The sequence below is a fragment of the Lathyrus oleraceus genome, chromosome 3 (genome assembly GCF_024323335.1).
Source record: "Lathyrus oleraceus cultivar Zhongwan6 chromosome 3, CAAS_Psat_ZW6_1.0, whole genome shotgun sequence".
Taxonomy (NCBI): Eukaryota; Viridiplantae; Streptophyta; class Magnoliopsida; order Fabales; family Fabaceae; genus Lathyrus; species Lathyrus oleraceus.
This window is the reverse complement of record NC_066581.1, coordinates 230,439,598-230,727,955: the sequence shown is the minus strand read 5'-3', so window position 1 is coordinate 230,727,955 and position 288,358 is coordinate 230,439,598. Positions and strand designations below refer to the sequence as shown.

General features: G+C 38.1%; 7 protein-coding genes, 3 long non-coding RNA genes, 1 other non-coding gene and 1 pseudogene across 22 annotated transcripts; 10 read left to right on the top strand and 2 right to left on the bottom strand.

The window, feature by feature from the left end:
• Positions 1 to 6,412: 6,412 nt before the first annotated feature.
• On the top strand, positions 6,413 to 6,519 carry LOC127133237 (small nucleolar RNA R71). Its single transcript, XR_007807225.1, has one exon. It is a non-coding gene; the product is annotated as a small nucleolar RNA R71 (small nucleolar RNA).
• Positions 6,520 to 129,177: 122,658 nt separating this feature from the next.
• LOC127130585 (vegetative cell wall protein gp1-like) lies at positions 129,178 to 129,885 on the top strand. The gene has a single exon (XM_051059565.1). The coding sequence runs from the start codon at positions 129,178 to 129,180 to the stop codon at positions 129,883 to 129,885; it is 708 nt and encodes a 235-aa protein (XP_050915522.1).
• Positions 129,886 to 171,217: 41,332 nt separating this feature from the next.
• Positions 171,218 to 177,314, top strand: LOC127126493 (uncharacterized). 5 transcript variants are annotated; one of them, XR_007805005.1, is made up of 6 exons: positions 171,218 to 171,674; positions 171,796 to 172,024; positions 172,168 to 172,445; positions 172,626 to 176,138; positions 176,264 to 176,490; positions 176,583 to 177,313. It is a non-coding gene; the product is annotated as an uncharacterized LOC127126493 (long non-coding RNA). The 5 variants fall into 5 exon arrangements; XR_007805004.1 differs by having other exon boundaries at positions 172,168 to 172,534; XR_007805003.1 differs by having other exon boundaries at positions 172,168 to 176,158; positions 176,583 to 177,314.
• Positions 177,315 to 190,205: 12,891 nt separating this feature from the next.
• LOC127130583 (transcription elongation factor SPT6 homolog) lies at positions 190,206 to 263,651 on the top strand (annotated as a pseudogene).
• LOC127126492 (uncharacterized) lies at positions 193,945 to 196,615 on the bottom strand. Its single transcript, XR_007805001.1, has 2 exons — positions 196,434 to 196,615; positions 193,945 to 194,242 (listed from the first exon to the last, which is right to left on the bottom strand). It is a non-coding gene; the product is annotated as an uncharacterized LOC127126492 (long non-coding RNA).
• LOC127126491 (uncharacterized) lies at positions 196,150 to 198,245 on the top strand. Of its 5 annotated transcripts, XR_007804999.1 has the most exons (6): positions 196,153 to 196,438; positions 196,560 to 196,788; positions 196,932 to 197,298; positions 197,390 to 197,702; positions 197,828 to 198,054; positions 198,147 to 198,245. It is a non-coding gene; the product is annotated as an uncharacterized LOC127126491 (long non-coding RNA). The 5 variants fall into 5 exon arrangements; XR_007805000.1 differs by having other exon boundaries at positions 196,150 to 196,438; positions 197,390 to 198,054; XR_007804998.1 differs by having other exon boundaries at positions 196,155 to 196,438; positions 197,390 to 197,722; positions 197,828 to 198,245.
• LOC127126489 (transcription elongation factor SPT6 homolog) lies at positions 225,569 to 262,549 on the top strand. Of its 3 annotated transcripts, none has more exons than XM_051055422.1 (6): positions 225,569 to 225,726; positions 226,280 to 226,395; positions 226,482 to 226,586; positions 226,874 to 227,018; positions 227,096 to 227,228; positions 262,416 to 262,549. In XM_051055422.1, the coding sequence occupies exons 1-5, from the start codon at positions 225,714 to 225,716 to the stop codon at positions 227,221 to 227,223; spliced, it is 507 nt and encodes a 168-aa protein (XP_050911379.1). In that variant the 5' UTR covers positions 225,569 to 225,713; the 3' UTR covers positions 227,224 to 227,228; positions 262,416 to 262,549. The 3 variants fall into 3 exon arrangements, with proteins under 3 accessions (XP_050911379.1, XP_050911378.1, XP_050911380.1); XM_051055421.1 differs by lacking the exon at positions 262,416 to 262,549 and adding an exon at positions 233,197 to 233,331 and having other exon boundaries at positions 225,570 to 225,726; XM_051055423.1 differs by lacking the exons at positions 225,569 to 225,726; positions 226,280 to 226,395; positions 226,482 to 226,586; ... (1 more) ...; positions 227,096 to 227,228; positions 262,416 to 262,549 and adding exons at positions 232,245 to 232,285; positions 232,372 to 232,476; positions 232,764 to 232,908; positions 232,986 to 233,118; positions 233,197 to 233,914.
• LOC127126490 (probable nucleoside diphosphate kinase 5) lies at positions 228,415 to 230,464 on the top strand. The gene is made up of 4 exons (XM_051055425.1): positions 228,415 to 228,600; positions 228,959 to 229,189; positions 229,397 to 229,504; positions 229,591 to 230,464. Exons 1-4 carry the CDS (start codon positions 228,551 to 228,553, stop codon positions 229,706 to 229,708), a joined length of 507 nt encoding a protein of 168 aa, XP_050911382.1. The 5' UTR covers positions 228,415 to 228,550; the 3' UTR covers positions 229,709 to 230,464.
• A 215-nt stretch (positions 263,652 to 263,866) lies between the features above and the next one.
• Positions 263,867 to 265,191, top strand: LOC127130582 (probable nucleoside diphosphate kinase 5). The gene is made up of 5 exons (XM_051059564.1): positions 263,867 to 263,913; positions 263,995 to 264,225; positions 264,433 to 264,540; positions 264,627 to 264,736; positions 264,854 to 265,191. Exons 1-5 carry the CDS (start codon positions 263,867 to 263,869, stop codon positions 265,189 to 265,191), a joined length of 834 nt encoding a protein of 277 aa, XP_050915521.1.
• Positions 265,192 to 275,522: 10,331 nt separating this feature from the next.
• LOC127126486 (transcription elongation factor SPT6 homolog) lies at positions 275,523 to 279,332 on the top strand. The gene is made up of 6 exons (XM_051055418.1): positions 275,523 to 275,658; positions 276,212 to 276,327; positions 276,414 to 276,518; positions 276,806 to 276,950; positions 277,028 to 278,202; positions 278,822 to 279,332. The coding sequence occupies exons 1-6, from the start codon at positions 275,646 to 275,648 to the stop codon at positions 279,107 to 279,109; spliced, it is 1,842 nt and encodes a 613-aa protein (XP_050911375.1). The 5' UTR covers positions 275,523 to 275,645; the 3' UTR covers positions 279,110 to 279,332.
• A 28-nt stretch (positions 279,333 to 279,360) lies between these two features.
• Positions 279,361 to 282,211, top strand: LOC127126487 (probable nucleoside diphosphate kinase 5). Of its 2 annotated transcripts, XM_051055419.1 has the most exons (5): positions 280,218 to 280,403; positions 280,762 to 280,992; positions 281,200 to 281,307; positions 281,394 to 281,503; positions 281,621 to 282,211. In XM_051055419.1, the coding sequence occupies exons 1-5, from the start codon at positions 280,354 to 280,356 to the stop codon at positions 281,956 to 281,958; spliced, it is 837 nt and encodes a 278-aa protein (XP_050911376.1). In that variant the 5' UTR covers positions 280,218 to 280,353; the 3' UTR covers positions 281,959 to 282,211. The 2 variants fall into 2 exon arrangements, with proteins under 2 accessions (XP_050911377.1, XP_050911376.1); XM_051055420.1 differs by lacking the exons at positions 281,200 to 281,307; positions 281,394 to 281,503; positions 281,621 to 282,211 and adding an exon at positions 279,361 to 279,605 and having other exon boundaries at positions 279,882 to 280,403; positions 280,762 to 280,910.
• Positions 282,212 to 283,078: 867 nt separating this feature from the next.
• Positions 283,079 to 285,566, bottom strand: LOC127130581 (F-box/kelch-repeat protein At3g06240). Its single transcript, XM_051059563.1, has 2 exons — positions 285,194 to 285,566; positions 283,079 to 284,234 (listed from the first exon to the last, which is right to left on the bottom strand). Exon 2 carries the CDS (start codon positions 284,210 to 284,212, stop codon positions 283,079 to 283,081), a length of 1,134 nt encoding a protein of 377 aa, XP_050915520.1. The 5' UTR covers positions 284,213 to 284,234; positions 285,194 to 285,566.
• Positions 285,567 to 288,358: the final 2,792 nt, after the last annotated feature.

Genomic DNA, 288,358 nt, shown 5'->3' with positions numbered 1-288,358 from the left:
AATAAATAAATAATTAACTGAAAATAAAAAATGCAAATAAAACAAACATAAGACATATATAGATAAAAATAGAAATATCGATGTATAGACGTAGTTTATGTAATATTCCAAAATGCGATAATATAAAATGAGTTATTTAAATACGAGAAATATATAAAAATAAAATAAAATAAGATGAAATGGTGAGATCATATAGTAGGGATGTCGTCTTCCTGAGAGGATCCACGGAGCATGGCTACCTCCTGCCTGAGCTCTGCGATCTCCTGATATAGACAGTCGGCTTCAGTAGCATGGGTGAGATCAGACACTCCTATCTGTAAAGTGAGGTCAGGCACCTCCTGTCTAAGCTCTGCGATCTCTCAACGACACTCAACAATCTGAGTGCGGATGTCGGGGGTCTGCAATGAAAGATTATTAGAGAAAACAATGATCCTGGGAGATGGTGGTGTAGGCGTGTATTCAGCAATGGGTGGTGATCTCGGCTCCTCGACGGTCTCTCCCTGGCCCTCTAGAGCATAACTCCAATTCGCTGGATCATGCACATTGGTCATCATAGGATCTGGCAGTGTGAAATAATGGATAGCCTCGCTGTCGACCAGCAATCGGAACTGACATGGGTGGAAAGAGGCTCTCCTCATCAACCCTCTGGTCAAACAGAAGTCGATGTCCATGGTAGTGTACCCACAGTAGATCCGGAGATGTGATAGCTTGCAAGACAGACCTAAAGCGACAACAATCTGCGTGATGATTCCGCCCACATGGATGACTCCTTCGGTAGATCTGGAGATACTGCTAAGACTATATAACAAAAAGTTCCCACATGCTACTGGGTGAGACTGGGATGCACAAAATAGTAGGAAAATCTCCTCTTCACTCAGTAATGTCTCTGCATCCGGCCTTCCCAGGAAGGAATGTGCCAATATCATCTGAAAGTATCTGAAGGCGGGGTTATGTATAACATGAGATAGCTGCGTAGATGGATCCTGGCTTCCGCCACCTGAGATATCACTCCAAAACTTCTCAACCTCCTTACCCAGAAAATATCCCATAGGTGTCTTCGGGATAGCATCAGGAGTGGTCTGGAAGCCCAATAGGTCGCCGAACTCTTTCTGGCTGAAAGAGTACTCAACTCCAAAGAGCCTGAAAGCAGCATACCCATCTGTTCCAGAGTATGGGTCATAGTTGAATGAACTCAGGAACTCCAGTGTCAGGTTCCTGTAGGTGTTACTCAAGTCATCAGCAAACTCGTCCCAGTGAAGCTGGTGGCTAAGGAATCAGATACTCGGCTCGATACCCAGTGCCTCCATACAGTGCTGATCAAGATAACGTGTGGGGGCCATAGGGTGTTGATACAAAGCGATGTAGCGCTCTCTCTGAGCATTATCTCTATAGGCCACGTGCATGTCATCGAAATCCTGCATCCTGTAAAAGCTAAGAAAGTGATCCTAAAAATGCAAACCATTCAAATTTTAGTCTCAATGCAAAATATGATAAAATAAAATAAAAATTAAATTAAATAAATGCCAAAAAGTAAAATGAAAGAAAAACCATGGGTTGCCTCCCACGCAGCGCTTGTTTAACGTCATTAGCTTGACGATTAGAATTTGTACACCTGTAGTAGTAGGAATTGGTGGATCAATCAGGGTGTGGCTTGAGTAGTATGCTGGAACGTCTCCTCCTTCGCAGAGCTTCAGTCTTTGTCCATTTACAATGAATGGACTACAGGTTTCGTTCTTGATTTCTACGGCTCCGGATCTCAGAATCTTGGATACTTCGAAAGGACCAGTCCATCTTGAACGTAGCTTTCTAGGGAAGAGTTGTAACCTAGAGTTGAAAAGGAGAACAAGATCGCCTATATTGAAGTTTTTCTTTATTATTCTTTTGTCGTGATAGGCTTTTGTTCTTTCTTTATATATTTTTGCATTCTCGTAGGCAGATTGCCTAAGTTCTTCTAGTTTATGAATGTCTAGGGTATGCTTTTCTCCAGGGGCTAGGTAGTCTAAATTAAAAGCTTTAATGGCCCAATAGGCCTTATGCTCTAATTCGAACGGTAAGTGACAGGATTTTCCATAAACTAGTTGGTAAGGAGTAGTTCCTATAGGGGTTTTGAAAGCGGTCCTGTAGGCCCATAATGCTTCTTGAAGCTTCTGAGACCAGTCTCTCCTAGAAATAGAAACAATTTTCTCTAGGATTTGTTTTATCTCCCTATTAGATACTTCTACTTGGCCACTAGTCTATGGGTGGTATGGTGTTGCTACTCTATGTCTAACTCCATATTTTCTTAAAAGTTTGTCAAATATTCTCGATATGAAGTGTGATCCTCCATCGCTTATGACTAAACATGGTGTTCCAAATCTAGGGAATATATCGTTTTTAAATAGTTTGATTACTACCCTAGTGTCGTTTATGGGTGCGGCTATAGCTTCAATCCACTTAGACACATAGTCTACAGCTACTAAGATATACCTGTTTCCTAAGGATGGTGGGAAAGGTCCCATGAAATCTATACCCCATACGTCAAAGAGTTCTACTTCCTGAATGTTTCTTAGAGGCATTTCATCACGCCTTGAAATGTTTCCAGTGCGTTGGTATCTATCACACTTGACAATGCAAGCATAGACATCACGCCACATGGTAGGCCAGAATAGGCCAACTTGAAGAATCTTGTCGTATGTCTTAGAGGTGCTTGCATGTCCACCATAAGGTGCAGAATGACAATGCTCGATAATACTATTTACCTCTTCTTCTGGAACGCAACGGCGAAAAATGCCATCTTTACCCCTTTTGAAAAGGAGCGGTTCGTCCCAATAGAAGTTTCTCACATCGTGGAAGAATTTCTTCTTGCGGTGGTAGTCAAGATCAGGGGGTACTATATCAGCAGCTAGGTAATTAACGAAGTCTGCATACCAGGGTACGTTACTTATTGCTAAGGAGTTTTGGGGGTGCTCATAAGGATCTAGGTTATTATCTTCAATGGTTTCTACTTTAGCTATCAGTCTATCATAGGCGAAATCATCATTTTTGGGTACTAGTTCTGGTTTTATATGTTCTAGCCTAGAAAGGTGATCGGCTACTACATTTTCAGTGCCTTTTTTATCTCTTATATCTAAATTAAACTCTTGTAGTAATAGAATCCATCGGAGTAACCTAGGCTTGGCATCTTTTTTACTTAATAGGTAACGAATGGCAGCATGATCGGTGTAAACTATAATTTTTGCTCCCACTAGATAAGACCTAAATTTGTCTATAGCAAAAACTACAACGAGTAATTCTTTTTCAGTTGTTGCGTAGTTATGTTGGGCAGCATCTAGAGTTCTACTGGCATAATAAATGGCATGTAATTTTTTATCTTTCCTTTGTCCTAGAACGGCTCCAACTGCATAATCACTAGCATCGCACATTATCTCAGAAGGTTCTGACCAATCAGGTGGTTTCATAATGGGTGCTGAGATCAATGCTTGCTTTAAAAGATTAAATGTGTCATTACATTTTTCATCGAAAATGAATTCAGCATCTTTCATTAAAAGTCCAGTTAAAGGTTTAGTTATTTTGGAGAAGTCCTTAATAAAACGCCGGTAGAATCCAGCGCGTCCAAGAAAGCTTCGGACTTCTCTGATGGTTTTTGGTGGTTTTAGGTTTTATATAACTTCTATTTTAGCTCTATCTACCTCTATACCTTTTTCAGAAACTATATGTCCTAAAACTATTCCTTCGGTTACCATGAAATGACACTTTTCCCAGTTTAGCACGAGGTTCACCTCCACGCATCTCTCCAGGATTTTCTCAAGGTTAGCAAGAAAATTGTGGAAATCAAATCCGTAAACCGAGAAATCATCAATAAATACTTCCATGATACCATCTAGGTAATCTACAAAGATTGACATCATGGAGCGTTGGAAAGTAGCTGGGGCATTACAGAGGTCGAATGGCATTCGTCTGTAGGCAAAAGTTCCATAAGGGGATGTAAAGGTAGTTTTTTCTTGATCTTCGGGGTGGATAGGTATTTGGAAGAATCCAGAGTATCCATCTAGATAACAGAAGTAGGAGTGTCTGGCTAGACGCTCCAACATTTGGTCTATAAATGGTAAAGGGAAATGATCCTTCCTAGTTGCTTTATTTAATTTTCTATAATCTATACACATCCGCCATCCTCCTTCTAAACGTTTTACTACATGTTCGCCTTTATCGTTTTGTACGACTGTGATGCCTCCCTTTTTAGGTACTACATGCACAGGGCTCACCCACTTACTATCCGAGATCTGATAGATTATACCTGCCTCAAGTAACTTAAGAACTTCCTTTTTTAACGACATCACTCATTATAGGGTTTATCCTTCTCTGATGTTCTCTAGAGGGTTTTGAATCTTCTTCGAGCGAAATCCGATGCATGCATATGGATGGGCTTATACCTTTCAGGTCAGAGATATTATATCCTAAGGCTGAGGGATATCTTCGTAAAACATCTAAAAGTTGGTTCGTTTCCTCTTTGCTCAAGGTAGCACTGACTATAACTGAACGATTCATCTTTTCATCGAGGAACTCATATCTCAGGTTCTTGGGCAGTTCCTTAAGTTCTAAAGTTGGTTTCTTAGGGCATGGCATACGATCTGGGGTAAGGGATAAACATTCCTAAAGGTTATCATTGATGTAGGGTTTCTTAAAGTCATCATCTTCCCTTATGAGAGTTGATGGTAACTTAATTGTTTTTATAATTTCTTTTTGTTCTAATTCTCTAACACATTCATCAATGATATCTAAGGCATAACACGAGTCTCCCATCACAGGTGCCATAAGAAATTTCGAAAGTATAAATTCTATTTTCTCGTCACCTACCTCAAATGTCAACTTTCCTTTCTTGACATCTATTATGGCTCCTGCAGTCGATAAGAATGGTCTACCTAGAAGGATTGGTATATCATTGTCCTCTTTGATATCCATGACAACAAAATCAGTAGGGATAAATAACTGACCTATCCTAACAGGAACATCTTCTAAGATGTCTATCGGATATTTAACAGATCTATCTGCTAACTAAAGTGACATCTTAGTGGGCTGTAATTCTCCTAAGTTTAACCTCTCACAAACTGCTAGAGGCATTAGGCTCACACTAGCTCCTAAGTCTAGAATTTTTTTTTCTATGACATGATTACCCAAAAGGCAAGGAATGGAGAAATTTCCAGGATCTTTATCTTTCTTTGCTAATTTGTCCTCGGAAATAGCATTGCATTCCAAAGGCTTCGGATCGTCAAGTCTACGTTTGTTGGTAAGGATGTCTTTGAGAAACTTTGCATAAGAAGGTATTTGGGTGATGGCTTATGTGAATGGGATTTCTACATGAAGTTTTTCTATAACTTTAATAAATTTTTGATACTATTTATTGATCTGGGTTTGTTTGAGTCTTTGCGGATATGGTATATGTGGTTTATATGGCGGGGGTGGTACGTAAGTTTTGTCTTTAGGTTCTTCTCCTTTTTCTCGACCTTCCTGGTTTTCAGGTTCCTCTGGTTCCTTTACTTCGTCCGGGGGCTTGGTACATTCCTTAGAAGTTTCAGGTTCACTCAATCTAGGGTTTGGTGACTCATCATAAGCGTTCCCACTTCGTAGGGTAATAGCATTGGCTTGCCCTCTTGGATTTTGTTGAGGTTGTCCAGGGAATTGTCCTCCAGGTGTGGTCTGAGGGGCTTGGTTTAAAGCTACCTGAGAGATTTGGGTTTCAAGCATCTTAGTATGAGTAACTACTTGGTCAACCTTGGTTCCTAACTGAGTAATCAATTCGTTAACATGAATGTTTTGGTTCATGAACTCTTTGTTTTGTTGGGTTTGAGCGGTGATAAAATTTTCCATAATTTTCTCAAGGCTCGACTTTGATGGTACAGGTTGCATATGTTGATTTGATCTAGGGGCTTGATAACTAGGTCTCGGAGGTGCATTATTTTGGAATGGGTTATTATTTTTATAGGAGAAGTTCGGATGATTCCTCCATCCAGGGTTATAGGTATTCGACTATGGGTTCCCTTGGGTGTAGTTCACTTGCTCATAGTGGGTTTCGTTTAATAGACTGCATTTTGCAGATTGGTGTCCTTTGGTTCCACATATCTCACAATCCGACGAAACTGCGGCTACAGTATTCAGGTTTATGCACATATGCTCGACTTTGAGGGCTAATGCGTCCATTTTAGCTTGCATCATGTCTATAGAGTTTAGTTCATGCACTCATCCTTGGGCTTCCTTCTTTTCTACTGTCGCTCGTTCGACTCCCCATGATTGATGGTTTTGAGCCATATCTTCGATGAGGGCACTAGCTTCAGGATAAAGTTTGTTCATCAGAGCACCGCCTGCGGCAGCGTCGATGGTCATCTTTGTGTTATAGTGAAGTCCATTATAGAAGGTTTGAATGATTAACCAATTTTCTAAACCATGATGTGGGCATGCTCGTAACAACTCTTTATATCTCTCCCAAGCTTCGAACAACGATTCTCCTTGGTTTTGGGTAAATCTAGTTATATGGTTTCGAAGAACGGCGGTCTTACTTGGGGGAAAATATCTAGCAAGAAAAAACTCTTCTAAGGTAATCCCAAGTCGTAATGGAATTGGGTGGAAAGGAATCTAACCATGATAAGGCTTTATCTCTGAGGAAGAAAGGGAATAATCTTAGACGTATTGCCTCAGGAGAAGCTCCATTGGTTTTAAAAGTGTCTGCTAATTGAAGAAATATTTTTAAATGTTGGTTTGGGTTCTCAGTAGCGAGACCCGCGAATTGTCTCTGTTGCACTAGTTGCAACAGGGATGGTTTAAGTTCAAAATTATTAGCTGGGATGGTTGGGTTTACTATACTAGAACTAGGTTCTTCATTAGATGGTTGAGCGAAATCCTTAAGAGGTCTTTGGTTTTGATCTTCGGCCATGGCTCTCTTAATTCTATGAAAGAATAAACATGCGCGAGCGTAACGTTCAGGTTCCGCCAGAGGGTATACTAAGCTTAAACTTCTGGTGCTGCGAGTTCTTCGCATTGACCGGCGGGAAATAGCCTAAGTCTAAACGATATAACAACAGGAAAATGAAATTTAACGAAATTGCTCCCCGGCAACGGCGCCAAAAACTTGATGCGGTGTCTCGCAAGTATACAAACGCGTCAGAGTAATATAAAAGTTTGTCGAATCCACAGAGACCAAGTGTCAATCTATCGTTATCTATTGTTATGGTGTTTATCAAAGGCAATCAAAATAGGTGTTTTTGGAGTGTGCAATGAAAAAGTAAAGTGTTGAATAAAGATTAATCAATAAAGACAGGGTCAAATGTAATCCACGTAATCAATTAATAATCCAAGTACTTGCTAATAGAGCTACTTATGGGCAGTGTTTCCTACTTTGAAAAGAACTAATTTAACAGGAACTGTCGCTTTCGCGTATTCAGAACCGAGTTGTACTCCCTAATCAAACCCTCTTATTCTCACTTATAAAAAGGTGCGCATTGCGTTAGAGTAGTAAATCTATTTTTAAGAAATATAGTATCTTGACTAAGTTGAAAATTATTATAACCTGGATTTCTTAACCAAAAGAGGCTCTCACGAACCAGACTCTAAACTTATAAACGCGTCCGAAAATAGTTTTAAAATCTCTTTTCTTCTTAAGTTAAAAACTCCTAATAAACTAAACAAAGCGCTTTCGCTGTTTTTGAAATAGTTAAAAACAATTAAGTTTAGATAGACGTTGGACGGCTTTCGATCTTACCCAACGGAATTGAAGTGCGGAAAAACTTAAGTTGAAAGTTAAAATAGCCCTTAAGTGTTTCTACGAACAATTGTACGGATTATCGGTTCAATTACGATTCTTACATTTTAACCTTATAGATTTAGTTAGACATGGTAAAGTAAAAGTGCATTTAATTTAAATAAAAGTAGTGCGAGTGCGGAAAATAACTAAAAGTAAAACGAGTGCGAGAAAAAAAATAAAAGTAAAGCGAGTGCGAGAAAATAAATAATTTAAAGCGAGTGCGAGAAAATAAATAATTTAAAGCGAGTGCGAGAAAATAAATAAAGTAAAGCGAATGCGAGAAAATAAATAAAGTAAAGCGAGTGCGAGAAAATAAATAAAGTAAAGAGAGTGCGAGAAAATAAATAAAGTAAAGCGAGTGAGAGAAAATAAATAATTTAAACCGAGTGCGAGAAAATAAATAAGATAAAGACAAGTAATAAAAACCTGCTCCAATCGGAGGGTTGAATAAATTGCAAAGCGGAAATGAAAATGGCGGCAGGATTAACTTCCTTCCAAAGTGCTCCAAACTCGATTACAGACTCTATCACAGACTTGATTACAAAATTGTGGTAACACTCCAATGCGAAGCGATTACCACTTTAAAATACTGAATATATGCCTAAGTGAAACAAAGTTTCTCTGAGTTTGCCTCTGCTCTAAGTTTGGATGATTGTAAAAGTGATTTCGAGTTTCTATTTATAAGCAAGTAAAAAGATGGAAATGACAAGGATGCCCTTCAACTTGAAAATGGGAGGGAAATTTTTTCCTCTTGTGGCGCCCGCCACAAGGCCAGTCTAAGGCGCCTTAGTGGAAGTAGTGGGGAACGTGGCAGTTGAAGGATGTTGAGCTTGGACACGTCATGGCAGGGTCTGTGGCGCCAGCCATGGGGTAGGCCACAAGTACAAAATGCTGAATTTTAGGGTTTTTAGCTCTTTTTCACTCCTTTTCTCGATCAGGGCTCCGATAAAAGTAAAAACCTGAAAACAAAGGAAAACATAGCAATAACACAACAAAATAACAATAAAACAACTAGAATGCATGTGAAATCGGAGTCAAAAATATGGTAAATTTCAGTGTTATCAAATAGTAAGTTGTCGCCTGTTGAGATATATATGCCCACGCCTTTTCCGTATGAGAGCACCAAGTTCGTGCCTTGGAAGTATGAGATTACCGCTGTAGACAAGGTAGTTGAAGGAAGTGCAGACGCTGAAGTAACAGAAGCTGTAAGTGAAGACGTCACCAATATTGCAGGGATGAGCAGAATGACCCGTAGTGGTCGAATCTATACACCTAAATTCAATGTGACTCCTCAAGGGCCAAACAAGGAATCAACAGTCGAAACTCCCACTAAAGAACCCGAAGTGGTCCAATTTGAGGATGCTGTTGAATTCTTGAAGTTGATCAAGAGAAGTGATTACAAGGTTGTGGACCAGTTGCATCAAACACCATCTAAGATCTATATTCTGTCTATGTTATTGAACTCCCAAGCCCATAGGGAGGCTTTGTTAAAGGTGCTTGCTCAAGCTCATGTAACACAAAGCATAATAGTTGACCAATTTGATGGAGTAGTTGTGAATATCACAACTTGCAATACTTTGAGCTTCAGTGGAGAGGAATTACCTGAGGATGGACAAAATCACAATCGTGCTCTCCATATCTCAGTAAAATGCAAAGATGATGCTTTGGCAAGAGTTTTGGTTGATACCGGATCTTCTCTGAATGTTATGCCAAAAAGAACACTCGCCAAGTTATCTTATCAAGGACCAGCTATGAAGCCTAGTGCCTTGATAGTGAAAGCTTTTGATGGTTCCAAGAGCGTGATTGGAGAGGTTGAATTGCCCATATTGATTGGTCCTCACGTATTCCTGATTAACTTCCAAGTTATGGATATTAATCCAGCATATAGCTGCTTGTTGGGGCGTCCTTGGATTCATGCTGCAGGGGCAGTTACCTCCACTTTACACCAAAAAATGAAGTCTGTGGTGGATAATCAACTGATTATTATCTCTAGGGAGGAGGACTTTGTGGTTAGTCATCTTTCATCCTTCAGATATATTGAGGTTGATGAGGACGCTTTGGAAACTTCTTTCCAAGCTCTTGAAATAGCCAATGCCACTTTTGTGGAGATGAAGGACCCGATTGGGAAAGCTTGTTCATCTTTCGCTTCTCTGAAAAGCGCAAAGTCTAGCATTGAAGGAGGAAACCCTGAAGGTTGGGGTCAGCTTATTGATGTTCGTGAGAAGGATGATCGCTTTGGTCTGGGATATGTGCCTTCCGCTGCGAAAGGAGCCTAAGTCCCTGCAAAGGACAACACCCGAAGAATCCAGGAAGTATTCCTTAACACATGATCCATCCATGGAGATCTGGTCAATGCAGTTGGAGATAGCATCGAAAATGAAGATGAGCCATGTTTGGTTTACCGGTGTGAGATAACTTTGAACAACTGGAAGGCGGTTGAGTTCCCCGAAATTTTTCCTTTGTCAAAGTAATAATTGTTGTATTTTTCCTTTCAAATCCTTAGCTCTGCCCAAGGCTAATGGATCATGTTGTAGGGCCCCTTTTCATTTTCAAATAATCGTTGTCAATGAATGAAAGACATTTTGTTAAATTCTTATTATTCGTTTACTTGGCTTTCTCTTAAGAAAATGGCAATCTTTTCAAAAACAAAAACTTTTCATTTATGCATCTTTTATTTTTTACTTTTCTAAAAGAAATCGATCATTCAAACATGTAGAATAAATGATAACCCCGTTGAATCCAACGACTTTACTACCTCTCATAACTTTGACTCCCCTATCTACCAAGCGGAAGAAGAGGGTGAAGAAGATTGTTACATCCCCGACGAATTGGCAAGGTTGCTCGAGCACAAATGCAAAGCCCTTCAGCCACATGAAGAACCGGTGGAAACAATCAACCTTGACATAGAGGAAGAGAAGAAAGAAGTCAAGGTCGGCACCACGCTTGAAGCAAGCGTCAAAGAGAGATTGGTAAAGCTGCTACAAGAATATGTGGATGTATTTGCATGGTCATACAAGGATATGCCAGGTTTGGACACCGACATCGTTGAGCACAAGCTGCCGCTTCAGCTAGAATACCCGCCAGTAAAACAGAAACTCCGAAGAACAAGGCCAAATATGGCTCTGAAGATTCGTGAAGAAGTCAAACGATAATTTGACGCTAGTTTTCTCGCAGTGGCAAAGTACCCATAATGGGTAACTAATATCGTACCTGTGCCTAAGAAGGATGGAAAGGTGAGGATGTGTGCTAACTATAGGGATCTGAACAAAGCTAGCCCAAAGGACGATTTCCCTCTACCACGCATTGATACTTTGGTAGACAACACTGCAAGTTTTGTTGTATTCTCCTTTATGGATGGTTTTTCTGGATACAATCAAATCAAGATGGCTCCAGATGACATGGAGAAGACCACTTTTATTACCCCTTGGGGCACGTTTTTCTACAAGGTGATACCTTTCGGTCTCAAAAATGCTAAGGCAACTTACGAAAGAGCTATGGTCACTCTTTTCCATGATATGATGCACAAGGAGATGGAGGTCTATGTTGACGACATGATCGCTAAATCTCAAAATGAAGAAGATCATATGAGCCATCTGAAGAAGCTGTTTGAACGCCTCAGAAAGTTTAGATTATGGTTAAACCCTGCAAAATGCACGCTTGGTGTGCGCTCGGGGAAGTTGCTTGGTTTCATCGTTAGTAAACGAGGAATTGAGGTGGACCCCGACAAAGTCTGAGCTATATAATAAATGCCTGCTCCACGCACCGAGCGAGAAGTTAGAGGTTTCCTTAGACGTTTGAATTACATCTCAAGGTTTATCTCACATATGACGGCCACGTGTGAGCCCATCTTCAAATTACTTCGAAAGGATCAAGCTATCGAATGGAATTCTGATTGTCAAAATGTTTTTGAGAAGATTCGTCAATACTTGCAAGAGCCTCCTATTTTAATTCCACCTGTTCCAAGAAAGCCATTAATCATGTATTTGACTGTGCTTGAAGGGGCAATGTGATGCGTGTTGGGGCAACATGATGAAAATGGTCGGAAAGAACATGCTATTTACTATATGAGTAAAAAGTTTACTGATTGTGAAAGTCGATATTCGCTTTTGGAGAAAACTTGTTGCGCGCTAGCATGGGCCGCTCATCATTTGAGGCAGTACATGATTTGCCATACTACTTTGTTGATCTCAAAAATGGATCCAATAAAGTACATCTTTGAGAAACCTACCTTGACTGGTAGACTTGCCCGTTGGCAGATGCTCTTATCAGAGTACGACATCCAGTTCGTAACCCAGAAAGCTGTTGGTGTAAGCCCTAGAGGCCAATACTTTTGGTACTTGTATCGGGACTAAAAGGGAGTAGAGATTTGGCAAAAGGTGAAGTCGACCTACGAGTTGGCAATGGAGCAAAGGTTGTTGCTTTAGCCGTAGGAACTTATGTATTGACTTTACCTAGTGGTTTAATAATTCAGTTAGTGAAATTCTAGTTATCAGACTTTGGATGTCACACTGGTTGTTATGACATCCAATTCTGCACAGACAGGGATTATGCAGAACTTAGCAGTAAGTGCAGTAAATAACACAAGTAATTGTTCACCCAGTTCAGTCCAACATGACCTACATCTGGGGGCTACCAAGCCAGGGAGGAAATCCACTATTAGTAGTATCAATTCAAAGCTAAACTCACCCGTTTACAACTTCTCACTTAATCCCTACCCAATGCAATTTCAATCTTAACCTAAGATCAGAGTTCCTACTCACTCCCCCTCAATCACCTCAGTGATATTAAAGACACTTTGAAGTCACACTTCAAAAACAACTCTTGATTATGCTTCACAGCTTAAATCAAGATACACAACACTCACGCTTAAAAGCTTTGAGTGACACAACACTTACAACTCAAAGAACACCCTATGCCAAAGCTATCATCTACTTGATAATGGCTTGGCTTACAAGATACGTCTAATACTAGACTCACAAAATACAGCAGTGAAGTATGATGGACACACTAAATCTTCACGCCTCAAAATCCCCGAAACTGAATGAAGGAATGCCTTCCTTTTTATATTGCAGCACCTGGGCTTTTGCACCTGTATTTTCCTGAATTTTAGGTCACACAAGTTCCCTCAAATTCAACATTTAGGTTGTTAACAAATAGGCTATTTGTTAGGTTCATTGAATGTAGCTTGGTTGTTGATTTCCTGGATTTTCTCTCAGCTGTTGAATCCCTAAAGAATAGCCTGAGAAAAAGCTGAAACAGAAAACTGAACAACCTACAATTTAGCATATGCTGTCAGGAATGAATGTCACGACATTCAGCTTGACATCAAGGTCCATATGCTGAGTCTGTTTTTCCAGAAAACAGACTGTACAAATTTGCTGACCTGTACATGATCAAAATGACCATACTACAGTAACAGCTTACATTAATAAATGTCAAAGTGTCCAACTTAACATTTACACAATTGGCCTTAAGTTAGTTCTGTTATTCTCTTGAAGAACAAACTAAGTAATATGCTGAAGTATAGCAGAACACCACTCTGCCTAATCTTCAGTAGCTGCTGTCAATGATGAATGTCACAACATCCAGTTTGACATTCAGTCAGTAGGCCTTATGCCAGGTCTGGTTCTTCCTTGATAACCAGACTGCAAATGAATACTAAGTTCTAACAGAACTTCTATTCCTTAGTATCTGTTAACAGGTATGAATGTCACAGCATTCAATAATCCTGTGTTAGCTAGTCCTGCAGTAACTACAACGTAGTCACACATACATGTCATGACATCAGTCAAGACATTAGTGTTTTACCATATAATGCAGCCAATTAAACACCTACAAACTCCCCCTTTGACAAATTTTTGGCTAAAACACTTTGATCCCCATAACAGAGTTCATAGCAGCGGAATAATACTAGCTAATACACTCAGAGTGGCAGCACACTCACACACATGGAAGTTAAGAAAAAACTTCACATAGCAGCACACACAATTGAGAAGTTGCACCTAAACTTCAACATCAGCTGCAGGGGGGGAATCTTTAGATCTGTCATGAGAGTCTGTTGTAGAGACCCACTCTGTTTGTCAGGGGTATTGGTGGTTATTACTCCCCCTTTTTGTCACAAATGTTGCCAAAGCCAACAACATAGCCAGAGCACAATGACAGAGTTCCAGACTTGGTTTTACTTCACAGTTTCAACCAAGTTAACATCCACTTGATCTTGCTTCACAGCTTCGATCAAGTGATCACCCACTTTTGCTTTACAGTAGGTACTACCATATCAGATGCCATGACTTTGTTTCTGACATCCAGAACCACTCCTGCATGAACAGCATCCTTGAACTCCTGCAGGTACATTGGCCTTCTCTCTGTAGGGTGTCTCCTTACCCTCTTGTATCCACCCTTGTTGTAAGCAGCATAGCTATGATCTGTTGACCCATCATAGCCTAGTACAAATTGTTTAATAGGCAGAGATATTAAACAATTTATCCCAAACATCAGTGGTTGCTATAAGGTCTCAGAGAGACATATTCCCAGTTTGCTCCTTAAGTTTTCAAACTGAGTAGCATCCAGAGCCTTTGTAAATATGTCAGCCAGTTGAAGATCCGTGGCTACATGTTCCAAAGTGATCACCTTGTCTTCCACCAGATCTCTGATGAAGTGGTGCCTAATGTCAATATGTTTGGTCCTGCTGTGTTGGATGGGATTCTTGGAGATATTGATGGCACTGAGATTATCACAGAACAATGTCATGACATTTTGAGAGACATTGTACTCAGTGAGCATCTGTTTCATCCAGACCAGTTGGGAGCAACTGCTTCCTGCAGCTATGTATTCAGCCTCTGCAATGGACAGAGAGACACAATTCTGCTTCTTGCTGAACCACGATATGAGGTTTTCTCCTAAGAAGAAACATCCACCTGATGTGCTTTTTCTGTCATCAGCACTTCCAGCCCAATCAGCATCACAGTACCCAGATAGGACAGGTTCAGACCCATGTGAATACAACATCCCATAGTCACACGTCCCATTGATGTGCTTGAGAATCCTTTTGACTCGATTCAAGTGGCTCACCTTGGGCTCTGCTTGGTATCTGGCACATACTCCAACTGCATAAGAAATATCAGGTCTACTTGCAGTTAGATACAGTAGACTACCTATCATGCTTCTGTACAGGCATTGATCGACACTAGGCCCTCCATCATCTTTGGTTAACTTCAGATGAGTAGGAGCAGGAGTCCTCTTGTGCCTAGCATTATCCATACCAAACTTCTTAACTATGTTCTTGGCATACTTGCTTTGGGAGAGAAACATAGAGTCCTCCATTTGGTTTACTTGCATTCCAAGGAAATAGGTCAGTTCTCCCACTAGACTCATTTCAAACTCAGACTGCATCTGGTGAACAAATTGTTTAACCATTTGTTCTGACATTCCACCAAAGACTATATCATCAACATAGATTTGAGCTATCATGATTTTGCCTTCTTCATCCTTTACAAACAAGGTTTTATCAATGCCACCCTTTCTGTATCCATTTGAGGTCAGAAATTCGGTTAACCTTTCATACCAAGCTCTGGGTGCTTGCTTCAACCCATACAAGGCTTTCTTCAACTTGTATACATGCTCAGGTTGGTTAGGATCACAGAAACCTTTGGGTTGTTCCACATAAACTTCTTCATTCAGGTAGCCATTCAAGAATGCACTCTTCACATCCATTTGGAATAGCTTAAACTTCAGGATGCATGCTACCCCCAACAGCAATCTGATGGACTCAAGTCTAGCCACAGGAGCAAATGTCTCATCAAAGTCTACCCCTTCTACTTGAGTGTATCCTTGAGCTACTAGTCTTGCTTTATTTCTAGTAATTACTCCTTTCTCATCAGATTTGTTTTTGTAGATCCACTTGGTACCAATGATGTTGGACCCTTCAGGTCTTGGAACTAGCTCCCATACTTCATGCCTTGTGAACTGCTCGAGTTCCTCTTGCATGGCAATGATCCAGTATTCATCAGTCAGGGCTTCTTTCACATTCTTTGGTTCAACCTTGGAAACAAAGCAGGAATTTGAGTTTATTCCTCTTGACCTGGTAGTTACACCACTGGTGGGATCCCCTATGATAAGATCCTTAGGGTGGTCTTTCTGAATCCTGATAGATGGCACTTTGGAGGGTCCTCTACTTCACATTCAGAAGGAGGTTCCTGTACTTCTTCAGACTTGACTGGACTGTCAGTTGGACTGTCAAGGAATGTTTCAACATCCTCCATGACATCGGTTCCTTCCTCTTTATCATCCATAATGACATTTATGGATTCCATCAGGACATTGGTCCTGTAGTTGAACACTCTGTAGGCTCTGCTGTTAGTGGAGTATCCCAGAAATATGCCTTCATCACTTTTGGGATCTAGCTTCCTTCTCTATTCACGATCTGTGAGAATGTAGCATTTACTTCCAAAAATATGAAAGTACTTCACAGTGGGTTTTCTGCCCTTCCATATTTCATACAGAGTGGAGGAGGTTCCTTTTCTCAAGGTGACTCTGTTGTGAACATAGCACGCGGTATTCATTGCTTCAGCCCAAAAGTGCATAGGGAGCTTCTTTGCATGAATCATTGCTCTGGCATATTCTTGGATAGTTCTATTTTTTCTTTCAACTATTCCATTCTGCTGAGGAGTTATAGGAGAGGAGAACTCATGGCTTATTCCTTCAGACGAGCAAAACTCATCAAACTTGGAATTCTTGAATTCAGTACCATGATCACTTCTAATCCGGACCACACAACTGTCCTTTTCCCTTTGAAGTCTTATGCACAGATCTTTGAAGACATCAAATGTATCTGACTTCTCTCTGATGAAGCTTATCCACGTGTATCTGGAATGGTCATCAACCACCACGTAAGCATACTTCTTCCCACCAAGACTTTCAACCTGCATAGGTCCCATTAGGTCCATGTGCAACAGTTCCAGAACTCTGGAGGTTGTGGAATGTCCCAGCTTCGGGTGTGACATCTTGGTTTGCTTGCCCACCTGGCATTCTCCACAGACTCTTCCTTCATCAATCAGAAGCTTTGGAATTCCTCTGACTGCTTCCTTGGATATGATCTTCTTCATTCCCCGTAAGTGGAGATGTCCAAGTCTTCTATGCCACAGCTTCACCTCCTGTTCTTCCTTGGCTGAGGAGCATGTTGTGGAAAAGTTAGAGAGTTCAGGTTCCCACAGGTAGCAGTTGTCTTTGGACCTGGTTCCTCTTATAACTTCCTGATTGTCACCATTTGTCACAATGCACAGCTCCTTAGTAAACGGAACATGAAAACCTTGATCACACAGCTGACTTATGCTGATGAGGTTTGCAGTTAGTCCTCTTACTAACAGCACATTGTTCAGTTTTGGCACTCCAGAACAGTCCAGTTTGCCCACACCTCTTATTTTTCCTTTGGCACCATCACCAAAAGTCACATAGCTGGTAGTGTGAGGTTGAATATCTACCAGTAGATTTTCCATACCAGTCATATGTCTTGAGCATCCACTGTCAAAGTACCAGTCTTCTCTGGAAGAAGCCCTTAGGGCAGTGTGTGCTATCCTAGCATACCATTGTTGCTTCTTAATGGGAACACATCGCTTACGTGTTTTATGCTTAGGTCTGACATGTGAGGCTCTGTTAGGGAAACCATGAATCCAGTAGCAGAAGGCTTTTATATGTCCAAGCCTACCACAGTGATGACACCTCCAATCCTGGTATTTCCTCTTCTGATGATCATTCATCCTAGTTCCTCGATGTTGAGACATTGGCTTTGACATCCGCTTGAACTTCTGAACTCTAGCCTTTGGGCGTTTGTGTTCAGCTCTTTTTCCAAATCCTAGCCCAGATTTGGTTCCAGACTGCTGTCCCACCTTTAGAATCTCTTCCAAGGTGTCAGTTCCCTTATTCATCATTCTGATGGATTTGGTCATCTGGTTCAGCTTGGAGGTCAGCAGGGCTATCTCACCATTTAGCCCCTCTATGGCAGACAGTTGCTTCTGTCTCTCATCTTCCAGTTCCTTGATGAGTTTCTTCTGCTTTTCTCCTTGTGCACGCACTTCTGCACTGGTGGTACACAGCTTCTTATATGCTGCAGCAAGTTCATCAAATGTCAGCTCATCTGCACTTGTGTCATCTTCAGAGACACAAACACTGGTTAGTGCAGTGACATGTTTGGCAGATTCTCCTTCAGATTCACTTTCAGAATCTCCTTCAGACCATGTGATAGCTAGCCCCTTATTTTGCAATTTGAGGTAAGTAGGACATTCAGCTCTGACGTGTCCATACCCTTCACAACCATGACACTGGATTCCCTTCCCATGGTTGAACTTCTCCTCAGAAGTTGATCTTTTCTTAATGTCAGACGGGATGTTCTTGACATTAGGTCTACCTCTTTGATCAATCTTTTTCATGAACTTGTTGAAATGCCTCCCAAGCATGGCTAAGGCTTCTGATATACTTTCATCACCTCCAGTATATCCTTCTTCTGACTCCTCTTCAGCATTAGATATAAAGGCTATGCTTTTCTTCTTCTCAGCATACTCACCTAAGCCCATTTCAAAGGTTTGGAGAGAACCAATGAGCTCATCTACCTTCATATTGCTGATGTCCTGAGCCTCCTCTATGGTTGTGACCTTCATAGCAAACCTCTTAGGCAAGGACCTGAGAATCTTTCTTACAAGTTTCTCTTCAGTCATTTTCTCACCTAGTCCACCAGAGGTGTTTGCAATTTCAAGAATATTCATGTGAAAGTCATGAATAGTCTCATCCTCTTTCATCCTCAGATTTTCAAACTTGGTTGTCAACATCTGAAGTTTGGACATCTTCACCTTGGAAGTACCTTCATGAGTTACCTTGAGGGTATCCCAGACTTCCTTAGCTAGTTCACAATGGTGCACCAGCCTGAAGATGTTCTTAGTGATTCCATTGAATAGTGCATTCAAGGCTTTGGAATTTCCAAGAGCTAATGCCTCTTGTTCCTTGTCCCAATCTTCTTCAGGAATCTGCACACTGACTCCATCTTCATCTGTCCTCGTTGGATGTTCCCATCCCTTGTTGACAGCTCTCCAGACTTTGTTGTCTAGAGACTTTAAGAAGGCTATCATACGAGGCTTCCAGTCATCATAATTAGATCCATCCAACATGGGTGGTCTGTTTGAGTGTCCTAAATCCTTGTCCATGGTACTAGAAAGTAACTTCCCTAGATCTCACCCAGAACTTCACAGGCAGGGTGCCTGCTGTGATGCCAATTGAAATTCTAGTTATCAGACTTTGGATGTCACACTGGTTGTTATGACATCCAATTCTGCACAGACAGGGATTATGCAGAACTTAGCAGTAAGTGCAGTAAATAACACAAGTAATTGTTCACCCAGTTCAGTCCAACATGACCTACATCTGGGGGCTACCAAGCCAGGGAGGAAATCCACTATTAGTAGTATCAATTCAAAGCTAAACTCACCCGTTTACAACTTCTCACTTAATCCCTACCCAATGCAATTTCAATCTTAACCTAAGATCAGAGTTCCTACTCACTCCCCCTCAATCACCTCAGTGATATTAAAGACACTTTGAAGTCACACTTCAACAACAACTCTTGATTATGCTTCACAGCTTAAATCAAGATACACAGCACTCACGCTTAAAAGCTTTGAGTGACACAACACTTACAGCTCAAAGAACACCCTATGCCAAAGCTATCATCTACTTGATAATGGCTTGGCTTACAAGATACGTCTAATACTAGACTCACAAAATACAGCAGTGAAGTATGATGGACACACTAAATCTTCACGCCTCAAAATCCCCGAAACTGAATGAAGGAATGCCTTCCTTTTTATATTGCAGCACCTGGGCTTTTGCACCTGTATTTTCCTGAATTTTAGGTCACACAAGTTCCCTCAAATTCAACATTTAGGTTGCTAACAAATAGGCTATTTGTTAGGTTCATTGAATGTAGCTTGGTTGTTGATTTCCTGGATTTTCTCTCAGTTGTTGAATCCCTAAAGAATAGCCTGAGAAAAAGCTGAAACAGAAAACTGAACAACCTAAAATTTAGCATATGCTGTCAGGAATGAATGTCACGACATTCAGCTTGACATCAAGGTCCATATGCTGAGTCTGTTTTTCCAGAAAACGGACTGTACAAATTTGCTGACCTGTACATGATCAATGACCATACTACAGTAACAGCTTACATTAATAAATGTCAAAGTGTCCAACTTAACATTTACACAATTGGCCTTAAGTTAGTTCTGTTATTCTCTTGAAGAACAAACTAAGTAATATGCTGAAGTATAGCAGAACACCACTCTGCCTAATCTTCAGTAGCTACTGTCAATGATGAATGTCACAACATCCAGTTTGACATTCAGTCAGTAGGCCTTATGCCAGGTCTGGTTCTTCCTTGATAACCAGACTGCAAATGAATACTAAGTTCTAACAGAACTTCTGTTCCTTAGTATCTGTTGATAGGTATGAATGTCACAGCTTTCAATAATCCTGTGTTAGCTAGTCCTGCAGTAACTACAACGTAGTCACACATACATGTCATGACATCAGTCAAGACATTAGTGTTTTACCATATAATGCAGCCAATTAAACACCTACAGTTAGAGAACTGTTATTATGTACCTGCAATTAGTAGGAATATTATTTCCGTTTCTTGTTTGGACAAGTTTGGTTTTTCATTTATAATAAAGAACAATTGTTGCTCAATTTATTTGAATGATATATTCTATACTGCCGCACAAATGAACAATGGCCTATATGTCCTTGATCTTGAAATGCCTATTTATAACATTAATACTAAAAGGATGAAACCTAATGAGTTAAATCCAACTTACCTTTGGCATTGTCGATTAGGCCATATAAATGAGAAACGCATTTCCAAACTCCATAAAGATGGACTCTTGGACTCTTTTGATTATGAATCATATGAGACATGCAAATCTTGTTTAATTGGAAAGATGACAAAGTCTCCATTCACAGGAAAAGGTGAAAGAGCTAATGATCTTTTGGCCCTCATACATACTGATGTATGTGGACCACTGAACATACCAGCCAGAGGAGGTTTTCAGTACTTCATCACATTCACTGATGATTTCAGTAGATATGGATATGTGTATTTAATGAAACACAAATCAGAGTCCTTTGAAAAGTTCAAGGAATTCAAGAATGAAGTACAAAAACTAACTAGGTAAGAATATTAAAACTCTTCGATCAGATCGAGGTGGTGAATATTTAAGCCTAGAGTTTGATGACCATCTGAAAGAGTGTGGGATCCTATCCCAACTTACTCCTCCTGGAACACCCCAAAGGAAGGGTGTATCTGAGAGAAGAAATCGAGCCCTGTTAGACATGGTCCGATCCATGATGAGTCACGCCGATCTTCCAAACTCCTTTTGGGACATGCACTATTGACAGCAACTTACATACTTAACCGTGTTCCATCCAAAAGGGTTGAAAAGACACCATATGAGATATGGAGTGGTAAGAAACCACATATGTCTTACATGAAGATTTGGGGTTGCGAAGTTTATGTGAAACGACAAATTTCAACTAAGCTTGAGCCCAAATCTGACAAATGCTTATTTGTGGGGTATCCTAAAGAAACAAGAGGGTATTACTTCTACAATCCTTCTGAGGGCAAAGTGTTTGTCGCTCGAACTGGAGTTTTCTTAGAAAAGTATTTAATTTCCAAAGGAATCAGTGGGAGGAAAGTAGAGCTTGAAGAAATTCAATAATCACAAAGCATTGATACACCTATGGAGGAATTAGAGCAGGAAACACAAGTAGTTGTGGAAGAGCAACCTGCTCAAGTAGAACAAGACCAGTGTAGGTCAGGCAGGATACGTCACCTACCTGAGAGATATGGATATCTCATAACTGATCAAGGTGATGTATCACTCATGGATCAAGAACGAACATGAGCCTTGTGTCTACAAGAAGGTTAGTGGGAGCATGATCGTTTTCCTGGTATTAAATGTAGATGACATATTACTCATTGGAAACGATGTCCCTACCCTGCAATAAGTAAAGTCTTGGTTGGGGAAATGCTTTTCTATGAAGGACCTAAGTGAAGCAGCCTATATATTAGGAATCAGAATCTATATAGATAGATCACAAAACTGCTTGGCCTAAGTCAGAGTACATACATAGACAAAGTGCTCAGACGCTTTAATATGCATGACTCCAATGGTTATGTGTTTTTTGCTTAAACGGTGGCACTGTGAGCTGGAAAATTTCAAAGCAAGATACAGTCGTTGATTCTACAACCAAAGCCGAGTATATTGCTACCTCAAGTGAAGCAAAGGAAGTTGTTTGGATCAAAAAGTTCATTAGTGAACTTGACATAGTTCCTAGCATAGTGGATCCCATTGGTCTCTATTGTGATAACAATGGTGCTATCGCACAAGCTAGGGAACCTAGATCTCACCAACGATTCAAACACATACTTAGACATTATCACCTCATTCAAGAGGTAATAGATAGAGGATATGTGAAAATATGCAAAGTACCTACACTTGACAATATTGCTGACCCACTGACAAAGCCTCTTGCGCAACAGAAGCAAGATGGCCATACTAGATCAATGGGCATTAGGGGTATGCCTGATTGGCTCTAGTGCTAGTGGAAGATTGTTGGTGTAAGCCCTAGAGGCCAATACTTTTGGTACTTGTATCGAATTATTTATTAATTATAAAAGGATTTTTCTTTATTATCTTTGTCTAATAAAGTCCCTGGAATAGATAGTCCGTTTAATGTATCAAGTATGACTTAATCATGAGATCACATTAAACATAAGGACATTATTCTTAAAGTATCCGTAGTCGAGCTTTATTGTGAAGTGGGATAACATTAAAGCATTAAGACTATTATGTTTGTAGACTGATGATCACATCTCATGGATCATGGATAAAGAGTTATCAAGTCTTAAACATAGGTATGAATATTAAGAGTAATATTTATACCGGATTGACCCGCTATGAGAATACTATATAGAATGTTATGCAAAGTGTCATAAGTTATTCTCATGGTGATAATGGTGTATACCACTCTTCGAACTGAAACCACTATGGACCCTAGATGTAGAGTCGAGTGCTTTATTGCTGATCCAATGTTGTCCGTAACTGGATAACCATAAAGACAGTTGATGGGTACCCCACAAAGCATGCTGAGGGACATGAGTGACCTAGATGGAATTTGCCCATCCTGCGTAACAGGATAAATGTCTATGGGCCCAATATTGAGCTGGACAAGGATGACACGGTCTATGCCTTGTGTTCAATATAGACATAAAGGCAAAAAGGTAATTATACACATAATTATTATCACAGAAGGACTTGTCAGATCACATGACATTTTCGTGTCTTGGGTAGCAGTGATGTGTTGCTAGATACCACTTACTGTTTATTATGTTAAATACGTGATTTAATATAATTGCCAACGCCGCGAAAACCTATAGGGTCACACACAAAGGACGGATTGATGAGAGATAGAGTAATTAAGGAATACTGTAATGTACGGTACCCTTAAGTGAATTATAGAACATCGTAAGGTACGATGTACTTAAGCGGAATACGAAATATGGTAAGGTACCAAATACTTAAGTGATTTTGGCATATTATGAGATATGGGCCAAAATACACTTAAGTGGGCTTTTTAGCTTGAAGCCCACACAAGTGGTTCTATAAATAGAACCCTTGGGTAGAAGCATTGTAACTCCACTCTAATTGGAATTTCGTTTCCCTCTCTCTCTCTCTCACTCAAAGCCTTCATTCGTAGCAGCTAGCACTGAGATTGAAGGAATCTGTTCGTGTGGACTGAGTAGAGACGTTGTCATTGTTCAACGTTCGTGATCGCCACAAGAGGTAACGATTCTATCACTGATCATGCCCATTCATAAGGATCACTAAATGGAGAAAATTTTAAATTCCGCTGCGCCTTGGATGACAATTCTCCTTCAGTGGTATCAGAGCCTTGTTACGAAACCATGAATCTGATAACTGTTTATTTTCTGTATTAATACGATTAAAGACAGAATGAATCAAAGATTAAATTGAGATCGATCAAGTTATATATATGATATATGTAATCCTGATGCAAAATACATTATATATGATATAGTGTTCTTGTTTCGTTCATTCAAACACTCAATGGTTGTTTTCCTTTGAGCGATCAATGGTCGTTTGCTTCTTGATCCGACATTAGTATGGTGAAGCAATGACGTGTTGATCAATCATACTGAATCAACAATCGATATGTGCTTGACGGTCTGAAATTGGTGCATCAGGGTTAGTGACGACACAAGGGTTGTGTTGTCAGAGAGTTATGCGATTGGGGTTGTGACTGCACAAAGAGTTGTGCTTTCTAAACACTTTTTCGAACAGTGTTAACCGGTTAACGCATATGGTTAATCGATTAACGCAAGACGAAATTCAATTTTCTATATTTTTTAAACAGTGTTAACCGGTTAAAGCATTTGGTTACCTGGTTAACGCAAGACAGAAAACAAATTTTGAACAGATTTTCAAACAGTGTTGTAAGACCCCAATTTTAACCCTAAGATCCCTCATGGCATCATAACATTGCATTTGCATTGCCTCAAGGATCTTTAGCATCTTGGTTCCCTTTACCTTTGGGTGGGACTCCTTGTGGTTGGTTTGAGATCACCAAGCATGCTTGAATTATACATCATTGTTGCTCTTACTTTTGTTTACAAACCAAAAGCATAAAAATGTGTCACTAACATCTTTTGTTTGAAGCTTGAGTATCATCCAAGACACTTTGTGGATTCTATTTAGATGATCAGTCAACACAAGGGAATGACTTGAGATACTTCCAACAGGTTCAAATGGGGTCTATTCATCAGTCAAAACGTTAATCTTGAAGGAGCAAAAGTTTGTTCATGAACTGTCATGCTCGCTAGGCGAAGCCCACGTGTTTAAAAAAAACGAAAAAAATAAATAAATAAAAAAAAAAAAAATTGGACTTGGGCCTCTCTCATTTGAGCCCACAAGTCCACAAAAATCAGGTTATAAATTCAGAGTTTCAGTGAAACAAAATTTCATTCTATTCCTATTACCCTGGCAGGGAAAAAGATAGTGAGAGAAGAGCTAACAGAGTTCAGAGCAACCTCCAGAAACTGAAGGGAACTCATCGGCAAAGAGCCAATTCCATCTCATATAAACCCTAAGAGTGCTTTGCAAACCCAACCGTGCCATTCAATTTCATCGGTGTCTCCAATCAGGTTTGCCCTTATTCCCATTACTTTATGCATTTAATTTGAATGCTCTGAATGTATGAGGTATTATGGGTGAATTTGATACCCTTTTGATACATGTGTTCGACAAGAGGTTTAGGCCTCCTACCCTTGGTTGCTTTATATGAATTTTAATGGCATGATTCATGTGGTTACATTTTGATTTAGGGGCAACTCTTGATTACCCTATCTTGTTTCTCTAACCTGTTTGTTGAGTTTTGTTTTATGAGGGCTCACATACTCTTGCAGGGATAGCTTGCTTGGTGTTCCACTTTATTTGTGGGAGACGACCTGGAGGTTTATTCCGATTACTTGTACTGACTCACTTTCTTTGATGGTGCTAGCTTGAGATATCTCTGGGTTTCTTATTTATCTAATTGTTGTTACTTCGGATCTTTATCCGTACGATAGATCTCTCGATCCCTTTACTTTTCCCGCATGTTAACGATTTCTTAGGTTTCGTATAGCCTCTCGTGGCATGTCATTTAAGGTAGCGCGGTTCCTTCATCTAGGACTACCTTTTTGCATGAGCATTCCTAAAAACCCAAACAACTCATTGATTTTTCTTCTCCTAAGAACACGTTATCTCCTTCTACTACAGGCGAGTAAGTCTCTAAAGGTCGAGCATCCGGTAGATTGCGTAGTAACGTCGTTCACCCCAAAACACAACCCTTATCCCATAGTTAGCCGAACTACGGCTTGCTCTGATTCTCATCCCAGATGAGATACGTAGGCATAAGATGCGATGTCTTACCGAGCACACTTCCCCTTTAACCCATAGGTAGCCGAGCTACGAAGACTCTGATTCTCAGATTCAGATGAGATACGTATGCAGTGGATGCGACATCCGTGCGAGTCATTTTCTTTTGACCCTTCTTTTAGTAAGTAGTACATTAGATAAACATACACGCTTTTCTCATCCCTTCAATCATGTTTGCACAAATAAATTTTCACAAAAAACAACAACCTTACAACAAATGTGAAAAGGGCTCCCTAGGAGTACCTAGGATGTTTTGGGTGCCTAACACCTTCCCATTGCATAACCAACCCCCTTACCCAGATCTCTGACATTTTTACTAGTTTTTGATTCGATAAAACTTTTAGGTTTTTGTTCGCTTTCTAACCATTCCTTTGGATAAATAGAAGTGCGGTGGCGACTCGACTTGTATGATTTACCTTGGATTTAGTCAATATCTCTAATGGTAACGAATACCCCGCTACAGAAAAGTGGCGACTCTGTTGGGGAAGAAAGGATCCTAGTGGGTTTTGCCTACTCTTCATATTTGTTGTGTTGTATTGTATTTTTTTTTGTGACATATTTTTGTGCAATTTGGGATTACTGTATTGTATGTAATGATTGAATTGCTTGATATTAATTCCTTGTATGCTTGGTGATCTTTGTGAGATGAGTTCAATACCCGGACTCGAGTGCACTTAGGATAGGAGAATGGCGTAGTCTTGTTGACTTGTGTGGAGTTATTCCTTAGCAAGTTGACTTGCAAGTCCATTCACTTGGTGGAGGTCATGTTGGGATCAATAATGTCACACAAGTAAGTTGTGGTTAGACATTACTCTTTCCAATATAGACCTTAGAAGCCAAGGACCTTAGTTTACCAAGCCCATCTTAGCCTATTCTTAGGATGTAGTGCGAAAGTCGTTCAAGTGTAAAATTTGATACGATTGTTACGCGATACTACACTCATAAGAGTCTCTCTTGAGAATATTTTTGGAATACGAGTAGTCGTTTCTCCGATAATATCCAAAAGATGGGATGATGACTATGGGAACCTTTTGTAGAACATGTTTGGCAGGTTTAAACCTTAGTACACTCCCTTTTGGGTGGTTCTTAACCAAACTCCATGCTCATGACTTACAACAAACCCTTGATTCATGGTTGATCCGTTCATGAATCCTTATTATCAATGGAACTTGGGTGTTGATAAGGTGTAAACCATAATCCACCAGAATGGATGGTTGATATTAAGGATGACATGATCCATCCCATGACCTTTGTTTGGTGTGCTTTGCTTGATCCTTGAGTGTGATTGTTGCATTCATGCATTCATGCACCCATTCGCATCCATATCATCAATAAATAAGAAAATTTTCAAGGAACTTAAGGGGTTTATTTGCAAAATTTTCAGACATGGAAAGACAAAGAAGGAATACAAAGAAGTACAGCTTCAGGCAACCAGATTTGAAAGATTTAAGGAATCTGACATCCTATGTATTAGATCCCTTGGGTTTCAAGGCTCGTTTTGGGAAGCTTCTTCCTCTTCTGACTACTCAGGTGGATGAAGGACTGATGAGTGTATTGGTGCAGTTTTACGATCCTTTGTACCGTTGCTTCACGTTCCGGATTTTCAGCTTTTGCCTACACTTGAGAAGTATGCTTATCTTGTGGGTATACCTGTTCTGGATCAGTTTCCGTTTAGTGGCTTGGAAAGGGTTCCTACTTCTCAAGAGATAGCAGACATGTTACACATAGATGAATCTCTGGTTGGTGCTCATATGACTACCAAAGGGGGAATTCAAGGTCTCCCTTCTGAGTTCCTCATTGCTCAAGCTACTATATATGGGAAGGCCATGAGTGAGGATGCCTTTGAAGCCATATTTGTACTTCTCATCTATGGGCTAGTGTTATTCCCCAACATCGACAAGTTTGTGGATGTGAACGCTATTAGGATTTTCTCTACTCTTAATCTCGTTCCGACTCTGTTGGGCGATACCTATTTCTCTTTGCATATGAGGAATGCAAAGGGTGGTGGCGCCATTGTGTGTTGTTTGCCTCTATTGTATAAGTGGTTTATTTTTCACTTATGTCAGACGGTCGCTTTCAAGGAGAACAAGGAATGCCTACGGTGTTCCACGAGACTTATGTCTCTCACTAATGATGATATCTCTTGGTATAACCATGTATATGATGGTGTGCAGATTATTGACTCTTGTGGCGAATTCTCTAATGTACCTCTTCTTGGTACATGTGGTGGGATTAACTACAATCCTGTTTTGGCACGTCGGCAGCTTGGGTCCCCTAAAGGATAAACCCAATAACATTCTGTTAGAGGGTGTATTCTTTCAGGATGGTAAAGATCCCTAAGGCTTGAAAGCTAGGATGGTCCGCGCTTGGCGCAAGATTCATAGGAAAGGAAGGAAAGAGTTGGGTCCTAAGAATTGTGTTGCCATGGAGCCTTATACTGCTTGGGTTAGGAAGAGAGCTTCTGAGTATCTCATGCCTTACGAGTATCCGAGACCTACACCTATGATTATGGTTGGGCCTTCAACCCTCCCTAATCAAGGAGTAGAGGAGTTGAGAGACGAAGACCGTTCACGTGCCTGGATCCGTGAACGTGAAGAATTTCTTCAGCAGATTAAGGAGAAGGATGCGTTGATTGAGTTTCTCGAGCATCAGGTTATTGATGACCCTGATGATGTACAGACTTCTCTACTTCCTCAGTCTTCTAAGTTCTAGAAGAGGAAGTATGATCAACTCGCCAAAGAGAAGGCCGATATGGAGGCAGCCTACGAGAGGGAGGTGAAGAGGCTTCGCGCATCTTATCTTCCTGTGTCCCGAGCTTTAGATGATTGTTTCTAGGGATCCATAGGATGATTATTTTCCTTTCCTCTTGTACATGATTGACAATGCTGCACTTCTTTTCCCTGATATTATTTGATGAGATATTTCCATATGTGATAAAATGCTTAATATTTCTAGAATTTGCAAATAAAACTCTAAAGTTCCTTTGAAAAAAAAATCACATGCACAAACATTGCATGCATCATATGCATAAGCAGGTTTTGTTTCCGGTCCCTTTCCCTGTGGTCTAACTCTGTATCCTTCATTTATTTTGAAGACAAGCTGACTCACCGATACTACACTAGAGCCAACGTTTCAAGACTAATGGATCACTTAGAGCAAGAGAACCGCGAGCTGAAAGAGGAAGTGGCCAGATTGACTGCCCTAATGGAGTCATTCATGGTTGCCCAGAGCCAGTCTTCTCCGACGCCAGGTCCAATGTACTGGTGGACACTGGGTCATCATTGAACGTATTGCCAAAGTCCACTCTCTCAAAACTATCATATCAAGGGCCTCCCATGAGGCAGAGTGGAGTAGTTGTGAAGGCTTTTGATGGGTCTTGCAAAACTGTGATTGGGGGAAGTTGATCTCCCAATCAAGATCGGACCAAGTGATTTTCAGATTACCTTCCAGGTTATGGACATTCACCCATCGTACAACTGTCTCTTAGGCAGACCATGATTGAGTTAGAAGACAACGAGTCCCGGGCTGGCATAGGTTTTTCTTCTGGTACTTTCAATAAGCAAGGGTTATTCAAGAGTGGAGGTTTCATCCACACTGGTCTAGATGAGGAGGCTGTTGCTGTTTTAGAAGAAGATACAGAGGATTCTGGCAATTTCATCATCCCTGGAGGGGTCTGCAACAATTGGGTCGTTGTGGATATTCCAACAGTTGTCCATAAGTCAACGTAATAATCACTTTGTTTGAAAACCCTTCTCCCATGCCAAGAGGAGAAGTAATGACATTGTTGGCGCATAAAGACAATGATATTTTCATTCAATAAATTCATGTTAAATGTTTGTTTTTCCATTTATTTTCCCTTTTCGCTTTTTGCATGAAATTGGTGATCACATAAAACCCTAAAAAATAGAATAAAATCAATTTTTTCATCTGCATAATGATTTGCCTTATTTGAATTCTAAAAGCTTTTCATATCCAAAAATCATTATGCAGGTTGATTTCTAAACCCATTGAACATAATGACCCAACACCATCTCCCAATTTTGAATTCCCTATATTTGAGGCAGAGGAAGATGATGTTGAAGAGATTCCTGACGAGATTACCCGTCTACTTGAGCATGAAGAAAAGATCATTCAACTGCATCTTGAGAATCTGGAAACAGTCAAATTGGGGTCTGAAGATTGTGTGCGAGAGGTAAAGATTGGGGCACTTCTGGAAGAATCTGTTAAGAAGGGGTTGATTAAGTTGCTATGAGAATATGTTGACGTCTTTGCCTGGTGGTATGAAGACATGCCTGGTCTAGATACTGATATTGTGCAACATTTCCTACCTTTAAAGCCTGAGTGCGTGCCTGTGAAGCAGAAACTTAGAAGAGCTCATCCTGATATGGAAGTGAAGATCAAAGAAGAAGTTCAGAAGCAAATTCATGTGGGGTTTCTGGTGACTTCTACATATCCTCAATGGGTGGCCAATATTGTGCCCGTGCATAAGAAAGACGGAAAAGTCCGGATGTGTGTGGACTATAGAGACTTGAATAAAGCTAGTCCGAAATATGATTTCCCTCTACCACATATTGATATGTTGGTAGATAATACAGCTAAATTCAAGGTCTTCTCGTTTATGGATGGATTTTCCGGATATAATCAGATTAAGATGGCACCCGAGGATATGGAGAAGACAACATTCATCACACCTTGGGGAACATTCTATTATCGAGTGATGCCCTTCGGTTTGAAGAACGCTGGAGCCACGTATCCACGAGCTATCACTACCTTGTTCTATGATATGATGCATAAGGAGATCGAGGTATATGTTGATGATATGATCGCCAAGTCAAGAACGGAAGTTGAACATGTAGAGCATTTGTTGAAGCTTTTCCAGCATTTCAGGAAATATAAGCTTCGTCTGAATCCCAACAAGTGTACATTTGGAGTCCGTTCTGGCAAGTTATTGGGCTTCATTGTTAGTGAAAGAGGTATTGAGGTTGATCCTGCAAAGGTCAAAGCAATACAAGAGATGCTTGCGCCAAAAACTGAGAAGCAAGTCCGAGGTTTTCTTGGCCGCTTGAATTTTATCTCCAGATTCATATCCCACATGACTGCCACATGTGCGCCTATATTCAAGCTCCTCCAGAAAGATCAGTCCCATGATTGGACCGAGGATTGCCAGAAAGCTTTTGATAGTATTAAAGAGTATCTGTCTGAGCCTCCGATTCTGTCTCCGCCCATGGAAGGGAGACCATTGATCATGTATCTGACTGTTCTTGAAGATTCAATGGGTTGTGTCCTTGGCCAGCAAGATGAATTAGGGAAGAAAGAGTATGCTATCTACTACTTGAGTAAGACGTTCACCGATTGTGAGTCTCGATATTCAATGCTTGAGAAGACATGCTGCGCTTTGGCTTGGACCGCTAAGCGCTTACGTCAGTATATGTTGAATCATACCACTTGGTTGATATCCAGAATGGACCCAATCAAGTATATATTTGAGAAGCCTGCTTTAACTGGAAGGAATGCCCATTGGCAGATGTTGTTGTCTGAGTATGATATTGAGTATCGAGCTCAGAAAGCTATTAAAGGTAGTATTATGGCTGACCACTTGGCACATCAACCAATTGAGGACTATCAGTTAGTTCAGTATGACTTCCCGGATGAGGAAATTCTGTATTTGAAAGTGAAAGATTGCGATGAGCCTACACTTGATGAAGGGCCAGAGCCTGGTTCCAGATGGAGTATGGTATTTGATGGCGCGGTAAATCAATATGGAAATGGTATTGGGGCGGTAATCATTACTCCTCAGGGCGCGCATATTCCTTTTACAGCAAGGCTAACTTTCAAATGCACGAATAATATGGAAGAGTATGAGGCTTGTATTATGGGATTGGAAGAATGCATTGATCTAAGGATCAAGCATCTTGATGTTTATGGGTGATTCGGCCTTCGTTGTTAATCAGATTAAGGGTGAATAGGAAACGAATCAGCCTTGCCTCATTCCATATAGAGATTATGCGAGGAGGATTTCAACGTTCTTTACTGAGGTTGACTTCCATCATATTTCTCGAGATGAGAATCGGATGACCGATGCTCTTGCTACGCTAGCTTCCATGATTGTGGTTAAATATTGGAATGAAGTTCCAAATATCACTGTGATGCGCTTGGATAGACCAGCTCATGTGTTTGCAGTTGAAGAAATAAAAGATGATAAGCCATGGTGTTATGACATTAAATATTTCCTTCAAAGTCAAACATACCCACCTGGGGCATCTGTAAAAGATAAGAAGACTCTGAGGAGATTATCAGGCAGTTTCTACCTCAATAGTGATGTACTTTATAAGAGAAATTTTGACATGGTTCTGCTCAGATGCGTGGATAGACACGAAGCAGACCTGTTAATGATTGAGGTCCATGAGGGTTCATTTGGTACTCATTCCAATGGACATGCCATGGCTAGAAAGATGTTGAGAGCAGGCTACTATTGGCTGACAATGGAGTCTGACTGCTGCAAGTATGTGAAGAAATGCCATAAGTGTCAAATTTACGCGGATAGGATTCATATCCCCCCGACACTTTTGACTGTGATTTCATCACCATGGCCTTTCTCCATGTGGGGAATTGACATGATTGGCATGATAGAGCCGAAAGCGTCCAATGGACACAGATTTATTCTCGTAGCAGTTGATTACTTCACCAAGTGGGTTGAAGCGGCGTCATATGCAAATGTGACCAGGCAGGTGGTCGTGAAGTTTATCAAGAATCAACTCATATGTCGGTATGGTGTGCCAGACAAGATCATCACTGATAATGGATCTAACTTGAATAACAAGATGATGAAAGAGCTATGTAGTGAATTTAAGATTGCGCATCATAACTCTTCTCCTTACAGACCCAAGATGAATGGGGCTGTTGAAGCTGCTAATAAGAACATCAAGATTATCCAGAAGATGGTTGTTACGTACAAAGACTGGCATGAGATGTTGCCATTCGCTTTGCATGGATATCGTACATCTGTCCGCACTTCAACAGGGGAAACCCCTTTCTCTCTTGTTTATGGCATGGAGGCTGTACTCCCAGTAGAGGTGGAGATCCCATCGATGAGAGTCTTGATGGAAGCCAAGTTGACTGATGCTGAATGGGTTCAGAGTCGTTATGACCAGCTGAACTTGATAGAAGAAAAGAGATTGACTGCCATGTGCCACGGTCAGTTATATCAGCAGAGGATGAAGAAAGCTTTTGATAAGAAGGTCAAGCCTCGTGTGTTTCGAGAAGGTGACCTTGTGCTCAAGAAAGTTTTGTCTTTCGCGCCCGATTCCAGGGGCAAGTGGACTCCGAACTATGAGGGTCCGTATGTTGTTAAGAGAGCCTTTTCAGGCGGTGCTTTGATACTCACAAATATGGATGGGGAGGATTTCACTCGTCCTGTGAATTCAGATGCAGTCAAGAAATACTTCGCCTAAAAAAATAAAAACTGAATAGCTCGCTAAGTTGAAAACCCGAAAGGGCGGCTTAGGCAAAAATGAGCGTCTCGGTGGATTGAAAACCCGAAAGGGCGATCCAGGCAAAAGTTAGAGACAAAAAAAAATATATAACAATGATATATGTATCCCGCTAGATTGAGTACCTCATCCTGGGGCAATCTAGGCAAAAATTAGGGATTTGGCAAGTAACTGCATCCTGACAAGACTTTGCTCTACAACTGTCGTCCGTCAGAGGTTCTTGCTCATTATCAACCAAAGCTTCAAATACATCGGATTCAGAATTGGTGGAGAAATGGTGATTATGTTCAATGTAGCCCTTTTCCAATATATATCACCAATTTTAATTTTGTAAAGATCTATGGAGTCTTGCCATTCGCAGACTACCATTCTATCAAATAAATTTGAGCCTTTTATCCAATTATTGGCACTCTTATCTGTTTCTATTCAACAAATGTTTTGCATGTTTTGATTAAGAAAGTATCATTGTTTTAAACGATCAAATTTTTTATAATTTGTTTTTAAACAAAGTGAACATTCACAATGACGAAAGGATACTTAGGAGATCCTCAGTGCTCTCCCAAGGGTGGTACGATCCCCAACAGGGTAAGATTTTTGTCCATATTCCTGGCATGACTGTATCTCCTCCCTCCGGAACCTCTTGTGGTTTATCCTACCAAGTGGATTGCTTGTTGAGAGTCACCTCTCTTCCCTTCAGCAGAGTAGCAATCTTTCTTCCTCAGCAGCTTGGATCTCTTTGGGCAAGAGCGGTATTTGGTGGTTGATCCCGATAAATCCTTTATCTCCTCGGATAGATTCCCCAGTAGAGTTGTTGGTGTGGTGGACCTTGTCTGTGATAACTCTCGTCCCCAACTGGAATGATTGATGATTCATCCCTTGCAGAGTTCTTTGCTTCCTGGTATCTCTGATCCCCAACAGATTGGATACTCCCCGGTGAACTTGGCTTTCTCTCTTGAGATGTAGTACCGGGTGGTTGATTCCTGGACCTGGTTGTATTAGATATGTCTGTCTGTCAGCATACATCATACATAAACCACGGATATTCATGCATAATTATAACATTCAGGTATTCATGTTGCATTCTTTGCCATATATCGTTGTTTGCTGTCTCCTGCTATTTGGTGATATACTTCCCCAAGCAGACGTGTGTGTCTGATCTCTCCATATAGAGTCAGCCCCATAGGCAGAAAGCGTCTATCCTTTCTTCCATATTCCCCACGGGTCATATCCTCGTGATGTTGATTGTTTTTGTTCCTTCCCAACACATATATTGGGATGGTTTTCCCCATTGAGTTATATCCTCACCGGGACAAGTCTTGATTTAGTGTGCCTATCTAGTTTGATCCTAGATCGGTCTCTTGAGACTCTTTTCCTATTTCCCCGTGGTAAATGAATAATTGCTCAATAATTAGTAATTATTATCCCCGGCGGAGTCCGTGGTTCTCTACCCTCATACCGGTAGTTGTAAACCCTATTTCTTCCCTTTTTGTAGAGTAACTATTTTTGCTCATCTTTAATTGGTGACAGTTATCTTCATCCAATATTTGGTGATGATATCCCCTCATCTGCTTGGATAATTGCCCTGATTACGCAATTTATCCCCAGCGGGTCATCTCTCGTCTACCTTGTTGTTGTTGGTAACGATTGTTTCTCCCCTGAATTGGTCATCATTATATACCTAGTTTCGATATCCCGATGCCTTTTCTTTTCGGTCGATTTATCCTTTATTAACCCAGTAAACGGTTGTGGATAATCGTCCATGCGAGTATATTATCTACGTTCTGACGGTAATAGATAGTATATCTCACGCACTCTCGGGTCTGAAGCCTTTTGCTCTTCCCCAGTTGAGTAAGATTCATATCCCCTTTGTGGAATCGAATATCCTTCTTGTGATCGAGTTTGCTTTTAGCCCTCTTTTGGATGATGAGTGTTTTGGGAATATTCCCCAATTCACGCCTTGGTTGGTCACCTATTATATGCCCAGTAACCGGTATCCTTGGTGTTCCTTCCTCTCTGCTCCCCATTATGACTTTTTGTCCCCTGTGGAGTCAGAATCCCTGAGTTGAAGTATACCTTTTAGGTTTTCCTCAGACGTTTTGAAGTTTTGATATCTCTCACCCTTATACCGGTCTTGGATATTCATCTCTTCCTGAGCATGTTGTATCTCTCACCCTCATACCTGGCGTTCAGATCACATGTCTCCTTGAGCTTATTACCCAGTAACCGGTAATACCACGTCCCGCTGCTTCCCCAGGAGTGTCCTTGTGGACATCCCCAGCGAAGTCCCTTAGTGGATTGTTTTCATCCGAATTTTATCCGAAGTATCCACTGTGGATAGTTTTTTGCTGTATTGGCATATTCCCCAATACATGCATCTTCGAGTCAGCTTGAGTCTTTCCATTGGATCTTTTCCCTTTGGAATTCTGTTCCCCACGCTTTGAGTCGTGACCTGCTCGCGCATTTTTATCCCTTTTCTATCCCCAGAAGAGTCCCCAGGGTCTTGGTCCCATGGAGTGAATTGCTCATATGGATTATCAGTGGCTTCTGATTTCTTTGCTTTTGTGGACACATATATCCACAGAGTGCTACCATTTTTCATACCTACATTTGCATCATGAGGTCTCTTAGGGACCAAAATTCGTCTCTTTATTATTATTTAAGCCCATTCTACCCCGTCGAGACGAAGATTTTAATCTTCACTTCTCCGGCTAGAATGACCTTAAATAGGGGCATCTGAAAGACCCCAATTTTGACCCTAAGATCCCTCATGGCATCATAACATTGCATTTGCATTGCCTCAAGGATCTTTAGCATCTTGGTTCCCTTTGCCTTTAGGTGGGACTCCTTGTGGTTGGTTTGAGATCACCAAGCATGCTTGAATTATACATCATTGTTGCTCTTACTTTTGTTTACTAACCAAAAGCACAAAAATGTGTCACTAACATCTTTTGTTTGAAGCTTGAGTATCATCCAAGACACTTTGTGGGTTCTATTTAGATGATCAGTCAACACAAGAGAATGGCTTGAGATACTTCCAACAGATTCAAATGGGGTCTATTCGTCAGTCAAAACGTTAATCTTGAAGGAGCAAAAGTTTGTTCATGAACTGTCATGCTCTCTCATTTGAGCCCACAAGTCCACAAAAATCAGGTTATAAATTCAGAGTTTCAGTGAAACAAAATTTCATTCTATTCCTATTACCCTGGCAGGGAAAAAGATAGTGAGAGAAGAGCTAACAGAGTTCAGAGCAACCTCCAGAGACTGAAGGGAACTCATCGGCAAAGAGCCAATTCCATCTCATATAAACCCTAAGAGTGTTTTGCAAACCCAACCGTGCCATTCAATTTCATCGGTCTCTCCAATCTGGTTTGCCCTTATTCCCATTACTTTATGCTTTTAATTTGAATGCTCTGAATGTATGAGGTATTATGGGTGAATTTGATACCCTTTTGATGCATGTGTTCGACAAGAGGTTTAGGCCTCCTACCCTTTGTTGCTTTTTGTGAGCTTTTTGTGAATTTTAATGGCATGATTCATGTGGTTACATTTTAATTTGGGGGCAACTCTTGATTACCCTATCTTGTTTCTCTAGCCTGTTTGTTGAGTTTTGTTTTATGAGGGCTCACATACTCTTGTAGGGATAGCTTGCTTGGTGTTCCACTTTATTTGTGGGAGACCACCTGGAAGTTTATTTCGATTACCTGTACTGACTCACTTTCTTTGATGGTGCTAGCTTGAGAGATCTCTGGGTTTCTTATTTATCTAATTGTTGTTACTTCATATCTTTATCCGTACGGTAGATCTCTCGATCCCTTTACTTTTCTCGCATGTTACCGATTTCTTAGGTTTCGTATAGCCTCTCGTGGCATGTCATTTAAGGTAGCGCGGTTCCTTCATCTAGGACTGCCTTTTTGCATGAGAATTCCTAAAAACCCAAACAACTCATTGATTTTTCTTCTTCTAAGAACACGTTATCTCCTTCTACTAGAGGCGAGTAAGTCTCCAAAGGTCGAGCATCCGGTAGATTACGTAGTAACGTCGTTCACCCCAAAACACAACCCTTATCCCATAGTTAGCCGAACTACGGCTTGCTCTGATTCTCATCCCAGATGAGATACGTAGGCATAAGATGCGATGTCTTACCGAGCACACTTCCCTTTTAACCCATAGGTAGCCGAGCTACGAAGACTCTGATTCTCAGATTCAGATGAGAAACGTATGCAGTGGATGCGACATCCGTGCGTGTCATTTTCTTTTGACCCTTCTTTTAGTAAGTAGTACATTAGATAAACATACACGCTTTTCTCATCCCTTCAATCATGTTTGCACAAATAAATTTTCACAAAAAACAACAACCTTACAACAAATGTGAAAAGGGCTCCCTAGGAGTACCTAGGATGTTTTAGGTGCCTAACACCTTCCCATTGCATAACCAACCCCTTACCCAGATCTCTGACATTTTTACTAGTTTTTTATTCGATAAAACTTATAGGTTTTTGTTCGCTTTCTAACCATTCCTTTGGATAAATAGAAGTGCGGTGGCGACTCGACTTGTATGATTTACCTTGGATTTAGTCAATATCTCTAAAGGTAACGAATACCCCGCTACAAGTGTTAACCAGTTAACACATTTGGTTAACCGGTTAACGCAAGACAGAAAGAAAATTTTCTAACAGTTTTTCAACAGTGTTAACCGGTTAACGCATATGGTTAACCGGTTAACGCAAGGCAAAATTCACCCGTTCGGCTAACTCTACGTAATGTGATCGGTCGTCGAGATTTAATTTGGTTTTAATTGATTAAAAGAATTAAAATTGATAATAATAATAATGTGTTTATTATTGTCTTGTGGTGATCGGTTATGGCCTTAGTTTTCCTTTATTTTGTTTTGGGTTTTAAAATACGACCTGCGTGTCGTGCCTCTCTTTTAATCTCTCAATGTAACTTCTTTTCTCATCTCACTCCCTCGTATGTAAAACAAGTTTCTTTATGTAATGTAATGATATGAAGAAAGCAAAGAAGTCAGTGCCAAAGGAGGACAACCTTGAAGATCTTGCTTGGAGAAGCTTAGATCGTTATTAGGTTAGCTTAGGTTCTCTCATTGGCTTGGGAGAACAATTACGCTAGGGGCCATAACTGTTTCATTATATATGTATGTTGATGCATGTGAATGTATGTTGATGCATGTGAATGTATGTTGATGCATATGAGAGACGATTTATATGATAAATAAACCGGTGAGATCGTAAAAATTGCAATTCTCTCAAATTAAATATTAAGTTTATGCTTTCCAAGTTTTAACACTCATCAAGACTAGTATCGGATAATGTAGGTTTCGCCTACGCGGGGTGCATGTTCTATATTAGTAAGGTGCGATGGGATAATTGTAATATCCAACTGTTAAAACAATGGGTCAAACTTAACTAAACAAATTATAATAATATTATAAATGTTTGCTTTCCAAGTTTTAGCACTCATCAAGACTAGTATCAGATAATGTAGGTTTCGCCTACGCGAGGTGCATGTTCTGTATTAGTAAGGTGCGATGGGATAATTGTAATATCCAACTGCTAAAACGATGAGTCAAACTTAATTATAATAATATTATATATGTCTAGAAGCAAGAGTTGGGAATGATCCATATGATGGATTGGAATAAGGAGTTATTCACCCAACTGAAATTTTCGAGAGTTGTATGAGATACAATTGGAAGGAGTTCCTACCTAAATAACCTAGTTTTGTGTAATCCGCCTACGCGGACTTAGAACGAAGTGAAATATGGATCTCGACCCACTAGAAAAATATTCCAACGGGATTTTCCGAATCAAATGATGAGGGTCATTTGTTTTGAGTAAAATAGTGGGAGCATATTTAATTAAAGGCCTAATTAAATATGTCAATGATACTTATATTTTCATTAATTCTTGTGTAGATTACCATGACAACAAACACCTCTAACAACATCTTGCGATCAATCCTTGATAAAGAAAAATTGTCTGGGACAAATTTTCTAGATTGGCACCGAAACCTGAGGATTGTCCTCAAACATGATAAAAAGCTGTATGTCTTGGAGAAACCTGTTCCTGAAGAGGAACCTCCTAGTTCTGCACCTAAGGCAGAAAGAAATGCTTATAAGAAGCATGTCGATGATGCCAATGAAACTGCTTGTCTCATGCTAGCTACCATGAACTCAGAATTGCAAAAGCAACATGAGAACATGGCAGCGTTCGATATGATCGAACACCTGAAAATGCTCTATCAAGAGCAAGCAAGGCATGAGAGGTTTGAAGTTTCAAAAGCCCTTTTTCAAGGCAAGTTAGCTGAGGGAGCCCCTGTAGGTCCCCATGTACTCAAGATGATTGGGTATGTGGAAAACCTTGAGAGATTGAGTTTTCCCCTCGGAAAGGAACTTGCGACTGATTTGATCTTGCAATTGTTGCCAGATAGATTCAATCAATTTGTCCTAAATTTCAATATGAATGATATGGACAAATCTCTTCCTGAACTGTTAGCCATGTTAAGAACTGCTGAGCAGGATCTGAAGTCGAAAGGGAAGTCCATTCTGATGATCGGAAATGGAAAGAGACAGAACAAAAGGCCCACCAAGCAGGGTGATAAAGGGAAAGGCAAGGAAGTTGCCAAACCCAAACCCACCATTGCTGCTTTAAAGCCTAGTGGAGGCATAGGAAAAGAAGGCACCTGCTTCCATTGCGGTAAGACCGGACACTGGAAGAGAAACTGCCCAAAGTACCTGGAAGATAAGAAGAATGGAGTAGAGACTTCAACTTCAGGTATTTTTGTTATTAAAATTAATTTATCTACCTCTGCATCATGGGTATTAGATACTGGATGCGGCTCTCATATTTGTACAAATGTGCAGGGACTAAAAGGGAGTAGAGATTTGGCAAAAGGTGAAGTCGACCTACGAGTTGGCAATGGAGCAAAGGTTGTTGCTTTAGCCATAGGAACTTATGTATTGACTTTACCTAGTGGTTTAATAATTCAGTTAGAGAACTGTTATTATGTACCTGCAATTAGTAGGAATATTATTTCCGTTTCTTGTTTGGACAAGTTTGGTTTTTCATATATAATAAAGAACAATTGTTGCTCAATTTATTTGAATGATATATTCTATGCTACTGCACAAATGAACAATGGACTATATGTCCTTGATCTTGAAATGCCTATTTATAACATTAATACTAAAAGGATGAAACCTAATGAGTTAAATCCAACTTACCTTTGGCATTGTTGATTAGGCCACATAAATGAGAAACGCATTTCCAAACTCCATAAAGATGGACTCTTGGACTCTTTTGATTATGAATCATATGAGACATGCAGATCTTGTTTAATTGGAAAGATGACAAAGTCTCCATTCACAGGAAAAGGTGAAAGAGCTAATGATCTTTTGGCCCTCATACATACTGATGTATGTGGACCACTGAACATACCAGCCAGAGGAGGTTTTCAGTACTTCATCACATTCACTGATGATTTCAGTAGATATGGATATGTGTATTTAATGAAACACAAATCAGAGTCCTTTTAAAACTTCAAGGAATTCAAGAATGAAGTACAAAAACCAACTAGGTAAGAATATTAAAACTCTTCGATCAGATCGAGGTGGTGAATATTTAAGCCTAGAGTTTGATGACCATCTGAAAGAGTGTGGGATCCTATCCCAACTTACTCCTCCTGGAACACCCCAAAGGAAGGGTGTATCTGAGAGAAGAAATCGAACCCTGTTAGACATGGTCCGATCCATGATGAGTCACGCCGATCTTCCAAACTCCTTTTGGGACATGCACTATTGACAGCAGCTTACACACTTAACCGTGTTCCATCCAAAAGGGTTGAAAAGACACCATATGAGATATGGAGTGGTAAGAAACCACATATGTCTTACATGAAGATTTGGGGTTGCGAAGTTAATGTGAAACGACAAATTTCAACTAAGCTTGAGCCCAAATCTGACAAATGCTTATTTGTGGGGTATCCTAAAGAAACAAGAGGGTATTACTTCTACAATCCTTCTGAGGGCAAAGTGTTTGTCGCTCGAACTGGAGTTTTCCTAGAAAAGGATTTTATTTCCAAAGAAATCAGTGGGAGGAAAGTAGAGCTTGAAGAAATTCAAGAATCACAAAGCATTGATACACCTATGGAGGAATTAGAATAGGAAACACAAGTAGTTGTGGAAGAGCAACCTGCTCAAGTAGAACAAGACCAGTGTAGGTCAGGCAGGATACATCACCTACCTGAGAGATATGGATATCTCATAACTGATCAAGGTGATGTATCACTCATGGATCAAGAACGAACATGAGCCTTGTGTCTACAAGAAGGTTAGTGGGAGCATGATCGTTTTCCTGGTATTAAATGTAGATGACATATTACTCATTGGAAACGATGTCCCTATCCTGCAACAAGTAAAGTCTTGGTTGGGGAAATGCTTTTCTATGAAGAACCTAAGTGAAGCAGCCTATATATTAGGAATCAGAATCTATAGAGATAGATCACAAAACTGCTTGGCCTAAGTCAAAGTACATACATAGACAAAATGTTGAGACGTTTTAATATGCATGACTCTAATGGTTATGTGTTTTTTGCTTAAACGGTGGCACTGTGAGCTGGAAAAAGTTCAAAGCAAGATACAGTCGCTGATTCTACAACCAAAGCCGAGTATATTGCTGCCTCAAGTGCAACAAAGGAAGCTGTTTGGATCAAAAAGTTCATTAGTGAACTTGACATAGTTCCTAGCATAGTGGATCCCATTGGTCTCTATTGTGATAACAATGGTGCTATCGCACAAGCTAGGGAACCTAGATCTCACCAATGATCCAAACACATACTTAGGCATTATCACCTCATTCAAGAGGTAATAGATAGAGGATATGTGAAAATATGCAAAGTACCTACACTTGACAATATTGCTGACCCACTGACAAAGCCTCTTGCGCAATAGAAGCATGATGGCCATACTAGATCAATGGGCATTAGGGGTATGCCTGATTGGCTCTAGTGCTAGTGGGAGATTGTTGGTGTAAGCCCTAGAGGCCAATACTTTTGGTACTTGTATCGAATTATTTATTAATTATAAAAGGCTTTTTCTTTATTATGTTTGTTTAATAAAGTCCCTGGAATAGATAGTCCGTTTAATGTATCAAGTATGACTTAATCATGAGATCACATTAAACATAAGGACACTATTCTTAAAGCATCCGTAGTCGAGCTTTATTGTGAAGTGGGATAAGATTAAAGCATTAAGACTATTATGTTTGTAGACTGATGATCACATCTCATGGATCATGGATAAAGAGTTATCAAGTCTTAAACATAGGTATGAATATTAAGAGTAATATTTATACCGGATTGACCCGCTATGAGAATACTATATAGAATGTTATACAAAGTGTCATAAGTTATTCTCATGGTGATAATGGTGTATACCACTCTTCGACCTGAAACCACTATGGACCCTAGATATAGAGTCGAGTGCTTTATTGCTGATCCAACGTTGTCCGTAACTGGATAACCATAAAGACAGTTGATGGGGACCCCACAAAGCATGTTGAGGGACATGAGTGACCTAGATGGAATTTGCCCATCCTGCGTAACAGGATAAATGTCTTTGGGCCCAATATTGAACTGGACAAGGATGACACGGTCTATGCCTTGTGTTCAATATAGACATAAGGGCAAAAAGGTAATTATACACATAATTATTTTCACAGAAGGACTTGTCAGATCACATGACATTATCGTGTCTTGGGTAACAGTGATATGTTGCTAGATACCGCTCACTGTTTATTATGTTAAATACGTGATTTAATATAATTGTCAACGTCGTGAAAACCCATAGGGTCACACATAAAGGACGGATTGATGAGAGATAGAGTAATTAAGGAATACCGTAATGTACGGTACCCTTAAGTGAATTATAGAACATCGTAAGGTACGATGTACTTAAGTGGAATACGAAATATGGTAAGGTACCAAATACTTAAGTGATTTTGGCATATTATGAGATATGGGCCAAAATACACTTAAGTGGGCTTTTTAGCTTGAAGCCCACACAAGTGGTTCTATAAATAGAACCCTTGGGTAGAAGCATTGTAACTCCACTCTAATTGGAATTTCGTTTCCCTCTCTCTCTCTCACTCAAAACCTTCATTCGTAGCAACTAGCACTGAGATTGAAGGAATCCGTTCGTGTGGACTGAGTAGAGACGTTGTCATCGTTCAACGTTCGTGATCGCCACAAGAGGTAACGATTCTATCACTGATCATGCCCATTCGTAAGGATCACTAAATGGAGAAAATTTTAAATTCCGCTGCGCCTTGGATGGCAATTCTCCTTCAAAAGCAATCAAGGGAAGTGTTTTAGCAGAGTATCTTGCTCACCAACCAGTTGAAGACTATCAACCATTGAAGTTTGATTTCCCCGATGAGGATATAATGGTGATAAAGGATTGTGAGATCCCAGGCCCAGATGAAGGACTAGAACCAGGATCTCGATGGAAACTCACGTTTGACGGTTCCTCCAATTACATTGGTCATGGTGTGGGAGCTGTTTTGATAAATCCAAATGGTGGCTTTACCCCTTTCACAGCAAGGTTGTGCTTTGATTGTACGAATAATGTCGCAGAATATGAAGCTTGTATCCTTGGTCTTGAAGACGTAATTGATCTCCGAATCAAGATCCTTGAGGTGTATGGAGATTCAGCCTTGGTGATCTATCAGGTCAAAGGTGAATGGGAGACCCGTGATACGAAGTTAATCCCGTATCGTGCTCATGTTGTAAAGATGATAGAATACTTTGATGATGTTACTTTCCATCACATCCCGAGAGTAGAAAATCAAGTGGCTGACCCTCTGGCAACATTAGCATCAATGTACCAAGTTAGATTCCATAATGAAGCTCCACTTATTCGAATTGAGCGAAGAGATGAGCCTGCTTACTGTCAGCTGATTGAAGAAGAAACTGATGGTAAACCTTGGTTTCATGATATCAAATGATATCTTCTAAGTCAAGAGTATCCAGAAGATGCTACACTATTGGATAAGAAAACTCTGAGGAGGTTATCGTCCAAATTCTTTTTGAGCAATGATGTGCTTTAAAAGAGAAACCATGACATGGTTCTGCTCAGATGCGTGGATAGATACGAAGCAGACTTGTTGATCAAGGAGATTCATGAAGGATCCTTTGGGACCCATGCCAATGGACATGCCATGGCCAAGAAAATTTTGAGAGCTGGCTATTATTGGTTAACCATGGAGTCCGATTGTTTCAGCTATGCAAGAAAATGTCATAAATGCCAAATTTATGCTGACAAAGTGCATGTACCGCCAACACTACTGAATGTTTTGACATCGCCTTGGCCTTTCTCAATGTGGGGCATCGACATGATTGGTGCTATAGAACCTAAGGCTTCCAATGGTCACCGCTTCATCCTGGTTGCCATTGATTACTTTACTAAATGGGTGGAGGCTGCTTCCTACACCAATGTGACGAGACATGTGGTTGCTCGCTTCATCAAGAAGGAGATTATCTGCCGCTATGGGATCCCGAGCAAAATCATTACTGACAACGGTTCAAACTTGAACAACAAGACAATGACAAAATTATGTGAGACTTTCAAGATTGACCACCATAATGCTTCTCCATACCGTCCAAAGATGAACGGTGCTGTTGAAGCTGCCAACAAAAATATCAAGAAGATCCTGCAAAAGATGGTGAAAACTTATAAGGATTGGCACGAGATTCTACCATTTGCTTTGCAGGGATACCGGGCCTCAGTCCGCACTTCAACAGGGGCAACCCCATTCTCCTTAGTGTAGGGGATGGACGCAGTTCTCCCAGTCGAAGTAGAGATACCCTCCACGAGGATATTGATGGAGGCCAAGCTAGACGAGGCTGAATGGATCCAAAACAACTATGATCAACTTAACCTCATTGAGGAGAAACGTATGACCGCTCTGTGCCATGGACAATTGTACCAGCAAAGAATCAAGAAAGAGTTTGACAAAAAGGTCCGTCCTCGAGAGTTCAAGGAAGGGGATCTCGTGCTTAAGAAGATCTTGCCAGTACACAAAGATTCACGTGGGAAGTGGACTCCAAACTATGAAGGCCTGTACGTTGTAAAGAGAGCATACTCTGGAGGTGTTTTGTTTCTCACAACTATGGATGGCGAAGAGCTCATTCACCCTGTGAACTCTGATGCAGTCAAAAGATATTATGCCTAACAAAATCCCGGTGGACTGGCAACCCGAAAGGGCGGTCCAGGAAAACGTTAGGGATAAAAAAAATGGTAGCTCGCTAAGTTGAAAACCTGAAAGGGCGACTTAGGCAAAAAAGAGCGTCCCGGTGGATTGAAAACCCGAAAGGGCGATCCAGGCAAAAATTAGGGACAAAAGGCATAGACTGTATCAGTTGTCACTAATCAATACAGAAGAGCTAAAGGTGGAAGGTCAATCCAACTGCTCCCTTCAAAAGCGAGGTTTTGTGGAGTCATTGTTATTAGGGATAGTAGTAGTCATTGTGATTCAATGTAAACCTTTCCCTATTGCCATTTTCAAATGTGTAACATTCCATGGAGCTACACCATTTGTGTGCTACCATTCTTGAATAAATACGAGTTTGCCTATCAAATTCTATCATTTGCTGTTTTTCTCTGATTTTCTTTGTTATGCAAAATTCCATTTATTTGTTAATAATGAATTTTGAACTCAAAAAGAATTTTTCAACATATTGAGAAACACAATTTTGCTTTGACATGTGGAAATATTAAAAGGAAATCTTTCGTCTCTCCCCGCAACTCTCAAGTTGCAAGACTTCCCTTGGATAATCAACATATATCTCCAGAGAGCACAAATTTAGCATTCTCCGAAAGGTTTACTGGGCTAGTTGTAACTGTTCAGCTTGATGGATCCTTCTTTGATGCATTTTTAATCACTCCTTCGGTTGAGTTATTGGTGTTGAGGATTCAATACCTCCATAAAGCCTTCTTTGAACTCATAGTCTGCATGTCGTCGGCATTTGCATATCATGATCATTCATATATCATGCATATAAGAAAAATCCAAATCATACATAGCCCAAAGTGCTTCGCGCTCATTTGCATAATCTCAGGTCTCGTTGTTGATTGTATCCCTTGACCTTTAACACTGGTTGATAGTGGTGTCCTTTCTTAAGACTGGTTGTCACCAGCATCTTTTGAAATTCAGTTGTAACTGGTATCTCTTTAAATCTGGTTGTCACCAGCGTTTTCTGTTAAGTCCAATTGTTATTGGCATCACCTGTTAAGTCCAGTCGTAACTGGCACTCAAATGACAAAAATCCAGTTGTAACTGGTATCTTTTAAAATCCTGGTTGTCACCAGCATCTTGTCTCAAATCCAATCGTAATTGGTGTAACAACCCAATTTTAGTAATTATTTCTTATATTATTATTATTATATTTTATTTTAATTATGTGGAGTGTTAACTACTTAATGGGTTGTTAGGTAGTATAATAATCGATTATATTAATTAATTTGGTGTGTTAATTAATTATTTAGTTGAGATGAGAGATAATGGAATAATTAATTATCTTAATTAACTTGGTGTATATTGAGTGGGTTTAATTTATTTGAATTAAATAGAGATATTTGAATATTAGGTCTTATTGGGCCTATTAATTAAATTAGAGGTATCACTCTTTAAGCCCAAATAGAATACTAGTATATAAGAGGTAAGGGGAGTGAGAATTAGGATTCATTTAATCATTTGACAACAATAGAGAAAGAGAAGAGGAAAAGTAAGGAGAAGAGGGGAAGAACAAGAGAGGAGCTAGGGTTTCCAGAAAATTGAAGAGGTAAGGAGGGAATCCTTATTATTATGGGTTAGTATGATTGGGTCAATGGGTAGAAGCATGTTTAGGTTAAAATCCCTAATTTGCATGGTTTTGGAATTGTTAGGTCTTGATGAGTATTCTCAATTGTGGTGATTTGATTGTGTTAAAACTGTGAATTAATGTTATATACTTAGAGTATTGTATGAGTTATAATTTTCTGAACGTTTGGCTTTTTACGGAATCGAAATCGGAGGTCCGAAAGTCCTCCAACGATGAAAAACGCAGAAAATTCTGCATTCTGTTTTGTGTTAATGCAGGAATAGCATTCTGTTTTGCGTTAACCGGTTAACCAAAAGCGTTAACTGGTTAACACTGTTGAAATTTTCCAGGAAGTGCATTTTGTGTAGCGTTAACCGATTAACCATATGCGTTAACTGGTTAACACTGTTTGAAAAGTGAAAAATTGATATTTTAAATGTTGTATTCGTTTTGGAATGAAATCTATGTGCGCGCATTTGATAATAAGCCTATATTTGTGAATGATATATTGTTATGAATGTGTATATGTACTATTGGTGGATAATTCATAGAGTTGAATTATGGTTATATGTAGAATGATTAAGATGGTAGAGATGATCTTAATTGCATATTATGTGAATGGTGTATTTGTTATGAATGTGTATATGTACCATTGGTGGATAATTCATAGAGTTGAATTATGGTTATATGTGGAATGTTAAGATGGTAGAGATGATCTTAATTGCATATGTATTGGTATTTGTACATTCATTCATGGCATGGTCGGCTTCATAGTGGAAGCGGTGAAACTGTGGGTTCACATAGACGGTGATCCTTAATTGGAAATAGACGTAGCACACATTGATCCTTAATTGGAAATAGGCGTGGTAGATAAACGGTGATCCTTAATTAGAAATAGACGTAGCACACGTTGATCCTTAATTGGAAATAGGCGTGGTAGACAGACGTTGATCCTTGAATGGAAATAGACGTAGCACACGTTGATCCTTAATTGGAAATAGGCGTGGTAGATAGACGTTAATCCTTAAATGGAAATAGGCGTAGCATACGTTGATCCTTAATTGGAAATAGGCATAGTAGTGGCTTTGATCTTGTCCGGATCAGAAGCATGGCTTGGATTCTAGATATTAAATCGGAAAGCGGTGAAACGTTGGGTTCACATTGAGGTACCGCATGCATAGAGTCACATGTCTTGCATTGAGTATCATTAGAGTCATGTGATAATTGAATGTTTGCATTTATGTGATTGTGAGGTGTGTGTGAGATTTAGTAATTGAATTTGGTGATGTGTGGATACACAATTTGGCAAAATATGTGATTATGTGATAGTCGTAGTTGTGTGTATATTTGTGAATATAATATTGGATTCGAATATTATACTTCTTGAGTTTTGATGGATGTTTAAAACATGTGAAATAAATATTGGTTAGTATTATTTACATGGTTATATGCAGTGTGATGAATTCCTTTCATTGTTGATTTAATCATTGTGCTTTATTATGCTTTGTCATAATGATTTGAATTCTCACCCTTTCTGTTTGAATGTTACCTTTACATGGGTATCGTGCAGATACTCCAGAGTAGTATTGCTGCAGTAAGTGGACGGTAGCTCGCTCGAGATTAGCCGGAGAGTTTCCGTATTTTAGTTTGAGGACTAAGTAGTGAGTCGATGCTCTGGTCATGTAACACTAGGTAGATTAGTAGTATTGAACTCATATCTTATTTGGATATGCATTATGTTATTACTTGTTTTATTTTATCTTGAGGTGATTATTGAGAGATGATCATGGTATGGGACATGGATCATTTTATGAAATACATGAGTATTCATTATTTTCGAACGCATATTCTTGAATATTCATGATAATTAAAAAGGTGGTATTTTAAATGACCAGGTGTATTGTATATTGATGATGAATGGTGTTTGGTTTTTGAAAGCTTTTAGTTTTTTAAAAACGTCGATGTGATGCCCTTTAGTTTATATGCGTGCTTATTTACTCTGATTATATGTTAAGTATTTTGGGGTAGAAAAAGGGGTGTTACAAAGTGGTATCAGAGCAGGTCGGTCCGTCCGGCCAGGTTGTTTAATTATGTTTGTTCCCTAGTATGCGACATGTGTGTGAGAACACTGTCGATGCTTGTTTTATTTTCCATTGGCGGGTTGGGAATGAGATAAGTGGGGGAGAAGCGTTTGCTTATCTTGGATGTTCCAATTGTATCGAGCTTGGACATTATGTTGTTACATGCAAGAGTGCAGTGTTGGCTAGTTAACCTGTTTTGAGAATGTTGTGCTTTTCCTGAACCCGAAGAGAGGTCGGATTCGAGGATGGTGTTGGTTAGAATTTAATCGGGTGTATATCAACTATTTCGAGAAGACAGTTAGTTTTCCTGAGGTTGGAGCGAAGGAAGATTGGTTTGTGTCTGCTAAGCAAGTGGATGAATCGGTGCAAGATGGTGCCGAGTTGTTTATGTTGTTGGCAACTTTGGATATTCGTGAGAAGAGGACGATTGAAGAATTTCCAATAGTCTATGAGTTTGCGGAGGTATTTCCGGAAGATATAAGTGATTTACCGCCGGAACGTGAGGTTGAGTTTTCGATTGACTTAGTTCCTGGAACTAGTCCTGTATCGATGGCTCCCTATCGAATGTCTACTTCTGAGTTGAAGGAGTTGAAGAGTCAACTTGAAGAATTGCTCGAGAAGAGGTTTATTCGTCCTAGTGTGTCGCTGTGGGGTGCACATGTTCTGTTGGTCAAGAAGAAAGAAGGTTCTATGAGATTATGTGTTGATTATAGACAACTGAACAAAGTGACGATTAAGAACAAGTATCCACTTTCGAGGATTGACGATCTGATGGATCAGCTGGTTGGAGTGTGTGTGTTTAGCAAGATTGAATTGAGGCCTGGGTATCATCAGATTCGTGTAAAGGCTGAGGATATTCAAAAGACTGCTTTTTGGACAAGGTATGGCCACTACGAGTACTCTGTGATGCCTTTTGGTGTGACTAATGCACCTGGTGTATTTATGGAGTATATGAATAGAATTTTTCATGATTATCTGGATAAGTTTGTTGTTGTGTTCATCGATGATATATTGATTTATTCTAAGAGCGAAGAGGATCATGCCGAGCATTTGAAGGTTGTGTTATCGGTGTTGAAAGAGAGGAAGTTGTTTGCTAAACTCTCTAAATGTGAGTTTTGGTTGAGTGAAGTAAGTTTTCTTGGGCATGTGATTCCGAGTGGTGGGATTTCTGTGGATCCTACGAAGATTGAAGTTGTATCTCAGTGGGAAGCTCCTAAGTCTGTGTAAGACCCCAATTTTGTCCCTAACATCCCTCATGACATCATAACACTTCATTTGCATAGCCTCAAGCTTCATCGAGCATCTTGGTTCCCTTTGCCTTTGGGTGGGACTCCTTGTGAGTGGTTTGAGATCACCAAGCATGCTTGAATTGTATATCATTGCTTTTCTCATTTTTGTTTACTAACCAAAAGCACAAAAATATGTCACTAACATCTTTGTTTGTAGCTTGAGCAATCACAAGGTCAAAAGCTTCTAGGAGATTCTTTGTGCAATGACATGGCCAAGAGGAGATGAAAGCAAGCATGGTAATGGTTCCCAAAGCTATAATCCATAAAATATGCCTCCCTAGCATCTCAATTCATCATTTTGATCAAAACAAGTCAAAGGGTTTGAGGTTTTGTTCTTCAAGGAAACCCTAATCCATCTGTGCACCATAATACCTTGCTCATGAAGCAACCTCAGCCTATGGTCAAATACAATCAAGGGAAGTTCTTTAATCCTTCATTTCATGCATATTTGAACTTATTTGAGTCTCCTCAATCATCAATTCACCAAGGTATGAGTCATGAACTTGAGAAGTTGATCAGTCAATTCATCTGACTATTTTGAAATGCACTGAGACCTAACGTTTTGTGTGTTGGTCAAATAAAGATGGTTCCAAAAGAAAAAATGTTCTTAAGGACAATATGAACAACCTTCATGTTCATCCAAATTTGATTTGAAACCTGTAAAACCATCTGCGATTCCAATACATTATAGGTCATTTTGACTGAAACCCTAATTTTGGGTCATCTTCCCAAGTACATAACTCATTCATTTTTTATGATTTTTAGGTGGGATCAAATGAATTGTAAAGCTTAAGATGTCTAATTCAAATGTTATGTTGGACAAAATTTCAAAATCTCAAATAAAATACATTTGATAATGCAAGACATTATAGGTCCTTTTAGCCAAATACATTAAAAGTCAAAAAGTCCAACTTCAAGTGCCCATAACTTCTTCACCAAAATTCCAAATGATGCAAAATTTAAGTCCATTTTGATTGTCTTGAAAATCTATACAACTTTGATGTTGGAGGTTTTTCCATTTGAAGCTTGCATCATCAAAAAAGAAGCGCTTGAAAGTTGGCCAATTTTAGAAACCTTGCCTTGACATGTTTTGCACATCACACTTCAAGCTCAATTTTCATTAATTTCCAAGGCCCAAATGAAGTTTTGATCAACATGACATTTGTTCCTTATGCAATAAGCTTTCCAACCATTACTTATAAGCTTGCATTTTGATTTTTGACATGGCATTTTCGAAGGCTTCAATGAAATAGTGCATTTTATGAAAATCATTCCAATTGCCATGCATGATCCATTAACATCCAATCTGTACGTACAATTCATATTTGGTGATGTATATCTTGCAATTCCAATCAGAATTGGGCCCTCCATGCGCCTGTACAGGCCCATGCATGGAGGCCCTCTTCTCCCATGCACACGAGTTTGATGATGCTTGCAGCTCCCTTCATCTATAAATACAATGCCTTGCCCTCTCAATTTTTCAACCTGAAGGCACCTGAACCTCTGCTGGATTGAATCCCCACCCTCACACCAAAGGAACTCTCTCTTTTCTCTAAAAATTTCAGATCTAGAATTTAGTTTCCTCGACTGCTTTCTTAGATCTAAAAGTTCCTAGACCTCTTCACCTTGATCCATTGAACTTTTGTTTTGATAAAGCAAGCAAGGTTTCAAGCTCAAATCACCAGAACTCAAACTTGAACTCCAACTGGTATTTTCTTCGATTCTCTTAATCCTTGGACCTATTGGCTGTGATTTTGTGTTGGCTGAAGTCCTCTCAATGGAGGCAACATGTTTATGCTTTTAATTTTTGAAATTCATTGAGTTCATGATGAACACCAGAATTTTCAACTTCTGATTTCTCAAATCATAGAGATCTAGAATGAAAATGGATGGTATAGAGATGATGTACATCATCTCAGCTTTCTATTGATGTATAGATCGCACGTTTTGGTGGAGGTTTTAATTTCTGCAACTTGGCCGGAATCTGAAAGCTCACCGGAGAAGACAGTGGCTCCGGTGGCTTCATCATTGCCAGTTTAAATCCTGGCCGTTTGATCCATTCTCCAGATTGAATCTCGTCCCTTGTTTGTTATGACTTTTAATTGTTTCACATGTGCACGCATTGACTTGGATCTACCATACGCGCGCGCTTCCTGGCCTCTTGATTTGCCAACTCAATGAATGAGCTTAGATCAGACGGTCCACGCTTTTTCCAATTTCTATTTTCTGTTTTATTTTCATTTTATTTTCTTTAATTCCAATTGTTTTCAAAAATTAATATCTCTTTCATTTTTTATCCAAAAAATGTGGGACCAACTGCATTATTTCCAAAATAAATTCTAGTTTCTATTTCTTATTTTTAATATTTTTTATTTTGTCATTTGAATTTTTTTTTGAATTTTCTCTTTTCTGGTTATTTTTAATTCATTTTAAATAGTTTTTGATATTCAAAAAATACAAAAAATATTTTCCTAACCTATTTGAATGATGATGGATCTATGAAAAATATTCTCATCAATTTTTGAATTGATTTGAGATTTATTTGAGATTTTAGTTCAATTAAGTTATTTTTATTCATTTTTAATAGATTAAAACAAGTTTCTGACTTTTAAAATTGCTGAAATTTTTTGTCAAACTTTGTTTGACCTTGTTGAACTTAGGATAAATCACTTGGACCTTTCAAGGTTGATTTGAAGTGATTTTGAAGTTTGACATTTCCATTTATTTTAATTCAAGTTTATTTTTAATATTAAAAAATGCCAAAAATATTCTATTCATTTCTTGACTCCCAATCTTTATCTCACTTCTGTTTTTGATTGTTTGACCTTGACTTTCAATGTTATTGGTTAACATATGAGGATTGATACATGAGGTTTCATTTAATGCACTTTAATTTTGTCATTTCCATTGCTTTTATTCATCTTCTTCTTCTTCTTCTTTTCTTCTTTTGATCCATGAGTTAAAGGTTGATAAGTTAGCATTGATTAGAGGGATTTAACCTTACTTGATTCAAATCTAATTCATCTTGATCAATTGATCAAGTGAATGGCTTTGCATTAAGGATAGGTTGTCTTTTAAATCATGCAAAAGGCTTAAACCAATACAAGATCATTTCTCTTCTTCTTTTTGGCATGACAAGTTTTTGGGACTTGGTTAACTAATCAAGACTCCTAACTTGTGTTTGTTGCCTACATTATTATTGACCGGCCTCAGATAGTTGTGACTTCTACATAAGTTCAATTACGATTGCTTAACATAGCGCTAAATTTGCCTTATGGCACACTAACTATTAACACCTAACTTTTACTTTATGCAATTTACTTTTATGCAATTTACTATTCTTGCATATATTATCCATTTGTTTTTCCCTTTGCTCACTTGAGCACATGTTTATGTTAATGTCATTTGCCTTTTGCTCACTTGAGCACATAATTGTGTATATATTATTGTGCTTGTGTTTTGTTTTGATTGTTGTGGACCAAATGCAAAGAAATGGACTTAGTTTCTAGGACTTTCCCTATGCAAAGAAATGGAGAATTGGACTTAGATTCTAGGACCTTTCCTTATGCAAATTTGGAGTAAAAGGATCTAAATGTTGAAGATGGATTAGAAGGACCAAATCTCTAAACTCACTCTTGTCCATTCTTGTTATACTTCATGGAACTTTTGATGTGTGTGCTTTTGTGCTAGGAATTTCCATTTGAGCTAAATTGGAGGGCCATTGCCATGTTCATCTAAAGACAGAGATGCAAAAGCCATTGGAGGATTCTTGAAAGCATGACCTTGTGTTTGATTGCTTGAAATATTTGCTTTGTGGTTGCTTTGTTCCAAAAGATGGGAGCTACTTGGATCATCAATATGATCCCAAGAGAGGAACTCCTTGTGTGGTTCATTTCTTTCCCTTTCTCTTTTGCTTTACTTAAGACTTAGCCATTCTTCTTCATCTCTCCACTCTAACCCAAGCCAAAACCTTTTTGTGCAAACATTTAACTATTGTTTTCAAACATTAGAAACCTAAGCCTTATGCTTTTGATTTTCAAACCTTTTTTATAACACTTATTTTGAATTGAACTTTTAAGTCAACTTTGACCATTTTTGTGTATACTTCTAATTGGTAAATATAACCCATTCAAATTTCTTTTTTGTGGTTCCAATGGCCACTTCTTAATCAAAATCTTTCATAACCTTTAGCTATTAGGTTTGAGTTATCCTTGTGGTAGATGTAATCCTCACCTATATCCTTAGTGATGGACAATGAGTCTTCCATGCTTATTATAGGGTTAACCCTTCACTAGATTGTTGAAGCTATCCTCACATGGTGGATTTGTGGTTTGGTTGAGTTTTCTCCCTTTGATAACAAAAGACCTTAAGGCTTTTGGACCAATCAATTCCACAACTCATTTTGATATTTTTACCCCGAACTACAAGGTTTTGATCCTAATCTTTTTATAAGATGGTACGTAGGCAACGGGTTTATCCATCCAAACACAAAATGTAAATAAACTTGTATATTCTTTTCTCATCTCTTCAATCATGTTTGCATAAACAAATTTTTTCACAAGACAACAACCTTCGCAAGTGTGAAAAGGGCTCCCTAGGAGTACCTAGGATGTTTTGGGTGCCTAACACCTTCCCATTACATAATCAACCCCCTTACCCAGATCTCTGTTTCTTTTACTAGTTTTTGTTAAAACTATTAGGTTTTTGTTCGCTTTCTAACCATTCCTTTGGATAAATAGAAGTGCGGTGGAGACTCGACTTGTATGGTTTACCTTGGATTTAGTCAATATCTCTAATGGTAACGAATACCCCGTTACAGAAAAGTGGCGACTCTGCTGGAGAGGATTTGCCTAGTGGGTTTTGCCTACTTTTCATATTTGTTGTATTGTATTGTTTCGTGACATATTTTTGTGCAATTTGGGATTACTGTATTGTATGTAATGATTGATTTGCTTGATATTGATTCCTTGTATGCTTGGTGATCTTTGTGAGATGAGTTCTATACCCGGACTCGAGTGCACTTAGGATATGAGAATGGCATAGTCTTGTTGACTTGTGTGGAGTTATTCCTTAGCAAGTTGACTTGCAAGTCCATTCACTTGGTGGAGGTCATGTTGGGATCAATAATGTCACACAAGTAAGTTGTGGTTAGACATTACTCTTTCCAATATAGACCTTAGAAGTCAAGGACCTTAGTTTACCAAGCCCATCTTATCCTATTCTTAGGATGTAGTGCGAAAGTCGTTCAAGTGTAAGATTTGATACGATTGTTACGCGATACTACACTCATAAGAGTCTCTCTTGAGAATATTTTTGGAATACGAGTAGTCGTTTCTCCGATAATATCCGAAAGATGGGATGATGACTATGGGAACCTCTTGTAGAACATGTTTGGCAGGTTCAAACCCTAGTACACTCCCTTTGGGTGATTCTTAACCAAGACTCCATGCTCGTGACTTACAACAAACCCTTGATTCATGGTTGATCCGTTCATGTATCCTTAATATCAATGGAACTTGGGTGTTGATAAGGTGTAAACCATAATCCACCAAAATGGATGATTGATATTAAGGATGACATGATCCATCCCATGACCTTTGTTTGGTGTGCTTTGCTTGATCCTGGAGTGTGATTGTTGCGTTCTTGCATTCATGCACTCATTTACATCCATATCATCAATAATGAAGAAAATTTTCAAGGAACTTAAGGGGTTTATTTGCAAAAATTTCAGACATGGAAAGACAAAGAAGGAATATAAAGAAGTACAACTTCAGACAACCAGATCTGAAAGAGTTAAGGAATCTGACATCCTATGTACTAGATCCCTTGGGTTTCAAAGCTCGTTTTGGGAAGCTTTTTCCTCTTCTGACTACTCAGGTGGATGAAGGATTGATGAGTGTATTGGTGCAGTTTTATGATCCCTTGTACCGTTGCTTCACATTTCTGGACTTTCAGCTTTTTCCTACCCTTGAGGAGTATGCTTATCTTGTGGGTATACCTATCCTGGATCAGTTGCCGTTCAGTGGCTTGGAGAATGTTCCTACTTCTCAAGAGATAGCTGACATGTTGCACATAAATGAATCTCTGGTTGGTTCTCATATGACTACCAAAGGTGGAATTCAAGGTCTCCCTTCTATGTTCCTCATTGCTCAAGCTACTATCTATGGGAAGGCTATGAGTGAGGATGCCTTTGAAGCCATATTTGTACTTCTCGTCTATGGATTGGTATTGTTCCCCAACATCGACAAGTTTGTGGATGTGAACGCTATTAGGATCTTTTCTAATCTTAATCCCGTTCCTACTCTGCTGGGTGATGCCTATTTCTCTTTGCATATGAGGAATGCAAAGGGTGGTGGCGCCATTGTGTGTTGTTTGCCTCTGTTGTATAAGTGGTTTATTTCTCACTTACCTCAGACGGTCGCTTTCAAGGAGAATAAGCGATGTCTACGGTGGTCCAAGAGACTTATGTCTCTCACTAATGATGATATCTCTTGGTATAATCGTGTGTATGATGGTGTGCAGATTATTGACTCTTGTGGTGAATTCTCCAATGTGCCTCTTCTTGGTACATGTGGTGGAATTAACTACAACCCCGTTTTGGCACGTCGTCAGCTTGGGTTCCCCCTAAAGGATAAACCTAATAAAATTCTGTTAGAGGGTGTGTTCTTTCAGGAGGGTAAAGATCCCCAAGGCTTGAAAGCTAGGATGGTCCGCGCTTGGCACAAGACTCATAAGAAAGGAAGGAAGGAATTGGGTCCTAAGAATTGCATCGCTTTGGAGCCTTACACTGCTTGGGTAAGGAAGAGAGCTTCTGAGTACCTCATGCCTTACGAGTATCCGAGACCTACACCTATGATTATGGCTGGGCCTTCAACCCTCCCTAATCAAGGAGTAGAGGAGTTGAGAGACAAAGACCGATCACGTGCCTGGATCCGTGAAAGGGAAGAGTTGCTTCAGTAGATTAAGGAGAAGGATGCTTTGATTGAGTTCCTTGAGCATCAGGTTATTGATGATCCTAATGATGCATGAACTTCTCTACTTCCTCAGTCTTCCCGGTTTTGGAAGAGGAAGTACGATCGACTCGCCAAAAAGAAGGCGGATATGGAGGCAGCTTATGAGGAGGAAGTGAAGAGGCTTCGTGCAACTTATCTTCCTGTGTCCCGAGCATTAGATAACTCTTTCTAGGGATCCATAGGATGATTACTTTCCTTTTCTCTTGTATATGATTGACTATGTTGTACTTCCTTTCCCTGATATTATTTTATGAGATATTTTTATATGTGATAAATGATAAATGATTCCAAAAACTTGCAAATAAAAAAACCTAGAGTTCCTTCGAAATAAAAACAAATCATGTGCACAAGCATTGCATGCATCATATGCATAAGCAGGTTTTGGTTCCCGGTTTCTTGTCCTGTGGTCTAACTCTGTGCTCTTCATTTATTTTGAAGACAAGTTGACTCACCAGTACTACACTAGAGCCAACTCTACAAGACTGATGGATCAACTAGAGCAAGAGAACCGTGAACTCAAAGAGGAAGTGGCCAGACTGAGCGCTTTGATGGAATCGTTTTTGGATGCCCAAAGCCAGTCTTCTCCAACGCCTTCAACTCCTCCCCAGAGGACCGTCATCTCAGAGATTGTCTCCTCAACTGTGCCTGCAGCCAGTGCACACTTTGCTCCTGCAGCCATGCCAACCGGGTTTCCGTGGGGGATGCCTCCCAATTTCATGCTTGAGGGTCCTGCTCCAACTTTTGCTTCTATGCCGGCATCTAGCCCGGTCCTTGTCGTTCCTCCCCCTGTCGTGCATACCATGCCTAGGGTAGACGACACCATCTATCATTCTGAGCCGTCTGAGGACCCAGATGTCTATGAGAAGATGGATGCGATGAACAATCAATTTATTGAGCTTCGCAAGGAATTGAAGACTCTCAGAGGAAAGGATCTCTTCGGCAAGTCTGCTGCCGAACTGTGTTTGGTTCCCAACGTGAAGATTCCTGTGAAATTCAAGGTCCCTAACTTTGAAAAGTACAAAGTAAATACGTGTCCTCTCAGCCACCTGGTCATGTATGCCAGGAAGATGTCTACTCAGACTGATAACGACCAGTTGCTCATCCACTATTTTCAGGACAGTCTGTCCGGTGCTACCCTGAGATGGTATATGGGGTTAGACAGTACGAACATCCGATCTTTCAACGACCTTGGCGAGGCCTTCGTCAAGCAATACAAGTATAATGTGGATATGGCTCCCGATAGGGATCATCTAAGGGCCATGTCCCAAAAAGACAAGGAAACATTCAAAGAGTACGCCCAGAGGTGGCGAGAGGTGGCAGCACATATCGTGCCTCTGCTAGAAGAGAAGGAAATGACCAAGATCTTTCTGAAGACCTTGAGTTCATTCTATTATGAGCGGATGATTGCTAGCGCTCCTTCTGACTTCACCGAGATGGTGAATATGGGGATGCGTTTAGAAGAAGGGGTTAGAGAAGGACGTCTAACCAGAGATGAAGGCTCTTCTGCCAAACGTTATGGGGCGTTTGTGAAGAAGAAAGATGGAGAGACACATGCTGTGACCTCTCATGTGAAATCAAGAAGACCCTCTGTGAGGAGGCAGACTGTGCGTCCCGCCAGTAACCAGCACCAGGTGGCTCATATAGCACCTGTTTTCAGAGACAATCAACAGTACCAACAACATAGCAATAATCAGCAACCACCTCAGCAATATCAGCAACAACACCGTCTGCAACAGCAGGCTTACCAGCCTCGAAACAATAATCAAATCAGCACGAGTTACGAGAGGAAGAAGATCACTTTTGATCCTATTCCGATGACGTATGCAGAATTATATCCCTCTTTAATAGAGAGGAAGTTGATTACTCCGAGGGACCCACCAGCTATACCTGCTAACCCTTAGTGGTGGTATAAGCCTGAATTACATTGTGTTTACCATTCTGGTGCTCCCGGCCACGACGTGGAGAATTACTATCCTTTGAAGACCGAGGTTCAAGACCTTGTGAGGTGTGGCATTCTATGCTTTGAGGATGTAGGTCCTAATGTGAAGAAGAACCCATTGCCCGAGCATGGGAAATCTGTTAACATGGTCCAGGACTGCCCTGGCAAATACAAGGTCAAATATGTTAGTCATATTCGACAGTCTCTGGTTGATTTGCACCGTTTGCTATGCGAGTACAGTCATTATGAGCACGACCATGATAGATGCCGAATCTGCCCTGTTAACCGATTGGGTTGTCACCAGGTGTGCAAAGATCTTCAGGAAATGCTGGATGAAGGAGTCATTGAGATCCTTCAGAATAGGAATGTTGACGAAGATGAGCCAGAGGTCAACGTAATTTCCCCGGTATTCCGGATGCCCGAACCTGTTATCATTAAATACGATGGTAGCAAGTAGAAGGTTTCTCCTTCCTTGATCATTAAACCTGTCGGGCCTGTGCCATATTCTTCCGAGAAGGCAATTCCCTTCCGTTACAATGCTGTTGCTATAGAAGATGGGAAAGAGGTGCCTTTTCCTTCTTCATCTGTGGTGAATATCGCTGATGTAAGTGGTTTGACCCGTAGCGGTCGTGTCTTTTCAACACCCCCCAAAGCCTTAAGCTAATGCTGATTTTGTTGAACGCCCGATTGGGAATGCGGTGAATTCTCTGAATCCGGAACTTGCTGTTAATCCCTCCTCTGGACTAAAAGCTCCTACTTCTGTTGGCCCTAGTGGAAATGTGAAAGAAGACTGTGATGAGATGCTGAGGCTCATCAAGAAGAGTGAGTACAATGTTGTAGACCAGCTTCTACAAACGCCATCCAAGATATCAGTGTTATCATTGCTTCTGAATTCATAACCACATAGAGAGGCACTGCAGAAGGTATTGGATATGGCATATGTAGATCATGATGTCACAATAGAACAATTCGATAGCATTGTTGCAAACATCACTGCTTGTAACAACTTGAGTTTTTGTGACTCTGATCTCCCCGAGGAGGGAAGAAACCACAACTTGGCTTTACATATTTCTATGGGTTGCAAAGACGACACCATGTCCAATGTGTTGGTGGACACTGGGTCATCACTGAACGTATTGCCAAAATCCACTCTCTCAAAATTGTCATATCAGGGGCCTCCCATGAGGCAAAGTGGAGTTGTTGTGAAAGCTTTCGATGGGTCTCGAAAGACTGTGATTGGGGAAGTTGATCTCCCAATCAAGATTGGACCCAGTGATTTCCAAATTACCTTCCAGGTTATGGATATCCACCCATCGTACATCTGTCTCTTAGGCAGACCATGGATTCACGAGGCTGGCGCCGTGACATCCACCCTACACCAGAAGTTGAAATTTGTGAAAAATAAGAAACTAGTAGTGGTAGGGGGAGAAAAGGCTCTCCTGGTTAGCCACTTGTCTTCCTTCTCATATATAGATGCTGAGGATGAAGTTGGAACTCCTTTCCAAGATTTATCTATAGCTGAGCCTATTGAGAAGAGAACTCCTTCATTTACTTCCTATAGAGATGCGAAATTGGCCATTGAGTGTGGTGCAATTGTTGGGCTAGGAAAAATGATTGAGTTGGAAGACAACAAGTCTCGGGCTGGAATTGGTTTTTCTTCTGGGGTCTTCAACGAAAAGGACTGTTCAAGAGTGGAGGGTTCATCCACACTGGTCAGGATGAAAAGGTTGCTGCTATATTGGAAGAGGATGCGGAGGACTCTGATAATTTCATCATCCCTGGAGGGGTCTGCAACAATTGGGTCACTGTGGATATTCCTACAGTTGTCCACAAGTCAACGTAATGATCACTTTGATAAAAAACCCTTCTCCCATGCCAAAAGGAGAAGTGATGACATTGTTGGCAACATAAATACAATGATATTTTCATTCAATAAATTCATGTTAAATGTTTGTTTTTCCAATTATTTTCCCTTTTTGCTTTTTGCATGAAATTGGTGATCGCATAAAACCCTAAAAAAAATATAGAATAAAATCAATCTTTTCATCTGCATAATGATTTGCCTTGTTTGAATTCTAAAGCTTTTCATATCCAAAATCATTATGCAGGTTGATTTCTAGACCCATTGAACATAATGACCCAACACCATCTCCCAATTTTGAATTCTCTGTATTTGAGGCAGAAGAAGATGATGTTGAAGAGATTCCTGATAAGATCACCCGTTTACTTGAGCATGAAGAGAAGATCATTCAACCGCATCTCGAGAATCTAGAGACAGTCAACTTGGGGTCTGAGGATTGTGTTCGTGAGGTGAAGATTGTGGCACTCCTTGAAGAATCTGTAAAGAAGGAGTTGATTGAATTGTTACGAGAATACGTCGATGTCTTCGCCTGGTCATATGAAGACATGCCGGGTCTAGATACTGATATTATGCAACATTTCCTGCCTTTAAAGCCTAAGTGCATGCCTGTGAAGCAGAAGCTCAGAAGAACTCATCCCGATATGGCAGTAAAGATCAAAGAGGAAGTTCAGAAGCAAATTGATGCGAGGTTTCTGGTGACTTCCACATATCCTCAATGGGTGGCCAATATTGTGCCCGTGCCCAAGAAAGATGGAAAAGTCCGGATGTGTGTGGACTATAGTGACTTGAATAAAGCTAGTCCGAAAGATGATTTCCCTTTACCACATATTGATATGTTGGTAGACAATACAGCTAAATTCAATGTCTTCTCATTTATGGATGGATTTTCCGGATATAATCAGATTAAAATGGCACCTGAGGATATGGAGAAGACAACATTCATCACACCTTGGGGAACATTCTGGTATCGAGTGATGCCCTTCGGTTTGAAGAACGCCGGAGCCACGTATCAACGAGCTATGACTACCTTGTTTCATGATATGATGCACAAGGAGATCGAAGTGTATGTTGATGATATGATCGCTAAGTCAAGAACGGAAGTTGAACATGTAGAACACTTGTTGAAGCTTTTTTAGCGTTTGAGGAAATATAAGCTTCGTCTGAATCCCAACAAGTGTACATTTGGAGTCTGTTCTGGCAAGTTATTGGGCTTCATTGTCAGTGAAAGAGGTATCGAGGTCGATCCTGCAAAGGTCAAAGCAATACAAGAGATGCCTGCACCCAAAACCGAGAAGCAAGTCCGAGGTTTTCTTAGTCGCTTGAATTACATTTCCAGATTCATATCCCACATGACTGCCACATGTGCGCCAATATTCAAGCTCCTCCGGAAAGATCAGTCTCACGATTGGACTGAGGATTGCCAGAAAGCTTTTGATAGTATCAAAGAGTACTTGTCTGAGCCTCCAATCCTGTCTCCGCCTGTAGAAGGAAGACCTTTGATTATGTATCTGACTGTTCTTAAAGACTCAATGGGTTGTGTCCTTGGTCAGCAAGATGAATCAGGAAAGAAAGAATATGCTATTTACTACCTGAGTAAGAAGTTCATTGATTGTGAGTCTCGATACTCAATGCTTGAGAAGACATGTTGTGCTTTGGCTTGGGCTGCTAAGCGCTTACGCCAGTATATGATAAATCATACAACTTGGTTGATATCCAGAATGGACCCAATCAAGTACATATTTGAGAAGCCTGCTTTAACAGGGAGGATTGCCCGTTGGCAGATGTTGTTATCTGAGTATGATATCGAGTATCGAGCTCAGAAGGCTATTAAAGGTAGTATTTTGGCTGACCATATGGCACATCAGCCGATTGAGGATTATCAGCCAGTTCAGTATGATTTCCCAGATAAGGAGATTCTGTTTTTGAAAATGAAAGATTGCGATGAGCCTACACTCGATGAAGGGCCAGAGCCTGGTTCCAGATGGAGTATGGTATTTGATGGCGCTGTAAATCCGTATGGAAATGGTATTGGGGCAGTGATTATTACTCCTCAGGGCACACATATTCCTTTTACAGCAAGGCTAACTTTCAAATGCACGAATAATATGGCTGAGTACGAGGCCTGTATTATAGGATTGGAAGAATGCATTGATCTAAGGATCAAGCATCTTGATGTTTATGGTGATTCAGCCCTCGTTGTTAATCAGATTAAGGGTGAATGGGAGACGAATCAGCCTGGCCTCATTCCGTATAGGGATTATGCGAGGAGGATTTCAACGTTCTTTACTGAGGTTGACTTCCATCATATTCCTCGAGATGAGAATCGGATGGCAGATGCTCCTGATACGCTAGCTTCAATGATTATGGTTAAATATTGGAATGAAGTTCCCAATATCACTGTGATGAGCTTGGACAGACCAGCTTATGTATTTGCGGTTGAAGAAGTAAAAGATGATAAGCCATGGTATTATGACATCAAGTGTTTCCTTCAGAACCAGGTTTACCCGCCTGGGGCATCTGTGAAAGATAGGAAGACTTTGAGGAGATTGTCAGGCAGTTTCTACCTCAATGGCGAAGTGCTTTATAAGAGAAATTTTGACATGGTTCTGCTCAGATGCGTGGATAGACACGAAGCAGACCTGTTAATGACTGAGGTCCATGAAGGTTCATTTGATACTCATTCCAATGGACATGCCATGGCTAGAAAGATGTTGAGAGCAGGCTACTATTGGCTGACAATGGAGTCTGACTGCTGCAAATATGTGAAGAAATGCCACAAGTGTCAGATTTATGCGGATAAGATTCATATTCCTCCGACACTTTTGAATGTGATTTCATCACCATGGCCTTTCTCCATGTGGGGAATTGACATGATTGGCATGATAGAGCCAAAAGCGTCTAACGGACACAGATTTATTCTCGTAGCAATTGATTACTTCACCAAGTGGGTTGAAGCGGCATCGTATGCCAATGTGACCAGGCAGGTGGTCGTGAAGTTTATCAAGAATCAACTCATATGCCGTTATGGTGTGCCAGATAAGATCATTACTGATAATGGATCTAACTTGAGTAACAAAATGATGAAAGAGCTGTGTAGTAAGTTCAAGATCGCGCATCATAATTCTTCTCCTTACAGACCCAAGATGAATGGGGTTGTTGAAGCTGCTAATAAGAATATCAAGAAGATTATCCAAAAGATGGTTGTCACGTATAAGGATTGGTACGAGATCTTGCCATTTGCTTTACGTGGATATCGTACGTCTGTTCGCACTTCAACAAGGGCAACCCCTTTCTCTCTTGTTTATGGCATGGAGGTTGTACTCCCAGTAGAGGTGGAGATCCCATCAATGAGAGTCTTGATGGAGGCCAAGTTGACTGATGCTGAATGGGTTTAGAGTCGTTATGACCAGCTGAATTTGATAGAAGAGAAGAGATTGACTGCCATGTGCCATGGTCAGTTATATCAACAAAGAATGAAGAAAGCTTTTGATAAGAAGGTCAAGCCTCGTGTGTTCCGAGAAGGTGACCTTGTGCTCAAGAAAGTCTTGTCTTTCGCGCCCGATTCCAGAGGCAAGTGGACTCCAAACTACGAAGGTCCATATGTTGTTAAGAGAGCCTTTTCAGGCGATGCTTTGATGCTTACAACTATGGATGGGGAGGATTTCACTCGTCCTGTGAATTCAGATGCAGTCAAGAAATACTTCGCCTAGAATTAAAAACAGAATAGCTCGCTAAGTTGAAAACCCGAAAGGGCGGCTTAGGCAAAAATGAGCGTCTCGGTGGATTGAAAACCCGAAAGGGCGGTCCAGGCAAAAGTTAGAGACATGAAAAATGATGAATATTTATATCCCGCTAGGTTGAGTACCTCATCCTAGGGCAATCTAGGCAAAAATTAGGGATTTGGCAAGTAACTGCATCCTGACAAGACTTTATTCTATATCTGTCATCTATCAGAGATGCTCGCTTAGTCATCATCAACCGAAGCTTCAAATACATCGGATTCAGAATTGGTGGAGAAATGGTCATTATGTTCAATGTAGCCCTTTTCCAATATATATCACAAATTTCAAATTTGTAAAGATCTATGGAGTCTTGCCATTTGCAGACTGCCATTCCATCAAATAAATTTGAGCCTTTTATCCAATTATTTGCACTCTTATTTGTTTCTATTTCAACAAATGTTTTGCATGCTTTTAATTGAGAAAATATCATTGTTTTGAAAAAATGAATTTTATAACTTATTTTTAAAACAAAGTGAACAGTCACAAAGACGAAAGGATACTTAAGAGATTCCCAGTGCTCTCCCAAGAGTGGTATGATCCCCAACAGGGTAAGACATTTGTTCATATTCTTGGCATGATTATATTTTCTACCTCCGGAACCCTGAGTGGTATGATTTTGGGAGGTTCACCAGTTGTCCCCTCAGCAGAGCAGTTGATTCTTTCCTCCTCAGTAGATGTGTTCTCTCTGGAAGACTCGATTTTTGGTGGTTGGACCCCAGAATCCCTTTATCCCTCGGATAGATTCCCCAGTAGAGTTGCTTGTGTGGCAGATTCTACTTGTGCGTTAAACTTTTTTCCCCAGTTGAGACCGTTGATTCATCCCCTGCAGAGATTTTGTTGTCTCTGATCCCCGGCGGATTGGACACTCCCCGGTGATCCCGACTTTCTCTCCTGAGATGTAGTACCGGGTGGTTGATTCCTGGGCTTGTTTGTGTTAGATATGTCTGTCAGTCAGCATTCGTCATACATAAACCACGCATATGCATGCATAAATCATAACATTCAGATATTCATGTTGCATTCTTTGCCATATATCGTTTGTTTGTTGTCTCCTGCTAATTGGTGATATAGATCTCACCAAGCAGATGTGTGTGTCTGATCTCTCCATATAGAGTCAGCTCCCTAGGCAGAAAGTGTTTATCTTTCCTTCCGCATTCCCCACTGAGTTATATCCTCGTGGACGACGGTTGTTTTCGCTTCCCCCCAACACATATATTGGGATGGATTCCCCTGTTGAGTTATATCCTCCTTAGGACGAGTTTTGATTCAGTTTGCCTCTTTGGTTTGACCCTAAATTGGCCCCTCGGAGCTGTTTTATTTGATTCCCCGCGGTATAAATGAATAATTGCTCGGTAATTAGTAATCATTCATTTTATCCCCGGTGGAATCTGTGGGTTACTACCCTGATACCGGTAGGTGTAATCCCCTCCTTGCTGGTTATCTTCATCCAGTATTCGGTGTTGATATTCCCTCTTTTGCCTGGATAATTGCCCTGTTTGCGCAATTTATCCCCAGCGGGTCATCTTTCATCTACCCTGTTGTTGTTGGTAACGATTGTTTCTCTCCTGAATGGGTCATCATTATATACCTAGTTTCGGTATCCCGATGCCTTTTCTTTTCGGTTGATTTATCCTTTATTAACCCAGTAATCGGTTATGGATAATCTTCCATGCGAGTATATTATCTACGTTCTGACGGTAATAGATAGTATATCTCATGCACTCTTCGGTCGAAGCCTTTTGTTCTTCCCCAGTAGAGTAAGATTCGTTTCCCCTTTGCGGAGTTGAATGTCCATCCTATAATCAAGTTTGCTTTTAGCCCTCTTTTGGATGATGAGTGTCTTGGGAATATTCCCCAATTCACGCCTTCGTTGGTCACCTATTATATGCCCAGTAACCGGCATCCCTGGTGTTCCTCCCTTTCTGCTCCCTATTATGACTGTTGTCCCCTGTGGAGTCAGATTTTTCCTGAGTTGAAAGATACCTTTCAGGTCTTCCTCAGATGTTTTGGAGTTTTTATATCTCTCACCCTTATACCGGTCTTAGATATTCATTTCTTCTCGAGCATGTTGTGTCTCTGACCCTTATGTCGGCGTTCAGATCACATGTCTCCTTGAGCCTACCGCCCAGTAACCGGCAACACCTCATCTTGCTGCTTCCCCAGGAGAGTCTTTTTAGACATCCCCAGCGAGGTCCCTTAGTGGATCGTCCTCGTCCAGATTTTATCCGAAGTATCCATTGTGGATAGTTTCGCTGTATTGGCATATTCCCCAATACATGCATCTTCGAGTCAGTTCGAGTCTTTCCATTGGGTTTTTCCCTTTGGAGTTCTGCTCCCCAACTTTGAGTCGTGCCCTGCTCACTCATTTTTTTCCTATTCCCATTAGAGTCCCTAAGATTTTGAATGTGGATTGTTGGTGTCTCTTGATTTTCTTTACCTTTGTGGACACATATCCCCACAGAGTATTACCCTTTTGCATACATACATTTGCATCATGAGGTCTCTTAGGGACCAAAATTTGTATCTTTACTATTATTTAAGCCCATTCTACCTCGTCGAGACGAAGATTTTAACCTTCCCTTCTCCGGCTAGAATGACCTTAAATAGGGGCATCTGTAAGACCCCAATTTTGTCCCTAACATCCCTCATGACATCATAACACTTCATTTGCATAGCCTCAAGCTTCATCGAGCATCTTGGTTCCCTTTGCCTTTGGGTGGGACTCCTTGTGAGTGGTTTGAGATCACCAAGCATGCTTGAAGTGTATATCATTGCTTTTCTCATTTTTGTTTACTAACCAAAAGCACAAAAATATGTCACTAACATCTTTGTTTGTAGCTTGAGCAATCACAAGGTCAAAAGCTTCTAGGAGATTCTTTGTGCAATGACATGGTCAAGAGGAGATGAAAGCAAGAATGGTAATGGTTCCCAAAGCTCTCATCCATCAAATATGCCTCCCTAGCATCTCAATTCATCATTTTGATCAAAACAAGTCAAAGGGTTTGAGGTTTTGTTCTTCAAGGAAACCCTAATCCATCTGTGCACCATAATACCTTGCTCATGAAGCAACCTCAGCCCATGGTCAAATACAATCAAGGGAAGTTCTTTAATCCTTCATTTCATGCATATTTGAACTTATTTGAGTGTCCTCAATCATCAATTCACCAAGGTATGAGTCATGAACTTGAGAAGTTGATCAGTCAATTCATCTCACTATTTTGAAATGCACTGAGACCTAACGTTTTGTGTGTTTGTCAAATGAAGATGGTTCCAAAAGAAAAAATGTTCTTAAAGACAATATGAACAACTTTCATGTTCATCCAAATTTGATTTGAAACCTGGAAAACCATCTGCGATTCCAATACATTATAGGTCATTTTGACTGAAACCCTAATTTTGGGTCATCTTCCCAAGTACATAACTCATTCATTTTTTATGATTTTTAGGTGGGATCAAATGAATTGGAAAGCTTAAGATGTCTAATTCAAATGTTATGTTGGACAAAATTTCAAAATCTCAAATAAAATACATTTGATAATGCAAGACATTATAGGTCCTTTTTGACCAAATGCATTAAAAGTCAAAAAGTCCAACTTCAAGTGCCCATAACTTCTTCACCAAAATTCCAAATGATGCAAAATTTAATTCCATTTTGATTGCCCTGAAAATCTCTACAACTTTGATGTTGGAGGTTTTTCCATTTGAAGCTTGCATCATCAAAAAAGAAGCGCTTGAAAGTTGGCCAATTTTAGAAACCTTGCCTTGACATGTTTTGCACATCACACTTCAAGCTCAATTTTCATTAATTTCCAAGGCCCAAATGAAGTTTTGATCAACATGACATTTGTTCCTTATGCAATAAGCTTTCCAACCAATACTTATAAGCTTGCATTTTGATTTTTGACATGGCATTTTCGAAGGCTTCAATGAAATAGTGCATTTTATGAAAATCATTCCAATTGCCATGCATGATCCATTAACATCCAATCTGCACGTACAATTCATATTTGGTGATGTATATGTTGCAATTCCAATCAGAATTGGGCCCTCCATGTTCTTGTACAGGCCCATGCATGGAGGCCCTCTTCTCCCATGCACACGAGTTTGATGATGCTTGCAGCTCCCTTCATCTATAAATACAATGCCTTGCCCTCTCAATTTTTCAACCTGAAGGCACCTGAACCTCTGCTGGATTGAATCCCCACCCTCACACCAAAGGAACTCTCTCTTTTCTCTAAAAATTTCAGATCTAGAATTCAGTTTCATCGACTGCTTTCTTAGATCTAAAAGTTCCTAGACCTCTTCACCTTGATCCATTGAACTTTTGTTTTGATAAAGCAAACAAGGTTTCAAGCTCAAATCACCAGAACTCAAACTTGAACTCCAACTGGTATTTTCTTCGATTCTCTTAATCCTTGGACCTATTGGCTGTGATTTTGTGTTGGCTGAAGTCCTCTCAATGGAGGCAACATGTTTATGCTTTTAATTTTTGAAATTCATTGAGTTCATGATGAACACCAGAATTTTCAACTTCTGATTTCTCAAATCATAGAGATCTAGAATGAAAATGGATGGTATAGAGATGATGTACATCATCTCAGCTTTCTATTGATGTATAGATCGCACGTTTTGGTGGAGGTTTTAATTTCTGCAACTTGGCCGGAATCTGGAAGCTCACCGGAGAAGACGGTGGCTCTGGTGGCTTCATCATTGCCAGTTTAAATCCTGGCCGTTTGATCCATTCTCCAGATTGAATCTCGTCCCTTGTTTGTTATGACTTTTAATTGTTTCACATGTGCACGCATTGACTTGGATCTACCATACGCGCGCGCTTCCTGGCCTCTTGATTTGCCAGCTCAATTAATGAGCTTAGATCAGACGGTCCACGCTTTTTCCAATTTCTATTTTCTATTTTATTTTCATTTTATTTTCTTTAATTCCAATTGTTTTCAAAAATTAATATCTCTTTCATTTTTTATCCAAAAAATGTGGGACCAATTGCATTATTTCCAAAATAAATTCTAGTTTCTATTTCTTATTTTTAATACTTTTTATTTTGTCATTTGATATTTTTTGTGAATTTTCTCTTTTCTGGTTATTTTTAATTCATTTTAAATAGTTTTTGATATTCAAAAAATACAAAAATATTTTCCTAACCTATTTGAATGATGATGGATCTATGAAAAATATTCTCATCAATTTTTGAATTGATTTGAGATTTATTTGAGATTTTAGTTCAATTAGGTTATTTTTATTCATTTTTAATAGATTAAAAATAGTTTCTGACTTTTAAAAATGCTGAAATTTTTTGTCAAACTTTGTTTGACCTTGTTGAACATAGGATAAATCACTTGGACCTTTCAAGGTTGATTTGAAGTGATTTTGAAGTTTGACATTTCCATTTATTTTAATTCAAGTTTATTTTTAATATTAAAAAATGCCAAAAATATTCTATTCATTTCTTGACTCCCAATCTTCATCTCACTACTGTTTTTGATTGTTTGACCTTGACTTTCAATGTTATTGGTCAACATATGAGGATTGATACATGAGGTTTCATTTAATGCACTTTAATTTTGTCATTTCCATTGCTTTTATTCATCTTCTTCTTCTTCTTCTTCTTCTTCTTTTCTTCTTTTGATCCATGAGTTAAAGTTTGATAAGTTAGCATTCATTAGAGGGATTTAACCTTCCTTGATTCAAATCTAATTCATCTTGATCAATTGATCAAGTGAATGGCTTTGCATTAAGGATAGGTTGTCTTTTAAATCATGCAAAAGGCTTAAACCAATACAAGATCATTTCTCTTCTTCTTTTTGGCATGACAAGTTTTTAGGACTTGGTTCACTAATCAAGACTCCTAACTTGTGTTTGTTGCCTACATTATTATTGACCGGCCTCAGATAGTTGTGACTTCTACATAAGTCCAATTACGATTGCTTAACATAGCGCTAAATTTGCCTTATGGCACACTAACTACTAACACTAACTATTAACACCTAACTTTTACTTTATGCAATTTACTTTTATGAAATTTACTATTCTTGCACATATTATCCATTTGTTTTGCCCTTTGCTCACTTGAGCACATGTTTATGTTAATGTCATTTGCCTTTTGTTCACTTGAGCACATAATTGTGTATATATTATTGTGCTTGTGTTTTGTTTTGATTGTTGTGGACCAAATGCAAAGAAATGGATTTAGTTTCTAGGACTTTCCCTATGCAAAGAAATGGAGAATTGGACTTAGATTCTAGGACCTTTCCTTATGCAAATTTGGAGTAAAAGGATCTAAATGTTGAAGATGGATTAGAAGGACCAAATCTCTAAACTCACTCTTGTCCATTCTTGTTATACTTCATGGAACTTTTTATGTGTGTGCTTTTGTGCTAGGAGTTTCCGTTTGAGCTAAATTGGAGGGTCATTGCCATGTTCATCTAAAGAAAGAGATGCAAAAGCCATTGGAGGATTCTTGAAAGCATGACCTTGTGTTTGATTGCTTTAAATATTTGCTTTGTGGTTGCTTTGTTCCAAAGGATGGAAGCTACTTGGATCATCAATATGATCCCAAGAGAGGAACTCCTTGTGTGGTTCATTTCTTTCCCTTTCTCTTTTGCTTTACTTAGGACTTAGCCATTCTTCTTCATTTCTCAACTCTAACCCAAGCCAAAACCTTTTTGTGAAAACATTTAACTATTGTTTTCAAACATTAGAAACCTAAGCCTTATGCTTTTGATTTTCAAACCTTTTTTATAACACTAATTTTGAATTGAACTTTTAAGTCAACTTTGACCATTTTTGTATATACTTCTAATTGGTAAATATAACCCATTCAAATTTCTTTTTTGTGGTTCCAATGGCCACTTCTTAATCAAAATCTTTCATAACCTTTAGCTATTAGGTTTGAGTTATCCTTGTGGTAGATGTAATCCTCACCTATATCCTTAGTGATGGATAATGAGTCTTCCATGCTTATTATAGGGTTAACCCCTCACTAGCATGTTGAAGCTATCCTCACATGGTGGATTTGTGGTTTGGTTGAGTTTTCTCCCTTTGATAACAAAAGACCTTAAGGCTTTTGGACCAACAATTCCACAACTCATTTTGAGATCTTTACCCCGAACTACGAGGTTTTGATCCTAATCTTTTTATAAGATGGTACGTAGGCAATGGGTTTATCCATCCAAACACAAAATGTAAATAAACTTGTATATTCTTTTCTCATCTCTTCAATCATGTTTGCACAAACAAAATTTTTCACAAGACAACAACCTTCGCAAGTGTGAAAAGGGCTCCCTAGGAGTACCTAGGATGTTTTGGGTGCCTAACACCTTCCCATTACATAATCAACCCCCTTACCCAGATCTCTGTTTCTTTTACTAGTTTTTGTTAAAACTATTAGGTTTTTGTTCGCTTTCTAACCATTCTTTTGGATAAATAGAAGTGCGGTGGCGACTCGACTTGTATGGTTTACCTTGGATTTAGTCAATATCTCTAATGGTAACGAATACCCCGCTACAGTTTGCTGCTGAGATTAGAAGTTTCCTTGGTTTGGCTGGTTATTATAGGTAGTTTATTGAAGGATTTTCTAAGTTGTCGTTACCATTGACGTAGTTGACTAGGAAAGGTCAAGCTTTCATTTGGACTTCACAGTGTGAAGTGAATTTTCAAGAGCTTAAGAGAAGATTGACTACGGCTCCTATTTTGATTTTACCGGATCCGTTAGAAACTTTCGTTGTGTATTGTGATGCTTCTTGGTTAGGTTTGGGAGGTGTTTTGATGCAAAAAGGGCAAGTGGTAGCTTATGCTTCAAGGCAACTTAAAGTTCATGAGAGGAATTATCCGACGCATGATTTAGAGTTGGTCGCCGTTGTGTTTGTGTTGAAGCTTTGGAGACATTATTTGTTTGGATCGAGGTTTGATGTGTTTAGTGATCATAAGAGTTTGAAGTACTTGTTCGATCAGAAAGAATTGAATATGAGGCAAAGGAGATGGTTGGAATTCTTGAAAGATTATGATTTTGGTTTGAATTATCATCCTGGAAAGGCGAATGTTGTAGCCGATGCATTGAGTAGGAAGTCATTGCACATGTCTATGTTGATGATTCGAGAGTTTGAATTGTTGGAGCAATTTAGAGATTTGAGTTTGGTTTGTGAAGCGACGTATTCGTGTGTTAAGCTTGGTATGTTGAAGCTTACGTGTGGTATTCTTGACGAGATTAGAGAAGGTACGAAGTCAGATTTGAAATAGGTCGATGTTATGACATTGATTAATCAAGGCAAAGGTGGTGACTTTCGGGTTGATGAGAATGGTATCATGAGGTGTCGTGATCGAGTTTATGTTCTGGATGTTGCAGATTTGAGAAAGAGGATTCTTGAGGAAGGGCATAGAAGTGGTATGAGTATTCATCCTGGTGCTACTAAAATGTATCAAGACTTGAGAAAGATGTTTTGGTGGCAAGGTATGAAGAAGGATGTAGCGGAATTTGTGTACTCATGTTTGACTTGTCAAAAGTCAAAGATTGAACATCAAAAGTCGTCTGGTTTGATGCAACCGTTATCTATTCCCGAGTGGAAGTGGGATAGTATCTCTATGGATTTTGTTTCGGGTTTGCCGAGAACATCGAGTAATTGTGAGGCGATTTGGGTCGTTGTGGACAGATTGACGAAGTGTGCTCATTTTATTCCGATAAGGATAGATTATTCGATGGAGAGACTTGCTAAGTTGTACATCGAGAGGATTGTGTGTTTGCATGGTATTCCGTCGAGTATTGTTTCGGATAGAGATTCGAGGTTCACTTCGAGATTTTGGGAAGGAGTACAAAGTGCTTTGGGTACGAAGTTGCATTTGAGTTCGGCATATCATCCGTAAACTGATGGTCAAACGGAGAGGACTATTCAGTCACTTGTAGATCTTTTGAGGTCTTGTGTTTTAGAACAAGGAGGAAATTGGGATAGTTTCTTGCCTTTGATCGAGTTTACGTATAACAACAGTTTCCATTCGAGTATTGGAATGACACCTTTTGAGGCTCTTTATGGTAGAAGGTGTAGAACTCCTTTATGTTGGTACGAATCGGGAGAGAGTGTTGTGGTGGGACCCGAGTTGATTCAAGAGACTACGGATAGGATTAAGATGACTCAAGAGAAGATGAAGGCTTCTCAGAGTCTTCAAAAGAGTTATCATGATAAGAGGAGGAAAGATCTTGAGTTTTAGAAAGATGAGCATGTGTTTCTTCGAGTTACGCCAATAACGGGTGTTGGTAGAGCTTTGAAGTCGCGTAAGTTGACGCCGCGTTTCATTGGTCCTTATCAGATTTCCGAGAGGATAGGTGAAGTGGCATATCGGATTGCATTACCACCATCACTTTCTAATCTTCATGATGTGTTCCATGTGTCTCAATTGAGGAGGTACATTGCGGATCCATCGCATGTTGTTCCATTAGATGATGTTCAAGTACGGGATAATTTGACGGTTGATACATCACCTATGCAAATTGAAGATCGAGAAGTGAAGAAGCTTCGTGGTAAGGAGATTGCTTTGGTGAAAGTGATATGGGGCGGAGTCGCCAATGGCAATATTACTTGGGAACTCGAGGATAAGATGAAGGAATCGTATCCGGAGTTGTTTGTTTGAGGTAAATTTTCGAGGATGAAAATCTTTTAAGTGGGGGAGAGTTGTAACAACCCAATTTTAGTAATTATTTCTTATATTATTATTATTATATTTTATTTTAATTATGTGGAGTGTTAACTACTTAATGGGTTGTTAGGTAGTATAATAATCGATTATATTAATTAATTTGGTGTGTTAATTAATTATAATTGAGATGAGAGATAATGAAATAATTAATTATCTTAATTAACTTGGTGTATATTGAGTGGGTTTAATTTATTTGAATTAAATAGAGATATTTAAATATTAGGTCTTATTGGGTCTATTAATTAAATTAGAGGTATCACTCTTTAAGCCCAAATAGAATACTAGTATATAAGAGGTGAGGGGAGTGAGAATTAGGATTCATTTAATCATTTGACAACAATAGAGAAAGAGAAGAGGAAAAGTAAGGAGAAGAGGGGAAGAACAAGAGAGGAGATAGGGTTTCCAGAAAATTGAAGAGGTAAGGGGGGAATCCTTATTATTATGGGTTAGTATGATTGGGTCAATGGGTAGAAGCATGTTTAGGTTAAAATCCCTAATTTGCATGGTTTTGGAATTGTTAGGTCTTGATGAGTATTCTCGATTGTGGTGATTTGATTGTGTTAAAACTGTGAATTAATGTTATATACTTAGAATATTGTATGAGTTATAATTTTCTGAACGTTTGGCTTTTTACGGAATCGAAATCGGAGGTCCGAAAGTCCTCCAACGATGAAAAACGCAGAAAATTCTGCATTCTGTTTTGTGTTAACGCAGGAATAGCATTCTGTTTTGCGTTAACCGGTTAACCAAAAGCGTTAACCGGTTAACACTGTTGAAATTTTCCAGGAAGTGCATTCTGTGTAGCGTTAACCGATTAACCATATGCGTTAACCGGTTAACACTGTTTGAAAAGTGAAAAATTGATATTTTAAATGTTGTATTCGTTTTGGAATGAAATCTATGTGTGCGCATTTGATAATTAGCCTATATTTGTGAATGATATATTGTTATGAATGTGTATATGTATTATTGGTGGATAATTCATAGATTTGAATTATGGTTATATGTAGAATGATTAAGATGGTAGAGATGATCTTAATTGTATATTATGTGAATGGTGTATTTGTTATGAATGTGTATATGTACCATTGGTGGATAATTCATAGAGTTGAATTATGGTGATATATGGAATGTTAAGATGGTAGAGATGATCTTAATTGCATATGTATTGGTATTTGTACATTCATTCATGGCATGGTCGGCTTCATAATGGAAGCGGTGAAACTGTGGGTTCACATAGACGGTGATCCTTAATTGGAAATAGACGTAGCACACGTTGATCCTTAATTGGAAATAGGCGTGGTAGATAGACGGTGATCCTTAATTGGAAATAGACGTAGCACACGTTGATCCTTAATTGGAAATAGGCGTGGTAGACAGACGTTGATCCTTGAATGGAAATAGACGTAGCACACGTTGATCCTTAATTGGAAATAGGCGTGGTAGATAGAAGTTGATCCTTAATTGGAAATAGGCGTAGCATACGTTGATCCTTAATCGGAAATAGGCGTAGTAGTGGCTTTGATCTTGTCCGAATCGGAAGCGTGGCTTGGATTCTAGATATTGAATCGGAAAGCGGTGAAACATTGGGTTCACATTGAGGTACCGCATGCATAGAGTCACATGTCTTGCATTGAGTCACATTAGAGTCATGTGATAATTGAATGTTTGCATTGATGTGATTGTGAGGTGTGTGTGAGATTTAGTAATTGAATTTGGTGATGTGTGGATACATAATTTGGCAAAATATGTGATTATGTGATAGTTGTAGTTGTGTGTGTATTTGTGAATATAATATTGGATTCGAATATTATACTTATTGAGTTTTGATGGATGTTTAAAACATGTGAAATAAATATTGGTTAGTATTATTTACATGGTTATATGCAGTGTGATGAATTCCTTTAATTGTTGATTTAATCATTGTGCTTTATTATACTTCTTCATAATGATTTGAATTCTCACCCTTTCTGTTTGAATGTTACCTTTACATGGGTATCGTGCAGATACTCCAGAGTAGTATTGCTGCAGTAAGTGGACGGTAGCTCGCTCGAGATTAGCCGGAGTTTCCGTATTTTAGTTTGAGGACTAAGTAGTGAGTCGATGCTCTAGTCATGTAACACTGGGTAGATTAGTAGTATTGAACTCATATCTTATTTGGATATGCATTATGTTATTACTTGTTTTATTTTATCTTGAGGTGATTATTGAGAGATGATCATGGTATGGGACATGGATCATTTTATGAAATACATGAGTATTCATTATTTTCCGCTGTGAACGTATATTCTTGAATATTCATGATACTTAAAAAGGTGTTATTTTAAATGACCAGGTGTATTGTATATTGATGATGAATGGTGTTTGGTTTTTGAAAGCTTTTAGTTTTTTGAAAACGTCGATGTGACGCCCTTTGGTTTATTTGCGTGCTTATTTACTCTGATTATATGTTAAGTATTTTGGGTAGAAAAATGGGTGTTACAATTGGTCCCTCAAACACAATTGTAACTGGCACTTTGATAAAATCCATTCGTCAATGGTATGATAAGTCTGGTTGTAACCAGCATTGTCTGCAAGTCCAATTGTTATTGGCATTATCTTTTTAAGTCCAGTTGTAACTGGCGCTCGAATGTTAAAATCCAGTTGTAACTGGTGGCTCTGTAAAATCTGGTTGTCACCAGCATCTTATCTTAAATCCAATTGTAATTGGTATCCCTAATCAGAGTTGTAACTGACACTATCTTAAATCCATTTGTAAATGGTATGATAAGTCTGGTTATCACCATTCTTGTTTGCAAGTCCAATTGTTATTGGCATTGTCTGTTGAGTCCAGTTGTAGTTGGCGCACATTTTGAAATCCAGTTGTAACTGGTATCTTTTTAAAGTCTGGTTGCCACCGGTATCTGTCAAATCCAGTTGTAACTGGTATCTTTGTAAAGTCTGGTTGTCACCAGTATCTGTCAAATCCAGTTGTAACTGGTATCTTTTTAAAGTCTGGTTGTCACCAGTATCTGTCAAATCCAGTTGTAACTGATATCTTTTTAAAGTCTGGTTGTCACCAGTATCTGTCAAATCCAATTATAACTGGTATCTTTTTAGAGTCTGGTTGTCACCAGTATCTGTCAAATCCATTTGTAACTGATATCATTTTAAAGTCTGGTTGTCACCAGTATCTGTCAAATCCAGTTGTAACTGGTATCTTTTTAAAGTCTGGTTGTCACCAGTATCTGTCAAATCCAGTTGTAACTGCCATCCTTTTAAAATCTGGTTGTCACCAGCATCTATCAAATCCATTTGTAAGTGGTGTCTTTAAGTCTGGTTGTCACCAGCACCCTTGAAGACCTGTTGTAACTGGTACTAATCCGTTTGAAGTTGATGTAACCTATGTTTATGGTATAAGTCCAATTGTTGTTGGCGCCTACAAAGTGTTTTTCTATCCTGTTGACTCTGGGTTCCTAGAAAGTTGTCATTCTGACTCTTTCATTGACACTAATTTCCAGAATTTTTAATCGGATGATTTTCTTGTGAGAAATCTCCGGATTTGTCAAAAATGTTCAAAGTTGTCGCCAGGTCATGTATGAACCCGTTGATATACTCTTTTTGAATTTTTCTATTTGTTGTCAAGTCATGTTTGAACTTGCTGTCAGAACCGTTCTTGGTATTCCCCAGCATTGTTAGGTCATGTATGAACCTACTGCTGAACCTTTCATTCTAGCATTACCAGGTCATGTCTGAACCTATTTTTGAAGAACCTTTTTCTTTGATTATTCCAGTGTCGTCAAGTCATGTATGAACTTGTTGTGGAAATTTTCTCGAAATATTCAAGTTATTAGTGAGTCATGTGTGAACTTACTGACAAAATATCTTGTATTCAAAGTGTCGTTTATCAACTTTCACTTTGAGTACTTCCCAGTGTGTGTCTGACACTCCAGCAAGATTGTTATCCCCAGCGAGTTGGTTTTACCCTATTTGTTTGTCTCCCTGAGGACCATCAGTATTCCCCACAGATTGGTTTGTCCAGTAGCATCTTCTGTTAAGGATTCGTTGTGTTCCTAACAGATAAATTCAAAAATAAAGAATCCTTCACCCATGCATATCATATCATATCATTTTCATTTTTCAGGTTCAAAATCTGGGTCTCCATGGTATTTAACCATCCCCCACTGCGGTCTGATGAAGAGGTGCCATTTCATTTTCCTCTGGTGGAGGATGTTTAAATAGGGGCAACTGTCATACCCTGATTTTGGCCCTAAAAAATTGTTCCCATCAATTAGTCATTTGCATTTCTCCTAATGACCATTTCACATTTAAACTCTTCACTTCATATTGAAAGATCTTTCATTCGTTCATGTTTAAAGATTTCCACGAAATCATTCATAGTCCAACCATTCATGCATGATTAAAATGATTTTCCACATGTCTTCGGTTCACGTTCATGTTCTCCATTTTTATGTTCGAATTTTTCACATTACATTGGGAAATCACTATTCACCCATATTTGAGAACTCACATATTCATTCATATTACAATCATTTCATTCATGTCCAAGAGTGTCCTCACATTCATTCAATCATACTCATGTGATTATTTCATAATCCTAGAGTGTCATCACACGAGTACATGGAAGTTCTAAATACAAAGAAATATTTTTTTTCTCGCTACAAAATACCATTTTTCTTTCATTCACATCACATATACATGTTTGGAAATGTTACAATGGATGTGGAAGTTGATACATTCACTAATGTATCTACAAGCAACTTGGAACGATGTTTTCCATAAGAAAAAACAGCTTGTTGCTTCAGTATACTAGGTCACAAGTCATGAAGGTTGGATGTACACCCTCTTCATCCTCGTGCGGCAAGTTAATACCACAATCAATTTTCCATTTCAATTTTAAGGTTGATCAAGCCACTTGAGGATTTTATTGCATGCTTTTGGTGTTTGAAGAGCTGATCTGTCTAGAAAAATGAAGGAACATGTTCATGAGTTGCCCTCCTTTGAGAACATATGTACTGCTGGGATTACTTTCAACAAAGCATATTTCTCTACAACACTTATGACTGGCAGATAGAGGTGAGAGCTTCCGACTTGGGGTTTTCGGTAGGATTTACCTTCTTCGCTTCGTCTCCCAATTCGATGCAAATGCATTGAAGAACATTGGTTCTTTATATTGTGATGATGATGAAATTAAAAGCCAATTTAACAAAGAAACATTTGATGATGAGAATGACTCTTTTGGGACTGAAGCATCATGTTGTGAAAACGAACTGGGTGAATCTCAAACCTGTTATCTATTTCCGCCTTATGTATAATCGTCGGATGAAGCACAAAGAGAACCAATAGTAGAAGCTTGTCCCGAAGTAGAGGTGATGGGAGGGACTAATCTGCTTTGCTCATTGAAGGAATGTTTTAAACACACCTTATGTAAACCAACTATGGAAGCAGACAAATTGCACCAATAATCTTCTGCAGCAAAGAAGTGGATTGATCCTGAAGCATCACTCAATGAAAAAGGTGGTGCTGCCATGGATGAGATACCTAAGGAATCTGATTTTGGTGGTGCATTCAAAGATAGTTGACAAGATTGAAGATATTTTAACTAGTGTAGCAAGTCTTTTCATGTCTGAAAACAAGTCTTCACGAGTTGAATAAGCAAATCCTGTAGCCAATTTTCAACAAAGCGAGATTGATAAAGAAGTTAATTCGCTATCTGATGGAGAAAAGGAAAACAAATGCGACAAAGAGTTGCAGGCATACCAGAATTTTAAACCAGGATGAAGGAAAATCAGGATATGAATGTTGGTGTTACTGATAGCAGCAGTTACGTTAATTAAAAAAACGACGCGGTTCGTCTTTCTGATATTTGAGATTGGATGGATTCCAATAATTGGATGCCTAATCAGGGTTCTGAACCCACTCTCGACACTGCTGATTGGAGAATTCAGCTGCATCCTGAATCCCGCCGAAGAATTGTCAACAAAATAATGGGCACATTAAAGAAACATCTTCCTGTTTCTGGGAATGAGGGATTACTTGAACTTCGGAAGATTGCTCAAAGGTTTGAAGATAAGATTTACGCTGCTGCCACAAGCCAGGTCTGCCATTGATTCCATCAAGTACTCCATGGACCTCCATGCTTCCTACATAGTTGAGAGCTCAAAGAAGTGAGTTATTTAGAAACCGATTATCCAATTGAAATGATCTCTAAATTATCATACAAATGTGAATAAAATTCCATACACAATGTCATTTCTGTGTCTTTATGTCATAGCACTTGTGCTTCTCTGCCTCTGGTACAAGCACAACCATCAGTCAGGTTCAACTATGCTTCAACCCCAACTGAAAATCAGGAACATCAGGTGTTGCAGAGTCAACAGTACAAACAACAATATCAGCAGCAAGGACAATTAATGCACCAACGTTGATGATTCCTATGAGCAGCTCCTTTGAAACATTGACAATCTGCATAATGGGGTCCGCATGCTGAAGAGTGGTATCAATGCCATCACGTCCAGAAATGCTTCCAAGTTTTCTGAATCAGGGAACTTTAGCCTTGTTCCTTATGGTGGTGAAGTGCAGACTGGCTCTGCTCAATCTCCAACCAGTTCTGTAGGGAATGAGTATACAGCATCTGTTGGAGGAGGAGGTGTCTTTAATTCTTCTCAGGATGCTGCTGATGAGTATGACTTTGGAGACTTCGTCTTTCACGATAGTGCTGTTTCGAGCTTTGGAGAAGCTTCGAACATTCCTGATATCATAGAGAGCACCGTCGGCTTGTTGGCTGCCGTTGAGGTCACCCTTCAATCCGCCCTAGTCGTTGAATAGGTTGAACATATGGTGGAGAGCAAAGATGTTTTGCTGCAGGACTTTAAGACTGCAACTCAGAATCCCGTGAAGCTTGCGGATGTTAAAACTGAAGTTGAAGCTGACGGCTCCGCTGAGAAGGTTATGGAATCAGCAAATATAAACACTTGTGTCGAAAAAGCGAATAAATTATCAGTTGATAAGGCTGCAACTGTGGTGCAAACATTTGATTCTTGTGTCGACTCTGAGTTGAATACGGTGAAATTGATTTAGCTCACATGTTGTCACAGCAGTGGAAGAAACTGAGTGAATCAAACGAGATGATAGATGAAAACTGGCTTCGGTTTTATTGGCAGCAAATTCTTCAAGCTGTCAATACAATTCACGAGGAACGTATTGTGCACTCTAACTTGAAGCTTTCTAACTTCCTCCAAGCCAAGGAAGCAGAACAAGCCTTCCGCTTTGCTTCATAAATCTATGATGAAGAAGGAGTTTAGGACGACGGCTAAGGTTGTTCAAAACCAGTGGCAGATAACTACTACATGCCTGGTCTCAAGAAGGTTGCTCTTGCAAGGTTGAGTGTTGTTAACAGAAGCCTCAAAGTTGCAAGAAAATTCACTGCAGTAAAATCACAACAACTCGGTAAGGTGGTAAAAATTCACAAGCAACAAAAGGGAATCAAAATATTTTCAGAAGAAGGTACAAGGTACAAGTTACCTTTTTCAGAATAAGCATCAAAATGGGGTAGACAAACTGGCAGCATCACAAGCATTTCCAAGTCCATTATCCTTTTGATCTCGGCGGCCAATTCGAAACCCTAGCAAGATGAATATAAGTGGGAGAACTTTCTCCTCATGGGGAGGCCGATACTGTTCATAAGAGACAAAACTCAGATAGAAAAGAAAAGAAAGGAAAACCTTAACGAGAAATTCAGCAGTAATCAAAAATTCGAACGAACCTAGAGCCTGCGTTTTTGGAGAGGATCCTAGAACTTCATCTGGACACGTTGGACGAAGCCGCTACCAAGGACAAAGTCAGAGAGCGAGCACGCGTCGAGGTGGGATCGATGGAAGAGAGAGCATTTGAAGGAGGACCCAATATCACCCTTTCGTCGCCGTCGACCTCATTCCAATCGGAGGTGGAAAGTTTTTTTTCACATTTTTGTGAAGAGCTGATTTGTTTCGTGGAGGGAGGAAGACGAGGTATCGTTTTTTTTCGCTGCTTTGATTTTTTCAAGTTTTATTGTGATTTGAGTTTTAAAGTCTGAATTTGACGCTTGTGCTGCTTTGCATTTTCTCGATGCCCTTTTGGTTTTCCCATTTGGCCGTGTTCCCATTAATGGCTGACACCTAGCCATTAATGGAGATTTATTCTCCTCTGTTCGTTACCCAACATCCACGTGGCTAGGGTGTTGTTCCGTATCTCCGGTGCCACCTCACCTCGGGCCAAGCCGGAACGGGTCTCCTTCAACCCGAACCCAGACAGTCCAAGGGACTGTTGGGTGTTTTGTTTTGTTTTGGCCCAAACTCCTACGACCCATTTCACCTCTTTTTTTTAGTTAGTTTTTTATTATTATTTATTTTATTTGTTCTTTTCCATATGTTTGGATCACTGTTAATCTAACAGCTGACCACCTGTGGCCGGGTGGAGGGGAAGATGTCTTATCTCCCTTTATGTGGTAGGTTCGATCTTTGTGCATGTCATTTCCTATTTATTTCATTATTTTATCATTTTTATTTATTATTTTCTTTTTTAATATTTTTATGTTTCATTCCCATTTTTCCGACACTTGTTGATATTAATGTTTGTATTTTATTTATTTTAATTGACAAAGCATCGATTTTAATTTATGGATTCAACAACTCTCATGTTTGTTTATCTATAATTATTTTATCTAGATATCAATAGAATTTTGCCGCGTTATGATTAATCACATATGACATTTCAACTATGGTCAATATGTGCAAACCGGCTTTGAGCACATTATCTAGGTGTCTTGTTTGCTTTTTCAAATTTCCATCTCTGTGCACGTCATTGCGTTATGCGACTTTGATTCGCATCCTCGCATCCCGATTTTTAACCGCACACGTCCCGGTGTTGTTTCTTTCAATTTAATTTTTGAATGCCTTGTAAATATAACTTGTTCTGTTATTTATTTTCTTCACATGGCTTACTCTTGGGCCTTCTTACAATGAGACAGTTCTCTTGCACTTACACTAATACATCGCATTGCTTGGGCCCGATTTAATTATTTCATTACTTTGAATCCTAATTCGACAAAATGTACCCCCACTCCCATGGCATGTAATAATTTTATCGCTTTTTATTTCTTTATTTGCTTGACTGTTTAGTTAGCTACTAACACAAGAATAAAATCAACCATTTCCAAAAGATCAAAAATAAAAATTCGACCCAACGTCGAGTATTTTCTCAATAAACAAATCAATCCATTTCTTCCTCCCATTCAATTCTATTTCTTTCAAACCTTCATCAAATGCTTCATCCAACGTCAAGCCATTTTTCATAATAAAAACTCAAAAAATATTAATTCATATTTAATACTTTTTCAATAAAGATGGAAATGGAACATGGTGGATACCACGCACTCCTGAGACTAGGGTTCAAGATGGATGTCTCGCCTATCCTAGCTCTCGCCATCATCCAAATTTATCTATTCTGTTTCTCTCAAACATTCATTCAAATTTCTTTCAAACATCCATCAATGCTTGATCCAACGTCAAGCCATTTTTCCTAATAAAACCCAAAAAATATTTAATTCCTTTTAAACACTTTTTTTCAATAAAGATGGAAATGGAACATGGTGGATACCGTGCACTCCTGAGATAAAGATTTGAGGTGGATGCCTCGCCTATCTTAGCTTTCGCCATCATTTAAAATTGTCAATGCAGTTTTCTTCAAACCCCTTTCTTAATCAAATTCAAAACACTTAATCCTTGTTAAACACTTTTGCAAATAAGATGGAAATGGAACGTGGTGGATACCACGCACTCCTGAGACTAGGGTTCGAGATGGATATCTCGCTCATCCAAGTTCTCGCCATAACTCAAAACACATCAAACCAATCAATTTCTTTCTCGCCTCCGTGCGATTGACTCTTAAACCTTTTCACAAACGAAAGATACTTTGTTTCAAAACAATGCAAGACAATGTTTCTCCACCTATTTTGGGTAGTCCAACAATGTTTTTGTCGATTTGACACAAAGTAGCTTTCGCTAAAATCGACCAACAAACAAACATTTTTCTACCCAGAACTACGTAAGCCTTGATTTCTCTGTTGAGATACGTAGGAGCAGGATTTGTAAATCTTGTCAGGCCCAATAATAAAAAACTTAGGTTTAGTCCTTCGTCAAAAATCCAAAAACATTCTCCTCTCTTCTATTCTTTCTTTCTCACTTAATAACTTAAAGCGTAACATTTCAAACTAACACTAATGTGCACAACTAACCTAATGGTTCCCGTTCAGTACAACGGACGTGAGGGGTGCTAATACCTTCCCCTTGCGTAATCGACTCCCGAACCCTGATTTGGTTGCGACGACCAATATCATTATCGTTCTTTATTGGGTTTTATCGATATTTCCCCTTTCCTTTTTAGGAATAAATAAAGTTTGGTGGCGACTCTGTTCAGTCCATCATTGCGAGCGTGTGATTGCGCTTCGCTAGGTCGTGTTTTTATTTTCCGAGGTACGACAGGTGTATAATTAGAGAAATCAAAAATATGGATTTTTGGTAAACAACTTAATAGAAAAACCAAGTAAATGAAAACAACTTAATAGAAAGATCACTTAAATCTTAATTGGGGAAAACAGGACCTGGGGTTATAGTTCATACTCTAACACAATCTCAAGATCCTTGTTACTTATATTATGAGAATTCCGCATAAATTATAGTAAATAGATAATAATGGACAATACCTGCTTTTGCCAGCGCATTGCCCCTATCGACAACAAATAATTTGTCTTCTTTCGCACGGCCGGATTATTCTTCGACGAGTCGTTACTTTTGTCTAGCTATATATTTTCTCAAACTACAGTCGATACTTGAGAACCACTTACTTTCATAACGAAGTTGGAATGAATGAACTCATATTATAAAATAAGTTTAATTAAAATTCTCGCAATCGATAGTAACGAACCATACAATATGTTATAAATATTCCCCACAACCTTAGTGTCATACCCCAATTTTATCCTACCAAGTCATTAGATTGCATAGTTCATATTCCTCTGCACTAACATGACCATTACATTTGAAATTCTGGTATCAGATATAAGATGTCGAAGGTAATGTCACGACACTAATATCTATTAACACACAATGGATAAAAAATACAGAATGGTAAAGCGAATAACACAAGCAATTGTTAACCCAGTTCGGTGCAACTCACCTACGTCTGGGGGCTACCAAGCCAGGAAGGAAATTCACTAAAATAGAATTAGTTGAAAGACTCTTCGTACACTTCAACAAGTTACAGTCTTTCTCACCTAATCTCTACCCGTGCAATTTCTACCTAAGCACTCTTAGATATGAGAACCCACTCACTTCCCTACAATCACATACCAGTAATTTTAAACAACAATCCCTTGTGAAAAAAAAATACTTTTCAATTACACACTCTTGATTTTACTTCACAGTTTCAATCAAGAAGACACACTCTTGATCTTGCTTCACAACTTTGATCAAGAAGACACACACTCTTGCTTAACAGCTTTAGAGTGACAAATTACAACCACAAATCAGTATAATTCAATCATCAATGGATGACTTGAATGACCTACAAGTCTTACGACTAAACAGACACAAACCCTACCTTACTCTCTATATTTCGCTCAGTATTGGTTGTGTGTCCAAACAGGTTTTCTAAGTCCCTTTTTATAGAAGCATCCAGTTGGGCTTGGACATCTTGAAAACCCTAAATCTATTTTCCAATCAAATCTTTTTATAACAGCTGGTTAGATCTCCTTGGAAAATAAGTAAATCTGGTTGTAATCCATGATTGAATGCGCCACCTAATTATATCTTCAATCATACAAAGATTTCCATTAATTGTGCAATCACAAAACAGCAGACATTCATACTGAATGTTCTGTGTACAGGATGTCATGACATCGGGTCTGACATCCTGGAAAAATCCTGCATAATCCAATAATTCCTGTTATAACTTCCAGCAGGTACAGCCATATCAGATGCCATGACATTGTGTATGTCATCTAAAACAATCCTGCATGAACATGTCTTTCATTTAAGCTCCAGCAGGTACATCCAATATCAGAAGCCTTGTCATTGTATGTGGCATTCTGAAACAATCCTGCATGAACATGTTCTTGAACTCCAGCAGGTACATAGGATATCTCATGTTAAGACATCACATATGACATCTTGTGAACACTCTTTGTTTTACCAAAATTGCTGCCAACACTTAGAATCAACAAACTCCCCCTTTGGCAAATTTTGGCTAAAACATATATCTGTCCTTTTTGTTCACAAGGTAAACTATCAGCAGTTAAACAACATAAAAGTAGTTTAATCAGCAGCAGAAGCAAAATAATTACTAGTTATGGCTACTAGTAATGCACACATGCACAAGGGTACTTCTCCTCCCCCTAAATCTGTGCAACAAACATAATTACTAGTTATGGATGCAACTAGTAAGACACACAAATGCACAAGGGTACTCCTTCTCCCCTCAAATCTGTGCACACAACAAACAGCTACTGTAACTCTAGCACCTGTACCAGCCAGAATGTCATTCTGACATCTGCTTCAACATCAACACCTGTGCACCATATCAGACATCCTTTTTGACATCTGTAAACAGAACAACATTCTGTATTAGCACCTGTGCACTTCTTTGAATAATAGCTGTCCTTCTGTCCAGCCACATACAACTTCCACAACAGCTTCCATATCAGCACTTCTCCCCCCTTTTTAGTCAAAATTGACCAAAGGTGACCTTATTTCAAAATAAAACTTCAACCTTTCAAACATAAGCATCAGAATAGCTTCCAGCCACACAGACTAGTCCTTGCCACAACACAGTTTTCCCAGGAAGAAATATCCTCTGGGATAACCACACACTCCTTTGCTTGCTATAGGTTCTAATGAACACATATCCCCAACTTCCCCCTTAAACATTCAAATTGATTGGCATCCAAAGCTTTAGTGAAAATATCTGCTAATTGCTTTTCAGTAGTAACATGCTCCAGAGTTATGATCTTCTCTTCTACTAGTTCTTTGATGAAGTGATGACGAATGTCAATGTGCTTTGTCCTGCTATGTTGAATAGGATTTTTGGAAATATTTATGGCACTCAGGTTATCACAGTATAATCTCATGACTTCTTGTGTGACATTGTATTCAGACAACATCTGCTTCATCCAGACCAGTTGAGAATAACTACTCCCAGCTGCTATGCATTCAGCTTCAGCAGTGGATAGAGATACACAGTTTTGTTTCTTGCTAAACCATGAAATCAGATTGTTCCCCAAAAAGAAGCATCCCCCAGATGTGTTTTTCCTATCATCAGCACTTTCAGCCCAGTCAACATCACAATACCCAATCAACATGGATCCAGATCCATGAGTATACAACATCCCATAGTCACTGGTGCCATTGACATATTTCAGTATTCTCTTCACTTGGTTTATGTGACTGACTTTTGGTTCAGCTTGATACCTAGTGTCATACGGTGAACTGGACTTTTTGTGGTTTTAATCGCAATGTCGCGGTTAGCAAGAGTCGCCACCGACTTTTCTTTTATCCAATAAGGAAAGGTGGAAAAGAACAGGAAAGACCTTAATTTAGATTTTGGGTTCGGGAGGTACATTATACAAAGGGAAGGTGTTAGCACCCTTTGTATCCATGGTTATCCATGGGCTCTTAATTGCTCGATCACTTATATTATTTTTGTCTAAAAAAAGTGTTTGTGAATTGTTTGGAAAATTGTTTTGAAAAGAGAATTTAATTTTGTAATGATTCTTGTATGAATGTATACAAAGTGGTTATCTCGTTTAGTTTTGAAAATTGTTTAGAAAAATATAACTCGGTAATGATTCTAGTATGAATGTATACCAAGTGGTGATTTTCTAAAGGTATTTTCAAAACTAAACGAGATAACCACTTTGTATACATTCATACAAGAATCATTACAAAGTTAAATTCTCTTTTCAAAACAATTTTCCAAACAATTCACAAACACTTTTTTTAGACAAAAATAATATAAGTGATCGAGCAATTAAGAGCCCATGGATAACCATGGATACAAAGGGTGCTAACACCTTCCCTTTGTATAATGTACCTCCCGAACCCAAAATCTAAATTAAGGTCTTTCCTGTTCTTTTCCACCTTTCCTTATTGGATAAAAGAAAAGTCGGTGGCGACACTTGCTAACCGCGACATTGCGATTAAAACCACAAAAAGTCCAGTTCACCGTATGACAGAACTGGCGACTCTGCTGGGGACTCTACTGGGGAAAATAAATCCCCATCTACTGATTGGAGATATTCGTGTTGAGGACCCTCTCTCGGCTGGGGGTTCTGATTTCTGTCTGATGGTAGAGATATTCAACAGAGCCTGGCTGGGGATGGATGAGATGATCAATCTGTCTGATGATGCCGACCTCTGTTGGGGAATAGCTGGCTGTGCCGGGGAATACTGCCAACTTCTTCTGGGGAAAAACAGGCTTGCTGGGGGAAGAGAATTGGTAGTGGATTCATTGGAAGCATGATTAGACCTTATCCTCGATCCCGAAGTCTTGTAGTAATTGCTATTGCTATTCTATGTACGTATTTTTGATAAACATTGGTCATATTCAAATGCACATATTAATTCAAATTAAATCAATGGACATTTACGCAACCAAAACAGAAAAGTAAAAAACAAAAGCATCTTTTTTGAAAGAGGGTTGTATTAATTTTTGAAAGAAGGCCTATAAACAGGCAAATTGTATACAAGGAGACAGAAATCCTAGTAAGAGGAAATTGTCAAAAACAAAGAGAAAGCTATGCAGAAAAAGTCCTATTGATTTTAAGTCTACTACTGCCATTATGTCTTCAAGCATCTCATCCCCTGCTGTCGGATAGAAGTGATTGGCTTGGTCAGTCCCTTGAACTTGGATGAAAGTTGACTGAGAACGGGACATAGTCATACGCTTTAATCCCTAATTTTTGCCTGGACCGCCTTTTCAGGTTTTCAGTCCACCAGGATACCCTTTTTTGCCCAAGCCACCTTTTCAGGTTTTCGACTTGCCGGGTGTACATTTTTTTATATATATCCCTAATTTTTGCCCGAACCCTTTTGGTTCGTCGGGATGCCCTTACTTTTGCCTAGATACGTCGATCTAGCGGGTCTTTTTCATGCGTAGTATTTTTTAACTATGTCCGCGTTCACGGGATGCGGGAAATCTTCGCCATCCACTGTAGCAAGTATCATGGCTCCACCAGAGAATACCTTCCTAACTACAAATGGCCTTTTGTACGTGGGAGTCCATTTGCCTCTGGGATCAGTTTGCGGTAGCACGATACGCTTGATTACCAAGTCGCCAATTTGATACACTTGTCGCTTGACCCTTTCGTTGAATGCCTGGGTCATGCGTTTCTGATATATCTGCCTATGACAAACAGCCGCGAGTCTCTTCAATCAAATTTATCTGATCGAGTCGAGTCTGAATCCGTTCCTCTTCATCTAAGCCCGCCTCTTTCATGATTCTTAGCGAGGGAATCTGAACTTCCACTGGTAAGATGGCTTCCATTCCATAGACTAAAGAGAACGGAGCTGCCCCTGTCGAAGTGCGTACTGAAGTGCGATAGTCATGAAAAGCAAATGGTAACATCTCATGCCAGTCTTTGTACATTACTGTCATCTTTTGTATAAGCTTCTGGACATTGTTAGCAGCCTCCACGGTGCCGTTCATCCTTGGCCGGTACGGAGAAGAATTAGAGTGTTTTATTTTGAACCGCGTGCAGAGTGCAGTAACCATCTTGTTGTTCAAATTAGCACTATTATCAGTGATAACTCTTTCAGGAGACAACAAGTTTCTCGAATAGATATTTGATAGAACCCATCTTAGAAATCAATAAAGTGGTATGATTCAACATGTACTGTCTTAGTCGGCGAGCAGCCCAAGCCAAAGCGCAGCAAGCTTTCTCGAGCTATGAGTATCTTGTTTCACAGTCGGTACCTTTTGCTAAGGCGGTATATGGCATGCTCTTTTCGACCAGACTCGTCATGTTGCCCCAACACACCTCATTGGATTTTCTAACACGGTCAAATACATGATTAGAGGTCTTCCTTCAACTGGTGGTGTCAGAATTGGAGGTTCTTGGAGACACTTCTTGATTTTATCAAAAGTTTCCTGACATTCATCATCTCTTGACTGTCCTCAGTAATTTGAAGATAGGTTTGCAAGTAGCAGTCAAGTAGGATATAAACCGGGCAATGTAATTCAAGTGCCCCAAGAGGCTTCTGACTTCTTTCTTGTCTACTTTTAGTACTCAGATCGACAGTTTCAATTGACTCCTCATGCGGCTGTATAGTCCTTTCTTCTTTCAGTAACAGTCTGGCAAGTTCTTCAGGTACTTCACAATCTTCCTCACTTCCATCTTCGGCTTGGTAGATCGGATTTTCGAAGTCATAATGAACAGTAGCAGAACTATTATCAACAGGATCCAGAGTGGATGTGGATACGCAATTTGTTACGTGAGTGTGTGCAAGAAAGCATAGCTTATTTGAAAAATGACAGGAAAGATAAAGAGCGCAATATTTGAATGCAAAAAGTCCATTGATTTATTGAATATGAATATGCTTATGAGAATGACAAAACATTTAACCAAATTTGATACATTGAATAAACAACAAACAATTACTCCTGACTAAAGGAAATCGGGATAATGTCTTCAGTCTTCCAATTGTTGAGTCCGTCACCAATTGTTGGGAAAATCCAGCTATCCAAGTCGCAATCACTATCAGCATCTTCCATAGCATTAATCTGATTTTTGACTATCTTTCCAGAGTTAAACCCCAGGCCAGCTTTATCAGACTTGTACGGTACATTGATCAGTTGACCCCAACCAGCACGATCACCATTTTCAATCGCGGCTTGAGCATCTTTCAGAGAGATCATGACAGGGGGAGCACGAACAACCTTGGGCACAAGGGGAGTTGGCTTAAGGACAGGACTAGGTGGAGGAACCACTTCAAATGACTGAGAAGGAGTCTCAAAGAATTCACCATCCATCTCGACGTATTTGAAGGCTTGCACACTATTGACAATATACTCTTCTTCTCCACATATAGTGACAACCATGCCTGCTATTGGATACTTCAGCTTTTGATGAAGCGACGAAGCTACCGCACCTGCCCCATGGATCCAAGGGCGCCCCAACAAGCCGGAGTAGGCGGGACGAATGTCCATCACGTGAAAGGTAGTGTTGAAGACTTGAGGTCCTATCTTGATAGGGAGAACCACTTCACCATAGACAACACTCTTCGCACCATCGTAAGCACGCACCACAACATCACTAGGTTTCAGTTCAATGCTTTTATAGTCAAATTTATCGAGCACAGCTTTCGGGAGTACGTTCAAGGAGGAGCCATTGTCGATCAACACGTGAGCCAAGGTGATCCCCTCGCACTCGATGGAGATATGCAGAGCTTTATTGTGATTCTTTCCCGCTGGTGTCAGGTCAGCATCGGAAAAGCCTAGGCCATTGTCAACAGTCAAATTAGCAACATAATGTTCGAATTGATCGACGGATGTTTCTTGAGGCACATGAGCGGTCTTCAAGAATTTCATCAATGCATTGGCATGGGATTCAGAAGATAACAATAAAGACAACATTGAGATTTTAGACGGAGTATGCCCCAATTGTTCCACTACATCAAAATCGCTCTTACGGATGATTTTCAGCATCTCTTCCATTTCCTGTTTGGCAACATCTTCAGAAGTAACTTCGACCGATGTCTCTGACTGAGGAGGATTGACTGGTCTTTTTCCTCGAATTTCGGGAGCGGGAGGTGAGATTTCTGGGGAGTAGATCCTTCCACTTCGAGTAACTTTACTAGTCCCCACAATATCATTAGGATTAGCAGAACTACCAACTTGCTTTATGCCATGGATGTAAACGTCGCCTCCATAGTTCCACGGAATAACTTTGCTGGAGGAATATGGCACGGGGCCAGGTGCGGTAATAATCAGGGGAGCCACTTTGGGCTCAGCGGTAATCTTCACAGGCACTCTAGTAGCGGTAATCTTCACTGGAGCTTTGGACCTAGCAATCACAGATACCTCTTCAATAGAGTTGTCCACCTTAGGAACCCTTTCAAATAGAATTGTACGATCATCCATCAGCCGTTGAATGCCGTTCTTCAACTTCAAACAATCATTGGGTCGGAGTACACAGAGATCGCAATCTTCAGCACAACCTGGAAATAAACCAGCTTGCAATAAATTCTTCTTAACGATCAGGAGAGGAGATGCTAAATCAGCAACGTCAGTAACGTGAGAATTGTCGTCCACAACATTAACATTCTGGTCATGATTAGGCATAGGTGCTGTGATGACATTGGGGGTCGCCGGAGGATCAAATTCAATTTCTCCAGCGTCGATCATATCCTGAATCTTGTTCTTCAACAACCAGCAATCATTCGTATCATGCCTGGGGCTATCGGAGTGATAGGCACACCTGGCGTTGGGATTATAACGAGGAGAAGTAGTGTTGGGATTTGCAGGAGGGCCTCTGAGGGTAATCAAATTGGCCTTTAACATACTCTGCAGTGCTTGGGTTAAAGTCATATTGATCTTGGTAAACTGTCTTCTCGACCTGTCTTGTCTGTGTTGGAAGTTCTGAGATGGCGGTGCGGCAATTGTAACTGCCCCAACAGTATGGTCACGATTCTTCTTGTTATGCTTCCTCTCACTGTACACAGCATTTGATTCACTCTTTCCCTGATAGGATTTTTTGGTGCTTGCAGAAGTAGCTGCCTGTATCTTTCCACTTCGAATGCCGCTTTCAACCCGTTCACCTGTCAAGATAAGTTCAGTGAAACCTGACGAGGAACTTCCCAGTAGATGGCTGTAGAATGGGCCAGTCAGTGTACCCATGAACATGTCCACTAACTCTCGATCAGTCATAGGGGGTTTGACTCTGCCAGCCAAATCTCTCCACTTTTGAGCATATTCTTTGAAACTTTCTTTAGAGCCCATAGTCATATTTTGTAACTGTAGCCGAGTAGGCGCTAACTCAGAATTATACTGGTAGTGCTTGTAGAAAGCTGTTGCTAAATCAGTCCATGTGCGGATGTTAGAGCTCTCAAGCTGATAATACCACTCTAACTGTGTGCCAGACAGACTCTCTTGGAAGAAATGGATCCACAGTTTCTTATCAGTAGTGTGCGGCTGAATCTTTCTCACATAAGCCCTTAGATGCATCTGAGGACAAGAGGCACCATCATACTTAGTGAAAATGGGAACCTTGAATTTGCGGGGAATGACCACATCAGAGACCAGACCCAAGTTTTCGAAATCCAGACCGGGCACTTTCTGCCCCTCCATAGCTAGCATACGTTCTTCCAGCAACTTGTACTTATCATCCTTCGGAGAGTACTGTTCATGTTCATAATCTTCATCGTCGTCCTCAGAATTGACGAGATTAGGATTCTCATCTTCCGAATCATTCTCGGTCTCTTCTTCTGAATCCTTCGGAATTCTAATCTTGACTCCTGTAACCTGTCCCTTAAGCCTTCTCCCCGGGTTGATGTAACCCACAGGCTTCTGGTCCTTCTTCTTCTCCATCAAAAGAGCTTTCAGTTCTTCCTGCCCCTTAGATAAGCTCAGCATCATTTCCTGGAATTGAGCATTCTGGGCCTGGAGATCTTTGACAGTTTGTTCGAGAGCCATTGTTCAATCTGTTTGAATCTGCTGGAATCTGTTTGATAGGAAAATCGTGAGAATACTGATCCTTTAGAATACCTGTTATGCGATGCAATGCAATGTATGAAATGTTTTCAAGGACTTTTGGAATTTAATTTTGCATAAACTACCAAAAAAGAAAGCCACTTTTATTAATAATATTTGATTAATATTCATTATAATAAGAAGTAAAATACAATAAAAGCTCAGGTCTCCCAGGGACGGCTTCTTTTTGGGCGAAGATATGTATTGAGTCTTCGTTCCTCATTAAGCTGGCCGGTGAGTTCTAACACCTTCTTCCTTGTAGCACAGAACTGGGCTTCAAAAGTATCCCTTTCCTCTCTCAACTGGATCCAGGACTTCTTTAACTCTTCAACATCGGTAGGCATATCTGGATAAGGAACGATCTGAGGAGTACCTCCTTCAGCTTCTGGTTCAACAATCAGTGGTCCGACTGCCAGATATGGCATGACAAGTTCACGAGCCCTTGTGCGGACCCATCTGAGATAAGGTTCCATAGGAATAGAGTTTTTCTGTCCTAAAGTACTTCTTTTCACCATGCCCCAAGCTCGCACAAATCTTTGACGGAGACCTTGGGAATCGTTATCATAGTCAAACATCGTGCGTTGTATAATTATTTCATGTGGACCATCTCTTCGAGCACAACCAAACTGACGTAGGGCTAAAGCAGGATTATAAGTAATACATCCTCTTATCCCCATGAGTGGTACATTAGGGAATTCTCCACAACGGTCAATGATGATATTGTTTTCTTTGAAATGAGGACACCAACGGATGTCTGAGTGGGAGAGCGACATTATCCTTTGAGACCATCTCAAACTTTGCTCATTCTTCAAGACTGACTGAGGAAGGTGCGAAATAAACCACCTGGATAATAAAGGTATGCAGCACATGAGAGTCCCTTGCCTCTTCATAGTACGAGTGTGAAGGGAATGCAGAATGTCGCCGAGCAAGGTAGGCACAGGGTTACGAGCGAGAAATATCTGAATAGCATTCATATCTATGAATTGATCTGGATTAGGGAATAACACCAAACCATAGATTAGTAATGCTAGAATCTCCTCGAAAGCATGGACATTCATGACTTTTAAGAATTCTCGGGCCTTATTCATCAGAAATTTGGCAAGTAAACCCTTAACTCCACTTCTTGTTACCCAATTAGCTTCAATATCCGACTTTGTCATGTGTAAAGCTGCGGCAACTTTTTCGGACCTCGGAATCTTTTCTAAACCACTGAAAGGTATTTGATCAAGAATAGGTATCCCAAGCAGCTGGGAAAATTCTTCTAATGTGGGCACCAACTAATAATCTGGGAATGTGAAGCAATGATGTTTAGGATCGAAGAACTGGAATAGGACTCTCATCATATCTTCTTTGAAACCAGTGGTAACCAAATCGAGGAGAGAACCATGCTTTTTGACGAACTGAGCCTGATCAGGAAGTTCTGACACTAAATCCTTGAGTTGAGGAGAGATGACTACAAAATTTATCCGGATAGTCTTCCTGGGAGCCATAGCCTTACAAAATAGAGCCAAGTTAAATCCCTAAGTCCTCGAAGTGATTAGTGCAATGTCATAATGTTATGATGTTATGATGTTATGATGTTATGATGTTATGATATTATGATATTAAACAAATAACAAGCATAAGCAAGTCATACAACAATCATTCCTAGGTTTTAAGGCTTGCATGAGTTCCATAGGTAAGTACCCTCCCCACTGAAGTTTGGTGGGTTCAACCTGTCTTAGAATAGTAACCGGGTTCTAGAAGGATCTCAAATCATTGACCTTTCCTTAAGTCCACTTCAGTGCAACACCAAGTGGTTGACCGAAGCTTCCCTAAAGTCCAATCTCAAAGAGTGTAGTATCGAGTCTCAACCAACTCCAGTCGGAACCGAAGCCAGTTATCTCACTACTTTCTAATGGCCAGGATGAGTCAATTAGGGTTCTAAAGGTCTGGTTAATGCTTTTATGACACCACGCGAATGCCAAATATTTCCTCAACTAACATGAGGAACATCAGGACATCCAAAGTGCCACATTAACCGTAGCCATCATTTTGACCATTCCAGTATACGCCGGACAGTCGCGATGATCTCTTGCTACTTACCTAAGGTACACTAGATCCGGGTGTAGGATCTTTCACTCAAGCATAACATACCCAAGCAATCCCTTAAAAATAAATCAGACAAATTGAATAAGTGATCTTGTTTTTAAGGTAACCTTTCTTTTTAAATATTCCCCAGCAGAGTCGCCAGTTCTGTCATACGGTGAACTGGACTTTTTGTGGTTTTAATCGCAATGTCGCGGTTAGCAAGAGTCGCCACCGACTTTTCTTTTATCCAATAAGGAAAGGTGGAAAAGAACAGGAAAGACCTTAATTTAGATTTTGGGTTCGGGAGGTACATTATACAAAGGGAAGGTGTTAGCACCCTTTGTATCCATGGTTATCCATGGGCTCTTAATTTCTCGATCACTTATATTATTTTTGTCTAAAAAAGTGTTTGTGAATTGTTTGGAAAATTGTTTTGAAAAGAGAATTTAACTTTGTAATGATTCTTGTATGAATGTATACAAAGTGGTTATCCCGTTTTAGTTTTGAAAATTGTTTAGAAAAATATAACTCGGTAATGATTCTAGTATGAATGTATACCAAGTGGTGATTTTATAAAGGCATTTTGAAAGGTGTGAGGTGCAAAAAAATGTTTTAAGTTGTGAGCCAGCAATTAAGAGTTATACCGACCCAAGGTCTTTACGGGCATTTCCTATCCTTATGAGGGTAAAACTGTCCTTATTATTGAGAAATAAGTAGTTTTATCCTTTGGATGTAAAAGGGTCATCGTAGGGTCATCGATTGGTCATTGAAGGCAACAGTTATGAGGATACCTTAGCATTCGAAGGGACTATCATCATTTAACCATAGGCAACATCGGAGGGTCATCGAGGGACAAAGTTGTATATTCGAAGGCAACATCCGAGGGACTATAATTTATTTTATGATGATTTAACCGAAGGGTCTTTGCTAAGGGTATCCCCACATTCGCGGGACATGACCGTAATATCGTAATCGTAAGGCAACAAAGAGAGGTCCAAGATCACTTAATCAAAGGCAAAGTTTTACAATTAATTAGGTGATTAGGAGGAATTCTCCCACATTAAAATTAATACATTAAAATTAATACATTAAAATTAATACATTAAAATTAATACATTAAAATTAATACATTAAAATTAATACATTAAAATTAATACATCAAAATTAATTAGGTAATTTAGGGTGAAAACTCCACAAGGGTATCCCACAAATAAAGTGGAATACCTAGCCAATAACCTTTTCCTGGGATATGTGAACCTTTACGAAACTCAAAAAAAGAGACATGTCAGAACACCAAATCAGGGTGCAATCGAAGATTACACCGGAGAAATATCACAACAATAAATAGGATAGGATGAATAATGCATGGCTATGATAAAACATAAAAAAAAAACAGAATAGAAAAGTCAGCTACTGTCTCGATCGCCTCTGCTTCGCCTAGCGAAGGCCAGGCGAATATTCGCCCCAGGCTCGCCTAGCGATGTGCTAGCGAGCGGCCACGGATTTTGAATTTGAAAACAGCCCCATGTTAGGAACCTTGAATTTTTATGGCATTTAATCACAGGAACAGCATGGTCAAACATTCAGGGTATTCAGGCATATTTAAATTCACATACGAAAGCAAATTAGATATCAACATTTAATCATGATGCATTATATATGCAAATATGGCCAATTGAAAGTATAAACAATAGAGATACGCAAACCTGTTTGCCAATTCAAGGTTGAAGGGGTTGATCACTTGTGGTATCGGAATGAGTTAGGCGGTGGGAATTGGGCGGCGGTGGCTTCGGTGCGGATGGGCTGCTTTCCGGATTTCTTTACTCTGAATTCTCCGGGTTGGCAGGGTTCCTATGCCAAAGTTTCTATCCGTCCTTCTCTGTTCTCTCTCTTTCTTTTTCCTCAAGGTTTTGTTCCAAGGAAACCTCAGAGTATTTTGCTTCTCTTCCTTCTTTCTCCAGTGAATCTCCCAGTGTAAACTCCAAGTCTAACTCCCCGTCCTTTTCCTCTACTGAAACTTCAGTATTTATAGACTAATTTTGTGGGTAATGGGCTTGGAATGAGGGAGACCCAAGTCCAAAATAATTTGTTATATTTTATTTATTTATTTATTTTAATTATTTAATTAATTAATTAATTAATTAAATTTTTTTTTTTTTTTTTTTCGTTTTTTTTTTTTTTTTTTTTTCAGGAAAAATGATGGGTAAATTTTGGGGTATGACACCTAGCACAAACACCTACAGCAAATGCAATGTCAGGTCTGCTTGTTGTGAGATATAGGATACTTCCTATCATGCTTCTGTATAGACTCTGATCTACACTGACACCATTTTCGTCTTTGGAGATTTTCACATGAGTAGGAGAAGGTGTCCTTTTATGGCTTGCATTTTCCATTCCAAACTTCTTCACAATGTTCTTGGCATACTTGCTTTGAGATAGAAAGATAGAGTCTTCCATCTGTTTGACTTGTAGCCCAAGAAAGTAGGTCAGTTCTCCAACAAGCCTCATCTCAAACTCATATTGCATTTGTCTAACAAAATGTTCAACCATCTGTTCTGACATCCCACCAAAAACAATGTCATCTACATATATTTATGCCACCATGAGCTTTCCTCCTTCATTCTTCACAAACAGAGTTTTGTCAATACCTCCCTTTTTGTATCCATTGTTAGTGAGGAACACGGTGAGTCTCTCATACCAAGCCCTAGGAGCTTGCTTCAACCCATAGAGGGCTTTCTTTAATCTGTACACATGTTGTGGAAGATTTGGATCTGTGAATCCTTTAGGCTGTTCAACATATACTTCTTCATTTAAGTAGCCATTCAGGAAGGCACTTTTTACATCCATTTGAAACAGCTTGAATTTCATAATGCATGTCACTCCAAGCAATAGTCTAATGGACTCAAGGCGAGCTACAGGAGCAAATGTTTCATCAAAGTCCACTCTTTCAACTTGAGTATATCCTTGAGCTACTAATCTAGCTTTGTTTTTAGTAACAACCCCTTGTTCATCAGATTTATTCTTATAAACCCACTTTATTCCTATGACATTTAATCCTTCAGGTCTAGGAACCAATTCCCATACTTTATTCCTCTTGAATTGGTCTAACTCCTCTTGCATTGCATTGATCCAGAACTCATCAGTCAAGGCTTCCTTGATATTTCTGGGTTCAATCTTTGACACAAAACAGCCATGTGAGATTATTTCCCTTGATCTAGTAGTGACTCCTTTATCTGGATCTCCTATGATAAGATCTTTGGGATGATCCTTCTTAATTCTGATAGAGGGTCCCTTGTTTATTTTGTCATCTTCAGGTTCAGCTTGAGGAGGTTCTTCTTCCTTATTTTTGTCTGAGTGGTCAACTGGAGAATCATTCAGAGATGTCTCAACATCGTCTGTGACATCCGTCTGTAGGTCATCAACCACAACATTAATGGATTCCATCAATATATTAGTTCTGGAATTAAAGACCCTGTAGGCTCTGCTGTTTGTTGAATAGCCCAGAAATATTCCTTCATCACTTTTGGGATCCATCTTCCTTCTTTGCTCACGATCAGCCAGGATATAGCATTTGCTACCAAATACATGGAAGTATTTGACTGTGGGTTTTCTTCCTTTCCAGACTTCATAAAGGGTTGTGGGAGTTCCTTTCTTCAATGTCACTCTGTTGTGAACATAGTAGGCTGTGTTCATGGCTTCAGCCCAAAAATGATAGGGCAATTTCTTAGCATGAATCATAGCTCTGGCTGATTCTTGAAGAGTCCTATTTTTTCTTTCCACCACACCATTTTGCTGGGGAGTGATGGGGGATGAGAACTCATGATGAATTCCTTCTGAAGAGAAGAATTCAGCAAATTTGCTGTTCTCAAACTCCTTCCCATGATCACTTCTAATTTTGACAACAGGACTTTCTTTTTCCCTTTGAAGTTTCAAACAAAGCTCCTTAAAGACTTCAAATACATCAGATTTTTCTCTTATGAAATTGATCCAGGTGTATCTGGAGAAATCGTCTACCACCACATATGCATATTTCTTCCCACCAAGGCTTTCTACTTGCATGGGTCCCATCAAGTCCATATGAAGTAGCTCCAGGACTTTGGTAGTTGTGTCATGCCTAAGCCTCTGGTGTGACATCCTTGTTTGTTTTCCAATCTGACATTCTTCACAGATTTTTCCCTCATCAATCTTTAAGTTGGGAATTCCTCTAACAGCTTCAACAGATATGATCCTTTTCATACCTTTAAGGTGCAGATGGCCCAATCTTTGATGCCATATCTTCACCTCTTCTTCTTTGGCTAAGGTACACATTGAGGAGTATCCAGTTTCTTGAGAGCTCCACATGTAGCAGTTGTCTTTGGACCTAACTCCCTTCATGATTACTTTATTTTCTTTGTTAGTAATCAGACATTCAGTTTTGGTGAAGTTTACATTCAGACCTTGATCACACATTTGACTGATGCTTATAAGATTAGCAGTTAATCCCTTAACAAGTAGGACATCATCAAGGTCAGGAACTCCAGGGCAATCCAGCCTACCCATTCCCTTGATTTCCCCCTTTGCACCATCACCAAAGGTAACATAACTCATGGCATGAGGATGAAGTTCAGTTAGCAGATTTTTGTTCCCAGTCATATGTCTGGAGCAACCACTATCAAAATACCAATCTTCTTTGGCAGAAACTCTGAGGGAAGTGTGAGCTATGAGACTTGTGACCTTTGTCTTAGGAGCCCATTGTTTTTTGTTGACAGTCTTGTGATGCTTGGACCTTGATAGGTATTGAGACTGAACAGGGTCAGGATAGCCACATAGATTATAGCAAAAGGGCTTCAGGTGGCCAAATTTTCCACAGTATTGGCATTTCCATCTTTGATGCTTCCCTTTTTGCTGTTGTGACATCTGATGTGACATCTCAGGTTTGCTTTTAGCATGGCTGCACTTAGGTATGGATTTTGGTTTGCAACCAGTATAACTGTACTCATCCTTGAATCCAATACCAGATTTTGATTTCTTACATACTTAGTCATCTCATCTAGTTTGGAATTCAAGAATACAGCTTCCACCTTTAATTTTGAGATGGTATCCACAAGCTCTTCCTTTTCATTTTCCAGCTGAGCTATCACTTTCTTCTGGCTTTCAACTTGTCTGCACACTCCTTCCCTTCTGTGGCACAACTTTTTAAGGGTTCTTTCATCATCAATTGACTCTTCCTCAGACTCCCATCTTCCTGTCAATGCAGTCACACGGTTTGTGGCTTCTTTTGTTTCACTTCCATCAGACCAAGAGGCCACAAGACTCCTCTTTTGTTTCTTGAGGTAGGTACCACATTCAGTTTTAATATGACCATACTCATTACACTCATAGCACTGAACTTCTTTGGGCTTTTCTTCAGACTTTGGTTTCTTACCAAAGCTGTTGGATTTACTGATGTCAGATGTGATGTTCTTGACATTTCCCATTGCTCTCACATCTACCTTTTTTATCAGTCTGTTGAACTGTCTTCCCAACATTGCTATCTCATTTTCCAGGTCTTCATCAATATCTGAACCACCTTTCTCATCTTCGTCTTCAGTGTTTGACATAAATGCTATGCTCTTGCCTTTCTTTTTAGCTCCATCACATATTCCCATCTCGAATGTTTGGAGGGATCCAATTCGCTCATCAACTCTCATATTTGAGATGTCTTGAGATTCTTCTATGGCTGTTACTTTCATAACAAATCTCTTGGGGAGTGATATGAGTATTTTTCTTACTAACTTTTCATCTGACATCTTCTCACCCAAGGCTCCAGAGGCATTGGCAATTTCAAGGATACTCATGTAGAATTCATGAATATTTTCATCTTCTTTCATTCTTAAGTTTTCAAACTTGGAGGTGAGCAGCTGAAGTCTAGATATCTTTACCCTAGAGGTGCCTTCATGAGTGGTCTTGAGAATGTCCCAAGCTTCTTTGGCCACTTCACAGTTGTTTACCAGCCTGAAAATATTCTTGTCTACCCCATTGAATATTGCATTCAAGGCTTTAGAGTTTCCAAGAGCAAGATCATCCTCCTCCTTGGACCATTGTTCTTCAGGCTTCTTAGTGGTGGCTTCTCCTTCTTTAGTAATGACAGGATGTACCCAACCTATTAACACAGCTTTCCAAGCCTTGTTATCAAGGGATTTCAGAAACGCTACCATTCTAGGTTTCCAATAGTCATAGTTAGAACCATCCAAAATTGGTGGCCTATGAACAAATCCTCCATCTCTCTCCATTGTACCAGAAAGTATTGCCCCTAGATCTCACCCAGAACCAGAGCAGGATGCCTGCTCTGATACCAATTGAAATTCTGGTATCAGATATAAGATGTCGAAGGTAATGTCACGACACTAATATCTGTTAACACACAATGGATAAAAAATACAGAATGGTAAAGCGAATAACACAAGCAATTATTAACCCAGTTCGGTGCAACTCACCTACGTCTGGGGGCTACCAAGCCAGGAAGGAAATTTACTAAAATAGGATTAGTTCAAACACTCTTCGTACACTTCAACAAGTTACAGTCTTTCTCACCTAATCTCTACCCGTTCAATTTCTACCTAAGCACTCTTAGATATGAGAACCCACTCACTTCCCTACAATCACACACCAATGATTTTAAACAACAATCCCTTGTGAAAAGAAAATACTTTTCAATTACACACTCTTGATTTTACTTCACAGTTTCAATCAAGAAGACACACTCTTGATCTTGCTTCACAGCTTTGATCAAGAAGACACATACTCTTGCTTAACAGCTTTAGAGTGACAAATTACAACCACAAATCAATCTAATTCAATCATCAATGGATAACTTGAATGACCTCTAAGTCTTATGACTAAACAGACACAAACCCTAGCTCTCTCTCTATATTTCGCTCAGTATTGGTTCTGTGTCGAAACAGGTTTTCTAAGTCCCTTTTTATAGAAGCATCCAGTTGGGCTTGGACATCTTGAAAACCCTAAATCTATTTTCCAATCAAATCTTTTTATAACAGCTGGTTAGATCTCCTTGGAAAATAAGTAAATCTGGTTGTAATCCATGATTGAATGCGCCAGCTAATCATATCTTCAGTCATACAAAGATTGCCATTAATTGTGCAATCACAAAACAGCAGACATTCATACTGAATGTTCTGTGTACAAGATGTCATGACATCGGGTCTGACATCCTGGAAAAATCCTGCATAATCCAATAATTCCTTTTATAACTTCCAGCAGGTACAGCCATATCAGATGCCATGACATTGTGTATGTCATCTGAAACAATCTTGCATGAACATGTCTTTCATTTAAGCTCCAGCAGGTACATCCAATATCTAAAGCCTTGTCATTGTAAGTGGCATTCTGACACAATCCTGCATGAACATGTTCTTGAACTCCAGCAGGTACATAGGATATCTCATGTTAAGACATCACACATGACATCTTGTGAACACTCTTTGTTTTACCAAAATTGCTGCCAACACTTAGAATCAACAACATTTGGTCATGCTTTTTGTGCTAGTCAGAGTTATCCATATATTCAATAAACTCAAAGGTTTGAACTTTGATCTTGATTATTACCTTCATCCATTTCTCATTATTTTGATAGTTTTCATCTGTATCATTGCATCCTGACGATTCTATTTAGTAATTGACTTTCATAACCCTAAATTTATAGACATGATGCATCACGAGAATTAGTAAAAGTAAAATAAAATGATAAAAGTCAAAGGTTTGCCTTTCTTTTGGATATTTTACATTACCATTCATATCATATGCATTTGCATTTGGTCATTCATTATATTTGAGATGACTTCATTTGTTAGGTTATTTTAAATACAAACTCCATGTTTAATTAAATTCATCTATGTTCATTTTGATATTTTATTTCATTTTTTGCTAATCATCATCATATGCACACTTCATTTTAGGTGAAAGATCTAATCATTTGCATAACCCATTTTTGAAGATTTCAACCATATTCATTTTTTTTAACTCAAGTAATTGTCATTTTAAATTGCATTTTTAACTAAAAACAAATTTTATTTTTGAAAACAACAAATTATTGAATAAGACAATTTTGATTTACATTTTTTCTGCTAAAACAAGTTGAGAAAAACAAATTTACTTTTATTACATTACAATATTGCATATATCCCAAAGTACATCAGTTTACACGTGATTTTACATTCATCATGCCTTTGCTTCACATATAATAAAATAAGTTTTTTTTTAAAATAACTATATTTTTCAAATTATATACTAAAATAACCATGTTTTTAATTTATTTATCAAAGTAACCATATTTCAGTTGGACGACAAAAGGAGGCGCGAACGTTATGGTGCATGCTTTGATTAGTTACACATAAACGTCATTCATCATGGCACATGCATGCAAATGTAGGAGCATGCACCACTGCATGTGGCTACTCCTTTATTTTTTACATGCATGCACCATTGTATCTGGGCTATTCCTTTATTTATTTTACATGCATGCGTTAATTGTAATGGGGCATGCTTCTATAATTCTATGCATGTGTCAATTGCAGTGACACATGCTTCTACATTTGCATGCATGCGCCAATTGCAAGGGCGCTTGTATGTAAAAATATAATGCATGCATCATAAGGGTTAGCGCCTCCTCTTGAGATATGGTTAGTTTGGTAAATAAATTAAAAATATGGTTATTTTAGTATATAATTTGAAAATATCGGTTATTTCAAAAATAAACTCTCGGTTTTTGCTAATCATCATCATATGCATACTTCATTCTAGGTGAAAGATCTAATCATTTGCATAACTCATTTTTGAAGATTTCAATCATACGCATTTTTGTAATTCAAGTAATCGTCATTTTAAATTGTATTTTTAAATAAAAACAATTTTTTTTAATAGAAAAAATTATTGAATAAGACAATTTTGATTTACATTTTTCTGCTAAAACAAGTTGAAAAAAACAAATTTACTTTTATTACATTACAATATTGCATATCCCAAAGTACATCAGTTTACACGTGAATTTACATTCATCATGCCTTTGCTTCAAATCCAATGCATCATCAGCATATATATATATATATATATATATATATATATATATATATATATATATATATATATATATATATATATATATATATATATATATATATATATATATATATATATATATATATATATATATATATATATATATATATATATATATATATATATATATAATATATATATATATATATATATATATATATATATATATATATATATATATATATAAAGTTGCATCCATGTCGTGACTTGAGCCCTATTGCATGATACCTTCAAGCCATATTAATGATGCATCAATTGAGTTGCTTCAATTATTAACAATCATGGCATCCTCGCTCCATTTATGTTCCCCCATCCATGGCATCAAACAAACACAAAGAGCAAATCCAGTTACAATATCTCAAACATCAAATAACATACATACATCCATGAACACATCCACATACATTCAATTGGGACCACTAACCACAAACGCAAATCACCTATAACAAATTCCTCCAATCCATTTCCAAAAAACAAACTCAGAATTAACATAATTCACAAATAAAAACACACTTTTATCCAATCCCAACCATTCAATCACTCTAATTTTCATGGGGATCATCACCTAATTGAATCCAAACCTTGCATTCACTCATTCTCCCTATAAGCAACAATTTCGCTCTAAATCATTCATACCCAAACTGACTCACATGCTTGTTCATAACAGACTCCATAAAATGTATCAGACTCACACAAGTCTTACTCTCATTTTGATCCCATTCCTTTCCCTATAAATAGATACCTCATTCATTTGATAAAAGTCATCAGACAGAGTATCAAACCCCTATAGAAATCACTACCCAAACCCTCAATAAAAGCTCTAAAAATTCACTATTCACTCAGAGCTTTACATTGAAGCTCTGAGTTGAGCGAGATTGACCTTTCCCTCTCATAAAAAAACAACACATCAAACCAAGAAGTAGAAGAAGAATAGAGGAGTAAAATAAGAACAAAAAAAAGCAAAGTGAAATAGAGATAGGGAATGGTGTACATCAGAATTAACTTTGTAATAATTTTCAGAGTGTCACCTCTTTGACGTATTTTTTTTTTTGCATTTTCCCTGCTTGATTCATGTTATATGTTGTGTGTAGTAGTTTTCCCAGTGTTATTATGCTTAACTGTATTTCGTTTGTGCTGAATTGAAGTTTTTTGAACTTAGGGTGTTTTTTTCTGTTTGCTTCATTACGATGTTTTGGTGTGCATTTTTTTGTTAAATGGATGTTTGATTCATGTTTAGGAGGAGAATTGAGGCTATTTTCATGTTGGAGGAAGTGAGATTTGAGGTGTTTGGCCGAGTTCTGGGTTTTCACGGTGTTCTGGTTGAAGTTTTCGATAGAAACTCAATCGGAACCTGGAATTTGCAGTGGAGGTGAGGGTGCAGGTCGATGTTCATGATGAACATCAAAAGTGTCTTGATGAGAAGGGAGGAAGAGAGTCGAGCTCTCAATAAAGAGAGAGAAAATAGTTTCAGAAATTAACTCTTTCTCCATGAAACACGCTTAAGTAGCCTCTCCTATGGCTGCCTGCATGGAGGTTAGATGGTTGTTCCAGGCTCCCCTATGTCCCACATTGACTTAGGGTCCACTAGGAGATCCCATGTGGATCCCCCACCATAAGCCTTTGTGTGTGTGTTTCCTCCCCATCAGATCTCACAGTCACTTTATCCCAGGGTGATGGATGGGGTCAACTCATGTTAACTCTTCGACCTGGGTTGACTCTCTGACCAGCGTTATTGGTCCTCCCATTATGGGCCTTGCTAATCACACTCTTTATTTTCTATTTTTAGCAGCTTGTTTTTTTATTTATTTGTTTTTGTTTTCATTCGGAATCTATTGGGCCTTAGGTCCTTTATATTTGCAACTCTGTTTTTATCTTTTTCACTTATTCACTTGATTCTTGTTAATATTATTTTATCTATTTAATTTAATTTTAGTAATTGAGTTAAATAATTAAAGAATAATATTAACCGATAATTTAATAAAATATTTTTCTCACATCAAAATGCATTATGCACATTTTTAATAATACACTTAGACATTAGGGTGTAAGTCGTAGACACTTTTGCTTATGCACAATCTTAGAAACATTTCACGTTACTTCTAAAGTCACATTTTAAATTCAAGTGGGGGATTGTTGGAAATCTTATAATGATGACAATTTGGAGTGGTTATTTGAATGATTTCTTGATATTAAATAGACAATAAATGAGCACAAGTAAGAACTAATATGAAAGTGAATTTGAAAGAATTCATTTTATCCCACATAAGAAGGAACATAAATATTAGTAGTAGTAGTAGTATATATATATATATATATATATATATATATATATATATATATATATATATATATATATATATATATATATATATATATTCCAATTTTGGCAAATGGGTTGGACCCTAGGAGTACCCAATTTTGTAAAAGAGTGAGGACACAACACCAAGCCATCTAGGCACACGCGCACGCACGCGCCACCACCGTCGTTCGCCCGGCCGACCGGATCGACTCAGTCCGGTTCGGTACGGTCTAGATGAATTAATTTTTTGGAACCTAAATTAGTGAAATTTAATTAATTACAAAATAATTATTTTTAATAGTATAAATTAATTATTTTTTAATTGATTTCATGAAAATTTATTAATATTAATTAATTAATTAATTAATTAATGATGACGTGTCACTCATCAAAACCTAGTCTTAACCTAAGTTTTAACTGAGTTTGACTTGTCCTCCAAGATCAAGTCTGAGTCAGACTTGCTGACAAAGTTAAAACGGTCAGTAATGGGCCTGAAATTTTCAACTCCCTCCCATGCTTTTCGCTCCGCTCAGTTGAGTCATTTGCTTATAAATAGAGTTCGTTAATTCATTTACAACTCATTCTAGATTCCTGAACATTTCAGAATCTCTTTTCTCCCTCTCATTCTCTTCATCTCGTATATTTTTTATGTTCTGTTTTTTTTTTCGAGTGGCTTTTGGCGCCATCTACGATTGCATTATTTCTAGATACTGCGAGTGGTTTCTACACCATATGAAGGTGTATTTCTTCGGACGATTCTTATACTGCAAGTGATAATCGTAAATTTGAACGAGCTGTTTTATCCTGGAGACGACGTCGAAACTCGATTACATTGCATAATCATTGGCAGTACGACGAAACGTCTTAAAGAAACCATAATTTTTTCAAGATATTCCCCCATGTAACTCCTTACACATGCTCTTCTATCAATTATTCTCTTACTACAAGAAAATGAAGGATTGGCTACCCTATTTTTGCTACCATTTATTTTCATGGCTAATCTCAATTTAAAAAACAATTAATTAACTTAAATTACACCTTACATTTTTTTGGACAACTAATAACAAATTATAAATTAAAAGTACTGCAATGTCATGTCATACCAGTATTTTAAAATTAAATATGTTATTTTACAGAATATACATTCGTGATTGATCGATAATATACAAATATTTTACACTATTATTACATATTTTTTTTCTTATATATTATTATTGTTATTTTTTTAACCAGTACTTGGTAATTTCTTTTTACTTTTTCTATTATTATTATATTACAATATGATCATTAACCAGTAATTATTAATATAATTTGGTATCCAAAATAAATCAATAATATTAGAAATTACAATTCCTTTATTGTTCACAATATTATCTTTTAACGTTTACCATATCATATACCCCTGCTCTATCTCGTTCTTCATCTACACTCAAATTTGTTCTCTGGTCATGAACATCTTCGTTCTCCGTTTTGGATCGACCGCATCCTCCTCTGTCTCCGATTAACATCATCCTCCCCCATCTATGATCGATAGTGTCATCTACCATCTCCAATCAGCCTTGTCTTCATCATTCTCCAATTAAACTCATCATCCTCCTCACTATCCAAATGATAGTCTTGGCGGTTTCAACCACAGTTTCAACGATGTTAGTGATGCTATTTTCATACTCCAATTAAACTCATCGTCCTCCTCACTATCCAAATGATAGTCTTGGCGGCTTCAATCACAATTTCAACGATGTTAGTGATGCTATTGACAATCTCTTATATATATATATATATATATATATATATATATATATATATATATATATATATATATATATATATATATATATATATATATATATCATCAAAATAAAGTATAAAGGTCAATTTACTAGACCATTCGAGTCTTTGATTCCTCTCCTTCAGCGTTTGGATATGAGTTCCCTTACTAGACCATTCGAGCATTTTTCATCCAATTAAAAAACTTATAAGTGTTCGTTCATAACTAAAAAACTTAAGCAACCTTTTTCGTAATAACTTGAATGAAAAAGGAAGTGGTCTAGAGTCTTCTATTCCCTTCCCCGAATACTTGGATACGAGTTTCTTTACTCGGTCATTCGAGTATTTGTCATTCATTCAAGTTACTAATAATTATTTAAATCCTTTTGTAAATAAGGGTGAAGATGGGGATGGTCTTGAGCCTTCGATTTCTCTCCTCGATTGTTTGGATACGAGTTCCCTTACTTGACCATTCGAGCAATCGTCATCCAGCAAAACACTTAACCAATAAAACCTTTTTCTCTCCCCCGTGCGATCGAAAACCTTTTCAAAAGAAAATTGTTTAGTCCTTTCTAATGCATACAAACTAGTGTTTAAGCCTCCTCCGAGAGTAGACAAGTCAGTGTTTATCCCTTAGAACGTGATCTAAACACTCGTTCATTAAAAAAACCAACAAACCGTAGCCCCCCGAACTACGAGGCTTTGAATTCCGCATTGTACCAGAGGATACATGGGAGCGAAACCCGCAATCTCGTCAAACACCATAACAATTTTTTTTTGCGGATTCCTTTCTTTTTTCTTTTTAATATTTTTATCACTCAAAGAAAATAATCAACATAAGCTAACAGCCAATCGTAAATTTAACTAAAAGGTTCCCGTTAAGTACAACAGATGTGAGGGGTGTTAATACCTCCCCCTTGCATAGTCGACTTCCAAATCCGAATTTGGTTGCGACGACCATTTTCTTTTTAAAGTTTTTATCAATATTTTCATATTCCTTCATTTGAATAAATAAAGTTCGGTGGCGACTCTGTTCGAATCATTTTTTCCACGACCATCGTGAAGGATCCTATTTTTCGAGATGCGACAGCGTGATATAAAGTTTTTTCTGAAAGGTAACATGGATGGTCACTCTCCAAATATGTGGTTCAACCACTTCTCTTTTGTACGCTATTGTTGGTGTTTTGGGGCGTACATTTAGTATCCCGTGTTTGGTTAAGGTCCTTAGTTTATGACCTCTTTTTGGTCGTTCCTTGATTTTGAGCTTTATTGTTTTTATTATGATCCAAATTGAAGAAAAGTCATGTCATTAATGTGAGTCATTAAAATGGTTAGAGAAAAGAGACACTTGTCACTTAATCCAACAATTAAGGAAATAAAGCTAGCAACCATTCTATAAAAGGGAGCATTGATTTACAATAAAGGAATGGAAGGAAATTGATGATGACACTTCTCTCTCTCTCTCTCTCTCTCTATCTCTCTCTCTCTCTATCTCTCTCTATCTCTCTCTCTCTCTCTCATTGAGATTAATAACTTAATTATTATGCTTGGCTTTCTTCTACCTTACTAGTATTTCTATTTCCTAAATGAATTCACTCCATCTTTAAATATTGCAACCTCTTTCTCTTAAATCAATACTACATATTCATCAATTTGTTATCATATTATTTCTTTTTGGGTTGTTCATAAAATCATAACCCTTACATTGGTGCTTTCATCCATTACCATGGCAGATACTACTTGTATGAATGGGTTGGAGACAACCATCTAAAGTCTCAATGCTACAATGAAGAAACTCATGGAAGAGGAAGATATACGCCATGCTGAGTACATGATATCATGCGCAACTAATGCCTTGCGTATGGATCACATTGAGGAGCAATCGGCTGCACTTCAAGTGAATTATGCTTCTAATTATGGTTTACCCTCATTTCCCTAATCTTGGGAAAATCCATCATTTCTGATGCCTACAAGCATGATCGACAAATTGCAATAAATCATTGTATGTATGCCTTCATGACAACCTTGAGAAATTAAAGTGTAAAACTAAACTTTAAAGACAATAAAGTTTGAATTAAAGTAAAAGAAGTTTAAAGTAAACAACATTAAATAAATGAAATAAATGACAAGAAAATGAGTGTTTCAATTAAGGAAACATAAAAAAATTACAAAGAAAAAAGGACACAAACTCACATATTACTCACAAACTGTTTCACACTTTGGCTTGGGTACTCCAGTTCTATACAGAAAGTATATGAAATTTGTGACCTCGATTACAACATATGAGCATGCTATATATACTAAACTAAAAATAATTGTTCTCGACAATTTATTCCTAAAGAATAGACAAGTATTCTAATGCTTGCAACTCATCCTCCTGTGGTATCTTGAAAAATATGATCCTTCGTGAAGCATTTATGGCACACTTGTGAAAAAATGTGTTCGAATAAAATCACCACCAAACTTTATTTATTCCAATGAAGGAGAGGAAAAATATCGATAAAACCACTACTAAAAAATAGACCTTTCGTAACACCTATTTTACAATAGTAATCATTTTAACCATGGTAATAGTTTATATTTGGGCGCCTTTTTTTGGTATTTACTAAAGGAAATGTAACAACAGTCAAGTAGAACAACCGTGGTGAAATATACATAGAGTGAAATTATTCAAATCCACGCACCAACAATTTGGTCACTTATCGTGATAATAATGTGATTGACCTTATATATCACCACGGTTTTTGTTTTCAACCATGGTGAAAGGTGTTACTTATTTATATATAAGAAAAATTATTTCTCGCTCCAGTACATAACAACCGTCTCTCTCAAAACAAAACCCTAACAACTTTTTCACTCGTCTCTCTCAAAATGAAACCCTAACAACTTTATCAATCGTCTCTCTCATATGGAAACCCCAAAATGAAACCATAACATCAAATATTATCCAATGTGTATTTACAGGTTCATTTTCACTATAGTTTTATTTTCAAAACCTGTTTCAATAGCTTGTTTCATAATGTTTGAACTTTATGCTTGTTTTGACTTGTAGGTAGGGATGATTGTTTCAATAAAGAAGATGAAGCTAAATTTTGGTTGCAAACTTGTGTCAAAGATCCAAATTGACATCAATTCAAGATAGACACAAGTTTATGGCTCTGACTTTATATGCATCCTTATTTCATTGTGAACACGCCATTATGGTATATGTATGGTACATTTCTTAAGCATTCCATGACTTAATATGTTTGTTGTATCATGATTGTTGTTTATGGTTTGTTGTTGATGAATCTTTTTGATGAATGTTTTTTATGATTTTTTTTTATGAATGTTGTTGTTAATGCTTGTTTAAAAGATGAATTTACTATATATTATATGGTTTGAGTGTTTTTTCAATCCCTTAGCTATATAACTTTTCAAACTGCATTAAAAAATTATAATATGATAGATAAACTTGTATTAGAAAATAAGTACACGTTCAATTCTTGACAAGAATTCTTCACAACATTATATGCACATTATTCTTTGACAGTTAAAACTTGGTTTAGTGATTGTATTTCTTCAACCACCCCTCTTTTCACCTCTAATTTTTTTTGCAAATATTATTTACTTTGCAAACAAATTTAGAGGTGGAGAGAAGGGTAGTTGAAAAACTACAATCACTAAATCAAGTTCTAAATGTTAAAGAGCAAAATGCGGATAAGGAGTTGAAGAACTCTTGTCAAGCATTTAACGTAAACTTGTTAATCTAATATAACTTAATTTGTCATATTATAATGTTCTAGTATAGAGTCAAAGTTTATATGTTTAGTGAGCAATGGTAAAATACACATTCCATATATTTTATAATAAACTCAAGTGTATATATCACAGCGGTTGTTTCTAAACAACCGTTGTTAAATATTATGATTTGAAAAATATAACAATGATTGTTTAAAGTAATCATTATGGTAGGTAGCACGCTACATAGATATAGTCATAGTCATACGACTGTGGTGGAAAATATCATACATACAATCATACATTACCTCACAACGGTTGGTTCAACGTGATGGTATCTCTTTTCTAACTGTTGTGATAGGTGTTTTTTGTAGTAGTGCCTTTAAAAAAAATGATCTTCGCAACCAAATTCGGGATCGAGAGTTGATTACATAAAGGGAAGGTATTAACATACCGCACGTCCATTGTACTTAACAAGAAACTTTTAGTTAAATTTGCGATTGAATGTTAGCTTATGTTAATTGTTTCCTTTAAAATGAAAAGAGAAAAAAAGAAAGGAGTCGCAAAAAAGTTTTTTATTAATGTGCCTGACAATGTTGCAGGTCTTGCTCCTACGTATCTCCATGTGCGATGAAGAACTCAAGGCTACGCAGTTCCGGGTAGAAAATATTTGTTTATTGGTCTATTTTAGTGAAAGGTACTTAGTCGTAATCGAGCAAAAAACATTGTTTACTACCCAAAACATGGAGAAGTGAACATTGACATTGCATTAGAATGGATAACATAATTTGGATTCTCACATATTTGTTCTTGTCACATTTGAGTGGAAAGCGTTCTAAATTCTTGCAAATGTAGGAATGAAACGTGTTTGCATCGTCTCGGAATGGACAAAGCATCTTTCGTTTTGTGAAAAGGGTCTGAAGATCGCACAAGGGTGAGAAAAGATAGGTTTGGTTGGTTGTATGTCTGTTGGATGACGATTGATCGAATGGCCGAGTAAGGAAACTCGTATCCAAACAATCGAGAAGAGGAATAGAAGGCTCTAGACCATCTCCCTTTTCATCCATAATTTCAAAAAGGTTTGAATATTGTTAAGGTACTTTGAATGGATGGCGGATATTCGAATGGTCAAGTAAGACAACTTGTATCCAAGTACTCGGGGAAGGAAATAAAAGGCTCTAGACCACCTCCTTTTTTGTCCAAGCTATTACAAAAATGAGTTTGCTTAGGTTTGATTACAAAAAGAGGTTGAAGTGAATAGGAATAGAAAACTTTAATGGATGACGATTTCTCGAATGGTCGAGTAAGACAACTCGTATCCAAACAATTGAGGAGAGGAATCAAAGACTCTTGATCATCTCCTTTTTCACCCTTTGAAATGGTGTTTAAATATGCTTAAGTGTTTTAAATTTGAACTTGGAAAATGCACTCAATGTTGATCGAGGTTTTTATTTGCGTTGAATTGAAACAGGATGAAATAATTTAAGGATTTAAAAATGATTGAGAAGTTGGGATAATGGAAGTGGTTTGGATTTGGAAAATTACTCGACGTTGGATCGAGCGCTTACTTTTGTTCTTTTGAAAAGGGTTGATTTTACGTTAATGTTGAATTAACAATTAATTAACGCAATAAGAACAAAATAAAAGAAAGCGGGAAAATTATTACACACCACGAGAATGGGTATATTTTATCAAGTAGGGATATAATAAAGTGATTTAAATGCAAGCCCGTTAAACAAGTAAGCAAGTAAATGTAAACAAACAACTAACTCATTATAAGAATGTCCAAGGGAAAGCCACGAGACCGAAAATAAACCGAAACCAAAAGTACTGAATTTAGCTCTAAGCTAACCTAAAGCAGATTCATGTAGGAATCACTCTATAAGAATCCGAGAAAAAAAATGATATTACAAAGTCGAATGTGCAGCGCAATAAGAAATTTGACAACTCAATAAACTATACACGACAATTACAGTTATAAAATAAATTGAACTCAAGGTAATGAATTCATCACTAAGTAAAGCTAACATAAAGTGGATTCATGTAGGAATCACTCTATAAGAAGTCAGGCCAAAAAAATCTACGCGTCCAAACGATTTTCGAAAGTTAAATTGAATTTAAACTCTAAAATCACAACACAATGAAATAAATCAACAACAACCCAAATATTACATCTTTTTCACTATTTTTAATCGTGTACCAATATAGTTACAATAACTCAAACACAACCAAAATTAAGACAAAAAGAAACAAATGGAAGTGTTAGAGATAAAGATGGGGGAACTAATGAAGGATAAGAAGCACAAATAGAATGTAATAGATGGGCTTAAATCTACTACGCTCTGGTCTAACAACCATAATTATATTAATATAATTTAATTAAAATAAACATATTAAAAAAATCAGATTTCAAATTAAAATTACATATTGAATAAATATCAAGACAAAAAATAAACAAGAAAAAATCGAAACAGGAGGAAGCCAACATTCTACCCTTTTTTTCAAATTTGTTTAACATCAATCAAATAAAAGGATGACACGTGTCAGATCTTATTAAACCAATTAAAAACTAATTAAACAAGATGAAATAAAATACGGTTTTCAGATTTTTTTCATCCCATTGTTCTCTTTCATCTCTCAACATCATCCTTCCCTCTTTCAATTTCAAGTACATAATAAAAACCACAAACCACTCAAACAATCAATAAGGAAATTAGAAGAAGAAAAAAGAACAAATAAGTCTTAACCATGACAACGGAGGGCGGATCCAGCCAGGGAAAGTGGTGGCGCGATGATGATGTGTACTTGCGGAGGGATAACAAAGTTGATGTTTGTCGGTGTTTGTTTCACGTGTGGTTTTGAGGTGTATTTTGTGTGGTAGACAGAGGTATACAATGGTGGTTCGGACGGATGTTGAGGCCGAATTGTATGGTGTTGTTGGTGGAAAAGGTGGGAGTATTTTGAAGTGTGTATGGAGTGTTTTCCACGGCAGTTTCCGATGTATGGTGTTAGTGATTTGAAACTTGGAATTTGGTTGTTACTTATTCGTTCAGGCTGTTTATTTTTGCATAGACAAAGAGGTTGTTGAGGTTGGTGGAAAAAGGAGATGAAGGTTGTTGAAGTGTTGATGGAATAAAGGAGTATGAAATGGTTGAAGAGGTAAGTTATATTGAGTGAAGGACAAGAAGTGAGCTGAATTTATGGGTGGTTTGTATGGAAGCTTGACGGAAGGAGTTTGAGAATTGAGAACAAGGTGGTGGCAGTGATGGTTCTTTAAAGGGAAGTGCAAATCTCAGACGTAGGAAGTTTATGAAGGGGGTGGGTGCTATGTTTTCGCCGACGACGGTTTACATTGAGGTGGTGTTGGGATGATGTATTGTTTATGAGAGTGACTGGGTGGATATATATGTTAATGTGTATCTGTTTAAAAATTGGAAAAGTGAAGGGGGATCTTGTGTAGAAACATTGCAGGGAGAGAGAGTATTGGTTATGAGAGTGAGTGGGAGAAGAAATATATATGGTTTTTCAGTTTATCTTCTGCAGAGAGAAAAAGAAATCCTCCAATGAAGATGAGAGAAGAGAGCATTATTAATATATGGAGAGGATGAGAGAGGTATCTTCTTTTCCTTGTTTTAAATTAAGAGATATATTTGCTGAAAATCATTAGTTGTCAACGTGTTGCCAACTTGTTCTTTTTTCATTCCGTTTTCAATTGAGTGGGGGACGTTAGCATTGATGTCGCCCCCTTTGATACGTTTGAGAGTGTCATTGCATGGAGGAGGACGCATGTCCTTATTTCCTTCTGAATCTGGTTCTTGTGATGCATTTGGATTGGTTTGATATTTGACATAAATTTCTTCTCTTCTATTCTCTTATTTCTATTCTTTTTATTATCATTCTCTGTTTTTTATTTATTTTAAAAATAGGTTTAGATAATTAATTTTTTGAAAAAAATAAAATAAATTCAAACTAAATATCTGATGAAATCTAATTAATTTATCGGATTATTTTGGCTAAAAATAAAATATAAAATAATTAAAAATGAATAAAAATCGAGCGCAAAAATGTTCGAAAAATTAAACTGAATCCATAAAAACGATCAACGCGGAATAACACTTTGGAAAACAGACAAGTTTTGATCAAATTTTGAAGTAAAAAATATCATGTTGAAAAATTTCATGCTAATCAAAATGCGACCGAAAAAGGAGTCAAAAAAAAGAAAACGAGCACGTCAATTTAAAACTACGCGAACCGTAGATTTATAAAACTAACATCTGCAAGCTCGATCTTAAAATTTTCCGCCCGATAATTTTACATACATTTGAGAAACGATTCAACCGGTTTGCCTATAAAATCAAAATTTTATTATGGTAGACATTTTAGGTATTATGCGGAAAGAATGCATGGTGTGATATGTATATGATGCAAAAGTTACGATGTATGTATCGATTTATTAAATTAAGGGAAAATTAGGGTGTGACACCTCCAATGCACTTCCACGTTGTCAACACTTTGAAACTACTGAAAATTATTATCGTACGTTCTATAACTGCTCTTAGTGACTAGTAATTGATTGTGTGTCAAAGGCAATTGTTGATAGTGCTAAGTCCCTTCTATTTTTTCTTTCCTCAATTTTCTAAATCTTCTGGGCTTGTCGAAAGTCTCGACCTCGACATGGTGTTGAGTGCTTACCCAAGTATGTTCCTGAGATTTCTCCAAACCATATCTCAAGATCTACTATTGAGATTCTTCCAAACCACGTCCCAAGATACCAGTTGAGAAACCTTAGTCGACGTAGCATTGTTGGCAACTTCTACCGATCAATGCTAACACTTAGCATTTCACTAATGTGTAACTCATTTTAGCATTCATTTTACTTTTCCTACTAAGTAAAAATCTCAGGCTAACAAATGCCCCGAAAAATGATACTTTCGATCATATGACCAGATGAAAGAAAGGTAGCATTTTTGTAATCTTTTGACACTGTTTGCCTAGTCTGCGCATGTCACTTCAATAGAACGTCACAATATTTAATTATTATTCTATGGTCATTATGACCCGTTTAAGCCAAAATGTCATGTAACACCCGATTTTTAGATTATTAATTTTAATCTAATTATTTGAGTGTTTATATGTGTACTGCTTGAATGATTTGACTATTTAAGTTATGTTCGGGTTTTGTAGGATTTAGGGATATTTTGATAATTTAATTAAATTATAGGAATATGAGTATTTTGGAGTGGTGAAGAAAAATAGAATTAAGTAGTTTAATAGAAATAATTAGATGATTGAGTATCCGGAGAGAACTAGTGGATTGGGGGAATTAAAAATAAAATAGTTATTTTAGAGTTTAATTATTAAATAATTGAGAATTAGAATTTTATAAAATAAATAAGTGTTAGAATTATAAATTGATTAAATAATGAAATATTAGATAATTTTAATCATTCAGTAATAATTGAAATAATTATAGTTCTAAAAATAAATCATATAGTGATAGTTAAATATTTATTTAATTAAATATATTATTTAATCAAAATATTATTTAATTGGAATATTTATTTAGTTAAAAAAATTAAAGTGTTACAATATTCAGTAAAATATGATTTATTGAAATAATTTAATTAATGGAATTGATTATTTAATTATAATAGAAATAATACTCTATTGTTAAAAATATATTAACCTTATTACTTAAGGGTGTATGAAACAATGAGGGTGAAAATGTTAATTGGGACTTGAGGGTTGAACAAATGACAATCGAAAAAATTAGAAATAATTATAATTATTTTAATGAGTATTTTTATTAAATAATTATTTAAAATAAAATGTTTAAATAATAAAAGTGTTATTTTTCTTTTTGATAAAATAAATAAAGATTATAATTAAATAACTAATTAATTATGACATTTTATTAATAATAACAAAAATATTTATTTTCTTTGGAATAATTATTTAATTAGAATTATTTTATTAATAATAATTAACTAATGCGAGGTTTACAATTAGGGTAACAGGAAAAGATAAAAAAAAATTGGGAAGTTGTCGTGAGAATTACAATTTTAAAAAGCGATCGTTGGGAGCGACATAGGAACGTGAAGAAATTGTCAAATTTTGTTGTATATTTCATAATTTTATTTTAAGACCAAATGAGATTTTATTTTAAGAACGTCAGAATCAATGTTACTCTTAGAACTCCTTTCAATACTTTAGAACACTTTGAGTACTTCAGAGTCATTACTCATTTGGAATTGTTTATAATTGATTAAATAAATTATATGGTGTTGTGATTAGTGATCCGATGGGATTACAATGATGACTTGATTATTGACAAACAGTTTGGTTCATATATAAAACATTTTTTTATGTATGATGTTGAGATGACCTTGGATGATTATTGAGTTGCATGTTTGTTTGTCTATATTATCATGCATGCATATATTTTGGAGTTAGGTGAGACTTCGGTCTATTTTAGTGACCTCATATCCATTTGGTCGAATCGTTGGTGCAATTGAGGGACCAGAGGCGGGTCTCACATCCATTTGGTTGGATCGTCGGTTCAGGTGAGGGGCTAGAGAGCATGGATAAAAATCAGTAACATATCTCTGATATCCACAAACTTGGTACCACATGCATATAGGTGAAAGAGGTGGTGCATACTAGCATTGCATATATTGAGAATGATATCTCTGCATGTATTTATAATTGTGTTTGTGTTTTAACATTAATGATATGTTCGTATTATCATCCTGTTGCTAAATTTCACTATTATTATTTGTAAATGTATTCTCATCCCTTTTTTGTTTGTTGGATGGCTACGTGCAATATTTGTACAGGTAATTAGCAGGAGTGATAGCTTGTGATGACTGTAGGATGACTTTGATGCCCTCTTAGCATTTACTATTTTTATTTTAGTTCAAATAATGCGTTGGTTCTGTAACATCGGGGAACAAGTCGCTTATGTTTTGATGTATTGAGTTGTATCTCATATTCATGGAGTTTTTCAATGATGTTTTAATTGAGACTATATTATGTTTTCTTTTAATTTCTGCTTTGAATTATTAAAGTTGTATGTTTATGTATGAGTGTTTGGTGAAGTCACATCCTACATGTGAATTTTTCTTTAAAATTAAAATTTGGGGTTTTAGGGTGTTACATGTCACGTCACAAACACGTGTGAAATTGATCATGATCACTCCCTATTTCCTAAGAGCTTTAATTAAAAATGAAATCAAGAAAAATTCTCTTAATTCCATTTTCATCTTTCCCCATGACCTTCCAGACGCCATATGTCGACTCAAACATGCCACGTGGTTAAGTTCATTTAGAGGGAAAAAAACTAAAATGTTTTCTCCTTTGGGTATTTAACATGCTACCCCTCAATGTTTTCTTTACTCTCACACTTCCATATTTCTGCAACTTAGACAAAGAAGAATATTTGAGAGTTTTCCCTTACAATTTTCCTTCTTCTTCACTAAGATTTTCTTCAAGAAACTTTCATCTACCATAATGGTGCATAAATATCAGTCTCATCCTCCTTTCAATGCTGAGATTGATACACCACTATATGTCAATGACCGTGCCTACATCCCTGAATCTCCCATGAAGGATGGAAGAAGGAACTTATGGTATCGTTCTTCTCTCATCCCTTACACTCTTGATGGCTCTGTGCATGCATTCATGGGTCCACTCCCCAGACACATCAAGAAACCTCAGATGCTTTAGGAATTCTTTCCCACTTACCCTTATTACAAACCCTTGATGTTCGTTGGTGAACCATTTAACTTCAACTTCTTTAAGAACAGGGTGTTCAGTTCTTGTCGTCTAACTGAGGATTACATCAAATGGATAAATAAGGTTGAAGATAAAAAGAAGGACTTTTGGAGGGATTTAGGCATTTTTTATCTATTCCAGTTGTTACGAGTTGGTCCCTTGTACAATTCCCACATTCTTATTTTTGCTACGTTCTTTTGGGACACATCGACCAACACATTCCACCTTCCTTGTGGGATGATAACTTCCACCCTCTTCGACATTGCTACTATAGTTTTCCTTCGACCAACTGGAGAAGCTTTCGAGCCTTAAACAAAAAAAGATAAAACCTGGTTTTACCTTCGTAATAATTCCTTATAGCTCCTTCATAGAGGATCACTAGGGTTCAACAGATTGAGTCGATGCTCAGGAACACATTGTTTTTCTGACTTACTGGCTTTCCATGTAAGAACAAAACTGGTTCTTCAATAGATTTCTAAGATTTTGATGATAACAAAGGATGAAACCAAAAATGGCACTCTAACGAGATTTTTTCTAAGTATGCAGAACTCTGAACATTCATGCAGGACTCTGAATAGTAACGAAGGATTCTGATCTCTTATCAGATACAAACATTTGTCAGATACAAAGTGCTAAAGGATCAGACGCCGCTAAGGAAGAAGTGCGTCCAAGAAGTTCTGATTCTGATCAAAGAAAGACAACAAAAAGAACCAGAAGCTCCAACAAACTACTAGTCATAGACTCCGATACTTAAGAAGACTAGTACTCTGAGAAGCTCTGATAAATTCAGACGTGATCATCCTCTGAAGAATAACTCTGGTACATCTAGACTCTGATAAAGATTCACAAGTCCAGAAAGCATAACGAAAATGATTTTCACTATGGAAAAGAAGTATTTTAAGAAAGAATTTAAAAGGGAGACAAAATGGTTATAGAAAGAAACACATAAGTAATGGCATTGAATGCTCATCAAAGACCAAGATTTTGTCATCACGCCAACGGTCCTTCTCAACTACTATATAAAGGACAGTTTACCTCACTAGAGAGATACATCTGCAATGCACAGAAACTTCATTCATATTCTCTCATTTTTCACGAGTTGCTGCTCTTACGTGAAAACTTTTGTTCTAATACTTTTTTGTAATACTTGCTTACTCTTAGAAGCGCTTTACATTACAACTCTATTTTGCTTAAATTATTTTTGTTCCTCAAGGGACTCTGCGTAGTCTGTATACTTGAGAGGGATAAAAGATCATTCTCTTAGATGATTGGTTGTGTAATCTTTCAAGATTAGTGGGTTAAGTCCTTTTTGAAGGCGAAATCACCTTGGTCGGGTGGACTAAAGTAGCTTTGTTTTCTAACCGAACCAGTATAAAATTTTGTGTGTTCTATTTTTTGAAAAAGATTTTAATTCCTAAAACAATTCAACCCCCCCCCCCCCCCTTCTTGTTTTTCTCACCTTCAGTTGGTATCAGAGCTACGACATTGTCATTGATTTTCTAATCAAACACTTAACACTGTAGAGAGATCCAGAGCGAGAAAAACTATGGCCAACACCAATGAAAGAAATAGTTACAATGCTAAACCTCCAGTCTTTGATGGAGAGAAATTCGATTATTGAAAAGACAGAATTGAAAGTTTCTTTCTGGGCTACGACGCTGATCTCTGGGACATTGTGACAATTGGCTACATACCACCTGTAACAGATGCTGGAGTTGTTATTCCCAGAAGCAAAATGTCAGACGATCAGAAGCGTGAATTCAAGAACCATCACAAAGCCAGAACGATACTTCTCAATGCCATTTCCTATAATGAGTATGAAAAAATCACCAACAGGGAAACAACTAAAGAGATACTTGACTCCCTTAGGATGACTCACGAAGGAAACTCTCAAGTCAAACAAACGAAGGCTCTGGCTCTAATCCAGAAATATGAAGCCTTCAAAATGGAGGACGATGAAGCTGTAGAGGTAATGTTTTCTAGATTCCAAACTTTAATTGCAGGACTCAAAGTGCTAGATAAAGGATATACAACTGCGGACCATGTCAAGAAGATCATCAGAAGCTTGCCAAAGAAATGGAGACCTATGGTCACAGCCTTAAAACCAGCAAAGGATCTGAACAACATCAGCCTTGAAGAACTCATCAGTTCACTCAGAAGTCACGAGATAGAACTGGAGGAAGATGAGCATCAGAAGAAGATCAAGTCTGTAGCACTAAAGTCCAGATCAGAAAGGCGCAAGTCTGATAGAAACAAAGCCTTCCAGGCTGAAGAAGAAGACATTGATGACTCTGAAAAGGAAGATTCTGACGATGAGGAAGAATTATCCCTTTTAACTAGAAGAGTAAAACAACTCTGGAGAAAAAGGAATAATAACTTCAGAAAACCAAGATCCAAAGGAGATCGATCAGAACCAACTTCAAAAGGTAAATCTAACAAAGATGTAACTTGTTATGAATGTAAAGAAACAGGTCATTACAGAAACGAATGTCCCAAGTTGAAGAAAGAAAGCTCCAGAAAAGAGAACTTCAAGAAAAGTTCCTTCAGAACCAAAAAGGGACTGATGGCTACCTGGGATGACAGTGGATCTGACTCATCAGAATCAGACTCTGATGAACAGGCAAATGTGGCACTCATGGCTACCACCTCCAAGAAAACTTCAGATGGAGAATCTGAATCCGAAGAGGTATTTTCTGATCTTTCTCGATCTGACCTTGAATCATGCCTATATGAAACTCTAAACTCATATCAGAAACTTAATCAAAACTTTAAAGCTGTAAAAGAGGTGCTTGAAGAAAGTCTCGAAGAATGTGGTAAACTTGAGATAACAGTTTCAGACCTAAAAGATGAAAACCGAACTTTGACATTAGAAAGAGATTCCACAAATAAACAATGTTTAAAACTTGAAGAAGCGTTATCTCAAGCTCCACAAACTTCAAACACAGTAATTTATGAATATGAAAAATCTTTTCAAAAGTTTCTGAAGAATGGGAAAGAGAGAAGCAGAATGGCATCCATGATTTATGGGGTCAATCAGAACAATAGAAGAGGAATTGGGTATGATCCTAGTGAAGATAAAACTTCAACTAATGACAAACCTAAATCTCCGTTTTCCTATCACTATACACATACACAAGCAAAACGCTTTGATAATGCTAGAAAACCCAAAGTGTTAAGAAACTCTAGGAAAACTAATCACAAAGGACCCAAAAGATTCTGGGTACTAAAGGATAAGATTGTTTATGTTACAGATATCTTATGCAGCAGAGTTAAGACACCAGTCATGGTACCTGGACTCTGGATGCTCACGACGCATGACGGGAAGAAAGTATATGTTCCAAAACCTGGAACTTAGAGATGCAGGCTTCGTAGGTTTCAAAGGAAATCAGAAAGGAAGGATCAGAGGCTCCGGAACTATTGGTAATGGTACTCTTCCCTCTATATCTGATGTTCTCTATGTAGAAGGATTAATGCATAATCTTTTATCAATAAGTCAATTAAGTGATAACGGGTATGACGTAATCTTCAATCAAAAAACATGTAAAGTAATTAATCAGAATAATGGAACAATCTTATTCATTAGCAAGAGGAAAAACAATATTTATAAAATAAATCTTTCAGACTTAAAAGAACAAAATGTAAAATGTTTAATGTCTGTTCATGAAGAGCAATGGGTATGGCATAGACGCTTGGGCCACATTAGCATGAGAAAGCTGTCTCAGCTAAATAAAGTCGAGTTAGTCAGAGGTCTACCCAAGCTGAAGTTTTCTTCAGATGCTCTATGTGAAGCATGTGAGAAAGGAAAATTTTCAAAATCATCTTTTAAAAAGAAAAATATTGTTTCTACCTCTAAGCCTCTGGAACTTCTTCACATTGATTTGTTTGGTCCTATGAAAACAGCATCAGTCAATGGGAAGAAATATGGACTAGTTTTTGTTGATGACTTTAGTCGCTGGACATGGATAAAATTCTTAAAGCACAAGAGTGAGTCTCACTCTGTATTCACGAGCTTCTGTTCCAAAGTGCAAAACGAATTTGACTCTAAAATTATCAGAGTCAAAAGTGATCATGGTGGAGAATTTGAAAATAATTTTTTTGAAGAATTATTTGACTCTAATGGAATATCCCATGATTTCTCCTGTCCTAGAACTCCACAACAAAATGGAGTTGTAGAAAGGAAGAATATGACACTCCAAGAGATGTCCAGAACCATGATCAATGAAACAAATGTGGATAAGGACTTTTGGGATGAAGCAGTAAATACAACGTGTTATATTCAGAATAGAATCTCCATAAGACCTATTTTGGAAAAGACTCCCTATGAACTGTGTAAAGGAAGAAAACCCAACATTTCTTATTTTCATCCGTTTGGATGCTCTTGCTTTATTCTGAATACTAAAGAACATCTGAATAAGTTTGATTCAAAAGCACAAAAAGGTATTATGTTAGGATACTCAGAACTCTAAAGGCTACAGAGTAAACAATACAGAAACCAAAATTGTGGAAGAATCAATTCACGTCATATTTGATGATAAGCTTGACCCTGAAAAGTCAAAGCTAGTTGAGAAACTTGCAGATCTGGAGATTACTCTTGCAGGTTCTGACGAGAAGATCAAAACACCAGAAGTATCTGATATACAAAGTTCAGAAGGATCTAAAGCCCTAGCGATCCAAAAGAAATCAAAACGTCGCCCCAACATATCTGAAGAATTGATTCTGGGAAACAAAGATGAACCTATCCGAACTAGGTCAACCTTCAAGATACCTGAAGAAACCCCTATGGGACTAGTATCTCTGATCAAGCCTACTTCCTGTGATGAGGCACTTCAAGATGACGATTGGGTTCTAGCCATGCAAGAAGAGCTAGATCAATTCTCAAAGAATGACGTCTGGGATCTTGTTCCTAAACCCAAAGGCACTCACATTATTGGAACCAAATGGGTGTTCAGAAACAAGCTAAATGAGAAAGGCGAAGTCGTCAGAAATAAAGCTCGACTGGTGGCTCAAGGGTACAGTCAACAAGAAGGCATTGACTACAATGAAACCTTTGCCCCAGTCGCCAGGTTAGAATCTATTCACTTACTTGTTTCTTTCGCTGTAAATCATTCTATCAAACTATATCAAATGGATGCCAAGAGTGCATTTCTTAATGGCTATATATTAGAAGAAGTGTATGTCAATCAACCTCCAGGTTTTGAAAATTCAAATTGTCCAGAACATGTTTTTAAACTTAAGAAATCTTTATACGGACTAAAACAAGCTCCTAGAGCTTGGTATGAAAGGCTAAGTAATTTTCTTCTGGAACATGATTTTATCAGAGGGAAAGTTGACTCTACACTCTTCTGTAAAAACATTAATAATGACCTCATGATATGCCAGATATATGTTGCTGACATCATCTTTGGTTCAGCTAACCCCTTTGTGTGTCAAGAATTCTCTGAGCTAATGCAGGCAGAATTTGAAATGAGCTTAATGCAAGAACTAAAGTTCTTTCTAGGAATTCAAATCAATCAAGCTTCAGAAGCCACCTATGTTCATCAAAGTAAATACATAAAAGACATTCTGAAGAAATTCGAAATGGCGGAATGGAAACCTGCCAAGACACCCATGCATCCAACTTACATTCTGGAAAAAGAAGAAGTTAGTCAAAAGGTTTGTCAGAAGCTCTATCGTGGTATGATAGGATCTCTTCTCTATCTGACTGCTACACGTCCTGATATTCTGTTTAGTGTTTGTCTCTATGCCAAATTCTAATCAGATCCTAGAGAATCTCATTTAACAGCTGTTAAAAGAATACTCAGATATCTGAAAGGAACTCCTAACATGAGCCTGATGTATGAGAAAACATCAGAGTATAGACTTTCTGGTTATTATGATGCAGATTACGCAGGCGACAAAATGGAACGTAAAAGTACATCTGGAAAGTGTCAGCTCTTGGGAAAGAATTTGATATCCTGGGCCAGCAAAAGACAATCAACCATCGTGTTGTCCACTGCAGAAGCAGAATATATTTCAGCATCATTATGCACTACTCAGATGCTCTGGATGAAGAATCAACTAGAGGATCTTCAAATCTTTGAGAGTAACATTCCTATCTTCTGTGACAATACTGCTGCCTTATGTTTAAGTAAGAATCCTATTTTGCACTCCAGAGCTAAGCACATAGAAATAAAACATCATTTCATTAGAGACTATGTTCAGAAAGGGGTAGTAATGTTAAAATTTATTGATATAGACCATCAATGGGCTGACATCTTTACCAAACTCCTTGCTGAAGATAGATTCTCCTTTATCTTAAAAAATCTAAACATTCAAAATTGTTCTGAATAAAATGTGCCTCTGAGATAGAAAAATAAGACTCTGATGTAAACAGTTGGATTCTGCATCTGACTCTGATGCTACTACCAGTTAGAAGTCATTTGAGTTAGAAATCTCCAGGAACCAACCCTTTGGTATTCCTAAAGATCAGATAAAGTAACACGTGGAGCATCATGCGTCTGACCTTGGAACTTCTAGACAACTGTCTAGCAGTAATCAAGAAACAGTCTCTTGAGATCTCCTCGAGCAGTGTGCTGATTTTGGGATTAGACATCATTTATGAGCTGTAATCATTCTCCCTCTAACGTGCGTACTTGGTTTTTGTGCTAAACTCATTTTTGTGTGTCGTTTTGCATGCGCCCTAATTTGGATATTTAAACGCTTCATTTCACAATTGCACACTTTTCACTCACAAACACTCCTAACCCTCTCCTTCAATTTTTTTCTCTTTCAAAGGCATTTCTGCAGCGTTACTCAAGTTCTTCAACCTTCATTTCAAGTTCATCAACGATCTTCATGGATTCTCAACAACAGTCTGTGTACAACTTCTCTCAACAGATGAACTCAACTGAGCAAGCTCCAAGTTCAAGTCCCCAGCAGTCACCCGCGTTGTCTCCACTCCCATCTACAAAGAACCCCACATTCTTGATTGTGAGCCTCATATCCATCTTGCAACACCGTTTGAAAAGATGGAAGTGTTGTGTGAAACGTTGGTGGATTTTGACAACATGAGAAGAAATGATGTCGACCTCACTGATGAACTGAAGAAGCAAGGGTGGGAAAACTACTTTTAACGTCTCTATGGCCCAATCTACACAAATCTGGTGAAAGAATTCTGGAGGTTCGCTGACGCTGACGATCACTACATTGTCTCCTATGTTTTGTGAGTCAAGATAGTCATCACAGAAAAATCAATTGCTGCCCTTCTGGGCATGGAGAAGACTGGAGGAAGACACATATACAACATCAATCCTAGGGCAAAGTATATGTCCCATGAGATAAACCCTACAATTTTTCAACAGAATGCTGAAGGCAAGCATTCCAAGAACAAGGAACTACATCAGAACCTCCGGGTATGGATGAAGATCATCTTAGGCACCATCCATCACCGGCCAGCCTCAAACTCCTCAGATTATATCAACACAGACCAGAAATGCATTTTGTACTGCATACACAAGGGTCTGAAGCTCTGCCTTCCTGCACTCCTCTTCAAATATCTCAGAGACTTCGTGAAAGATACCAAAAACAACATGAAGACAAGGAATTACATTCCTCTGGGGAGACTTATATCTGACGTGATGATTGAAAGTGGCCTCGTGGACCATCTGATACAGTTCAGACTCATGGAAGACGTGATGATAGATACTGGAAGACCTCTGAACGCTCGCAATCTGAAGAGCATGGGAATTATTAATCAAGTAAGGGTCAAACCAACTCTGGACACCTCCTGGGAAGCTCTTAAAGATCAGAGGAAGATCCCAAATGGACTCTACCTGTTCTCAAAGATCGACCCTCCAAAGGTAGTCATGTACTACTTAGATGATCTGCGCAAACAAAGAGTAGACATCTCAGATTTCACCTTAGACTGGCTGCCCGAATTTCCTCCAGATTTCATAAAGAGGACACAAGAACCATCTAAGAAGACAAAGCAGGCAAAGAGAGCAAAGCTGGGAGAACCATCTGGATCAAGACCTCCAGTACCTCTGGTTGGATCACCTGGTAAGTCTGTACCTCTCCCTCCTTCTGTAAAAATTAAACCAGTTGTTTCCTCACTCCCTCAACCTTCGCCCATATACACAACCTCTGAAACTCCTCCCTCAACCTCTAGACCATCTAACCAACCTTCTCAAAAATTTAACCTTACCACCACATCTCTACCTGTTTCAAAAGCAGAAATGCTGAACGAAACCACTTCACCCTCCTCATCACCATCTCCACAATCCCCATCGTACTACACCCTCTCATCTGACACTGAACCTTCTGACCCTCACTCTCTAACTTTGGCTCAACTTCAAAACCGTGCTCTGGCCTCTCAACAACCAACACACTCTAGCCCTGAACCAGAAGTTACCTCTCCACCATCCGAGCCAATCCACTATGAACCACAACCATCCCAACCACAACACTCTGAAATAACCCAACCAACTCCTTTCCCTGACCCACAAACTTCCACACTTAACTTAAGCCCCCTACCTCTCCATCCCAAGCCTTTGAACCAGAAACCACTCTTCTGACCCTTGAGGAAGCAATTAAGGGTTTTGCAGAAGTTTCAGTTGACAAGGTCAAGTCTCTGACCATCAACTCTGGCATCAGTGATGATCCCTCCGTTGTAAGGACTCACTGGAACAGAGTAATAAGTTGGATGACTTCTGAAGCCTTTAAGTTGAAAGGCCTCTCTGAACAAGTCCATAATGAGTTCATCAGAGACGCTGAGATCAGACTCCAGGAGCGTCTAGCCAGAGAAGCTGAGGAGCGGGCAAGAAAGGAAGCTGAAGAGAAAGCAAGGCAAGAAGAACTTCAGATGATCAAAGAAGCTGAAACCAAAGCTCTTGCTGATGATGCTGCTGCTGAAGCTGAGGCAAAAGCCAAAGTTGCCGCTGAAGAAGCAGTCCGTCTTGCTGAAGAGTCTGCTGCCAAGGTCAGAAACGATGCACTGACCCAGGGGGAGTCCTCCACCTTCGTCCCTCTGGTCCTGAAGACTCTTGAAGAGCTGCAGAAAGAACAACAGGTAGTTCGAGTCAGACTGGACCAACAGGACTCTGTCAATGTCAACATTCAGAACATGCTGTCCCAGCTGCTCCAGAGGATGCCTCCACCTCCAAACCCTTAGGCACCTAGGACTTTCTTTATTCTTTTTGATTTGCTTGTTGCTTTTATCTACTCTGCTTGTTGCTTTGTGTTTCCATGTTTGCTTTCTGCGTTTCTTGCTTCTGTAAATATTACTTGTCAAATATCAACCTCTTGCTATTATTTTTTGCTAAGTCTTTTTAATTCTGACAAAAAGGGGGAGAACTAAAAACAGCTCTGATGAAAACATCTCTAATTCCTTTCAAACTCTGCAAACATTATGTCTTAAAGATATGCAGGAAAGTAACTAGAAACACAAAAGTCATGGAAGGTCCGGTAAGAACTTCTGAACTCCCATATCTAACTCAGGGGGAGCTCACTATAAATCTGATCTAACACTCTTTTCTTAAAATGTTTCATCTCCAAATTAAATTGTTTTGTCATTATCAAAAAGGGGGAGATTGTAAGAACAAAACTGGTTCTTCAATAGATTTCTAAGATTTTGATGATAACAAAGGATGAAACCAAAAATGGCACTCTAACGAGATTTTTTCTAAGTATGCAGGACTCTGAACATTCATGCAGGACTCTGAACAGTAACGAAGGATTCTGATCTCTTATCAGATACAAACATTTGTCAGATACAAAGTGCTAGAGCATCAGACGCCGGTAAGGAAGAAGTGCGTCCAAGAAGTTTTGATTCTGATCAAAGAAAGACAACAAAAAGAACCAGAAGCTCCAACAAACTACTGGTCGTAGACTTCGATACTTAAGAAAACTAGTACTCTGAGAAGCTCTGATAAATTCAGACGTGATCATCCTCTAAAGAATAACTCTGGTACATCAAGACTCTGATAAAGATTCACAAGTCCAGAAAGCATAACGAAAATGATTCTCACTATGGAAAAGAAGTATTTTAAGAAAGAATTTAAAAGGGAGACAAAATGGTTATAGAAAGAAACACAGAAGTAATGACATTGAATGCTCATCAAAGACCAAGATTCTGTCATCACTCCAACGGTCCTTCTCAACTACTATATAAAGGACAGTTTACCTCACTAGAGAGATGCATCTTAAACGCACAGAAACTTCATTCATATTCTCTCATTTTTCACGAGCTGCTGCTCTTACGTGAAAACTCTTGTTCTAATACTTTTCTGTAATACTTGCTTACTCTTAGAAGCGCTTTACATTACAACTCTATTTTGCTTAAATTATTTTTGTTCCTCAAGGGACTCTGCGTAGTCTGTATACTTGAGAGGGCTAAGAGATCATTCTCTTGGATGATTGGTTGTGTAATCTTTCAAGATTAGTGGATTAAGTCCTTTTTGAAGGCGAAATCACCTTGGTCGGGTGGACTGGAGTAGCTTTGCTTTCTAAGTGAACCAGTATAAAATTTTGTGTGTTCTATTTTTTGAAAAAGCTTTTAATTCCTATAACAATTCAACCCCCCCCCCTTCTTGTTTTTCTCACCTTCATTCCATTCCCACAAGAATATAAGGGCATACATGCTACTCTGCATGCTTGCTTCAGTCCCCTGTGGTCAAGGCTTACCTCTTCCAATACAAGCGTAAGGGTTAATCCTTATCATCATCAATTGGTTAACTTAGGAACCAGGTTCGCCCTACTCAAATCCTGAACCCACCCTGCTCGGATTTGGGACAAGTCACCAATCCACCCTGCTCGGATTGTAACTTGCCTCTTTGATCAACAACAAATGCATAATGAATGCATGTCAGAACACGTCAATGCAAAAACAACATAATGTTTAAAGTCCCCTCCCGATAATAAACAAAGCATGCACTGATCCATCGATAATAGCCCCCCTCCTGATCTATCATCCTACAACAACATACCCATAATTAAACAAATAATTCATGCTCAGACAACAACATACTATCATCACAAATCACAACAATTAACACAACATCATCATTATGTGTGCACACATTCATCATTAATCAAATACTTCATATATTTTGATTAAAATCATGTTTAATCGTTAAGTCAAACTAAGACAACATTTAAACAATAGTTAACAGTGTTTAATAGTACCCAAAACAACCATAAAAGTTGAAGAATGAAAGCCAACAACTTAATATCATCAAAATTATGTATATGTGTCCACTGTAGATTCACGACAGGTTACCCGTTACGGTCGTGGCGCATGTTACCAACCTCAATACTTCAGGACATCACCTAAGTGACTACCGGCTTGGAAAATCAGCTTGGGCAGTTTGACGGGTTACCCGTCACCAGGGTGACACCCGTTAGCACACTATAACCTGCATAATTTGTCTTTTTGAATGGAGTGCAATGCAAAACTCTTATTTCTCAATCCAGGCATACCGAATAGATCCAAAAAGTTTCACACATGTTATATATGCACTAAGAACATCGAATTTAATCAAATCAACGCTTTTAATTCATGGTTTTCATAAAATCATACTATTCCATAAACCTTCAAAATAACAACAATGGTGAATACATGTTAATTCATCAAAACAGAGTTTGTCGTACATTATAGCACATAAATTTCACACCAATCATCATCACATACAACAAATCAATCATCAATAGTAGAATTATGTTAAAAAAACCAATGCCCTATTGGAGGTTAAGTATTCCTCAATTATACCCCTCATGCATATACCCGTTATTGAGATAGTTATCCCATTTACATGGTTATCTTATTAACAATGCAAGAATTCTGATTTTTGATCCTCTAATCCCCTCCAAGCTCTAAGCTTTCTCTTTCCCTTTTCTATCCTCTTCTCTATTTTCAAGTTTCTGGTTATATGTACTGATACAACTCCTTCAAACTAGGTTATGCTTCTAATTTATATCATTAGGATAAATGTTATTATAATTCCAATTCTGGCCCAAACTTTTATTCCCTTTACTCCTTCCTCCATTACACTCCTCATAAATTACACTTTGGCCCCAAACTTTATATTTTCTATTAAATTAAGTAAATATAATAAAATACTATTACTTTAATGATCACAATAAACTCTAATAATTTAATCGAACTCTACTAGCCTCTAACTACTCTCCACACTTCCACCTTGGTTCCTTTCGCCTATCTTAGGTGGAAGTTGTTCGATGAGAACTTGATTAATAGGTGGTGGCACAATTGACGCTGAAGGTGCCCCAAAAAATTCATTAATTCTACCCATCTGATGGGCTAGCTGCTGGTAACTTTGGATTGTGTTTTAAATCAAGGGATGAGACATCGTACATATTTGTTGTGTCAACATGTTCACCGTCTTATGGTTACTCTCATCCATTTTTTGCCTCATAGTCGCTAGAGATCAATCACTAGTTAAGGTTTGCATTATATAAGGACCATATCGAAACCCCTTTATGGTTTCCCCATTCGACTAGGGTTGTTTATGATAGATCCTGACACCAAATGCGGATTGAAGAGTAATGCTATTGTTGTAACATTATCCGCAAACGTCGAAGTGTGACTTTGTAACTCCACAACTTTTAAAGTAGGTCTAGGAGAGGTTGGCACGCTTGTTACCAACGATAAAGTAGCCACCACTACTGGCATCGAGGTAGAATTCGCTACCGGATATAACATGGGGCATGTGACTCCGATATTATTCATTGTACCAATTGTACCAACTGTCATAGTAACCATTAGTTCAGGGTATGGAGCATCGTTTTGGGCACGAGAAGTGTTTTTTGGGTTAACCATTTTTGCTAAGATCCTACCACTCCTCAAATGCATATGACCTCAGACATTGAAAATATTTCAATGATAAAACAAAGTAAATAATATGATAGTGTCTTATAAAAGATTTTTTTTGCACAAAACGCGTCCCACTAGGCGTGCCAATTTGTTTGCAAGTGTTTTTGGCAAACAATCAAAAGTTTGAAAGTATTTAAGATTAACTCGAAAAATCTCGGAAGTATATTTGTGCAAACACGTTTACAAGAAACTATATGTATGATGTGACTATGAACGTTTGCGTGTAGACAATGTAAAAGTAAACATTAAAGACAATAAAGCTTGAAGTAAAGTAAATGAAGTTTAAAGTAAACAACATTAAATAAATGCAGTAAATGACAAGAAAAATGTGTTTCAATTAAGGAAATATAAAAAAGTATAAAGAAAAAAGGACGTAAAATCACATATTACTTACAAATTGTTTCACACTTTGGCTTGGGCGCTCTACTTCTATAGAGAAATTATACAAAATTTGTGACCTCGATTACACTATATGATGCTTTGTATATACTAAAATAAAAATATTTTTTTTTATAGTTTATTCCCAAAGAATTGACACGTCTTCGAATGCATGCAACTCATTCTCCAATGCAATACCACATCGTCAGCACTTTAAAATTGTTGAAAATCATTATCCCATGTTCTCTAACGAATCTTAGTGACTAGTAATTGCATGTTCATGGAAGGCAGTTATTGATAGTTGTCGCACCTCAAAAAGTGAGAACACGACTAAGCGAAGCGCAATCGCACACTCGCAATGATGGACTGAACATAGTCGCCACCGAACTTTATTTATTCCTAAAAAAGGAAAGGGGAAATATCGATAAAACCCAAGAAAGAACGACAATGATATTGGTCTCGCAACCAAATCAGGGTTCGGGAGTCGATTACACAACGGAAAGGTATTAACACCCCTCACGTCTGTTGTACTCAACGGGAACCATTAGGTTAATTGTGCACATATGTGTTAGCTTAGAAATGTTAGACTTCTCAAGTTATTATGAGGGAAAGAATAATATGGTCAAAAGAAAAGTGAATATATTTTTGGATTTTTTCAATGAAGGGGACTAAACCTAAGTTTTTTATTAATGGGCCTGACAAGATTTACAAATCCTGCTCCTAAGTATCTCCGGGTGCACTAGAGAACTCAAGGCTTACGTAGTTCTGGGTAGAAAAATGTTTGTTTGTTGGTCAATTTTAGCGAAAGCTATATTGTATTAATCGACGAGAAACATTATTTTACCCAAAACAGATGAAGAGAGGACGTATACCACACATCGAATGGATTTACAAATCAACAATCGGAAAAAAGTCACTTACCTCAACTCAACAATTATGGACGAAGCATTGCTTTACATCACCTTAAGACAAGACGCCTGTAGCGGTAAATTCATGATCATCAAGCTATTGACAAGCTAGAGATCAAATAACAAGAGTCGCCACCGCACTTTTATTGTTTCCAAAGGAAAAGGGAAAAAAGTACGAACAAAACCCAAAAAGTAAGAAGTTTTCAAATCAAAACTAATAAAATGTCAGAGATTACAGGTAAGGGGGTTGGTTACACAGAGGGAAGGTGTTAGCACCCAAAGTGTCCTAGGTACTCCTAGGGAGCCCTTTTTGTGTGCGTATATACTTGGTATGAAGTGATGTTTACAAACAAATAGAATGGGGGGATGAGAAAAGAATTCATTGATTATATTTTTGTGTTTGACAAGACCTTCGGTCTTGTGCCTACATACCAACATAAAAATGAGGGATCAAAACCTCGTAGTTCGTGATACAAATTCCAAAGTGGATGCATTATTTTAAATAAAAATTAAGTTTGAAAGGCACAAAGGCCTAAAAATGGTTTGAATGAGTTAGTTCTTTTTGTATTTTTGAAAGTTTAAGTCAAGTATAGTTAAGTCTATTTACAAGTTTGATTTAAGAAAAGAAGTTTGAAAATGCAATGACATAAGGCCAAAGTTTCTATCTTTTTGCAAAAGTGGTCAAAGTTTAAAACAAAAGTAGTTCACACAAAGAAGATTTTGAAAAATGGAGGGAGAGATTTTGAAATTAAAGAAATGGGGATAAGATGAAGAGACTATCCTATGTACAAAATTAAAAGTTTAGAGTTGAAAAGATCTGACCAAATGGGTAGCAATCCAATAGACAAGAATGTCAATAGAAACCCAGAATTCCCTTGGACTTTTAGAAACAAGCAACACACAAATGCACAATTATATTATCTTGAAGAGAAATGCATCAAATAAAGATGGCCACATCCAAGCTTATCCATTCCATGATCTTCTCCAAAATAGCCCATGTAACAGATGAATTCCACAAGTCACAAGTTCAAAATAACAACTTCACAATGATCATGTTGCAGATGTACTTAGAGAGGTCTTCAAAGATGTATCAGATGAATTTCAAATTGCAAGCACTTGGTTCTTTAACAAGTTGGCATTGGCTAAGTCCTTTAGCATAGGAAGGTTGCCTAGATTCTAAGTCCATTTGTCCAAGATCAAGCCAACAGTCCACTCAAAAGTTTTTTTTAGGGTTTTTTGTTATTATTATGTACATTAATGGTCAAAGACCACACAAACAAGCAAAGTATACACAAGCAAACTATATCACACAATATGGTCCAAATGGACAAAGTGAAAATTGCATTAACATAAACAATTAGAATGATATGAATAATGGCAAATGAAATAGAGTGCTAAAAGTAAATTGTATTAAAGTAAAAGCTTGAAATTAAAAGTTAGTAGTTAATTGGTTAGAAGTTAGTATTGTTTTGCTTTTGCTTTTCATTTCAAGACATTCTTTGGAGAACACTCAACCCACTTGTCACAACCATGAATACTTGAACCAAAACATCTTCCAAAGGAAGGAAAGAAGGCCAAGTTTCCACATAATACCATGAAAGAGGGGAGACCTACAATCTCACTAACTAGAATGCTTATGTGTTTTATGTCACAAATTTAGCACTATGTTAAGCAATCGTAATTGTACTTATTTAGAAGTCACAACTATTTGAGGTCGGGCAATAGAATTTTGGTGTTAATGCATGTTAGAGACATAGTATAATGGATTATGCTCATGAAACATACCACACACAAAAAGAATATGCAAAAGGTGTGACCTAATCTCATCCATACTCATGTCAATTTTTCAATCAACTAGCATTAGGACTTTGAGATGTCATAGGCCAAATGGAATGAATGAATGAAGAAAGGGAATAAGATGAAGTGGGAGGGGAATGGATCAAAACACAAATTGGTCAAAGGAAGACTTTTAAAAAATTAATATCATCCATTCATTTTGGGAGATGGAATGTACATTCCATCAATCCCCTAAATCCAATGATATTAATTTGACAAAGTCAAATCAACCTTGACCAAGGTCCAACAACAAGAGTCAAACATAAACAAGTCATCACAATTGGTCAACAAATTTATTTGGCATTTATTCAAATTAAAAAATACTAAAGTAGTGCATTTAAATTAAATATGGTTTGTCCAATTCCTAAAATCTCATCAAAACACCAAAGAAATTGCCATGAGATTTATCATAAGTCAAACAAGGTCAAAGGACCTTGGAGAAAAAATTTCATAATTTTTGGACATTTAAAAATATTTTTAAACAATTAAAATCAAATGTAAAATCAATTAATTCATGACAAATATTAATAATGATCCAAAAAATAATTTTAATTTAGAATATGAAAGAGAAAAATATTTGGAATTTTTTGGTGAAAGTCCCATATTTTTGGGATCAATATTGAATTTAATATGAATTATTGAAAATAATGCAATAAAAAATTAAAATTAAAATATCAGAAAAAACGTGGACCACTTAATCTCCCTCATTAATTGAGGTGGCAGATCAAGTGGTCAGAAACACGCGTTCCACCATGCACATGAGTCAGCGCGCCATAACATTGGTATTCAAAAGGAACGATCGTGATTTAAAACAAATTACATGGATCCTGTGGCTGCGAGACATGCCAGTGCATGGCCGGAGCTGTAGCTCCGGTGTTCTTCTCCGGTGGACTTCACCGGACTGGTCCACCTTCAACCATCACCAAAGATAAAAACAAGGACATGATTTCAAAGTAAAAATGGCACTGAGTTCGAATCTGGCCTCAATTCACTCTAACTCCAAGTATATTGAGAGATGCATGGAGTTGAAATTTAGGTACATGAACTGAGTTGCTTCGATTTGGTCTCAAAGCAACTCAATCTTCTTGCCTATATTGGTAGGACTTCAGACAACCAAAGAATCAATAAAACTGAGCAAGAATTTGAGAGAATCGAAGAGATCAAAATTTCTAGAAAATACCTCCAATGGAGGTCTGAATTCAACTGATCTTGATCTTGCTCGTGCTTGTTCTCACTCCAAATGCTTGCAGAAGAAGGATTGAATGCTTATAAGGCCGTGGATTCCTGGAGATTTAAAATTCAAAACAGTGGAAATTCAACCTCAAATTCAAATGAATTTCTTTGGTTTATCCTTTGCAAAGTGAAGGTTAGAGATAACGGATCAAAGATGGCGTGAATGTGTGTTGATTGCTGAGCATTTGAGGCTCTATTTATAGCTGAAACCTATGATATTTGCACACTTGAAATCACTTTCCAAATTTGGTCATTGATGATGCATGGGTTCATGGGCGCGCATAGGCCCATAAAATCATTGCAATAAGTCCACAAATGAATGTTAGGCAGTCTAAATTCAGCTTGGATTGCAAGGCAAGTGTACATTTTGATTTGAAGTTTGATCCTTGCCAAGTGATGACACCATGTTCATGCCATGCGCATCCTATGCATTCCTTGTCCAAAATGAACGAATTTGAGCTCTTTAGAAAGGTGAGATCAAGACGAACAACTTTCATGTTCAACACTTTTTCATTTGGAGCTTAGAAACTGAAGAAATTTGAGGTGGAAGTTTTGAAATTTTTGACATATCAAAATTTTTCTAAGTGTCAAGCCATATGTCTCAACATTCCACCTTGCTTAACTTTTTATATGAGCTTCAAATGAGAAAGGTGTCTTCATCAAAGTTGTAACTCTTTCAATGAAATTCAAAATGGTCACCAATTTCATGTCATTTGGATTTTAAATGATAAAGTTATGCATTTTTGAAGTTTGGAAAAATCACTTGATCAATGGTATAGGTCAAAAGTGACCTATAATGTAACCTCATATCACATGCTCAAAAAAGTTGAATTAGATCCCACAAAAAACATAAAAGTTGAAGTAGACACATTAAATTTAATTGTAAAACTTGGAATTCTTTCATCTCATAAAAAATTAGCAAGTTATGGCCTTGAGAAGTTGACTTTCAAATTAGGGTTTAGACAAAATGACCTATAATGTTTCAACATAGAAAATGATTTTCCAAGCAAAACTAGCTCTAGGTATCAACATGAAAGTTTTTTGTAATTTCATTTAGAGTAAGTTTTCTCTTGGATCATTTTCATATGGTTAAAATTGTAGGAGATAGGGTCTAGGGAGACCCAGTTTTGATCGGATGAATTCATCTGGCCAACCACCATCAACCAACTTGCTAACCTTCAATTCTCTTGACTTTCTAGGCTCATGGTAGATCATATATGAATAATATGATGAATTTTGAAGTGTCCCTTGAGAAATTTGATCAATTGATGAGATAGCTTGTTGGAGAAGTTACTCAAGATACCCAATCAAACTAGGGTTTCAGAGGCAAATCACCCTCAAACTCTTGAATAAAACTTGATCAATATAATATGTAAAGAAAACTGGGACTCATATATAATGCTCATAACCATTATTGGATCAATTCTTGGTTGTGCTCTTTGTTCATGAGGGTCTCAAACCCTATATGTGAACTTGATGAATCAATGGAATCATGCCCTTCCTACAAGAGTTAGACAAATGCAAAGACATATTCTTGGTATTTTGGTTAGTGAAATGATGAAATACAAGTATGATATAATCACAAAGTACTTGGTGATCCCTCCCAAAACAAACCCAAGGAAGGAGGGGTAAGGAGAATGCCAAGGTATGATCCCAATGTTAATGCTTATGATGAAATTACATGAGGGATCTTAGGGTCAAAATTGGGGTCTTACAGCTGCCCCTATTTAAGGACATTCTAACTGAGGAGGTGAAGGTTAAAAGCTTTGGCTCAACTTAATAGAATGGGCTTAAATAACAACATAGAGAAACAACTTTTGGTCCCTAAGAGACCTCATGATGCATATGACATGAATGCAAAAGTTAATGCTCTGTGGGGAGATATTGCCACAAAGGAAAAAAGAAATCAGAGAGACCGAAAGTCCATAGGAGTATAATGCATTCCGTAAGGAAAACTCACTGGGGAGACCGAGACTCTAGAGGGAAAAGGAGTTATGCGTAGGCTAGGCTACGACTTAAAACTGCTGGGGGACTAGAGGAATAAAAATTCCATACAAACATGGAAAGACTCAGTTGGGGACACAACAACATCTGCAGGGGACATGAGTAAATCAGGATAAAACTGAGGTACTCGACTTATGCAGGGGAAAAGCTATTTCACTAAGGAAATGTGCACTCAACTCAACTGGGGAAGATAAACTTCAACACATGAGGAGCAGAAATCTAGTATCCACTACCTGTTACTGGGTAAAGAGATAATAAAGATCTGACAGAGAGAACATCCCTCCTCGGTTAGGATGAACATATCAAGGATGACTCGCTGAGAATTCCAGGAGAGGAAATTCATTACCGGTTACTGGGTAAGAATAACCTTGCTGGGGAAAACTGCAGAAAATAAGATTTACAACTACCAGTTACTGGGCAGAAGACCAAGGGTGAGAGTATCCATCATCGGTTAGGATGAACATATCAAGGATAAACTCAACAGGGAAGAAAATCCGTCACCGATTAAGATGAACATATCAAGGATAGACTTGCCTAGAAATGCCAAGGAGGATACCCGTCATCGGTTAGGATGAACAAATCAAGGATATACCAACTAATCAAAAAGGGTAGGAATTATATCTATCGAAAGCTGGATAGAAAACTGTCGGAGAGAAAATCCCTCACCGGTTAGGATGAACATATCAAGGATAAACTCTGCGAGGGGACAAAGTAGAATTTACAACTATCGATTACTGGGTAGCAGACCAATCAAAGAGAAAATCCATCACCGGTTAAGATGAACATATCAAGGATAGACTCTGAAAAGGGGATAAAGTGGGATTTACAACTACCGGTTACTGGGTAGAAAACCACAAAGAGAAGAAAACCTGTCATTGGTTAAGATGAACATATCAAGGATTAACTCTCAAAGGAACAAAATAGAGGTTACAACTACCTTTTTACTGGCTAGAATACCAAAAATGAGAATATTCGTCACTGGTTAAAGTGAACATATCAAGGATAGACTCGGGCAGGGGAAAGAAAGATATTTGTCACCGGTTAGGATGAACATATCATGGATACACTTCCTAGGGAATAGATCCACTGGTGACTCTACTGAGGAGAAAAATAAGGGTACTTTTGTCGGGTATTGGGCAAAAAGTAACAAACTGCAAACTAAGAAGAATATTACCAGTTACTAGGTAATAGACTCTTAGGGGACCAAAGCATCTATCTAGGCAAGAGCTAGAAAGAAACAATCAATCAAGACTCAACCCAATGAGGACATAACTCAAGGGGAGTAATTCCATCCAGAAAATCTACTGAAGAGGAAACTGAAATAACAACCATCCACAAGGAAATAAACTCAGTGGGGAAATGGAGAAAGGTTAAAGTCTTTCTGCTTAAGGGCCTGACACTCTACAATTGAAGGAGGACAGACACCAGGTTTGGTATGGGGAACAAAATATCGCCATAAGAATCTCAAACAAATCAAATATGAAGATGCGAGATATGCAAATTATGAAATTATACGAATGTATATGTATATGTATATATGATGATTATGCTGACAAAACTATCACAAAGGATACAAAGGTGTCGCAAAGAAATTGAACCACCGGTACAATCCACAAAATATGTAGACAACTGTTCGGGAACAGAGAGATCAACATCCCAAAGGTTCAAACCTAATTGGGGAAGGAAGATATCTACTGAGGATAGAACATCCAATCTGTGGGGAATTTTAGGTCAACACCATAAAAATGGGAGACTACCCTACATAGAATAATCATAACAAAAGCTGCTCAGAAACCAGGAGGAAACTCTGACTGGGAGCAAGTTGAATAGAGATTGGTGGGGTAACCAAAGCGATCCACTGGGGAAGATCAACAATCTCTGAAGATCAACCCTGCTGAGGAAATACGAACTTCGTTGGGGAAGGCAAAAACTCTATCGGGGAAAACAACACGCCGCAGGGCATCTGAATCAACCAAATCAGCTGGGGACAAGGAAAGAAATTTCACTGAGGATCAAACACTCCGTCGAGGAACTGAATCAACAGAAATGTCTAGGGATACCCGAAGGGTTAACTGCTTGGGGAACCTCTGATGTTTCACACTTAAGGACTTGTTATTCATTGAAATGCTGTTGATATTCCTTTTACTTGCTTTGGAAAAAATCTTGCTTTTATATATTAAAGAAAACTTGATTTTGATTAAAAAATTTAATTTTAAAATGATCATAAAAAAATTTAAAACTATTGGCTGAAGTAAATAAGAGTAGAAACAATTTGGATAAAAGATCAACTTTATTTAATAGAATGGTAGTCTGTAAATGACAAGACTCCATAAATTATACAAAGTTGAAAATGGTAATTTACATGGAAAAGGGTTACATTGAATATAAATGATCCTTAATCCCTCTACCAACTCTTGATATCCACTGTGCTCTTGACCGCTGTTGGGGTGATGAATAGATGTCAACCCTTGTGCTCAAACAAGCCTTCAAAACACTGAAGATCAGCAGAATATAGTTACTTTCCATAATCCCTAATTTTTGCATAAGTTTCCCCAAGGTGGGGTACTCAACTTATCGGGAAATTCTTTCTGTTTTACGTCTCTAATTTATGCCTGGATCGCCCTTTCGGGTTTTCAATCCACAGAGACGCTCATTTTTGCCTAAGCCGCCCTTTTGGGTTTTCAACTTAGTGAGTTATTCTTTTCTTTTTTAGGTGAAGTATTTCTTGACTGCATCTGCATTCATAGGAAGAGTGAACTCTTCACCATCCATAGTTGTAAGAATCAAAGCACCACCCAAAAAGGCTCTCTTAACAACATATGAGCCTTCATAATTAGGAGTCCATTTTCCTCTAGAATCTGGCTTGAACGTCAAAATCTTCTTGAGCATAATGTCACCTTCTCTGAACATTCAAGGTCTGACCTTCTTATCAAAAGCTTGTTCATTCTTTACTGATATAACTGACCATGACACATGGCAGTTAATCTCTTCTCTTCATTTAAATTTAACTAGTCAAACCTGGTCTGACACCATTCAGCCTCAGTCAACTTGGCTTCCATGAGCACACACAATGAAGGAATCTCAACCTCTACGGGGAGCACTGCTTCCATACTATATACAAGAGAGAAATGGGTTGCCCCTGTTGAACTGTGGATGGATGTACAATACCCATGCAAAGCAAGTGGGAGCATCTCATGCAAATCCTTATATGTGACAACCATCTTCTGGATAATCTTCTTGATGTTATTATTCGTAGCTTCAATAACCCCATTCATCTTGGGTCTGTAGGGAGAAGAAATATGATGTGCAATCTTGAAGTCTTTACAAAGAGCTTCCACCATATTGTTATTCAAGTTCGATCCATTATCAGTAATGATCTTACTTGGCACACCATAATGGTATATGATCTGATTCTTGATAAACCTTACAACAACTTGCTTGGTTACATTTGCATACGATGCCGCTTCAACCCATTTTGTGAAGTAGTCAGGTGCCACCAAAATGAAACGATGTCCATTCGAAGCTTTGGGCTCAATCATCCCAATCATATCAATTCCCCACATGAAGAAGGGCCATGGGGAAGAGATAACATTCAAATGTGTCGGAGGAACATGGATCTTATCAGCATAAATTTGACACTTGTGGCACTTCTTCACAAATTTGCAACAGTCAGAGTCCATTGTCAGCCAATAGTAACTTGCTCGCAACATCTTCTTTGCCATTGCATGTCCATTGGAATGAGTACCAAAGGAACCTTTGTGCACTTCGGTCATCAACAAGTCTACTTCGTGTCTATACACGCATCTGAGCAAAACCATGTCGAAGTTTCTCTTGTACAGTATATCACCATTCAAGTAGAAATTACCGGCTAATCTTCTCAAAGTCTTCTTATCTTTCAAATATTCCCCAGGCGGGTAAATTTGACTTTGGAGGAAACATTTGATGTCGTAATACCACGGCTTTACATCTTTAATCTCTTCAATAGCAAACACGTGAGTTGGCCTATCAAGACGCATCACAGATAAATTGGGAACGTCATTCCAATACTTCACTAGAATCATTGACGCCAATGTTGCAAGAGTATCTGCCATCCGGTTCTCATCTCGAGGGATATGATGAAATTCAACCTTTGTAAAGAAAGTTGAAATCCTCCTCGCATAATCTATATATGGTACTAAACCGGGTTGATTTGTCTCCCATTCTCCTTTGATCTGATTCACAACCAAAGCCGAATCACCGAAGACATCCAAATACTTTATTCTGAGATTCATGGCATCTTCAAGCCCCATAATGCAAGCTTCATATTCTACCATGTTGTTTGTACATTTGAAAGTCAATCTAGCTATAAATGGTAGATGTGTGCCTTTAGGAGTAATAATCACTGCCCCAATTCCATTTCCATGTTGATTAACAGCTCCATCAAACACCATACCCCAACAGGAACCAGGTTTTGGCCCTTCTTCAAGCAATGGTTCATCATAATCTTTCATTTTCAAGTACAAAATCTCTTCATCAGGAAAATCATACTGCACTGACTGGTAATCTTCAATTGGTTGGTGAGCCAAATGGTCAACCAAAATACTACCTTTGATCGTTTTCTGATATCGGTATTTGATATCATACTCTGATAACAACATCTGCCAACGGACAATTCTCCCAGTTAAAGCAGGCTTCTCAAATATATACTTGATTGGATCCATTTTGGATATCAACCAAGTGGTATGATTCAACATATACTGACGCATACGCTTAGCAGCCCAAGCCAATGTGCAACAAGTTTTCTCAAGCATAGAATACCGAGTCTCACAGTCGGTGAACTTCTTAATGAGGTAGTAAATTGCAAATTATTTCTTTCCAGTATCATCTTGCTGACCAAGAATACTAACCATACTATCTTCAAGCACAGTCAAATACACGATCAACGGTCTTCCTTCAACAGGGGGAGACAAAATCGGAGGTTCAAGCAAATATTCCTTGATACTGTCAAAAGCTTTCTGGCAATCTTCGGTCCAATCACAAGAATGATATTTCCAAAGAAGCTTAAATATAGGTGCACATGTGGCAGTCATGTGGGAAATGAATATGGAAATATAATTCAAGCGGCCGAGAAAACCTCTGACTTGCTTCTCAGTTTTGGGTGCAGGCATCTCTTGTATTGCTTTGACCTTGGCAGGATCAACTTCAATACCCTTCTCACTGACAATAAAGCCCAACAACTTACCAGAACGAACACCAAAAGTACACTTATTGGGATTCAAATGGAGTTTATACTTCCTCAAACGCTGGAATAGCTTCATCAAATGCTCAACATGTTCCTCTTCATCAATTGATTTAGCAATCATGTCATCGACATATACTTCAATCTCTTTATGCATCATATCATAAAAAAGAGTAGTCATTGCTCTCTGGTAAGTTGCACCAGCATTCTTTAAATCGAAAGGCATCACTCTATAACAGAATGTTCCCCAGGGTGTAATGAATGGGTTCTTCTCCATATCTTCGGGTGCCATCTTGATCTGATTATATCCAGAAAACCCATCCATAAACGAAAAGACTTTGAATTTAGCAGTATTGTCTACCAACATATCAATGTGTGGCAGAGGGAAATCATCTTTCGGACTGGATTTATTCAAATCTCTATAATCGACACACATGCGGACTTTTCCATCTTTCTTCGGCACATGCACAATATTGGCCACCCATTACGGATACTCAGCTGTTACAAGGAAACCGACATCAATTTGCTTCTGCACTTCCTCTTTGATCTTCACATCCATATCAGGATGTGTTCTTCTCAACTTCTACTTGACTGACGGGTATTCTGGCTTCAACGACAATCCATGCTCCACAATCTCAGAATCCAAACCAGGCATGTCTTGATAAGACCAAGCAAACACATCTGAATACTCTCGAAGAAGATCAATCAACCCCTTCTTAGCATCCGGACACAGTCGAAACCCAATCTTGACTTCCTTTACATCATCCTCGGAACCCAAGTTGACAAGCTCAATCTGCTCTTCAAAGGGCTGAGTAGTCTTTTTATCTTGCTCAAGAAGACGAGACAATTCATCACTCACTTCTACATCACTTTCCTCCTCGGCCTCAAACACGGGGAATTTAAAATTTGGAGATGGAGAAGGATCATTGTATTCAATGGGGTTAGGAACCAACCTGCATAATGATTTGATATTTTGATTTTAGAGAAATGAATTTGTGACCAAATATTATGCAGATGGAGAATTATATTGTTTTTTTTTTGTGATTACCATTTTCAGAATAAAGTGAAAAGTAAAAATAAACATCAAAGATATGGATGAATAAAATTAATTTTATTGATGATCAATTTAAAATTCCCAAACAATGTTCACTTCTCCCTTAGGCATAGGAGAAGGATTTTAAAATATAAAAGAAATTACTTAGATCGATGCAAAATAACACGAATATCAACAGCAGTCCAATTGTTGCATGTCTTTCCATGTGTTACAAAGTTGGTGCAATCTTCCTCTTCGTCATCCTCTAGCACAACAACTAAGTGTTGTTCATCGCCATGAATGAACCCTCCTCTACGGAAGATAAGTTGCATATCTTCAGATCTTGCAATCGATGAGCCTTTCTAAAACCCCAAACAGGTTCGGCCTTTGTTGTCGGAGACCTCTACCATACGCCCCCACTGATCAACATTGCCTTCTTCTACAATCTTTTGAGCATCTTTCAATGAGGACATAGGTGCCCTAACTCTCTTCTCAATAGTAGTAGAAAAGGCTTGGAACGGAGTTCCAACCTCATCCTCGGCTTCAACCTACGAGAAAGATGACAGGTGGCTAACTAATAACGCCTTCTCTCCTCCAACAATCACAAGCTTGCCATTCTTGACAAATTTCAATTTCTGATGCAAAGTGGAGGTAGCAGCTCCTGCCTCATGAATCCATGGCCTTCCCAATAAATAGTTGTAGGTCGGGTGGATATCCATTACATGAAAAGTAATCTGAAAATCACTCGGACCTATCTTGACTGGAAGGTCCACTTCACCAATTACTGTCTTGCGCGAACCATCAAAGGCTTTGACGATTGCACCGCTATACCTCATAGGTGCTCCTTGATAAGATAGCTTTGACAGAGTTGACCTCGGAGGCACATTTAGTGAAAAACCAGTGTCAACAAGCACATTTGACAAAGTATATTCCTTACAGTTCATTGAAATATGCAAAGCCAGGTTATGATTTCTTCCCTCTTCAGGGAGTTCTTCATCGCAGAAGCTCAGATTATTGCATGAAGTGATGTTAGCCATGATATGATCAAACTAATCCACAGTAACATCAGGCTCTACGTATGCTTGTTCAAGAACTCTCTGTAGTGCTTCTCTGTGCGCTTCGGAATTCATCAGCAGAGACAACACTGAGATTTTTGAGGGAGTCTGGAGCAGCTGCTCAACCACATTAAACTCGGTCCTTTTTATCAATCGGAGTACCTCATCATCATCATTGGCTTTCAAGTTGCTGGATTCACCAGACTTATCTTTTGAATAACCAACCGGATCTACATTAGGCACCTCCACCTTCTTACCAACAATCGTTTCCTCTTTGTTTTCTGGGAACACTGGCCCAAACACTCGACCACTACGGGTCACCTTCGTTACATCGGCAATGCTCACTACTGAACTAGTCTAAGGTAACGGGACCTCTTGATCATTCTTTATCATTGTAGCATTTTACTGGTACGGTACAACCTTATCAGATGAATACGGGACTGGGCCCGCTAACCGTATTACCAACGGCGATACTGATCTTTAACTGACATTATTACTATTACTGCTGTCATATTGAATTACCAACCGCTCTTGTTTTTTGAAAACGGGCACTATGATATTGACGTCATCATCTACATGACGAGATTGAACAATTTGGATCATGCCTTCATCCATCAGACGTTGGATGTCCCTTTTCACTACAACACACCCTATTGGATTCACACTACAAACAACACAACCATCATGGTCATGTTCACATTCACTCACCATACAGATATCCTTATGCATCTGCACCAAGGATCTTCAGATAAACCGGACGTCATAAACCTTGAATTCTCCAGGACAACCGTCCACCATATTCACTAAAGAGTTCCCATGCGCGGGCAAAGGGTTTGCTTTCACATTTGGCGCGCGGTCCTTAAAGGACACCATACCACTCTTCATAAGCTTTTGAACCTCATACTTCAATGGATAGCAGTTTTCAATATCGTGTCCGGGTGCTCCTTGATGAAAAGCACAATGGAGCTCAGGTTTATACCACCAGGGAAGTGGTTCTGGGATTTGTGGTGGGTTCCTCGGTTGAATTAAGTTCTTGAGAACTAGCGAGGGATATAGCTCTGCATACGACATAGGAATCGGGTCAAAAGAGACCTTCTTCCTCTCAAAGTTCTGCTGATGATGATTGTTGTTGGTATTATTGTTATTGTAGGTGTTCGTTCTTTGTTGCGGTTGTTGTTGTTGACGTTGATGTTGTTATTGTTGTTGTTAAATTGGTGTTTCTTGTTGATTAGAAAATACCGGAATTACTGATGACACTTGATGATGATGTTGATGGGGTGGTGGATTTCTTCTGATCTGAGGCCTCCTCTGCCTCCCACTGATTACTACGTTGGTCTCACTATCCTTTTTCTTACCAAAGTTGTTATCATATCTCTTGCTTGTTGACGCCTCATCTCTTGACAACCGTCCTTCACGGACTCCTTCCTCAAGTCTCATCCCCATATTTACCATTTCGGTAAAATTACTGGGGGCACTAGCAATCATGCGTTCATAATAAAATGAACTTAGAGTTTTCAAGAAGATCTTTGTCATTTCTTTTTCCCCCAAAGGAGGAGTGATTTGGGCAGCCAACTCCCTCCATCTTTGCGCGTATTCTTTAAATGTCTCTCTGTCCTTCTGAGACATAGACCTCAGCTGGTCTCTATCCGGCGCCATGTCCATATTATACTTGTATTGCTTCACAAAATCCTCTCCCAAGTCGTTGAAAGTGCGAATGCTTGCACTATCCAACCCCATGTACCAACGGAGTGCAGCACCAGTTAAACTATCTTGGAAGTAGTGAATAAGCAATTGATCATTGTCGGTGTGAGTAGACATCTTTCGAGCATACATCACAAGATGACTGAGCGGACAAGAATTCCCCTTATACTTTTCAAAGTCAGGCACTTTGAACTTCACCGGGATCTTGACATTGGGCACCAAACACAACTCGACAGCACTCTTCCCAAATAAATCTTTACCTCTCAGCATCTTCAATTCCTTGCGCAGCTCAAGAAACTGATCTTTCATTTCGTCCATCTTCTCATAAACATCCGGACCCTCAAACGGCTCGGAATGATAAATGGTATCCTCTACGCGAGGCAAAGTATGCACAACGGGAGGTGGCACGGACATGACCGGGCTAGATGCCGACATGGAAGCAAATGTAGGCGCAAAGCCTTCGGGCATAAAGTTGGGAGGCATTCTCCACCGGAATACGACAGGCATATTCGGCGTGAAGTGGGCGATAGCAGCAGGCATGGTTGAGGTAGCCACCTCTGAAGTAACAGTCCTCGAGGGAGGAGTTGCCGGTGTTGGAGAAGCTTAATTCTGAGCAGCAAGAACTAACTCCATCATGGCAGCCAGGCGGGAGATCTCGTCCTTCATCCCTCTGTTCTCTTGCTCCAAATGTTCCATGATTTTCTGATGATTGGCTTGGGTATTGTATCGGTGAGTCAGCTTGGCTAAAGCACAGAAGAAACACCAATCAGACATCTGGCGAAAACCTGCTTATGCAAATGATGCATGAAATGCAATGCTTGATTATTTTCATTTTCAAGGAACTTACTATATTATTTGCAAATATATAATATTTAAATGGCAATTGCAACAATTTGATATGACCAAAAATCTCTTTTTATTTATATAAATTGGAAGGATTATACTGAGTACAATTTCAGAAACCAAAATAAAAAGATACAAGAGAAAAGGAGACTAGTCATCCTAAGGATCCCTAACAACGATGTTAGAAGATCTGGCTATAGGCGCATACTTCCTTTGAATGCGAGGGATCTCGGTCTCAAAAGAAGCCTTCATCTGAGTCTTCTCGAGGACAAGCTGGTCAACAATCTTCTTCCAAGCAACGGAAGGCTGAGGCATGCTAGAAAATGAAACATCTGGCTCTCTCTGTCTCTTCGCCACTCGTTCTTCAAGTAGCTCAATAAGTGCATCTTTATCCTTAGACTCCAACTGCAACTCTTCATGCTTCTTGCTCAAAGCATGTAAATGCTCTTCCCACATGTCCTTCTCTTGTTTCGTCTTGACAAGCGCGTCTTCCAACTCCTCTACATCTTGGTTAGGGAGAGTTAATGGCTCAACCACAACCATAGACATAGGTCTTTCACAAGGATAAGGAATATTCAACTCCATATCTCTCTTCTTCACCCAAAGAGTGTAAGCTTCCAAAGCTACACAATTACACGGACCAAGCTCGAATCTCCCTTTCGTATGCACATTGTGCCAAGCATGCACAATCTTCTGGTTCAAATGTTGGGGGTCTTTACCCTCACGATAGAAAAGACCTTATAACAAAGTGTTATTAGGTTTGTCTCTTAAGGGGAACCCAAGTTGACGACGAGCCAAAGTAGGGTTGTAGTTAATTCCTCCTTCTGTACCAATGAGAGGCACATTAGAGAATTCACCACAACTATCAATAATCTCCAAACTGCTCAATGACGGATCATACCAAACTATATCATCATTAGTGAGAGACATAAGTCTCTGAGACCACCTTAGATATTGTTTGTTCTCCACAAAAGTAGGTGTTTGAGGCAAGTGCGAAATAAACCACTTGTACAGAAGAGGAATACAACAGACAATCGTTCCACCACCTTTAGAATTCCTTAGATGCAAAGAGAAATACATATCACCCAACAGAGTAGGCACACGAGTCCCAATCAAGAAAAGTCTAATGGCGTTAACATCAACAAAATCGTCAATGTTAGGGAACAAAGTTAATCCGTAGATGAGCAACACAAAGATAGCTTCAAAAGCGTCCATACTACCAGCTTGAGCAAAAGCAGTATCTTCCTTGATGAGGAAAATAGATGGCAACCCAAATAACCCTCCTTTCTTCACCTAATGAGCCTCTATCTCAGACTTCTTCAAGTGAAAAGCTTCAACAATAATACTAGATCGGGGAATCTCCTCCAATCCACTAAAAGGCACTCTACTAGAAACAGGTATCCCCAAAAGATGAGAATACTCTTCCAAGGTAGGCACAAGCTGAAAATCTGGGAAAGTGAAACAATGGTAGAGAGAATCATAGAACTGCACTAGCACACTCAAAAGTCCTTCAACCACATTAGCAGACAAAATGGACAGAAGCTTCCCATGACGTTGTTTGAAGTCCAAGGGATCTAATACAAAAGATGCTAGCTTCCTTAACTCTTTCAAGTCGGGACATCTGAAACTGTACTTCTTAGTGTTCCTTCGTCCACAATCCATGGTCTGAAAATATTTGCAAAGGATACCTTAGTTCCTTGAAATTTTCGTGTGATGAATTTTATGATGCGTATGAATGCATGAATGTAACAATCACAAATAAGGGATCACACACAAGGCAAACAAAGGTCAAGGGATGAATCAAGTCATTGTCAAGATAAATCATCCATTTTGGTGGATTATGGCTTTCACTTTATCAACATCCAAGTTCCATTGATATTGACAAGACTTGATTGGATCAACCAAGAATCAAGGGTTTGTTGTGAGTCACGAGCATGAAGTCTGGGTAAGAACCATCCCAAAGGAGTGAACTAAGGATAAAAACCTGTAGATCATGTTCTAAAAAGTTCCCAGAGTCTTAATTCTATCTATCGAATATTATAGGTTAAGATGACTAACTCATCGACCCATAATATTCTCAAGAGAAACTCATCTAAGTGTAGTATCGCGTAACAACTGTTATCAAGTCTACACTTGAATAGTTTCCGCACTACGTCCTAAATAGACCAAGATGGGTTAAATGTTCTAAGGTCCTTAGCTTCTCAGACCCAATTAGAAATAGTAATGCCTAACCACAAATACTTGTGTGACATTTCCAAATCCAAAAGAGTCTCCACTAAGCAGATGGATCTCAAGCCAACTTGTTAAGGACTACTCCACACAAGTCGAACATGACTATACCATCCTCCTATCTTAATTGCACTCAAGTTTGGGTTAGAACTTACCTCACGACTCAGAGATCACCAAGCACAACAAGAAGATTATATCACACATACATATATACAAACATCACATATATACAAATATATTCACACAAAAAGTAGGCTAAACCCACTGGAGACTAGTCCCCAGTAGAGTCACCACTTAATTTTTGTAGCGGTAAATTCATGATCATCAAGCTATTGACAAGCTAGAGATCAAATAACAAGAGTCGCCACCGCGCTTTTATTATTTCCAAAGGAAAAGGAAAAAAAGTACGACCAAAACCCAAAAAGTAAGAAGTTTTCAAATCAAAACTAATAAAATGTCAGAGATTACAAGTAAGGGGGTTGGTTACACAGAGGGAAGGTGTTAGCACCCAAAGTGTCCTAGGTACTCCTAGGGAGCCCTTTTTGTGTGCATATTTACTTGGTATAAAGTGATGTTTACAAAAAAATAGAATGGGGGGATGAGAAAAGAATTCATTGATTATATTTTTCTGTTTGACAAGACCTTCGGTCTTGTGCCTACGTACCAACATAAAAATGAGGGATCAAAACCTCGTAGTTCGTGATACAAATTCCAAAGTGGATGCATTGTTTTTAACAAAAATTAAGTTTGAAAGGCACAAAGGCCTAAAAATGGTTTGAATGAGTTAGTTCTTTTTGGCTTTTTGAAAGTTTAAGTCAAGTATAGTTAAGTCTATTTACAAGTTTGATTTAAGAAAAGAAGTTTGAAAATGCAATGGTATAAGGCCAAAGTTTCTATCTTTTTGCAAAAGTGGTCAAAGTTTAGAACAAAAGTAGTTCACACAAAGAAGATTTTGAAAAATGGAGGGAGAGATTTTGAAATTAAAAAAATGGGGAGAAGATGAAGAGATTATCCTATGTACAAAATTAAAAGTTTAGAGTTGAAAAGATCTGACCAAATGGGTAGCAATCCAATAGACAAGAATGTCAATAGAAACCCAGAATTCCCTTGGACTTTTAGAAACAAGCAACATACAAATGCACAATTATATTATCTTGAGGAGCAAGGCATCAAATAAAGATGGTCACATCCAAGCTTATCCATTCCATGATCTTCTCCAAAATAGCCCATGTAACAGATGAATTCCATAAGTCACAGGTTCAAAATAACAGCTTCACAATGATCATGTTGCAGATGTACTTAGAGAGGTCTTCAAATATGTATCAGATGAATTTCATATTGCAAGCACTTGGTTCTTTAACAAGTTGGCATTGGCCAAGTCCTTTAGCATAGGAAGGCTGCCTAGATTCTAAGTCCATTTGTTCAAGATCAAGCCAACAATCCACTCAAAAGTTTTTTTAAGGTTTTTTTGTTATTATTATGTACATTAATGGTCAAAGACCACACAAACAAGCAAAGTATACACAAGCAAACTATATCACACAATATGGTCCAAATGGACAGAGTGAAAATTGCATTAACATAAACAATTAGAATGATATGAACAATGGCAAATGAAATAAAGTGCTAAAATTAAATTACATTAAAGTAAAAGCTTGAAATTAAAAGTTAGTAGTTAATTGGTTAGAAGTTAGTATTGTTTTGCTTTTGCTTTTTATTTCAAGACATTCTTTGGAGAACACTCAACCCACTTGTCACAAGCATGAACACTTGAAGCAAAACATCTTCCAAAGGAAGAAAAGAATGCTAAGTTTCCACACAATACCATGAAAGAGGGGAGACTTACAATCTCACTAACTAGAATGCTTATGCCTTTTACGTCACAAATTTAGCGCTATGTTAAGCAATCGTAATTGGACTTATGTAGAAGTCACAACTATTTAAGGTCGGGCAATAGAATTTTGGTGTTAATGCATGTTAGAGACATAGTATAATGGACTATGCTCATGAAACATACCACACACAAAAAGAATATGCAATAGGTGTGACATAATCTCATCCATACTCATGTCAATTTTTAAATCAACTATCATTAGGACTTTGAGATGTCATAGGCCAAATGGAATGAATGAATGAAGAAAGAGAATAAGATGAGGTGGGAGGGGAATTGATCAAAACACAAATTGGTCAAAGGAGGATTTTTACCAAATTAATATCATTCATTCATTTTGGGAGATGGAATGTACATTCCATCAATCCCCTAAATCCAATTATATTAATTTGACAAAGTCAAATCAACCTTGACCAAGGCCCAACAGCAAGAGTCAAACATAAACAAGTCATCACAATTGGTCAACAAATTTATTTGGCATTTATTCAAATTAAAAAGAATACTAAAATAGTGCATTTAAATTAAATATGGTTTGTCCAATTCCTAAAATCTCATCAAAACACCAAAGAAATGGCCATGAGATTTATCATAGGTCAAATAAGGTCAAAGGACCTTGGAGAAAAAAATTCATAATTTTTGGACATTGAAAAATATTTTTAAACAATTAAAAACAAATGCAAAATCAATTATTTCATGAAAAATATTAATAATGATCCAAAAAATAATTTTAATTTAGAATATGAAAGAGAAAAATATTTAATTTTTTTTGGTGAAAGTCCCATATTTTTTGGATCAATATTGAATTTAATATGAATTATTGAAAATAATGCAATAAAAATGAAAATTAAAATATCAGAAAAAACATGGACCACTTGATCTCCCTCATTAATTGAGGTGGCAGATCAAGTGGCCAGAAACACGCGTTCCACTGCGCACATGAGTCAGCGCGCCATAACATTGGTATTCAAAAGGAACGGTCGTGATTAAAACAAATTACATGAATCATGTGGCTGTGAGATATGCCAGTGCATGGTCGGAGCTGTATCTCCGGTCTTCTTCTCCGGTGGACCTCACCGGACTGGTCCACCTTCAACCATCACCAAAATTAAAAACAAGGACATGATTTCAAAGTAAAAATGGCACTGAGTTCGAATATGGCCTCAATTCACTCTAACTCCAAGTATATTGAGAGATACATGGAGTTGAAATTTGAGGTGCATGAACTGAGTTGCTTGGTAGGACTTCAGACAACCAAAGAATCAATAGAATTGAGCAAGAATTTGAGAGAATCGAAGAGATCAAAATTTATGGAAAATACCTTCAATGGAGGTCTGGATTCAACTGATCTTGATCTTGCTCGTGCTTGTTCTCACTCCAAATGCTTGCTGAAGAAGGATTAAATGCTTACAAGACTGTAGATTCCTGAAGATTTGAATTTCAAAACAGTGGATATTCAACCTCAAATTCAAATGAATTTCTCAAGTTTATCCTTTGCAAAGTGAGGGTTAGAGATGGGGGATCAAAGTTGCGCGAATGTGTGTTGATTGTTGAGCATATGAGACTCTATTTATAGCTGAAACCATTGATATTTGCACACTTGAAATCACTTTCCAATATTGGTCATTGATGATGCATGGGTGCATGGGCGCGCATAGGCCCATAAAATCATTGCAATAAGTCCATAAATGAATGTTAGGTAGTCTGAATTCAGCTTGGATTGCAAGGCAAGTGTACATTTTGATTTGAAGTTTGATCCTTGCCAAGTGATGACACCATGTTCATGCCATGTGCAGCCTATACATTCCTTGTCCAAAATGAATGAATTTGAGCTCTTTGGAAAGGTGAGATCAAGAGGAAAAACTTTCATGTTAAACACTTTTTCATTTGGGGCTTCGAACTTGAAGAAATTTGAGGTGGAAGTTTGGAAATTTTTGACATATCAAATTTTTTATAAGTGTCAAGCCATATGTCTCAATATTCCACCTTGCTTAACTTTGTATATGAGCTTCAAATGAGAAAAGTGTGTTCATCAAAGTTGTATACCTTTCAAAGACCTTCAAAATGGTAACCAGTTTCATGTCATTTGGATTTGAAATGATAGAGTTATGCATTTTTGAAGTTTGGAAAAATCACTTGATCAATGGTATAGGTCAAAAGTGACCTATAATGTAACCTCATATCACATGCTCAAAAAAGTTGAATTAGCTCCCACTCCAAACATCAAAGTTGAATTAGACACATTGAATTTGATTGTGAATATTGGAAATCTTTTATCTCATAAAAAATTAGCAAGTTATGGCCTTGAGAAGTTGACTTTCAAATTAGGGTTTAGACAAAATGACCTATAATGTTTCAACATAGAAAATGATTTTCCAAGTAAAACTAGCTCTAGGTCTCAACATGAAAGTTGTTTGTAATGTCATTTAGAGTAAGTTTCCTCTTGGAATCATTTTCATATGGTGAAAATTGTAGGAGATAGGGTCTAGGGAGACCCAGTTTTGATTAGATGAATTCATCTCCAACCACCATCAACAACTTGCTATCCTTCAATTATCTTAACTTTATAGGCTCATGGTAGATCATATATGCACAAGATGATGAATTTTGAAGTGTCCCTTGAGAAATTTAATCAATTGATAAGATAGCTTGTTGGAGAAGTTACTCAAGATACCCAGTCAAACTAGGGTTTCCAAGGCAAATCACCCTCAAACTCTTGAAGAAAACTTGATCAATATAATATGTAGTGAACACTGGGACTCATATATAATGCTCATAACCATTCTTGGATTAATTCTTGGTTATGCTCTTTGTTCATGAGGTTTTCAAACCCTAGATATGAACTTGATGAATCAATGGAATCATGCCCTTCCTACAAGAGTTAGACAAATGCAAAGACATATTCTTGGTATTTTGGTTAGTGAAATGATAAAATACAAGTATGATACAATCACAAAGTACTTGGTGATCCCTCCCAAAACAAACCCAATGAAGGAGGGGTAAGGAGAATGTCAAGGTATGATCTCAATGTTAATGCTTATGATGAAATTGCATGAGGGATCTTAGGGTCAAAATTGGGGTCTTACAACGTCTTTAATTTATGAAAAGGTTTTCCTAATCAATCGCACGACGGTGAAAAAAGAGTTTGATTTGTTGAATGTATTTTTGGGCTTAAGAGACGAGTATTTATGACTTGCAAGCTCTTACAACTTGAGTCTAATACTCGGGATTACGTTTGGACCTTTCACCCAGGTAATCTTTTTCTTTCAATTTTATTGAGAAAAGAAGTTTGAATATTTACAAGTGTTTTAAAGGGAAGACGAATACTTAAGGCTTATAAGCTCTTACAACTTGGGCCTAATATTCGGGATTACGTCTGGACCTTTCACCCAGGTAATCTTTTTCTTTCAATTTTATTGAGAAAAGACATTTGGATATTTCCAAATATTTTGAAGAGAAGACGAATACATAGGGCTTACAAGCTCTTACTACATGGGCCTAATATTCGGGATTACGACTGAATATTCCATCCAGGGTAATCTTTTTCTTCCAATTTTATTTAAGAAAATGGTTTGAAATGATTTGAGGGTAATTAAAATACAAACAAGTAAATGCGAGCATGCAAAAAGAAAATAGCTCATTGTAAGAAGGCCCAAGAGTAAGCCACGAGACTGAAAGCCAATCGAAATCGAGAGCAAATTGAATTTAGCTCTAAGCTAACTTAGAGTGGATTCATGTAAGAATCACTCTATAAAAAGCCGAACAACTAAATATATGCGTCCAAACAATTTTCGAATGTTAAATTGAATTTTAACTCCATGATCGCCACACAATAAAGTCAATGCAACAACCAAAATATTATTAAAGCAGTGTCACAGTTTTTTACATCAACTCAAAATAATCTAAAAATAGAAGGTTAAACACAACACACATGCACTAAAATAAAAATAAAATAATAAAATAATAAAGAAACAATATTAATATACTAACAATATATATAAAACAAAATCCAAAAGTATATATATATATATATATATATATATATATATATATATATATATATATATATATATATATATATTCAAAAAAAACTACAGTATATATAAAATTAAAATTAATAGTGTTTATGTATAATGTGTATGAAACAGAATATAATATATAAAAATCTAAAACTAATTAATATATTATAAAACTAAAAGAAAGTATATATATATATATATATATATATATATATATATATATATATATATATATATATATATATATATATATATATATATATATATATATATATATATATATATATATATAACTAAACCGAAAAATATATATAAATACATATATATATATATATATATATATATATATATATATATATATATATATATATATATATATATATATATATATATATATATAACTAAACCGAAAATATATGAATAAATATATATATTAAAAAAATACTACAGAAAAAAAGAACAATGCATAAGAGAAATCAAACTTTTATAATAAGGAGGCTACTGTTGTAGCAATGAAGTGCGGATATTATAGTTTGTATGTGGTTAACAGAGAGAGAGAGAGAGAATTTGGTGGTTCTTAGAGACTTCAAAGAATGATGTTGGATTACTGTAAAAGAAAACTCAAGAACCTCTTCACATTTTCTTTTTCTTTTTTCGTTAGTTCATTTTCTTTATTTTTTGAAACAAATGACATAAATGAGAGGGAGAGAGATTTATGAGAATGAATGAATATGGTTGTTCTTATTTGGTGGAAATTTGACAAAGAAATGAAATATGAGGTTATGAAGATGAGAAAACAAGGTCCTGCAACACGACACTTTCCTTTTTCTTATTGGAATATGAAGGAGAGACCAAAGTATTGCGTGCCTTGGTGTGTTATTGGTCAAATAATATATAGTCTAAAAAATAGGGTTACTAATATACAAAATTCCCATAACACCCTCTAGCTAGCTTATCTGATAGGAAATGAGTTCAAATAATTAAAACAAATAAAATTTAAATAAATTTAAATAATTTAAATAAAATCAGAAAAATTACATACTAAATTCTATTTATTTTTTATGAACATGTTGACAAAAAGATAAAAATATACGAACTCAGAATAAATAAAAGTGGGGCGCAAAAGTGCTCGAAAAATTAAAATGAATGCCCTAAAATGATTAGTGCGAAATAAACTTATTGGAAAAATACAATGTTTCTTTTCATTTTGAAATAAATTTTGACCGGTTAAACAGACTCGAGCTGATCAAAAAGTGGCCAAAAAAATTAGCTGAAAAATAAATCGAGCATACCAGATTAAACTACGCAAAACCTAGATTAATAAAGCTGATGTCTGGAAGCTTGATTTAAAAAAATTTCATCCACTGATTTAACGCACATCCGTCGATTAATTCAACCGGTTACCCTGTAGATCCGAAAAAATTATTTTGACTTATATTCTAGGCACTATGCAATATGGAATGCATGGGTATGCTATGTAGAGGTGCAACAACTATGATCAATATATTGAATCGGGATTCAGGGTCAAAATCGGGTTGTGACAATAGTGTTAAGTCCCTTATGTATTTGGTTCATCAATTTTCTAAGTCTTCAGAGCCTGTCGAAAGTCTCTACCTCGACATGGTGTTGAGTACTTACCCAGGTCAGTTCCTGAGATTCCTCCAAACCATATCTCAAGTTCTTCTCTTGAGATTCTTCTAAAACACATCTTAAGATCTTAGTTGGGAAATCTTGGTCGACGTATCATTGTTGTCGACTTCTACCAATGAATGCTAACACATACAATTTCACTAATGCAACATTCATTTTAGTATTCATTTAAATTTTTCTACAAAGTAAAAATCCCAGGCTAACATAACAACAATATGAACAACACAATAGAGTTTGGTTTGGGGGAGTAATATGGATACGCAAATGGAAAATGAAGTTTGTAGGCATACAAATGAGTTAGGTTTAGGGAAATACTTAATATGTTGTGCTTTATGTATAAAATTATTAGGGTAACCTTTCCCTTTGATTTTACCAAGTAAAGAAGAGAAAATGTTATTTATTTTTAATATTAAAACAAAAAAAGAAGGAATGTGCTATTATAATTATAAATAAAACAAGAATTTGTAGTTGCTGAGAATCCAAGATTTTTTTCGAGGCATGTTTTCTCTCGATTTTTCTCACAACTGAGGGAATACATGATATACTTTTTAATACAAAATTAAGACTTAAAATAGAAGTAATTTTATCTCAGTTGATAAAATCACCAAAGTAATTTTTTTTGTTAAGAAATATAGTATTTATAGTGGTGTAAGTAGCATTTGAAAAGAACATGGTTAAAAACTACCAAAATATTTAGCAGTGAAGATGTTGGTGTAATATTTAGCAGACGAATTGGGTTGTACCCTCTAAGAAAAGTGTAATTAAAATACTTGAAGATGTTAGTGGAATTATCAAACAAGCAAGTTGTAAAATTTTTAAATTTTCAAGAGTAAGGACAAAAGAGAGTTGAATATTTTATGAGGTTGAGGAAGGCATACTAGAAAAGGAAACAAGGGGATAAGGAATGGATAGAGGTGAAGAGATGAGGATATAAGATGTAGAAATACTTGAGGAGAGACACTAAGTGGGATGCAGAGAAGACAAGGGGTAGAGGAGGAAGGTATGACGTGAAGAATAATACATTCTTTATCACATAGTTTTCTAACGACTTTGGCGCAAAGGAGCTGTATGATGTGTTTAAAGAATCTGGAGTAATATAGGAGGTTTTCATAACTCTAAAGAGAGATAAGAAAGGGAAGAGGTATGTATTTTGTAGATTTGAGAAGGTGGAGGATATGCATCTGATTGCTATCGAGCTTGATAGTATTATCATTAAAGGGAGGAAGATACACCCAAATATTCCAAGATTAAAAAGGGAGGAACGAGTGGGGGATCATGGTAATTACCAGAGGTGGTGGGAGAAGAAAGATAAAGGTAATGAGAAGAATGCAACACCAAGACACTGAATGAGTCAATGGTTCAAGGAAATCTTCCCATGGAGGCCTGAAGATGTGAATAATGAGAGATTAACATAGCTAAAGTGTTACTGTATCACATGCCATGCATGGTCACCATACTTTTTCGAGTTCATGGTTTCTCTGGTGGGTGTGTATGTGTGTTTGATGAGGAGACATTGAAATAATCCAAGTTTTATGTGGAAAGAGTATTGGTCCAAATAAAATATAATACGATGCTCAATTAAACCTTCAATGTTGGAATCAGGTCTTCGGCATGAAAACTATGGAGGACTCGTATGGGACGATGAGAATAGTGATCCTGCAACTAGAGATCTGGAAAAGGAAATAGAGTTGACTCTGATGAATCTTCCAATAGACGGGATGTTAGCTCTGGTGAGTGTCATGTTGACGAGGTAGATCAAGCACTAGTGCAAGAAACATGGAATGGTGATGGTAACAGGGCTTTGGGAAACACAATTGTGGAAGAAAAACGGATTTTCCTCAATGAAAAGATGGCACAACCAGATGTGTAGGGAAATTTCAAATCAATAGAGGTGGTGGAAAAGAAGGTTCCAGCGGCTGTAAGTACAAAAGTGTCCAAAGTCAACCTCAACTTGGTGGGGAACATGTATTTAGTCACAAGTCAAAGGGTTTTATTAGATTAGCTTCACAACCTAACTTTGTGGGTTTTGAGGTGTTGGGCTTCGAAAACAATATGACCTAAAATGTTAATAATGTTGCTTATACTAATATGGGCCAAAACATGATAAGAAGGCCTAAGGTGAAGGAATTAACCAAAGTTCAGAATCACGTGGAGCATGGAAGGGGGTTAGAAATGTATGAGTTAGGCCCATAACAATTAAACCAGTGTTTGGACGGGGTAGAACATGAGGAAGATGAGATAAGTGGTTTATCTAAAAAAAATCCTGTTTTTATGTACTAAGACCGAATTTGGAGAAGGTTAAAGAGACATAATAAAGGAGCAAACCAGTACTACTTTCCTCCTCAACAAAATCGTCAACAAGATTATAACGGGGACCCATTATTTGCTACGACCCAACATTAAACGATGACGTTATTCAAGGGAACAAGAGGTTTTTCATGAGTGGAAAAAATATGGCTGCATGTAAGATTTAGAGCTATATCAAGAGGTTAGAGATCAAAGCTTAGGGTGATGAGGAGATTTAAGTGGTGGCAACTAAAGAGATGGAGAATCTGGATAAAGAGGGGAAAAAGAGAGGGAGAGAAAAACTAAAAAGATTCAGCGAATATTATATATTTCAACATAAGGAGGTGCGATAGCATTTTGAAGAGGAAAAAGCTTAATTAGTTGGTTCTAAGAGAAAAGGAGAACATTGCGTACTTGCAAGAAGCCAAAGTTACAACCATTTATGAGGAATTTGTAGCTAGTTTGTTTGGAAGTAGAGATGTCGATTGGAAAGTTAAAGGAGAAAAAGTCCGGACATGTGTAATTCTAATTATATGGAAGACACAGTTGATTGATTCATTGTTCAATTTCAAAGGTGAAGGCTTTATTGGATTCAACACCAAGATCAAAATTTTGGTTTGTTTCTTTGTTAACATATATTCTTCGTGTTCCATAAATTTGAAGATAGCTATGCGAACGGAATTAGTGGAGTGTAGAGACAAATTCAGAGGTGGGGAATGATGTGTTGTATGTGCGTAAGGGGGATTTTAAATCTGTTCGAAACAAGAAAGAAAGAAGTGGCATAAGATATAAGCCGAGAGAGATGGTTGAATTCAATGAGTTCATAGACCTCATAGAACTGGAAGATGTTCCTTTAATACGTAACAATTTTATATGGTGAAATTGGGAATGGACTTTAACAAGTAGACTAGATAGGTTCATTTTATCTAAAGGGATTGAGGAACATTGAAAGGTAGTGGGTCAGGTGACATGGGAGAGAGATGTGTCAGACCATGCACCAATATGGATTAAAGCAAACAATGTGGATTGGGGCCCGAAGCCATCCAGGGTGAAAAATTGTTGGTTTCAACATAAATATTTTTTGAGATGTATTCAAGCAGTGTGGGAAGCTTTGAAGGTATAGGGAAAATATGCAATTTGTTATGAAGGATAAGTTTAAAATGTTGAGGGCTTGTTTGAGAAATGGAACAGTAAAGTGTTTGGGTGGTTGTATTTGAAAGTAGAGAAGGAAATCAAACAACTAAATGAAGTGGATAAGTTGATGTGCAAGTCGAATATTGTTGGGAGGAGTGATGTTATTGATAGGATGAAGGATGTTATAGGAGAAATTCAGAAAAAGTTGCACTAAAAAGAGAGCTTACTCAAACAAAAGTAAAGAATTAAGTGGTTAAAAGAAAGTGACTCAGATACAAGGTTCTTTCAGTCAACCACGAAGAAAGAACAAGAAGGAATTATATTTCTAATGAAAGGGGTATATAATATAAGATGTGGCTTTGATTAAGGAACATGATGTAAAAAAATTCAAGAGAATTTCATAGAACCGAATAAGCATAGACCAAGGATGGAAGGGGTGGTTTTTAGACAATTGGAAGTGAATGATATTGCAAGTATGGAGATGTTGTTTAGTGTAAAAGAGATTAAGAATGCAATATGGTGTAGTGATGAAGACTAGAGCTCATGGCCAAATGGACTAAATTTTTGTTTCATTCAAAAGTATTGGGACTTTTTGGAAGGGCATATTGTCAAGTTTGTCCAAGAATACTAAGGCAATCACTGCATCATTTATGGCTCTGATTCCAAAAACCTTGAACCCTCAAGAACCGATAGAGTATAAGAAAATATGCTTGGTTGGATCTCTCTTACAAAATATTGTCAAAACTTCTTGCTAATAGGTTGAAACAAGTGCTGCAAATAGCTGTCACAATCTTAAACTGCTTTTGTGCCAGGAAGGAATGTGTTAGATGGTGTAATGTTGTTGAATGAAATACTAGAGTTAGCTAAGAAAGATAAGAGGTGTGTTTAATTTTAAAAGTCAAGTTTGAGAAAGCTTATAATTGCATTAGTTGGAACTATCTGAGATTTATGTTAAGAAGAATTGGTTGTGGAGATAAGTGGATGAAGGCATGTCCCTTTAATATCAGTATGTCATATTTTGGTAAATGATCGCCCAATAACGAATTTCAATCTTGATAGAGGATTGAGGAAAGAGGATATTCTTTCCTTTTTACTTTGGTGGGAGAAGTGTTGGCAAGTTTAATCAATAAGGCAGCCGAGTTAGGGGATTTTAGTGGCTTCAAAGTTAATGATAAAAAAGAGTGTAGGTTAATCCAATATGCTGATGACATGGTCCTAATTGGTAGATGGAATTGAAAATTTGTGGATTATAAAAGATGTTTTAAGAGGATTTGAATTGACCTCTGATTTGAAAGTTAATTTCTATAAAAGAAAGTTATTTAACATTCATTTAAAGGAGAATTTCTTAGAAGCTGCCTCTCAATTTCTTAATTGTTGTGTGGATACAATTCCCTTTAATTTTTTGGGAATCCCAATTGGATCAAATCCAAGAAAATTTGATACTTGGAGTCTAATTTTGGTAAATTTAAGGAAGAGTCTGTCTTTGTGGAAATGTATATTTCTCTCCATTGGGGGAGGGTTACATTGGTCAATTCAATGTTGTCAGGCATTCTAGTATACTTCATATCATTTTAAAGGGAACCAAAGAAGATAATTCAAGAAATTATAAAGATTTAAATTAAATTTTTATAGCATGGGAATGAGGATAAAAGGTGTGATAACTGGGTTAAATGGAGTAACATTTGAAATCCAAAGGACGAGGGTGGTCTAGAGGTCAAATACATTGTAACTTTTAATAAACGCTTTGTTATTGAAGTGGAAATTCTACAAGATAAAGTTATTTGGTGGGATATTCTACAAGAAATTTATGGAAATTAAAAAGATCAAACATTGAGGGGAGTGGTAGTTGGAAATTAAAAAAAGGCCTCGGTTTGGTGGAAAGATATCCATCTACTGGGTCATACTGATGGTTCAAATTTTGTCTGGTTCTCCAGGAATGTTTCTGCAAAGTTAGGGACATGTGATGGCATTTTGTTTTGGCACCAAATATGGATAGGTAGCAGCCTTTGAATACTATATTTACATAATTATTTCAGGAAAGTTTTAATCAACAAGTAAAGGTTAGTGAGATGGGTAATTAGCAAGAACAAAGGTGGGTATAGAATTTGGCAGGAATTGGGTTTGTTGTAAGTGTAGGTATGGTGGAAGAAGAATAGAAGCGTGAGTTGAATTTAGTTATGGTTGAAGTGCAACCAATTCAGAATTGTCCAAATGAGATTGTTTGGTGCTTAGGCATAGGTGATAAATTCTTAGGTAAATATAGATATACACGTTTGAGGAATTAGAAGATAAAGAGGACATTGAGATGTTATAAAACAGTTAATTAGGACGGTTTGGAGGACAAAAGTACCTTCAAAGATAAATATTTTAGGGTAGAGGTTGATGTTAGATTGAATCCCTACAAGGGACCATTAATTGGCTAGGAAAGGAATCATCCACAATGTTCATGAAAAGGTATGCACAATTTGCTTTGAGGTATAGGAATCTCTGATTCATTTGTTTTTTTTTGTGTCAAAAGTGGTGGTTGATGAGGGTGTTGGTTAGTGACCATTTTCAAAAGTTTCTAGGAGCTATTAAAAGGAAAGTCAAGAAGTCAAGGCAGGGATCTTATGGCTAGCTGTAGTTTGGAGTGTTTGGATCATGAGAAATAATGTGATGTTCAATAACAACATTAGAGATGTAGATGATATTGTGGCAAACATCAAAATTGTATCTTTGTATTGGCTAGCTCAAGGTAGTAAGGGTAGAATTTGTAGAACTTATTATGATTGGTGCAAATGCCCAAAAGATTTCTTATTGTTAAATGATGTTTTGATATTGGGTTTGAGTACCTCTTGTACTCCAATACAATTTTGAAAATTTTACCCCATACCCCATCAATTATCCCCATATCCCTACAATATAATTTTTTGGACCAAAACTCCTTCATATAAATAAGTTATTTTCAGAAATTTTCTTTTTTATTTCACTCTCGCTTCAAGTCTTCTGGAAACACACATTTCGTAAGACTTCTAGTTCATATTTATCATACCGGAACATATTTAGTAAGTGTTCCGGTTTTCACAAGTTCATCGAAACTCATTTCAAAATTCTTTCTGTTTTCACAATACACACCGGAACTCATTTGAGTTGTCTTCCGATTTTGCATTATTTTCACCCGAAGTCTTCTCAAAAGTGTTCCGGTTGTTTGACATTTTTTCACATAGGAACTCTTTTAAAATGTGTTCCGGTTTGTATTTTTTTAATTTTTAATTTTGATAATGGCTCGAGCACGAGACAAGGACGATAAGATTCCATATCGTATTTTAGAGCAGGGTGTTTCATCGACGTTGGCTAGTAAGGAATGTCATATTGGTGCATTTGCATCCGCAATACAACCGGTTGGATTTCCAGGAGGGTTGTATGATACGTATCTTTTGGTACAGTAAGAGCATCATGTTGCTCGACATTTATGGTTCGGTGAGGTAAGTTAACAACGTGTATTTGATAATTAATAAATTTGAATTTTTAATGTTGTGTTTTATAATATGTGTACTTCTAATTATTTTCAGGAGAGAGGTCCGAAGGAAGAGTTAAAGGTTGTTGGACATGGGTTGAAGTTGACATCGAGGGTTCCACAGGCTCTTCCACCGCATATGGAGAGTTGGATTTTTAGGTTTGGTTTATCTTCACTTCAGAGAACCAGTTTGACAAAGATAGACACAAACTTGATATCCGCATTTATGGAGAGATGACATCTAGAGACATCTTCATTTCATATTCGATTTGGTTAGATGAACATTACTCTGGATGACTTCTCTTGTCTACTTCACTTGGCCATCAGGGGAGTGTTCTAGAGCTCTCAAGATGTCACTAAAGAGGTTACTGTTGATTACTTAGGAGTGTCACATAGTGAGGCACAAACACATGTTCGTAGCTTCAAGGGTTCTTACTATAAGTTGAAGTGGTTATACGATTTATTTAAAAAGCATAGAGCTCCTTCTAGCTGGGCATGTGCGACTAGAGCATATTTGCTGATGTTGGTGGATTCCACAGTTTTTGCCGACAAGACTTTTACGCTTGTCGAGATACGATACCTCTTACTGTTTATGGACTTAGAGAGATGTTCAGGATATAGTTGGGGAGCAGCTACGTTGGTTACCCTTACATATATCTCAGAGATGCTTTTATGTTCAGTTGCAAACAACTTGGTGGATATCATACTCTTCTACAAGTATTTAATTTAATTTAGTTTATTATGTGTTAATTAATTTTATTTAGTATATTAATTTAATTTATTTTGTTTATTATGTTTTAATTTATTTTATTTAGTTAATTTATAGTATTAATTTTATACTATTGTTGGATTCACGAGTATTTTCCAAAACTTGGAAAAAGAGGAGAAATTTTGAAATCAGTTGGTAATTGTGGTCTTCCTCGAGCGATGAGATGGTCCTAAAAGAAAAGAGTTCTAAAGGTGGATGACTTCCGACCTATTTTGAATAAACCGACACTTACTGACGTCATACAAAACCTAACATCCAATACATCCGACAAATCGTAGAATTCTAACAAAATACTTTATATATATATATATATATATATATATATATATATATATATATATATATATATATATATATATATATATATATATATATATATATATATATATATATATATATATATCACCTTTAATACGTTATGGAAAAAAGTAGTAAAACTAAAGAAAATGTATTTCCTTGAATAATGCCGCTGGAAATTGAGTTGTCGTTCTAACTTCTAAGATTAAAAAATATTCATAACACAGATAAGTGAAATATAAATATAAACACAGTAGAAAAAAAACAAAGGATAGAAGCAAAATTCTCACAAGCACATCCATTGAGAAACAAATAAAGTAAAGTATTATAAGTGACAATACAGTTGCGTATATTCTGAAGTTAGTGTGGATATACTTGAACGGTTTATATGACGGAAGGAAGCAAGTCTTTTGTAACTTCTGTATTTTAATTAGAGTACATCCTTGGTCTTTATATAGACTCAGAAACTTCAGCTATTCTAGGAAACATAATTATTAGTAAATACTATTAATAGGCCACTATCTCTTGACCTTCCAACTACAACAGACTCTTAATCTCTCCACTAACTTATTAATAGAAACCCACCAACTATAACATTAAAGTTTATTCAACAAAACTCCTCTGTAAACTTAAAGTTTTTTCTATTCATCATGCCTATCAATTTCTTGCCTCTGTCGAAGATTTCTTTTGATAGTGGTTTTGTGAAAATGTCTGCTGCTTGATCCTTACTTGCTACATGCTTCAATTCGACATTTCCTTCCTTCACGTGTTCTCGAATGAAGTGGAAGCGAACGTCAATGTGTTTGCTCCTTTCATGGTTTACTGGATTCTTTGCCAACTCAATTGTTGACATGTTGTCAACTTGTATTATTGTTGCACCTTTCTGTTTTAGCTCCATTTTACTCATCAATCTTCTGAGCCATATTGCATGACAAACGCACCAGGATGCTGCTACATATTCTGCTTCACATGTCGAATGTGTTACTATTGGCTGCTTTTTAGAAAGCCAAGTGAATGCAGTATTTCCCATGAAGAACACATATCCAGAAGTGCTTTTTCGATCGTCTATGTCTCTGCACCAATCACTGTCAGAGTAACCAACCAACTTGTATTTGTCTGAATTCGAGTAGAACATCCCAAGTGACACTGTTCCTTGGATGTACCTCAGAATTCGCTTCAATGCTTTCCAATGTGTGTAAACTGGCTCCTTCATGAATCGACTTACAATGCCTACGCTTAATGAGATATCTGGTCTTGTACATGTGAGATAGCGAAGACTTCCTACCAAACTTCGATATTTGTCTGCTTCGACACGTTCTCCTCCATCAAATTTCGAAAACTTTGTTCCTGGTTCCATTGGCGTCGAAACCGGATTACAACTTTCCATCTTATATCTTTTCAAGATTTCTGTTGCATATTTTTCTTGTGAGATGAAGATTCTTGTTTCTTCTTGTCGAACCTCCAAACCAAGAAAGAATCTCATCAGGCCTAAGTCTGTCATCTCGAATTCACGTGTCATTGTGCTTTTGAATTCTTCTATGAATCGCAGGAGTTTTAGATTATATTTTTATTTCACTAAAAATGGTAACCTTTCTAAATATTTTATTAATAATTTAAAAATAAGTTACGTTTTTCCTTGATTTCGTTATCCAATCGAGGTGAATTTCTTTCTCTAATTTATATATAGATTAACTTGTAACATTTAGTTAAACAACACAAACGAAACGAGTAGTCATAACCAAAAGAGCCCTAAACAATAAGAATCCTAAACACATACCATCCTCAATACGAAGATGATATGTGTTTAGGGCTTTCATTCGATTCTTGCCGGAACGAAAGACCCAAAACATTTTCTTTCACTTTTTCTTCTCAGATCTAGTACATCAAATATCACTACTTATGTTGTTGTTGTTGATGTTGTTGTTGTAGTTTGTTGTTATTGTTTTTATTGTTGTTGTTGTTGAGATCCAAAATCCTAGAGGTTTAATCATGTAGTTGATGTTGTTTAAATAGGTTTATCTTAGAGATTAATTACTATATACTGTCAGTGTAAAATTTTTTACACCGTCGATTCATCACCATCATCCATTTGTATTACTTTATAGATTTTTGAAATAAAAGTCAAATTTCTTTTAATATCCGACGTCTATGATTAACTGACGGTGTAAAACACTTTACATTGTCAGTGTATTTCAATTAAACTCTTTATCTTATAGGTTTATTGATGATGTTGTTGTAGTTTTGTTGAGAGATTGTTAAAGTTTTCTTTAAATGTATTTTTACGCCAATTATTCGAATAGTTGAGAGATAGTGAAGCGGAGGCTTACTATTCTCCTTTTCATTTAAAATTAAGAATTAAACGTAGGGAGGAGTACATTAATAAAGAAAGATTTGGATTTGAAATCGTTAGCGTCAATCGAGCCTTAAGTAGGAATAGTTGGCCTTGAACCAAGATTGGGTTCACTTTGAAAAGAAGAAAACTTATTGGCATTAATAATTAGTCTCATATTTAATTAATTGTAATGATCCCACTAAATATGAATAAAAAATAAAAAAATAAAAACCAAACTAATACATATTTTTACTATTATTAATTTCATTTAAATATAAAAACAATTCTATGATTAAAACCAAATGGGGTGCATGGTTTGAATGAAAGATTTAGTTTAGAAAGCAGTGGGCCATAAGGTTGTGAGGCCCAAAATTCAACCTCCACAACCGAGTTGGGCCGAAAGCCCACCATGTCTCAAACCCAGCCTAAACCCAACGAAAATGACTAAGGAAACAAGAAAGAGATGATTAGTCTCAACCTCCATACTTCAATAAACCAAAAATGACAGTCATTAACATAAAGTAATGGGGAAGACCAAAAGTCAGAACACATAATCCAATTGAAAAAAGTTCTGGCCCATTGAAACTAAACATCCGCATGAGAGATGCCACATGGCAACGGGAATAATGGATCCATACACAAAAGTGACTAAACACGTTTACCCAGCAAGATTAATTACTACTTTTAAACTTACCCTTTTCATATTCTCTGTTTATTGAATTGAATGAATTTAAAACAAACTTTAATAATACATTGAACGTACCCTTTTGAAACGAATGAAAACAAATACTTTATTTACTCGTAAATTACTTTTTCTGTTCATCATCTCTCCCTTTTTCTAGAAAAAACGATTTAAACCAAACCTTCTCTCTTTCTCTGCGAAATCCAACACGACTAAAAATATGGGAACCAAATGGTGTTCGTCTTCATCAAGCCCAAATTTTAGAAGCTAAATAATCCCCAAAGCAAATTACTCAAACCCTAGCCGCATAACATTTTAAAAAAAAAATCTCAACATCAACCACAATCAACTATAATTAGTCTGAAATCCTAAAGCCTAGGAGAAAAATAGGGGCTTCGGTGGTGAGAAGATTGATATGAAAGGAATAAGTCTCACCGGAGCTTCGCAACTCCGGCGAGATCCCGACGGTCGAAGAAATACCTCAGGTAAAGGATTGCGACTCTTACTCTTTAGCTCCAAGTCCTCGACTTCTTCTCCCCTTCTTCTTCAAATCTTCACCCTCTACTCGTCAAAGCGCTTTTTCTAATGAACTGCGATTTCGTCCAGGTTGATTGAGCTTTGGTGTGTAGGTTGGGATGTGATTTCAGCAGGGTGACGGTGCCAGAAGGGAGAGGCCTTTCAATGAATGAGCGCTCCCTTTTATAGAGTTTAATACGAGGTTCAATCCGCTCCTCCTTCATGAGCTTGCAAATCTTTGGATGAATCAATCCGTTAGCCAAAAGAATCTCGTCCAGATTTGGTGGTCCTCCCTTTTGACGTGGTCCCCAAAATGAAGGTATTAAGGTTTAAGCTTTGTCTGTAGCGAAATCTCTCAAACACGTTGTCTATTTTGAGTTTTTTATTCACTGCCGTGAAAGATCTATATGTCACGGTAAGAACTTTGTTTTTACTGTCACGTAATTCTTGAATTTTTCGCAGGTTTTGGGTTAACTAATGCCATGAGGAAAAGACACTCACTTAAATGGCCGTTTGGACTGTTGTGAATGGTGAACTGACATGACAGAATACTATTTGGCCAGTTCAGTTACCACTGATGCACTGCAGGTTATTACCATGAATTCACACATTGATGCAGGGTGGTAAACTCTTCATGTTGCAGAGTGGTGGTGATTTAAATGGTCAAGCGGAGATTGAGGCCGTTTGCGAGTCTGTAGCCCGTGTACGTCCAGCCTTCAGTAAACAGTTCAGAACATGAGGTTATGTTCTTATTATCCTCGCACTCATTGATTGAATCATTGTTGAATTGTGGTATGCATTATCTGTTTGGATTGTGGACCCTGCATTGGTATGCTCTAACACCGTCCTCATCTGTTCATGATTTGCTTTGCTTTGATTTATGCCTTTCTTGCTTATCATGTTAAGCTTGTTCGTCGCAGACTTGCAGGATTCATATTGGTGGCATGACGAATTCTTATTCACTGCCTTGGTTGTGAAAAGCGACTTTTGTGTTCTTTTGGCTTATGTTACCGTAGAATTTGCAGCAATTGGTGATACTATTCCGTCTTACAATACCAATCCATTGTTGACTGGTTCTTCATGTCTTGTTGACTTAGTTTTTTTTGTTTTGAGCTCTGCAAGGCACATGTTGTTATGACCAAGGTAGTCAAACTCGAGATCCTACGCAAGATCGGGTTGGGATAATTAGATCGTGAATCGGGGGATCGTAACACGGATCGTAAGATCCTACCAAATTTAAAAATTCACATATATTTTGCATATAGATTAATAATATGCATATGACACTACATAATATGAAAATAAAATTCAAATAACACTAAAATTACTTTTAAAAACTGAAATTTCATAGGATAATATTCATTAAAACTAATTCAAGACAATTCCAAAACACCACAACATTCAAAACAGTAGCAAATAATAATTGAAAACTCATAAGAAAAACTTAATGAAAATTCACTCAATTTCCAAACAAGTCATGTTGGAGTTGGTCATAATCATTCAATGGATCATCATTGTCTTCATTATCTCCTTCATCTTCATTTTCATCTTCAAAGTCATCATCAAATTCATTTTCATCTATCCCTCTATCATGTTCATCTTCCAAATCATGAACAAAAATATCATCCTCTTGAATTTGTTCTTGATTCATTTGAATAAAGTCTTCATCCGAAATTTCAATGTCGCCGTCTTCGTCCATAAGCCAATCATCATCAGATCCAAGGTCATCTAACTCTATCTCAAATGTTCTTCTCCCTTTCTTTTTTTTGGACAATCTTGAATTAGCCATGACAAATACAACATCATTCATCATTTTTTGTTTCAAGCGGTTCCTTCTTTTTGTATGGACCTTAATTACAGTAAATGAAAAAAAATTAACATAAGCAAGATGAAAGCCTTATACAATTAATTATAAATTCTTAAAGTCTCACCATCTCAAAAGCACTCCAGTTTCGCTCACAACCCGATGAACTGCATGTCAAGCTGAGTATGCGGATAGCAAATCTTTGCAGTTCTGGACACTCAAACCCAATTGAATCCCACCAATCTGCCGGAGTAGATTTTTCAAGTGTTCGTTTGGCCAATTCTGTGCCAAAATACCCTAATTGTTTCTTAAAGTCATGCATTTGGACTTCAATCTTAGCCTGTTCTTCAGGATCATCCACCATTTTAGTTAAGCAGTCCATTAAACCTTTTCTAACCTCAATATCAGCTTTGAATCTAGAGCCGTAATGCATCTGTGGGTTGAGATAATAGGCTGCAGCATGTAGTGGTCTATGTAGCATTGTGTCCCATCTATCATCAATGATATTCCAAATAGACTTGTAACTACAAATTATAATAATTTGAGTTATTTTTAACATTTGATATCAAGTACAGACACAAATACGTGAATAAAGTTAAATAAAACAAAGATACCTTTTTTTTACACCATTAAAATTCTTTTGAATTTCCTCCTTTGCTTGGTCTATTGCCTCATAGATTAATCCCATGGCTGGTTTTTGATCTGAATCAACTAAACGAAGCACTTTAATGAGAGGTGTAGCACCCCTCAAACAAACAACAATATTCTTCCAAAAACTTTTGTCCAAAACCACATCTTCAATGGCTTTTCCATCTCTTAACTTTGCACATTTGCTCAATTTCCATTCTTTGGAAGTGAACATTCTTATCAAAGCTTCCTTGTTCTCATACAAGCACCCTAAAGTAAGGTAAGACGTGGCAAATCGAGTAGCGCCTGGCCTCACCAAATCTTTGTTTTTTGTATGATGATGCAAAATAGAAATGAGAGAAGTTCTTGAATAAATAAAAGTTGTAATTTTTTTACCCTTTGGAATTGTCTCTTCATGAACCGATATCTTCTTCTCCAAATCTTCAAGCATCAAATCAAGACAGTGTGCGGCACAAGGTGTCCAATATAATTTTTTCCTCTTTCGCATCAGCATCTCACCGGCAGCCTTGTAGTTTGCCGCATTATCTGTCACGACCTGAACAACATTGTCTTCTCCAACCTCTTCAACAACAGCATCAATCATTTCAAAGATTTTGTCGGCTGTTTTGCATATGTTAGATGCATCAACAGACTTCAAAAATACAGTACCCTTTGGACTATTAACCAAAAAATTCAAAATTGTCCTCCTCTTCCGATCAGTCCATCCATCGGTCATTATGGTGCATCCAATATTCCTCCATTCCTTTCTATGTTCTTCCAAAGCTTCATGTGTTAACTTAATTTCTTGATTTAACAACTTAATTCTCAAGTCATGATAAGATGGTGGTTTGAATCCATTATCATGTCTTGAAATCATATCACACATGATAGTGAACTCCTCACTCCTTGCTACATTGAATGGTATGGCATTATTGTAAAAAAACCTTGCAATTGCTTGACATGCATCATCTCTTAAACCCTTCTTTAGAACTGCATTGATGCTAGGTTGTGAGCTGAAACACCTTTTCTTAAATATGTTTCCAGAGTTGTTACTGCTCATTCTTTTTGAGCATGCCTCTGACATCTCTTCCTCCACCATTGCCTCTGTTTTTTTAATCAAATTTTCTTGCAATCTTGAACAAACCTGCAGTATTTCTCTCTTGATTTCATCTGGGACAGCCTTACATGCTTCAACATCTTTTTGAGTTCCAGCCAAGTGATGCTTTAGCCTGTAGACTCCTCCAGTTACCTTTTTTTGACAATACTTGCATTGGATTTTTCTTGGATTATCCGGATCAGCAATGCCATGTTTCCATGCCATATCAGTTCGGTTACCAGGAGCATTTTTTGGTAGTGTTTTCTGGCGTGGTGGTGGTGCAATTGCAGGGGGAGCAGTGAGAGCACCAATAACTAAAGTTCCAACAGCAGAACTTGAAGCCATGGGAGAAAGGTTGGATTTTTTTTAATAGAGAATGAAAGGTTGTTTTACCGTGAAAGAGGTGAAAGAGAAGATAGATAGAGTGAGACAACAGATTTATTTAAATGGAGAGAGGTGAAATAGTTTAATGTGAATAAATTGGAATGAATAAATATATTTTGGGAAGTGGAATAAATTCATAATTATTTGGTGGCTGAATATTAATTACTCTTAAACCCTAGTTATTAGGCTGAAAATGAAATGAATCGTTTCAGATTTAAAAAATATTTTTTAAAGGGAGCTTTAAACAAAAACGGAATTTTTCATTAGAAACGGCGATTCTACCGTTTTCACGTGTTATCACGGCGATTCTGCCCGTGCCTACCAAAAAACGATTCTGATCATACTCTGGCACGGTGGATAGCTGTAAGATCGTAAAATCGTACGATCCTACGAGTAGGATCGCGATTTTGACTACCATGGTTATGACTGTTGAGTTGGTATTGACGACATCGCTACCTTTGAGCTAACTCATTGCTTCTCATAGCCCTTGATTTGGGTTGATCCGAAAACTGCATAGGCTAGGTTTGTTGGCTTCAATGCAGGTTTTGCTTTATTTCCTGCAACATATATGATATTAAGGATGATGATGCCTCAGTTTAGATGCCACGATATGCTGCTGATTTATGTTTCTGTTGTGAGAAATGCAGGTTTCTAGGTTGCTTAAGATTTGCGCTGTCTTGTGTGACTCATGCTGGCACAATACTACTTGAGGCCTCTTTTCAACCAAACTTTCCATCTTTAGGAAATAACCATACCATTAAGTCGAAGGAAATGACAAGGAAATGATGGTGTTGCAGGTGAAACAGATATTTGCTGTGATGAACTTTGTTATTGACCTTATGTGTGGTTTTGTATGTGTTGTCATGATGCTTAGGTAAGGTACTTGGTCATTGTGTGTCAACATGTGAATTGGTTTCTGGTTGAGTATGCTGCTCATGCTGCAGTTTGATGATCACCGTTTTGCAGGACATGGGATTTACGGTGCGGAAGGCCATGGCATGCTGCAGATCTAATGCATCTGTCTTGGATGCTGATGCAGGCTGGACTGTTGAAGATGTTCCTTATAGTAACAGAGTTGCTTTGGCTGGTTTAGATCAATTTATCACCAGGAATGCCACTTTGACAAATGAGAAAGAAGTTGATGCACACCCTATTCGTGCTATGAAGTTTTCTGTTGCCTGTTGTGTGTGTTGCTGTTCAGTGCACGGTTGATTTAGATTCAAAGCTTGTTGAAGGTCTCAAGCGTCTTCCTAAGTCAGATCCTATGGTTGTTTGATACGCTATGACTATGCTAGCTATTCTAAAAATCAATTTGTACTTAGCCTGATACAATTTGAATAAGTATATAATTGAAGAGGAACTGACTTCAATCCGGGGAAACCAAGCTTTCAACATAGTTATGCGGATACATCCACTTGAAGTTGCTCAATCTAATTTTTTCTATTGTATTATCACTCCAATTATATAGAATCACTTCCAATCCACGCCGACGACTAGCTAGTACTAGTGCGATGCCATCCTCATAAAGGCATACTGGGCCAGAAAATATTTATATTTAATACGAATATCCAAATCCTGATAGCTTATTTTTAGTAATTGAGTCCATGACTTCTCAATTCCAAATTCCTTCATCTTCCATATAATAAAATGAGTTTTCTGAGTATGGTGACAAAAACAAAGACAGTCCCCCAAAACATAAATAGTTGGCAAATGAAGTGGAACTTCCACAAAATCTTGAGGTGGAAGCAACTCGCGATATGCCTCTGTACCGAGATTCATCGAGATAATCACGATATGCTCGACAATATCTCGAGCCAAGAAGTTTATAGTGTCATTCAAATACAAATCTTCATTGAAAAGCCGACGTTTTCTTGGACACGTTGCCAATGGTCTAAAGGAATCACATGAAGAAGTTGAATAATTTTCCAAGCATTACCCCTGCACTAAATATTTCGACTTTGTTGGGACTCAAAGATAGAATCTTATAAGTATCGGTTGAATTATCATAACCAAATGAAAAGCGGGAAGACCTGCGATACTCATATGTATTTTGGTGAGGATTGGAGTGATGCCCAAAGTAGACAGAAAATGTGTGGGCGGTTGGGTTCCATAATTGAAACCAGGTGTATTGAAGATCTGTTAAAGAAAGAACACTGAAACATATCAATCCATTGCAGGAACCAATGAATTCGTAGCAATTGTCGACGCTGGCTGAGAATAATTGTTTGGTGTACTTTATTATGGAAGGATTGTTTAGTAAAGTATTGAGGGGATAGGGTTGGATAACAGATTCCCGAGACACGCCTAAGATTTGTGTGAGATTCTTATTTTTTTTGGAACGTTGAAGATGCAGTTTGATAAATTTTGGATCGGAGATGATGGCGTTCCATGCTTTGGTCACGCATCTCAGTTGCATCAAAGATCTAACCGGAAGGTATGACAGAACTTGTACGATGAGTTCTTCGGAAAGGAATAATAGATTGGAAAGGAATAATAGATTGTCGTTGGATTTCATCACAACTTGCGCACTCTTAAAACTGAAATAGAAATAGAAAGTTGAACCCTAATAAACGTAAACAAGCTGTTACTCATTTAAATAGGGTTTCTTAAAATGTTTTTTTTACATGTTTGTATCCTTTCATTTTTATGTGAGCCCAACCAACATGCAAACTCGCCTTTTTCTTTTCTATATTTTTTTAAACCATTCTAAGGAATACACTAGTGGTATTATTTTAAGATTTTAAATAATATTATATATTTTAATTTTTAATATTTATAAAATTTTACATAAATTTTTATTATAGAAAGCGATACAGAATCATATATAAATAAAAATAAAAGCTTACAAAATATAGAAAAAGTAACCGAGCGTGTATAGAGACCAATATATTTAGCAAAAGTCCAAGTCAAAACATCAATAAAAAATTGCCTAACCACAAAAAAAAAGAAAAAACTATTACAAATAAATTCAAATATATTCAAATAATAATGACAAATAAATTCAAATTACCTCATTTTTAATATTACATTCATTCCTTACTTAATGTGAGAGTTGAATCACCAAAATTTTAAACATGATTTAGTGTACAGTGGCAGTTATTAGGTTAAGTTTACAGTGGCAGCAGTTATTAGGTTTACAGTGGCAGCAGTTATTAGCTAAATAATCCCTGATACAAATAACATTTCTGATTTTGAATGTGAACTTTTCTTTTTAAATTCCTAGTCTGCTTCTAATTGCTTTTGAGAACTTTAACTATTAGCCTGCTACCATTATAACAAACAAAACCTTATGTTCCTGCAGGATATAACATTTCCTATCATAAACCAACTCTAAGTTCAAACCTAAATTGGCTCTCAAATTGCTAACATAAATTGGCTCTCAAATTGCCGACGCCACAAGGTCATGAAGGCCATGGTAACAATGATTGACCATGGACATGCTACTAAGTAACCAAAACTTGCTCTGTAATAATCATGTAATCATGGAAAACTCAAAGGCCAATAATAAAAAGTCAGCCATATGATTAGGATTAGTGTTGGGATCCTTAAAAGAATAAGTATTCCTAATTACTAATTCAAATAAACAACCAAGCAAACCCTTTTTTTAAAATTAACCTGAACTTCAATAAATTAAAATAGAATCTTCGATAAAAAACTGAAATTATCTTGAAAAAAGGTTAATGATTATGAGCAAGTGAATGCTTAAATCCATCAGTGCAAATGAGAACAAACCATGAATGATGAAGGTTTTAAGGTTGTGAAGTTGTCCAAAGAAATTAAGACATGATTGGGGGTTGTGAAGCTTGGATCCAGTGAGGATACTTAAGCTTTGAGTTTATGCATCATGTCCGAAAGTTTTGAACTGTCCGGACAAAATTGGAGTATGACAGCCATATGTATTTTGGTGAGGATTGGAGTGATGCCCAAAGTAGACAGAAAATGTGTGGGCGGGTGGGTTCCATAATTGAAACCAGGTGTATTGAAGATCTGTTAAAGAAATAACACTGAAACATATCAATCCATTGCAGGAACCAATGAATTCGTAGCAATTGTCGACGCTGGCTGAGATGTATTGTTTGGTGTACTTTATTATGGAAGGATTGTTTAGTAAAGTATTGAGGGGATAGGGTTGGATAACAGATTCCCGAGACACACCTTCTTATTTTTTTGGAACGTTGAAGATGCAGTTTGATAAATTTTGGATCGGAGATGATGACGTTCCATGCTTTGGTCACGCATCTCAGTTGCGTCAAAGATCTAACCGGAAGGTATGACAGAACTTGTACAATGAGTTCTTCGGGAAGGAATGAAGGAATAATAGATTGCCGTTGGATTTCATCACAACTTGCGCACTCTTAAAACTGAAATAGAAATAGAAAGTTGAACCCTAATAAACGTAAACAATCTGTTACTCATTTAAATAGGGTTTCTTAAAATGTTTTTTTTTATATGTTTGTATCCTTTCATTTTTATGTGAGCCCCACCAACATGCAAACTCGCCTTTTTCTTTTCTATATTTTTTTAAACCATTCTAAGGAATACACTAGTGGTATTATTTTAAGATTTTAAATAATATTATATATTTTAATTTTTAATATCTATAAAATTTTACATAAATTTTATTATAGAAAGCGATACAGAACCATATATAAATAAAAATAAAAGTTTACAAAATATAGAAAAAGTAACCGAGCGTGTATAGAGACCAATATATTTAGCAAAAGTCCAAGTCAAAACATCAATAAAAAATTGCCTAACCACAAAAAAAAAAGGAAAAACTATTACAAATAAATTCAAATAATAATGACAAATAAATTCAAATTATCTCATTTTTTATATTACATTCATTCCTTACTTAATGTGAGAGTTGATAATTAACAACGTGTATGGTCCGAGTGGTTGTTCAACATAGACTTCTTCTTCGAGTACACCATTCAGAAAAGCTGTTTTGACATCCATTTGAAATATTGGCCATTTGAATTGAGCAGCTTGAGATATGAGTAATCGAATTGTCTCCATTCTTGCAACAGGTGCAAATACTTCGTCATAATCAACTCATGCTTTCTGTTTGTATCCCTTCGCAACAAGTCTCGCTTTGTATCGTTCTATTTCTCCTTGAGCATTCATCTTTTTCTTGAATACCCACTTTACACCAATGGGTTGACTAACTTTTGGCAATTAAACTAGCTCCCAAGTGTTGTTGTGGTTAATCGCCCTGATCTCTTCGTCCATGGCACTTTTCCACTTCTTGTCTCGTACTGCTTCTTCAAAACTGATGTTTTCAGCATCTGCCAAGAGACATACAAGGTGCACTTCACTTGTCGAATCATACAGATCTTGCAAACTTCGCATTTCGGGTTGTGGAGGTTCATCTTCATTGTCAGAGTCTTCAAGTTTTGTTGAAATGTTTGGTGGTACAGCGACAAATGATTCTTCAACTTCGAAGATAACTTTTGTCGAACTGTTCCAGTCCCACTTACTTGCTTCGTTTATTCGAACGTCTCTACTCACTATCACCTTCTTTCTTATGGGATCGAATAGCTTGTACCCTTTGGTTTTCTCATCATACCCAATGAGTATGTATTTCTGACTTTTGTCTTCAAGCTTCGTTCTTCATTGATCTGGTACGTGTGCATAAGCCACACTACCAAATACTTTGAGATGAGAAACTGTTGGCTTCTGTCCGCTCCACGTTTCTTGTGGTGTTTGATCTTCTAACTTCGAATGTGGACATCGATTCTGAACATAAATGGAACATTGTACAGCTTCTGCCCAAAATTCCTTTGGCATGTTCTTGCTTTTAAGCATTGAACGAACCATGTCAAGGACTGTTCGATTCTTCCTTTCAGCCACCCCAGTTTTTTGAGGTGAGTATGCTGGAGTTAGAAATCTCCTTATGCCCTGCTCTTCACAATACTTCATAAAGGTTGTCGAAGTATACTCACCACCTCTATCAGATCGAACTGCTTTAATGTGTCTGTCGGTTTCCTTCTCCACCATTACTTTGAACCTTTTGAACACCTCGAATGCTTCAGACTTTTCTTTCAAGAAATAAACCCATGTCTTCCGTGAGTAATCGTCGATAAAGGAAATAAAGTATCTTTTGCTACTAAAAGATTCTGGCGTGATTGGCCCACATATGTCGGTGTGAATTAAATCAAGGATATGCTTAGCTTGATATTCTGCCTTCTTTTGAAATGAAGTTCTTGTTTGTTTGCTAAGCACACATTCTTCACAGAACTTTCCTTCATAATTCATATCTGGTAGTCCATGCACCATGTTCTTTTTCGCCAACCTTTTTAAACCAACATGATGTAGATGACCAAAGCGTAGATGCCATAGTGACGCTTTGTCTTCGACATTTACTTGTAAGCATTTTTCTCGAACGTTTATCAGATTCAGTTTGTACATTCGATTTCTCTCCATTTCGACACGAGCAATCAGATGTCCCAGCTTGTCCTTCAAATGCAGTATCCGTTCTTTCATAAGTATCGAATAACCTTTTTCTGTAAGTTGTCCCAAACTCAATATGTTGGTCTTAAGATTTGGTACATAATAAACATCTTGAATTGATCCAATCAACCCATCCTTCTGCAAGTAATGGATCGTTCCCTTGCCTTCGACCTTCACTTTCGATGCATCTCCGAAAGACACATTGCCATATTCAATCTTTCTCATTTCTTTAAACAAGTGTTTATGACCACACATATGGTTACTTGCTCCTGAGTCAAGATACCAAACATTGTCATTTGTGTTGATCTCATTTTGAGCCATCAAGAGAAAACCTTCATTTGCTTCAGCTTCCAAAGTTAGATTGGTTGTTTCTTCTACCTTCTTTTCGATTCGACAATCTTTTGCAAGATGTCCCACTTTATCACAGTTATAGCATTTGAATGAGTTGCAATCCTTCACATAATGACCATACTTGCCATACTTGTAGCATTCAAAGTTGGAATGGTTCGACCTACCACCTCTTTGACCACGTCCTCTGCCACGCCAATTTTGCTGGCTCGACTGTCCTCTCTCGAAGTTGCTGCCTCTACCACTTCGACCACCGTCACGTCCTCCACGACCACGTCCTCTTCCTCAATTTTTTTGAGAAAAGAGTACCTTTTCGTCTTTGATTTGCTCTTCGGTTTGATTTGCGTCCTCTACTCCTTCTTCCTTCTTTTTCATCTTACGTTGTTCGTGTGCTTCGAGGGAACCAACGACCTCTTCGAATGAGAGCGTCGAAAGGTCCTTCGACTCTTCTATTGCGCACACAATATTCTCAAATTTATCTGTTAAAGATCTCAAAATCTTTTCAACAACTCGTGCATCAGTTACTGTTTCGCCATTTCTGATGAGTTGGTTCACCACCTTTTGTACACGCGTGATGTAGTCAGATACATTTTCTGACTCCTTCATTTGCATCCTCTCCAATTCGCCACGAAGATTTTGGAGTCGAACTTGCTTTACTCGATCTGCTCCTTTGAACACTTTCTCTAGCGTGTCCCACGCTTCTTTTGACGTAGTCGAACCGGCAATCTTTTCGAAGCCTAATTCATCAACATCGCTAAACAGCATGTATAATGCCGTTTTATCCTTCGATCGCGTCTCTTTCAACGCCTTGTTTTAAGCTGTCGTATATCCCACAATATCTGTTGGTTCTTCAAACCCATCTTTGGTCACCTCCCACGCGTCTAGAGATCCGAAAAGAGCTTTCATTTGGATACTCCAGTTTTCGTAATTTAACTTCGTTAGCCGTGACAACGGAATTTGATTCAACATGTTTGCCATTAGCTTTGATGCCAATTTGACAGAAGGAAGCAAGTCTTTTGTAACTTCTGTATTTTAATTAGAGTACATCCTTGGTCTTTATATAGACTCAGAAACTTCAACTATTCTAGGAAACATAATTATTAGTAAATACTATCAATAGGCCACTATCTCTTGACCTTCCAACTACAACAGACTCTTAATCTCTCCACTAACTTATTAATAGAAACCCACCAACTATAACATTAAAGTTTATTTAACATTAATAGAAACTAACATTATAACATCAAAGAAACTTGAAGGTGATAGTGGTTGAACTAGAGAAATTATGGTATTAGGAGATGATTTTGAGTAAAAAATATTGCATCCAAGACGTGGTATTTATAGAGACGGTACTTCAATTGTACGTAACATGTGGACGCCTGCGGGATTGGCGCCCACATGAAAGAACATGCAGGTGTCAGATGAATTGGCGCCCACCAACCAAAATGCACCTAGGCACCAGGAGCATTGGCGCCTCCTCATGAGGGTCAATGCATGCGCCAATAACATTGGCGCCTCCTCATGAGGAGCCCAATTCATGCACCAAGGCTATTGACGTCTCCTCTTACTGCATTGGGGGTGCACTAATTTATCCGACGCATCCTCTATAAAACCTGGTTATTTTAATTATTGGTTATTTTATTTATTTATTTTGAAAAACTGATTATTTAAAAAAAAATCTAAGATCTATAGTTTGCCTTTAAATTAAGGGCAATTTGAAATATTCCCATAAGATACCCGTAAATACTATCCACTTGTAAAAAAATTGTTACATGGAAACGGACATGATTACGAGTAATTATCCCATTAAAATACATAGATACGGGCACAAGTATGTATATATATATATATATATATATATATATATATATATATAATATATATATATATATATATATATATATGCGAAAAAATACTATGCACTAACACTGTAAAATATTTTTACACTGTCAACCAATAAGAGACGTGTATCCCGCCAAATCACACGTTTAATTTTAAAATACTGATATGACATGGCAGAACGTTATAATTCTATTGGTTGATGGTGTAAAAAAAGTTTACACTGACAATGCACTACCTTTAATCTCTCTCTCTCTCTCTCTCTCTCTCTCTCTCTCTCCTCTCTCTCTCTCTCTCTATATATATATATATATATATATATATATATATATATATATATATATATATATATATATATATAGAGAGAGAGAGAGAGAGAGAGAGAGAGAGAGAGAGAGAGAGAGAGAGATAACACCCAAGACCGGAGAGGCCGAAGAGTGGTTACATGTAACACCCGAGAGCGAAGGAGTGGTTATCGGTGCATGAGGTATGACAATGAGACACTTCTATCAGCTTCTAGAGAAAAATCAAATTCACATCAAAATAAGAGGGATCTTGAGGCTGTGCAGGTATGAGACTACATGGTTGAAGGAAGGCTTATAATGATTAATTGGTACTATCTATTCCAATAAAATGCATCTTCTTTTCAATAGCCTAACAGATAAGAACTCCATAGATCTCTATAACATCATTAGTTGCATCGCATCTTCCATAAATACGCCTTCTTTTCAACTGCATCTTCCATAGATCTCCATAATATCATTCATTGCATCGCATCTGTGCTTCTTTAGCATTTTCTATGAAATGTTTTAAGGAGTTCCACTCCTTTTATATTTCAAACTTTCTTGATCTAAAACATAAGAGTCTAAATTTTCAAGTGGAGGTGGAAGATGGGAAAATAATGGTGGACTAAAATTATTTATATATATGTATTGTCGCATGATAGAAAATAGAGGGTGAAATAATAAGAAGCAAAGTTATGATGACATAAAAGACATACAAATCAATTATAGTTGTTGGCTATTCATTATCCTCCATGCTTTTTTAATCAATATCAAAGTCCAGTCCATCCAAGTTGAGCTAATGCACCCATTTGATGGCTGCTAGAAGGTCTAATGCCTCCCATGTATAAACCTCAGTAATAGGTCATACACAAACACCTCAGTCATGGTCCATGATAGAATTTCCTCAAGGGGTAACAAGGATCCTCCTATGAAGGTCCAACATCTAATTTCCTCGAGGGGCGACAACGATCCTTTCCTGAAGGTGTAACATATAATTTCCTCGACCGGTGGCAAGGACTCTCCAGTGAAGGTCTAGCATATAATTTCCTATTGGGACAATAATGATCGTTTCATGAAGGTTCAACATATAATTTCCTTGATGGGTGGCAAATATCCTTCTGTGAAGGTCCAACATAAAATACACTTTAAAGGGAAGGGGGTATCCATTTGTTTACTTTGTTCGACTTGAAAATTGGAGTTTAGTTTTGTTTATAGAAGATGAAGTTTGGTTTGTCTTCGAAGACAAGTTTTAAGAAGATTAGTTGGTATGATGCTCTGTTCGCTAGGGGTCAAAAAGTTTGGAGAAAACTAAAGTAAATGATGGTAACATTATGATTTTGGAAAATAATGTTGTTGGGAGTTTTACTCTCATTTGACAGTAAAAGCCAAGGAAATATTTGATTTATATTTTAATTAAAAAATAGAATAAAATTAACATTACTACAAAAAACAGATGTATCATCGGGCGCAAAGTTTATTTAACCTCAGCTACAAAGACGAGGTAACGAAGAGCGTGATTAAAATATGTCACTTTACCCCTCGGTTTTAGAATAACTTAAGCAAAACCGAGGGGAAATATATATTCTTTTTTTTATGTCACTTTACCCCTCTCAATTTATGAAAATATGTCACTTTACCTGTCTCAATTTATGAACAAAATCGAGGGGAAATATATATATTCTTTTTTTTTAAATACTCATTACATTGTTTACACAGAATATTAATAAATTAATTTGCTTACAAACTACATTGTTTCAAAGAATATTAAGGTAAACTCTTGAGTCTGATTTATCGTCATCATTATCGGTGAAGAATAAATGCTGGATATATTGGAGAAGAGCAAATATTGAGGATCCTCATTTCATTGATCTTAAGGAAGATCAAATGTCTGATATAAAACAAAAAATATTAGACAACTAAAATGAATATGCAATTATATGATTATTTAAGGACACAAACCTTGACCACGAATAATTTTCTGCTCTTGCAATCCATCCAAGAGAAAAAATTTCAAATAAAATAAATATTTTTTTAAGTTTTAAAGTTTTCATATCAAATGTTCCATTATCAATTTTTAATATTCATAATGTTTTTCTAACAAGGGTTTTAAGATTCACGTGGATCACTAATGGTAGTGTCCTGATCGTTGATATTAATTAAATGGACGACAAATATTTGTTTAAGGATGATGAATAAACTCAATAAATACGCTTATATTTCCCCCGATTATTACTCAAAAACGAGGTAAAATATGTTTCTTGTTAAATAAAAAATACACAAAATAGGTTTCATCCCAAGTTCCACATACCTCTCGGTTTCTGTAACCGGGGAGAAAAGTTTTTTTTTAAATTATATTCTTTATAGATAATATTAAAATAAATTGTTTAAACAAATCCTGGTTTTGAGAATGAATTCTTGGATAACAACAAATCTTTTAAAATTTCTGATAAGTTATCTGTTCCAACCCATAATTTTTTTTCTGCACTTACAATAAATCCCAGAGAGATTTCATTATCTTGAGCACATGTTTTCATGGCAAATACTTTCGCATGAAAGAAAATAAGATAATTGTGTTTAGGAATAAATTTCTCAATGTCGTCTACCGAGGAAAACAATAAATTTCTCAATATTTCTTTGATTAACAACATAGGAACGTTCTTCCAAAAATACAACAACATCAACACCATTATGTTGGAATGAATTGTAAGAGCAGAAAAAATATTTTATACAAGATAGAAGAACATTGCAGATTTTTTTTTTGTCTTGCAATCCCTCCCAAAGAATGCACAAGTTTGAAGTAGCTACATATAAGTTAGGTTTATGGTAAAATCTGATTAACAAGTGTTTTTATAGTAGAATCTGATAATCTAATTCCTTGGTTATTAAATATAACCGAAGCAATAGATCATTAACTTAAAAATAAAAATAAAAGTAAAAAGAAAGGCAACATGTTTACAGAAATAAAAACATAAACTATTATTATTGGGATTCGAAGCATGTCCTGGATTATTTTTTCCCTTGGTTAAATTTAGAAACTGAGGGAATATGTGGTATTTATTAAAAAATAAAATAAAACATGACGCTCATTGGCATTATACCTTGATTTTTAGTTGGGTGAGGTGAAAGTTTTGTCATAAAATATATTGTTTGTAGTAGTGTAAAGACACTATTAGTGTTCCTCTCAGTTAGCATTCAACACCGAGGGAATATCTAATTTAAATTTTAATAAATAAATAGAATAAAATAAGGGTCCCATTTTAAAATAAATAAAATCATAAACATTAGTTGCTCGGAATCGAAGCGTGTCCATAAGTGACTTTTCCCCTAAGAGAATACGTAACATTTTTTGTTGAACAAAAAATTGATGAACGGTAAGAAATATCAAATACAACTCCCTACCATAGACCATTATCTTTTTTAGATGCAATATCTTCTAATTACGATTATGAATAAATTTTTCAATGTTATCAACCAAGGTAAGCAAGCAATAAATCACTGTATCTTTGCTTTCATGACAACATTGAAAAATTATTCCTAAAATACAACTACAAGAACATAATAACGACAACAACAAAATAACAGAGACAACAATAGAAACAACAACAAGAAAAATATAATGGAGTTTGGTTTAGGGGATTAATATGGATACGCAAATGAAAAATTAAATTTGGAGACAAATGAGTTAGGTTTAGGGCTTAGTACATGGTGCTTTATATATAACATAACTTTTCCCCTTGATTTTATCAAGTAAACGAGAGGAAACTTTATTATTTTTAGGAGTAGTTCTAAATAGAAAGTCACTAGGATTAGGAAGAGACATTAAATATCACGAGATTGATGTTCATAGAAAACTAATTGTATTAATTCGAAGTAGTGAATTTTCTTTCTTAGGTAGAGTGCTCCCCAAACGTAGGCGTGACTTCACCGAACTGGGTTACCGATCTCTTATTTCTTTATTGCTTTCTACTTTGTGTTTTTATTGATGTCATAGTATTGTCTTAAAGAGTTTAAGAAGTTGGACCAATTGCCCTAACATCGTGTCCAACATATGTCCACTGAGGAACAAAATCTCAGTTACCTAACGTATTCTTCCATAATTGATTATTCTTGTTCATACTTTTTCATCTTCATCGTCTTTTGGTTCAATATGTTTTGATTCATCTTGTTCATAATTTTTTATTCTTCATATTGTTCATACGTTTTTCTTCTTCATTGTTTCCATCCCATGCGACATTCATCATCTCCATCCTGGGCTTCATTCGATTTAGGGTTTGAAAAAATGGGAGAAAGCAAAACTTCATCAATTGAAAACTAAAGTGGATTGAGTTTATCCAGATGTGGATGTAATGAAGCAATGAAGACGTTGGTTGTAAACACCATTCAAAACCACAAGAAAAAGTTCTGAAGATGTTGAAATGCATGGGTAGAAAATATTTAATTTTTTCATTATTTTCTACATGTTTAACTCATTCTTATTTTGTACCTAATTGTAGAGTGTGGAAAATTGTGATCTACTTATCTAAGTTGATGAAGTTGGATATGTTCAAAGTAGGAATGGAAATTAAAAGATTCCAACAAATTGCAATAATTATGAAATGATAATGGCTTACTCAAGAGAATTTGGGAAGGACATTGACAAGGAATTTGGGAATGAATTTGGGGTAAAATTCAGTTCAAAGAGGCATGAAAAGATCAAGAAGAAGGTTTAAATGGAGAAGAACAAAAGTCAGTGTTTGATGATTGCACTTATATTGTCTTGGATTTTTTTCCTATTGTCCACGAGTTCATGTAATATGAAGTGTATCAAAAGACATGGAATCAAATCAAATGTGATGAATTAATTATCATTGTGTCAATAACTAGTTTATTAATGAAATATTTAGTTTTGTTTGCAAGGTTGTCTCAAATGACACTGTGGTCTATTTTGTGTTCAAATTTATGATGTATCAAACAAGATTGTATTAAATGATATTGTGAAAAATTATGGTCTATTTTTGTATGGAGTTATGATGTTTCTTTTCTTTTTCCATTTTTGCATATTACAACCATTGGGAACGTTTTCTTTCTTTCCATTTTTACATCCTTTTATACTCTTCCTGTTATGTACATTGTAATGCTACCAATTTGGTATTACAATAATTGTTCTTAATATGAGTAGATTCGCCAAAATCATGAGATCTCTTTTGTCTCAACTTTTCCATTTCATTTTACGCGTCTTTGACTTGAAATTATCTTCTTCAATTAATATGTATATATGGAGATCACAAGAATAGCAAACAAATGTAATTGATTTATATGTATTTTATGTCATCAGAACTTTTCTTCTTCTTATTTTACCCACCTATTATTATCTATCATGCGGCAATACATATAAATAATTTTACTCGACCATTATTTTCCCATTTTCCATCTCCACTTGAAAATTTAGTCTGTTATGTTTTAGATCAGACAACACTCATTTTAATAGATTTGAATAGTCCATATCATTTTCTCTCTCTCATTTTATGTATTGATATTAAGCAAAAGTAGACGTAGTGGACTTTGAGATTGAGTCAAAAAGTATAGCGGATAATACCTCCTATTTCATAACCATAAAATACCTCACATAGTATTTTCGATTATTTTATCTATTTTTTATTATATTATATTGGTATTTTGTGGTTGTGTTAGGTATTTAACTAGTATGAGATTTTATGCGCGAAAACGGAACAAAACAGCAAAAATCGGAAGAAAATGCCAAGACTGTGTCATGGATTTCAGAAACCCAAAAATTCACCCACTAACAGCAATACCTTGAAGGCTTCTCCCACTTTCTCCATTATTCATACATGATCTGTGGCTGTTAGTAATCGAAAATCCTCCTATAAATAATCAGTGTTAAGCTTGGTGTTTATCTTGAAGCAAGTTTATATTGCAACATTTAATTTCCAACAAGGTTTTATTTTCTGTATTGTATTAAAAACTCCATTTTGAGCAAATTACAGTTTAATTTTGAGGTTTAATTTGATTTCTCTTTCAATTATTTATTAATGTCATTTTTATTGTTTGAAGCTTTTACATGTCATTTTACTAAATTACCTTTAATCTTATTTAGTTGTTATTTTAATTGCCAAATTTATATGATATTATTCTTATCTTACCATTTTAATTATCAAATTATATTTCAGTGCTATTACTTCTTTCATAAACATATATAATTTGTTTACTGTTATTGTTATTCTATTTATGCTTGTTCACGTGTTCAATATGCTAGCTTAAATTACGAGAGTCTGGATGTGAAGAACGTCATACCGACGATACTCACATGAATCACAATATTAACTATGCGTAACAAGAAGTGTTTTTGGGTCTGAAAATTTTGTTTTTAACACGTTTCTATGCAATGCGAATGCAGTGCCAAAACGGAAGTCAATGTATAGCACTTTCAGTAAGGCAGGTCTGTGGGAGGTTGCAAGCAGGTTTGGGTCTAGTTCTGAGCAAATCGGATTATGTCTATCTGTAGTTAAGCTGGTACGTATGTTTGAATTTAGAACTGCTCTTTGTTTTTGACCATAAACATAAGCTAAAGGTTTTGTATTGTCTGCCCTCTTCTACAGCATGAGTTCATAGATCCAAAGGAAACACCAGAAGAGGTGGCTTCTAACTTCACATGTGCCATGTACGATACCCCTGAAGAAGTTCTTAAATGTGCTAGACACATGGTATGCATCTGTAACTTTATTCATAATCATTAAAATGTGTCCTTTGTTTGATTATTTGGTTATTTTTTGGGTTGGTAAGAGTTGGTATAAATTTATTTGATGAGTACAATTGGTACATGTTTACTTTTTTGCTGGGTAACATTGGATGGTCTATTAAGCTGTATAAAATGGCATGGTCATGGTGTCCTCAGTCAGAATTATGATTACTTTTTGCCCCCTATTGAGAAAGACTTCTGCTGCTGTTGTATTGTGGGTCTCATCTGTTGGTTTCTACTTTCTTCAATCAGGTTATTTTTAAGATGGTCGAGGAAAACCCAAGAGATGTTGGGCATGAAATGGACGGGCTCAGTATAGTGTATGGAGACGAATCTCTGCCCCGTCTTTACGAGAATTCCCAAATTTCCTCTGAACAACTTCCTTCGCAGCAGCTAGGTAAATATTGTGTTAGGTGTATGCGGCCCTTCATCTAATGCATCCTATAACTAATCCTATTTTTGTTGCTTTGACAGGTATAGTGAGGCGGGCTGTTGCTCTTGGTCGATTTCTCCAGAACCCATTGGCAATGGTTGCAACATTATGTGGGCCCAGAAAGGAAATATTGTCATGGAAACTGACCCCTTGGGAGAGTTTTCTCAACCCGGATGATAAAATTGGGATAGTTGAGCAGATTATGGTAGATGTGACCAATCAGGCTGGCTTAGACATTAATTTAGCAATAAGTCATGTGGTTATTTGCTCCGTTACAATTTATTTCGGGGCTTGGTCCACGGAAGGCTGCATCCTTGCAAAGATCGCTAGTTAGAGCCGACTCAATTTATACCCGGAAGGACTTTTTGACCGAACACCAACTTGGTAAAAAGGTGTTTGTCAACGCGGTTGGTTTCTTGCGTGTGAGGCGAAGTGGATTAGCTGCTAGCAGCAGCCAATTTATTGATTTGCTGGATGATACACGAATTCATCCAGAGTCTTATATTCTTGCACAAGAGTTGGCCAAAGATGTCTATGATGAAGACGGCACTGGTGATGCATATGATGACGATGATGCCCTAGAGATGGCCATAGAACATGTGAGAGATCGACCTAGTTATTTGAAAAATCTGGATGTTGAGGAATATGCTTCTGGAAATAATCGTCAAGACAAGATTGAAACTCTCTATGATATAAAAAGAGAATTGATTCAAGGTTTTCAGGATTGGCGTAAGCAATATGAAGAACCAAGTCCGGATGAGGAGTTCTATATGATTTCAGGTGAGACTGAAGAGACTCTAGCCGAAGGTAAAATGGTCCAGGTTACGGTTCGCCGAGTTCAAGCCCAAAGAGCAATATGCGGGCTTGAATCCGGAATGACCGGAATCCTCATGAAAGAAGACTATGCAGATGACTTGAGAGATATAATTGAATTATCTGATAGGCTACATGAAGGCGACATGCTCACTTGTAAAATCAAGTCAATCCAAAAAAACAGGTATCAAGTCTTCCTTGTTTGTAAAGAAAGTGAAATGAGAAGTGATCGGTTACATCACAACCACAACTTTGATCCATATTACCACGAAGACCGGAGTTCCTTGCCGAATGAGCAAGACAAAATTAGGAAAGAAAGGGAGCGTTCAAAGAAGCATTTCAAGCCTAGGATGATTGTTCATCCACGGTTTCAGAATATTACTACTGATGAAGCAATTGAGGTTTGCTTTTTAGTAACTTCATGCTGTATTGACCATTTTCTAGGCTTAATTGGATTGATTCTTGATTCGTTGTATGTATTATTCTTTGGAGAGACACACACACACACGTAAATGCATACAATTTTGCTATTATTTCCCTAGATATATCTGACCAAAAACAGAAACAAGGGCCTTCCTCTATTGGTTTCTTAATAATTTGTTTTCCTTTTAGCAATAAATATGTTGACATGCTCTTTTTAATTAGTCAGGAACCTAGTGCACATTTTGTTAGGAACCTAGAACAATTTTTCCCAATAAGTGTGAAAAGAGTATTTCCTCCTGCTTCTATTATCCTCACTCATCTTTTGCTAATTAGATGTCATAGATTTGAATAAAGCATTGTAGTTCTAGTTTGTAAAGTTGGTTTATGTTCTTGATGTGAGAACTACTACTGATATATTAATTAATATAGATGATAACAATAACAAAGTTTAGTAAAAACATTTATACAATACTGAGATTTTATCTCTAAAACACTGTCTTCTAAGTGGCATGCGCTAGTTACGAGGAAAAAGGACAAATTGAATTTGTGTATAATGGATGGTTATGTGCATGCTTAACTTCACCTGTCTTTATGCAGTTCTTGTCAGACAAGGATCCTGGTGAAAGTATTTTCCGTCCTAATTCTAAGGGTCCTTCATACCTTACTTTGACTCTTAAAATTCACGATGGAGTGTATGCCCACAAGGAGATAATTGAGGGCGGCAAGGAACTCAAGGACATCACAAGCTTACTTCGAATTGGAAAGACTCTTAAAATTGGAGAGGATACTTTTGAGGATTTAGATGAGGTAAGGTACTCCACCTGGCTTTCTGGACACCTTTATTGTGTCACTATGACTTACTCTTTCCTATTCATTATTGCTTAGGTTATGGACCGGTATGTTGATCCCTTGGTTACTCATTTAAGAGCAATGTTAAATTATCGCAAGTTCAGGACGGGTTTGAAAACAGAAGTTGATGAACTTTTGAAGACCGAAAAGGAAGAGAATCCAATGCGCATAGTTTATAGTTTTGGCATCTGTCATGAACATCCTGGCACATTTGTATTGACTTACATAAGAAGTACAAATCCACACCATGAGTACATTGGTCTTTACCCCAAAGGATTCAGGTTCCGCAAAAAGATGTTTGAGGATATTGACCGGCTTGTGGCATATTTTCAAAGGCACATCGATGATCCACAAAATGATTCAGCACCTTCCATTAGGTCAGTAGCTGCAATGGTGCCAATGCGAAGCCCTTCTACTGGTGGCTCATCAGGAGCATCTGGTGCAGTACCTTTAATTTAAGAGTCCTAGGTTAGAAAATAATGCCTCGTTACGACTACAACGGTACACGGAAATTACACTTTGTTCTCGTGTTCTAATTATCTAAACTAATTTTATTGTTTTTCCTACTCCATGACATCAAACCATTCTCATAGCCTTAGATAAACATCGTGAGAATAGATAACGATACTTGATACAGCTATATGTGGGATACAATAAAACACACTCATAATATGGTCCTCTAAGCCATCATCAAAAGAAACATCACACAATCTATTATTATGAAATGCCAAGGATTATAAAAGAGCATAAACTAACATAAATTTGAATAAGTATATAATTGAAGAGGAACTCACTTCAATCCGGGGAAACCAAGCTTTCGATATAATTATGTGGATACATCCACTCGAAGTTGCTCAATCTGGTTTTTTCTATTGTATTATCACTCCAATCATATAGAATCAATTCCAATCCACGCCGACGACTAGCTAGTACTAGTGCGATGCCACTCTCATAAAGGCATACTGGGGCCAGAAAATATTTATATTTAATACGAATATCCAAATCCTGATAGCTTATTTTTAGTAATTGAGTCCATGACTTTTCAATTCCAAATTCCTTCATCTTCCATATAATAAAATGGGTTTTCTGAGTATGGTGACAAAAACAAAGACAGTCCCCCAAAACATAAATAGTTGGCAAATGAAGTGGAACTTCCACAAAATCTTGAGGTGGAAGCAACTCGCGATATGCCTCTGTACCGAGATTCATCGAGATAATCACGATATGCTCGGCAATATCTCGAGCCAAGAAGTTTATAGTGTCATTCAAATACAAATCTTCATTGAAAAGCCGACGTTTTCTTGGAGCACGTTGCCAATGGTCTAAAGGAACCACATGAAGAAGTTGAATAATTTTCCAAGCATTACCCCCTACGCTAAATATTTCGACTTTGTTGGGACTCAAAGATAGAATCTTATAAGTATTGAGGGGATAGGGTTGGATAACAGATTCCCGAGACACGCCTAAGATTTGCGTGAGATTCTTATTTTTTTTGGAACGTTGAAGGTGCAGTTTGATAAATTTTGGATTGGAGATGATGGCGTTCCATGCTTTGGTCACGCATCTCAGTTGCGTCAAAGATCTAACTGGGAGGTATGACAGAACTTGTACGATGAGTTCTTCGGGAAGGAATAATAGATTGCCGTTGGATTTCATCACAACTTGCGCACTCTTAAAACTGAAATAGAAATAAAAAGCTGAACCCTAATTAACGTAAACAAGCTGTTACTCATTTAAATAGGGTTTTTTAAAATTTTTTTTTTTATATGTTTGTATCCTTTAATTTTTATGTGAGCCCAACCAACATGCAAATTCGCCTTTTTGTTTTCTATATTTTTTTAAACCATTCTAAGGAATACACTAGTGGTATTATTTTAAGATTTTAAATAATATTATATATTTTAATTTTTAATATCTATAAAATTTTACATAAATTTTTATTATAGAAAGCGATACAGAACCATATATAAATAAAAATAAAAGCTTACAAAATATAGAAAAAGTAATCGAGCGTGTATATAGACCAATATATTTAGCAAAAGTCCAAGTCAAAACATCAATAAAAAATTGCCTAACCACAAAAAAAAAAGGAAAAACTATTACAAATATATTCAAATAATAATAACAAATAAATTCAAATTACCTCATTTTTTTATATTACGTTCATTCCTTACAAACTTTCATATTCTAAATCATATTTAATGATGTTTTTATGTCAACACTATCAAATATATTATTGAGTTTTGATGTCTACCATAATTTATATCTAAATATTTTGTGATTCAAAATTGAAATTTATTAAAATAAAATTAAAAACAAATACTCTATTTACTCGTAAATTACTTTTTCTGTTCATCATGTCTCCCTTTTTCTAGAAAAAACAAATACTCTATTTACTCGTAAATTACTTTTCCCTTTTTCTAGAAGCTAAATAATCCCCGAAGCAAATTACTCAAACCCTAGCCGCATAACATTTTAAAAAAAAATCTCAACATCAACCACAATCAACTATAATTAGTCTGAAATCCTAAAGCCTAGGAGAAAAATAGGGGCTTCGGTGGTGAGAAGATTGATATGAAAGGAATAAGTCTCACCGGAGCTTCGCAACTCCGGCGAGATCCCGACGGTCGAAGAAATACCTCAGGTAAAGGATTGCGACTCTTACTCTTTAGCTCCAAGTCCTCGACTTCTTCTCCCCTTCTTCTTCAAATCTTCACCCTCTACTCGTCAAAGCGCTTTTTCTAATGAACTGCGATTTCGTCCAGGTTGATTGAGCTTTGGTGTGTAGGTTGGGATGTGATTTCAGCAGGGTGACGGTGCCAGAAGGGAGAGGCCTTTCAATGAATGAGCGCTCCCTTTTATAGAGTTCAATACGAGGTTCAATCCGCTCCTCCTTCATGAGCTGGCAAATCTTTGGATGAATCAATCCGTTAGCCAAAAGAATCTCGTCCAGATTTGGTGGTCCTCCCTTTTGACGTGGACCCCAAAATGAAGGTATTAAGGTTTAAGCTTTGTCTGTAGCGAAATCTCTCAAACACGTTGTCTATTTTGAGTTTTTTATTCACTGCCGTGAAAGATCTATATGTCACCGTAAGAACTTTGTTTTTACTGTCACGTAATTCTTGAATTTTTCGCAGGTTTTGGGTTAACTGATGCCATGAGGAAAAGACACTCACTTAAATGGCCGTTTGGACTGTTGTGAATGGTGAACTGACATGACAGAATACTATTTGGCCAGTTCAGTTACCACTGATGCACTGCAGGTTATTACCATGAATTCACACATTGATGCAGGGTGGTAAACTCTTCATGTTGCAGAGTGGTGGTGACTTAAATGGTCAAGCGGAGATTGAGGCCGCTTGCGAGTCTGTAGCCCGTGTACGTCCAGCCTTCAGTAAACAGTTCAGAACATGAGGTTATGTTCTTATTATCCTCGCACTCATTGATTGAATCATTGCTGAATTGTGGTATGCATTATCTGTTTGGATTGCGGACCCTGCATTGGTATGCTCTAACACCGTCCTCATCTGTTCATGATTTGCTTTGCTTTGACTTATGCCTTTCTTGCTTATCATGTTAAGCTTGTTCGTCGCAGACTTGCAGGATTCATATTGGTGGCATGACGAATTCTTATTCACTGCCTTGGTTGTGAAAGCGGCTTTTGTGTTCTTTTGGCTTATGTTACCGTAGAATTTGCAGCAATTGGTGATACTATTCCGTCTTACAATACCAATCCATTGTTGACTGGTTCTTCATGTCTTGTTGACTTAGTTTTTTTTGTTTTGAGCTCTGCAAAGCACATGTTGTTATGACTGTTGAGTTGGTATTGACGACATCGCTACCTTTGAGCTAACTCATTGCTTCTCATAGCCCTTGATTTGGGTTGATCCGAAAACTGCATAGGCTAGGTTTGTTGGCTTCAATGCAGGTTTTGCTTTATTTCCTGCAACATATATGATATTAAGGATGACGATGCCTCGGTTTAGATGCCACGATATGCTGCTGATTTATGTTTCTGTTGTGAGAAATGCAGGTTTCTAGGTTGCTTAAGATTTGCGCTGTCTTGTGTGACTCATGCTGGCACAATACTACTTGAGGCCTCTTTTCAACCAAACTTTCCATCTTTAGGAAATAACCGTACCATTAAGTCGAAGGAAATGACAAGGAAATGATGGTGTTGCAGGTGAAACAGATATTTGCTGTGATGAACTTTGTGATTGACCTTAGGTGTGGTTTTGTATGTGTTGTCATGATGCTTAGGTAAGGTACTTGGTCATTGTGTGTCAACATGTGGATTGGTTTTTGGTTGAGTATGCTGCTCATGCTGCAGTTTGATGATCACCGTTTTGCAGGACATGGGATTTACGGTGCTAGCTATTCTAAAAATCAATTTGTACTTAGCCTGATACAAATAACATTTCTGATTTTGAATGTGAACTTTTCTTTTTAAATTCCTAGTCTGCTTCTAATTGCTTTTAAGAACTTTAACTATTAGCCTGCTACCATTAAAACAAACAAAACCTTATGTTCCTGCAGGATATAACATTTCCTATCATAAGCCAACTCTAAGTTCAAACCTAAATTGGCTCTCAAATTGCTAACATAAATTGGCTCTCAAATTGCCGACGCCACAAGGTCATGAAGGCCATGGTAACAATGATTGACCATGGACATGCTACTAAGTAACCAAAACTTGCTCTGTAATAATCATGTAATCATGGAAAACTCAAAGGCCAATAATAAAAAGTCAGCCATATGATTAGGATTAGTGTTGGGATCCTTAAAAGAATAAGTATTCCTAATTACTAATTCAAATAAACAACCAAGCAAACCCTTTTTTTAAAATTAACCTGAACTTCAATAAATTAAAATAGAATCTTCGATATAAAACTGAAATTATCTTGAAAAAAGGTTAATGATTATGAGCAAGTGAATGCTTAAATCCATCAGTGCAAATGAGAACAAACCATGAATGATGAAGATTTTAAGGTTGTGAAGTTGTCCAAAGAAATTAAGACATGATTGGGGGTTGTGAAGCTTGGATCCAGTGAGGATACTTAAGCTTTGAGTTTATGCATCATGTCCGAAAGTTTTGAACTGTCCGGACAAAATTGGGGTATGACAGCCATATGTATTTTGGTGAGGATTGGAGTGATGCCCAAAGTAGACAGAAAATGTGTGGGCGGCTGGGTTCCATAATTGAAACCAGGTGTATTGAAGATCTGTTAAAGAAAGAACACTGAAACATATCAATCCATTGCAGGAACCAATGAATTCGTAGCAATTGTTGAGGCTGACTGAGATGTATTGTTTGGTGTACTTTATTATGGAAGGATTGTTTAGTAAAGTATTGAGGGGATAGGGTTGGATAACAGATTCCCGAGACACGCCTTCTTATTTTTTTTGGAACGTTGAAGATGCAGTTTGATAAATTTTGGATCGGAGATGATGGCGTTCCATGCTTTGGTCACGCATCTCAGTTGCGTCAAAGATCTAACCGGAAGATATGACAGAACTTGTACAATGAGTTCTTCGGGAAGGAATGAAGGAATAATAGATTGCCGTTGGATTTCATCACAACTTGCGCACTCTTAAAACTGAAATAGAAATAGAAAGTTGAACCCTAATAAACGTAAATAATCTGTTACTCATTTAAATAGGGTTTCTTAAAATGTTTTTTTTATATGTTTGTATCCTTTCATTTTTATGTGAGCCCCACCAACATGCAAACTCGCCTTTTTCTTTTCTATATTTTTTTAAACCATTCTAAGGAATACACTAGTGGTATTATTTTAAGATTTTAAATAATATTATATATTTTAATTTTTAATATCTATAAAATTTTACATAAATTTTTATTATAGAAAACGATACAGAACCATATATAAATAAAAATAAAAGTTTACAAAATATAGAAAAAGTAACCGAGCGTGTATAGAGACCAATATATTTAGCAAAAGTCCAAGTCAAAACATCAATAAAAAATTGCCTAACCACAAAAAAAAGAAGGAAAAACTATTACAAATAAATTCAAATAAATTCAAATAATAATGACAAATAAATTCAAATTACCTCATTTTTTGTATTACATTCATTCCTTACTTAATGTGAGAGTTGATAATTAACAACGTGTATGGTCCGAGTGGTTGTTCAACATAGACTTCTTCTTCGAGTACACCATTCAGAAAAGCTGTTTTGACATCTATTTGAAATATTGGCCATTTGAATTGAGCAGCTTGAGATATGAGTAATCGAATTGTCTCCATTCTTGCAACAGGTGTAAATACTTCGTCATAATCAACTCCTGCTTTCTGTTTGTATCCCTTCGCAACAAGTCTCGCTTTGTATCGTTCTATTTCTCCTTGAGCATTCATCTTTTTCTTGAATACCCACTTTACACCAATGGGTTGACTAACTTTTGGCAATTAAACTAGCTCCCAAGTGTTGTTGTGGTTAATCGCCCCGATCTCTTCGTCCATGGCACTTTTCCACTTCTTGTCTCGTACTGCTTCTTCAAAACTGATGTTTTCAGCATCTGCCAAGAGACATACAAGGTGCACTTCACTTGTCGAATCATACAGATCTTGCAAACTTCGCATTCCGGGTTGTGGAGGTTCATCTTCATTGTCAGAGTCTTCAAGTTTTGTTGAAATGTTTGGTGGTACAGCGACAGATGATTCTTCAACTTCGAAGATAACTTTTGTCGAACTGTTCCAGTCCCACTTACTTGCTTCGTTTATTCGAACGTCTCTACTCACTATCACCTTCTTTCTTATGGGATCGAATAGCTTGTACCCTTTTGTTTTCTCATCATACCCAATGAGTATGTATTTCTGACTTTTGTCTTCAAGCTTCGTTCTTCATTGATCTGGTACGTGTGCATAAGCCACACTACCAAATACTTTGAGATGAGAAATTGTTGGCTTCTGTCCGCTCCACGTTTCTTGTGGTGTTTGATCTTCTAACTTCGAATGTGGACATCGATTCTGAACATAAATGGAACATTGTACAGCTTCTGCCCAAAATTCCTTTGGCATGTTCTTGCTTTTAAGCATTGAACGAACCATGTCAAGGACTGTTCAATTCTTCCTTTCAGCCACCCCATTTTGTTGAGGTGAGTATGCTGGAGTTAGAAATCTCCTTATGCCCTGCTCTTCACAATACTTCATAAAGGTTGTCGAAGTATACTCACCACCTCTATCAGATCGAACTGCTTTAATGTGTCTGCCGGTTTCCTTCTCCACCATTACTTTGAACCTTTTGAACACCTCGAATGCTTCAGACTTTTCTTTCAATAAATAAACCCATGTCTTCCGTGAGTAATCGTCGATAAAGGAAATAAAGTATCTTTTGCTACTAAAAGATTCTGGCGTGATTGGCCCACATATGTCGGTGTGAATTAAATCAAGGATATGCTTAGCTTGATATTCTGCCTTCTTTTGAAATGAAGTTCTTGTTTGTTTGCTAAGCACACATTCTTCACAGAACTTTCCTTCATAATTCATATCTGGTAGTCCATGCACCATGTTCTTTTTCGCCAACCTTTTTAAACCAGCATGATGTAGATGACCAAAGCGTAGATGCCATAGTGACGCTTTGTCTTCGACATTTACTTGTAAGCATTTTTCTCGAACGTTTATCAGATTTAGTTTGTACATTCGATTTCTCTCCATTTCGACACGAGCAATCAGATGTCCCAGCTTGTCCTTCAAATGCAGTATCCGTTCTTTCATAAGTATCGAATAACCTTTTTCTGTAAGTTGTCCCAAACTCAAGATGTTGGTCTTAAGATTTGGTACATAATAAACATCTTGAATTGATCCAATCAACCCATCCTTCTGCAAGTAATGGATCGTTCCCTTGCCTTCGACCTTCACTTTCGATGCATCTCCAAAAGACACATTGCCATATTCAATCTTTCTCATTTCTTTAAACAAGTGTTTATGACCACACATATGGTTACTTGCTCCTGAGTCAAGATACCAAACATTGTCATTTGTGTTGATCTCATTTTGAGCCATCAAGAGAAAACCTTCATTTGCTTCAGCTTCCAAAGTTAGTTTGGTTGTTTCTTCTACCTTCTTTTCGATTCGACAATCTTTTGCAAGATGTCCCACTTTATCACAGTTATAGCATTTGAATGAGTTGCAATCCTTCGCATAATGACCATACTTGCCATACTTGTAGCATTCAAAGTTGGAATGGTTCGACCTACCACCTCTTTGACCACGTCCTCTGCCACGCCAATTTTGCTGGCTCGACTGTCCTCTCTCGAAGTTGCTGCCTCTACCACTTCGACCACCGTCACGTCCTCCACGACCACGTCCTCTTCCTCAATTTTTTTGAGAAAAGAGTACCTTTTCGTCTTTGATTTGCTCCTCGGTTTGATTTGCGTCCTCTACTCCTTCTTCCTTCTTTTTCATCTTACGTTGTTCGTGTGCTTCGAGGGAACCAACGACCTCTTCGACTGAGAGCGTCGAAAGGTCCTTCGACTCTTCTATTGCGCATATAATATTCTCAAATTTATCTATTAAAGATCTCAAAATATTTTCAACAACTCGTGCATCAGTTACTGTTTCGCCATTTCTGATGAGTTGGTTCACCACCTTTTGTACACGCGTGATGTAGTCAGATACATTTTCTGACTCCTTCATTTGCATCCTCTCCAATTCGCCACGAAGATTTTGGAGTCGAACTTGCTTTACTCGATCTGCTCCTTTGAACACTTTCTCTAGCGTGTCTCACGCTTCTTTTGACGTAGTCGAACCGACAATCTTTTCGAAGCCTAATTCATCAACAACGCTAAACAGCATGTATAGTGCCGTTTTATCCTTCGATCGCGTCTCTTTCAACGCCTTGTTTTAAGCTGTCGTATATCCCACAATATCTGTTGGTTCTTCAAACCCATCTTTGGTCACCTCCCACGCATCTAGAGATCCGAAAAGAGCTTTCATTTGGATACTCCAGTTTTCGTAATTTAACTTCGTTAGCCGTGACAACGGAATTTGATTCAACATGTTTGCCATTAGCTTTGATGCCAATTTGACAGAAGGAAGCAAGTCTTTTGTAACTTCTGTATTTTAATTAGAGTACATCCTTGGTCTTTATATAGACTCAGAAACTTCAACTATTCTAGGAAACATAATTATTAGTAAATACTATCAATAGGCCACTATCTCTTGACCTTCCAACTACAACAGACTCTTAATCTCTCCACTAACTTATTAATAGAAACCCACCAACTATAACATTAAAGTTTATTTAACATTAATAGAAACTAACATTATAACATCAAAGAAACTTGAAGGTGATAGTGGTTGAACTAGAGAAATTATGGTATTAGGAGATGATTTTGAGTAAAAAATATTGCATCCAAGACGTGGTATTTATAGAGACGGTACTTCAATTGTACGTAACATGTGGACGCCTGTGGGATTGGCGCCCACATGAAAGAACATGCAGGTGTCAGATGAATTGGCGCCCACCAACCTGTCGCATCCGCGAAAAACAACCGGCGGGCTGAAACAAAAACAACACAGAGCCGCCACCGTGCGTTATTTATCCCAAAGAGGGAAAGGAAACGCTCAGAGTAAACCTGGAAAGAACATGGTCTCGCGACCAAAGAGAAAGGGTACGGGAGTCGGTTACGCAAGGGGAAGGTATTAACACCCCTCACGTCCGTCGTACTCGATGGGATCCACGCTCTAAAAGAAAGAAAAGGTTGCTAAAGAAACAACACACACACACACCGAAGACAACACAGGTGGGGGTAGAGGAAGAGGGCTCGCTAGGACATCGCATCCTATGCCTACGTATCTCGTCTGGAACGAGAATCAGAGTTGCCGTAGTTCGGCTCACGCACGCCAAACAAACAAACGCATAAACAGGCAAACATGGAACCCGAACGCCACTCGATGGACTTACATCGGCTTCTGAACCAAACAAGCACACTCAGGATACGGACAGCCAATCGCTGGTCTTACATCCATATCCTGACACACAAGAAGAAACAAGCAACAAACAAATTGCTAAGGAGTCGGGGACTCGAGCCTAGCAATCGTCAAACAAACGCACACAAAAAGAAAAAAAGGTTTCCCGGAGAAGTCTCGCACGACCTCCTGCCTACGTACCTCATCTGGTATGAGGATCAGGGCGACGTAGTTCCCCTGAAAGGGAAAGAAATTCTAGCCAGAGACAAAGGGAGACACCCTACTAGGGAGCTGTACTCGAGCCTAGTGTTATCATGCATCATTGCCCTATGTTATGGTTTCTATCTACTTGCACAACAGCAAGCTAATCCTATCCAGGAAAGAAGCAAGCATGCAAGCATAAACAAAACAAAGCAAATATTCCAAGTAGCACACACTATATCCAGTCAAGTGGGCTCAAACAAAGGGTTCGACTGCCGAAGCAAGTCATCTGTACAAGGTAGTGTTCGCTCTTAACCCTGACATTGAGAGTCAGGGTGAAGCAGATGAAAGGTGAGCGAAGATTAGACTTCACAGCTCTTATCCCTGGCCAGGGAGAGCTTCAGACAAAGGAGCGTGGGTTCAGAAAGAGGGAACCCTTCTACGCTCAAGACACAGACTCGACTGTACACTGTACAAGATCTTGGGTTAATGTCCCAATGCGCCAACACAGTGGTGTGAGCAGAGGGACGACTCAACATACTAGCAGGGGATAGATTGCATATCCCTTGGGTTCTGCCAATTGCCTTAATCAAGGGCTTTTCCTGCTTGGCACAAATGTAAACAAGCACAAACATTGCCTCTTAAGGAGGACTTCAGACAGTTGCCTGGCCAAGTAACAGGCCAGGTCTTCCAGACTACATGGAGAATAGAAATTCTACCTCAACTGGTTTATACAACCAAGCAGCAGCAAGCAAGTTCAAGAAGAACTGTTAGCAACTAATGTACCTGAAATCAATCAAGTATCATCAGTACTCAGACAAATCAACAGTAAACAGCAAATGTTAATCTGTACAGTCAAACACAAGTTAATGCACACAAGTGCAAGCCATGAGCTCAAACTCAAGCATCAAACCCTACAACACAAAGTCAAGGTTAGTTATAAACACCAAACAAACTCAATTTAATCAACTTGCATTTTTCTCCTTAAGGCTTTTGCATCTCAACCTGAAAATCCAAACCAAACATGAGAAACTAGACCACTAGGCCAAGCCTAGGGTCCAAAGGAGATGAAAAATCCAAAACAGTAAGTGAAAATTATCCAAAATCACAATCAACCAAATTAGAAACAAAACCAATTGGTCCCATGCTCATATCATTCATCATATCCATTTCATGAACAAAACATGTCAAACTAGGCAAGATTGAAACACATTGGTGTAAACAGAATGATCACAATCAAACAAATACCAAAACAGCTCAATAAATTCCACAAAAATTCAAGCCTAAACAGAACATATGGAATGAATAGCATATCAAATTTCATGCAATTTGGACAAGAGGAACTATAGAAATTAAATTCAGAAAGTCCAGACAAGTTCAAGCAAGCCAACACATGGCAACAAAATAAGCACCAACTTCCATCAATCATAAAACAGTGACAAAACATGATAAATGAATGGGATAAAAATCACAATTACCTATAATGTGTCTACAATGCACATGTCAAATTTCACATTCATCCAATTAACCATGAGAGTTTCACAAATCAAATGCCAACATGTGTCACAAAACATCACAAAATGAGCCAACAGAAGAGAAAATCTCAATCAATTAGAAAATGCAAGCAATAAATCCAGAAAAATTCTCATGTGATCTCAACATATATATGCTCATTCATGCAAACAATTGGCTCAATTCAATGTCCACAAGCACATCAAATAAAATCATGAAGTTCATAAAGCTTGGTGTGACACAAATTGTCACACCTCTATTCAAAAATTCATATCTCATCAACCAGGTATCCAAAAATTACAAACTACACATCAAAATCACCATCAAAGAGTCCAGAACAAGCACAAAAAATTTCATCAATTTATTTGGAAGCATCATCATTTCATGAGTGATATGGCAAAGCATGTTCAAATTGCATACATCCAAACAATCCCTAGGCATTTTTATTTTTCACACGTGCACAAAAATATTAAAAATCACCATTAAAATCTACACATCATAAGGAGAATCATGCAAAAAATTTCACAAAATTTGGACAAGAAATGAATTAGTTATGGATTTTTGAAGTTCATGTAATCAAAAATGAAATTGAAATGAAAAAAAAGAAAATGAAATAATGATTTAATTCTGAAAATGGCACGGTGGTAATTTTCAACAACATGACCAAAACGGCACCGTCTTCATTTATGTGGTGGCACGTTTTCATTGGTTCTGGGAAGCGGTAAACACCAATTTCAAATGAAACACATGAAAGCAAGATCAAACAAGCCTGGCGTTGTGTTCTTGAGCAAGAACAGCAAGAAATTTTCCAGAAAATGCATATGAACTTTTTTTAACCAAAATCAGCAAACTATACATCAACGTGACCGTCTAAGCTAGCACATCATGAATACGTATCTGGTTTGACCTAATTCTACCTAGGCTAAGCAAATCGAACGAAAATAGATTCCACATTCAAACTTAGATCTCAGATTTCTCACACAATTCTCAACCAAATCAAAAACCACAAGCATCATGATAATCTATGTTGAAAGATCTATCTAAGCCATATCTCAATTTGAACAATTAAGGAATTCGAAAATGCACCTTATGGAGAATGCAGTGCTGAATTCGTGCCTCTCAAGGTCCAAGAAGGTGAAACAGATGAAGCTTCTTGATGTAGAAGTTGATTGATACACGTGTCTCAGCTCACAACAACTCCAGGTGCAAGAATCATGAAGATGCCATGGTAGAGCAAGCTTTTGACAGTCACGAATCTTGAAGGTTTTGGCCTTGGATTTGCAAAACAGTTCCTCTATGATGATTGTAGAAGAAGGATCCAACAAGAACCAGTGCAATTGATGAAGATTTCAATGAAAAATGATGAAAAAAGTGTGGAAGAAGTTTGGAGAATTTGAGAGAATTTGGAGGGAAATTCTGTTAGGATCTTGAAGAATGTGTAAAGTGATTATGATTCTGTTATGATTAGTGATATATACCATCTCCTTAATCCATTTACTAATCCAAATTAGCCAAACCAAAGTGAATTAGCAAAATGAGTTTTTAAGTGTAATGGCCAAAAAGTCCTTTTGCAAACCAGTCAATAGAACAGTGCAATATCAGTTCCCACAAGTTCTAAATGGTATTTGGAGTGTGCTGGAATTGGTCTTGAGTGCATAGGCCTTGTATTTTGAAATTTCACTATGCCACACCAAAAATACAAATGAATCCACTTGAAAAATGACTTTTTGCCATGCTTATTTTTGATGAATTTTGACCATGCATCATGAAAGTACATGTGAAATGGGGTTTGCTCAAAGAAAGATCATCCATTTTGGCCATTCCATGTGAAAGTTATGCCACTTTGAATTTAGGCATTTTTGGAAAATGATTGGGCCATAACTTGTCAACCATTCATGGGAAATTCAAGTTCTTGGACTTTTTGGAAAGGTGAGAGCAAGATCTACAACTTTCATGTTGAACAAAATTTCATTTGAAGCATTTTTGGACATGTAATTTTGTGGTGAAAAACTTTCCATTTTTGGAAACTTTCATTACAAGTCACTTTCTATTTTTGGCAATTTTTTGTCTGACTTTATTTTCTTCATTCTTGATGTTTGAAATGTCAAATGAAACTTGTTTAGACATGAATGAAGTATATCCAACTCTCTCCCACCTCCAAATCCATCAAATCAAGCACAGTTGACCACAATTGACTTTTTCAATTGATAGATGAATTTGGCCATGCACTGATCAAGCTGAGCCTCAATCTCCTGATGAAATGGCTCAAGGGTGAAACCCTAACCTCCATAAGCTCAATATAATCACATGATGATCCCCATATCCATTGTAGACCCCATCTCCTTGCCAAGCCTTGATTGGCCCAATGCAGATGATTAGGGTTGACCATTGGTCAAAACCCTAATCTCAAGGTATCTGATCAATCTCTTGGTGATGATGAAACCATGATGATGATGATGTATCACTTCCACCAATATATAGACCAACCTCCTTGAGAAATCATGAAACCCTAATTTGTATCACAAACCCTCAGATGATTAATGATCAATTCCAATAAACCCTCAGGCTTGAACCTTCACACCTCTTTATCTTCTGATCAAGACTTAGGAGGATGACTTGCACAACGTAACCACATGATATGCAATATGCAAATGCCTAATGACCTAAAAATGATATGCAATATGTTAAGCTAGTCCCAAGAGAGGAGGGCAAATTTTGAGGTGTTACAGCTGCCCCTATTCAATCCACTGTGAACCTGTTGATATGAATAGCCTCGGCTTTCAGATGATCAGGATGAAGAGTGATTGAATACCAAGAACAGACGAACAATTTGCACTCTGATGGGAAATAATTAACAATGCCTGTCAGAATCGGCAAAGAACCAGTCTTGAAGAAAACTCCGTCTGGTACGGAGAAAGTCGGCCTGATTACCGAAACAGGACTATATGGATAACTGGTAACACCAAGATAGCCACGGCCTGAGCGCCGCTCGTCAGTCTGAATACTGAGCATCAGAATATGAGAGTTTGATGTCGATCTGAAAATCGGAAATTGGCCTGAACGCCACCTCGGTCTGAATACCGCCTCGGTCTGAATACCGCCTCGGTCTGAACATCGGAAAATTGGCCTGAATGCCATAAGTACTTCGACCTGATCGTCGGAAACTTCTTCGATCTGAAAATCGGAAATTGGCCTGAACTCCACTTCGGTCTGGATACCGCCTCGGTGAACACCGGAAAATTGGCCTGAATGCCATAAGTACTTCGACCTGATCGTCGGAAACTTCTTCGATCTGAAAATCGGAAATTGGCCTAAACGCCACTTCGGTTTGGATACCGCCTCGGTGAACACCGGAAAATTGGCCTGAATGCCATAAGTACTTCGACCTGATCGTCGGAAACTTCTTCGATCTGAAAATCGGAAATTGGCCTAAACGCCACTTCGGTTTGGATACCGCCTCGGTGAACACCGGAAAATTGGCCTGAATGCCATAAGTACTTCGACCTGATCGTCGGAAACTTCTTCGATCTGAAAATCGGAAATTGGCCTAAACGCCACTTCGGTTTGGATACCGCCTCGGTGAACACCGGAAAATTGGCCTGAATGCCATAAGTACTTCGACCTGATCGTCGGAAACTTCTTCGATCTGAAAATCGGAAATTGGCCTAAACGCCACTTCGGTTTGGATACCGCCTCGGTGAACACCGGAAAATTGGCCTGAATGCCATAAGTACTTCGACCTGATCGTCGGAAACTTCTTCGATCTGAAAATCGGAAATTGGCCTGAATGCCACTTCGGTCTGGATACCGCCTCGGTGAACACCGGAAAATTGGCCTGAATGCCATAAGTACTTCGACCTGATCGTCGGAAACTTCTTCGATCTGAAAATCGGAAATTGGCCTGAACGCCACTTCGGTCTGGATACCGCCTCGGTCTGAACACCGGAAAATTGGCCTGAATGCCATAAGTACTTCGACCTGATCGTCGGAAACTTCTTCGATCTGAAAATCAGAAATTGGCCTGAACGCCACTTTGGTCTGGATACCGCCTCGGTGAACACCGGAAAATTGGCCTGAATGCCATAAGTACTTCGACCTGATCGTCGGAAACTTCTTCGATCTGAAAATCGGAAATTGGCCTGAACGCCAACTCGGTCTGAATACCGCCTCGGTCTGAACACCGGAAAATCCTTCATGCCTATCAGCATCGGCGAAGATAACAAAACAGTGATAAGTGAGTCGGCACGCATGCCACGGACCCATGTTGGGGATAAGACGCCACGAACCGGCTATTCTTTATTCCGCCCTAGCACACGAACACTTCGCGTTTAGCTGGGAATTATTCTTTCTTGTCTTTCTTTCTTTTTTTTTTGGACCCCGAAACCTCTTTGATTACCATTCCCATCTTTGCTCGACAGAAACTTTGATTCAAAATCACGATGCCAAACTCCTCGGAGTAACACCTTCATCTTCGGGCAAAACCACCTCTCCAACAAATATCACGGCTTGAGACCAGCGTATGCTTGCAATAATGATGCATGATCTTTTTTCTAGCGTAACGCTCCACAATCATGGAAATGCTACGCGATTTATTATATTTTTTATGCAATATGCTATGCTTATTCTACATGATGAATGTATAAAAAACATCCCCCTCAAGGGACTCTTCTGGGGAGCTCGAGACACTCTGCTGAGGAACTCGCCAACACTCTGATTTCCACCCTGCTGGGGAAATAGCACTGCTACTGGGAAAAGGCAACCCTTGTTGGGGAAATACCTCCTTTGCACCCAATCCGCTTGGGGATATTGCTGAGGATAAAAACCGCCAACGCTCTGTGGGGAAATAACAGTCTTTGACTTGCTGAGGATATAAATCCTGACCCTGCTTCGGGAAACCCTCACAGATACCTCCGCTGGGAAACAACAACCTTCAGGCCTGGCTACTGGGAGAAGCATCGATCTAAAACCCACTGGGGATAACCATCTTGACCCTGCTAGGGAGATTGCAGACCTTGAATCTGTTAGGGAATTAGTCCTCACGACTCCGCTTGGGGAGATGCATCCTGACTCGTTTGGACCTTTTCCGCTCCATCATCTTGTATTCCAAACCGCTCCGCGCTTGACGAAGATCGAACTCCTGGGACTGATACAGACTTTTCAGTTTTCAGACTTTGAAGAGTCTTCTTGATTAATTTCCAAGGATCGTCGTACGTCCTCGTCGTCTTTCCACCGTTCTTCAATTCATTCGTCCCTGATCGGACTCCGTGGGGATTTCTTTTGTCAAAGCTTCCACATCACAACCTGCAGGTGAGTGAAAATACCTAACAGTACCTGCAAAAGAGATCGTTAGATAAAACCGTGCCCCAGGCGTGTCAAGATTTCAACACTTGGGTCACTCAACCTTTCCAAATAAGATTTCAAGCTTTCAATCTTATAAGCATGCATTGGAAGGGACCTGTATGTCTTAAAATGCAAAATTCTTTATCAAAAATATCTGGATGTTTTTGCAATCAAAGCAGTAATGAAAAACAAAAACAAGACTATTTAACTGAATATGCATTTTATTGATCGGAAAAGTGTGTGGCTCAAAAACCGAGCAATACAAAGGAAGCAATTCCTGAAAAGAGGTAATTGCATACAAAAGGAAAAATCTATCCTAATGGCAATGTGAAACCGCGATCTCATCGAGTTCCAACTCAGTTACACCCCATATATCCTCAGACTCTCCGTGCTTTCTTGCCTTCTGAACAAGACGTTTCCAATTGATCCCTACCGAGTATTATCCATGATGCTTTAACCAAAGCGCAAACGATCATGCTGGACGCAGTTGTTCGTTTCAATCCCTCTTTTGCCTGGACCGCCCTTTCGGGTTTTCAATCCACCGGGATACCCTTTTTTGCCCAAGCCTCCTTTTTAGGTTTTCGACTTGCCGGGTGTACAGTTTTTCTCTTATCCCTAATTTTTGCCCGAACCTTTCTTTCTGTTTTTCTTTTCCTTGGTTCGCCGGGATGCCCTTTTTTGCCTGGACTATTTTATTCTTTTCGTCCAGCGGGTCTCTTTATACGAAGTATTTTTTAACTGGGTCCGCATTCACAGGGGATGGAAAATCTTCGCCATCCATGGTCGTTAACAACAAGGCTCCGCCAGAGAAAACCTTCTTGACCACGAATGGACCTTCATAATTCGATGTCCATCTGCCCCGACAATCGTTTTGAGGAGGAAGGATCCTTTTCAGCACCATATCACCTACGTGATATACCCGAGGCCGTACCTTTCTGTCAAAAGCACGCGTCATCCTTTGCTGGTATAACTGCCCATGACAGATGGCTGCCAACCTCTTTTCTTCAATCAGGCTTAACTCCTCGTACCGGGTCTTTACCCATTCCGCCTCTTGCAATTTCACGTCCATCAGGACTCTCAAAGAGGGAATCTGAACCTCAACTGGTAGCACTGCTTCCATTCCATACACCAATGAGAAAGGAGTTGCCCCAGTAGATGTACGCACCGAAGTACGGTACCCAGGATACCAGCTTCGTACTCAGCCACCATTGTTGGTGCATTCACATATTAACCGGCAACGAAGGGAACATGGGATCCCTTTGGCGTAACCAAAGCAGCACTAACTCATTCACATTAACCCCATCAGACATCAGAATCCGTTCGGATTCGGGGTCAGACCCCTCCTCCGGGATCGGTCACTCTCAATCTTTCGATTAGAGCACCTCGAGATGTCCTCATCAGGGAACTCAAACTTCCTTGGTTGACAATCCTCAATGGGTTGCTGGGCGAGGTAATCAGACAATACACCCCTTGATTGCCTTCTGAGAGCACCACAAATCAGTCAACATTATTTTGCTCCTCTCACAACCCGTCCGGACAATGCTGGCTTATCAAACACATACTCGATCAGATCCATCTTGGAAATCCACAAAGTGGTATGAACCAGCATACACTGTCTCAGTCGGCGAGCAGCCTATGCCAAAGTACAGCAAGTTTTCTCGAACAGTGAATGTATTGTTTCATAGTCGACAAACTTTTTGCTAATGTAAATTGCATGCTCTTTTCGACAAGACTCGTCATGCTGACCCAATACACCTCGTAGACCCCTCAAAGGCCGTCAAGTACCAGATTAACAATTGCTCCCTCCGCAGGAGGTATCAGAATCAGAGGTTCCTGCAACTTATTCTTTTATTTTCAATGCCCCTTGGCAATCATTATTTCACCTGACCGTTTGATCTTTCTTTTCAACATCTTGAATATGGGTTCACACATGGCTGTTAGATGAGATGTGAACCATGACATGTAGTTCAATCTATCTAAGAAACCTCGATTCTCTTTCTCTGTTCTCGGTTCAGGCCTTTCTCATTTTTTTAATTTTTTTTAGCAGGATCAACCTCGATTCCTCTCTGCCACTGAACCCCAACAGCTTACCGGATCGCACTCTGATAGTGCACTTACTTGAATTCAACCTCAGTTTGAATTATCTCAATCGGTCAAACGACTTGGACCGGTCTGCCAGATGCTCCATTTTTGTTTGGGACTTTGCTATCATGTCATAATCATAGCATTCAATCTCATGATGAATCATATCATGAAACAAAGTCACCATGGCTCTCTGATAAGTAGCACTGGCGTTCTGCTTCTCTAGAGGACAGTCTTCTCTCCATGGTAGCTTGTGCACAACGGCATCGGTATCCGTCCCTGGCGTACCCTGACATGACCCGGTGAAGGTATCCACATGCTCTTTCAACAGGGCTACCATTCTGCTCTTGACTTGCCTCTGAAGCGTCTCCAATTTTTGCTTCCTTCCTGACCTCGGCGGTGCTTAGAATAATAATCTCGATCCGCTCTTCATGCGGCTGAATCACCTTCTCCTCTTGTTTCAACAACCTGGCTAATTCCAGCAGATCACAATCTTCTTCGCCTTCTTCTTCGGCATGAGAGACCGGATTGTCGAAGTCATATGAGGTGTAACCAAATTGTTATCAATGAGATCCGGAGAATTATTTTTGAATTCGGAACAAGACAAATCAAAAAGGGAAAAAAACAGAAAACATTGCCATTTTTATTTGTTTTTAAACTGCAAAAATAAATGAAAAACAGGGAACACCGTTTTTTGATTGAAAAACATCCATTTATTAATGATGCAAAAATGTTGCAAAATGAAACATGAGGTGGCCCTTACAATGACCCATTACGTGTCAGGCAACACGCACGACTTTCATGCAAATAAACTGAAAACAGAAATTATTAATCTTCAGGATGAGTGACAGTGCTGATCTTTTTAAGCCTTCCATTTCCCTGCCACACACGATTTTATCCATGCCTCAAGTTCACACTCACTGTCAGTCTCTTCCCCCACCGCACAGACGCGATCTGAATTTTCAGCTATTACACCCCCCATCACCTGACCCTGCACCGACACGGGATCGGCATTAACATTCAATGATAGTGTAAAATTGAGGGCCTTGGAATCCACCAGGTCTTGAACAGTATGCTTAAAGGCTCTACAACCCTCAATGTTATGCCCAGGCGCACCAGAATGGAATTCACACCTGGCGTTCTCATTATAGTTAGGTGGCCTCTGATCTGATCTCAATGGAGCTAACATCCTTGGCCGAACCAACCCAAGATCCATCAACCTTTTAAACAGAACAGCATATGGCATGGGTGGCTTGTCAAAATGGCGATCGACCCCCTTTCCTCCCACTTGGCTCCCAGCTCCCTGTGTTTTCTGTGGAGTTGGCTGAGGTTGCTGTCGGACTGACTGATTACCAGTAGGGATGGTTACTGTAGCAGTGTGCTGGTAGTAACGACCCCTACCGTGTCCTCTCTGGGCATGCACAACACTTGATTCACCCTCATCCTTGCGCTGGTCATTACCAAAGGATTTCTTTGGTCCAGACGACGAAGCATTTCCCTGTATTTCCCCCTTCTTCAGCCAGTCTTCAATCCTCCCCACCTTCTCGGCGATTACTTTCTGCCCCAAGGCGAACTCTTGCATGACATTGATCAGCTCTCCCATCTTCTCTTTCAGCTCGAGAATGTCGGCGTTAGGCGGATTCATCATTCCTGTGTCAATCAAACAGGTTAGAAACTGACACCTGCAAAACAGAAGACAAGTTATTATGGTTCATGCATGAATGCAATGTCCATCCACATGAGGAACACTTTGTCTCTTGATCCTGGCTTCATCGAGACATATAATAATCTGGCAGCAATATTCTGATATTCATCATTTGATTTCATCATACAGATCAGAGATATATGATTCAGCAAAATACCCTCAACCATGTGTGTGCTGTGTGAGTGCATACGGTAAAGCAAATAAAGCTTGAAGATCAATCACTGAATGAAAAACAACCATCACATATCAAAATGCACAATAAGTGCCATAGTCATATATCACAGCTGATACAAATCTCCAGAATCGGGAAAGAAACACAAGCAAATGAATTCCGTCAACAAGCCTGACGGTAATCCATACAAATGAGAAAGGCTATCCCGATGAAGGTCCCACAGACGGCCCTACATCATCAACCATCCTAGCAAACTCCGCGGCGAACCTGAGCTCGGTGTTCTCCTGCTGTAATCTCCCCACCTCTTTCTGATGAATCTTCATATGCCTGAAGTAATAATCTCTCTCAGCCATGTAATGATCTCTCTCAGCAATGATCTTCATGTTCTCTGATTCCTTAACCTTCAGCTTGGCCTCCCACTCAGTAATGAGAACTCGGACTCTGTCGTCCCTCTGATCCTTCACGAGAATCTGCCTCCTCTTCTGATCTTCAATGACCTTTGAAGCTCTAGCCAATCTCTCTTTGGTGATGTCATGCTCCTTTGTTGAAGATGCCAAAGCCTGACTGACCTTCCCATAGTAGGCAATATCCATCTCAAAGCGCTTCGCTTCCAGGGCATGTCGATTGTCCTGATCTTCCATTTTCACTTTGATCTCCTGATTAGCCGTCTGAATCCGAGCAACACTCATCTCCAATTCCGCTTTCTCGGCAAGCAACTGATCTCTGGCCCTCTTCATCTCAAGGAATTCTTCCATACTGACAGAAGAACACGGACCCTCAATCATAGGACACCAAGGATCACCTCCCGGAAATGGTAGAAGTGTAATCTCAATTCTCTTCCGAAGCCAATCATCAAATGGAGGAAAAGACCGGCTATTAACCTTGCCAAAAGGAACCTTTCCTTTCCTCTGAATGTTACGCCATGACCCAGATACTTGCCTTAACTTGGCCTGATCGCCCTCAGCTGAGAAGTAAAAGGACTCCTGAATCTCTCGCTCGAGAGGAGGAACCTCCATGGCAAACCCCATCTGTCTCCTAAGAAGCGTCGGATTGTAATTAATGCAACCCTGAACTCCTATAAGTGGCACATTGGGAAATCTCCCACAGCTATATATGAAATCCCGTCCAGCCATACCATTATGAGTCCATGCTATATCAGCAGCCCGCAAACCCATCAATCTGACCGACCACTTGACCGTAGGATCAAGATGAACAAAAGCACCTCGGGAAGGCAAATACCCCATAAACCATCTGAATAGCAACTGAGCACAGCACCGGATCAAACCCCCACGCCTCTTCTCGTTCCTGTTATGAACCGAGTAATAGACATCTCCGACCAGAGTAGGAATAGGGTTCCTCTGTATAAACAATCTGATGGCATTATGGTCCACAAAACTCTTCTGATTAGGAAACAGAATAATCCCATAAATGCTTACAACAATCAAAGCACAAACCGTCTTCCAATTACCCGCAACTGCATGTTCCTTGGCTTTAGCCTCCAAGAAACTCAAGTGAAAACCCGATAATTTTCCTTTCTCCTTCAAGCCCTCCTTGATCATTTCCGGACTCAAATAAAGAGCACGAGAAATCCCAAGGACGTCAGGCTCTCCCCTAATAGCACAGAAAGGAATCTGATCTCGGATCGGAATACCCAGGATGCTAGCATAGTCCTCCATCAGAGGTCCCAACAAATAATTTGGAAACACAAAGCATCTCAGACCCGGGTCATAGAACTGGAGAAGAGTATGAACGGCGCTCCTGTCACTGTCAGTGAGTCTGAAAACCATCTTCAGGATACTACCGTATGACTCTCTGAACATCCCCACATGGTCGGGTGTAATCAATGCTATCATATCTCTCAGCTCGTCAATCTCTGGGTTGAAAAAGCTATAGACAACATCGTCTTTCAAACCGGTCCTCATATCTGAGCAGAAAGTCTCTCAACCAGGATCTCGATCAAAAATGTCCCTGCATATGGCTAAACATGTGTTAGATGCAAGTAAATGCAAGATGTAATGATGCTGATGAATGAATGCAATGCATTGTGCCATCCTCCAAGTCATCTGATCATCTGTTGCTCTGAGTCACAGCCCTGAACTCTGAACCGATCATAACCATCTGAGGGAATATGTAACCATAGATCCAACTCAAGGGTTCCGAAATAAACGGAAGATACATCACCATCATCATCATCAGACAATCTCTGAGCAGATACCCATAATTATCTCTGAGTCGGCCCGGGGAATCCTGAAATAAACGGATCCCCACTGATAAATACCACGGGCAACACTTCGGCGTCTCTGAAAGAAACGGCCATAAATCCGACTTATAAATAGGACTCTGATCAACGGAACCATTAGTCACCATCTGAGTCACCATCTGAATATGCATTTGAAAGAATCACCCTCCCCTTACAGGTAAATTCTAATCAGGTCACCCTAAGGCGGATAATAGTCTCGACAATCGGGCAAAGATACTCAATGGGTTTGCCCTTTCGGGTGTGCCATTGTAGCTCTCTTAAGATCGTCTAAACCAAAGATCCGGGAAATGATCGGTCACCGAAGTCAATAGCTCAGAAGAGATAACTAAACCAAAGTGGAGTATTCCACAATGGAAAGCTCTCCAATGAACCTCGTCCGGCTTGTGGTATGTCACGTTGCAACAATATACTAATAAAGCAAATGAGGAACGTGAGACCACACTAATCCTAGGCGTACACTCGGGCCTGGGTTTTAGCCCCACTCAGAACACCCACCCCAAAACAGAGGAACCACCTGCACAGAGGACGACAACATGATAGTATGATGCATGCAAATATTTATGCAAATATATACACAGTTAGAATAATAAATGCAATAAATAAAGCAACACAAGCAACCTAAACTATCCTAGAACGCTAGGAGAGACTCGCTTAGGGAAGATGGACCAACATAGGTCAACATCTTGTAGTCCCCAGCAGAGTCGCCAGCTGTCGCATCCGCGAAAAACAACCGGCGGGCTGAAACAAAAACAACACAGAGCCGCCACCGTGCGTTATTTATCCCAAAGAGGGAAAGGAAACGCCCAGAGTAAACCTGGAAAGAACATGGTCTCGCGACCAAAGAGAAAGGGTACGGGAGTCGGTTACGCAAGGGAAAGGTATTAGCACCCCTCACGCCCGTCGTACTCGACGGGATCCACACTCTAAAAGAAAGAAAAGGTTGCTAAACAAACAACACACACACACCGAAGACAACACAGGTGGGGGTAGAGGAAGAGGGCTCGCTAGGACATCGCATCTTATGCCTACGTATCTCGTCTGGAACGAGAATCAGAGCTGCCGTAGTTCGGCTCACGCACGCCAAACAAACAAACGCATAAACAGGCAAACATGGAACCCGAACGCCACTCGATGGACTTACATCGGCTTCCGAACCAAACAAGCACACTCAGGATACGGACAGCCAATCGCTGGTCTTACATCCATATCCTGACACACAAGAAGAAACAAGCAACAAACAAATTGCTAAGGAGTCGGGGACTCGAGCCTAGCAATCGTCAAACAAACGCACACAAAAAGAAAAAAAGGTTTCCCGGAGAAGTCTCGCACGACCTCCTGCCTACGTACCTCATCTGGTATGAGGATCAGGGCGACGTAGTTCCCCTGAAAGGGAAAGAAATTCTAGCCAGAGACAAAGGGAGACACACTACTAGGGAGCTGTACTCGAGCCTAGTGTTATCATGCATCATTGCCCTATGTTATGGTTTCTGTTGATATTTGTAAATATAGTATTAAGAATATGTGTATATCGAATAGTCCCACATCGACTATATCATGTAATTAGTTATAATCTCTCTATATATAATAAAGTCTCCGTAGTGCTTTTCAAGACACACGGTTATTCAAATGTCTCTTAGTCTCCTAATTCAACATGGTATCAGAGCCTCGTTTAAGATCCGGTGGGCCACCTACTATGGTTTCTGCTATCGGGCCACCCACCATTTATTTCCACGCTCCAGATGTCCATTCCTGGGCGTGAGGGGTGTGTTAAGAGTCCAACATCGGAGAATATATGGCATGAACATGTGTTTATAAGTGGGGGCAGTCCTCACTCTGCCAACCGGTTTTGTAGGGTTGAGTTAGTAAATACTATCAATACTATCAATAGGCCACTATCTCTTGACCTTCCAACTACAACAGACTCTTAATCTCTCCACTAACTTATTAATAGAAACCCACCAACTATAACATTAAAGTTTATTTAACATTAATAGACACTAACATTATAACATCAAAGAAACTTGAAGGTGATAGTGGTTGAACTAGAGAAATTATGGTATTAGGAGATGATTTTGAGTAAAAAATATTGCATCCAAGACGTGGTATTTATAGAGACGGTACTTCAATTGTACGTAACATGTGGACGCCTGTGGGATTGGCGCCCACATAAAAGAACATGCAGGTGTCAGATGAATTGGCGCCCACCAACCAAAATGCACCTAGGCACCAGGAGCATTGGCGCCTCCTCATGAGGGTCAATGCATGCGCCAATAACATTGGCGCCTCCTCATGAGGAGCCCAATGCATGCACCAATGCTATTGACGTCTCCTCTTACTGCATTGGGGGTGCACTAATTTATCCGACGCATCCTCTATAAAACCTGGTTATTTTAATTATTGGTTATTTTATTTATTTATTTTGAAAAACTGATTATTTAAAAAAAAAATCTAAGATCTATAGTTTGCCTTTAAATTAAGGGCAATTTGAAATATTCCCATAAGATACCCGTAAATACTATCCACTTGTAAAAAAATTGTTACATGGAAACGGACATGATTACGAGTAATTATCCCATTAAAATACATAGATACGGGCACAAGTATGTATATATATATATATATATATATATATATATATATATATAATATATATATATATATAATATATATATATATATATATATATATATATATATATATATATATATATATATATATATATATATATATATATGCGAAAAAATACTATGCACTAACACTGTAAAATATTTTTACACTGTCAACCAATAAGAGACGTGTATCCCGCCAAATCACACGTTTAATTTTAAAATACTGATATGACATGGCAGAACGTTATAATTCTATTGGTTGATGGTGTAAAAAAAGTTTACACTGACAATGCACTACCTTTAATCTCTCTCTCTCTCTCTCTCTCTCTCTCTCTATATATATATATATATATATATATATATATATATATATATATATATAGAGAGAGAGAGAGAGAGATAACACCCAAGACCGGAGAGGCCGAAGAGTGGTTACATGTAACACCCGAGAGCGAAGGAGTGGTTATCGGTGCATGAGGCATGACAATGAGACACTTCTATCAGCTTCTAGAGAAAAATCAAATTCACATCAAAATAAGAGGGATCTTGAGGCTGTGCAGGTATGAGACTACATGGTTGAAGGAAGGCTTATAATGATTAATTGGTACTATCTATTCCAATAAAATGCATCTTCTTTTCAATAGCCTAACAGATAAGAACTCCATAGATCTCTATAACATCATTAGTTGCATCGCATCTTCCATAAATGCGCCTTCTTTTCAACTGCATCTTCCATAGATCTCCATAATATCATTCATTGCATCGCATCTGTGCTTCTTTAGCATTTTCTATGAAATGTTTTAAGGAGTTCCACTCCTTTTATATTTCAAACTTTCTTGATCTAAAACATAAGAGTCTAAATTTTCAGGTGGAGGTGGAAGATGGGAAAATAATGGTGGACTAAAATTATTTATATATATGTATTGTCGCATGATAGAAAATAGAGGGTGAAATAATAAGAAGCAAAGTTATGATGACATAAAAGACATACAAATCAATTATAGTTGTTGGCTATTCATTATCCTCCATGCTTTTTTAATCAATATCAAAGTCCAGTCCATCCAAGTTAAGCTAATGCACCCATTTGATGGCTGCTAGAAGGTCTAATGCCTCCCATGTATAAACCTCAGTAATAGGTCATACACAAACACCTCAGTCATGGTCCATGATAGAATTTCCTCAAGGGGTAACAAGGATCCTCCTATGAAGGTCCAACATCTAATTTCCTCGAGGGGCGACAACGATCCTTTCCTGAAGGTGTAACATATAATTTCCTCGACCGGTGGCAAGGACTCTCCAGTGAAGGTCTAGCATATAATTTCCTATTGGGACAATAATGATCGTTTCATGAAGGTTCAACATATAATTTCCTTGATGGGTGGCAAATATCCTTCTGTGAAGGTCCAACATAAAATACACTTTAAAGGGAAGGGGGTATCCATTTGTTTACTTTGTTCGACTTGAAAATTGGAGTTTAGTTTTGTTTATAGAAGATGGAGTTTGGTTTGTCTTCGAAGACAAGTTTTAAGAAGATTAGTTGGTATGATGCTCTGTTCGCTAGGGGTCAAAAAGTTTGGAGAAAACTAAAGTAAATGATGGTAACATTATGATTTTGGAAAATAATGTTGTTGGGAGTTTTACTCTCATTTGACAGTAAAAGCCAAGGAAATATTTGATTTATATTTTAATTAAAAAATAGAATAAAATTAACATTACTACAAAAAAACAGATGTATCATCGGGCGCGAAGTTTATTTAACCTCAGCTACAAAGGCGAGGTAACGAAGAGCGTGATTAAAATATGTCACTTTACCCCTCGGTTTTAGAATAACTTAAGCAAAACCGAGGGGAAATATATATTCTTTTTTTTATGTCACTTTACCCCTCTTAATTTATGAAAATATGTCACTTTACCTGTCTCAATTTATGAACAAAATCGAGGGGAAATATATATATTCTTTTTTTTAAAATACTCATTACATTGTTTACACAGAATATTAATAAATTAATTTGCTTACAAACTACATTGTTTCAAAGAATATTAAGGTAAACTCTTGAGTCTGATTTATCGTCATCATTATCGGTGAAGAATAAATGCTGGATATATTGGAGAAGAGCAAATATTGAGGATCCTCATTTCATTGATCTTAAGGAAGATCAAATGTCTGATATAAAACAAAAAATATTAGACAACTAAAATAAATATGCAATTATATGATTATTTAAGGACACAAACCTTGACCACGAATAATTTTCTGCTCTTGCAATCCATCCAAGAGAAAAAAATTCAAATAAAATAAATATTTTTTTAAGTTTTAAAGTTTTCATATCAAATGTTCCATTATCAATTTTTAATATTCATAATGTTTTTCTAACAAGGGTTTTAAGATTCACGTGGATCACTAATGGTAGTGTCCTGATCGTTGATATTAATTAAATGGACGACAAATATTTGTTTAAGGATGATGAATAAACTCAATAAATACGCTTATATTTCCCCCCGATTATTACTCAAAAACGAGGTAAAATATGTTTCTTGTTAAATAAAAAATACACAAAATAGGTTTCATCCCAAGTTCCACATACCTCTCGGTTTCTGTAACCGGGGAGAAAAGTTTTTTTTTTTAAATTATATTCTTTATAGATAATATTAAAATAAATTGTTTAAACAAATCCTAGTTTTGAGAATGAATTCTTGGATAACAACAAATCTTTTAAAATTTCTGATAAGTTATCTGTTCCAACCCATAATTTTTTTTCTGCACTTACAATAAATCCCAGAGAGATTTCATTATCTTGAGCACATGTTTTCATGGCAAATACTTTCGCATGAAAGAAAATAAGATAATTGTGTTTAGGAATAAATTTCTCAATGTCGTCTACCGAGGAAAACAATAAATTTCTCAATATTTCTTTGATTAACAACATAGGAACGTTCTTCCAAAAATACAACAACATCAACACCATTATGTTGGAATGAATTGTAAGAGCAGAAAAAATATTTTATACAAGATAGAAGAACATTGAAGATTTTTTTTTTGTCTTGCAATCCCTCCCAAAGAATGCACAAGTTTGAAGTAGCTACATATAAGTTAGGTTTATGGTAAAATCTGATTAACAAGTGTTTTTATAGTAGAATCTGATAATCTAATTTCTTGGTTATTAAATATAACCGAAGCAATAGATCATTAACTTAAAAATAAAAATAAAAGTAAAAAGAAAGGCAACATGTTTACAGAAATAAAAACATAAACTATTATTATTGGGATTCGAAGCATGTCCTGGATTATTTTTTCCCTTGGTTAAATTTAGAAACTGAGGGAATATGTGGTATTTATTAAAAAATAAAATAAAACATGACGCTCATTGGCATTATACATTGATTTTTAGTTGGGTGAGGTGAAAGTTTTGTCATAAAATATATTGTTTGTAGTAGTGTAAAGACACTATTAGTGTTCCTCTCAGTTAGCATTCAACACCGAGGGAATATCTAATTTAAATTTTAATAAATAAATAGAATAAAATAAGGGTCCCATTTTAAAATAAATAAAATCATAAACATTAGTTGCTCGGAATCGAAGCGTGTCCATAAGTGACTTTTCCCTTAAGAGAATACGTAACATTTTTTGTTGAACAAAAAATTGATGAACGGTAAGAAATATCAAATACAACTCCCTACCATAGACCATTATCTTTTTTAGATGCAATATCTTCTAATTATGATTATGAATAAATTTTTCAATGTTATCAACCAAGGCAAGCAAGCAATAAATCACTGTATCTTTGCTTTCATGACAACATTGAAAAATTATTCCTAAAATACAACTACAAGAACATAATAACGACAACAACAAAATAACAGAGACAACAATAGAAACAACAACAAGAAAAACATAATGGAGTTTGGTTTAGGGGATTAATATGGATACGCAAATGAAAAATTAAATTTGGAGACAAATGAGTTAGGTTTAGGGCTTAGTACATGGTGCTTTATATATAACATAACTTTTCCCCTTGATTTTATCAAGTAAACGAGAGGAAACTTTATTATTTTTAGGAGTAGTTCTAAATAGAAAGTCACTAGGATTAGGAAAAGACATTAAATATCACGAGATTGATGTTCATAGAAAACTAATTGTATTAATTCGAAGTAGTGAATTTTCTTTCTTAGGTAGAGTGCTCCCCAAACGTAGGTGTGACTTCACCGAACTGGGTTACCGATCTCTTATTTCTTTATTGCTTTCTACTTTGTGTTTTTATTGATGTCATAGTATTGTCTTAAAGAGTTTAAGAAGTTGGACCAATTGCCCTAACATCGTGTCCAACATATGTCCACTGAGGAACAAAATCTCAGTTACCTAACGTATTCTTCCATAATTGATTATTCTTGTTCATACTTTTTCATCTTCATCGTCTTTTGGTTCAATATGTTTTGATTCATCTTGTTCATAATTTTTTATTCTTCATATTGTTCATACGTTTTTCTTCTTCATTGTTTCCATCCCATGCGACATTCATCATCTCCATCCTGGGCTTCATTCGATTTAGGGTTTGAAAAAATGGGAGAAAGCAAAACTTCATCAATTGGAAACTAAAGTGGATTGAGTTTATCCAGATGTGGATGTAATGAAGCAATGAAGACGTTGGTTGTAAACACCATTCAAAACCACAAGAAAAAGTTCTGAAGATGTTGAAATGCACGGGTAGAAAATATTTAATTTTTTCATTATTTTCTACATGTTTAACTCATTCTTATTTTGTACCTAATGGTAGAGTGTGGAAAATTGTGATCTACTTATCTAAGTTGATGAAGTTGGATATGTTCAAAGTAGGAATGGAAATTAAAATATTCCAACAAATTGCAATAATTATGAAATGATAATGGCTTACTCAAGAGAATTTGGGAAGGACATTGACAAGGAATTTGGGAATGAATTTGGGGTAAAATTCAGTTCAAAGAGGCATGAAAAGATCAAGAAGAAGGTTTAAATGGAGAAGAACAAAAGTCAGTGTTTGATGATTGCACTTATATTGTCTTGGATTTTTTTCATATTGTCCACGAGTTCATGTAATATGAAGTGTATCAAAAGACATGGAATCAAATCAAATGTGATGAATGAATTATCATTGTGTCAATAACTAGTTTATTAATGAAATATTTAGTTTTGTTTGCAAGGTTGTCTCAAATGACACTGTGGTCTATTTTGTGTTCAAATTTATGATGTATCAAACAAGATTGTATTAAATGATATTGTGAAAAATTATGGTCTATTTTTGTATGGAGTTATGATGTTTCTTTTCTTTTTCCATTTTTGCATATTACAACCATTGGGAACGTTTTCTTTCTTTCCATTTTTACATCCTTTTATACTCTTCCTGTTATGTACATTGTAATGCTACCAATTTGGTATTACAATAATTGTTCTTAATATGAGTAGATTCACCAAAATCATGAGATCTCTTTTGTCTCAACTTTTCCATTTCATTTTACGCGTCTCTGACTTGAAATTATCTTCTTCAATTAATATGTATATATGGAGATCACAAGAATAGCAAACAAATGTAATTGATTTATATGTATTTTATGTCTTCAGAACTTTTCTTCTTCTTATTTTACCCACCTATTATTATCTATCATGCGGCAATACATATAAATAATTTTACTCGACCATTATTTTCCCATTTTCCATCTCCACTTGAAAATTTAGTCTGTTATGTTTTAGATCAGACAACACTCATTTTAATAGATTTGAATAGTCCATATCATTTTCTCTCTCTCTCATTTTATGTATTGATATTAAGCAAAAGTAGACGTAGTGGACTTTGAGATTGAGTCAAAAAGTATAGCGGATAATACCTCCTATTTCATAACCATAAAATACCTCACATAGTATTTTAGATTATTTTATCTATTTTTTATTATATTATATTGGTATTTTGTGGTTGTGTTAGGTATTTAACTAGTATGAGATTTTATGCGCGAAAACGGAACAAAACAGCAAAAATCGGAAGAAAATGCCAAGACTGTGTCATGGATTTCAGAAACCCAAAAATTCACCCACTAACAGCAATACCTTGAAGGCTTCTCCCACTTTCTCCATTATTCATACATGATTTGTGGCTGTTAGTAATAGAAAATCCTCCTATAAATAATCAGTGTTAAGCTTGGTGTTTATCTTGAAGCAAGTTTATATTGCAACATTTAATTTCCAACGAGGTTTTATTTTCTGTATTGTATTAAAAACTCCATTTTGAGCAAATTACAGTTTAATTTTGAGGTTTAATTTGATTTCTCTTTCAATTATTTATTAATGTCATTTTTATTGTTTGAAGCTTTTACATGTCATTTTACTAAATTACCTTTAATCTTATTTAGTTGTTATTTTAATTGCCAAATTTATATGATATTATTCTTATCTTACCATTTTAATTATCAAATTATATTTCAGTGCTATTACTACTTTCATAAACATATATAATTTGTTTACTGTTATTGTTATTCTATTTATGCTTGTTCACGTGTTCAATATGCTAGCTTAAATTACGAGAGTCTGGATGTGAAGAACGTCATACCGACGATACTCACATGAATCACAATATTAACTATGCGTAACAAGAATTGTTTTTGGGTCTGAAAATTTTGTTTTTAACACGTTTCTATGCAATGCGAATGCAGTGCCAAAACGGAAGTCAATGTATAGCACTTTCAGTAAGGCAGGTCTGTGGGAGGTTGCAAGCAGGTTTGGGTCTAGTTCTGAGCAAATCGGATTATGTCTATCTGTAGTTAAGCTGGTACGTATGTTTGAATTTAGAACTGCTCTTTGTTTTTGACCATAAACATAAGCTAAAGGTTTTGTATTGTCTGCCCTCTTCTACAGCATGAGTTCATAGATCCAAAGGAAACACCAGAAGAGGTGGCTTCTAACTTCACATGTGCCATGTACGATACCCCTGAAGAAGTTCTTAAATGTGCTAGACACATGGTATGCATCTGTAACTTTATTCATAATCATTAAAATGTGTCCTTTGTTTGATTATTTGGTTATTTTTTGGGTTGGTAAGAGTTGGTATAAATTTATTTGATGAGTACAATTGGTACATGTTTACTTTTTTGCTGGGTAACATTTGATGGTCTATTAAGCTGTATAAAATGGCATGGTCATGGTGTCCTCAGTCAGAGTTATGATTACTTTTTGCCCCCTATTGAGAAAGACTTCTGCTGCTGTTGTATTGTGGGTCTCATCTGTTGGTTTCTACTTTCTTCAATCAGGTTATTTTTAAGATGGTCGAGGAAAACCCAAGAGATGTTGGGCATGAAATGGACGGGCTCAGTATAGTGTATGGAGACGAATCTCTGCCCCGTCTTTACGAAAATTCCCAAATTTCCTCTGAACAACTTCCTTCGCAGCAGCTAGGTAAATATTGTGTTAGGTGTATGCTGCCCTTCATCTAATGCATCCTATAACTAATCCTATTTTTGTTGCTTTGACAGGTATAGTGAGGCGGGCTGTTGCTCTTGGTCGATTTCTCCAGAACCCATTGGCAATGGTTGCAACATTATGTGGGCCCAGAAAGGAAATATTGTCATGGAAACTTTTGAGGATACTTTTGAGGATTTAGATGAGGTAAGGTACTCCACCTGGCTTTCTGGACACCTTTATTGTGTCACTATGACTTACTCTTTCCTATTCATTATTGCTTAGGTTATGGACCGGTATGTTGATCCCTTGGTTACTCATTTAAGAACAATGTTAAATTATCGCAAGTTCAGGACGAGTTTGAAAACAGAAGTTGATGAACTTTTGAAGACCGAAAAGGAAGAGAATCCAATGCGCATAGTTTATAGTTTTGGCATCTGTCATGAACATCCTGGCACATTTGTATTGACTTCCATAAGAAGTACAAATCCACACCATGAGTACATTGGTCTTTACCCCAAAGGATTCAGGTTCCGCAAAAAGATGTTTGAGGATATTGACCGGCTTGTGGCATATTTTCAAAGGCACATCGATGATCCACAAAATGATTCAGCACCTTCCATTAGGTCAGTAGCTGCAATGGTGCCAATGCGAAGCCCTGCTACTGGTGGCTCATCAGGAGCATCTGTGGGTAGTGGCTGGGGTGGTTCAAACAGCGAGGGTGGTTGGAGAGGTCCCTCGTATGATAGGGATCGGTCTTCTACTCCTGGTTCCAGAACAGGTATGAGATTTTAAATTCAGCTCTTGTTTGAGGTGAATCTAATTATTTTGTTTGGATTTCTTCTGCTAGTATTGTGCCTGCTTTGACATTAAATATAATTAGTTATCATGAATCCTCTTGTTATCAACATGTTGATTGGTTCCTTCTTCTGTGCATTTTGTTCTACATCTACCTGTTCTCTTTGTCTGCAGTTCACATATCATTCAACTAATTGCTTCCGCATGTCATTTTTCTAGTTCTTTTTATTCAAAATTAACTGTTTCTTTATTTTTACAGGACGACCTGATTACAGAAATAATGGGAATCGAGATGAACACCCTAGTGGATTGCCTCGTCCATATGGTGGTGGTCGAGGGCGTGGTCGTGGTTCTTATAGTAATAATAGTAGAGGACACAACTCCAACCACGAAAGACGTGCCGGTGCAACCAGATGGGGATCTACTGTGAAAGACGGGGATGACAGTTTAAGCAACTTCCCAGGGGCTAAGGTTCAAAATTCCCCTGGAAGAGAAGCATTTCCAGGTGGTTGGGGAGGTGGAGCTAGTGGTGGTAACAAAAGTGGCTGGGGAGGTGGAGCTAATGGTGGTGACAAAAGTGGCTGGGGAGGTGGAGCTAGTGGTGGTGACAAAAGTGGATGGGGAGGTGGAGCTAGTGGTGGGGACAAAAGTGGCTGGGGTGCTGGTCCAAGCGATGCTGAACAGGGAAACTCTGGTTGGGGAACTGGATCCAAGAAAGCCGGAGACAATGGATGGTCTGGAAACTGACCGGGCGGAATCCACAGAGCATTCACATTCATCTGTAATTTCTCTTTAAATCCACTCATTTGAATGATAAAATATGGATTATTAATTTATTAGAGTAATTGTAGTTGATCTTGACTATGGAACTCTGCATTTCGTTTTCACATTAAAATTTTGATTATATGTTCATCGAACGACAACTGTCGAATATGATTTATAGTTTACTAATAAGATAAGAGGCCTGGTTGCTCGAGCTGGTGCGGAGGGGAACCTCCCGCTGTACAGGCCATGATAATTTTATGGCAGAATTTGATCTACGTAGCCGACCCCATTCAGTGAGATAAATCTTGATTGTTGTTATCTGATGTGTGTAATATCAAATTGATATGCTTAACTGACGTATGACGTTTTCACAGTTGCAGCTTTTCTACCGATGGAAGTACTAAAGCGCGGAGAACTTTAGCGATCATAAAGCCGGATGGATTGCTCGGTAACTACACAGATGATATCAAGAGAACAATTTCAGAATATGGTTTCAGCATTGTCAAGGAACAGATTGTTCAACTTGGCGAGGCGACTGTGAAAAGATTTTATGCAGAACACTCTTCAAAAAGCTTCTTTTCAAGCCTAGTTAAATACATGACAAGGTTCGTCCATTTTAAGGCCAAACTCCGTTCCGCTGAGCATTTTTTTTTCATATTGCTAATGGATTCGATCAATAAGCACACATGTCTAGCTTCATCACTATGTCTGATAATGTTATCGGTTCATCCATATGATTTCTGTTTAATTTCATGTTTATAGTCTTTTATCATCTTTAATCTTCTCTTTTGCTTCTCCATAACTATAATCAGTGGACCAGTGTTAGTCATGGTTTTGGAAAAGGATAATGTTGTTGCTGATTGGCGCGCTTTAATGGGTCCTACTGATGCAAGCAAGGCCAAGATTACTCACCCTCACAGGTTTCCATAAACATGTTTACTAATCAAACTAATTTTGCTTGTTTAATCGATTTCTCTATGCTTAACTTGTTTATTAATTTGAACAGCATTAGAGCAAAATGTGGATTGGACACTGAAAAAAATTGTGTTCATGGTTCAGACTCTACCAAATCTGCACAAAGAGAGATACTATTTTTCTTCGACGAGCTCGCTCCAGATGAGTAATTTTACTCGAGAATTCATAATATAAAGATACTTGCTTATTTAAGTATTCTTTTGAGAAAGATTATATTCGAATTATCATAAACCTTTGCCTCACCAATTCTTATGGCAGATGCAATTACAGAACACGATGAATTAATGCGCATAGTTTATAGTTTTGGCATCTGTCATGAACATCCTGGCACATTTGTATTGACTTACATAAGAAGTACAAATCCACACCATGAGTACATTGGTCTTTACCCCAAAGGATTCAGGTTCCGCAAAAAGATGTTTGAGGATATTGACCGGCTTGTGGCATATTTTCAAAGGCACATCGATGATCCACAAAATGATTCAGCACCTTCCATTAGGTCAGTAGCTGCAATGGTGCCAATGCGAAGCCCTGCTACTGGTGGCTCATCAGGAGCATCTGGTGCAGTAGCTGCTGGTGCAGTACCTTTAATTTAAGAGTCTTGGGTTAGAAAATAATGCCTCGTTACGACTACAAATCTTGACTCTCTAAGTAGCAACGGTACACGGAAATTACAGTTTGTTCTCGTGTTCTAATTATCTAAACTAATTTTATTGTTTTTCCTACTCCATGACATCAAACCATTCTCATAGCCTTAGATAAACATCGTGAGAATAGATAACGATACTTGCTACAGCTATCTGTGGGATTGAAAAATCTTTTATACTATAACTGATATTGTTTTAGATTTTTTTTCTATTGTCCACAAGTTCATGTAATATGAAGCGTATCAAAAGACATGAAATCAAATCAAATTGATGTATGAATTATCATTGTGTCAATAACTAGTTTATTAATGAAATATTTAGTTTTGGTTGCAAGGTTGTCTCAAATGACACTGTGGTCTATTTTGTGTTCAAATTTATGATGTATCAAACAAGATTGTATTAAATGATATTGTGAAAAATTATGGTTTATCAACATCCATGCTACTTGATTAAACAAGAAGTGAAAACCCAACACTAATAATCATATCATAATCAACATACACATACGTAACATCTCAATTAAATTTGAATTAATCAAAAACAAAAACAAAGTAATATAAAAAACACTTAAACCATAACGCGTGAACCTTTCTATCCATCTATCACCATGACCCACAACATACATACATCAAATTAACACAAAATGTAACAGATTTCCGTTTATACTCATCTCAACCTAACACTCAATTGATTCACGAGGAATGCTAAATCATTACATGGATTACCACAAAAAAACTCTCTTCCAAAAAAATCACTCTAACTGAATTCTTTCCCTCTCTCAATTCACTTATAAATTTACATCAAATGTTTAGCATCGGCCTTAACTTCAACACTAATAGCATCCATTTTACGTCACTAATGGAGGACGTAAACATGTTTAGTCATTTATTTTTTTTATCTTCACCTACTAGTATAAATTATATTACAATAAAACACACTCATAATATGGTCCTCTAAGCCATCATCAAAAGAAACATCACACAATCTATTATTATGAAATGCCAAGGATTATAAAAGAGCATAAACTAACATAAATTTGAATAGTCCATATCATTTTCTCTCTCTCTCATTTTATGTATTGATATTAAGCAAAAGTAGACGTAGTGGACTTTGAGATTGAGTCAAAAAGTATAGCGGATAATACCTCCTATTTCATAACCATAAAATACCTCACATAGTATTTTAGATTATTTTATCTATTTTTTATTATATTATATTGGTATTTTGTGGTTGTGTTAGGTATTTAACTAGTATGAGATTTTATGCGCGAAAACGGAACAAAACAGCAAAAATCGGAAGAAAATGCCAAGACTGTGTCATGGATTTCAGAAACCCAAAAATTCACCCACTAACAGCAATACCTTGAAGGCTTCTCCCACTTTCTCCATTATTCATACATGATTTGTGGCTGTTAGTAATCGAAAATCCTCCTATAAATAATCAGTGTTAAGCTTGGTGTTTATCTTGAAGCAAGTTTATATTGCAACATTTAATTTCCAACGAGGTTTTATTTTCTGTATTGTATTAAAAACTCCATTTTGAGCAAATTACAGTTTAATTTTGAGGTTTAATTTGATTTCTGTTTCAATTATTTATTAATGTCATTTTTATTGTTTGAAGCTTTTACATGTCATTTTACTAAATTACCTTTAATCTTATTTAGTTGTTATTTTAATTGCCAAATTTATATGATATTATTCTTATCTTACCATTTTAATTATCAAATTATATTTCAGTGCTATTACTACTTTCATAAACATATATAATTTGTTTACTGTTATTGTTATTCTATTTATGCTTGTTCACGTGTTCAATATGCTAGCTTAAATTACGAGAGTCTGGATGTGAAGAACGTCATACCGACGATACTCACATGAATCACAATATTAACTATGTGTAACGAGAATTGTTTTTGGGTCTGAAAATTTTGTTTATAACACGTTTCTGTGCAATGCGAATGCAGTGCCAAAACGGAAGTCAATGTATAGCACTTTCAGTAAGGCAGGTCTGTGGGAGGTTGCAAGCAGGTTTGGGTCTAGTTCTGAGCAAATCGGATTATGTCTATCTGTAGTTAAGCTGGTACGTATGTTTGAATTTAGAACTGCTCTTTGTTTTTGACCATAAACATAAGCTAAAGGTTTTGTATTGTCTGCCCTCTTCTACAGCATGAGTTCATAGATCCAAAGGAAACACCAGAAGAGGTGGCTTCTAACTTCACATGTGCCATGTACGATACCCCTGAAGAAGTTCTTAAATGTGCTAGACACATGGTATGCATCTGTAACTTTATTCATAATCATTAAAATGTGTCCTTTGTTTGATTATTTGGTTATTTTTTGGGTTGGTAAGAGTTGGTATAAATTTATTTGATGAGTACAATTGGTACCTGTTTACTTTTTTGCTGGGTAACATTTGATGGTCTATTAAGCTGTATAAAATGGCATGGTCATGGTGTCCTCAGTCAGAGTTATGATTACTTTTTGCCCCCTATTGAGAAAGACTTCTGCTGCTGTTGTATTGTGGGTCTCATCTGTTGGTTTCTACTTTCTTCAATCAGGTTATTTTTAAGATGGTCGAGGAAAACCCAAGAGATGTTGGGCATGAAATGGACGGGCTCAGTATAGTGTATGGAGACGAATCTCTGCCCCGTCTTTACGAAAATTCCCAAATTTCCTCTGAACAACTTCCTTCGCAGCAGCTAGGTAAATATTGTGTTAGGTGTATGCTGCCCTTCATCTAATGCATCCTATAACTAATCCTATTTTTGTTGCTTTGACAGGTATAGTGAGGCGGGCTGTTGCTCTTGGTCGATTTCTCCAGAACCCTTTGGCAATGGTTGCAACATTATGTGGGCCCAGAAAGGAAATATTGTCATGGAAACTTTTGAGGATACTTTTGAGGATTTAGATGAGGTAAGGTACTCCACCTGGCTTTCTGGACACCTTTATTGTGTCACTATGACTTACTCTTTCCTATTCATTATTGCTTAGGTTATGGACCGGTATGTTGATCCCTTGGTTACTCATTTAAGAACAATGTTAAATTATCGCAAGTTCAGGACGGGTTTGAAAACAGAAGTTGATGAACTTTTGAAGACCGAAAAGGAAGAGAATCCAATGCGCATAGTTTATAGTTTTGGCATCTGTCATGAACATCCTGGCACATTTGTATTGACTTACATAAGAAGTACAAATCCACACCATGAGTACATTGGTCTTTACCCCAAAGGATTCAGGTTCCGCAAAAAGATGTTTGAGGATATTGACCGGCTTGTGGCATATTTTCAAAGGCACATCGATGATCCACAAAATGATTCAGCACCTTCCATTAGGTCAGTAGCTGCAATGGTGCCAATGCGAAGCCCTGCTACTGGTGGCTCATCAGGAGCATCTGGTGCAGTAGCTGCTGGTGCAGTACCTTTAATTTAAGAGTCCTGGGTTAGAAAATAATGCCTCGTTACGACTACAAATCTTGACTCTCTAAGTAGCAACGGTACACGGAAATTACAGTTTGTTCTCGTGTTCTAATTATCTAAACTAATTTTATTGTTTTTCCTACTCCATGACATCAAACCATTCTCATAGCCTTAGATAAACATCGTGAGAATAGATAACGATACTTGCTACAGCTATCTGTGGGATTGAAAAATCTTTTATACTATAACTGATATTGTTTTAGATTTTTTTTCTATTGTCCACAGGTTCATGTAATATGAAGCGTATCAAAAGACATGAAATCAAATCAAATTGATGTATGAATTATCATTGTGTCAATAACTAGTTTATTAATGAAATATTTAGTTTTGGTTGCAAGGTTGTCTCAAATGACACTGTGGTCTATTTTGTGTTCAAATTTATGATGTATCAAACAAGATTGTATTAAATGATATTGTGAAGAATTATGGTTTATCAACATCCATGCTACTTGATTAAACAAGAAGTGAAAACCCAACACTAATAATCATATCATAATCAACATACACATACATAACATCTCAATTAAAATCATGAGATCTCTTTTGTCTCAACTTTTCCATTTCATTTTATGCGTCTCTGACTTGAAATTATCTTCTTCAATGTATATATGGAGATCACAAGAATAGCAAACAAATGTAATTGATTACAAAGAGACTAGGCTTGAAGATGAATTTGAGCCTATTGTTCTCTCTGAGAAATATATGACAGAGAACGATGACCGATATATTCACATGAATGTATAGCACAAGAGTCTGGATGTGAAGAACATCATACCGACGATACTCACATGAATCACAATATTAACTATGTGTAACGAGAATTGTTTTTGGGTCTGAAAATTTTGTTTTTAACACGTTTCTGTGCAATGCGAATGCAGTGCCAAAACGGAAGTCAATGTATAGCACTTTCAGTAAGGCAGGTCTGTGGGAGGTTGCAAGCAGGTTTGGGTCTAGTTCTGAGCAAATCGTATTATGTCTATCTGTAGTTAAGCTGGTACGTATGTTTGTCAACCACTTATATATAATCACACAAGACTTGCATATCATTAGAAAACACAAACATAATGACAAAAAAAATAACAAACATAAAACAAAAAATTGGTTTTTATTATCCATGTTAGGGTTCGAATTTTGAAATTCGGATTAAATTTCCATTTGTTTGTTATAAACCCATCATGATTTTTATTTATTTTTTAATATTATAAATTTATAAATATATTTATTATTCTTTTTAAATAAAAATCTTATTAATATTATTAATTATTTTAATAAATTAAAAAGTCAAATTAAATATATTTATACATAAAGTGGGGATATTTGAAGAAAAAAATTCTGAAAAATTAGTATTTGTTTAGTATAGAGTTTGGGGATGAATAATTAAAAAAAATATATAAAAAAAATACAATAAATTACAGAGTAAAAAAGAAAATTGTTATAGTATCCCCAAAAGAAAATGGTCAATAATTTTGGATTGACAAAATGCACTACCATTGAGACAACGAGGTGCAATCTATAGTATTGATCTCTTTATTTTCAAAATTCTCATTCATAGTATATTTCCTTAGAAATAGTTGTATCTAGATTTTTCTTCATAAGCACAAACTTTAACGTAAACAATTGTACATATAATTATTTTTTAATTATGTGGTTTGTAAATATAGTTTATAGTGTACAGATGCTCGGAAAAAATGGGTAAATCACGTTATGCAATTTTTTCTAATTCTTTACTTCTAAAACAGTGTTACCTTGCATCTTTTTGAAGTGCATTCCATTTCAGATAATTAAATTTCCATTTGTTTGTTATAACCCCATCAATTGTGTATGGTTTTTATTTTCTACACTAAGAGATCCTTATAATTTTATTTTATATATATAGAGAGAGAGGTGGGGGAGGAAGGAGGGAGATATCACCATCTAACATTTTCCTTTGTCTTTATATGATTATATTAATTTTAAACCGTGATTACTACACATCTTAAATAAAATGTAATGTATGCATTAGTACATATCACATGTTATGTCTAAATTTGCATCAACCATGAAGAAGCCTAGAAACCCCGGACTCGGAAAAACTAAAGGCATGTTTGAAGCACTTTTCAATTTTAGTTCTTAAAATTTGTTTTTCAAATCTATTTTTAAAAATTAAAAAAGAAAATTAACAAAAAATTTGTTTGATAAACTAATTTTTAAAAACTGTTTTGAAAATATGAAAATGAAAAAACTTGTTTGATAATCTAATCTTTTAATAGTATTTTAAGAAGAGAATAAAAATGTATATTATGTCATTTACTTTTTAAATCTATTTTATTGTATAAAATATTACAAACTTAAAAAAATTAATTGATATTTGGTCGAATACAAATAATTGGGTTAAATCAATTTTTAATTTTTATGAAAATGAAAAAACTTGTTTGATAATCTAATCTTTTAATAGTATTTTAAGAAGAGAATAAAAATGTATATTTTGTTATTTACTTTTAAAATCTATTTTATTGTATAAAATATTACAAACTTAAAAAAATTAATTGATATTTGGTCGAATACAAATAATTGGGTTAAATCAATTTTTAATTTTACAAATCACATAACACTTGTTTGTAATAATAATAAGAAAAAAACAACTAAAAAATGGGATTCCACGTTTAATAGAGAGAAAAAATTATATAGTGAAAATAATTAAGAAACACAAAAAAAATTAAGTAAAATAAATAAACATATTTGAAAAGGTTAATTATACATAAAAAGCGCATAAATAAAAGAAATAACATACTCTTTAAAATACGTTTTTTTATTTTATTTTTAAAATATAAAAATTATTAAAATTACATTAATGCTATTAATGAAAATTATAAATTTTTATGTTTTTTTTTTCAAATTTTATAATACTAAAAACTAAAAAGTAAAACACAATTAAACAGTTTCACTTTTTTGCTTTTAAAAACTGAAAAATAAAAAAGAGTTTTTAAAAACACTTTTATGAAACATTATATTCAAACAAATTTTTAAATTTTAAATTTTCAAAAACTAAAAAAGAGTTTTTAAGATACATTTCAAACATACCCTAATTCTTGACGATCTTGGAGACTACTTTTTTTTATAATTTTTATTTATTTTTTAATATTATAAATTTATAAATATATTTATTATTCTTTTCAAATAAAAATCTTATTAATCTTATCAATTATTTTAATAAATTAAGAAGTCAAATTAAATATATTTATGCATAAAGTAAAATTTAATAATAGTCAAACATAAAAAATATACATTTATTAGAATTACACTAATTTAATAAAGGTGTCTTATACTTGAATGAGTCTAAAAAATACTTAATGGGAGAGTTGAATCATCAAAATTTTAAACAGTGGCAGTGGCAGTTATTAGGTTAAGTTTACAGTGGCAGTTATTAGTTAACAGATTCAGTTAAAAGTTAGTTGTGTTTTTATCCATTGACAGTTAAGTTTCTTACGGTTAAATAGCGGTTAGTTGAGCTCATATCATAACACAGTTAATTCCAGAAAATTCTCTCTCTCCCTCTCTCAGTAATCTCTCAGTAATGTCAAGCAGTAGCAGCAGTAAGCGCAATGAAAAAAAGGGGAAGAGTAAAGCCGGTGAAGCCGGTGAAGTATCAGAGAAGTCAAGCAGTAGCAGCAGTAAGCGCAATGAAAAAAAGGGAAGAGTAAAGCCGGTGAAGCCGGTGAAGTATCAGAGAAGTCAAGCAGTAGCAGCAGTAAGCGCAATGAAAAAAAGGGGAAGAGTAAAGCCGGTGAAGCCGGTGAAGTATCAGAGAAGTCAAGCAGTAGCAGCAGTAAGCGCAATGAAAAAGAGGGGAAGAGTAAAGCCGGTGAAGCCGGTGAAGTATTAGAGAAGTCAAGCAGTAGCAGCAGTAAGCGCAATGAAAAAAAGGGGAAGAGTAAAGCCGGTGAAGCCGGTGAAGTATTAGAGAAGTCAAGCAGTAGCAGCAGTAAGCGCAATGAAAAAAAGGGGAAGAGTAAAGCCGGTGAAGCCGGTGAAGTATCAGAGAAGTCAAGCATTAGCAGCAGTAAGCGCATTGAAAAAAAGGGGAAGAGTAAAGCCGGTGAAGCCGGTGAAGTATCAGAGAAGTCAAGCAGTAGCAGTAGTAAGCGCAATGAAAAAAAGGGGAAGAGTAAAGCCGGTGAAGCCCGTGAAGTATCAGAGAAGTCAAGCAGTAGCAGCAGTAAGCGCAATGAAAAAAAGGGGAAGAGTAAAGTCGGTGAAGCCGATGAAGTATCAGAGAAGTCAAGCAGTAGCAGCAGTAAGCGCAATGAAAAAAGGGGAAGAGTAAAGCCGGTGAAGCCGGTGAAGTATCAGAGAAGTCAAGCAGTAGCAGCAGTAAGCGCAATGAAAAAAAGGGGGAAGAGTAAAGTTGGTGAAGCCGGTGAAGTACCATAGAAGTCAAGCAGTAGCAGCAGTAAGCGTAATGAAAAAAAGGGGAAGAGTAAAGCCGGTGAAGCCGGTGAAGTATCAGAAAAGTCAAGCAGTAGCAGCCGTAAGCGCAATGAAAAAAAGGGGAAGAGTAAAGCCGGTGAAGTATCAGAGAAGTCAAGCAGTAGCAGCAGTAAGCGCAATGAAAAAAAAAGGGAAGAGTAAAGCCGGTGAAGCCGGTGAAGTATCAGAGAAGTCAAGCAGTAGCAGCAGTAAGCGCAATGAAAAAAAGGGGAAGAGTAAAGCCGGTGAAGCCGGTGAAGTATCAGAGAAGTCAAGCAGTAGCAGCAGTAAGCGCAATGAAAAAAAGGGGAAGAGTAAAGCCGGTGAAGTATTAGAGAAGTCAAGCAGTAGCAGCAGTAAGCGCAATGAAAAAAAGGGGAAGAGTAAAGCCGGTGAAGTATCAAAGAAGTCAAGCAGTAGCAGCAGTAAGCGCAATGAAAAAAGGGGAAGAGTAAAGCCGGTGAAGCCGGTGAAGTATCAGAGAAGTCAAGCAGTAGCAGCAGTAAGCGCAATGAAAAAAAGGGGAAGAGTAAAGCCGGTGAAGCCGGTGAAGTATCAGAGAAGTCAAGCAGTAGCAGCAGTAAGCGCAATGAAAAAAAGGGGAAGAGTAAAGCCGGTGAAGCCGGTGAAGTATCAGAGAAGTCAAGCAGTAGCAGCAGTAAGCGCAATGAAAAAAAGGGGAAGAGTAAAGCCAGTGAAGCCGGTGAAGTATCAGAGAAATCAAGCAGTAGCAGCAGTAAGCGCAATGAAAAAAAGGGAAGAGTAAAGCCGGTGAAGCCGGTGAAGTATCAGAGAAGTCAAGCAGTAGCAGCAGTAAGCGCAATGAAAAAAAGGGGAAGAGTAAACCCGGTGAAGCCAGTGAAGTATCAGAGAAGTCAAGCAGTAGCAGCAGTAAGCGCAATGAAAAAAAGGGGAAGAGTAAAGCCGGTGAAGCCGGTGAAGTATCAGAGAAGTCAAGCAGTAGCAGCAGTAAGCGCAATGAAAAAGAGGGGAAGAGTAAAGCCGGTGAAGCCGGTGAAGTATTAGAGAAGTCAAGCAGTAGCAGCAGTAAGCGCAATGAAAAAAGGGGAAGAGTAAAGCCGGTGAAGCCGGTGAAGTATTAGAGAAGTCAAGCAGTAGCAGCAGTAAGCGCAATGAAAAAAAGGGGAAGAGTAAAGCCGGTGAAGCCGGTGAAGTATCAGAGAAGTCAAGCATTAGCAGCAGTAAGCGCATTGAAAAAAAGGGGAAGAGTAAAGCCGGTGAAGCCGGTGAAGTATCAGAGAAGTCAAGCAGTAGCAGTAGTAAGCGCAATGAAAAAAAGGGGAAGAGTAAAGCCGGTGAAGCCCGTGAAGTATCAGAGAAGTCAAGCAGTAGCAGCAGTAAGCGCAATGAAAAAAAGGGGAAGAGTAAAGTCGGTGAAGCCGATGAAGTATCAGAGAAGTCAAGCAGTAGCAGCAGTAAGCGCAATGAAAAAAGGGGAAGAGTAAAGCCGGTGAAGCCGGTGAAGTATCAGAGAAGTCAAGCAGTAGCAGCAGTAAGCGCAATGAAAAAAGGGGGAAGAGTAAAGTTGGTGAAGCCGGTGAAGTACCATAGAAGTCAAGCAGTAGCAGCAGTAAGCGTAATGAAAAAAAGGGGAAGAGTAAAGCCGGTGAAGCCGGTGAAGTATCAGAAAAGTCAAGCAGTAGCAGCCGTAAGCGCAATGAAAAAAAGGGGAAGAGTAAAGCCGGTGAAGTATCAGAGAAGTCAAGCAGTAGCAGCAGTAAGCGCAATGAAAAAAAAGGGAAGAGTAAAGCCGGTGAAGCCGGTGAAGTATCAGAGAAGTCAAGCAGTAGCAGCAGTAAGCGCAATGAAAAAAAGGGGAAGAGTAAAGCCGGTGAAGCCGGTGAAGTATCAGAGAAGTCAAGCAGTAGCAGCAGTAAGCGCAATGAAAAAAAGGGGAAGAGTAAAGCCGGTGAAGTATTAGAGAAGTCAAGCAGTAGCAGCAGTAAGCGCAATGAAAAAAAGGGGAAGAGTAAAGCCGGTGAAGTATCAAAGAAGTCAAGCAGTAGCAGCAGTAAGCGCAATGAAAAAAAGGGGAAGAGTAAAGCCGGTGAAGCCGGTGAAGTATCAGAGAAGTCAAGCAGTAGCAGCAGTAAGCGCAATGAAAAAAGGGGAAGAGTAAAGCCGGTGAAGCCGGTGAAGTATCAGAGAAGTCAAGCAGTAGCAGCAGTAAGCGCAATGAAAAAAAGGGGAAGAGTAAAGCCGGTGAAGCCGGTGAAGTATCAGAGAAGTCAAGCAGTAGCAGCAGTAAGCGCAATGAAAAAAAGGGGAAGAGTAAAGCCAGTGAAGCCGGTGAAGTATCAGAGAAATCAAGCAGTAGCAGCAGTAAGCGCAATGAAAAAAAGGGGAAGAGTAAAGCCGGTGAAGCCGGTGAAGTATCAGAGAAGTCAAGCAGTAGCAGCAGTAAGCGCAATGAAAAAAAGGGGAAGAGTAAACCCGGTGAAGCCAGTGAAGTATCAGAGAAGTCAAGCAGTAGCAGCAGTAAGCGCAATGATAAAAAGGGGAAGAGTAAAGCCGGTGAAGCCGGTGAAGTATCAGAGAAGTCAAGCAGTAGCAGCAGTAAGCGCAATGAAAAAAAGGGGAAGAGTAAAGCCGGTGAAGCCGGTGAAGTATCAGAGAAGTCAAGCAGTAGCAGCAGTAAGCGCAATGAAAAAAAGGGGAAGAGTAAAGCCGGTGAAGCCGGTGAAGTATCAGAGAAGTCAAGCAGTAGCAGCCGTAAGCGCAATGAAAAAAAGGGGAAGAGTAAAGCCGGTGAAGCCGGTGAAGTATCAGAGAAGTCAAGCAGTAGCAGCAGTAAGCGCAATGAAAAAAAGGGGAAGAGTAAAGCCGGTGAAGCCGGTGAAGTATCAGAGAAGTCAAGCAGTAGCAGCAGTAAGCGCAATGAAAAAAAGGGGAAGAGTAAAGCCGGTGAAGCCGGTGAAGTATCAGAGAAGTCAAGCACTAGCAGCAGTAAGCGCAATGAAAAAAAGGGGAAGAGTAAAGCCGTTAGGCCGGTGAAGTATCAGAGAAGTCAAGCAGTAGCAGCAGTAAGCGCAATGAAAAAAAGGGGAAGAGTATAGCCGGTGAAGTATCAGAGAAGTCAAGCGGAAGCAGCAGTAAGCGCAATGAAAAAAAGGGGAAGAGTAAAGCCGGTGAAGCCGGTGAAGTATCAGAGAAGTCAAGCAGTAGCAACAGTAAGCGCAATGAAAAAAGGGGAAGAGTAAAGCCGGTGAAGCCGGTGAAGTATCAGAGAAATCAAGCAGTAGCAGCAGTAAGCGCAATGAAAAAAAGGGGAAGAGTAAAGCCGGTGAAGCCGGTGAAGTATCAGAGAAGTCAAGCAGTAGCAGCAGTAAGCGCAATGAAAAAAAGGGGAAGAGTAAAGCCGGTGAAGCCGGTGAAGTATCAGAGAAGTCAAGCAGTAGCAGCAGTAAGCGCAATGAAAAAAGGGGAAGAGTAAACCCGGTGAAGCCAGTGAAGTATCAGAGAAGTCAAGCAGTAGCAGCAGTAAGCGCAATGATAAAAAGGGGAAGAGTAAAGCCGGTGAAGCCGGTGAAGTATCAGAGAAGTCAAGCAGTAGCAGCAGTAAGCGCAATGAAAAAAGGGGAAGAGTAAAGCCGGTGAAGCCGGTGAAGTATCAGAGAAGTCAAGCAGTAGCAGCAGTAAGCGCAATGAAAAAAAGGGGAAGAGTAAAGCCGGTGAAGCCGGTGAAGTATCAGAGAAGTCAAGCAGTAGCAGCCGTAAGCGCAATGAAAAAAAGGGGAAGAGTAAAGCCGGTGAAGCCGGTGAAGTATCAGAGAAGTCAAGCAGTAGCAGCAGTAAGCGCAATGAAAAAAAGGGGAAGAGTAAAGCCGGTGAAGCCGGTGAAGTATCAGAGAAGTCAAGCAGTAGCAGCAGTAAGCGCAATGAAAAAAAGGGGAAGAGTAAAGCCGGTGAAGCCGGTGAAGTATCAGAGAAGTCAAGCACTAGCAGCAGTAAGCGCAATGAAAAAAAGGGGAAGAGTAAAGCCGGTTAGGCCGGTGAAGTATCAGAGAAGTCAAGCAGTAGCAGCAGTAAGCGCAATGAAAAAAAGGGGAAGAGTATAGCCGGTGAAGTATCAGAGAAGTCAAGCGGAAGCAGCAGTAAGCGCAATGAAAAAAAGGGGAAGAGTAAAGCCGGTGAAGCCGGTGAAGTATCAGAGAAGTCAAGCAGTAGCAACAGTAAGCGCAATGAAAAAAAGGGGAAGAGTAAAGCCGGTGAAGCCGGTGAAGTATCAGAGAAATCAAGCAGTAGCAGCAGTAAGCGCAATGAAAAAAAGGGGAAGAGTAAAGCCGGTGAAGCCGGTGAAGTATCAGAGAAGTCAAGCAGTAGCAGCAGTAAGCGCAATGAAAAAAAGGGAAGAGTAAAGCCGGTGAAGTATCAGAGAAGTCAAGCAGTAGCAGCAGTAAGCGCAATGATAAAAAGGGGAAGAGTAAAGCCGGTGAAGCCGGTGAAGTATCAGAGAAATCAAGCAGTAGCAGCAGTAAGCGCAATGAAAAAAAGGGGAAGAGTAAAGCCGTTGAAGCCGGTGAAGTATCAGAGAAGTCAAGCAGTAGCAGCAGTAAGCGCAATGAAAAAAAGGGGAAGAGTAAAGCCGGTGAAGCCGCTGAAGTATCAGAGAAGTCAAGCAGTAGCAGCAGTAAGCGCAATGAAAAAAAGTGGAAGAGTAAAGCCGGTGAAGTATCAGAGAAGTCAAGCAGTAGCAGCAGTAAGCGCAATGAAAAAAAAGGGAAGAGTAAAGCCGGTGAAGCCGGTGAAGTATCAGAGAAGTCAAGCAGTAGCAGCCGTAAGCGCAATGAAAAAAAGGGGAAGAGTAAAGCCGGTGAAGCCGGTGAAGTATCAGAGAAGTCAAGCAGTAGCAGCAGTAAGCGCAATGAAAAAAAAAGGAAGAGTAAAGCCGGTGAAGCCAGTGAAGTATCAGAGAAGTCAAGCAGTAGCAGCAGTAAGCGCAATGAAAAAAGGGGAAGAGTAAAGCCGGTGAAGCCGGTGAAGTATCAGAGAAGTCAAGCAGTAGCAGCAGTAAGCGCAATGAAAAAAAGGGGAAGAGTAAAGCCGATGAAGCCGGTGAAGTATCAGAGAAGTCAAGCAGTAGCAGCAGTAAGCGCAATGAAGAAAAGGGGAAGAGTAAAGTCGGTGAAGTATTAGAGAAGTCAAGCAGTAGCAGCAGTAAGCGCAATGAAAAAAAGGGGAAGAGTAAAGCCGGTGAAGCCGGTGAAGTATCAGAGAAGTCAAGCAGTAGCAGCAGTAAGCGCAATGAAAAAAAGGGGAAGAGTAAAGTCGGTGAAGTATTAGAGAAGTCAAGCAGTAGCAGCAGTAAGCGCAATGAAAAAAAGAGGAAGAGTAAAGCCGGTGAAGTATCAAAGAAGTCAAGCAGTAGCAGCAGTAAGCGCAATGAAAAAAAGGGGAAGAGTAAAGCCGGTGAAGCCGGTGAAGTATCAGAGAATCAAGCAGTAGCAGCAGTAAGCGCAATGAAAAAAAGGGGAAGAGTAAAGCCGGTGAAGCCGGTGAAGTATCAGAGAAGTCAAGCAGTAGCAGCAGTAAGCGCAATGAAAAAAAGGGGAAGAGTAAAGCCGTTGAAGCCGGTGAAGTATTAGAGAAGTCAAGCAGTAGCAGCAGTAAGCGCAATGAAAAAAAGGGGAAGAGTAAAGCCGGTGAAGCCGCTGAAGTATCAGAGAAGTCAAGCAGTAGCAGCAGTAAGCGCAATGAAAAAAAGGGGAAGAGTAAAGTCGGTGAAGTATCAGAGAAGTCAAGCAGTAGCAGCAGTAAGCGCAATGAAAAAAAGGGGAAGAGTAAAGCCGGTGAAGCCGGTGAAGTATCAGAGAAGTCAAGCAGTAGCAGCAGTAAGCGCAATGAAAAAAGGGGAAGAGTAAAGCCGGTGAAGCCGGTGAAGTATCAGAGAAATTAAGCAGTAGCAGCAGTAAGCGCAATGAAAAAAAGGGGAAGAGTAAAGCCGGTGAAGCCGGTGAAGTATCAGAGAAGTCAAGCAGTAGCAGCAGTAAGCGCAATGAAAAAAAGGGGAAGAGTAAACCCGGTGAAGCCAGTGAAGTATCAGAGAAGTCAAGCAGTAGCAGCAGTAAGCGCAATGATAAAAAGGGGAAGAGTAAAGCCGGTGAAGCCGGTGAAGTATCAGAGAAGTCAAGCAGTAGCAGCAGTAAGCGCAATGAAAAAAAGGGGAAGAGTAAAGCCGGTGAAGCCGGTGAAGTATCAGAGAAGTCAAGCACTAGCAGCAGTAAGCGCAATGAAAAAAAGGGGAAGAGTAAAGCCGGTTAGGCCGGTGAAGTATCAGAGAAGTCAAGCAGTAGCAGCAGTAAGCGCAATGAAAAAAGGGGAAGAGTATAGCCGGTGAAGTATCAGAGAAGTCAAGCGGTAGCAGCAGTAAGCGCAATGAAAAAAAGGGGAAGAGTAAAGCCGGTGAAGCCGGTGAAGTATCAGAGAAGTCAAGCAGTAGCAACAGTAAGCGCAATGAGAAAAAGGGGAAGAGTAAAGCCGGTGAAGCCGGTGAAGTATCAGAGAAATCAAGCAGTAGCAGCAGTAAGCGCAATGAAAAAAGGGGAAGAGTAAAGCCGGTGAAGCCGGTGAAGTATCAGAGAAGTCAAGCAGTAGCAGCAGTAAGCGCAATGAAAAAAAGGGGAAGAGTAAAGCCGGTGAAGTATCAGAGAAGTCAAGCAGTAGCAGCAGTAAGCGCAATGATAAAAAGGGGAAGAGTAAAGCCGGTGAAGCCGGTGAAGTATCAGAGAAATAGAGCAGTAGCAGCAGTAAGCGCAATGAAAAAAAGGGGAAGAGTAAAGCCGTTGAAGCCGGTGAAGTATCAGAGAAGTCAAGCAGTAGCAGCAGTAAGCGCAATGAAAAAAAGGGGAAGAGTAAAGCCGGTGAAGCCGCTGAAGTATCAGAGAAGTCAAGCAGTAGCAGCAGTAAGCGCAATGAAAAAAAGTGGAAGAGTAAAGCCGGTGAAGTATCAGAGAAGTCAAGCAGTAGCAGCAGTAAGCGCAATGAAAAAAAAGGGAAGAGTAAAGCCGGTGAAGCCGGTGAAGTATCAGAGAAGTCAAGCAGTAGCAGCCGTAAGCGCAATGAAAAAAAGGGGAAGAGTAAAGCCGGTGAAGCCGGTGAAGTATCAGAGAAGTCAAGCAGTAGCAGCAGTAAGCGCAATGAAAAAAAGGGAAGAGTAAAGCCGGTGAAGCCAGTGAAGTATCAGAGAAGTCAAGCAGTAGCAGCAGTAAGCGCAATGAAAAAAGGGGAAGAGTAAAGCCGGTGAAGCCGGTGAAGTATCAGAGAAGTCAAGCAGTAGCAGCAGTAAGCGCAATGAAAAAAAGGGGAAGAGTAAAGCCGATGAAGCCGGTGAAGTATCAGAGAAGTCAAGCAGTAGCAGCAGTAAGCGCAATGAAGAAAAGGGGAAGAGTAAAGTCGGTGAAGTATTAGAGAAGTCAAGCAGTAGCAGCAGTAAGCGCAATGAAAAAAGGGGAAGAGTAAAGCCGGTGAAGCCGGTGAAGTATCAGAGAAGTCAAGCAGTAGCAGCAGTAAGCGCAATGAAAAAAAGGGGAAGAGTAAAGTCGGTGAAGTATTAGAGAAGTCAAGCAGTAGCAGCAGTAAGCGCAATGAAAAAAAGAGGAAGAGTAAAGCCGGTGAAGTATCAAAGAAGTCAAGCAGTAGCAGCAGTAAGCGCAATGAAAAAAAGGGGAAGAGTAAAGCCGGTGAAGCCGGTGAAGTATCAGAGAATCAAGCAGTAGCAGCAGTAAGCGCAATGAAAAAAAGGGGAAGAGTAAAGCCGGTGAAGCCGGTGAAGTATCAGAGAAGTCAAGCAGTAGCAGCAGTAAGCGCAATGAAAAAAGGGGAAGAGTAAAGCCGTTGAAGCCGGTGAAGTATTAGAGAAGTCAAGCAGTAGCAGCAGTAAGCGCAATGAAAAAAAGGGGAAGAGTAAAGCCGGTGAAGCCGCTGAAGTATCAGAGAAGTCAAGCAGTAGCAGCAGTAAGCGCAATGAAAAAAAGGGAAGAGTAAAGCCGGTGAAGTATCAGAGAAGTCAAGCAGTAGCAGCAGTAAGCGCAATGAAAAAAAAGGGGAAGAGTAAAGCCGGTGAAGCCGGTGAAGTATCAGAGAAGTCAAGCAGTAGCAGCAGTAAGCGCAATGAAAAAAAGGGGAAGAGTAAAGCCGGTGAAGCCGGTGAAGTATCAGAGAAATCAAGCAGTAGCAGCAGTAAGCGCAATGAAAAAAAGGGGAAGAGTAAAGCCGGTGAAGCCGGTGAAGTATCAGAGAAGTCAAGCAGTAGCAGCAGTAAGCGCAATGAAAAAAGGGGAAGAGTAAACCCGGTGAAGCCAGTGAAGTATCAGAGAAGTCAAGCAGTAGCAGCAGTAAGCGCAATGATAAAAAGGGGAAGAGTAAAGCCGGTGAAGCCGGTGAAGTATCAGAGAAGTCAAGCAGTAGCAGCAGTAAGCGCAATGAAAAAAAGGGGAAGAGTAAAGCCGGTGAAGCCGGTGAAGTATCAGAGAAGTCAAGCAGTAGCAGCAGTAAGCGCAATGAAAAAAAGGGGAAGAGTAAAGCCGGTGAAGCCGGTGAAGTATCAGAGAAGTCAAGCAGTAGCAGCCGTAAGCGCAATGAAAAAAAGGGGAAGAGTAAAGCCGGTGAAGCCGGTGAAGTATCAGAGAAGTCAAGCAGTAGCAGCAGTAAGCGCAATGAAAAAAGGGGAAGAGTAAAGCCGGTGAAGCCGGTGAAGTATCAGAGAAGTCAAGCAGTAGCAGCAGTAAGCGCAATGAAAAAAAGGGAAGAGTAAAGCCGGTGAAGCCGGTGAAGTATCAGAGAAGTCAAGCACTAGCAGCAGTAAGCGCAATGAAAAAAAGGGGAAGAGTAAAGCCGGTTAGGCCGGTGAAGTATCAGAGAAGTCAAGCAGTAGCAGCAGTAAGCGCAATGAAAAAAAGGGGAAGAGTATAGCCGGTGAAGTATCAGAGAAGTCAAGCGGTAGCAGCAGTAAGCGCAATGAAAAAAAGGGGAAGAGTAAAGCCGGTGAAGCCGGTGAAGTATCAGAGAAGTCAAGCAGTAGCAACAGTAAGCGCAATGAAAAAAAGGGAAGAGTAAAGCCGGTGAAGCCGGTGAAGTATCAGAGAAATCAAGCAGTAGCAGCAGTAAGCGCAATGAAAAAAAGGGGAAGAGTAAAGCCGGTGAAGCCGGTGAAGTATCAGAGAAGTCAAGCAGTAGCAGCAGTAAGCGCAATGAAAAAAAGGGGAAGAGTAAAGCCGGTGAAGTATCAGAGAAGTCAAGCAGTAGCAGCAGTAAGCGCAATGATAAAAAGGGGAAGAGTAAAGCCGGTGAAGCCGGTGAAGTATCAGAGAAATCAAGCAGTAGCAGCAGTAAGCGCAATGAAAAAAAGGGGAAGAGTAAAGCCGTTGAAGCCGGTGAAGTATCAGAGAAGTCAAGCAGTAGCAGCAGTAAGCGCAATGAAAAAAGGGGAAGAGTAAACCCGGTGAAGCCGCTGAAGTATCAGAGAAGTCAAGCAGTAGCAGCAGTAAGCGCAATGAAAAAAAGTGGAAGAGTAAAGCCGGTGAAGTATCAGAGAAGTCAAGCAGTAGCAGCAGTAAGCGCAATGAAAAAAAAGGGAAGAGTAAAGCCGGTGAAGCCGGTGAAGTATCAGAGAAGTCAAGCAGTAGCAGCCGTAAGCGCAATGAAAAAAGGGGAAGAGTAAAGCCGGTGAAGCTGGTGAAGTATCAGAGAAGTCAAGCAGTAGCAGCAGTAAGCGCAATGAAAAAAGGGGAAGAGTAAAGCCGGTGAAGCCAGTGAAGTATCAGAGAAGTCAAGCAGTAGCAGAAGTAAGCGCAATGAAAAAAGGGGAAGAGTAAAGCCGGTGAAGCCGGTGAAGTATCAGAGAAGTCAAGCAGTAGCAGCAGTAAGCGCAATGAAAAAAAGGGGAAGAGTAAAGTCGGTGAAGTATTAGAGAAGTCAAGCAGTAGCAGCAGTAAGCGCAATGAAAAAAAGAGGAAGAGTAAAGCCGGTGAAGTATCAAAGAAGTCAAGCAGTAGCAGCAGTAAGCGCAATGAAAAAAAGGGGAAGAGTAAAGCCGGTGAAGCCGGTGAAGTATCAGAGAATCAAGCAGTAGCAGCAGTAAGCGCAATGAAAAAAAGGGAAGAGTAAAGCCGGTGAAGCCGGTGAAGTATCAGAGAAGTCAAGCAGTAGCAGCAGTAAGCGCAATGAAAAAAAGGGGAAGAGTAAAGCCGTTGAAGCCGGTGAAGTATTAGAGAAGTCAAGCAGTAGCAGCAGTAAGCGCAATGAAAAAAGGGGAAGAGTAAAGCCGGTGAAGCCGCTGAAGTATCAGAGAAGTCAAGCAGTAGCAGCAGTAAGCGCAATGAAAAAAAGGGGAAGAGTAAAGCCGGTGAAGTATCAGAGAAGTCAAGCAGTAGCAGCAGTAAGCGCAATGAAAAAAAAGGGGAAGAGTAAAGCCGGTGAAGCCGGTGAAGTATCAGAGAAGTCAAGCAGTAGCAGCAGTAAGCGCAATGAAAAAAAGGGGAAGAGTAAAGCCGGTGAAGCCGGTGAAGTATCAGAGAAATCAAGCAGTAGCAGCAGTAAGCGCAATGAAAAAAGGGGAAGAGTAAAGCCGGTGAAGCCGGTGAAGTATCAGAGAAGTCAAGCAGTAGCAGCAGTAAGCGCAATGAAAAAAAGGGGAAGAGTAAACCCGGTGAAGCCAGTGAAGTATCAGAGAAGTCAAGCAGTAGCAGCAGTAAGCGCAATGATAAAAAGGGGAAGAGTAAAGCCGGTGAAGCCGGTGAAGTATCAGAGAATCAAGCAGTAGCAGCAGTAAGCGCAATGAAAAAAAGGGGAAGAGTAAAGCCGGTGAAGCCGGTGAAGTATCAGAGAAGTCAAGCAGTAGCAGCAGTAAGCGCAATGAAAAAAAGGGGAAGAGTAAAGCCGTTGAAGCCGGTGAAGTATTAGAGAAGTCAAGCAGTAGCAGCAGTAAGCGCAATGAAAAAAAGGGGAAGAGTAAAGCCGGTGAAGCCGCTGAAGTATCAGAGAAGTCAAGCAGTAGCAGCAGTAAGCGCAATGAAAAAAAGGGGAAGAGTAAAGCCGGTGAAGTATCAGAGAAGTCAAGCAGTAGCAGCAGTAAGCGCAATGAAAAAAAGGGGAAGAGTAAAGCCGGTGAAGCCGGTGAAGTATCAGAGAAGTCAAGCAGTAGCAGCAGTAAGCGCAATGAAAAAAGGGGAAGAGTAAAGCCGGTGAAGCCGGTGAAGTATCAGAGAAATCAAGCAGTAGCAGCAGTAAGCGCAATGAAAAAAAGGGGAAGAGTAAAGCCGGTGAAGCCGGTGAAGTATCAGAGAAGTCAAGCAGTAGCAGCAGTAAGCGCAATGAAAAAAAGGGAAGAGTAAACCCGGTGAAGCCAGTGAAGTATCAGAGAAGTCAAGCAGTAGCAGCAGTAAGCGCAATGATAAAAAGGGGAAGAGTAAAGCCGGTGAAGCCGGTGAAGTATCAGAGAAGTCAAGCAGTAGCAGCAGTAAGCGCAATGAAAAAAAGGGGAAGAGTAAAGCCGGTGAAGCCGGTGAAGTATCAGAGAAGTCAAGCAGTAGCAGCAGTAAGCGCAATGAAAAAAGGGGAAGAGTAAAGCCGGTGAAGCCGGTGAAGTATCAGAGAAGTCAAGCAGTAGCAGCCGTAAGCGCAATGAAAAAAAGGGGAAGAGTAAAGCCGGTGAAGCCGGTGAAGTATCAGAGAAGTCAAGCAGTAGCAGCAGTAATCGCAATGAAAAAAAGGGGAAGAGTAAAGCCGGTGAAGTATCAGAGAAGTCAAGCAGTAGCAGCAGTAAGCGCAATGAAAAAAAAGGGGAAGAGTAAAGCCGGTGAAGCCGGTGAAGTATCAGAGAAGTCAAGCAGTAGCAGCAGTAAGCGCAATGAAAAAAAGGGGAAGAGTAAAGCCGGTGAAGCCGGTGAAGTATCAGAGAAATCAAGCAGTAGCAGCAGTAAGCGCAATGAAAAAAAGGGGAAGAGTAAAGCCGGTGAAGCCGGTGAAGTATCAGAGAAGTCAAGCAGTAGCAGCAGTAAGCGCAATGAAAAAAAGGGGAAGAGTAAAGTCGGTGAAGTATTAGAGAAGTCAAGCAGTAGCAGCAGTAAGCGCAATGAAAAAAAGAGGAAGAGTAAAGCCGGTGAAGTATCAAAGAAGTCAAGCAGTAGCAGCAGTAAGCGCAATGAAAAAAAGGGGAAGAGTAAAGCCGGTGAAGCCGGTGAAGTATCAGAGAATCAAGCAGTAGCAGCAGTAAGCGCAATGAAAAAAAGGGGAAGAGTAAAGCCGGTGAAGCCGGTGAAGTATCAGAGAAGTCAAGCAGTAGCAGCAGTAAGCGCAATGAAAAAAAGGGGAAGAGTAAAGCCGTCGAAGCCGGTGAAGTATTAGAGAAGTCAAGCAGTAGCAGCAGTAAGCGCAATGAAAAAAGGGGAAGAGTAAAGCCGGTGAAGCCGCTGAAGTATCAGAGAAGTCAAGCAGTAGCAGCAGTAAGCGCAATGAAAAAAAGGGGAAGAGTAAAGCCGGTGAAGTATCAGAGAAGTCAAGCAGTAGCAGCAGTAAGCGCAATGAAAAAAAAGGGGAAGAGTAAAGCCGGTGAAGCCGGTGAAGTATCAGAGAAGTCAAGCAGTAGCAGCAGTAAGCGCAATGAAAAAAAGGGGAAGAGTAAAGCCGGTGAAGCCGGTGAAGTATCAGAGAAATCAAGCAGTAGCAGCAGTAAGCGCAATGAAAAAAAGGGGAAGAGTAAAGCCGGTGAAGCCGGTGAAGTATCAGAGAAGTCAAGCAGTAGCAGCAGTAAGCGCAATGAAAAAAAGGGGAAGAGTAAACCCGGTGAAGCCAGTGAAGTATCAGAGAAGTCAAGCAGTAGCAGCAGTAAGCGCAATGATAAAAAGGGGAAGAGTAAAGCCGGTGAAGCCGGTGAAGTATCAGAGAAGTCAAGCAGTAGCAGCAGTAAGCGCAATGAAAAAAAGGGGAAGAGTAAAGCCGGTGAAGCCGGTGAAGTATCAGAGAAGTCAAGCAGTAGCAGCAGTAAGCGCAATGAAAAAAAGGGGAAGAGTAAAGCCGGTGAAGCCGGTGAAGTATCAGAGAAGTCAAGCAGTAGCAGCCGTAAGCGCAATGAAAAAAAGGGGAAGAGTAAAGCCGGTGAAGCCGGTGAAGTATCAGAGAAGTCAAGCAGTAGCAGCAGTAAGCGCAATGAAAAAAAGGGGAAGAGTAAAGCCGGTGAAGCCGGTGAAGTATCAGAGAAGTCAAGCAGTAGCAGCAGTAAGCGCAATGAAAAAAAGGGGAAGAGTAAAGCCGGTGAAGCCGGTGAAGTATCAGAGAAGTCAAGCACTAGCAGCAGTAAGCGCAATGAAAAAAAGGGGAAGAGTAAAGCCGGTTAGGCCGGTGAAGTATCAGAGAAGTCAAGCAGTAGCAGCAGTAAGCGCAATGAAAAAAAGGGGAAGAGTATAGCCGGTGAAGTATCAGAGAAGTCAAGCGGTAGCAGCAGTAAGCGCAATGAAAAAAAGGGGAAGAGTAAAGCCGGTGAAGCCAATGAAGTATCAGAGAAGTCAAGCAGTAGCAACAGTAAGCGCAATGAAAAAAAGGGGAAGAGTAAAGCCGGTGAAGCCGGTGAAGTATCAGAGAAATCAAGCAGTAGCAGCAGTAAGCGCAATGAAAAAAAGGGGAAGAGTAAAGCCGGTGAAGCCGGTGAAGTATCAGAGAAGTCAAGCAGTAGCAGCAGTAAGCGCAATGAAAAAAAGGGGAAGAGTAAAGCCGGTGAAGTATCAGAGAAGTCAAGCAGTAGCAGCAGTAAGCGCAATGATAAAAAGGGGAAGAGTAAAGCCGGTGAAGCCGGTGAAGTATCAGAGAAATCAAGCAGTAGCAGCAGTAAGCGCAATGAAAAAAGGGGAAGAGTAAAGCCGTTGAAGCCGGTGAAGTATCAGAGAAGTCAAGCAGTAGCAGCAGTAAGCGCAATGAAAAAAAGGGGAAGAGTAAACCCGGTGAAGCCGCTGAAGTATCAGAGAAGTCAAGCAGTAGCAGCAGTAAGCGCAATGAAAAAAAGTGGAAGAGTAAAGCCGGTGAAGTATCAGAGAAGTCAAGCAGTAGCAGCAGTAAGCGCAATGAAAAAAAAGGGAAGAGTAAAGCCGGTGAAGCCGGTGAAGTATCAGAGAAGTCAAGCAGTAGCAGCCGTAAGCGCAATGAAAAAAAGGGGAAGAGTAAAGCCGGTGAAGCTGGTGAAGTATCAGAGAAGTCAAGCAGTAGCAGCAGTAAGCGCAATGAAAAAAAGGGGAAGAGTAAAGCCGGTGAAGCCAGTGAAGTATCAGAGAAGTCAAGCAGTAGCAGAAGTAAGCGCAATGAAAAAAGGGGAAGAGTAAAGCCGGTGAAGCCGGTGAAGTATCAGAGAAGTCAAGCAGTAGCAGCAGTAAGCGCAATGAAAAAAAGGGGAAGAGTAAAGTCGGTGAAGTATTAGAGAAGTCAAGCAGTAGCAGCAGTAAGCGCAATGAAAAAAAGAGGAAGAGTAAAGCCGGTGAAGTATCAAAGAAGTCAAGCAGTAGCAGCAGTAAGCGCAATGAAAAAAAGGGGAAGAGTAAAGCCGGTGAAGCCGGTGAAGTATCAGAGAATCAAGCAGTAGCAGCAGTAAGCGCAATGAAAAAAAGGGGAAGAGTAAAGCCGGTGAAGCCGGTGAAGTATCAGAGAAGTCAAGCAGTAGCAGCAGTAAGCGCAATGAAAAAAAGGGGAAGAGTAAAGCCGTTGAAGCCGGTGAAGTATTAGAGAAGTCAAGCAGTAGCAGCAGTAAGCGCAATGAAAAAAAGGGGAAGAGTAAAGCCGGTGAAGCCGCTGAAGTATCAGAGAAGTCAAGCAGTAGCAGCAGTAAGCGCAATGAAAAAAAGGGGAAGAGTAAAGCCGGTGAAGTATCAGAGAAGTCAAGCAGTAGCAGCAGTAAGCGCAATGAAAAAAAAGGGGAAGAGTAAAGCCGGTGAAGCCGGTGAAGTATCAGAGAAGTCAAGCAGTAGCAGCAGTAAGCGCAATGAAAAAAGGGGAAGAGTAAAGCCGGTGAAGCCGGTGAAGTATCAGAGAAATCAAGCAGTAGCAGCAGTAAGCGCAATGAAAAAAAGGGGAAGAGTAAAGCCGGTGAAGCCGGTGAAGTATCAGAGAAGTCAAGCAGTAGCAGCAGTAAGCGCAATGAAAAAAAGGGGAAGAGTAAACCCGGTGAAGCCAGTGAAGTATCAGAGAAGTCAAGCAGTAGCAGCAGTAAGCGCAATGATAAAAAGGGGAAGAGTAAAGCCGGTGAAGCCGGTGAAGTATCAGAGAAGTCAAGCAGTAGCAGCAGTAAGCGCAATGAAAAAAAGGGGAAGAGTAAAGCCGGTGAAGCCGGTGAAGTATCAGAGAAGTCAAGCAGTAGCAGCAGTAAGCGCAATGAAAAAAAGGGGAAGAGTAAAGCCGGTGAAGCCGGTGAAGTATCAGAGAAGTCAAGCAGTAGCAGCCGTAAGCGCAATGAAAAAAAGGGGAAGAGTAAAGCCGGTGAAGCCGGTGAAGTATCAGAGAAGTCAAGCAGTAGCAGCAGTAAGCGCAATGAAAAAAGGGGAAGAGTAAAGCCGGTGAAGCCGGTGAAGTATCAGAGAAGTCAAGCAGTAGCAGTAGTAAGCGCAATGAAAAAAAGGGGAAGAGTAAAGCCGGTGAAGCCGGTGAAGTATCAGAGAAGTCAAGCACTAGCAGCAGTAAGCGCAATGAAAAAAAGGGGAAGAGTAAAGCCGGTTAGGCCGGTGAAGTATCAGAGAAGTCAAGCAGTAGCAGCAGTAAGCGCAATGAAAAAAAGGGGAAGAGTATAGCCGGTGAAGTATCAGAGAAGTCAAGCGGTAGCAGCAGTAAGCGCAATGAAAAAAAGGGGAAGAGTAAAGCCGGTGAAGCCGGTGAAGTATCAGAGAAGTCAAGCAGTAGCAACAGTAAGCGCAATGAAAAAAGGGGAAGAGTAAAGCCGGTGAAGCCGGTGAAGTATCAGAGAAATCAAGCAGTAGCAGCAGTAAGCGCAATGAAAAAAAGGGGAAGAGTAAAGCCGGTGAAGCCGGTGAAGTATCAGAGAAGTCAAGCAGTAGCAGCAGTAAGCGCAATGAAAAAAAGGGGAAGAGTAAAGCCGGTGAAGTATCAGAGAAGTCAAGCAGTAGCAGCAGTAAGCGCAATGATAAAAAGGGGAAGAGTAAAGCCGGTGAAGCCGGTGAAGTATCAGAGAAATCAAGCAGTAGCAGCAGTAAGCGCAATGAAAAAAAGGGGAAGAGTAAAGCCGTTGAAGCCGGTGAAGTATCAGAGAAGTCAAGCAGTAGCAGCAGTAAGCGCAATGAAAAAAAGGGTAAGAGTAAACCCGGTGAAGCCGCTGAAGTATCAGAGAAGTCAAGCAGTAGCAGCAGTAAGCGCAATGAAAAAAAGTGGAAGAGTAAAGCCGGTGAAGTATCAGAGAAGTCAAGCAGTAGCAGCAGTAAGCGCAATGAAAAAAAAGGGAAGAGTAAAGCCGGTGAAGCCGGTGAAGTATCAGAGAAGTCAAGCAGTAGCAGCCGTAAGCGCAATGAAAAAAAGGGGAAGAGTAAAGCCGGTGAAGCCGGTGAAGTATCAGAGAAGTCAAGCAGTAGCAGCAGTAAGCGCAATGAAAAAAAGGGGAAGAGTAAAGCCGGTGAAGCCAGTGAAGTATCAGAGAAGTCAAGCAGTAGCAGAAGTAAGCGCAATGAAAAAAGGGGAAGAGTAAAGCCGGTGAAGCCGGTGAAGTATCAGAGAAGTCAAGCAGTAGCAGCAGTAAGCGCAATGAAAAAAAGGGGAAGAGTAAAGCCGATGAAGCCGGTGAAGTATCAGAGAAGTCAAGCAGTAGCAGCAGTAAGCGCAATGAAGAAAAGGGGAAGAGTAAAGTCGGTGAAGTATTAGAGAAGTCAAGCAGTAGCAGCAGTAAGCGCAATGAAAAAAAGGGGAAGAGTAAAGCCGGTGAAGCCGGTGAAGTATCAGAGAAGTCAAGGAGTAGCAGCAGTAAGCGTAATGAAAAAAAGGGGAAGAGTAAAGTCGGTGAAGTATTAGAGAAGTCAAGCAGTAGCAGCAGTAAGCGCAATGAAAAAAAGAGGAAGAGTAAAGCCGGTGAAGTATCAAAGAAGTCAAGCAGTAGCAGCAGTAAGCGCAATGAAAAAAAGGGGAAGAGTAAAGCCGGTGAAGCCGGTGAAGTATCAGAGAATCAAGCAGTAGCAGCAGTAAGCGCAATGAAAAAAAGGGGAAGAGTAAAGCCGGTGAAGCCGGTGAAGTATCAGAGAAGTCAAGCAGTAGCAGCAGTAAGCGCAATGAAAAAAAGGGGAAGAGTAAAGCCGTTGAAGCCGGTGAAGTATTAGAGAAGTCAAGTAGTAGCAGCAATAAGCGCAATGAAAAAAAGGGGAAGAGTAAAGCCGGTGAAGCCACTGAAGTATCAGAGAAGTCAAGCAGTAGCAGCAGTAAGCGCAATGAAAAAAAGGGGAAGAGTAAAGCCGGTGAAGTATCAGAGAAGTCAAGCAGTAGCAGCAGTAAGCGCAATGAAAAAAAAGGGAAGAGTAAAGCCGGTGAAGCCGGTGAAGTATCAGAGAAGTCAAGCAGTAGCAGCCATAAGCGCAATGAAAAAAAGGGGAAGAGTAAAGCCGGTGAAGCCGGTGAAGTATCAGAGAAGTCAAGCAGTAGCAGCAGTAAGCGAAATGAAAAAAAGGGGAAGAGTAAAGCCGGTGAAGCCAGTGAAGTATCAGAGAAGTCAAGCAGTAGCAGCAGTAAGCGCAATGAAAAAAGGGGAAGAGTAAAGCCGGTGAAGCCGGTGAAGTATCAGAGAAGTCAAGCAGTAGCAGCAGTAAGCGCAATGAAAAAAAGGGGAAGAGTAAAGCCGATGAAGCCGGTGAAGTATCAGAGAAGTCAAGCAGTAGCAGCAGTAAGCGCAATGAAGAAAAGGGGAAGAGTAAAGTCGGTGAAGTATTAGAGAAGTCAAGCAGTAGCAGCAGTAAGCGCAATGAAAAAAAGGGGAAGAGTAAAGCCGGTGAAGCCGGTGAAGTATCAGAGAAGTCAAGCAGTAGCAGCAGTAAGCGCAATGAAAAAAGGGGAAGAGTAAAGTCGGTGAAGTATTAGAGAAGTCAAGCAGTAGCAGCAGTAAGCGCAATGAAAAAAAGGGGAAGAGTAAAGCCGGTGAAGTATCAAAGAAGTCAAGCAGTAGCAGCAGTAAGCGCAATGAAAAAAAGGGGAAGAGTAAAGCCGGTGAAGCCGGTGAAGTATCAGAGAAGTCAAGCAGTAGCAGCAGTAAGCGCAATGAAAAAAAGGGGAAGAGTAAAGCCGGTGAAGTATCAGAGAAGTCAAGCAGTAGCAGCAGTAAGCGCAATGAAAAAAAGGGGAAGAGTAAAGCCGGTGAAGCCGGTCAAGTATCAGAGAAGTCAAGCAGTAGCAGCAGTAAGCGCAATGAAAAAAAGGGGAAGAGTAAAGCCGGTGAAGCCGGTGAAGTATCAGAGAAGTCAAGCAGTAGCAGTAGTAAGCGCAATGAAAAAAAGGGGAAGAGTAAAGCCGGTGAAGCCGGTGAAGTATCAGAAAAGTCAAGCAGTAGCAGCAGTAAGCGCAATGAAAAAAAGGGGAAGAGTAAAGCCGGTGAAGCCGGTGAAGTATCAGAGAAGTCAAGCAGTAGCAGCAGTAAGCGCAATGAAAAAAAGGGGAAGAGTAAAGCCGGTGAAGTATCAGTGAAGTCAAGCAGTAGCAGCAGTAAGCGCAATGAAAAAAAGGGGAAGAGTAAAGTCGGTGAAGCCGGTGAAGTATCAGAGAAGTCAAGCAGTAGCAGCAGTAAGCGCAATGAAAAAAAGGGGAAGAGTAAAGCCGGTGAAGCCGGTGAAGTATCAGAGAAGTCAAGCACTAGCAGCAGTAAGCGCAATGAAAAAAAGGGGAAGAGTAAAGCCGGTTAGGCCGGTGAAGTATCAGAGAAGTCAAGCAGTAGCAGCAGTAAGCGCAATGAAAAAAATGGGAAGAGTAAAGCCGGTGAAGTATCAGAGAAGTCAAGCAGTAGCAGCAGTAAGCGCAATGAAAAAAAGGGGAAGAGTAAAGCCGGTGAAGCCGGTGAAGTATCAGAGAAGTCAAGCAGTAGCTGCAGTAAGCGCAATGAAAAAAAGGGGAAGAGTAAAGCCGGTGAAGCCGGTGAAGTATCAGAGAAATCAAGCAGTAGCAGCAGTAAGCGCAACGAAAAAAAGGGGAAGAGTAAAGCCGGTGAAGCCGGTGAAGTATTAGAGAAGTCAAGCAGTAGCAGCAGTAAGCGCAATGAAAAAAAAGGGAAGAGTAAAGCCGGTGAAGCCAGTGAAGTATCAGAGAAGTCAAGCAGTAGCAGCAGTAAGCGCAATGATAAAAAGGGGAAGAGTAAAGTCGGTGAAGCTGGTGAAGTATCAGAGAAGTCAACCAGTAGCAGCAGTAAGCGCAATGAAAAAAAGGGGAAGAGTAAAGCCGGTGAAGCCGGTGAAGTATCAGAGAAGTCAAGCAGTAGCAGCAGTAAGCGCAATGAAAAAAAGGGGAAGAGTAAAGCCGGTGAAGCCGCTGAAGTATCAAAGAAGTCAAGCAGTAGCAGCAGTAAGCGCAATGAAAAAAAAGGGAAGAGTAAAGCCGGTGAAGCCGGTGAAGTATCAGAGAAGTCAAGCAGTAGCAGCCGTAAGCGCAATGAAAAAAAGGGGAAGAGTAAAGCCGGTGAAGCCGGTGAAGTATCAGAGAAGTCAAGCAGTAGCAGCAGTAAGCGCAATGAAAAAAAGGGGAAAAGTAAAGCCTGTGAAGCCGGTGAAGTATCAGAGAAGTCAAGCAGTAGCAGCAGTAAGCGCAATGAAAAAAAGGGGAAGAGTAAAGCCGGTGAAGCCGATGAAGTATCAGAGAAGTCAAGCAGTAGCAGCAGTAAGCGCAATGAAAAAAAGGGGAAGAGTAAAGTCGGTGAAGTATTAGAGAAGTCAAGCAGTAGCAGCAGTAAGCGCAATGAAAAAAAGGGGAAGAGTAAACCGGTGAAGTATCAAAGAAGTCAAGCAGTAGCAGCAGTAAGCGCAATGAAAAAAGGGGAAGAGTAAAGCCGGTGAAGCCGGTGAAGTATCAGAGAAGTCAAGCAGTAGCAGCAGTAAGCGCAATGAAAAAAAGGGGAAGAGTAAAGCCGGTGAAGCCGGTGAAGTATCAGAGAAGTCAAGCAGTAGCAGCAGTAAGCGCAATGAAAAAAAAGGGAAGAGTAAAGCCGGTGAAGCCGGTGAAGTATCAGAGTAGTCAAGCAGTAGCAGCAGTAAGCGCAATGAAAAAAAGGGGAAGAGTAAAGCCGGTGAAGCCGGTGATGTATCAGAGAAGTCAAGCAGTAGCAGCAGTAAGCGCAATGAAAAAAAGGGGAAGAGTAAAGCCGGTGAAGTCGGTGAAGTATCAGAGAAGTCAAGCAGTAGCAGCAGTAAGCGCAATGAAAAAAAGGGGAAGAGTAAAGCCGGTGAAGCCGGTGAAGTATCAGAGAATTCAAGCAGTAGCAGCAGTAAGCGCAATGAAAAAAAGGGGAAGAGTAAAGCCGGTGAAGCCGGTGAAGTATCAGAGAAGTCAAGCAGTAGCAGCAGTAAGCGCAATGAAAAAAGGGGAAGAGTAAAGTCGGTGAAGTATTAGAGAAGTCAAGCAGTAGCAGCAGTAAGCGCAATGAAAAAAAGAGGAAGAGTAAAGCCGGTGAAGTATCAAAGAAGTCAAGCAGTAGCAGCAGTAAGCGCAATGAAAAAAAGGGGAAGAGTAAAGCCGGTGAAGCCGGTGAAGTATCAGAGAATCAAGCAGTAGCAGCAGTAAGCGCAATGAAAAAAAGGGGAAGAGTAAAGCCGGTGAAGCCGGTGAAGTATCAGAGAAGTCAAGCAGTAGCAGCAGTAAGCGCAATGAAAAAAAGGGGAAGAGTAAAGCCGTTGAAGCCGGTGAAGTATTAGAGAAGTCAAGCAGTAGCAGCAGTAAGCGCAATGAAAAAAAGGGGAAGAGTAAAGCCGGTGAAGCCGCTGAAGTATCAGAGAAGTCAAGCAGTAGCAGCAGTAAGCGCAATGAAAAAAAGGGGAAGAGTAAAGCCGGTGAAGTATCAGAGAAGTCAAGCAGTAGCAGCAGTAAGCGCAATGAAAAAAAAGGGGAAGAGTAAAGCCGGTGAAGCCGGTGAAGTATCAGAGAAGTCAAGCAGTAGCAGCAGTAAGCGCAATGAAAAAAAGGGGAAGAGTAAAGCCGGTGAAGTATCAGAGAAGTCAAGCAGTAGCAGCAGTAAGCGCAATGAAAAAAAAGGGGAAGAGTAAAGCCGGTGAAGCCGGTGAAGTATCAGAGAAGTCAAGCAGTAGCAGCAGTAAGCGCAATGAAAAAAAGGGGAAGAGTAAAGCCGTTGAAGCCGGTGAAGTATTAGAGAAGTCAAGCAGTAGCAGCAGTAAGCGCAATGAAAAAAAGGGGAAGAGTAAAGCCGGTGAAGCCGCTGAAGTATCAGAGAAGTCAAGCAGTAGCAGCAGTAAGCGCAATGAAAAAAAGGGGAAGAGTAAAGCCGGTGAAGTATCAGAGAAGTCAAGCAGTAGCAGCAGTAAGCGCAATGAAAAAAAAGGGGAAGAGTAAAGCCGGTGAAGCCGGTGAAGTATCAGAGAAGTCAAGCAGTAGCAGCAGTAAGCGCAATGAAAAAAAGGGGAAGAGTAAAGCCGGTGAAGCCGGTGAAGTATCAGAGAAATCAAGCAGTAGCAGCAGTAAGCGCAATGAAAAAAAGGGGAAGAGTAAAGCCGGTGAAGCCGGTGAAGTATCAGAGAAGTCAAGCAGTTGCAGCAGTAAGCGCAATGAAAAAAAGGGGAAGAGTAAAGCCGGTGAAGCCGGTGAAGTATCAGAGAAGTCAAGCAGTAGCAGCAGTAAGCGCAATGAAAAAAGGGGAAGAGTAACGCCGGTGAAGCCGGTGAAGTATCAGAGAAGTCAAGCAGTAGCAGCAGTAAGCGCAATGAAAAAAAGGGGAAGAGTAAAGCCGGTGAAGCCGGTGAAGTATCAGAGAAGTCAAGCAGTAGCAGCAGTAAGCGCAATGAAAAAAGGGGAAGAGTAAAGCCGGTGAAGCCGGTGAAGTATCAGAGAAGTCAAGCAGTAGCAGCAGTAAGCGCGATGAAAAAAAGGGGAAGAGTAAAGCCGGTGAAGTCGGTGAAGTATCAGAGAAGTCAAGCAGTAGCAGCAGTAAGCGCAATTAAAAAAAGGGGAAGAGTAAAGCCGGTGAAGCCGCTGAAGTATCAGAGAAGTCAAGCAGTAGCAGCAGTAAGCGCAATGAAAAAAAGGGGAAGTGTAATGCCGGTGAAGCCGGTGAAGTATCAGAGAAGTCAAGCAGTAGCAGCAGTAAGCGCAATGAAAAAAAGGGAAGAGTAAAGCCGGTGAAGCCGGTGAAGTATCAGAGAAAGAGAAAATATATCCTCCAGAAAGAAACTATAATCCGCCGAAAAGCAGTTACAAGCGCCAAAAGAGTGCTAAAAGAGTTACCAAGATGTCAACCAAAAAAACGTCTGGAATTGAAAAGAGTGAGGTTTGTAAAGATTGCAATCAAAGCTTCAAGAATGGAATAGCACTAGAAGGGCATAGAAAGGGTTGTAAATCGAAGAAGAAAGATGAAAACAAAGGGAAAGGTAATGCTAGAGAAACAGGTCAATCCAGCAAGAAGAAGACAGATGAAAACAAAGGGAAGGGTAATGCTACAGAAACAGGTCAATCCAGCAAGAAGAACACAGATGAAAACAAAGGGAAGGGCAAGCTGAAATAGTGATACTCCAATACCTGATGTCGCCATCAAGCTTTTATTTCATTTTTCATTTTTGTATGGAGATATGATGTTTCTTTTCTTTTTCTATTTTTGGATATTACAATCATTGGGAACGTTTTCTTTCTTTCCATTTTTACATTCTTTTATACTCTTTCTGTTATATACATTGTAATGCTACCAATTTGATATTACAATAATTGTTCTTAATATGTATATTCGCCAAAATCATGAGATCTCTTTTGTCTCAACTTTTCCATTTCATTTTATGCGTCTCTGACTTGAAATTATCTTCTTCAATGTATATATGGAGATCACAAGAATAGCAAACAAATGTAATTGATTACAAAGAGACTAGGCTTGAAGATGAATTTGAGCCTATTGTTCTCTCTGAGAAATATATGACAGAGAACGATGACCGATATATTCACATGAATGTATAGCACAAGAGTCTGGATGTGAAGAACATCATACCGACGATACTCACATGAATCACAATATTAACTATGTGTAACGAGAATTGTTTTTGGGTCTGAAAATTTTATTTTTAACACGTTTCTGTGCAATGCGAATGCAGTGCCAAAACGGAAGTCAATGTATAGCACTTTCAGTAAGGCAGGTCTGTGGGAGGTTGCAAGCAGGTTTGGGTCTAGTTCTGAGCAAATCGGATTATGTCTATCTGTAGTTAAGCTGGTATGTATGTTTGAATTTAGAACTGCTCTTTGTTTTTGACCATAAACATAAGTTAAAGGTTTTGTATTGTCTGCCCTCTTCTACAACATGAGTTCATAGATCCAAAGGAAACACCAGAAGAGGTGGCTTCTAACTTCACATGTGCCATGTACGATACCCCTGAAGAAGTTCTTAAATGTGCTAGACACATGGTATGCATCTGTAACTTTATTCATAATCATTAAAATGTGTCCTTTGTTTGATTATTTGGTTATTTTTTGGGTTGGTAAGAGTTGGTATAAATTTATTTGATGAGTACAATTGGTACATGTTTACTTTTTTGCTGGGTAACATTTGATGGTCTATTAAGCTGTATAAAATAGCATGGTCATGGTGTCCTCAGTCAGAGTTATGATTACTTTTTGCCCCCTATTGAGAAAGACTTCTGCTGCTGTTGTATTGTGGGTCTCATCTGTTGGTTTCTACTTTCTTCAATCAGGTTATTTTTAAGATGGTCGAGGAAAACCCAAGAGATGTTGGGCATGAAATGGACGGGCTCAGTATAGTGTATGGAGACGAATCTCTGCCCCGTCTTTACGAAAATTCCCAAATTTCCTCTGAACAACTTCCTTCGCAGCAGCTAGGTAAATATTGTGTTAGGTGTATGCTGCCCTTCATCTAATGCATCCTATAACTAATCCTATTTTTGTTGCTTTGACAGGTATAGTGAGGCGGGTTGTTGCTCTTGGTCGATTTCTCCAGAACCCATTGGCAATGGTTGCAACATTATGTGGGCCCAGAAAGGAAATATTGTCATGGAAACTTTTGAGGATACTTTTGAGGATTTAGATGAGGTAAGGTACTCCACCTGGCTTTCTGGACACCTTTATTGTGTCACTATGACTTACTCTTTCCTATTCATTATTGCTTAGGTTATGGACCGGTATGTTGATCCCTTGGTTACTCATTTAAGAACAATGTTAAATTATCGCAAGTTCAGGACGGGTTTGAAAACAGAAGTTGATGAACTTTTGAAGACCGAAAAGGAAGAGAATCCAATGCGCATAGTTTATAGTTTTGGCATCTGTCATGAACATTCTGGCACATTTGTATTGACTTACATAAGAAGTACAAATCCACACCATGAGTACATTGGTCTTTACCCCAAAGGATTCAGGTTCCGCAAAAAGATGTTTGAGGATATTGACCGGCTTGTGGCATATTTTCAAAGGCACATCGATGATCCACAAAATGATTCAGCACCTTCCATTAGGTCAGTAGCTGCAATGGTGCCAATGCGAAGCCCTGCTACTGGTGGCTCATCAGGAGCATCTGTGGGTAGTGGCTGGGGTGGTTCAAACAGCGAGGGTGGTTGGAGAGGTCCCTCGTATGATAGGGATCGGTCTTCTACTCCTAGTTCCAGAACATGTATGAGATTTTAAATTCAGCTCTAGTTTGAGGTGAATCTAATTATTTTGTTTGGATTTCTTCTGCTAGTATTGCGCCTGCTTTGACATTAAATATAATTAGTTATCATGAATCCTCTTGTTATCAACATGTTGATTGGTTCCTTCTTCTGTGCATTTTGTTCTACATCTACCTGTTCTCTTTGTCTGCAGTTCACATATCATTCAACTAATTGCTTCCGCATGTCATTTTTCTAGTTCTTTTTATTCAAAATTAACTGTTTCTTTATTTTTACAGGACGACCTGATTACAGAAATAATGGGAATCGAGATGAACACCCTAGTGGATTGCCTCGTCCATATGGTGGTGGTCGAGGGCGTGGTCGCGGTTCTTATAGTAATAATAGTAGAGGACACAACTCCAACCACGAAAGACGTGCCGGTGCAACCAGATGGGGATCTGCTGTGAAAGACGGGGATGACAGTTTAGCAACTTCCCAGGGGCTAAGGTTCAAAATTCCCCTGGAAGAGAAGCATTTCCAGGTGGCTGGGGAGGTGGAGCTAGTGGTGGTGACAAAAGTGGATGGGGAGGTGGAGCTAGTGGTGGGGACAAAAGTGGCTGGGGTGCTGGTCCAAGCGATGCTGAACAGGGAAACTCTGGTTGGGGAACTGGATCCAAGAAAGCCGGAGACAATGGATGGTCTGGAAACTGACCGGGCGGAATCCACAGAGCATTCACATTCATCTATAATTTCTCTTTAAATCCACTCATTTGAAAAATAAAATGTGGATTATTAATTTATTAGAGTAATTGTAATTGATCTTGACTATGGAACTCTGCATTTCGTTTTCACATTAAAATTTCGATTATATGTTCATCGAACGACAACTGTCGAATATGATTTATAGTTTACTAATAAGATAAGAGGCCTGGTTGCTCGAGCTGGTGCGGAGGGGAACCTCCCGCTGTACAGGCCATGATAATTTTATGGCAGAATTTGATCTACGTAGCCGACCCCATTCAGTGAGATAAATCTTGATTGTTGTTATCTGATGTGTGTAATATCAAATTGATATGCTTAACTGACGTATGACGTTTTCACAGTTGCAGCTTTTCTACCGATGGAAGTACTAAAGCGCGGAGAACTTTAGCGATCATAAAGCCGGATGGATTGCTCGGTAACTACACAGATGATATCAAGAGAACAATTTCAGAATATGGTTTCAGCATTGTCAAGGAACAAATTGTTCAACTTGGCGAGGCGACTGTGAAAAGATTTTATGCAGAACACTCTTCAAAAAGCTTCTTTTCAAGCCTAGTTAAATACATGACAAGGTTCGTCCATTTTAAGGCCAAACTCCGTTCCGCTGAGCAATTTTTTTTCATATTGCTAATGGATTCGATCAATAAGCACACATGTCTAGCTTCATCACTATGTCTGATAATGTTATCGGTTCATCCGTATGATTTCTGTTTAATTGCATGTTTATAGTCTTTTATCATCTTTAATCTTCTCTTTTGCTTCTCCATAACTATAATCAGTGGACCAGTGTTAGTCATGGTTTTGGAAAAGGATAATGCTGTTGCTGATTGGCGCGCTTTAATGGGTCCTACTGATGCAAGCAAGGCCAAGATTACTCACCCTCACAGGTTTCCATAAACATGTTTACTAATCAAACTAATTTTGCTTGTTTAATCGATTTCTCTATGCTTAACTTGTTTATTAATTTGAACAGCATTAGAGCAAAATGTGGATTGGACACTGAAAAAAATTGTGTTCATGGTTCAGACTCTACCAAATCTGCACAAAGAGAGATACTATTTTTCTTCGACGAGCTCGCTCTAGGTGAGTAATTTTACTCGAGAATTCATAATATAAAGATACTTGCTTATTTAAGTATTCTTTTGAGAAAGATTATATTCGAATTATCATAAACCTTTGCCTCACCAATTCTTATGGCAGATGCAATTACAGAACACGATGAATTAATGCGCATAGTTTATAGTTTTGGCATCTGTCATGAACATCCTGGCACATTTGTATTGACTTACATAAGAAGTACAAATCCACACCATGAGTACATTGGTCTTTACCCCAAAGGATTCAGGTTCCGCAAAAAGATGTTTGAGGATATTGACCGGCTTGTGGCATATTTTCAAAGGCACATCGATGATCCACAAAATGATTCAGCACCTTCCATTAGGTCAGTAGCTGCAATGGTGCCAATGCGAAGCCCTGCTACTGGTGGCTCATCAGGAGCATCTGGTGCAGTAGCTGCTGGTGCAGTACCTTTAATTTAAGAGTCCTAGGTTAGAAAATAATGCCTCGTTACGACTACAAATCTTGACTCTCTAAGTAGCAACGGTACACGGAAATTACAGTTTGTTCTCGTGTTCTAATTATCTAAACTAATTTTATTGTTTTTCCTACTCCATGACATCAAACCATTCTCATAGCCTTAGATAAACATCGTGAGAATAGATAACGATACTTGCTACAGCTATCTGTGGGATTGAAAAATCTTTTATACTATAACTGATATTGTTTTAGATTTTTTTTCTATTGTCCACAAGTTCATGTAATATGAAGCGTATCAAAAGACATGAAATCAAATCAAATTGATGTATGAATTATCATTGTGTCAATAACTAGTTTATTAATGAAATATTTAGTTTTGGTTGCAAGGTTGTCTCAAATGACACTGTGGTCTATTTTGTGTTCAAATTTATGATGTATCAAACAAGATTGTATTAAATGATATTGTGAAAAATTATGGTTTATCAACATCCATGCTACTTGATTAAACAAGAAGTGAAAACCCAACACTAATAATCATATCATAATCAACATACACATACATAACATCTCAATTAAATTTGAATTAATCAAAAACAAAAACAAAGTAATATAAAAAACACTTAAACCATAACGCGTGAACCTTTCTATCCATCTATCACCATGACCCACAACATACATACATCAAATTAACACAAAATGTAACAAATTTCCGTCTATACTCATCTCAACCTAACACTCAATTGATTCACGAGGAATGCTAAATCCATTTGAAATATTGGCCATTTGAATTGAGCAGCTTGAGATATGAGTAATCGAATTGTCTCCATTCTTGCAACAGGTGCAAATACTTCGTCATAATCAACTCCTGCTTTCTGTTTGTATCCCTTCGCAACAAGTCTCGCTTTGTATCGTTCTATTTCTCCTTGAGCATTCATCTTTTCTTGAATACCCACTTTACACCAATGGGTTGACTAACTTTTGGCAATTAAGCTAGCTCCCAAGTGTTGTTGTGGTTAATCGCCCTGATCTCTTCGTCCATGGCACTTTTCCACTTCTTGTCTCGTACTGCTTCTTCAAAACTGATATTTTCAGCATCTGCCAAGAGACATACAAGGTGCACTTCACTTGTCGAATCATACAGATCTTGCAAACTTCGCATTCCGGGTTGTGGAGGTTCATCTTCATTGTCAGAGTCTTCAAGTTTTGTTGAAATGTTTGGTGGTACAACGACAGATGATTCTTCAACTTCGAAGATAACTTTTGTCGAACTGTTCCAGTCCCACTTACTTGCTTCGTTTATTCGAACGTCTCTACTCACTATCACCTTCTTTCTTATGGGATCGAATAGCTTGTACCCTTTTGTTTTCTCATCATACCCAATGAGTATGTATTTCTGACTTTTGTCTTCAAGCTTCGTTCTTCATTGATCTGGTACGTGTGCATAAGCCACACTACCAAATACTTTGAGATGAGAAACTGTTGGCTTCTGTCCGCTCCACGTTTCTTGTGGTGTTTGATCTTCTAACTTCGAATGTGGACATCGATTCTGAACATAAATGGAACATTGTACAGCTTCTGCCCAAAATTCCTTTGGCATGTTCTTGCTTTTAAGCATTGAACGAACCATGTCAATGACTGTTCGATTCTTCCTTTCAGCCACCCCATTTTGTTGAGGTGAGTATGTTGGAGTTAGAAATCTCCTTATGCCATGCTCTTCACAATACTTCATAAAGGTTGTCGAAGTATACTCACCACCTCTATCAGATCAAACTGCTTTAATGTGTCTGTCGGTTTCCTTCTCCACCATTACTTTGAACCTTTTGAACACCTCGAATGCTTCAGACTTTTCTTTCAAGAAATAAACCCATGTCTTCCGTGAGTAATCGTCGATAAAGGAAATAAAGTATCTTTTGCTACTAAAAGATTCTGGCGTGATTGGCCCACATATGTCGGTGTGAATTAAATCAAGGATATGCTTAGCTTGATATTCTGCCTTCTTTTGAAATGAAGTTCTTGTTTGTTTGCTAAGCACACATTCTTCACAGAACTTTCCTTCATAATTCATATCTGGTAGTCCATGCACCATGTTCTTTTTCGCCAACCTTTTTAAACCAGCATGATGTAGATGACCAAAGCGTAGATGCCATAGTGACGCTTTGTCTTCGACATTTACTTGTAAGCATTTTTCTCGAACGTTTATCAGATTCAGTTTGTACATTCGATTTCTCTCCATTTCGACACGAGCAATCAGATGTCCCAGCTTGTCCTTCAAATGCAGTATCCATTCTTTCATAAGTATCGAATAACCTTTTTCTGTAAGTTGTCCCAAACTCAAGATGTTGGTCTTAAGATTTGGTACATAATAAGCATCTTGAATTGATCCAATCAACCCATCCTTCTGCAAGTAATGGATCGTTCCCTTGCCTTCGACCTTCACTTTCGATGCATCTCCGAAAGACACATTGCCATATTCAATCTTTCTCATTTCTTTAAACAAGTGTTTATGACCACACATATGGTTACTTGCTCCTGAGTCAAGATACCAAACATTGTCATTTGTGTTGATCTCATTTTGAGCCATCAAGAGAAAACCTTCATTTGCTTCAGCTTCCAAAGTTAGATTGGTTGTTTCTTCTACCTTCTTTTCGATTCGACAATCTTTTGCAAGATGTCCCACTTTATCACAGTTATAGCATTTGAATGAGTTGCAATCCTTCGCATAATGACCATACTTGCCATACTTGTAGCATTCAAAGTTGGAATGGTTCGACCTACCACCTCTTTGACCACGTCCTCTGCCACGCCAATTTTGCTGGCTCGACTGTCCTCTCTCGAAGTTGCTGCCTCTACCACTTCGACCACCGTCACGTCCTCCACGACCACGTCCTCTTCCTCAATTTTTTTGAGAAAAGAGTACCTTTTCGTCTTTGATTTGCTCCTCGGTTTGATTTGCATCCTCTACTCCTTCTTCCTTCTTTTTCATCTTACGTTGTTCGTGTGCTTCGAGGGAACCAACGACCTCTTCGACTGAGAGCGTCGAAAGGTCCTTCGACTCTTCTATTGCGCACACAATATTCTTAAATTTATCTGTTAAAGATCTCAAAATCTTTTCAACAACTCGTGCATCAGTTACTGTTTCGCCATTTCTGATGAGTTGGTTCACCACCTTTTGTACACGCGTGATGTAGTCAGATACATTTTCTGACTCCTTCATTTGCATCCTCTCCAATTCGCCACGAAGATTTTGGAGTCGAACTTGCTTTACTCGATCTGCTCCTTTGAACACTTTCTCTAGCGTGTCCCACGCTTCTTTTGACGTAGTCGAACCGGCAATCTTTTCGAAGCCTAATTCATCAACAGCGCTAAACAGCATGTATAGTGCCGTTTTATCCTTCGATCGCGTCTCTTTCAACGCCTTGTTTTAAGCTGTCGTATATCCCACAATATCTGTTGGTTCTTCAAACCCATCTTTGGTCACCTCCCACGCGTCTAGAGATCCGAAAAGAGCTTTCATTTGGATACTCCAGTTTTCGTAATTTAACTTCGTTAGCCGTGACAACGGAATTTGATTCAACATGTTTGCCATTAGCTTTGATGCCAATTTGACAGAAGGAAGCAAGTCTTTTGTAACTTCTGTATTTTAATTAGAGTACATCCTTGGTCTTTATATAGACTCAGAAACTTCAACTATTCTAGGAAACATAATTATTAGTAAATACTATCAATAGGCCACTATCTCTTGACCTTCCAACTACAACAGACTCTTAATCTCTCCACTAACTTATTAATAGAAACCCACCAACTATAACATTAAAGTTTATTTAACATTAATAGAAACTAACATTATAACATCAAAGAAACTTGAAGGTGATAGTGGTTGAACTAGAGAAATTATGGTATTAGGAGATGATTTTGAGTAAAAAATATTGCATCCAAGACGTGGTATTTATAGAGACGGTACTTCAATTGTACGTAACATGTGGACGCCTGTGGGATTGGCGCCCACATGAAAGAACATGCAGGTGTCAGATGAATTGGCGCCCACCAACCAAAATACACCTAGGCACCAGGAGCATTGGCGCCTCCTCATGAGGGTCAATGCATGCGCCAATAACATTGGCGCCTCCTCATGAGGAGCCAACTGCATGCACCAATGCTATTGACGTCTCCTCTTACTGCATTGGGGGTGCACTAATTTATCCGACGCATCCTCTATAAAACCTGGTTATTTTAATTATTGGTTATTTTATTTATTTATTTTGAAAAACTGATTATTTAAAAAAAAATCTAAGATCTATAGTTTGCCTTTAAATTAAGGGCAATTTGAAATATTCCCATAAGATACCCGTAAATACTATCCACTTGTAAAAAAATTGTTACATGGAAACGGACATGATTACGAGTAATTATCCCATTAAAATACATAGATACGGGCACAAGTATGTATATATATATATATATATATGCGAAAAAATACTATGCACTAACACTGTAAAATATTTTTACATTGTCAACCAATAAGAGACGTGTATCCCGCCAAATCACACGTTTAATTTTAAAATACTGATATGACATGGCAGAACGTTATAATTCTATTGGTTGATGGTGTAAAAAAAGTTTACACTGACAATGCACTACCTTTAATCTCTCTCTCTCTCTCTCTCTCTCTCTCTCTCTCTATATATATATATATATATATATATATATATATATAGAGAGAGAGAGAGAGAGAGAGAGAGAGAGAGAGAGATAACACCCAAGACCGGAGAGGCCGAAGAGTGGTTACATGTAACACCCGAGAGCGAAGGAGTGGTTATCGGTGCATGAGGCATGACAATGAGACACTTCTATCAGCTTCTAGAGAAAAATCAAATTCACATCAAAATAAGAGGGATCTTGAGGCTGTGCAGGTATGAGACTACATGGTTGAAGGAAGGCTTATAATGATTAATTGGTACTATCTATTCCAATAAAATGCATCTTCTTTTCAATAGCCTAACAGATAAGAACTCCATAGATCTCTATAACATCATTAGTTGCATCGCATCTTCCATAAATGCGCCTTCTTTTCAACTGCATCTTTCATAGATCTCCATAATATCATTCATTGCATCGCATATGTGTTTCTTTAGCATTTTCTATGAAATGTTTTAAGGAGTTCCACTCCTTTTATATTTCAAACTTTCTTGATCTAAAACATAAGAGTCTAAATTTTCAGGTGGAGGTGGAAGATGGGAAAATAATGGTGGACTAAAATTATTTATATATATGTATTGTCGCATGATAGAAAATAGAGGGTGAAATAATAAGAAGCAAAGTTATGATGACATAAAAGACATACAAATCAATTATAGTTGTTGGCTATTCATTATCCTCCATGCTTTTTTAATCAATATCAAAGTCCAGTCCATCCAAGTTAAGCTAATGCACCCATTTGATGGCTGCTAGAAGGTCTAATGCCTCCCATGTATAAACCTCAGTAATAGGTCATACACAAACACCTCAGTCATGGTCCATGATAGAATTTCCTCAAGGGGTAACAAGGATCCTCCTATGAAGGTCCAACATCTAATTTCCTCGAGGGGCGACAACGATCCTTTCTTGAAGGTGTAACATATAATTTCCTCGACCGGTGGCAAGGACTCTCCAGTGAAGGTCTAGCATATAATTTCCTATTGGGACAATAATGATCGTTTCATGAAGGTTCAACATATAATTTCCTTGATGGGTGGCAAATATCCTTCTGTGAAGGTCCAACATAAAATACACTTTAAAGGGAAGGGGGTATCCATTTGTTTACTTTGTTCGACTTGAAAATTGGAGTTTAGTTTTGTTTATAGAAGATGGAGTTTGGTTTGTCTTCGAAGACAAGTTTTAAGAAGATTAGTTGCTATGATGCTCTGTTCGCTAGGGGTCAAAAAGTTTGGAGAAAACTAAAGTAAATGATGGTAACATTATGATTTTGGAAAATAATGTTGTTGGGAGTTTTACTCTCATTTGACAGTAAAAGCCAAGGAAATATTTGATTTATATTTTAATTAAAAAATAGAATAAAATTAACATTACTACAAAAAACAGATGTATCATCGGGCGCGAAGTTTATTTAACCTCAGCTACAAAGGCGAGGTAACGAAGAGCGTGATTAAAATATGTCACTTTACCCCTCGGTTTTAGAATAACTTAAGCAAAACCGAGGGGAAATATATATTCTTTTTTTTATGTCACTTTACCCCTCTCAATTTATGAAAATATGTCACTTTACCTGTCTCAATTTATGAACAAAATCGAGGGGAAATATATATATTCTTTTTTTTTAAATACTCATTACATTGTTTACACAGAATATTAATAAATTAATTTGCTTACAAACTACATTGTTTCAAAGAATATTAAGGTAAACTCTTGAGTCTGATTTATCGTCATCATTATCGGTGAAGAATAAATGCTGGATATATTGGAGAAGAGCAAATATTGAGGATCCTCATTTCATTGATCTTAAGGAAGATCAAATGTCTGATATAAAACAAAAAATATTAGACAACTAAAATAAATATGCAATTATATGATTATTTAAGGACACAAACCTTGACCACGAATAATTTTCTGCTCTTGCAATCCATCCAAGAGAAAAAATTTCAAATAAAATAAATATTTTTTTAAGTTTTAAAGTTTTCATATCAAATGTTCCATTATCAATTTTTAATATTCATAATGTTTTTCTAACAAGGGTTTTAAGATTCACGTGGATCACTAATGGTAGTGTCCTGATCGTTGATATTAATTAAATGGACGACAAATATTTGTTTAAGGATGATGAATGAACTCAATAAATACACTTATATTTCCCCCCGATTATTACTCAAAAACGAGGTAAAATATGTTTCTTGTTAAATAAAAAATACACAAAATAGGTTTCATCCCAAGTTCCACATACCTCTCGGTTTCTGTAACCGGGGAGAAAAGTTTTTTTTAAAATTATATTCTTTATAGATAATATTAAAATAAATTGTTTAAACAAATCCTGGTTTTGAGAATGAATTCTTGGATAACAACAAATCTTTTAAAATTTCTGATAAGTTATCTGTTCCAACCCATAATTTTTTTTCTGCACTTACAATAAATCCCAGAGAGATTTCATTATCTTGAGCACATGTTTTCATGGCAAATACTTTCGCATGAAAGAAAATAAGATAATTGTGTTTAGGAATAAATTTCTCAATGTCGTCTACCAAGGAAAACAATAAATTTCTCAATATTTCTTTGATTAACAACATAGGAACATTCTTCCAAAAATACAACAACATCAACACCATTATGTTGGAATGAATTGTAAGAGCAGAAAAAATATTTTATACAAGATAGAAGAACATTGAAGATTTTTTTTTTGTCTTGCAATCCCTCCCAAAGAATGCACAAGTTTGAAGTAGCTACATATAAGTTAGGTTTATGGTAAAATCTGATTAACAAGTGTTTTTATAGTAGAATCTGATAATCTAATTCCTTGGTTATTAAATATAACCGAAGCAATAGATCATTAACTTAAAAATAAAAATAAAAGTAAAAAGAAAGGCAACATGTTTACAGAAATAAAAACATAAACTATTATTATTGGGATTCGAAGCATGTCCTGGATTATTTTTTCCCTTGGTTAAATTTAGAAACTGAGGGAATATGTGGTATTTATTAAAAAATAAAATAAAACATGACGCTCATTGGCATTATACCTTGATTTTTAGTTGGGTGAGGTGAAAGTTTTGTCATAAAATATATTGTTTGTAGTAGTGTAAAGACACTATTAGTGTTCCTCTTAGTTAGCATTCAACACCGAGGGAATATCTAATTTAAATTTTAATAAATAAATAGAATAAAATAAGGGTCCCATTTTAAAATAAATAAAATCATAAACATTAGTTGCTCGGAATCGAAGTGTGTCCATAAGTGACTTTTCCCCTAAGAGAATACGTAACATTTTTTGTTGAACAAAAAATTGATGAACGGTAAGAAATATCAAATACAACTCCCTACCATAGACCATTATCTTTTTTAGATGCAATATCTTCTAATTATGATTATGAATAAATTTTTCAATGTTATCAACCAAGGCAAGCAAGCAATAAATCACCTTATCTTTGCTTTCATGACAACATTGAAAAATTATTCCTAAAATACAACTACAAGAACATAATAACGACAACAACAAAATAACAGAGACAACAATAGAAACAACAACAAGAAAAACATAATGGAGTTTGGTTTAGGGGATTAATATGGATACGCAAATGAAAAATTAAATTTGGAGACAAATGAGTTAGGTTTAGGGCTTAGTACATGGTGCTTTATATATAACATAACTTTTCCCCTTGATTTTATCAAGTAAGCGAGAGGAAACTTTATTATTTTTAGGAGTAGTTCTAAATAGAAAGTCACTAGGATTAGGAAGAGACATTAAATATCACGAGATTGATGTTCATAGAAAACTAATTGTATTAATTCGAAGTAGTGAATTTTCTTTCTTAGGTAGAGTGCTCCCCAAACGTAGATGTGACTTCATCGAACTGAGTTACCGATCTCTTATTTCTTTATTGCTTTCTACTTTGTGTTTTTATTGATGTCATAGTATTGTCTTAAAGAGTTTAAGAAGTTGGACCAATTGCCCTAACATCGTGTCCAACATATGTCCACTGAGGAACAAAATCTCAGTTACCTAACGTATTCTTCCATAATTGATTATTCTTGTTCATACTTTTTCATCTTCATCGTCTTTTGGTTCAATATGTTTTGATTCATCTTGTTCATAATTTTTTATTCTTCATATTGTTCATACGTTTTTCTTCTTCATTGTTTCCATCCCATGCGACATTCATCATCTCCATCCTGGGCTTCATTCGATTTAGGGTTTGAAAAAATGGGAGAAAGCAAAACTTCATCAATTGGAAACTAAAGTGGATTGAGTTTATCCAGATGTAGATGCAATGAAGCAATGAAGACGTTGGTTGTAAACACCATTCAAAACCACAAGAAAAAGTTCTGAAGATGTTGAAATGCATGGGTAGAAAATATTTAATTTTTTCATTATTTTCTACATGTTTAACTCATTCTTATTTTGTACCTAATTGTAGAGTGTGGAAAATTGTGATCTACTTATCTAAGTTGATGAAGTTGGATATGTTCAAAGTAGGAATGGAAATTAAAAGATTCCAACAAATTGCAATAATTATGAAATGATAATGGCTTACTCAAGAGAATTTGGGAAGGACATTGACAACGAACTTGGGAATGAATTTGGGGTAAAATTCAGTTCAAAGAGGCATGAAAAGATCAAGAAGAAGGTTTAAATGGAGAAGAACAAAAGTCAGTGTTTGATGATTGCACTTATATTGTCTTGGATTTTTTTCCTATTTTCCACGAGTTCATGTAATATGAAGTGTATCAAAAGACATGGAATCAAATCAAATGTGATGAATGAATTATCATTGTGTCAATAACTAGTTTATTAATGAAATATTTAGTTTTGTTTGCAAGGTTGTCTCAAATGACACTGTGGTCTATTTTGTGTTCAAATTTATGATGTATCAAACAAGATTGTATTAAATGATATTGTGAAAAATTATGGTCTATTTTTGTATGGAGTTATGATGTTTCTTTTCTTTTTCCATTTTTGCATATTACAACCATTGGGAACGTTTTCTTTCTTTCCATTTTTACATCCTTTTATACTCTTCCTGTTATGTACATTGTAATGCTACCAATTTGGTATTACAATAATTGTTCTTAATATGAGTAGATTCACCAAAATCATGAGATCTCTTTTGTCTCAACTTTTCCATTTCATTTTACGCGTCTCTGACTTGAAATTATCTTCTTCAATTAATATGTATATATGGAGATCACAAGAATAGCAAACAAATGTAATTGATTTATATGTATTTTATGTCATCAGAACTTTTCTTCTTCTTATTTTACCCACCTATTATTATCTATCATGCGGCAATACATATAAATAATTTTACTCGACCATTATTTTCCCATTTTCCATCTCCACTTGAAAATTTAGTCTGTTATGTTTTAGATCAGACAACACTCATTTTAATAGATTTGAATAGTCCATATCATTTTCTCTCTCTCTCATTTTATGTATTGATATTAAGCAAAAATAGACGTAGTGGACTTTGAGATTGAGTCAAAAAGTATAGCGGATAATACCTCCTATTTCATAACCATAAAATACCTCACATAGTATTTTAGATTATTTTATCTATTTTTTATTATATTATATTGGTATTTTGTGGTTGTGTTAGGTATTTAACTAGTATGAGATTTTATGCGCGAAAACGGAACAAAACAGCAAAAATCGGAAGAAAATGCCAAGACTGTGTCATGGATTTCAGAAACCCAAAAATTCACCCACTAACAGCAATACCTTGAAGGCTTCTCCCACTTTCTCCATTATTCATACATGATCTGTGGCTGTTAGTAATCGAAAATCCTCCTATAAATAATTAGTGTTAAGCTTGGTGTTTATCTTCAAGCAAGTTTATATTGCAACATTTAATTTTCAACAAGGTTTTATTTTCTGTATTGTATTAAAAACTCCATTTTGAGCAAATTACAGTTTAATTTTGAGGTTTAATTTGATTTCTCTTTCAATTATTTATTAATGTCATTTTTATTGTTTGAAGCTTTTACATGTCATTTTACTAAATTACCTTTAATCTTATTTAGTTGTTATTTTAATTGCCAAATTTATATGATATTATTCTTATCTTACCATTTTAATTATCAAATTATATTTCAGTGCTATTACTACTTTCATAAACATATATAATTTGTTTACTGTTATTGTTATTCTATTTATGCTTGTTCACGTGTTCAATATGCTAGCTTAAATTACGAGAGTCTGGATGTGAAGAACGTCATACCGACGATACTCACATGAATCACAATATTAACTATGCGTAACAAGAATTGTTTTTGGGTCTGAAAATTTTGTTTTTAACACGTTTCTATGCAATGCGAATGCAGTGCCAAAACGGAAGTCAATGTATAGCACTTTCAGTAAGGCAGGTCTGTGGGAGGTTGCAAGCAGGTTTGGGTCTAGTTCTGAGCAAATCGGATTATGTCTATCTGTAGTTAAGCTGGTACGTATGTTTGAATTTAGAACTGCTCTTTGTTTTTGACCATAAACATAAGCTAAAGGTTTTGTATTGTCTGCCCTCTTCTACAGCATGAGTTCATAGATCCAAAGGAAACACCAGAAGAGGTGGCTTCTAACTTCACATGTGCCATGTACGATACCCCTGAAGAAGTTCTTAAATGTGCTAGACACATGGTATGCATCTGTAACTTTATTCATAATCATTAAAATGTGTCCTTTGTTTGATTATTTGGTTATTTTTTGGGTTGGTAAGAGTTGGTATAAATTTATTTGATGAGTACAATTGGTACATGTTTACTTTTTTGCTGGGTAACATTTGATGGTCTATTAAGCTGTATAAAATGGCATGGTCATGGTGTCCTCAGTCAGAGTTATGATTACTTTTTGCCCCCTATTGAGAAAGACTTCTGCTGCTGTTGTATTGTGGGTCTCATCTGTTGGTTTCTACTTTCTTCAATCAGGTTATTTTTAAGATGGTCGAGGAAAACCCAAGAGATGTTGGGCATGAAATGGACGGGCTCAGTATAGTGTATGGAGACGAATCTCTGCCCCGTCTTTACGAAAATTCCCAAATTTCCTCTGAACAACTTCCTTCGCAGCAGCTAGGTAAATATTGTGTTAGGTGTATGCTGCCCTTCATCTAATGCATCCTATAACTAATCCTATTTTTGTTGCTTTGACAGGTATAGTGAGGCGGGCTGTTGCTCTTGGTCGATTTCTCCAGAACCCATTGGCAATGGTTGCAACATTATGTGGGCCCAGAAAGGAAATATTGTCATGGAAACTGACCCCTTGGGAGAGTTTTCTCAACCCGGATGATAAAATTGGGATAGTTGAGCAGATTATGGTAGATGTGACCAATCAGGCTGGCTTAGACATTAATTTAGCAATAAGTCATGAGTGGTTATTTGCTCCGTTACAATTTATTTCGGGGCTTGGTCCACGGAAGGCTGCATCCTTGCAAAGATCGCTAGTTAGAGCCGGCTCAATTTATACCCGGAAGGACTTTTTGACCGAACACCAACTTGGTAAAAAGGTGTTTGTCAACGCGGTTGGTTTCTTGCGTGTGAGGCGAAGTGGATTAGCTGCTAGCAGCAGCCAATTTATTGATTTGCTGGATGATACACGAATTCATCCAGAGTCTTATATTCTTGCACAAGAGTTGGCCAAAGATGTCTATGATGAAGACGGCACTGGTGATGCATATGATGACGATGATGCCCTAGAGATGGCCATAGAACATGTGAGAGATCGACCTAGTTATTTGAAAAATCTGGATGTTGAGGAATATGCTTCTGGAAATAATCGTCAAGACAAGATTGAAACTCTCTATGATATAAAAAGAGAATTGATTCAAGGTTTTCAGGATTGGCGTAAGCAATATGAAGAACCAAGTCCGGATGAGGAGTTCTATATGATTTCAGGTGAGACTGAAGAGACTCTTGCCGAAGGTAAAATGGTCCAGGTTACGGTTCGCCGAGTTCAAGCCCAAAGAGCAATATGCGGGCTTGAATCCGGAATGACCGGAATCCTCATGAAAGAAGACTATGCAGATGACTTGAGAGATATAATTGAATTATCTGATAGGCTACATGAAGGCGACATGCTCACTTGTAAAATCAAGTCAATCCAAAAAAACAGGTATCAAGTCTTCCTTGTTTGTAAAGAAAGTGAAATGAGAAGTGATCGGTTACATCACAACCACAACTTTGATCCATATTACCACGAAGACCGGAGTTCCTTGCCGAATGAGCAAGACAAAATTAGGAAAGAAAGGGAGCGTTCAAAGAAGCATTTCAAGCCTAGGATGATTGTTCATCCACGGTTTCAGAATATTACTACTGATGAAGCAATTGAGGTTTGCTTTTTAGTAACTTCATGCTGTATTGACCATTTTCTAGGCTTAATTGGATTGATTCTTGATTCGTTGTATGTATTATTCTTTGGAGAGACACACACACACACGTAAATGCATACAATTTTGCTATTATTTCCCTAGATATATCTGACCAAAAACAGAAACAAGGGCCTTCCTCTATTGGTTTCTTAATAATTTGTTTTCCTTTTAGCAATAAATATGTTGACATGCTCTTTTTAATTAGTCAGGAACCTAGTGCACATTTTGTTAGGAACCTAGAACAATTTTTCCCAATAAGTGTGAAAAGAGTATTTCCTCCTGCTTCTATTATCCTCACTCATCTTTTGCTAATTAGATGTCATAGATTTGAATAAAGCATTGTAGTTCTAGTTTGTAAAGTTGGTTTATGTTCTTGATGTGAGAACTACTACTGATATATTAATTAATATAGATGATAACAATAACAAAGTTTAGTAAAAACATTTATACAATACTGAGATTTTATCTCTAAAACACTGTCTTCTAAGTGGCATGCGCTAGTTACGAGGAAAAAGGACAAATTGAATTTGTGTATAATGGATGGTTATGTGCATGCTTAACTTCACCTGTCTTTATGCAGTTCTTGTCAGACAAGGATCCTGGTGAAAGTATTTTCCGTCCTAATTCTAAGGGTCCTTCATACCTTACTTTGACTCTTAAAATTCACGATGGAGTGTATGCCCACAAGGAGATAATTGAGGGCGGCAAGGAACTCAAGGACATCACAAGCTTACTTCGAATTGGAAAGACTCTTAAAATTGGAGAGGATACTTTTGAGGATTTAGATGAGGTAAGGTACTCCACCTGGCTTTCTGGACACCTTTATTGTGTCACTATGACTTACTCTTTCCTATTCATTATTGCTTAGGTTATGGACCGGTATGTTGATCCCTTGGTTACTCATTTAAGAGCAATGTTAAATTATCGCAAGTTCAGGACGGGTTTGAAAACAGAAGTTGATGAACTTTTGAAGACCGAAAAGGAAGAGAATCCAATGCGCATAGTTTATAGTTTTGGCATCTGTCATGAACATCCTGGCACATTTGTATTGACTTACATAAGAAGTACAAATCCACACCATGAGTACATTGGTCTTTACCCCAAAGGATTCAGGTTCCGCAAAAAGATGTTTGAGGATATTGACCGGCCTGTGGCATATTTTCAAAGGCACATCGATGATCCACAAAATGATTCAGCACCTTCCATTAGGTCAGTAGCTGCAATGGTGCCAATGCGAAGCCCTGCTACTGGTGGCTCATCAGGAGCATCTGTGGGTAGTGGCTGGGGTGGTTCAAACAGCGAGGGTGGTTGGAGAGGTCCCTCGTATGATAGGGACCGGTCTTCTACTCCTGGTTCCAGAACAGGTATGAGATTTTAAATTCAGCTCTAGTTTGAGGTGAATCTAATTATTTTGTTTGGATTTCTTCTGCTAGTATTGCGCCTGCTTTGACATTAAATATAATTAGTTATCATGAATCCTCTTGTTATCAACATGTTGATTGGTTCCTTCTTCTGTGCATTTTGTTCTACATCTACCTGTTCTCTTTGTCTGCAGTTCACATATCATTCAACTAATTGCTTCCGCATGTCATTTTTCTAGTTCTTTTTATTCAAAATTAACTGTTTCTTTATTTTTACAGGACGACCTGATTACAGAAATAATGGGAATCGAGATGAACACCCTAGTGGATTGCCTCGTCCATATGGTGGTGGTCGAGGGCGTGGTCGCGGTTCTTATAGTAATAATAGTAGAGGACACAACTCCAACCACGAAAGACGTGCCGGTGCAACCAGATGGGGATCTGCTGTGAAAGACGGGGATGACAGTTTAAGCAACTTCCCAGGGGCTAAGGTTCAAAATTCCCCTGGAAGAGAAGCATTTCCAGGTGGTTGGGGAGGTGGAGCTAGTGGTGGTGACAAAAGTGGCTGGGGAGGTGGAGCTAATGGTGGTGACAAAAGTGGCTGGGGAGGTGGAGCTAGTGGTGGTGACAAAAGTGGATGGGGAGGTGGAGCTAGTGGTGGGGACAAAAGTGGCTGGGGTGCTGGTCCAAGCGATGCTGAACAGGGAAACTCTGGTTGGGGAACTGGATCCAAGAAAGCCGGAGACAATGGATGGTCTGGAAACTGACCGGGCGGAATCCACAGAGCATTCACATTCATCTGTAATTTCTCTTTAAATCCACTCATTTGAATGATAAAATGTGGATTATTAATTTATTAGAGTAATTGTAGTTGATCTTGACTATGGAACTCTGCATTTCGTTTTCACATTAAAATTTCGATTATATGTTCATCGAACGACAACTGTCGAATATGATTTATAGTTTACTAATAAGATAAGAGGCCTGGTTGCTCGAGCTGGTGCGGAGGGGAACCTCCCACTGTACAGGCCATGATAATTTTATGGCAGAATTTGATCTACGTAGCCGACCCCATTCAGTGAGATAAATCTTGATTGTTGTTATCTGATGTGTGTAATATCAAATTGATATGCTTAACTGACGTATGACGTTTTCACAGTTGCAGCTTTTCTACCGATGGAAGTACTAAAGCGCGGAGAACTTTAGCGATCATAAAGCCGGATGGATTGCTCGGTAACTACACAGATGATATCAAGAGAACAATTTCAGAATATGGTTTCAGCATTGTCAAGGAACAGATTGTTCAACTTGGCGAGGCGACTGTGAAAAGATTTTATGCAGAACACTCTTCAAAAAGCTTCTTTTCAAGCCTAGTTAAATACATGACAAGGTTCGTCCATTTTAAGGCCAAACTCCGTTCCGCTGAGCAATTTTTTTTCATATTGCTAATGGATTCGATCAATAAGCACACATGTCTAGCTTCATCACTATGTCTGATAATGTTATCGGTTCATCCGTATGATTTCTGTTTAATTGCATGTTTATAGTCTTTTATCATCTTTAATCTTCTCTTTTGCTTCTCCATAACTATAATCAGTGGACCAGTGTTAGTCATGGTTTTGGAAAAGGATAATGCTGTTGCTGATTGGCGCGCTTTAATGGGTCCTACTGATGCAAGCAAGGCCAAGATTACTCACCCTCACAGGTTTCCATAAACATGTTTACTAATCAAACTAATTTTGCTTGTTTAATCGATTTCTCTATGCTTAACTTGTTTATTAATTTGAACAGCATTAGAGCAAAATGTGGATTGGACACTGAAAAAAATTGTGTTCATGGTTCAGACTCTACCAAATCTGCACAAAGAGAGATACTATTTTTCTTCGACGAGCTCGCTCCAGGTGAGTAATTTTACTCGAGAATTCATAATATAAAGATACTTGCTTATTTAAGTATTCTTTTGAGAAAGATTATATTCGAATTATCATAAACCTTTGCCTCACCAATTCTTATGGCAGATGCAATTACAGAACACGATGAATTAATGCGCATAGTTTATAGTTTTGGCATCTGTCATGAACATCCTGGCACATTTGTATTGACTTCCATAAGAAGTACAAATCCACACCATGAGTACATTGGTCTTTACCCCAAAGGATTCAGGTTCCGCAAAAAGATGTTTGAGGATATTGACCGGCTTGTGGCATATTTTCAAAGGCACATCGATGATCCACAAAATGATTCAGCACCTTCCATTAGGTCAGTAGCTGCAATGGTGCCAATGCGAAGCCCTGCTACTGGTGGCTCATCAGGAGCATCTGGTGCAGTAGCTGCTGGTGCAGTACCTTTAATTTAAGAGTCCTAGGTCAGAAAATAATGCCTCGTTACGACTACAAATCTTGACTCTCTAAGTAGCAACGGTACACGGAAATTACACTTTGTTCTCGTGTTCTAATTATCTAAACTAATTTTATTGTTTTTCCTACTCCATGACATCAAACCATTCTCATAGCCTTAGATAAACATCGTGAGAATAGATAACGATATTTGATACAGCTATATGTGGGATTGATAAATCTTTTATACTATAACTGATATTATCTTGGATTTTTTTCCTATTGTCCACAAGTTCATGTAATATGAAGTGTATCAAAAGACATGGAATCAAATCAAATTGATGTATGAATTATCGTTGTGTCAATAACTAATTTATTGAAGAAATATTTAGTTTTGATTGCAAGGTTGTCTCAAATGACATTGTAGTCTATTTTGTGTTCAAATTTATGATGTATCAAACAAGATTGTATTAAATGATATTGTGAAAAATTATGGTTTATCAACATCCATGCTACTTGATTAAACAAGAAGTGAAAACCCAACACTAATAAGCATATCATAATCAACATACACATACATAACATCTCAATTAAATTTGAATTAATCGAAAACAAAAACAAAGTAAAATAAAAAACACTTAAACCATAACGCGTGAACCTTTCTATCCATCTATCACCATGACCCACAACATACATACATCAAATTAACACAAAGTGTAACAGATTTCCGTCTATACTCATCTCAACCTTACACTCAATTGATTCACGAGGAATGCTAAATCATTACATGGATTACCACAAAAAAACTCTCTTCCAAAAAAATCACTCTAACTGAATTCTTTCCCTCTCTCAATTCACTTATAAATTTACATCAAATGTTTAGCATCGGCCTTGACTTCAACACTAATAGCATCCATTTTACGTCACTAATGGAGGACGTAAACATGTTTAGTCATTTATTTTTTTTATCTTCACCTACTAGGATAAATTATATTACAATAAAACACACTCATAATATGGTCCTCTAAGCCATCATCAAAAGAAACATCACACAATCTATTATTATGAAATGCCAAGGATTATAAAAGAGCATAAACTAACATAAATTTGAATAAGTATATAATTGAAGAGGAACTCACTTCAATCCGGGGAAACCAAGCTTTCAACATAATTATGTGGATACATCCACTCGAAGTTGCTCAATCTAGTTTTTTCTATTGTATTATCACTCCAATTATATAGAATCACTTCCAATCCACGCCGACGACTAGCTAGTACTAGTGCGATGCCATCCTCATAAAGGCATACTGGGGCCAGAAAATATTTATATTTAATACGAATATCCAAATCCTGATAGCTTATTTTTAGTAATTGAGTCCATGACTTCTCAATTCCAAATTCCTTCATCTTCCATATAATAAAATGAGTTTTCTGAGTATGGTGACAAAAACAAAGACAGTCCCCCAAAACATAAATAGTTGGCAAATGAAGTGGAACTTCCACAAAATCTTGAGGTGGAAGCAACTCGCGATATGCCTCTGTACCGAGATTCATCGAGATAATCACGATATGCTCGGCAATATCTCGAGCCAAGAAGTTTATAGTGTCATTCAAATACAAATCTTCATTGAAAAGCCGACGTTTTCTTGGAGCACGTTGCCAATGGTCTAAAGGAACCACATGAAGAAGTTGAATAATTTTCCAAGCATTACCCCCTACACTAAATATTTCGACTTTGTTGGGACTCAAAGATAGAATCTTATAAGTATCGGTTGAATTATCATAACCAAATGAAAAGCGGGAAGACCTGCGATAGTCATATGCATTTTGGTGAGGATTGGAGTGATGTCCAAAGTAGACAGAAAATGTGTGGGCGGCTGGGTTCCATAATTGAAACCAGGTGTATTGAAGATCTGTTGAAGAAATAACACTGAAACATATCAATCCATTGCAGGAACCAATGAATTCGTAGCAATTGTCGACGCTGGCTGAGATGTATTGTTTGGTGTACTTTATCATGGAAGGATTGTTTAGTAAAGTATTGAGGGGATAGGGTTGGATAACAGATTCCTGAGACACGCCTAAGATTTGTGTGAGATTCTTTTTTTTTTTTGAACGTTGAAGATGCAGTTTGATAAATTTTGGATCGGAGATGATGGCGTTCCATGCTTTGGTCACGCATCTCAGTTGCGTCAAAGATCTAACCGGAAGGTATGACAGAACTTGTAAGATGAGTTCTTCGGGAAGGAATAATAGATTGCCGTTGGATTTCATCACAACTTGCGCACTCTTAAAACTGAAATAGAAATAGAAAGCTGAACCCTAATAAACGTAAACAAGCTGTTACTCATTTAAATAGGGTTTCTTAAAATGTTTTTTTTATATGTTTGTATCCTTTAATTTTTATGTGAGCCCAACCAACATGCAAATTCGCCTTTTTGTTTTCTATATTTTTTTAAACCATTCTAAGGAATACACTAGTGGTATTATTTTAAGATTTTAAATAATATTATATATTTTAATTTTTAATATCTATAAAATTTTACATAAATTTTTATTATAGAAAGCGATACAGAACCATATATAAATAAAAATAAAAGCTTACAAAATATAGAAAAAGTAATCGAGCGTGTATATAGACCAATATATTTAGCAAAAGTCCAAGTCAAAACATCAATAAAAAATTGCCTAACCACAAAAAAAAAAGGAAAAACTATTACAAATATATTCAAATAATAATAACAAATAAATTCAAATTACCTCATTTTTTATATTACGTTCATTCCTTACAAACTTTCATATTCTAAATCATATTTAATGATGTTTTTATGTCAACACTATCAAATATATTATTGAGTTTTGATGTCTACCATAATTTATATCTAAATATTTTGTGATTCAAAATTGAAATTTATTAAAATAAAATTAAAAACAAATACTCTATTTACTCGTAAATTACTTTTTCTGTTCATCATGTCTCCCTTTTTCTAGAAAAAACAAATACTCTATTTACTCGTAAATTACTTTTCCCTTTTTCTAGAAGCTAAATAATCCCCGAAGCAAATTACTCAAACCCTAGCCGCATAACATTTTAAAAAAAAATCTCAACATCAACCACAATCAACTATAATTAGTCTGAAATCCTAAAGCCTAGGAGAAAAATAGGGGCTTCGGTGGTGAGAAGATTGATATGAAAGGAATAAGTCTCACCGGAGCTTCGCAACTCCGGCGAGATCCCGACGGTCGAAGAAATACCTCAGGTAAAGGATTGCGACTCTTACTCTTTAGCTCCAAGTCCTCGACTTCTTCTCCCCTTCTTCTTCAAATCTTCACCCTCTACTCGTCAAAGCGCTTTTTCTAATGAACTGCGATTTCGTCCAGGTTGATTGAGCTTTGGTGTGTAGGTTGGGATGTGATTTCAGCAGGGTGACGGTGCCAGAAGGGAGAGGCCTTTCAATGAATGAGCGCTCCCTTTTATAGAGTTCAATACGAGGTTCAATCCGCTCCTCCTTCATGAGCTGGCAAATCTTTGGATGAATCAATCCGTTAGCCAAAAGAATCTCGTCCAGATTTGGTGGTCCTCCCTTTTGACGTGGACCCCAAAATGAAGGTATTAAGGTTTAAGCTTTGTCTGTAGCGAAATCTCTCAAACACGTTGTCTATTTTGAGTTTTTTATTCACTGCCGTGAAAGATCTATATGTCACCGTAAGAACTTTGTTTTTACTGTCACGTAATTCTTGAATTTTTCGCAGGTTTTGGGTTAACTGATGCCATGAGGAAAAGACACTCACTTAAATGGCCGTTTGGACTGTTGTGAATGGTGAACTGACATGACAGAATACTATTTGGCCAGTTCAGTTACCACTGATGCACTGCAGGTTATTACCATGAATTCACACATTGATGCAGGGTGGTAAACTCTTCATGTTGCAGAGTGGTGGTGACTTAAATGGTCAAGCGGAGATTGAGGCCGCTTGCGAGTCTGTAGCCCGTGTACGTCCAGCCTTCAGTAAACAGTTCAGAACATGAGGTTATGTTCTTATTATCCTCGCACTCATTGATTGAATCATTGCTGAATTGTGGTATGCATTATCTGTTTGGATTGCGGACCCTGCATTGGTATGCTCTAACACCGTCCTCATCTGTTCATGATTTGCTTTGCTTTGACTTATGCCTTTCTTGCTTATCATGTTAAGCTTGTTCGTCGCAGACTTGCAGGATTCATATTGGTGGCATGACGAATTCTTATTCACTGCCTTGGTTGTGAAAGCGGCTTTTGTGTTCTTTTGGCTTATGTTACCGTAGAATTTGCAGCAATTGGTGATACTATTCCGTCTTACAATACCAATCCATTGTTGACTGGTTCTTCATGTCTTGTTGACTTAGTTTTTTTTGTTTTGAGCTCTGCAAAGCACATGTTGTTATGACTGTTGAGTTGGTATTGACGACATCGCTACCTTTGAGCTAACTCATTGCTTCTCATAGCCCTTGATTTGGGTTGATCCGAAAACTGCATAGGCTAGGTTTGTTGGCTTCAATGCAGGTTTTGCTTTATTTCCTGCAACATATATGATATTAAGGATGACGATGCCTCGGTTTAGATGCCACGATATGCTGCTGATTTATGTTTCTGTTGTGAGAAATGCAGGTTTCTAGGTTGCTTAAGATTTGCGCTGTCTTGTGTGACTCATGCTGGCACAATACTACTTGAGGCCTCTTTTCAACCAAACTTTCCATCTTTAGGAAATAACCGTACCATTAAGTCGAAGGAAATGACAAGGAAATGATGGTGTTGCAGGTGAAACAGATATTTGCTGTGATGAACTTTGTGATTGACCTTAGGTGTGGTTTTGTATGTGTTGTCATGATGCTTAGGTAAGGTACTTGGTCATTGTGTGTCAACATGTGGATTGGTTTTTGGTTGAGTATGCTGCTCATGCTGCAGTTTGATGATCACCGTTTTGCAGGACATGGGATTTACGGTGCTAGCTATTCTAAAAATCAATTTGTACTTAGCCTGATACAAATAACATTTCTGATTTTGAATGTGAACTTTTCTTTTTAAATTCCTAGTCTGCTTCTAATTGCTTTTAAGAACTTTAACTATTAGCCTGCTACCATTAAAACAAACAAAACCTTATGTTCCTGCAGGATATAACATTTCCTATCATAAGCCAACTCTAAGTTCAAACCTAAATTGGCTCTCAAATTGCTAACATAAATTGGCTCTCAAATTGCCGACGCCACAAGGTCATGAAGGCCATGGTAACAATGATTGACCATGGACATGCTACTAAGTAACCAAAACTTGCTCTGTAATAATCATGTAATCATGGAAAACTCAAAGGCCAATAATAAAAAGTCAGCCATATGATTAGGATTAGTGTTGGGATCCTTAAAAGAATAAGTATTCCTAATTACTAATTCAAATAAACAACCAAGCAAACCCTTTTTTTAAAATTAACCTGAACTTCAATAAATTAAAATAGAATCTTCGATATAAAACTGAAATTATCTTGAAAAAAGGTTAATGATTATGAGCAAGTGAATGCTTAAATCCATCCGTGCAAATGAGAACAAACCATGAATGATGAAGATTTTAAGGTTGTGAAGTTGTCCAAAGAAATTAAGACATGATTGGGGGTTGTGAAGCTTGGATCCAGTGAGGATACTTAAGCTTTGAGTTTATGCATCATGTCCGAAAGTTTTGAACTGTCCGGACAAAATTGGGGTATGACAGCCATATGTATTTTGGTGAGGATTGGAGTGATGCCCAAAGTAGACAGAAAATGTGTGGGCGGCTGGGTTCCATAATTGAAACCAGGTGTATTGAAGATCTGTTAAAGAAAGAACACTGAAACATATCAATCCATTGCAGGAACCAATGAACTCGTAGCAATTGTTGAGGCTGGCTGAGATGTATTGTTTGGTGTACTTTATTATGGAAGGATTGTTTAGTAAAGTATTGAGGGGATAGGGTTGGATAACAGATTCCCGAGACACGCCTTCTTATTTTTTTTGGAACGTTGAAGATGCAGTTTGATAAATTTTGGATCGGAGATGATGGCGTTCCATGCTTTGGTCACGCATCTCAGTTGCGTCAAAGATCTAACCGGAAGATATGACAGAACTTGTACAATGAGTTCTTCGGGAAGGAATGAAAGAATAATAGATTGCCGTTGGATTTCATCACAACTTGCGCACTCTTAAAACTGAAATAGAAATAGAAAGTTGAACCCTAATAAACGTAAACAATTTGTTACTCATTTAAATAGGGTTTCTTAAAATGTTTTTTTTATATGTTTGTATCCTTTCATTTTTATGTGAGCCCCACCAACATGCAAACTCGCCTTTTTCTTGTGTGACTCATGCTGGCACAATACTACTTGAGGCCTCTTTTCAACCAAACTTTCCATCTT

Bases quoted from the DNA above. Each gene is read 5' to 3' on its own strand.
- LOC127130585 (XM_051059565.1), top strand. From the start codon at position 129,178: ATGTACTACTTAGATGATCTGCGCAAACAAAGAGTAGACATCTCAGAT.
- LOC127126489 (XM_051055422.1), top strand. The intron at 226,396-226,481 runs GTACGTATGTTT...CCTCTTCTACAG, and splicing joins GTCTATCTGTAGTTAAGCTG to CATGAGTTCATAGATCCAAA. The intron at 227,019-227,095 runs GTAAATATTGTG...TTGCTTTGACAG, and splicing joins ACTTCCTTCGCAGCAGCTAG to GTATAGTGAGGCGGGCTGTT.
- LOC127126490 (XM_051055425.1), top strand. From the start codon at position 228,551: ATGGTCTGGAAACTGACCGGGCGGAATCCACAGAGCATTCACATTCAT. The intron at 229,190-229,396 runs GTTCGTCCATTT...AACTATAATCAG, and splicing joins CTAGTTAAATACATGACAAG to TGGACCAGTGTTAGTCATGG. The intron at 229,505-229,590 runs GTTTCCATAAAC...TAATTTGAACAG, and splicing joins AAGATTACTCACCCTCACAG to CATTAGAGCAAAATGTGGAT.
- LOC127130582 (XM_051059564.1), top strand. From the start codon at position 263,867: ATGATAATTTTATGGCAGAATTTGATCTACGTAGCCGACCCCATTCA. The intron at 263,914-263,994 runs GTGAGATAAATC...ACGTTTTCACAG, and splicing joins TACGTAGCCGACCCCATTCA to TTGCAGCTTTTCTACCGATG. The intron at 264,226-264,432 runs GTTCGTCCATTT...AACTATAATCAG, and splicing joins CTAGTTAAATACATGACAAG to TGGACCAGTGTTAGTCATGG.
- LOC127126486 (XM_051055418.1), top strand. The intron at 276,328-276,413 runs GTACGTATGTTT...CCTCTTCTACAG, and splicing joins GTCTATCTGTAGTTAAGCTG to CATGAGTTCATAGATCCAAA. The intron at 276,951-277,027 runs GTAAATATTGTG...TTGCTTTGACAG, and splicing joins ACTTCCTTCGCAGCAGCTAG to GTATAGTGAGGCGGGCTGTT.
- LOC127126487 (XM_051055419.1), top strand. From the start codon at position 280,354: ATGGTCTGGAAACTGACCGGGCGGAATCCACAGAGCATTCACATTCAT. The intron at 280,404-280,761 runs GTAATTTCTCTT...ACGTTTTCACAG, and splicing joins CAGAGCATTCACATTCATCT to TTGCAGCTTTTCTACCGATG. The intron at 281,504-281,620 runs GTGAGTAATTTT...TTCTTATGGCAG, and splicing joins CTTCGACGAGCTCGCTCCAG to ATGCAATTACAGAACACGAT.
- LOC127130581 (XM_051059563.1), bottom strand. From the start codon at position 284,212: ATGAAATCCAACGGCAATCTATTATTCCTTCCCGAAGAACTCATCTTA.